This window comes from Sus scrofa, chromosome 3 (genome assembly GCF_054392235.1).
Source record: "Sus scrofa isolate SSC_HxYL_T2T_F1_AM1 chromosome 3, Sscrofa_HxYL_maternal_Yorkshire_Landrace_v2.0, whole genome shotgun sequence".
Classification (NCBI taxonomy): Eukaryota; Metazoa; Chordata; class Mammalia; order Artiodactyla; family Suidae; genus Sus; species Sus scrofa.
The window spans coordinates 80,861,481-81,080,912 of record NC_139385.1 but is presented as its reverse complement, the minus strand read 5'-3'; the positions used below and the strand labels follow the sequence as shown (position 1 = coordinate 81,080,912).

Here is a 219,432-nt window from a genome sequence, read left to right as displayed (position 1 = left end):
GAGACCATTTTCTTCCCCATTCCTGAGTAGACGTCAAACTCCCATCATCGGATCCTGCTCCGTGTCAGGCAGGGGAGTTTTCTTGGTCACACGGGGACCATCGTGGCACAACGGAAATGAGCAAAAAGGCACTAACATAGATTAAATATGGTAAATCATCTCAAGTTTCAGTAGGATGTTACCATTCCCTTTATTTTTGTTCTTAGCGTGTGCAAAGAAGCATGTCCTAGGGACTCATTAACTGACTAACCTCACTGGGCAGGAGGTGGGTCTCATTCCACCATTGTTTGACTGTGGGGGGCATGGCTCTTGCTTCCCTTGCATGGTTTGGTTGCTAAGCAAGCCTGTTTGGTTTTGCCGTTAAACAAGCCTGCTTTCTCGAGAGATCATTAACTTACAGGGGTCTCTCATACTTTTTTTTCTACTTAAAATTCTCTAGTGGGACTATTTAATCACCTACTTTGTCCCATTACTCTGTCCCTCTGGGGACCTCCCTCCCTGGCCCTCCATCCTTCTGGGCCAGGGCCAGAGTCAAGAGCTTTCCCAGGGGGGCAGGCATATCCCTTAATCCTTCCCCTTCGAGCCTGTGAGCTCTTCACCTGGACAAAGTGTGATCATGTGCTTCTGGACTCCAGTGAACCTCGGGGTCATTTATAAACTAGGGCACGCAGGGCAGTGGGTTCGTCCTCTAAGGAGGGCGCCAGGGAGGGAACCATGGCGGGGAGACCCAGCAGCACGTGGGTGGCGAGGGGCGGCTGGCCGGGGACCCCTAGGAGCACGCCCCGCCCCGCCCCTTCCCGCCTGCCTCCTGCGCCAGGACCGGGGCACTGAGCTAGGCGATCCGCTTGACAGAAAAACGCAAACAGCGAGGGATTGGTATTCTTGAGAAACACATCACGTTTGTCAGGGAGAACGACAGAGATTGAACTCAGCCCTACAAAGCAACTCAGGAACTTTCTGAAGAGATACCCGACCTAAAAAGTGGCAGGAGGAAGTACACAAGTTTACTTGTCACGCAACGTGCTTGTTCCCATCCTGTGACATGAGCCATCAGTTACCCAGGGCGGTATGACCTCACAAGTCATCGTGGAGTTAACAGGCTGGGTTCGAGGCCTGAGCCTGGGTGGACCTGGCACGTTCAGGACCCCCAGAAGACACAGCCACCACCCTTGCCCAAAGCAATGTCAGTCAAGTAAAAGAAATTTGTGTGGGATTCCAAAGAACATACAGAGGACAAGCGGTATTTTGAGCAAACAGTACCAATGTAAATGTTTTAAAAGGTAAGTGTTAGAGGTCCCTTCATGGCTCAGTGGTTAACAAAGCTGACTAGGATCCATGAGGACGCAGGTTCGATCCTGGCCTTGCTCAGTGGGTTAAGGATCTGGTGTTGCCGTGAGCTCTGGTGTGGGTTGCAGACGTGGCTCGGATCCCATGTTGCTGTGACTGTGGTGTAGACAGGCATCTGTAGCTCTGATTTGACCCCCAGCTTGGGAACCTCCATATGCCACAGGTGTGCCCTAAAAAGCGCACACACACACACACACACACAAAAGGTGAGTGTTGAAAAGGCACATGCGTAAGCTCAAAAGCATCACCAATAGCAGAGGACAGCAAAGCAGATTGTTCATCAATTCAGGAAATTCGACCATGACCCGCATGACAATTACCATCTGCATATGTCCAACATCTTTCAGAAAAAAAAAAAAGAGATGAAAGAAGGAAGGATTGTGGGAATTGGAGAATCAGTGAAGACATGTAGAGGTTGATCGGCAGGCAACAGGGATCAGGGGGAGTGCTGGGATACCTCAGTAAAGGCAGCTGATGATCAGGAAAATGTCACAGCTGGTAATAGAAAATTTCAAGTCAGAGTTTGAGCCTCCTAGAGACATCTGGGGAGTTACCCAATGAAGTGTATTGTGTCTGATAATAGGCTCTCAAATTCCAGAGCAGGCAAACCAGAGATCAAATCCGATAGCAAATCCAAAGGCAAGTCATGGCTGTTCATAAAAATAAATAAGGCTCCCAGGAAGTAAAGGGAACTCATTGCTTCAATGAGTTCATGACCTTCAAACCCCAAATTCACTGTTTTAAAAACCTAAAGCCGGAGGTCCCTTCGTGGCTCAGTGGTTAATGAACCCAACTAGAATCCATGAGGATGCCAGTTCGATCCCTGGCCTTGCTCAGTGGGTTGGGGATCCGGTGTTGTGGTGGGTGTGGTGTAGGTTGTAGAAGTGGCTTGGATCCCATGGTGCTGTGGCTGTGGTGTAGGCCAGCAGCTGTAGTTCCGATTTGACCCCTAGCCTGGACACTTTCATATGCCGAAGGTGTGGCCCTAAAAAGCAAAAACAAACAAACAACCTAAGCATGGTGGAGTGGGGGTGGGGCAACACCAGAAGATTTCAGCAATCTTCCAACTCAATGAAGAAGGAAAAAGCTATATAAAGAAATTAATTAAGGAGTTCCTGGGAGTTCCCTTCGTGGTGCAGTGGTTAATGAATCCAGACTAGGAACCACGAGGTTGCGGGTTCCATCCCTGGCCTTGCTCAGTGGGTTAAGGATCCGGCATTGCCATGAGTTGTGGTGTAGGTCACAGACATGGCTCGGATCTGGCATTGCTGTGGCTCTGGTGTAGGCCAGCAGCAAAAGCTCCGATTGGACCCCTAGCCTGAGAACCTCCAAACTCGGCGGGAGCAGCCCTAGAAAAGGCAAAGACAAAGAAAAAAAAAAAGGGAGTTCCTACTGTGGTGCAATGGGGTTGTAGGCATCTTGGGAGCCCTGGGATGCAGGATCCATCTCTGGCCTGTCACGGTGGGTTAAGGAGCCAGCACTGCCAAAGCTGCAGCTTAGGTCAAAATGGGGCCTTGGGAGTTCCTGTCGTGGCACGGCAGAAGCAAATCCATGAGGTTGTGGTTTTGATCCCTGGCCTTGCTCAGTGGGTTAAGGATCCAGCGTTGTCATGAGCTGTAGCATAGGTTGCAGACATGGCTCAGATCTGGCGTTGCTGTGGCTGTGGCAAAGGCCAGTAGCTACAGCTCTGATTCAACCCCTGGCCTGGGAATCTCCATATGCTGCAGGTGTGGCTCTAAAAAGACGAAAGGCAAAAAATGAAAACAAAAAACGAAAACAAACAAACAAAAAACCTGCCCTTGGATCTGATCCCTGGTCTGGGAACGCCATATACAACAAGGCAGTCAGAAAAGAGAGAAAGAAAGAAAGTCAATTAAGTAAAGAAATCCGAATGGAGATGGATGTTATGTGGCATAACAAAGATGAAGAGTGACTGTCTAAAGAAGCCTCAAATGGGAGACCCAGCCTGTTTGGGTCACAAATTAACAACAGTAACAACAACAAAATATATATGAAAGCTTCGACTAGAGGCCCAGAAATCTGAAGTCTGTCTGGCTGAGGTTGAAGGCAGGCTCCTCAAACCACGTGAACAGGCCTGACAACAGAGTGGAATGCGCAAAAGCCTCAGTCCCAAATAACTGTGCTGAAGACCGGGAGAACACAGGAGTTCCCTTGTGGCCTAGCTGTTAAGGATCCAGCATTGTCACTGCTATGGCTCAGGTCACTGCTGTGGCTCGGTTTCCATCATTGGCCTCAGGACTTCTGCCTGCCACAAGCATGGCAAGAAGGAGAAGAAGAAGGAGAAGGAGAGGAAGAAGAAGGATCATCTTGGTGTAAAGATGATACTGCAGGATGCGTCATGCACCTGTGGTACATCCCTCAGAGTTGGACCATCGTGTTCCCAGGATACTCAAACCCTGGGGAGGGGGCAACCCAGCCTAGCAGCATGCTGTTATCACAAAGTTTAGGGTTGTGAGGATAAATGAGATTAAGTGAAGATGTGGCTTGAATCCTGCTGTTGCTGTGTTGCTGTGGTATAGGTGGGCAGCTGCAGCTCTGATTCGATCCCTAGCCTGGGAACTTCCATATGCCATGGATGTGGCCTTAACAAAGGCAAAAAAAAGAAAAAAAAAAGAAAGAAAAAAAAGAAAAATCAACCATGCTTAACAAAATCCAAAATGCATTTCTTAAATACTAAGACTTGAAAGTCAAAACCACTCCTTGATCCACGGTGACTATGGAATGGATGTTATGTTAGCAGACATGAAAACGACATTCACCTCATTGTCCGTCTTCATCAGAGCGCTTGGGTGGGTGACCAGGTGCACTGTCAATGAACAGTAATGTTTTGAAAAGGAATCTTTCTTTCTTTCTTTCTTTCCTTCCTTCCTTCCTTCCCTCCCTCCCTTTCTTTCTTTCTCTTCTTTCTATTTCTTCTTTCTTTCCTTCTTTCTTTCTTTTCGTTCTTTTTCTTCTTTCTTTTCTTTCTTTTTCTTCTTTCTTTCTTTCTTTCTTTCTTTCTCTCTAGCAGTAGGTCTCAACAGCAGGCCTAAAATATTGAGTAAATCATGTAGTAAACCACGTGATGCCATCCAGATTTCATTGTTGCATTTACAGAGCACAGGCAGAGTAGATCCAGCATAATTCTTAAGGGCCCTAGAATTTTTGGAATGGCAAATGAGCAGTGGCTTCAACTTAAAGCCTCCAGCTGCCTTAGGCCCTAACAAGAGGTTTTGAAGTGCCCAAACTAAATGCTGACTTTTCCTCTCTAGCTATGAAAGTCCTATTTGGCTTTCTTCTTCCAATTTAAGGCTGTTTAATTTATATTGAAAATCTGTTATTTACTGTAGCACCTTCATTATAACTTGCTGGAGCCTCTGCATCAGTACTTGCTGCTTCCCTTTGTGCTTTTATATTTCAGAGTGGGTTTCTTATCTCAAGAAGCAACCTCTGCTAGCTTCAAACTTCTCTTTTCTTTTTTTGCTTTTTAGGGCCACACCTGTGGCTTATGGAGGTTCCCAAGCTAGGGGTCAAATAGAAGCTACGGCTGCCAGGCTACACCACAGCCACAGCAATGCAGGATCCGAGCCCCATATGTGACCTATAGCACAGATCACAGCAATGCCAGATACTTAACCTGCTGAGAGAAGCCAGGGATCGAACCTGAAACCTCATGGTTCCTAGTCAGAATCCTTTCCACTGCGCCACAACTGAAACTCCCAAACTTTTCTTCTGTAGCTTCCTTGTTTCTCTCAGCCTACACAGAATTGAAGAGAGTAAGGGCCTTGCTAGGGGTTAGGCTTTGGCTTAAGGGAATGTTGTGGCTAGTTTGGCCTTTTATCCAGATTGTTACAACTTTCTCCATATTGGCAATGTCTCCTTTCGCTTTTTTATGGTTTGTGTGTTCTACTGGAGAGCGCTTTCAATTCCTTTCAAAACCTTTTCCTTTGCATCAACAATTGAGCTAACTGGTACAAGAGCCCTGGCTTTTTTGTTTGTCTTTTTTGTCTTTTTAGGCCCGCACCTGTGGCATATGGAGGTTCCCAGGCTAGGGGTCGAATCGGAGGTGTAGCTGCTGGCGTACACCACAGCCACAGCCACAGCAACACAGGATCCGAGCCGTGTCTGCAACCTACACCACAGCTCACGGCAACGCTGGATCCTTAACCCACTGAGCGAGGCCAGGGATCAAACCTGTGTCCTCATGGATGCTAGTCAGATTCATTTCTGCTGAGCCACAACGGGAACTCCAACAAGAGGCCTAGCTTTTGACATGTCTTTTTCACTAAATTTGATTTCTAGCCTTTTTTTTTTTTTTTTTTTTTTTTTTGCCATTCCCGCTGCATGCAGAAGTTCCCAGGCCAGGGATCGAATCTGCACCACAGCAGTGACAACACCAGATCCTTAACTTGCTGAGCCACCAGGAAACTCCTATTTCAAGCTTTTGGTTTCTTTTATTTACTTTTTTTTTTTTTTCCCCAGGGCTGCACCCAGGGAATATGGAGGTTCCCAGGCTGGGGTCGAATCTGAGCTGTAGATACCAGCCTACGCCAGAGCTACAACAATGCCAGATCCTAGCCGCTCCTGAGACCTACACCACAGCTCACGGCAATGCTGGATCCTTAACCCACTGAGCGAGGCCAGGGACTGAACCTACAACCTCATGGTTCCTAGTCGGATTCATTTCCACTGCGCCACAACAAGAACTCCTCTAGCTTTTGATTTAAAGTGAGAGACATGTGACCATTCCTTTCGTTTGAACATTTAGAGGCCATCGTAGGGTTATTATCAATATGGTGTCGAGGGGAGCAGGGAGGTCCCAGGAGAGAGAGAGATGGGGGAATAGCTGGTCAGTGGAGCAGTCGGACACACACGGCATTTAGTTTGTTTCGTTTATTGTCTTAAATGGGTATGGTTTATGGCTCCCCAAACCAATAGCAATAGTAACATGAGGATCACTGATCGCAGGTCAGCATAACAAATATAATAATAAAGAATTTCAATGGAGTTCCCGTCGTGGCTCAGCGCAAACCAATCCGACTAGGAACCGTGAGGTTGCGGGTTCGATCCCTGACCTTGCTCAGTGGGTTAAGGATCTGGCGCTGCCTTGAGCTGTGGTGTAGGTCTCAGAGGCAGCACAGATCTTGCATTGCCATGGCTGTGGTATAGGCTGGCAGTTGTATTTTTCCTTATATTTTTTAAGATCATGGTTAGTTCATCATGATTATCTCATGTCTATTTGATGCCAACAACTAATTGAAATCTGAGAATATTTGGTCAATTAACCTGTTGACTTTACATATGGCACCAGTTGAGCTCTCTACCAAACTGGAGGTCATATATTCTAGTGCTGTACAGACGCACATTCCTGAAAACAGTGCATGTCCACTTCTCATTCACCTGGGTTCTGTTTCACCTGGAGGTCTGGCAGCAAGAGCAGCTGTATTCAGCTCACTCTTCCCCAGGCCCGGCTATACCTCAAATGCAGTCATCCACAGACTAAGAGCTCAGTGCACCATTTTCGAATGGTAGATTTTTAAATCAGTGGCATCTTTGAGACTTAACTTTTTTCCCTTTTTCTTGTGGCCACACCTGCACCACGTGGAAGTTCCTGGGGCAGCAGTTGAATCTGTGCCACAGCCGCACAATGCTGGATTTTCAACCCGCTGCATTGCAAGGCGACTTCCAAGACCTACATTATTAGCTTGCTGAAATTTTTAAAAAGCAGTAAATGTAAGGGCTCACTTCAGAAAATAATATGATTAACTTCAGCCAGAATAAAATAAAAATTTCTATCATTAAAGAAATCTGGCCACAGAGGATTTGCACTCTTAAATTGGCACTGAGGCGGGGGGCTGGATAGTCACAGGTGTAGTCAGCTACCAAACCCAGTGTTTAATTATGCTCAATAATGAGATTTACCCAGAGATCACAGAGAATCAGCTGTAAGTGGGTCAGAAGGAAGGTATCAGGTTAAGATACACTTTTTTGGGGGGGAGGCTTTGAAAAATAGCTATTTATGTCTTTCCTACTTTTCAATAGGAAAATTAGCTTCTTGCCTATACTTCGTGGGCTCATTTCATAAGTTCATCTCAGAGGATCAGAAAATGGCAGAAGGCCTCATACTTGTTCTGGGTGGCCCATGTTTCAAGGTTGCTGCAGTTAAGTAGCTTACATTCTACAAAGGCGACCAAAGTGAGATGTCATGGACTTTACTTAATGACACACGGACTTACAACTATGTATACAACTTAAAAAATTTTGTAATTAAAATTTATTTTAAATTATTATGTCTTTACTGACATAATATTGATAAAGCCACTTATCTTGATCCAGACCTCTTCAGGGAATTGTTTCAGTTCTTGATTTTTTTTTTTTTTTTCTTTTTAGGGCTGCATCTGTGGCATATGGAAGTTTCCAGCCTAGGGGTCAAATCAGAGCTGGAGCTGCCAGCCTATGCCACAGCCACAACAACGCCAGATCGGAGCCTCATCTGCAATCTACACCACAGCTCACGGCAACACCAGATCCTTAACCCACTGAGCGAGGCCAGGGATCGAACTTGCGTCCTCATGGATCCCAGTTGGGTTTGTTACCATTGAGCCACAATGGGAACTCCAGTTCTCCTTTTTCAGTATTGTAGCAAGAAAATCAGTTGACCCTTAAACGACAGAGGTTTGTTTTAATGAGCCACAGTGCTCGTTAGAGTAGTAGATTAACTGCTTCTGGCATTTAACCAAGTGAATGGGAAACCAAAGACATTAAAATCTGACCTTCTTATATCCATTTCCAAACTGTTAACTCTCAGAAAAAGCAAACTAAACACTGAAAAAGCCTAGGACAGGGCAAGTCAACATTAGCTTTTGAAAAGCCTGCCTTGGAAAACAGCCTGTTCTTTCAAGTTTTATTTTTTTCTTTAGGATTGTGCAAATTTGTTTCAGAAAATAGCTCAATGGGTTTGTATAGACCACAGGTTATGTATATAAACTTAATGATCATTAAGTCGTAGCCTCAGTAGTGAAAACAGATGAAGATATGGGACATCGACTAAACAGTTCAAAATATTTAGTAGCTTCAGTTCCTTTAGTCAATGCCTGAAGTATTAGAGGAAGTATTGAACAATTTCCAAAAGCATCAGAAATTTCCATTTCCATCCAAAGTATTGTTTTTTTCCATCAGTTTTCTGTTAAATAATAAAAGGAAAATCTCAGCTTGTTTATAAAGTTTTATTCCTTTATTTTATAGGTTAAGAATAACACACCTACTGGTTAATCATGCACGTGTTGAAGCCTTTCCTCCATAACCTTGTTTACAAATCTACCAAACCTCACTCCAGGCAATACCTTCCTTTAAATTTATCCTGTTTGGGAGAAGCTGCTACGTCCTGAGCTCCAAAACTCAGGGCAGTTGTTTCCTTTTCAATATGCCAGTGCATTATTTTGGTGTGCTAAGATGCGATTAGTTAATGTTTTCCAAAATGTTTAGAATAACCTTCAATTGGCCAACTGGATCGTGACTCCTTTTGTGGTTTTGTTTTTAAAATTACTTTCAGTCAAACACATCTATAATTTGCCCCAGGAAACATATTTGTATGTACTGCTATTTAAAAACTAAATCTTTTTTTTTTTGTCTTTTTGCCTCTTTTAGGGCCGCTCCCGTGTCATATGGAAGTTCCCAGGCTAGGGGTCTATTCAGAGCTGTAGTCAACGGCCTATGCCAGAGCCACAGCAACTCGGGATCCAAGCCGCGTCTGCGACCTACACCACAGCTCGCGGCAACGCTGGATCCTCAACCCACTGAGCAAGGCCAGGGATCGAACTTGCAACCTCATGGTTCCTAGTTGGATTCATTAACCACCGAGCCACGACGGGAACTCCTAAAAACTAAATCTTCAAAAAAGAAAAAAAATGAAATTCTGAGTAACTGTTGTGGCAGAGAAGATCCTAAGGAGACAGGACAACTAAAAGCAATGTGGTGTTGTAGAACAGATACCTGGGAGAAGACATTATGGAAAAATGAGGGAAATCAGAATACATTTTGGGCTTTAACTTGTGATACTATATCAATGTTGCTTCACTAACTGTAACAGATTCACAATGCTAATGTAAGCTGTTAATAAGAGGGGTAACTGGGTTTAGAAAAACTGGACTCTTGCCTCAATTTTTCTGTAAATCTAAAACTCTTCTAAAAATAGTTCTGTTAAACTGTTCTATAAACTGTTTATATATATTTTTAAAAAGGGAGTTCCCCTAGTGGCTCAGCGGTTAAGAACCCAACTAGTATCCATGAGGATGTGGATTTGATCCCAGGCCTTGCCCAGCGGATTAAGGATCCAGCATTGCTGCAAGCTCTGGGGTAGGTTGCAGATGCAGCTCCCATTTGGCACGGCTGTGGCATAGGCTGGGAGCTGCAGCGCCAATTCAACCCCCAGCCTGGGAACTTCCATATGCTGCCCCGAAAAGAAAAAAAATCTATAAAACCCCTAAAGCGATTACTTGACTTAAGTCGTTTTAACTTTTTACCTTTTATCCATTTGTTTAGTTGGTTATTCTGCTCCCTAACGTCCTTTCGTTTTTATAACTTTCTTTCTTGCCATGCCTGCAGCATGCAGAAATTTCTAGGCCAGGGATAGAACCCTAGCTGCAGCAGTGACCCAAGCTGCTGTAGTGACAAGGCCACCAGGAAACTCCAACATGATTCTTTTTACTTTTATTCTAAAAAGAAAAGAAACTGGCACCTTTTACTTGTATCCTCTTACTTGCCTCTCTAATAAACCTTATATTTTTCTCTAAAAAAGATTAAAGTGCATAAATGTTCCCTTACATTCATAGTGTCAGGGCATTTTACCATAGCCTGAGATCAGTTCCCTGAAAGGAGGTACCTAACCGACACACTAGATCCCACCAGCGGTACTAGAGCAAATGCAAATCCAAAAGGCGTCCAAAGCTGGTCTCTGGCGGCGAGGGGCGGAGACTCTGCGCGGCCGGGGGAGGGGCGCCGGCAGCTGCGCCTGGGGGTAGGGGGCAGGCACTCAGGGCGGGGAGGTTGGGGTGAGTGGAGGGCTAGTGGGGGGCTTGGGGGGGTTCTCTGGCGGCTGGGAAGCCGAGGCCGCGGACCCCACGCCGGGGTCTCCGCCGCGCGCCAGCAGAGTCGTGGCGAGGAAGGGCAGGACAGGAACGCGGGTCCGCTCTGCTCCCAGCGGCTCCACCGCGAGGGTCGAGGCTCCTGGGCCCGAAATCCCGCGGGCGGGTCACCACCCGGGGCAGGCGGGCCCTCCGCCCAGGTCAGAGAGGGGCTGCGCCCAGCTCGGGGATGGGGCACAGCCGCGTTTTACTTTGTGCACTAGGGGCTTGGGAGGCCGCTCCTCCCCAGAACGTGAGGAAGGGGTGGGGGGGAGCCGTCCAAATGACGCACGTGCAGCAGCTCCCCAGAGGGCAAAGGGGGTGGGCTGCGCAGGCCTCACCCAGGTAGGGGCGGAGGTGAGGGTCTGGGGGGTGGGGCCGACCCCTGGGGCTCTAAGGAGTCCCGGCGGTTCACTCTCCCCACCCCTCCCTCTAGCTGGCCTCTTGGACGCGGGAGGGACCAGGTGTGGGTATTTTTAAGCTAAAGGAGGTAGTTCTGAGTTGCCGGAAGATGGACAGTGACTCCATCTTCTTGTCTCTTGTCGGCTCCCTCCTAACTCAGACTTGCCATGCCCCTCATGACACGTCCCAGGTCGTTTTGGACTTTTTTTTTTTCCAACTTCAGCTTCTCCTTGACGGACTCTCTCCAGCTTCCCCGATTTGAACCAGATTTGTTTGCCCAGAGCTTTCCACCAGCCATTAGCTGTCCTTGGGTCATTTACTCACCCTTTCCAGTTTGCATTCCCAAGAAAGGAAATTGAATCTATTGACTCCTGGTCACTGGCAGTGTCTTGGATGGAGCTTTGTGGTCCCAGTCGCCTCAGGTTGGAGGCCAGCCTGTCCCCCTGACTGCTAGTTGGGTGCTCTAATCAGGGGTGAGAGGGGCAACCACAGGAACCCGAGGAAAAAACAGGCCTAGGGAGGGCTGTGGACCAGGCAGTGTCCCTTAGATTGACTTGCTTAGTCAGCAAGCACCTACCCTAGGAAGCTTTGGATTTTCCACTGGAAAACTGTACAGTTTTTAAAAGGGCACTTGACTCAAAAAATGCATCATCTTGATTCAGCAGTTCTCACGAGCAGCACTTAATCTGAAAGCTGAGTTGGCTGTATCAGATGCAATGTATATACTGTGGCCATTAACATTCAACAATTTATTCTTTTTATTTTTTTATTTTTTGTCTTTTTCTCTTTTGTTGTTGTTGTTGTTGTTGCTATTTCTTGGGCCGCTCCCGCGGCATATGGAGGTTCCCAGGCTAGGGGTTGAATCGGAGCTGTAGCCACCAGCCTACGCCAGAGCCACAGCAACGCGGGATCCGAGCCGCGTCTGCAACCTGCACCACAGCTCACGGCAACGCCGGATCGTTAACCCACTGAGCAAGGGCAGGGACCGAACCCGCAACCTCATGGTTCCTAGTCGGATTCATTAACCACTGCGCCACGACGGGAACTCCTAAACAATTTATTCTTAATCAATTAGAAACTGATTCCTCTTCCAACCTGACTTTTTTTTTCTTGGCCACATCCACGGCAGGCAGAAGTTCCTGGACCAGCAGTATCAATACTGGATCCTTAACCTACTAGGCCACCAGGGAACTCTTCCCAGCTTTCCTTTTAATTTGGGGGTAAGGACAACTGTGGCGGGGGTGGGGTGGGGGAGGCAAGGATGGCTGCTTTAAAAAGTTCCTGCCAGATTTAGGAGCAGACATGTGGAAGTGGTAGGACTGACCCATTTCACCAGGTCTAAAGCTTCCCCTGGGGTGGAGGAGAGGTGAAACAGAGGGAAGAGTCCCAGTCTCTCCAATGTCCCCACACTCCTAGGAGGCCTCCTAGATCCACTGACCCTTTCTTCCAGCTGAGAATACCTGTTATTTTTGTCGCCAGTCTCTGCTTTGGAGAATAGAACCCCTCCTCCTTGTGGCAAATGCTCCTCCCTCCACTCCAAACCAGAGTCCAGGGAAGCTGCAGTGATCTGATTCCTGGACTCCAGCTGATTAGTCCAGGGTGGCTCTTGATTCCTACCAGGCTGAGCAGAGGCCTTCCCTGGCATCCTTTGATGTGGAAGTTGGAAGGAAAGTCTGTGTCTTCGTGGCCATCACACTAAGATGTAAAAATTAAGAGCTACTGGCAGTCTAGTCAGTCGTATACTGGTAGCATATGGTGATCGCCCGTTTGCAGTGAGACACTAAAGCTGATCGCAGAGAAGCAGACGAGACCAGGTGGCACTGGTGTTCCTGATGTTTAGTCGTGCCCCTGTCCTTCCTGCAGTTTGGCTTTTTAACCCTTTGGTTTGTGTAATCCCCAGTGTTCCCCTAGTGATGCCCAAGCGTGTGAGTTCTCTAGAGCTGCGTAAAAATGTAGCCCAGAATTTCATGATTTGAAACAACACTTATTATCTGCCAGTTTCTATGGGTCAGGAATTGAGAAATAGCTTAGCTGAGTGGCCCTGGCTGTTTGCAGTCAAGGTGTCAGCTAGGGCTACGGTTGACTGTTGACAGACTGGGAAGGATCCACGTCCAAGATGAATTGCTTTTGTCTTGGCGTAAGGTTTGGTCCTGCTGCCGGCAGGCCGACTTCATCAGCTATTGGTAGATCTTAGTTCCTCAACACGCGGACCTCTCCACAGGCTGCTTGAGTGTGAAGCTACCTTCCCCCAGAGCAAGCGATCCAAGAGGGCAAGGAGGAAGCCACAGGGCCTTTTATGGCCTAGCCTCTGAAGCTGCAGTCACTCGCACTTTATTCTGTTCTTTAGGAGGGGATCGCTATGTCCAGCCCGCCCTCAGGAGGACAGTCAAGCTCTACACAGATAGTCAACAGGTATCGAATTTTGAAGTCTCTGTCCTCACGGGCCACTGCCGCCTTCTTGCCTCTGGGACTTGTCTTAGGCATCTCCTCAATATACCACCTATAAGCTGTCCTCTGGGGTGAATGGCTTTCAGAGGTGCCCTGGCCCTTAGGAGTTCTGTTTTATCTTGTCTTCTCAGCTGATACAACTGAGTGAACTGGGGTTCCCACTGTGGCACAACAGGATTGGCAATGTCTGTGGAGTGTGAAGACGTAGGTTCAATTGCAGCCGGGCACAGTGGGTTAAAGGATTTGGCACTACTGCAGATGCTGCATAGGTTGCAGCTGTGGCTCAGATCTGATCCCTAGCCTGGGAACTCCCTGTGCTGTGGGGCAGCTAAAAAGGAGAAGAAAAAAACCCCCAACTGAGTGAATCAATTTCATGTAAAAGGCAGTTCTGCCTTGATAGGACAGCAACCCCTCCCCCACACTGTGGGGTTAGAGAATCATCTTAAACCAAAAGAGGGCCATAGTATATGCAAAGAATATTTAAATTTGTGCTGCTTCAAAACTCTGGGGCCCAAGGTTGTTTTACCTATATACTGTTATTTCTTAGGGAGGTAAGAGGGGTTTTAAGAACTGATAGTGACCACTGATTTCTCTAGTGGTCAGTGTGAAAGACAGAGGAGGAGGTGAGGATGGAGTTCCCTTCATGGCTCAGTGGTTAACAAACCCAACTAGGATCCATGAAGATGCAGGTTCGATCCCTGGCCTTGCTCAGTGGGTTAAGGATCTGGTGTTGCCATGAGCTGTGGTGTACGTCACAGATGTGGATGGGATCCCGCATTGCTGTGGTGTAGGCTGGCACCTGTAGCTCTGATTTGACCCCTAGCCTGGGAACCTCCATATGTCTCAGGTGTGGCTCTAAAAAGAAAAAAAAAAAATTGTCCAGGAAAGAGATGGGAGCAGGAGGGCAGGAGCCACACTGTGAGAGGTGAGTGAACCCATCAGGGCTCTTGGTTGTAAGCAGCAGACACTGACCAGGCCTATGTGAGCAGAAAAGAATTTAGTGACAGGATATGAGGACAATCAGAATTTCTGGGAATACCAACGAAGCAGCTTCTGAAAAGGGGCTGGAACAGGAAGACTGTGGCCAGAGTCCACTTTATGCTGCAGACGCTGTGACTATCACTTTGGACTCCAGAGACCTGGACACTGCTGCCTCAGCTGCCAAAATGGACACGCCACTGCCCCTGCTTCTCAGCGTCCCTTGCTCCCAAGGCAGAGCCACCTGAGTCTAGGTCATTGGCCTGCACCCTGTTTGCCAAGGAGCAGGAAAGCAGGCCTTTTTAGCTTCTGTCATGGGAGGTAGGCTTGACCTCCCAAGGTCAAAGAAGACCCTGATCCAGGCAGCCCAGTCTCCTCAGAATCCGCTCAGGAAGGGAGAAACTGAGGGTCCGAGATCACTGTTGCAGAGAAGTTTCAAGGGGGAGAATTGTAACTAAGGCAAGAGCAAAGTCAAAGGATCTTTTCTTTTCTTTTTGGCAAGATTAAGGGGCTGGGAGTTCCCGTTGTGGCTCAGCAGGTTAAGAACCTGACTAGTATTTGTGAAGATGTGGGTTCAATCTCTGATCTCGCTGGTGGGCTAAAGATCCAGTGATGCCACAAGCTTTGGTGTGGTCACAGGTGCCGCTTGGATGTGGCATTGCTGTGGTTGTCATGTAGGCTAGCAGCTATGGCTCCTATGGGAGCCCCTAGCCTGGGAACTTACATAAGCCATGGGTATGGCCCTAAAGATTAAGGGGCCTGAGCAGTTTCATAGTGGAGAAGAAATAAGAAAGTTTCTTTTTTTAGGGCTGCACCCGTGGCACACGGAGGTTTCCAGGCTAGGGGTTGAATTGGAACTGCAGCCGCCAACCCACCCCACGGCCACAGCAATGCCAGATCCTAGCCTTGTCTGTGACCTACACCACAGTTCACGGCAACTTGGGATCCCCAACCAACTGAGCAAGGCCAAAGATTGAAACCGCGTCCTAATGGATACCAGTCAAGTTCCTTACTGCTGAGCCACAATGGGAACTCGTAAGAAAGTTTCGTGATAAGACAGAGGCTGGCACTGTATTCTGCCTCTAGAGAAGGACAGACCTGTTCAAAGACGAGACCACTCTGAACAAAAGAACACACTCCTGAAATAAAGGAACTAGAAGCATTACTAATGACTCTTCGGAAATTTCGCATAGTTCTTTCTTGGTCTGCTCCTGTTAATTACATTATCCCCATACTGAGAATGTCGCCTCGCACAGAGCAGGATTCAATAAATATTTTTGCAATGAAAAAAAAATTTAGTTATCTGTTGCCTTCAACATCTAAATAGATAACATAGTCTTCTATAATTATAATATGGAAATGTCTATGAACAAAATAGATAACATCCTGGTCTGATGCCTTAGGAAAGAATGGTGTCCGTCAAATTCATCCGAGGTGCAAAAGCAGCAGCTACAGCGCCGGGCGTAGTCAGTGTTTGGGGACAGAGGTAAATATCCGCAATCCGTGCATGCCTTTGATTTCTTCTTTTAATGCCTAAGGAAGCAGAGAAGAATCGCCATGTTTTGTACTTGGCATTGATTACAAGAAGCCTCCATGGGAGTATTTTTATATAGCTCTATCTCTGTAGGAGACTTTGCACACACTTTTCTTTAAACAATTTTTCCTTTTTTTGTGTGTGGGGGGGACTTTTTTTTTTGGAATCAGTATTTACTCTGGCTCAAAAATCAAAAGGCATAAAAAGGTACACAGTAATGTTCCACCCCCGACAGGAGTTCCCTTCGTGGCGCATGGAAACGGAATCCAATTAGTAACCATGAGGTTGGCCTCGCTCAGTGGGTTAAGGATCCGGCGTTGCTGTGAGCTGTGGTGTAGGTCTCGGACACAGCTTGGGTCCTGCATGGCTGTCGCTGTGGTGTAGGCTGGCAGCTGTAGCTCCCATTCGACTCCCTGGCCTGGGAACTTCCATATGCTTCGAGTGCGGCCCTAAAATACAAAAAAAAAAAAAAAAAAGAAAGCTCCCCTCCATACCTGTCCCCCAATTTCCACCTCCATCCAAATAGAGAACTGTTGTTACTTTCTTGTGTTAATATGAATATATTGTCCACCCCCACTACCTTTTTAAAACACAAATGACAGTATTTCAAACACTTGTGCTACACTCTGTTTTCTTCTAACACTGGGGATTTTTCCATGTCAGGCATAAAACACACCCTCATTCTTTTCTGTATCAGCATAGTGTTCCATTATATGGCTCTATCATAACATTTTTGTCTATCCTCTAATGACAGACTTTTAGGCTGTTTCTTGTATTTTGCTATTTCCTACAAAAAAGACTTATTATTACTATTACTTTTTAATTTTATGGCCGTATCCAGGCCAGGGACTGAATCCAAGCTGCAGCTGTGGCAATGCTGGATCCTTTAACCCACTGTGTTCGGCCAGGGATTGAACCCGAAACCTCCACAGCAACCCAAGCTGCTGCAGTCGAATTCTTAACCTACTGCGCCTGCGCCAAGGTGGGACCTCCTAGAATAGTTATTCTTCAAAACCATACTATTTCCTCAGTTTTACTCTGGATCAGAAAATAAAGTTATAAATTAGGAGGATTGTTTAAGGCTACAAACAATGCCAGGACCCAAGTGTAAATAAACTGCAATCAAATAAGTATTTAGCCCCTGCAGTACCAGGAGACAAGCTATAGTACCTGATGAGGCATGGGAGTTTATGCTCAGTGCAGGCACAGTAATCAAAGTCTTTTATTTTTTTTTTTTTTCTGTCTTTTTGCCATTTCTTGGGCCACTCCCACGGCATATGGAGGTTCCCAGGCTAGGGGTCGAATCGGAGCTACAGCCACCGGCCTACACCAGAGCCACAGCAACTTGGGATCCAAGCCACGTCTGCAACCCACACCACAGCTCATGGCAACGCCGGATCCTTAACCCACTGAGCAAGGCCAGGGATCAAACCCACAACCTCATGGTTCCTAGTCAGATTTGTTAACCACTGAGCCACGGCAGGATCTCCAATCAAAGTCTTTTAATACTAGGCCCAAGACATCACAGTGGGGTAGGCATTTTTCTTCAGCCTGTCCAGCAACCTCCCTTCTCCTGGGAAAAGTCCTTTTCCACTGTGTACTGCTGGTGGGACCACAAACTGACCTGGTATTGAGGTAGCTGTGTGCCCCTGACCCAGCCCAAATGGTCCAGGGGTGGCACATGACCCAAACTGGGCCAATCAGCATCTCTCCCTGGGCTTTTCCGTATAGAACTCTCTCTATATTGTGCTTACCTCCTTTTATTGTGCTTTGGTTTATGGTGTTTTGCAGATACTGTGTTTTCTACGAATTGAAGGTTTGTGACATCCCTGTGTTACCAGATGATGGTTAGCATTTTTTAGCAAAGTATTCCTATTTTTTTTGGCCACACCTGTGGCATGTGGATGTTCCCAGGCCAGGGATAGAACCCAAGACATGGCAGTCACAACACTGGATCCTTAACCCACTGCATCACAGGAGAACTCCTAAAAAAGTATTTTTTTTTTTTTTTTTTTTTTGTCTTTTTGCTTTTTCTAGGGCTGCTCCAACGGCATGTGGAGATTCCCAGGCTAGGGGTCGAATCGGAGCTGCAGCCACCAGCCTACACCACAGCCACAGCAACTTGGGATCTGAGCCGAATCTTCGATCTACACCACAGCTCACGGCAACGCCGGATCTTTAACCCACTAAGCAATGCCAGGGATCAAACCCGCAACCTCATGGTTCCTAGTCAGATTCGTTAACCACTGCGTCATGATGGGAAATCCCTAAAAAAGTATTTTTTTAATTAAGATACATAGATTGCTTTTTTAGTAATGCTAGTGACCACTTGACAGGTAAGAGTATAATGTAAGCATAGCTTTTATATGTACTGGGAAACTGAGAAAACTGATATGACTTGATCTATTGCAGTGGTCTGGAACCAAACCCACAATATCTCTGAGGAATGTTTTATACTGAAATACTGTTGCTTGGAGGCAGCCTGGGGCCATGTTCCCCACCAAGAAGAGAAAGCCGGAGTTCCTATCATGGCTGAGCAAAAACAAATCTGACTAGCATCCATGAGGACGCAGGTTTAATCCCTGGCCTCGCTCAGTGGGTTAAGGATCCGGCGTTACCATGAGCTGCGGTGTAGGTCACAGTCACAGCTAGATGCGGCGTTGCTGTGGCTCTGGTGTCAGCCGGCGGCTACAGCTCCAATTCTACCCCTAGTCTGGGAACATTTACATGCCGTGGGGGCAGCCGTAGAAAAAGATAAAAAAAAGAGAGAGAGAGAGTGAGTCAGCCAGTGAATCACAGACAGAACCTGAACCAGGATATCCTGATGTCCTGGCCACCCCTGGTTTCCCTTGGGTTCATGTCCAGCCCTGATGCCAGGAGCTGTGGCTGTGTGGGGGAACAATGAGCTGCCCCATCATCTCCATATTCACAAAGAAGCCCTCTCAGCTCTGCTGAGAAGCAGACATACCCCTATAAAAAGCCTCGTGTCACTGCTGGGGTCTGGGAACACAGACCCCTGGGCCATATGCTCTCTCTACTCTTGTTCCCTAGAGGCTCTCCTGTGTCTGAGCCAATCCTTAAAGCCAGTGACAACTTCACGTGAAGATCTTGGACAGCAAAGCCATCCAGGCCTTGACCCCTAAGCCCTGCACACTCCCCCTCCCACAGCCTTCCCCCAGCAGAGGGCTCCCAACACAGGCCACATACCTTACAGCTACAGAGGGCCTTAGATCACTTGGGTCACTTTAAATAGGGGAGGAAACTGAGGCCCTGGTATGCAAGTGACCTGGCCGTCCCACCATTTTTTTTTTTTTTTTTTTTTATGTCTTTTTAGGGCTGCACCCAAGGCATATGGAGGTTCCCAGGCTAGGGGTCAAATCGGAGCCACAGCCACAGCAATGCAGGATCTGAGCCGAATCTGCAACCTACACCACAGCTCAGGGCAGCGCCAGATCCTTAACCCACTGAGTGAGGTCAGGGATTGAACCCACATTCTCACGGATGCTAGTTGGGTTTGTTCACTGCTGAGCCACAATGGGAACTCCCCTACCATTTCTAAGATGTGAGTAAACATTTTTCAGCAGCAACCATGCCTGCAGCATTAGCTGGGTGCTGGTGGCACAGATGCAGAAGGCCCAGGACAATGAAAAAGGGAAGGTAAGTACCTCAGGCCCACAAGAAATGGACTCAGCACAACAGTGAGGGATGCCGCCAACCAGAGCCAGCTCGGCACTGCCGTGGGGATTGGTAGGAAGGAGCATTTGCTCCTGCACTGGCCATTTGTGGAGGAGGCAGCCCAGGAGCTGGGCAGCTGGGAGTGGAACAGGCAGGGGATAGGGCACTTGCCCAGGTGGGCAAGGTGAGGAAGGGCTGGGAACCTACCTCAGTTCACTGGAAAGGGTCAGGGATGGGCAGAGGAGATGGACCGAGGATCAGAAACCCCAGGCGGGGAGGGTGGGCCTGGGCTCTGCGGGCACCCAGGGTGCCCCCTGAAGGGCTCTGAGGAGGGCAGAGGCACCCTTAGGGGAGGGTGATGGGTAACAGGCAGGAAAGAGGCCAAAGAAAGGGAGAGAGGGCCACTGCTATTTACCAGACGCCTTCCCTATGCCACCTTCCCTGTGCCAGCACGAGGCCAGCTCAAGGCCAGCACGAGGCGGGCACGTGGCGTCAGTACCTCCTGCGATCTTCACCAGTGAGGAAGCTGAGGCTCCCGTCTCACTGTGACGTGGACGGAACAGCTCCGCCCAACACACAAGGGAGCTGGGTGCCCACTCTCCTCCCTGTGGCTGCTCCCCGGAGTAGGGTCAGGATGGATAGGGAAGGAACACTTGTTAGCTTGCTGTCCCGGGGACCGGCCCAAGGCAAATGCCAGTGACAATTTCAGAAGAGAAGGCTGATGAACCATGCGAGCTGGAAGAGTTGGAAGCCACGAGTTGGCAGGTTTGGTGAGTTCACTTGCCAGGGTGCCGCAGGTGATCACAGGGGTGCCCTGTCCTCAGGGAACCAGGCAGGGCTGTCTGATGAGAAGCTGGGGGGCAGGAGGGCAGATTCTAGCACCAGATACACCAAGTGACCTTTCTAGGATCCCTTGGGCCTGAGACCCTTCATTTGCCCAGGCAAGATCAACAAGGAGAGCTTCGCTCCAGCCCACCAAGCCCCCCTACCTGAGCCTGGGCACCCCCACCCCCCAGCTGTCACCCACCCCCAAAGAAACTACTTGCTCGGCAACCAGGAGCTGGGGAGTGGAACCTCAGGAGCAGAGTCTGGTCGCCTCTCTGCTTTCGACACTCCACCCCCAGATGGGCATCCTCCTACGTGAGAGCCTGTCTGAGGGCTGGTTCCTACCACCTCTAAAAGGCGGGCGGCTAACTCCCGGTCTAGCTTGGACCCCTGCAGGCCAATAGGCTTCCTCTTTTGGACGTTTCATTTTGCTCCTCCCCCCATGGAGGAGGGGTTCTCCAAAGCCAACATCCTCAAACGTAATCGCTGGAAAATGTCCGCAACCCCATCAGTAGGTTGAGGCACATGCCCGAGAGCCCTTCCAGTTGCTGTGGCCGACAAGGGCTTCTGCAAGGTCCGATCTGGGCAGAGGTCCAGATTCACAGAGAGATCAATGGGCAGGGGCCAGAGGGACGGTCCAGAGAGAGAGGGGCGGGGCAGAGTGGTCTGGGACACCTGAACTTGACCCTCGTGACCAGAGCTGAGCTTTACAAAAGCTCAATTAGTTCGCAAAGTCCAAGACTTTCCACAATGATGTCAAACACACACCGGCTGAAGCGGGGAGTTTACAGACACAGGCCAAGGGGTCAAGGCTGGAGCAATTTCGCTAGAGTAAGCACAGATCATGAGTACCTTGGGCCTTAGTCTGGTAAAATCTGATGTCACAGACCCCTGCTGTCACAGCTCAATCATGCTGTGACTCCGCTTCCCCACCAGATAGTCCCTAAAGAGGATAAAAAAAAAATCTTCAGGAGTTCCCATTGTGGCTCAGCCGTTTAAGAACAGAACTAGTTTCCATGAGGATGTGGGTTCAATCCCTGGCCTTGCACAGTGGGTTAAGGATCTGGCATTGCTGTGAACTGTGGTATAAGTCATAGACGCGGCTTGGATCCCATGTTGCTGTGGCTGTGGTGTAGGCTGGCAGGTACAGCTCTGATTCGACCCCCTAGCCTGGGAACCTCCATAGGCTGCAGGTGCAGCCCTAAGAAGAAAAAAAAAAAACACTTCCAATCTACAAAAACATATATCTTTTTAGTACTCCGGTGTTTACAAATATTACCTACTATTTGATATGCAACAATAATAGTAAAACATTGGTAGCTTTACACAGGGGAATGCAAAATACCTACTGGATGGCTTGTTATTAATTTTGAATACAATTAATATTCCCCAGAATCCAATCCCTGGAACTATTCCAGATTATAGCTTTCCTGCTCACATGACTGTGGTATTGCATTACCCTTCCCTAGGACTGACAATACAAGGCCATCCCTCCTCGCAGGCCCTTTCACACACGGAGACCAGTGGTCCAAAAGCACTGCTGCTTATGTAGTTCCCGTCGTGGCGCAGTGGTTAACGAATCCGACTAGGAACCATGAGGTTGCGGGTTCGGTCCCTGCCCTTGCTCAGTGGGTTAACGATCCGGCGTTGCCGTGAGCTGTGGTGTAGGTTGCAGACGCGGCTCGGATCCCGCGTTGCTGTGCCTCTGGCGTAGGCCGGTGGCTACAGCTCCGATTCAACCCCTAGCCTGGGAACCTCCATATGCCGTGGGAGCAGCCCAAGAAATAGCAACAACAACAACAACAACAAAAGACAAAAAAAAGACAAAAAACAAACAAACAAAAAAAAAAACAAATCCAACTAGGGACCATGAGGTTTCAGGTTTGATCCCTGACCTTGCTCAGTGGGTTAAGGATCCGGCATTGCCGTGAGCTGTGGTGTAGGTCGCAGACTCGGCTCAGATCCCGCAGCTACAGCTCCGATTAGACCTCTAGCCTGGGAACCTCCATATGCCACGGGAGCGGCCCCAAATAAGGTAAAAAAAAAAAAAAAAAGAAAAAAGACAAAAGCACTGCTGCTTCTACTGACCTGATTTACCATCTGGTGCTGCTGGACAGTTCTCTTCTCCTTAAATTCTTCTGATTCGATTTGAATTTCATACATTGCCCCACAGCCTCCTGAAATAAACGTGATGTGAAAGTGTCTCCATTATTAAGTTCCAGCAGCCACAGTTCCTTATGTCCTTGAAATAAGTGCCACACAATCCAAAGAAGGTCTGAATGTTGTTAAGAAACATCAGAAAGTTGCTAAGACTGTTAGGAAAAGATCCTGGCTTATAACCCGACCACGTCCTCCTCCTGGCAGGTTGTCTCGATCCAAAGTGTGCTCTTCCTTTTGCAAAGCACCTGCACTACACCGGATTATTTCTTCTGGGATAGGAAAGATAAGGCACAAAGCATGCAAAGCCTAGGGAATGGAGGCTTTCCTAGTATTTCCACCTATTAAGCCAGCAAATGACATGGAAGAGGGCGGGAGGGATTGAATTTCAGTGTTCCACCTTCCAAAGGACCAGAGATTGGTATTTTTTTTTTTTTTTTTTTTTTTTTTGGTCTTTTTAGGACCGCACTCTCGGCATATAGAAGTTCCCAGGCCAGATGTCAAATCGGAGCTGTAGCTGCTGCCCTACACCATAGCCACAGCAACACCAGATCCTTAATCCACTGAGTGAGGCCAGGGATCGAACCCGCAACCTTATGGATACTAGTCAGGTGCATTAACCGTTGAGCCACGATGGGAACTCCCAGAGATCGGTATTTTTAAAAATGCAAAAATATACTAAAATTTGGTTTGAAAACTGTGTGCGATATTATCCAAAAGAAAAGGAACAGGGAAGTGTGAGACAGGGACACAGCATTACATGCTGAGGACATGCTAGTCACAAAGCTGGGCTCTATAGCACCACCCACCCTACAAGCAGCAGAGGGTCTCCCCCAGGCTGTGGCAGGAAGGGGGTGGCTTTCTAGGGATGCTCTCGAGGTGGGGTTTGTATGAACCCAGCCACCTGAAGTCCCAGCTTTGTTTTCAGAAGGTTGGAGAGTTATTGCTGATGACTGATGATAAAATGTCCGCTCTCGCATGGACAACACGAGCAAGAAAGAAAGCCTCCCTGAGCTCTTAGCTCCGGGCCACGTGCCATTTATTCCACAGGCTTGGTTAAGCCTCTCTCCTGTCTTCTAGGAGTCCAAGCTTCGGTTAAACCAAGGTCCCCAACCTTGGTGCCCTTTCTGCACTCCACACAGGGCTGAGCAGAGCCAGAATGGGGGTGAAGTTCCAGCTCTGTCTTAACTGGGCCTGAGGCAGGTCCAGAACTGGTGCCATCAAGACTTTTTTGCCTTGGGACCCCTGCAGAGGGGCTCACCCAACCTCCTAGTCCAGCAGCTCTTTAGACTGCTTAACTTCTTAGAGCTTCCGGAATAAAAACTACTTTCGAAACTTTCTCCCAACCAATGTTCTGTTCTCAGAGAAGCCTGGGAGCGCTCACAGCAATGCAGAGTGACAAATGCTGTGTCTGGCTGTGGGAGATGCCGCTCCAGACCACTGTTCCACATGCATGTCTAGATAAAGGCCTTATCTTCCCTGTTCTGTCGGGGCAGAAGCCGATTTCCCAGCCTGCTGCTAACACAGTCAGCCTGAACTTCTTCGGGGCCAGCGGCCACCTGAGAAAGGCAGGGCCTGGCTGAGGCTGGTAACCAGGCTCACTACAGTCTTCCCGGGGTCCTGGGTCCACCGCCTCCTTCCTGTGAGGGGCTGGGCAGGTTCTTTGGCCTCTCTGGGCTCGTCTCCTCATGGGAAAAATGAAGCAGTTAATATACTCAAAAAGACAAAAATCTGCCTGGGGTCTGTTCTAGTTCTGGTATTCTAGGGTGTCAGATGAATGTGGGGAAATTAAAGTAAGGCTCATCTTGAAGTCAAATTAAGATTGTGGACCTGAGCCCCAGGGAGACTGAGGGACCTCACCTGAGCTGGCAACCATGAGCCCTTGCAGCCGGGCCTCGTCCCCACAGTTTCCCTCTGATGCTCCTGGCAGCCTCACCTCCACCCCATCAGTGGGGGCGAGACCGAGTCCTATCTGTCCAAAACCCACACATACCAAGGGAGTTCCCATTGTGGCTCAGCAGTAATGAACCCAACTAGTCGCCCATGAGGATGAGGGTTTTCCATCCCTGGCCTCGCTAGTGGGTTAAGGATGGATCCAGCGTTGCTGTGAGTTGTGCTATAGGTTGCAGACACGGCTTGGATCTGGCGTTGCTGTAGCTGGTGTAGGCTGGCAGCCATAGCTCTGATTCAGTCCCTAGACTGGGAACTTCCATATGCTGCAGGTGTGGGCACCCCCCCCCAAAAAAAAACAAAAGCCTTATGTGTGGAAAAGCCAGAGATGATGAGTTCCCACCAAGCCTCCTGCTCTCTGCCCCTTCAGCAGGTAAAAATCCTACCAAACTGTGGGAGAGATGAGGGAGAAATCTTACCTGAAATGTCAGTGACTTTGATAGCTGTAGCTCGAGGAAATTTTTCTTTGAGAATTTGGGTCACTTTGCGCTCCCCCTCAGTCTGCGAGGCAAACATCCGCTGGGCAGAGTGGAGAAGAGGGAGCTGCCACAGAACAGAGGAGAGTCACTGTGGTGGTGGTGGGGGGGCTGCCCTCCCCCCACAAGGCAGGGCCCCAGGCTAAGGCAGGGCAACTGCACTGTGTTCCGTTATGCTCCCCAGGAGGCAGAACAAACTTTATTTTGAGGAGGGAATGGAATTGTAAATAACTCACTTTGACGGTAGAGACAAGGCCCCAAACTTCATTCCATAGGTGTTTAACTAGTGATAATGTTATGAGAGAGACACTATCATGATGACTTTTTTTTTTTTTTTTTTTTTTGCTTTTGAGAGTTGTACCCAGAACATGTGGAAGTTCCCAGGCTAGGGGTTGAATCAGAGCTCTAGCTGCCGTCCTATACCACAGCCACAGCAATGCCAGATCTAAGCCGAGTCTGCAACCTACACCACAGCTCACCACAATGCTGGCTCCTTAACCCGAGGAGCGAGACCAGGGATCGAACCCACATCCTCATAGCTCCTAGTCAGATTCGTTTCCGCTGAGCCACAAGAGGAACTTGTGAGGACAGTTTTATGAGTGAGGAGCCTGATGCACTAGGTAATGTCTAAGGCTGGATCCATCAGTAGATGCAGAACCAGGAAAGGCCAGGCCACCCGGCTCAGTCATTACCACGTACTGATGAGGCCAAATGCCACCCACCCTTAGGCCTGATTAACATTCCACATTCTCTCCAGTGGGATGTACCCCTTTACCTATTGCTTGATAAGCCAGCTACCCTTTGCAATTCTTTTTGTTTGTTTGTTTGCTTTTTAGGGCTGCACCGGAGGTATATGGAAGTTCCCAGACTAGGGGTCCCATCGGAGCTACAACTGCCGGCCTACACCACAGCCACAGCAACGCCGGATCCTTAACCCGCTGAGCAAGGCTAGGGATCAAGCCCAAGTCCTCATCCTCATGGGTCCTAGTCGGATTCGTTTCTGCTGCGCCACAATGGGAATGACCCTCTTTGCAATTCTCACTGGAGAGAAGAAACAGAATTCTGTTAAAGGACCTGAAGGAGGAACCTTATTAGATTTACCATGGGCAGCAGCACTCCCCCTCCCCCTATGGCTACCCCAAGGAGCCAGGGCTCCTGATGGGAATGTGTCTCAACCCTTAGCAGACGACCAGGTCAGCAGCCCCTTGACTGGGTTGAGCACATGCTGAAAAGGGAGAATGAAAACAGAGCATGGCAGGCCTTGAATGTCAAGCTAAAGACTTTGGGTTCTGTTAGACAGATTCTTGGTGTCAAAGTAACAGTGCATTTGAAGATAAGTCAGGAAAGATGCCCATACGAGAGTATCACTACAAAGGAGTAATATCAGGCAGCCCCACTGGAGAAGGATGGTCCTTAGAGCGCTGTTCATCAAGGGCTGGTGCTGAAGGTACCATCCCTTTATCCCCTTAGTCCTGCTCATCCTTAGGCCTTTCCTGATGGCCCAGAGCAGGGTCCTATGTTAGTTAAAGAATCTCAGATCACCTCCTTTAAATGCCCTGTGCACTAACTCTTTCACCAACTGGTCTCAGAGGCCAAGACTGAGTCTGTCCTGTTCTGCAGTCTTCCAGAACTGCCCAGGGCAGGCCCTCCGGAAGATGTGGGTGATGGATGAATGAATGAATCAATGAACAGGGGAAGAACCACGTGATTCAGGGCATACCTATGGATCACCAGCAAAGAAATCTCGATTCTAACACTTAGCAGAAATGCAGGTCAGGAGAAAGATCTGACTTGGGAGGGAGACTGAGTGCTGTATGTGACAGACACTTGATGTTGTGGGCCTGGGTAAGATGGGGTGGGGGGGTTAGGACCTCTCCTGAAGCCAGTGCCCTGGGGGACAAAGGCAGAGGGTAACCAGGTGGCTCGGAAGAAGCAATCACTAAGGGGTCAGGGTGGTTGGCACTGCTGACTCCTTGGGAGAAACCTTCCCTCATCTCAGCTATCTGCAGGCAGTGGCTTTTAAAAACCTAGCAATCTACTGACAAAAATCTCCGGAATGCGGACTGTCCAGGCTGGAAGTCACCAGGAGAATTGCTCGTCATGCCTGGGGGAGGCAGGTTCAAAAGAAGAAAGAATGTGAGAAGAAAGCCAAAGAAGTGGATGAATCAGAAAGGGGGAGAGAAAATTCGGAGAGCGCGTGGGGAGTGCCCTCTGCGGGCTTGCTACTAGGGGAGTGTGGGATTTGGGGAGGGTCAAGGTCACAGAAGCCGGGCGGACGTTCTGGAGCCCAGACCCAGCCACAGTCCCTGGCATGCACGCCGCGACTCCCGGCTATGCCTCCCACGTCTCTGGTAAATCAACACTGCTTGGTCCGTGGCCGCCGTATTCAGAATGTTTGCGCATCCGTTCCCCTCGCCCTCCACCCCCGCCCTGTTCGCGGGAGCTCCCCCAGCCCGCGCCGGGCCTGACACTTCGACTACGCGTAGCCGGGCCCGCTGGATGAACGAACCAACGGATGAGAGAAAGAACGCGGAGGCCCCCGGCTCGGCGCGCCGCCCTCCGCGAGCGGGTGCTCCAGCTCTGGCCGCAGCCCGCCCCGCGGTCTCCCGCCCCGGCGAGAGCAGCCCGGCCCCCGCCCGCGCTCACCCCGCGGCTCCCGCGGAGCAGAGGCGCTGCCGCGGCCGGGCTCCAAGCAGCCATGCCCGGCCGACGCGGCCCGCCGCCCGAGGTCGCCGAGTCTCCCAAAAGGCGCGGAACCCGGAACCCGAGCCACCTCCGCCGTGGGCGAGGCCGCCCCCTGCCGTCTGGAGGCCGGGAGCCGCCCCGCACGCCCGGGGCCCCGCCCTCCGCCTTCTCTCGCGAGCAGCCTCCGCTGCCCAGGCTGGGGACAGAGCCAGTACCCGGGGCTCCATGCAGCCTTCGGACTTCCCCTCGTCCCAAGGACCCTGGTGCCCTAAGTGGACCGCCGCTGTGCCCACTCACCACCCCACACCCTGCTGTTAAACGGAGGGTCTTGGGGGTTCCCGTCGTGGCTCAGCGGTTAACGAATCCAACTAGGAACCATGAGGTTGCGGGTTTGATCCCTGGCCTTGCTCAGTGGGTTAAGGATCCGGCGTTGCCGTGAGCTGTGGTGTAGGTCGCAGATGCGGCTGGGATCCCGCATTGCTGTGGCTCAGGTGTAGGCTGGCAGATTAGACCCCTAGCCTGGGAACCTCCATATTCCACAGGAGCGACCCTAGAAAAGACAGAAAGACAAACAAAAACACAAAACAAAACAGAGGGTCTTGGGTTTCTCCCTCCAGGAAGGAACCAGGGAAGGATTCTAAAGAGGGGAGTCATTGTCAGATTTGTGCTTTAGAAAGATCACTGAGGAGCGGAGACAGTAGGGGGCTGAAATTGGAGAGGAGGACAGAAGTCCCAGCTTCTGTTCCGAAGGAGAGGGGAGACCCAAGGGGAGACCTGGTAGCAGGGATGGGAGGAGTAGATTGAGACACCTGGGAGGAATGGACTGGAGTGACCGGCTGAAAGTAGCAGGGCTGAAGGTGGCAGGGATGAGGCTCAGGTTTCTGACTTGGATAGATGGAGGAGGGCTAGGCGTGGGATGATGGGGATTGACTAACTTGGTTTTGAATTTGCCTCAGTTTAAGGTGCCTGCAGGACACGGCTCAGCAGAGGTGGAGGCTTGGAGTCACAGACCTTGGCATTTTGAGAATGCAGGGGAAGCTGACACTATCAGGGACGGATTGTCAGCAAATCTGCCCCATGTCTGGAATACTTCAGACAGTTCGAAGCAGAAATTCAACCAAGCCCTTTCTCTCTCTAGCAGTATGTGCATATAGCATGTGGTCTGGTATACCGTGAAGGATGAACCAGCTCTTTTTACTCTTGCATTTTGCCTATGCAATCAGTATGTTCACTGCTGCACTTGGATGGGTTGTGTAAGCAGATAGGTAGAAGGTCCCGGAAACAGAGAACCAGGCATGGATTTTTGACATAAGCCATTTTCAGCCTGTCATTTGTGATCTAAGCCTGGCCACAAGGGTTAGATCTTGGGTCTCAGTAATTAATGATCTTAGGGAAACAGAAGTATGTGGGAACAGACGGACTCTTACCAGACAAGAGAAGTAACAACAGCAAAGATAGTAAATCAGTTGTAAAGACTCCCAGTTCTGCTTCAACAGTAGATTAGCCTGTCACACACTCTTGAGCAGTTTTGCAGAATTCAAATACCACTCCCACCCACCTCAAGCTCTCAGCCTCCAGATCAACTGAAAGCTAATGAATGATGTTGACATTTTCTGACCCTTGTGACTTCAGCTAAAACTTAGACTCTGTCAACCTCTGCCCAAATTCTAAACCAAATTCTCCTCTGCTCAAGCCCCTTCATGAATATGCATGTACGCTTAGCTTAAAACTTCCCCAGTTTTGCTGTTGGGAAGGTCCCTGATGTTCTCCCTACTTGCTGCAAGTAATAAATCCTTCTCCCCGTCTTTGACATGGTTGAGTCATTTGGCTTGACACTCACCAAGAGGCAAACCCAGTTTTGGGATAAAAGTTGGAGGAACCTACAGTTGTTTAAAGTGGTCAGCTAAAAATGTGCTCATTCAGGAGTTCCCATTGTGGCTCAGCAGATTAAGAATCCGACTAGTATCCATGAGGATGCGTGTTCGATCCCTGGCCTTGCTCAGTGGGTTAAAGGATCTGGAGTTACTGCAACCTGCAGCATAGGTTGCAGATGAGGCTTGGATCTGGTGTTGCTGTGGCTGTGGTGTAGGGCAGCAGCTGCAGCTCCAGTTCGACAGCTAGACTGGGAACTTCCATATGCTGTGGGTGTGTCCCTAAAGTGACCAAAAAAAAAAAAAAGAAAAAAGAAAATGGAGTCACTTATGTATGCTAGGCCACACTACCAAACTGGGGTTTTATATCTAACCTACCTAATTAAAGCTTCAACGTCCCCCAGAAATGTAGTCTTAACTGATCAGTCAGGCATTTTCTGGTCAGCACCAATAAGGTAATCTGTTGCATGGGCCCCTTCTGTCCCCCATATGTAGGTTAACTTTATCTGGCCTTTAAAAACATTTCTGGGAGTTCCCGTCCTGGTGCAGTGGAAACGAATCTGACTAGGAACCATGAGGTTGTGGGTTTGATCCCTGGTCTCGCTCAGTGGGTTAAGGATCTGGTGTTGCTGTGAGCTGTGGTGTAGGTCGCAGACAAGGCTCGGATCCAGTGTTGCTGTGGCTGTGGTGTAGGCTGGCAGCAACAGCCGCAATTGGACCCCTAGCCTAGGAACCTCCATATGCTTTGGGTGCAGCCCAATAAAGACACACACACACACACACACACACACACACAAAGACAAAATAAATAAATAAAAATAAAAACATTTCCCTTTCAGGAGTTCTCATTGTGGCTTAGTGGAAATGAATCTGACTAGTATCCGTGAGGATGCAGGTTTGATCCCTTCCTGGCCTTGCTCAGTGGGTTAAGCTGTGAGCTGTGGTGTAGGATGCAGATGCAGCTCAGATCTGGCCTTGCGGTGGCTGTGGCATAGGCTGGCAGCTGTAGCTCCGATTAGACCCCTAACCTGGGAACCTCCGTATGCCATAGGCACAGCCCTAAAAAGCAAAAAAAATAATAATAATAAAATAATACATTTCCCTTTCTGTAGCCCTTTGCAGCTCCCCTTTCCTGGCTAGATGGGATGCTGCCAGTAATTTGTCATTCAATAAAGCCTATTAGATCTTTAAAATTTACTCAAGTAAATTGTTTTACTCTTTTGGCCTTTGAAATTTCTCCTTTGGGTTACAATAGCCTCTTCTCACATTTTTTTGCTTGATTCCTTAAAAATAATGGTTGATGGGATTAGGGATAATTTGCTAACTTTTCATTTTTCTTCACAGATGTAACTAAAACTGCCAAAAATATTCTTTCCAAAGTAGTGGTGAACCACCGCTATGCTACTCTGACCACAGAATGAGGCAGACCCACCCCCAGCTCTAGGAGTGGCACATGACCCAGGCATGGCCAATCAGACTGAGGGATTGATTTCCTGTTGGTCCCATGATCTGGGCCAGACCAATTAGAGTTGGTCTAGGGACTTTGCTGGAACTAAGTAAAATAAATGATCATTTGCAACTGGATTGCTAAATTAGTGGAAATCTACTCCAGGGAACCATCTTTGCAATCACGTGGGCAGTGCCACTTTGCAAATGAAGCAGACACAGGAGAGCTGAGGAGACATGTTTGACATCATTTGTACAACTGGAAAGAGCGCCAGAAATGAGCACCAAAGTCATTTTAGTTGGTTTTGTTATTTGCAAGTAAGAGACCATTGTTAAACTCACTAATTTGTATTTGCAAAATTCCTCCTTTCCTTTACTGAGAATCAGTACTTTTTTTTAAGATTTTTTGTTATTTGAGGTCCACACCTGCGGCATATGGAGTTTCCCAGGCTAGGGGTTGAATCAGAGCTGTAGCCGCCGGCCTACAACACAGCCACAGCAATGTGGGATTCCATCCACATCTGTGACCCACACCACAGCTCATGGATCCTTTAACCCACTGAGCAAGGCCAGGGATCGAACCTGCATCCTCATTGATACTAATCAGATTTGTTTCCCCTGAGCCACAATGGGAGCTCTGAAAATCAGTACTTTTGCTCAAACCTTCTTCACCCCCATAGTTTTGACAGCGGCTCACGTTGTTATTTTGGACTATCACTCTGCTTTAGTATCCTCCTCTTAACCTCAGCTTACCACACTGCTGTCAGGGCCACTGGAAATGAAAACGTGTCCATTATTTGCTTACTTAAAATCCTTGACGCATCACCTGTGGGTAAAAAAACCCAAGTTCTTTTATGTGATTTAACCCCTACCTACCTGTCCAGCTGAAACACACCCTTCAACAATACAGGACTGCTTTTACCTCCCTTTACAAACAGCATAATTTTGGTTATGCAGTAACTACCCATCTTTTAGGGCAGTTCAAGCTTTATCTTCTCCAGGTAGCCACCTCTGATTGCCCCACACTAAACTAGGAGCTCACAACTTGTGCGTAACTTTTTTACACAAACAGCCCTTTGAAACTATCAATGTCTGTGTCTCTTTTCCCCACTGGTTCACAAATTCCACAACAGGATCTTGCTTTAGTAACTGCTAGCAAAGGCCTGGCCCAGCACTGGACAAAAAGGGAGAGCGCTGTGATGACTCAACAGAACTGACAATGGTTTAGCAATTCTAGTGCCACCATTGAACATGAATGCTTTTAGAAAAGATTTTAGAACCATCTCACCCAAGATCTTGGGCTTCCAAATTAGTTCCAACTTCACAGTTCTCATACAATTTTTTTTATGACAGCAGCAAATAAAAGGCCAGTTTTACTTTATGATTAGAAGTGCAATGCCCTTCATCTCAAGAAATGGGTCTATCCCTTCTGCATTTACTTTTTTTTTTTTTTTTTTTTTTGTCTTTTTGCTATTTCTTGGGCCACTCCCGAGGCTTATGGAGGTTCCCAGGCTAGGGGTCGAATCGGAGCTGTAGCCATCGGCCTACACCATAGCCACAGCAATGCCAGATCCCTAACCCAATGAGGGAGGCCAGGGATAGAACCCTGGTTCCTAGTCAGATTTGTGTGCCCTGCGCCATGACAGGAACTCCTGGAATGATTTTTTTTTTTTGTCTTTGTCTTTTTGCCCTTTCTAGGGCCGCTTCCACAGCATATGGAGATTCCCAGGCTAGGGGTCTAATGGGAGCCGTAGCCACCAGCCTATGCCAGAGCCACAGCAACGCAGGATCCGAGCCGCATTTGCAAACTACACCACAGCTCACGGCAACGCAACGCCGGATCCTTAACCCACTGAGCAAGGCCAGGGATTGAACCTGTAACCTCATGGTTCCTAGTCGGATTAATTAACCACTGCGCCACGACGGAACTCCCTTGGAATGATTTTTAATTGCAGTCATTTTATAGAGCCTCCTAGCACCCTTGAGCCCATAGAATTTTTACAAATGCAACTCAGAGAAAGAGACTTGCCTCACTGTGTATTCAAAGTCTGAACTGTTGTGATGTTGTTTAAAAAATAGTGAAAAACTCCTAACGTACTTCTCCACTGCCATCCCCTCCCCAGTTTGCTCTAAGGATTAAGTAAGATAAAGTTGCTAAAAGACCCCTAAAACAGGCAGGTTCCTCTAAGGAAATGATATTCAAAATGCTGGTCAGCCATAAAATGCTGGTCAGCTTGGCCAGAGTCTGAAATCAATAATCTACTTCCTTCAGTTAGCAAATCTACCAAAAAGTGTCAGCTGAGCTAAACAGTGCACTCAGATACTTACATTCTAGTGGAAATTCATCTTTTCACAGAACAGGAACAAAAAGCTCACAGATCAGCAGCCTGTCCAAAGTTCAAGCTTTTGGACTCTAAAGGATTTTTCAGCCAATTTGTGAGCTCTGAACCCCAAGTAAATATGAGAAACTTCTTCTCAGCCCTCTTGCAGCCAGGACAGAGGTATGTGACCTAAGATCTGCCAATCAGAGGCGCAAATTTACGTTTTTGATTAGGAAGAGACACCAAAGGAATGAGGTGTTAGGTAAAATCCTTTATTCTGGTCAAGGCAGATGCAGCTGGCTTTTGGGAGGAGTTAAGGCTGACTGATATCTAGTGGCCAGCAATAACAAACCTACCCCAAAAGCATAGGTGCATTTACTAGGGACGGCCCAAAGCATGGTTTGCACAGTTTCTGGCTGTGCAGCTTCAAAGCCAGACTCCTGCCCTCCCAGTATTATTTGAGTGATTCTTCTACTCATATAAAGTTTGAAATAGCTTTTATACTTACCCATTAGACACTCTTAGAAATTTAACTAGGCATTTGTAATTTGGTTCTCTCAAAATAACCCTATTTTAATTTCTTCTACAGTAATGAAAAACGGCTGTTTGGGGGGTGAGAGGGGGGTGTCTTATGGATACACTGAATACTCAATTTCAAGGTCAGAAAATTATGGAGTATAGTTCCTCCTTTTCCCTTTTTTCAACCTCACAGCCATGAATGTGCAAAAGAGGTCAAGAACACGGTAAGAAGGAAACGACTTTTTTGTTTGGGATAGGGTTTTATTTTTTTGTCTTTTTAGGGACACACCTGCGGCATACATATAGGGGTTCCGAGGCTAGGGGTCGAATTGGAGCTGTAGCTGCTGGTCTACACCACAGCCACAGCAACACAGGACCCAAGCCTTGTCTTTGACCTACACCAGAGCTCATGGCAACACCAGATCCTTAACCCACTGAGTGAAGCCAGGGATCGAACCTGTGTCCTCATGGATGCTAGTCAGATTCATTTCCGCTGAGCCACAGGAACTCCTGTTTGGGATAGGTTTAAGCCACTGCAGTCAGAGGCAGCATTTGTTTCTTGGGGGTGAGGCCCTGGTATTACGTTGGGTTCATCTAGAAACTTCCCTTTCCTCTAACAGTTAAGGAGGCATTTTAGCTGCTAAATGATGAACAAAGGTAACCTTCCACAGAACCTGAAAATCTCAGGTTTCCCATTTAAATAGAAACAAGTGTGTTGAGACATACTTTCATCAGTCCTTTCTTTCAATATACTTTATTCTGATGAAGTTACAAAAGTAGATACAAAATACTTTTTAAAAAAAGTACAGTTAACTGACTTAGAAAAATAGATAAAGCCCCTAAAGTTTTAAAAATACAAAATAAATTTTTATGTAAAGAACATTTAAAAATATTTTAGATGAGACCCAAGACTAACTTAAGCAAACCATTTTTGATGTAGACCAAACACGGAATGTTGTTCTGTAGTAAATCGCTAGCACACTGATAATCCATTTGGATTTACAGAATACTTGTTTGCAATAGAATCTGACAATGAGAAAAAACCCAAGTGAATTTCAATTCAGTTGCTTCAATAAAATTACTGCTATCACAGGTAATATCATTCCCCCAAAGCCCTTTACAATCTGAAATACCAAAATCTAATGCAAAAAACACAGGAAGACTGAAGGACTACTATTTTGCCTCTTTGTAAAACCCCACATCCAGTTACTGAACTGATCTTAGGAGGAAATAATGTCCCTGTTGAAGCTTAGTTTGGTATATGAGCCGGTATTTTCAGGCCAGAATTTCACGGACAGAGAGACGGCCTCCAATAACCAGGACTGAAGTTGCTTAGAAGCAAATTTCTAGGACTTATATTCTCTGGGCCTGATTTGTTCCCTGCTCAGAGAGAAGGCAAACCTCAAAAATATTTGCGAAAGTTAAAATCACCACTGGGACTGCTCCTCTTGCCTCTTTTTGGAGGCAAGAAAACTACTAGAAGAAACTTTCCTTTTGTTGTTTTAAATGTCATGAATACAGATGTGCATTTCTCAAGGCAGCTATATGAGCTACGGCTCTACAAGTTTAAGATGAAAGGAAATACTTTGTTAGCTGGCAGCCCGCTAAAATCACTTTATTCACAGTCTGGAGAAGAATAAAGGATACATTTGGCTGTCAACACAAAAACTATAGTACAAAGAAGTTTTCATATTTAAACAAAAATCTGCACATCATTGTCCAAAAGCTTTTTTAAGACCCGGAAATTTAAGCACCATAGGATTAACTGCAGACTCTAGAAAGCACTGGCCAACCTGTGATTGTAATCAAGGGTGAGGAACAGCCATCAGACACTGAGGAGATGACTTCTGGTTAGGAGGGGCCTGGGGAGTGAGTGTTGGGGGACAGGTAGACCCTGGGCACAGGTAAATAGATCAAGGTTGAGAAGAGTCAAAGACAGATTGATTTCTTCCAACTTTAATCAAAAGCTGGCCCTCCAGCCAAGACAGGAAGGTGTCATCCTTTCCCCATTCTCTTCCCTCCCTTCAACTCTTCTGTCCTCAACTCCCTGGCCTTGGATGTAAACAAATGTTAACACTAATCTTTAGATGCATCGTTAGTTAAACCAGATTAGTCTAGGAATCTGGTGATGCTTTTATTTTTTAAAAGGACATTCTGAATTACCTGAATTCTCAAATGACCAACACATTTAAAAATCTGCATCCCATTATTAAGCTGCCCCTACTACTGAGCTAATACGTGATGGAATTTGGTTCATTTCAGGGCTGAGTCATGAAGAGAAGAGAGGATATCTATCACTGAAAAATGGAGAAAAGGTGAGAATGCTTTTGTTTGATGATATCTGAAGTAGCAGAAGTGATGATGAAAGTACAACCCTAGTTGAGACATATTCCTTGCAGGTTTAATTAAAACCAACAACAAGGTTTAAAGTCAAGAGGCAGTAACATTCCAGGTGGTATCTAAAAAACCTTTCTCATCTGGAAATGATCACCATAAACACACAAATGCCTGACAGGGACTTCTGCATAATCTGAAAATGTGGATTGTTGAATGTTTCACAGAGGGCTTTTCTCTTTCTTCCATAAGGGATTATCCCACTCTTTTATTTCCTGAAACCATCAGATAAAATACTGTTTCCTTTAAAATTCTACATTTGTAACAAGTTATGGAAATTGAGTTATTATAAAAAAGGAATTTCTAAGCAATTCCTTCCTTACATTCTAGTGGAGTAATAAACAAAACCCTATCAAATTTAACCTTTCCCTTTATCAAGGAAGTTGGTGAGTACTTTGCAAAAACCACAGCTCTGAAACAAAGAATGTCCATGAACTTAAAGTGTTGCCAATCTAACAAGTCTTTAGTAATATGTGCCTCTCAAGACCGTTTAAACAGTCTAAATCTTGGAAACCTAATGAAAATTAGATCTTTTCTTCACTAAAGGGGAAGATTCTTTTTATTCCAATAGAAACAGAATAATTTCAAGTTTTGATACAAAAACGATTACAACAGGATAACATTCTAATCCATCCTTTGACTATTAACAGAATGAAGAATTTTTTTAAACTTATTCCTCCCATTTTGTATCCTTTAAACATATACCACACACACTCTCTCTCTCTTGCTCTCTCTAAAGAACAGGTAGCACACCAAACTTTTAGTAGGGTTATAAAATGTGCACATACCCTCAAGGATTTTTTTAATTGTGGTTTTTCTTAGGGTTTATCCTTACTGGGATAAAGTTCGTGCATTTCTACACCACTCTTCATAAAGTCGTTAAGTCACTATAAAAACATGTAGAAGTAGTTCTTTTTAAAGGAAAATTCAAAACAAAATAATCAAGTACTATGAGTACTTTCATTCTCCTATCCAAAGTTCAAGGCTTCTGAAACAAAAACATAAATGAAAATGTGGTTTTTGAGACCCAAGTTTGTCATCATTTTTGGGAAGTCTCCTTTTCCCAGCCAAAACCTACATATTAAAATTAATCTGAATGAAGCATTTCAAGGTAAAGATCTGCAGGATAGTCCTTAGATGCCTTAAAAAAAGTTATCTGATACACACGCCTAAAAATTTAGATAGGCTCATGTGAATAAAATCCCAAATAAAGATTAAAAAAGAGTCATTTTAGAAATAACTTTGGTTACTCCCATACCACGTCATATGATGATGTAAACTGTAACTATGAATTTTGAAAAAATATACATATATATTTTTATCTATAAAAACACTAGCATACAAACTTCAAACTAAAGGGGTATCCAAAGTGACACAAATGTTCTAAATCTTAAGGAAATTTCCAAACATCTCTTCTGTTTGTAAAATAAAAGCAGAATAAAACTGATCTGATTGTATTATCAGGAAATCTGTTCTGGACATTTGTTAATAAATTATTGGTGGAAATTCTTAATATCCATCATGCTGTCACCTGAAACAGAACCATTTTCTTCAGCAAAAGAATAAGTAAACTAATAAACCGCAGGTTAGCCATCATATATTACGACCAAGTACAATTCTGTGGCAATAATAGCAGTGGTCACATAGTGCCTCAGAGAGTCAGCTGTGTCCTGAGTTTCTCACTCTGAAGGTGTTAGGTCAACCTACCTTTGGGACAATTTTATCAGCAGACACAGATAATACGTGTCTTTTTATCCTTTTTCTTAAAGTTTGTGTATTACTAGTCTATAACAGATAGCAACGAGATAGCTCTAGCAGTAGATGAAGCAAAGAGGGTAACTATGTTGTAGAAGAAAAATTTATCTGTCTTTCGATCCAAGCTTCTCAATTAATTCCTGAAGAGGTGCCAACTCACGCCTATCGATCAGATTAAATTCCTAAAAAAAGAAGAAAAATAAAATTTAAAAATTTATCTAACATGAAAACTTTGGAGTTCCTGTTGTGGCTCAGTGGTAACAAATCTGACTAGGATTCATGTGGACTTGGGTTCGATCCCTGGCCTCAGTTGCTGTGAGCTGTGGCATAGGTTGCAGACATGTGTGGTTGTGGCTGTGGCGCAGACCAGCAGCTACAGCTCTGATTTGACTCCTAACCTGGGAACCTTCATATGCCTCGGGTGAGGCCCTAAAAAGATAAAATAAATATATAAAAAGTTCTAATTCCGGGAGTTCCCGTCGTGGCTCAGCGGTAATGAACCCAACTAGTTAGTATCTATGAGGATGTGGGTTCAACTCCTGGCCTCGGTCAGTGGGTTAATATCTGGCATTGCCGTGAGCTGTGGTGTAAGAAACAGACGTGGCTTGGATCCTGAGTTGCCGTGGCTGTGGCTGGCAGCTACAACTCCGATTCAAGCCCTAGCCTGGGAACTTACATGTGCCATGGGGGTGGCCCTAAAAAAACAAACAAACAAAACCCCCGCCAAAATATGTCCAAGTCAAAGGACACAAAAGTCAACATGGTTCAACTCACCTGAACAAAGAAAATAAAGTGCTTAAAGGAGGTATTGAGGTGGGCCTCTTCCTGCAGCTGCATCACAGAATCAAAGTGCTGGTGGTAAATATGGGCATAAACCCTGAAGAGACGCTTTAGAATGGTCTTTGCCACAGACATAAAGTTTTTGGGAAATGGGACACCTGTAATGTATCATTAGATAAAAATAAATAGCAGAAAATGTAGGCACCGTCATGAGCAACTCTCATATACACATTCACAAATACAAGCCCACATCTATCCAGACAAAGCTCTACTTAAAAGAGACACATGCACCCGGCATGTTCATTGCAGCACTATTCACAATAGCCAGGACATGGAAACAATCCAAATGTCCATCAGCAGATGATTGGATTCGGAAGATGTGGTATATATACACAATGGAATACTACTCAGCCATAAAAAAGGATGACATCATGCCATTTGCAGCAACATGGATGGAACTAGAGAATCTCATACTGAGTGAAATGAGCCAGAAAGACAAAGACAAATACCATATGATATCACTTATAACTGGAATCTAATATCCAGCACAAATGAACATCTCCTCAGAAAAGAAAATCATGGACTTGGAGAAGAGACTTGTGGTTGCCTGATGGGAGTGGGAGGGATCGGGAGCTTGGGCTTATCAGACACAACCTAGAATAGATTTACAAGGAGATCCTGCTGAATAGCATTGAGAACTATGTCTAGATACTCATGTTGCAACAGAAGAAAGGGTGGGGGAAAAACTGTAATTGCAATGTATACATGTAAGGATAACCTGACCCCCTTGCTGTACAGTGGGAAAAACAAACAAACAAACAAAAAACAAATACAAGTCTATTTCCATAAAATTCTTTAAAAGGCAAGGGAAAAAACCTCACCTAAACCTAAGTATAAGAGGTATCCTCACATACCACACTCTTCCTGACTGCCACAAATGCAGGGCACAGGTATTATGTAAGATGATATTCAAAGTTACAACAATTTTAGTTTTTTAATACTGGAGAGTTTTTCCCTAAGATTAAATGCAATGAGGGTAAGTATTTTGACTATAAATAAGAACATTTTTCTTTTTTGCAATTTATAGCTCTAAAAAAAAATGTTTATGGACACACACACACACACTCAACCAGGACTGGAAACTCTCTCAAGTAAAGGAAAACGAAAGGCACTCTTTGAGTCATTATTGTCTACTACCCACAAATAAAAAATATTTTTTTTCTGAATTATTCTGAAAAGTCAGTTTTCTCTCTTAAACTAAAAGTCCCTAAGTTTTTATTTAATGTTTAAAAAGTAGCATTTTCCTATAGCCTAAGAAGGGTCATAATAATACTTCCTGTAACGGGGAAGAAGGACACCTCCCTGTTTTTCAAAGAAAATAAACACCTTCTTAGAAAAGAGCTGGGAGAGGGTTTGGTCACCTCTCTCCGAGCAGTGCAGGTGGGGATGTGACTGGCTGCATTTCTGAGAATTTTGGTCAACAAGATCAATGTTTCTTAGAAAAGAGAAACCAGAGAAAGACAATCTGACCAGCACTTAGTAAAATACATGAGACAGCATCTGCTTCCAAAAGATCCTAGATAGTTGACCTTAAAGGTCTGTTCCACTCCACTACTCTTGAACTTCATGTTCTTTTCTCCAATCTTTCAGAAAACAAAGGCTAAAAGACTTTCTCCTTCCCTGCATTTTGTATTCTTTATTTTGCAACCTATCCTTAACAGCTTGAAATTGAGATATTTTGCTCTTGCAAGCTGATTTCTGCGTGCCTCCCCACCCCACCCAACCCCCTAGTCTTGGTAACAACGCGCCTTTTCAAACATTATTCTGGAAGCGCGTAGGCAGGTTTTTCTGGACGGGGTCTTGTATACATGTACAAAAAAGATGAATTTTTAAGTCAAATGCCTTCTCTCTCAGAATTTGCAAATGAGCACCACGCTATAAAAAGGAATTATTAGTGACTTGGAATATATTAGTTTGAAATGAATAAGAAACAGTTTTGTCTAATAAGAATAAATAATTGGCATAAGTTAATGTGGACAACAGCCTAATGAAGGGGGAAAGAATTCTAGAACATTAGGATGAAATATTGAAGAACTGGGAAGCTGAGAAAAGAGAATAATGATGAAAGTATTCTTTACTTCCAAATAAGAAGGAGACTTTAATAAAGAACTAAAAGCAATTTGTTTTAATCTAAGCACTTTCCAAGGTGAAGCTGACATTCAAACATAGCCAATACACAATAAAGGACCTATGAGTCAGGGAACAAAAGGTTAACAGAATGGAAAAGGTGACCAACAGCAAACAGACTAAACATAAGTTTTTCTCCTGAAAGAGCTTCTGATTAGACTGCAAAAAGGAATCTGCTATGTTCTGAATCTGTCCCTGCAAAATTCATGTTGAAATAAATTCTAATCCCCTAGGATGATGGTATTAAGAGGTGGGGACTTTGGGAGGTGATTAGGTCATAAGGCCTCTGCCCTCATGAATGGGATTAGTGCCCTTATAAGAATATTTGCCTCTATTCCACGTGAGGATATAACCAAAAGACTGCTTTTGGGGAGGTCCCTTCATGGCGCAGCAGAAATGAATCTGACTAGAATCCATGAGGATACGGGTTCAATCCCTGGCCTCGCTCAGTGGGTCGGAGATCTGGAGTTGCCATGAGCTGTGGTGTAGGTCACAAACGCGGTTCGAATCCCACAGTTGCTGTAGCTGTGGTGTATGTAATTTGATCCCTAGCCTGGGAACCTCCATATGCCATGGGTGTGGCCCTAAAAAGCAACAGACTGCTTTTTGCTGCTATAAACCAGGAAGAGGGCCTATGACAGAATCTGACCATATTGGCCCCTCTCTTGGACTTCCAGAACTGTGAGAAACACATTTCTGTTGCTTACAAGCCATCTAGTGTCCAGTATTTTTTGTCACAGCAGTCCAAACAGACAAAACAGAATCCAACAGTAAGACACCCCTTAAACTGAAAATGACAAGAACCGATCATATCCATGAACACTAATGCCAAAACCTTAACATATCAGGAAATAAAAAAAAATATACTTCCAGCCGAACATCAAAAAAATACTAATGGAGAAAACCTTATGATCATCAACTACAGATACTGGAAGGTATTTGATAATACTCTACAACCAACCTGATTTTTAAAAATTCACATACTTCTAACTGAAAGCAAGATTCCTGCTTAATGCTGAAATACTAGAAGCACTGACATAAAAGTAAACAAGAAAAGGATGTTTGCCATCATCACCATTACTCAGCTCTGCTCTGGAAATACTAGTTAGTGCAATTAGATACGAGTCACCCAAGTAGTACATTTAGCAGAAGAGGCCCAATTAATATTATCTTAGTACAATGTGACTGTATACTTTAAAAACTCAAGATAACCTATTCAAAACAAAAGAAACAATCAGAACCTGATGTCAATTACAAAATTCATAGACATCAACAGCTTCCCCATATACTAAACAAGGAGTTCCCGCAGTGGTGCAGAGGAAACGAATACGACTAGGACCCATGAGGTTTTGGATTCAATCCCTGGCCTCGCTCAGTGGGTTAAGGATCCGGCGCTGCCATAAGCTGTGGTGTAGCTCGCAGACTCGGCTGGGATCCTGCATTGCTGAGGCTGCAGTGTAGGCCGGCAGCTATAGCTCCAATTGGACCCCTAGCCTGGGAACCTCCATATGCCTCAGGTGTGCCCCCCCTCCAAAAACCCGAACAAACAAACCATATACTAAACAATAACCAGTCGGAAGCCATATTATCAATGAAAATATTAAATGCTAGGAATAAACTTAAGAAACCTAAAGGATTAGCATAAAGTAAAATACATAAGTTTACAAGAGTAAGAAAGAAATAAATAAAAGACATGAATAAATGAATATAATTTATTCTTGGACAGGAAGACAGTATTGTCAAAAGAACAAGAATCCCTATATTAATCTACAAACTGAATGAAATCATAGTAAAAGTCTCACGAAGACTTTTTTAAACCTTGACAAAATGATTTTAAATTCTTTGGAAGAACAAATTTTCCAGTATAGCCACGAATATTAAAGAAGAGCAAAGAAGAAAGACTAGACCTAAAAGGTGTTCAAGATACATGGCCATGGTAATTAAAACAGCATGGAATTTCTATAAAAATAAAGAAATTAAAAGATTGCAAAATATATGTCAGCTTGGTGTACATATACGATAATCAGGGAAAAGACATATGTATTTGATAAACGGTATTGAACTAGCCAGCATTTATAATTGGAAAAAAAGTGAAGGGAGCATTGAGAAAAAATATGACAAAGATTTACATGTAAAAACAAAAGCACTAAATAAAAGCATGATATTTTTATAATCTTTAAGTAGGAAAACTCTTTCTAATCATTACATTAAAATCCAAACATCCAAACATCAAAAAGGGAAACATTAATAGGACAAAATAAAAATGTCGTATGTTCCAAAAACACCTCATAAACAAAATAAGAAAATGGCAACCTGAGGAAAAATACACACACCATGACAAGGACATAACATAAAGAAAGAGACAAAGAAACAGAAAACACACAATGATCAATAAACCAAAAAATGCTCTATCTCATTGATATTTTTTTAAATGTACATTATAACCTATATTTATTTATACATAATATTTACCCATATTAGAAAAAAATGAAAAACTGCATAACAATTTTCATCAACAAGTACTGATGAAGAAACACAGGCAAATGCAAACAGGGTTGGAGGGAGTATACTTTCACCAATATCTTTGGAGAGGAATTTGGCAGTATTTGTTACATTTCTTAAAAGTAATAGAGCATTAAAAAGAACATAACAGGAGTTCCTGTCGAGGCTCAGCAGGTTATGAGCTCAACTGATATCCATGAGGATGCAGGTTTGATCCCTGGCCTTGTTCAGTGGGTTAAGGATCCAGTGTTGCTGTGAGATGTGGTGTCGGTTGCAGGCATGGCTCGAATCCTGCATTGCTGTGGCTGTGGCACAGGCTGGCAGCTGCAGCTCCGATTTGACCCCTAGCCTGGAAATTTCCATATGCGGAGGGTGCGGACCTAAAAAGAAAGGAAAAAAAAAATTCTGCTATACAGAACTGGGAACTATGTCTAGTCACTTGTGATGGAGCATGACAATGTGAGAAAAAAGAATGTATACATGTATATGTAAGGTCACCTTGCTGTATAGCAGAAGATTGACAGAACAGTGTAAACCAGCTATAATGGAAAAAATAAAAATTGTTATGAATGAAAAAAAAAGAAAGAAAAATAAATAAAACAACATAACACATTTATCATTTTAAAAGAAAATTAGGAAGTTCCCGTGTGGTACAGTGGGTTAGGGATCCGGTGTTGCCAGAGGTGGTAAGAGGTTCGATCCCTGGCCCAGGAACTTCCACATGCCATGGGTGCAGCCAAAATAAATTTTTTTCCAATGGGACGTAATCAAACTTACAAGCTTTTGCATAGCAAAAGAAACCATTAAAAAAAAAAAAAAAAAACAAACAACTCAAAGAGAGGGGAATAGTTGCAAATGATGCAATCTACAAGGGCTTAATCTCCAAAATATATAAACAACTCATACAACTCAACAAAAAAGCAAACACCCCAACTGAAAAACAGGCAGAAGCTCAGTGGTTAATGAACCCGACAAGCAACTATGAGGATGCGGGTTCGATCCCTGGCCTCACTCAAGGGGTTAAGGATCCAGCATTGCCGTGAGCTGTGGTGTATGGTATAGGCTGAAGACATGGCTCGGATCCCATGTTGCTGTGGCATAGGCTGGTGGCTACAGCTCTGATTCCCAATTTGACCCCTAGTCTGGGAACCTCCATATGCTGCACGTACGGCCCTAAAAAGACAAAAGACAAAAAAAAAAAGAAAAATGGGCAGAAGAAGTACATAGACATTTCACCAAAGAAGACATACAGATGGCCAACGGGCCATACAGATGGCCAACGGGCACATAAAAAAATGTTCCCATCACGGCGCAGTGGTTAATGAATCCGACTAGGAACCATGAGGTTGTGGGTTCCATCCCTGGCCTCACTCAGTGGGTTAAGGATCCGGCGTTGCCGTGAGCTGTGGTGTAGGTCACAGACATGGCTCGGATCCCACGTTGCTGTGGCTTTGGCGTAGGCTGGCAGCTACAGCTCCGATTTGACCCCTAGCCTGGGAACCTCCACATGCTGCAGACGCGGCCCTAGAAAAGGCAAAAAGACAAAAAAAAAAAAAAAAAAAAAAAAAAAAAAAAATGCTCAACATCATTAATTACTAGAGAAATGCAAATCAAAACTACAGGTGTAGAATGGCCATCATTACTTAGTCAACAATAACAAATGCTGGAGAGGGTGTGGAGAAAAGGGAACCCTCCTACACTGTGAGTGGGAATGTAAATTGATACAACCACTATGGAAAACAGTATGCAGGTATCTCAGAAAACTAAATACAGAACTACCATATGATCCAGCAATCCCACTCCTGGGCATATATCCAGACAAAACTTTCATTCAAAAAGATACATGAACCCCGTGTTTATTGTAGCACTATTTACGGTAGCCAAGACATGGAAACAACCTAAATGTCCATTGACAGATGAATAGATTAAGAAGATGTGGTATATACACATAATGCAATACTACTCAGCCATAAAAGAACAAAATAATGCCATTTGTAGCAACATGGATGGAACTAGAAATTCGCATACTAAATGAAGTGTGTCAGAAAGAGAAAGACAAATACCATATGATACCACTTATATCTGGAATCTGATATATGGCACAACTGAACCCATCTACAGAAAAGAAACAAACTCATGGACATGGAGAACAGACTTGTGGTGGCCAAGGAGGAGGGAGTGGACTGGGAGTTTGGGATCAGTAGATACAAACTACCGCATTTGGAGTGGATAAGCAAGAGATCCTGCTCCCTAGCACAGGGAACAATAACCAATCACTTGTGATGGAACATGATGGAGGATAAACTGAGAAAAAGAATGTATTTTTAACTGGGTCACTTTGCTGTGTAGCAGAAACTGACAGAACACTGTAAGTCAACAATAATTAAATTTTTAAAAATAAAACAAAAGTAAAAAGAAAATTAGTTCTATAACATTAACTCACCAATCTTAGAAGGAAAAAGAGTTTCATCATCAAGTTGATCCTGAACCCAAGTCATCAAATAGTCAATGTATTTTGGTGCAGAACATTTGATTGGTTTTTTAATATTAGTACCATCTGCCCAATGGTATTCATATCTGGAGAGAAAAAGTTTTAGTGACAAAATTTTCAAAAACATGTTGTAATCAAGGTAGGTTCACAGTCTGTCAACAGAAGTTCCTTTAGTAAATTACCTAAAGTTCTCCTAAAGATGACTTGAAACTTCCCTAGAGAATTACAGTTGAGCCTTGAACAACACAGGTTTGAACTGTGCAGGTCCACTTGCAAAGGATAGTTTTCAATGGTAAATACTACACTACATGATGCACAGTTGGCTGAACCCGTGGATGCAGTGGAATCATGGATATGAAGGGCTAACTATAAGTTATACCCATACTCTGAAATGTGATAGTTACAAATGGAAGAGAAAATGAAGATAGTGTGGTAGCTGGCTGTGCCAGAATATGTTTTATAGCACATCCCTGAGAAAGACAAAAGAACTGCATTCCTGTCCGTTAGGTAAAGGTGCTGAGAATGGGCAAGGGGCTGATGGATCCACCACATTCTGAGTTTGTTGGCCGTTCAGTAATCATCAAAAGAGCCAAAATTGGAGTTCCCGTCGTGGCGCAGTGGTTAACGAATCCGACTAGGAACCATGAGGTTGCGGGTTTGATCCCTGGCCTTGCTCAGTGGGTTAAGGATCTGGCATTGCCCTGAGCTGTGGTGTAGGTCGCAGACTTGGCTTGGATCCAGCATTGCTGTGGCTGTGGTGTAGGCTGGTGGCTACAGCTCTGACTTGGGAACCTCCATATGCCGAAGGAAGCGGCCCTAAAAAAGGCAAAAAGACAAAAAAAAAAAAAAAAAAAAAAAGCCAAAATTATAAACTCTTGTTTCTTGGAGGGAATTTTAAAGAAACGATCGTTAAAAAGATCTTTAAAAAGGCATGAATCTTTCTCTACCTCCCCTTTGATGAGCTAGAATGATTAATAAGATAATCACAACTTCACTGTATGAAGCACTTAAGCCAAAGATAGTGTTTTCTATTTGTTTTATTTAAATTTCTTTTAAGGAAGTTTGAGAAATAAAACTGTAACACCGCACAAAATAAAAAAACATTCCTCCTGGAGTTCCTGTTGTGGCTCAGAAGTAAGAATCTGAGGATGTGGGTTCCATCACTGGCCTCACTCAGTGGGTTAAGGATCTGGCATTGCTGTCAGCTATGGTATAGGCTGCAGACACAGCTCGGCTCTGGCATCACTATGGCTGTGGTGTAGGCCGATGGCTATGGCTCTGATTCAACCCCAAGCCCAGGAACTTCTGTATGTCATGGGTGCGGCCCTAAAAAGCAAAAAAAAAAAAAAAAAAAAAAAAAAATCAAAATCCTCCTAAAATAATGTAATAAAAATGGACTCATTGAGTTCCCTTGTATGCAGTGGATTAAGGATCTGGTATTGTCATTGCTGTAGCTCACGTCTCTGTTATAGCACGGGTTTGATCTCTGGCCCGGGAATTTTCATATGCTGCAGGTGCAGCCAAAAGAAAAAATAGGATTCAAACTCACTTTTCTTTTCCTTTACAACTGTAGCAGATTCAGAAAGGACAATTTTTTGCCAAGAGGTAAACATCTTGATTACCATCTATCATCACATAAAATCATTTATTAGAGGAAAAGAGACTGGAAGGAAACACTAAATTATTAATTTCATCACCTCCTGACTTAACTTTGAATGATAGTTTCAACTCTCAATATTTCTTGGAATTTATTAGTCAAAAAAAAAATTGTCTTTTTTTTTGAGGGGGGCACACCCATGGCATATGGAAGTTTCCAGGCCAGGGGCTGAATCAGAGCTACAGCTGCCAGCCTACACCACAGCCACAGCAACACAGGATCCAAGCCGCGTCTGCGACCTACACCACAGCTCACAGCAATGCCGGATTGTTAACTCACTGAGTAAGGCCAGAGATTGAACCAGCATCCTTGTGAATGCTAGTTGGATTGGTTAACCTCTGGGCCATGATGGGAACTCCCCCAAAATTTTAAACTTAGTGTCTTTAGGGGTCAAGTAAAGACTCTTCCAAGAAATTAATTTAAAAACCAGAAACAGAACCATAACTGTCAATAAAATTGAAAAAATAACTTTTCCAAAGCAAGATAAACCTAACTCGAATTACCTTCGCTCCTACACCTGAACATTAATACTTACTATAATGGAATTATTAAAAAAAAAAAATCAACATACCAGGTAGCATATACCAAAGTATTTAATAACTAAAAGCTTACAGGTAAGCCTTTTGTTTTCACAAGTAAATAGGTGAGAAAAACAAGTCTTTATTATTTAATTTATATCAATTGGTGATTAGCTTTATTTAGTAATTCAAACGCAAATATAATAGCCAATATATGTACCTTGGACCTGCAGACATGACTGGACAACTTGCTTCAGTGCAGAATTCTGTGATAGTTCCATATAACATGTTGATCTGGTTGAAGAAATCCACAGCTGGAAAGATAACAGCAGAATTCTGTTTTGTTTTGGTTTTTTCCTTTTTCTGGGGGGGGGTATTTCATTTTTTCCTTTGCTTTCTAGGGCCGCACCAGCAGCATACAGAAGTTTCCATGCTAGGGGTCAAATTGGAGCTGCAGCTAACTACCAGCCTAGGCCACAGCCACAGCAATGCCAGATCCGAGCTGCATTTGCAACCTACACCACAACTCATAGCTACATCAGATCCTTAACCATAGGGTGGTGCCAGAGATAGAACCCACATCCTCATGGATACTAGTTGGGTTCATTACTGCTGAGCCACAAAGGGAACTCCCAGAATTGTGTTAAAATGTTTGTGTAGGAGTTCCCACTGTGGCACAATGAGATCAGCAGTGTCTCTGCAGTGCTTGGCTGCAGGTCTGATCCCTAGCCCAGCAGAGTGGGTTAAAGGATCCGGTGTTTCTGCAGCTGTGGCATAAGTCACAACTGCGACTTGGATCTGATCTCCCGCCTGGGAACTCCATACGCTGCAGGGCAGCCAAATAAGAGAAGAGAAAGAAAGTCTGTGTAGGAGTTCCCTTCATGGTTCGATGGTTAACGAGCTTGATTAGGATCCATGAGGATGTGAGTTCTATCCCTGTCCTCACTCAGTGGGTTAAGGATCCAGCATTGCCATGAGCTGTGGTGTAGGTCACAGATGTGGTTCAGATCCTGTGTTGCTGTGGCTGTGGCATAGGCCAGCAGCTGTAGCTCTGATTGGACCCCTAGTCTGAGAACCTCCATATGCTGCAGGAGTGGCCCTAAAAAGAAAAAAAAAAAAGCCTGTATAAACACAACAAAACCAGACCTCTCAGTTGGAGGATTTAGCCAAAAATCCTCAGGAGATTCAACAGTCCAGGGGTACTATAAATTCTCTCTCTCTTTTTTTTTGTCTTTTGTCTTTTTTTGTCTTTTGTTGTTGTTGTTGTTGTTGCTATTTCTTGGGCCACTCCCGCGGCATATGGAGGTTCCCAGGCTAGGGGTTGAATTGGAGCTGTAGCCACCGGCCTACGCCAGAGGCACAGCAACGCAGGATCCGAGCCGCGTCTGCAACCTACACCACAGCTCACGGCAACGCCAGATCGTTAACCCACTGAGCAAGGGCAGGGATCAAACCCGCAACCTCATGGTTCCTAGTCGGATTCGTTAACCACTGCGCCACGACCGGAACTCCAAATTCTCTTTTTAAGTTGTTACTTCTAACTAAACTTTCAGTATATATTCCCTTTTAATACACTAAGCTTTTAAACGGCTTCTAAGCAGGAAAATAAAATATTAGAGAAAATTCTAACAATGTAATTATTATGTAAAAATACATATTTTGATTATATCCAAGCAAATGAAAAAAAAAAAATCCATAGCTTATGAATCTGGACCAGATAATATCATTTGCGTTAAAAAAGAAGAAAAGCATTGTGCATTAAAGTATGAAGGAGAAGATGTATCAGCTGTATCAGGCATTTAAAAAATCTAATTCGCCATATGAAGTTCCTGCTATGGAGCAATGGGATTGGCAGCATCTTGGGAGCACTGGGATGCAGGTTCAATTCCCAGCCTGGCACAGTGGGTTAAGGATGCGTGTTGCTGCAGCTATGGCTTAGGTCGTGACTGTGACTCGGATCTGATGCCTGGCCCAGGAACTCCATATGCCTGAGGTGCCCAAAAATTTAAAAAAAAAAAAAAAAGCAAAAACTAATTCATCATAAAAAATTGAGATCTGGTGCATATTGAGGACATAAAAAAGACACAGGATAATGTCCCTTGCCCTAGCTAGAGTCTCTAGCTAACGAAAGGAACAAAATTAAAAGAGACAAATAATATAACATAAGAAGATAGCATCCAAAGGCCAATAATAAGTGCTAGAGAGTTTAGAGAAAAGGCAATACCTCGAGGGGCTGAGGTAGTCAAGGAGTACTTCCTAAAGGAGCTTCAGCTAGATCCAGAAGAAAACACAAGAGGAAGGGGGTAAGAAATGAACTTAACTGAGTGAAACATATTACTCTGTGTAAAGAGAACCACATAAGCCTTGGAAAGTTTTTTAAAAATGTTTTAGTTCTTTGTGTACAAGGCTACCTAAAAATCAACTAGGGCTTTTCCAAGTTTCTTAGAAAAACAAATCAATAAAAAGTTACATCTTGTCAAAGGAATTTTATACAAAATTCCCTCATTTACAGACTTTCCTCTTAAATTAGTCATGATTCTAAGAAAGTAGTATGTAGGCAGGCAATATTCACACAAAACAAAGTGTGCTGGTTTATTGGTGTGTTCTCAAAATGTGGTCCACCTGTTTCAGGGGGGACTCTGTGAGGTCAGAACTATTTGAATTGTTCTTTTCGCTCTCTCAGGAGGCACAATGGAGTTGTTCAGGGGCTCCACGATGTGTGACATCACAACAGACTGGATGCAGAAGCAGGTATGAGAATCCAGCTGTCCTCCTATTAAGTCAGATGTTAAATAGGATTTGCAAACATATAAAACAATGCCACACTTCCCACTAAAATTTATTCTGGGAAATAGTCATTTTTTATAAAAATATATTTATGTTAATATGCAAGGGGGTTATCATTTAGATGAATTATACAGTAATTATTTAAAATTTGTTTTAATTTCTAACCTGGTATTACCAGATATAACCCATGTAATTAAATGTTCTTTGGGGTTCTCAATAATTTTTAAAAGAAAAAAGGGATCCTGAAACCAAAGGTTTCAGAATAGCTGATTAGAACATTAAATCTCAAAGACAAATTTAAGGGTGAAGAGGGCCAACAGATGCCTTCAGATAAAATATGGTAATCCGAGTAAGGTTACAAAAAGAGGGTCTTTCCTATATATGCAATGCTTCACATGCCAAAAGATAGATAAAAATATCTAAATTCCAGAGTTCCGGCTGTGGTGCAACAGGATCAGTGGCGTCTTGGGAGTGAGTGCTGGGATGCAGGTTTGATGCCTGGCCAGGCACAGTGGGTTAAGGATCCAGCATTGCCACAGTTGTGGCTTGGGTCAAAACTGTGGCTCAGATCTGATCCTTGGCACAGGAGCGGCATATGCCACAGGGTAGCAAACAAAACAAAACAAAACAAAAACAATGCTCTAAATTCCAACCACTCCAACTCTCCCCATACACAGAGGCAATACTACTTACTATACTAATTTTTTCTATCTCTTGCCCCCAGGCTTCTTTAGCCCATCTTACACAAAAGATAACATATTACATAGATCTGTACCTTGTTTTTTTTCCTCTTAGTAATATGAATAATGGCTTTTTAATGAGTTGAGAAAAATAAATTTTCTTTTTGTCTTTTTAGGGCTACACTTGCAGCATATGGAGGTTCCCAGGCTGGGGTCTAATCGGAGCAACAGCTGCCTGCCTACACCACAGCTACAGCAACGCCAGATCCGAGCCGCATCTGCCAGCCTACACCACAGCCACGGCAACGCCGGATCCTTGACCTGCTGAGTGAGGCCAGGGATCGAACCTGCAACCTCATGGTTCTCAGTCAGATTCGTTTCCACTGCACCACTATGAGAACTCCCAAGAAAAATAATTTTTTAAAATGTGGCTACTAGAAATTTAATTTACATTTGTAGCTCACAATATGTTTCTATTGGACCACATTGACGAAGGCAATGATTATCACCAGTTGAATACCATAGTGTCTATGGAAGTATTCACACTGTTGGAAGTATATATTGCCACCTAAGATGTATGCAGTCTTACAAACAAAATCAAACCTGCATTTGATCAAAGCTCTAAATCTGTGCTAACATGGTAGCCACAGATACATAGCTATTTATGATAAAATGAAGTTTAAAATTCAGTTCCAGGAGTTCCCACTGTGGTGCAAGAGGATCAGCAGCATCTCTGCAGCACCAGGATGTGGGTTCGATTCCTGGCCTGGCACAGTGGGTTAAAGGATCCAGCATTCACAACTGCAGCTCAGATCTGATCCCTGGCCTGGGAATGCCATATGTGGCAACGGTCAAAACAAAACAAAGCAAAACAAAAACAGGAGTTACCAAAGTCATAGCTCGGTGGTTAACGAACATGACTAGTATCCATGAGGACACAGGTTCAATCCCTGGCCTTGCTCAGTGGGTTAAGGATCTGGCATTGCTGTGAGCTGTGGTGTAGGTTGAAGACTGTGGCTGTGGCATAGGTTGGCAGCTACAGTTCGGATTCAACCCCTAGCCTGGGAACCTCCATATGCAAAGACTGTGGCCCTAAAAAGACAAAAAACCAAAACAAAAAACAAATAAACAAAAACAAACAAAAAATTCACTTCCAGTCACAGAAGCCACATTTTAAGTGCTAAATGGCCACAGTGAAGATGTACAACATTTGCAGTACCACAGAAAGTTCTGTCAGACAGTGCTGCTCTAGATCTAACATTTACAGGAAATAAAAGGAGGAACAGAATGAAATAATGGATGCCCTGGGAATGTTATCAGTAAAACTTATCCTGTGGAAAATGAATTGGTTTCTTCAACAAAAATAACAAGGGAAAAAAGACTGCAATGAGACAAAACCTGTGAATTAAAGAGATAAATGTACAGGTCTTGCTGGATCCTGATTTAAACCAACCATATATATATACATATTTTTTTTTTTTTTTTTAATCGTTTGTCTTTTTTTTTTTTTTTTTTTGGTCTTTTCTAGAGCCGCACCTGCGGCATATGGAGGTTCCTGGGCTAGGGGTTGAATCGGAGCTGTAGCTGCTGGCCTACACCCACAGCCACACAACAAGGGATCCAAGCTGCGCCTGTGACCTACACCACAGCTCATGGCAACGCTGGAACGTTAACCCACTGAGCGAGGCCAGGGATAGAACCCACAACCTCATGGTTCCTAGTTGGATTCATTAACCACTGAGCCACAATGGGAACTCCAATATATATATATTTTAAATAAACACTCAGGAGTTCCTGTCGTGGCTCATCGGGTTACAAACCTGACTAGTATCCATGAGGATGTGAGTTTGATTGTTGGCCTTGCTCACTGGGTTAAGGATCCAGCATTGCTGTGAGCTGTGGTGTAGTCACAGACACAGCTTGGATCTGGTGTTGCTGTGGCTGTGGTATAGGCCAGCAGCAGCAGCTCCCATTCGACCCCTTGCCTGGGAACTTCCATGTGCAGCAGGTGCAGTCCTAAAAAAACAAAGAAAAAAAGGCGGGGGGGAGAGAAACATTTATAGGACAATCACAGGAAATATAAACATTAACTGAATATTTGATAACATAAAGGAATGATGGTATTGTCATTATCCTTAAAAGGGGAAGTTCTTATCTTTTAGATACTGAAATATTTATAGATGAAATAATATGTATGGGATTTGCTTCAAAATAATCAGGGTAGTATACAGATGCAGCACAACTGGCCATGAATTGATAATTTTGGAGCTGGGTAATGGTTACCTGGGAATTCACTCTTCTTGTTTCTTTACTTCTGCATTTATGAAAATTTCCATTAAAAAGTCTTAAAGATTCCTGGAACACCTAAAATTATTAGAAACTGATCCCAGAACTGATCTCATCTCAGAAATGAGAGGCTCTAATATTCAAATCTCTAGCCTCAGCATATCCTGCCTTACTTTCTTCTTCTTTTTTTTTTTTCTTTTGTCTTTTTGAGGGCCTTACCCGTGGCATATGGAGGTTCCCAGGCTAGGGGTCTAATAGGAGCTGTTGCTACTGGCCTATGCCAGAGCCACAGCAACGCCAGATCCAAGCTGCGTCTGCGACCTACACCACAGCTCATGGCAACGCCAGATCCTTAACCTACTGAGCGAGGCCAGGGATCGAACCTGCAACCTCATGGTTCCTAGTCGGATTCGTTTCCGCTGTGCCACCATGGGAACTCCCTACCTTACTTTCTTGAATTCAGAGTGACTTGCAGCTCTTGGGTCCCTCCATTGTCTCCCAATCGCTCAATTTCCTTCTAACTACTACTAAGTCACAGCAGTCAAGTGACTGACCATAGCAACTAAAACTCACATTTCCGTACACACAGACAGATGAAAGCTGCTAGGAATGGGGGCACAAGAGTGAGGATGGATTCCTTACAAAGTCATGCCCGCCACAGGTAGAATCTTTTTATTTACCAATCTTTCATTTGACCTTACTCAGCAATTCAGACAAGTCTCCTCAGAAACTCCCCCAAAGCACTCTTCCTTTCTCTTCAGGTCTCTCTACTCAACCACACAAGGTACAATCAGGTACTCTCAGAAGAGAACAACACATTTTGGATGTATTTGTACCTATGCGTTTCTTTACAGACAAATCCGTTATATTACAACAGTTACACCCATGAAAGGAAATGCATTAACAAAAAGATTTTAGCAAAATCTTCCTATAAACCAGTAAAGTTGAAAGTTGTTAAAAACTTACTGTTAACAGCAATCCATTCATTCAGGTCCTCTCCTTCTGGCAACATAACAGCTTGTCTCAGATTCCCACTGCCTAGAGTTGCTTCTGCATGTTTTAAGAGTTCATACTGATGAGACCCTTCAGGGATATTCTTCTTTGGTTTGAATGTTTTAGAAGAACGGCTACTACTGTTAGGTTAAAAGTAAAAGTGTATCACTTTTTAGGTTCGGAAGCAGAATGACATTATTTTTAGGCATATAAATTATTTTCAAAATAATACTCCCTGAAAAGTGCCAAGATTGGTAGGGAACAGGGGGATAAGCATAAGAAAAGAACTTTTGTCTCGCATACAAACACGACTAGCAGCACAATTTCATATAGAAAGAAATTTTACTATGCCTAATGAAGCAGTCTGGTGTTAACAAAAAGGGCACCTTAACCAAAAAGAGAAAAAAGCTAGATTCTAGTTTTTAATCTGCCACTCTGTGACTGCCTAACAAACCTAACTTCCTTCTGGCCTCACAGAAAAGCGCTGTGAGGATGGTAGCTCTAAGGTTCTTATAGCTCAAATATCCAAACCAACATGTATGGACATCAAATATTAAAGTATTTTTGAAGGAGTTCCCGTCGTGGCGCAGTGGTTAACGAATCCGACTAGGAACCATGAGGTTGCGGGTTCGGTCCCTGCCCTTGCTCAGTGGGTTAACGATCCGGCGTTGCTATGAACTGTGGTGTAGGTCACAGACGCGGCTCGGATCCCGTGTTGCTGTGGCTCTGGTGTAGGCCGGTGGCTACAGCTCCGATTCAACCCCTAGCCTGGGAACCTCCATATGCCGCGGGAGCGGCACAAGAAATAGCAACAACAACAACAAAGACAAAAGACAAAAAAAAAAAAAAAAAAAAAAAGTATTTTTGAAATAAAAAATGTTTGTAATATTTTTTATCAAAATATTTGTAATCCCATCAAAGCAAACTACAGAAGCAGAGTTAGAGTTTTTAGCAGGGAAAATGAGAGACAACGGGTTTAGGGGGGAAAATAAGTTTTTATTTCTATCTCACACTATTCAGGAGGAAGGTCCTAATACAACACAAAGCCCAGAAAAAAACGAACAGATTTCTAACCGCAACAATTAACATAACTCAGAACAAGGAGATAAGCAGAAAAAAATAAAAATAAAAAGTACTTGGAACATATATTACAAAGTATTAACAATAAAGGGCTTTTATAATCTGTTAAGAAAAAGGCAAGGAATTCTTTAGAAAAATGGGCTAAGGCAATGAATACGCAATTCAAAGAAAAACATAAGGACCAGCTTTTCTGAAAAGCTGTTCAATCAAAATAAAATTTATTTTTTCCTTAGCTTGAGTGTCAGAAGTCATAACAATTACATTAAGTGTGGGCTAGTGTATAGAGAAATTAGTACTTTAATACACTATTCGTCAAAGTGTGTAATACTTTAGGAGACCAATATGGCATATTAACACGGAAGTGCACTTCACTCCATCCCTTCCACTTCTAGGTATCTCTCCTTAATATGGGTAAGGATATATTTTCCAAAATTGTTTTTAATTATGAAAAACTAAAGTTTACTAGTAAAGGAATAAATAATTATGACATATTTACATCCTGGAAAACCATACAGTATTATGTTTAATATGGTTAAACATATTATAGAATGAAATACACAGCACAGAAAAAAATTCATTAATTAAAAAAAAAAAAGAAATGTACAGCAGAAGCCCATTTTGTAAACGTGGAGAAAATATCATCCACCAAACTGATACTGGTACTTCTAGAAAAGGGAAAGGAATAGAACTGAGGACTTTCCCTTTACTAGAGTAATGTGAATTTTAAATAAGACTGATTATGGAGTAAAAAGGAGTTATGAAAACAATAAAAATCAAATATGGAAAGTTTGTATTTAACATGATAATGAGTGAAATTTAACAGGGAGATGGAATGGCGCTTTACATATAGAAAGAGAAGTTGTGAATGACCAGAAGCTAAATATGGAAACTAGTATGAAATGATGACTTCCGTGCTTCAAATGGCACCACCAAGACAGTGATAAGAATCCACAAAACAGGAAAGAATGCTGCAAATTATAGATGTGCTAAGGGACCTGTATATTCAGGATAAAGAATTTTTACAATTCAAAACCTAAAAAGACAACCTGATTAAAAAAATCGTCAAAGGATTTGAATAGACATTCCTCCAAAGGAGATACACAAATGGCCAATAAGCACATGAAAAGATGCTCAACATCATTAGTTATTATGAATCACAATGAGATGTCACTTTACATCCACTTAGGAAGGCTATAACCAAAAGTGTAATTAACAAGTGCTAGGGAAGGTGTGGGAAAATTGAAACTCATACAGTGCTAATGGGAAAGCAAAATGGTGCAGTGCTTGGAAAAAGTGTCACCCTTCCTCAAAGGGTTAAAAATAGTTAACTATACAACCAGGCAATTCCATTCCTAGGTATATATCTGAGAGAAAGAAGCACATACATCCAGTACAAAAATCTGTACGCAGTTCACAGCAGCGTACAGAATATCCAAAAAGTGGAAATTCAAATGTCCATCAACAAAACAAAGTTTAAAAGAAATAAACAGCCTCACATTTAGGTCCAAAAAGCAAATAAGAATTGTGCATCCACAAACAATTAACTAAACATTAAAAGAAGAAAAAGACCGGAAGGAGGGGGTAGATAACGGTCTAGTAATAAGGAAACTTTAAAATATAAATCGGATTTTTTGATATGGTGATCATACTTTAAAAAAAATCCAAAGAGGGAAAAAGCGATTTAGACAAAGATACTCTTAGTAGTGCTATTTTATAACTGCAAAGTATTAGAAAGAATCCAAATTTCTCACAATAAATGGGGTAAACTGTAGTTATGAAACACTATGTAATTTAATAAAACTTGGAAAAAATGCCAAGTACGTGGGTAATGCCCATAACTAAAAATGGATATGTATTTGCTCATACAAGACATGTTAAAGCAAAATAATAAGAGCCCCCTGAGAATAACACGTAAGGTGCTAGAGCAATGCTTCTCAAAGCTAAATGTGCTTAAGAATCATCAGAGTTACACTTTCCCATTTAAGCCGCACTTGCGCCCAGACGTTATCTCTAAAATAAGAGTCTACCGAGTTAAAACGCAGTTAGCTAATTATACAAATTCACAAAGTGGGCTGGATCAGAATTTGGACACAAGGCCGCCAGCTTAACTTTCAGCTTCTCAAACTGCGGCACTCCACATTTTCCGCGGGGGTAACCGAATACTGATGACAATAAAGGGGGACGTATAGTAGAGTAAAAAGCCAAATCTGTATGGATCGTTACCAAAAGGCTGGAGACCGGAGAAAAATTGGAAGCCCCAAGCGGGGCCCATGGCTCCGCCCCTAGATCATCCCTCTGCCCTCAGGCGCACTCGGGCGGAAAAGTTTCGGCGGCGCCGCCGGCCTCGGGGCCTTCCTACTCCCCAACTTTCTCGCTCCGCTTCCTCTGCCTCGACCTTCACCTCCGTCTGCCTCTGACCACAACCAGGCTTCCCTGCGACCCCGAGCGGTGGCAAAGCAAGAGCCGGGTACGCCAGCCCCGACCCCGGGACCCGCCCTCTCCTCAGGCTCCCACTGGCCCCCTCCACGACCTCGGCCCTCAGCCCCCTCAACCCTGAAGCCCTGGGCCGGGCCACACTCACAAGAGGAAGCTCATCTTCTATCCTCAGAGCGGAGGGGAGGGGCCGCTCGCCCCCGCCGAGGTCAGGATTCGGAGTCCGCGCGGGACTGAGGGGGATCCGAAGGTCCTCAGCCGGCGGACAGCGGATGCCCGCGACGCTGCAGCTCGCAGCCGGGGTCAAGCCGCTGCAAGCAGGTGCGAACTACTGCACCCGCCTCGCCTTCCTCCCCGACTTTACGGACCCGAAATGCGGAACCAGCAAAATCTCGCGAGCGAAAGCTTCGTTCAGCCCCGCCCCACCGAGAGGGACTCGGCACGCCCCTTTTCCTTGGGCCGGCTCCTCCACCTGAGCCAATCAGGGACCTTTACGCCGGGACTTCCGCTGAACAAGTTGCCCTGGACTTGGAATCCTCTGCCTGCGATGCTGATGTGCGTGGTCCAGGTTGAAGCAGCTCTATTTTGTCCCAGTTATCTAGATGTCAGATGGCTATGTGTGCGAAATTTTTTACTTAACGTTAATTTGATTTTTTAAGTTGAGATGTAATTTACACAGCATAAAATTCGCCGTTTTTAAAAATATGCTTCAGTGGTTTTCCCACATATTCGGACTTGTAGAGCGGTAACAATTACCTATTTCTAGAACATTTTCCCATCACTTCCAAAGGAAACGGGTACCCATTAGCAGTCGCTCACCATTCCTCCCTACTCCCATCCCTTGGCGACATCTAGTCTACCTTTTTATATGAGTTTGCCTAATCTGGATATTTCAAATAAGTGGAATTGTACAATATGTGCACAATCTTCGTGATTAGTTTCTTTTACCTGATCATGTTATCAAGATTCATCCATGTTGGAGATCCTGTGTTAGCTCCGCAGGTCAGAACCCAGCATGGTGTGCATGAGGATGAGAGTTCCATCCCTGGACTCGCTTGGTGGGTTAAAGATGTGGGGTTGCCACAAGCTGCGGTGTAGGTTGCAGATACCGGTTGGATCCTGCATTGCTGTGGCTGTGGCCTAGTCCGGTGGGCAGCTGCAGCTCTGATTCAACCCTAGCCTGGGAACTTCCATGTGTCGCAGGTATGGCCCTAAAAAGAAAAAATAGAAAGATTCATCCTTGTTGTAGCAGGTATCTGTTCTTCATTCATTTTTTATTATGAGCACTATTCCATTGTATAAATATACCACATTTTGTTTATCCATTCATCTGTTGATGGACTTTGTGGTTGTTTCCAGCTTGGGGCTATTAGGAATAAGGCCATTAGGAACATTCCTCTGTGGGATTTTGTGTGGATGAATGTGTTCTTTTCTCTTGGGTATGTGCCTGGGAATGACTGGGTCATATACTAACTATGTATTTATCTTTGGGGGGAACTGCCAGATTGTTTTCTAAATTGGATGCACTATTTTACCTTCCACTGGCGAATAACTGAGGGTTTTGCTATTTCCACATCCTTGATAACATTTGTTACTGTGTATCTTTTTTATTATAGCCGTTCTCGTGGGTGCGAAGTGGTAGCTCCAGATTTTGATTTGCATTTCCCTGTTGGCTGATGTTAAGAATCTTTTCAAGTGCTTATTGGCTATTTGAAACAAATTTATCTCTCTCTTCCTTTAAGTTGCCTCAGGCCCCCAAAGGATCATCCAAAAAGGGGTCCTGGTCCAGTATCAGTCTTCATCCACCGTCTCCACAGCATCAGCATTCCTCCATTCCTTTTGTTCCTCAACACCAGTCAGTCCAGATTCTGCACCATCCTTTTCTGGCCCTTCCACAGAACCTTTTCTCACCAAGCTCTCAAGTGTCAGTTTCTAAATTGTGAGCATTTGTCAGTGCCATTTAGTTTTATCTGGTCCATTCTGCTAGACTCTTGATTTGATCAGTGATTTTATTTTTTATTTTTTTATTTTTATTTTTTGTCTTTTTTTGCCTTTTCTAGGGCCGCTTCCTGTGGCACATGGAGGCTCCCAGGCCAGGGGTCCAATCAGAGCTGCAGCCGCCGGCCCACGCCACAGCCACAGCAATGCGGGATCCCCAACCCACCAAGCAAGGCCAGGGATCGAACCTGCAACCCCATGGCTCCCAGTCGGATCCGTAAACCTCTGCGCCACGACAGGAACTCCGATCAGTGATTTTATTTTACAAGAACCTCTTTGTGACTCCCTGTGATCTGGGTCCTATAAGATATGAGTAGGGCACAGAGAAAGGGAAACCATGGCCTGACATGTCAGTAATAACCAACTTTAGCCAGGCTTGTTTGGTAGCAAGTGGCAGAAACCCACACTGTTCATATATCCATCCGAACTGTCTTAAGTTTTCTTTCCCACTAAATTGTGAATTCCTTTGGGGGCAGAGACATAGCTTGTTTATTTGTCATCCCCATGCTCGGCACAGTACCTGACACACAGAAACTGCTCAATAAGTGCTCAATGAATGAATGGGTATATAGATTAGAATTCCCAGATGAATAGAGATTGGCACAGGAACAAACACTAATCAGTATTACCAGTACTGATGAGATGAAAGGTATAGGAATTACAGGATTTTTAGGACTTAGCTTTTAGTTTTCTAGTTTTTGAGCTTCATTGCTCAAGGTAGTTCTCTACCCAAACAACTTCTTGCTGTTTCCCCAGTAAACACTATTTTGAAATGAGAAACACGACAGAATAGTGGCTAAAAAGCTCATATTCTGAAGGTAAATCTGTGTTTGGACCCTGTCAGTGCTACTTAATAACCATATAACCTTAATATTTTCATAACATTTTTGCCTCCATTTTCTCATTTGTAAAATGGGAGCAATCTCATAGAGTTGTGAGGATTAAATGAGTTAAGGTATAGAACTCCCTCAGTTCCTAGAACATAGGTTTACTCAAGCAATATTTGCCATTTTATTTTACTTTTTTAATTTTTTTGTCTTTTTGCCATTTCTTGGGTTACTCCCTTGGCATGTGGAGGGTCCCAGGCTAGGGGTCGAATCAGAGCTGTAGCCACCGGCCTATACCAGAGCCACAGCGTCGCGGGATCCGAACCCTGTCTGCAACCTACAGCACAGCTCACGGCAATGCCGGATCCTTAACCTACTGAGCAAGGCCAGGGATCAAACTCGCCAACCTCATGGTTCCTAGTCGGATTCTTTAACCACTGAGCCGCAATGGGAACTCCAATATTTGCCATTTTAAAAGGAAGAGGAGTTCCCATCATGGCGCAGTCTTTTTTAACTGTGCCTGTTGTGGAGCTCTGTATCAGATATTTAGCAAATATTTACTAGATAAATGCAATTAAATATTTGGCTAAGTATTATTTTAGACCAGTTTTTTATTTTATTTATTTATTTATATGTCTTTTTGCCTTTTCTAGGGCTGCTCCCCAGGCATGTGAAGGTTCGCAGGCTAGGGGGCTAATTGGAGCTATAGCCACTGGCCTACATCACAGCGATAGCAACTCGGGATCCGAGCTGCATCTGCGACCTACACCACAGCTCACAGCAATGCCAGATCGTTAACCCACTGAGCAAGGCCAGGGATCGAACCCACAACCTCATGTTTCTACTTGGATTCGTTAACCACTGCGCCACGACGGGAACTCCTAGACCAGTTTTTTAAACTGATGTGTCCCTGAATTTCAGCAGTTCTTGTGTAGCCGGGAAGTAATTTCATCTGCTTTCCCAGAGAGCATGGTCTTAGTTTTTGTTATTTTTGTCCTTTACCTACCTCAGGTTTCCCAAATTGGGAACAATCTTTGGTCAAAGGGCAGTGAAATGACCAGATAAGGCAGTACATATATTGTGGAAGGGATGGAAGTGCTTGGAGCCTTTCCCAAAATATTTTTTTATAAGGAAGCCATGTGGGAAAGCCACAGAAATATTATATCACCAGGATACTAGAGTAAGAGCCACAAGGAAAGCCCTTTGCTGGTTCTATAACCTTGGCTTCTGAGAAAGAATGCAGACTTTAAATGCTAGAGTGGTACTTTAAACTGGAAACTGTCTTCATTACCCTTTTTTTTTTTGTCTTTTTCAGGGCCTCACCCTACGCCACTACCTTACCAGCCAACGCCACAGCCACAGCCACTCGGGACCCGCACCCCATCTTCCACCTACACCGTAGCTCACAACAACACTGGATCCTTAATCCACTGAGCGAGGCCTGGGATCGAACCTGTGTCCTCATGGATACTAGTCAGCTTCGTTTCTGCTGAGCCATAACGGGAACGCCTTCTATGAGAATTTTTGATTCAGGTTCGATGCCTGGCCTCGCTCAGTAGGTTAAGGATCTGGTGTTGCCACAAACTGTGGCGTAGGTCATAGATGAGGCTCGAATGTTGTGTTGCCATGGCTGTGGCATAGGCTGGCAGCTGTAGCTCCAACTCCACTTTGACCCCCAGCCTGGGAACTTCTATATGCTGCAGGTGGGGCTGTAAAAAGGCAAAAATAAAAAAAAAAAAAAAAGGAAAGAAGCAGCATTTGAGCCACTTATGTATTTTGAAATGTTCTAGTATGTGTATATATTTTTAAAGTAAAAATAAAAACAAAAACCCAAGTGGAATTAATCTTGATAATATATTTTATTTAACCTAACATATCCAAAATAATGTGATTTTTAACATGGAATCAAGTTTTAAATTTTTAGTAAGATTTTTTTCCCCGCAAAATATGCTATGAGCATGGAGTTCCTGTCGTGGCTCAGCAGAAACAAATCTGACCAGCATCCAGGAGGACGCAGGTTCAATCCCTGGCCTTGCTCGGTGGGTTGAGGACTGGTGTTGCCGTGAGCTGTGGTGTAGGTCACAAACGGGGCTCAGATCTGGCATTGCTGTGGCTGTGACATAGGCCAGCAGCTGCAGCTCCAATTTGATCCCTGGCCTGGGAACCTCCATACTGCTATGAGTGCAGCCCTAAAAAGACCAAAAAAAAAAAAAAAAATGCTGTGATTGTATTTACATCTACACACAGATCAGTTTGGATGAGCCACATGCCAAGTATTTAGTAGCCACATAAGGCACAGCTCCAGATCATCTGTATGATCCATTCATTGCACACTTTCATTTGTGCTTGTTCTTGTTGGTACCAAAGTGCCAAGTGGTTATGATCGAATGAAACATTAGCAGAAGCAAACAATGTGAAAACAAGGCCTTAGTACCACCTGACAGCCACATGACACCATGGTGGAATGAAAAAACCAAAAAAAGGGGAAACTGTGGCAGAACTGAGGACAGCTCAGCAAATGGTGGTGCAGGAAGCCCAGTAGGAAAAAACCTTGCTCTGTTCCTGTCGCTACCACATTCGTGTTGCAGGTGATTGTATCTCATCCAAATATTACCTGTCACATTAATTATGTTATCTCAATTTTTATTAACTTTACTAGATTAGTTGGTGTTTAATTTATGACTGTGTGCTTTAATAGCTGTTTAAAAGCTATAACCATAAGGACATTTAGAAATCTATTATTGTATGATAACTCATATTATTTAAATAATGCCTAGAAGTTCCCGTCGTGGCTCAGTGGTTAATGAATCCAACTAGGAACCATGAGGTTGTGGGTTCGATCCCTGGCCTTGCTCAGTGGGTTAAGGATCCGGCGTTGCCGTGAGCTGTGGTATAGGTTGCAGCTCTGATCCCGCATGGCTGTGGCATAGGATGGAGGCTATAGCTCCGATTCGACCCCTAGCCTGGGAACCTCCATATGCCGCAGGAGGGGCCCTAGAAATGGCAATAAATAAATAAATAAAGCTTAAATAATTAAAAATATTTCCAGGAGTTCCCTGGTGGCCTAATTGTTCAGTATTTGGCATTGCTGCTACTGTGGCTCAGATTTGATCCCAGGCAGGGGAACTTCTACCTGCCGAGGGCATAGCCAAAAAATTTTTTTTTCCAGACAACATGAGGAGAAAGGAAAGAATTCATGAAAGTTTTTCTCCCTTTTAATGAGCCTATTCTAATAAATAGCTGGCCTTTCTTATCCTCTCTTTTCATATCACTGAGGAAAGGCCAGCTATTTATTAGAAAACCTTTTCAGAGAGCTAGATTTGAGGGTGGAGGAGAATGTGGGAAGCCTTAGGAATTTGGAAAATATCCCAAGTCAATATTTGACCAGGATATCCATATAGACCACTTAGGGATCAAAGATAAGATTTCCAAATATACAAACAAAACAGAAACAGTCTCATAGATACAGAGAACAAACCAGTGGTTGCCAGAAGGGTGGGAAGGGAGATGAATGAGATCGATGAGGAGGATTAAAAGGTAGCAACTTCCAGTTGAAATGACTTATTTAGTCAGGGAGATGTAAGGTACAGCCTAGGAAATATAGTCAATAATATTGTAATAACTTTGTAAGGTGACCAGACTTATCATTGTGATCATTTTGTAATGTGTAAAAATACTGACCTCAAACTAATATTGCAAGGCAATAACACTTCAGTTTGAAAAATAATAAAATGTAGGTGTTCCTGTTGTGGCTCAGTGGAAGCGAATCTGACTAGCATCCACGGGGATGCAGGTTCAATCGCTGGCCTCGCTCAGTGGGAGTGGGTTAAAGATCCAGCATTGCTGTGAGCTGTGTGGTGTAGGTCACAGACAAAGCTTGGGTCCCATGTTGCTGTGGCTGTGGTGTAGACCAGCAGCTACAGCTCTGATTCGACCCCTAGCCTGGGAACCTCCATATGCAATAGGTTTGACCCTAAAAAAAAAAAAAAAAAGAAAAAAGAAAAATAAAACAAATAAATAAATGAAAAATAATAAAATGTAAAATTTACAGAGTTCCTGCTGTGCAATGGGATTGGCAGCATCTCTGTAGTGCCAGGATGCAGGTTCCATTCCCAGTGGACTAAAGGATCTAGTGTTGTGGGAGGCAGTTGCAGTGTAGGTCCCAGCCGTGACTCAGATCTGATCCCTGGCGTGGGGACTGCATATGTCATGGGGCAGCAAAGAAAGAAAAAAAGATAAGATTTCTGTGGCGGTGTGGTGCGGAGCGGGGGGCGGGGGGGAGCGGACTTCCTAATGGGTGCAGGGCAATTTGTTCCCCTCAGATATAGCCTATAGTTTACAAAACCTGGGGAGGTTTTACTCCTTCCTTGACTCAGCTGGCCAGAGATCACTGCACACCATCTGGTCCCAGCAGATGCTGAAAGCAGAATCTGAGCAGCAAATTATACCACAGCCAACGCTGCTTTTTCTGAACCTCTCCAACCCCTGCCCCACCCCCATTCATCACCCAGTTCCCCTTTCCAGCTCCCTTGGGCAGAATCTGCAACCTTGCATTTTCATTCTGCATAAGTGCCCGGTCTTATCTTTCTGTAAGCTTTACCCAAACAACCTCACCCAAGCCCATGCCTCTTCCCACTCTGGTCACAGCAAAATTTCTGCCCCTCCCAGCTAGTGGGCGTTTTGGCAGCCTGTGTTTTAGCCCTGTCAGAAGTGGACGAAAAAAGACAGACTGTAAAGTTGCCAAGCTGTCCCTGCCCGTTATCTAGGACTCAGGTCACAGGTCATGAAAGTGAAGTCCCAATTGATTAGACATGGAAAACTCACTCAGCAAAGAAGACACATAAAAGTTTCCACTCTGAAAATGTCTCAAGTCTAAGATCAGACTGCCGTCAGTCATACACATTGGTAAATACATCTCGTGGCCCTTGCCCTCCTGGAGCTCACCTTCAGTTGGAGAAGACAGATATTAATCAAACAATTACGTAATTATTACTAGGAGGAAAAGCAGAGAATTCATTAAGAGCATTAAGAAAGTGTAACAGGGAGTTCCCGTCGTGGCCCAGTGGTTAACAAATCTGACTAGGAACAGTGAAGTTGCGGGTTTGATCCCTGGCCTTGCTCAGTGGGTTAACGTTCCGGCGTTGCCATGAGCTGTGGTGTGGGTCACAGATGTGGCTCGGATCTGGCGTTGCTGTGGCTATGGTGTAGGCTGGCAGCTACAGCTCTGATTAGACCCCTAGACTGGGAACCTCCATATGCCGCAGGCGCAGCCCTAGAAAAGACAAAAAGACGAAAAAAAGGAAAGTAACGAGATAGACCTAAGAGAAACTGGGGTATCTCAGGAGACATTTAAGATGAGACCCCAGAAGGTGACTTAGCTGAAGGAAGAGAGAGGAAAGAATGTTTGCTCAGAGTCAGCAGCACGTGCAGAGGCTTTGAAGCAGGTAAGAGTTTTCTATGATCCAGGCATCGAAAGAAGCCAGTGTGGCAAGAATGTGGTAGGCAGGGGGAAAGTGAGGGGAGCTAAAACCAGCCACCAAAAACTTTGATCTTATAGTTTTAAAAATTTTATTGAAGTATTGTTGATTTACAATATTGTGTTAATTTCTGCTGTACAGCAGAGTGATTCAGCCGTACACTGACACATATCCGTTCTCATATAGGTTATCACAGAACATTGGGTAGATTTCTCTGTGCTGTACAGCAGGTCTCCATTGATCATCCATTCCATATACAAAAAAACTGTGCCTTTGCCAGCCCCAAACCCCCAATCCATCCCTCCCTGCTCCACTCTTCCTCTATGGTAGCCATAAGTTTGTTTTCAAAGTTTGTGAGTCTGTTGCTGTTTTGTAAATAAGGTCACTTGTATCATTTTTTAAAATTCCACATATAAGTGATATCTTACATAAGTGATACAAGTGTTTGTCTTTCTCTGTCTGACTTTATTTAGTATGATAATCTCTAGGTCCATCCATGTTGCTGCAAATGGCGTTATTTCATTTTTTATGGCTGAGCAATATTTCATTGTATATACACACCACATCTTCTTTACCCATTTATCTGTCAGTGCATATTTAGTTTGTTTCCATGTCTTGGCTGTTGTAAATAGTGATGCAATGAACATTGGGGTGCATGTATCTTTTTGAATTATGTTTTTATTTTTTTCTGGATATATACCCAGAAGCAGGATCGCTGGATCATAGGATAGCTCTCTTTTTATTTTTTCAGTATTGAAACCAGGTGGCCAACCACTGAAAAGTTTTCAGGAGAGGGGTGATGCTTAAAAACATGGAAGCCGTTAAGAATCTATTTTTGTTGTCCTGGCAGAAGATGAAGTTGACCTAGACCAGATCAATGGAGAGAAGAAGAGAGAACTGAGGTCTATTCTGGAGAAATAATTCAGTGATGAGCTGAATGTGAGTCAAGGCTGAGTCCTGTGTTTCCAGCACAGGCAACTAACTGGTAGCCGGTTGTTCCCAATTACTAAGACAGAAAAGATGGGAGGAAAAGCAGCTTTGATGGGTAGATCAGGAGTTCTGTTTTCAATGTGTTACCTCTGACATGTCTACCATGCAGATATATACAGGTCTAGAGCTGAGAGAAGAGACCAGGATGAAGGTGAACATGGGAGTTATCAGCATATAGATATTTATTGATACTTATTGCCACAGCAGTAGATACAATAGCCAAGGGGAGCCCAGAGTGTAAGAGGGGTCAGCATAGAACCGTGAGGAGCCCTGATATCTAAAGACCACATAGGAGACAGAAAATGGCAAAGAAGGTTGAGAAGGAGAAACCAGAGAAGTAGGAGGGAAATTAGGAGTGGGGGTGTTGAAGAAAAGAGAGGCGGTCAGTTCTATGGAATGATCTTGAAAGTTCCAGGGAGAAGCCTGAAGGGCAAGTCAAGTGTATAAAGGTGGTGGCTGTGGGGAAGTCTTCTCACAGTGTTCTCATCTTCACGTTCCGCCCTGGTGATTCAGGAGAGAAGCTTTGTAGGCGCCATCAGTGTGGGGGCAGAGAGTCAGGCAGGAACCAGATGTACTGATGAGAACGTTTGTCACCCAGGCATGTCCTGTGGTCCTCACTGGAGAGCAGCCTTCTCTGAAAGTGCACTCTTTTCGTTTTCAATTTTTTTTTTTTTTTTTTTTTGTCTTTTTGCTATTTCTTGGGCCGCTTCCGCAGCATATGGAGGTTCCCAGGCTAGGGGTCAAATCGGAGCTGTAGCCACCGGCTACGCCAGAGCCACAGCAACGTGGGATCCGAGCCGCATCTGCAACCTACACCACAGCTCACGGCAACGCCGGATCCTCAACCCACTGAGCAAGGGCAGGGACCGAACCCGCAACCTCATGGTTCCTAGTCGGATTTGTTAACCACTGCGCCACGACGGGAACTCCTCGTTTTCAATTTTTTAAAGTTGAATGAAAGGTTCTTTTCTATAGTGCTTTACAATTTTCAAAAGTTTCACATACGTGATTTCATATAATCCCATTGAAAGTTGTACTTTTGAGTGAGAAGTGGTGACAAGAATTTGGGTCATATTGCCTTCAGTCATAAAGAGACCCCATGACCCTAAAGTTTGTAGTGCCTTTTCTTATATTTTTTTTTACCATTTTCCTTTGCAATCTTAACTCTGCCACTTACCAGCTGTACACAAAGGGCACATTATTTAACCTCTTTGTGCCCAGTTTTCTCATCTGTAAAATAGGGACAATAAAGGGAATGATAAGAAGGTTGGCTAAGGAGTTCCCGTCATGGCTCAGCGGTTAACGAATTCGACTAGGAACCATGAGGTTTTGGGTTCGATCCCTGGCCTTGCTCCGTGGGTTGAGGATCCAGCATTGCTGTGAGCTGTGGTGTAGGTTCAGACACAGCTTGGATCCCGCTTTGCTGTGGCTCTGGAGTAGGCTGGTGGCTGCAGCTCCGATTGGACCCCTAGTCTGGGAACCTCCATATGCTGTGGGAGCAGCCTTAGAAAAGGCAAAAAGACAAAAAAAAAAAAAAAAAGATTGGCTAATACTCAGAAGTATTGTACATGTATTAGCAGTGCTAGTAAATGTTGACTATTATTATTAGTCTCAGACACTAATGTTTGTGTTGTTAACTTTTTTCCTTTTCTTCTAAAGTTCAAAAATTATTTTTCCTGTGTCTTAAAAAAAGAAAACAAATGGGTTTGAAAATTATATTTGTCATTTATTTGTGACGTGATCTTGGCGAAGTTACTAACCTCTCTGTGCCTCAGTTTCCTCATCTGCAAAATGGAGATAATAGCAGTATACTACTTTATAGGGTTATGGCGAGGACTAAATGAGTTATTAAGCATAAAGCCTTTACAACAGTGCCTGGCACATAGTAAGTGCTACCTGTTATGTTGTTCTCTGCAGACAATCATTTCCCTCAAAATTGCTATCACCTTTAATCTTTTTTTTTTTTTTTTTTTTTTTTGTCTTTTTGGGACTGCACCCACGGCATATGGAGGTTACCAGGCTGGGGGTCGAATCAGAGCTGCAACCTCTGGCCTATGCCACAGCCACAGCAATGTCAGATCTGAGCCACGTCTGTGATCTACACCACAGCTCACAGCAATGCCGGATCCTTAACCCACTGAGCGAGGCCAGGGATTGAACCTGTGTCCTCATGGATATTAGTTTCATTTCTGTTGAGCCACGACAGGAACTCCTCACCTTTAATCTTGAATATAAAATTGAGGATACATAGAAAGTATGTGGAATTATTTTCATGATAAAATGCAACTTTTGACTTATTTGAAATTAATTATAAGGGGATAATAAGCAAGAAGATGATGGATAGGCATCTAAGTACCAAAGTTGGGAAAACAGACAATACTTTCCGTAATGATTTTTGGTGCTGCTGTCAGAATCATGTATTTTTAACCATTTTGGTAAAATATAATCTCTGTTTTTAAGAAGGCATACAAAATTTTTGTACAGGGTAAAAATTTAGTAAGAGTTCTTTCTGGTAGGCCAAAAGAAGAAAAAGGAGGAAAAAAGAGGAGAAGAAAAGGCAAGTAGGCAGGCAGGCTTATAAAGGACATCCTTGGGGGAATTTTGTGTACGTAAATGTTCTGTAACTTTCTCAGCGTTTCTTGTTCCACTTGCTGCATTCTGGCCCCTGTATCCTGCCAGATGCCTTCTCTTCAATCTGACCCCACACGGCTGTGAGAGGCATATTTTGTGAAAGAACATCGGTTTTGGACGGAGACAGACCTACGTTTAATTCTGGCACTGCCATTACTAGCTGGTGATCATAGGCAAATTACTAACTTTGTGAATTTGTTGTTATCTTCTGTAATCGACATAGTAATATATTGACCTCTCAGGAACTGTTAGTTAGTTTTTTTGTTTGTTTGTTTGTTTGTCTTGTTTGCCATTTTCTTGGACCGCTCCCACAGCATATGGAGGTTCCCAGGCTAAGGGTCTGATTGGAGCTGTAGCCACCGGCCTACACCAGAGCCACAGCAACGTGGGATCTGAGCCATGTCTGTGACCTATACCATAGCTCACGGCAGTGCCAGATCCTTAACCCACTGAGCGAGGCCAGGGATCGAACCCACAACCTCATAGTTCCTAGTCGGATTTGTTAACCACTGAGCCATGACGGGAACTGCAGGAACTGTAAGTTTCATATGTGTAAATGGAGGGGAGGGAAATAGCATAGTTCCTGGCACGTGGTTAATGGTCTACAAATTTAGTTCCCTTTTCCCTACACTTGGACTCCCTGCCCCTTTCCTATCCTGTCAAATAAGTAAGGTCCTCTTACTTTTCCTTGAAATGAGAAGAAAACTGAGTTTCATCTCCTCAGGATGTCACAGGACTCCCCCAGGATCCAGAGCTCTTTAAACAGAAGGCACCCCCAGTTCAAAGAAACAGAAGAATTGAAGAAAAAACCTAGGGAGTTCCCGTCATCAGAGCTCAGCCGAAACGAATCTGACTAGCATCCATGAGGACACAGGTTCCATCCCTGGCCTCGCTCAGTGGGTTAGGGATCTGGCATTGCCCTGAGCTATGGTGTAGGTCACAGATGCGGCTCTGATCTGTCATAGCTGTGGCTGTGGTGCAGGCAGGTGGCTATAGCTCTGATTTGACCCCAACCTGGGAACCTCCATGTGCCACAGGTGCGGCCCTAAAAAGAAAAAAGAAAAAGAAAAGAAAAAAAAAAAGAAAAGAAAAGAAAGAAAAGAACTTAAATCCTAGAAAAATTCCGAGGTTGGCATTTTGTAACCACAGGATCCTTAACCAATTGCCTTTCACCTCAGAGTGGTTTATGAAGGAGCTATGCCAAATGTCCCTCTAAATCAATGGAGGTTTTTGTGGATTTTTTTTTTTTTTTTTTTTTTTTCCCTTCTGCTTTTTAGGGCCACACCTGCGGCGGCATTTGGAAGTTCCCAGACTAGGGATCGAATCAGAGATCTAGCTGTCGGCCTATGCCACAGACACAGCAACTTGGGATCCGAGCCTCATGAGCGACCTACACCACAGCTCACAGCAACACCAGATCCTTAACCCACTGAGCGAGGCCAGGGATCAAACCTGTGTTCTCAAGGATATCTGCCAGGTTCATTTCCACTGAGCCACAACAAGAACTCCTTGTGCAGTCTTCTGTATGAAGTTCCCAGCTTTTTATGAGCTGGGATGGACTGGCTGTGAGCTCTCCTTTCCCCCGTCTGCCTGATAATCCTGTCAGATATGCCAAATATACTCCTTGGCCTTCTTTCCCCTGCCTACATTTTCATTAACGCTGTAAAGGTGATTCCAGTCTAAAAGGGAGGATAGGACTTTGCCAAGAGTCAGGGGTCCCTCCGCTAAGCTCCCAGAAACCTCTGGATGCGTGTCTGTCACTTACCTACTCAGTGTAAGTTGTCTTCCACCCTACCAGGCTAGACACCTAGTTGGGACCGGTTTGCATCATATTTAACTTTTTGAAAAACTATCCTTACATTCCCCATTTATCTAATTCTGAGTGTTTCTGATTGGTGATGCAGTGGGTGTCATTTTGTCTCTGCTTCTTTGTTTTTTTGTAGTTTCCAATGTGGGTATCTGCGTGTTTTAAACAAAGAACACACATTGCTTTTTTTTTTTTTTTTTAGGGCTGTACCCACAGCATATGGAGGTTCCCAGGCTAGGGGTCCAATTGGAGCTGCAGCCAAAGGCCTACACCACTGCCACAGCAATGTGGAATCCGGGCTGCATCTACGACCTACACCACAGCTCAGGGCAACGCTGGATTCTTAATCCACTGAGCAAGGCAAGGGATTGAACCCACAACTTCATGGTTCCTGGTCAGATTTGTTTCTGCTGTGCCATGACAGGAACTCCAATATTTCTTTTATGGTAAGAAAAAAGACACAATTCTCTCTGGCTGGGTATTTCAGAGACTGGGTTGTCCCATCTTAGTGCTTTGCCTACTTCAGTGGTATTGAAATTGAAGGCATGTTGACCAAAAAATAGTATGTACTATGATATGAGAGAAATCCAGGGGGTGTCAAATGGATGGGCATGGCCCAACCTGGCCTAGTGTGAAAGCAGGGCCATGGTAGGTGTGGATATTAATTTCCCTAGTGAGGGCTGCTAGGGCAATCAGAGAACTTGGAAGAATGGTTTTCACCAGTTGGTACAGAAATATTTCAGTATTTTCACAACTGCAATGTATATCCTGGTGCCAATATGAGTTCCAGGCTACAAGAAGTGCCTGGTGTAATCCTTACTTAAAATTGCTCTGAGGTGATAGAGCCTTCTTGATTTCTTCAGGTAAATTAATTACAGGGGAAGCTTGACTGGAGGGGAATGGGTGGGAGTTCATAAGCTCTGTGGTTCAGGCATGAACACTGTTAGAGTTTAGCTGCCAGCCCTGTGGGTTCCACCCCCATGGCCTTCCCTGCGCAACTGTTATATCTCATCCATTTGCAGTTTTAAGTGATTTTGCCTGTGTGTCATCTGGGTTCCTCCTTATCTAAAATATTCGGGCCCATACGAAGTGGAGGGCTAGAGGCAAGGCTTCCATGCCAGACCCCTCTGCCTCATCTTGCGGGTAAGTGACTTCAGACAAGTCATCAAATCTCTCTGAGTCTTGGTTCTTTCATCGGAAAAGGGGAATGTAACTTGTACCTCATAGGGTTTTTGGGATAAAGAAGATGGTGCTGAATCCAGTACCTGGCACAGAATATGTGCTCAATAAAAGGTAGCTAATAGCAGAGCATGGACTCTGGAGCCAGCCTGTCTGGCTTCAATCTCTGCGCTCCCCTTCCTAGCTCTGTGACCTTGGACATGTCCCTTAAACCTTCTGTGCCTCATTTCCCCCATCTGTAAGATGGAGATAATAATAGCACCTACTTCATGGGGTTACTGTGAATATGAAATAGGATAATATGTGCAAAGTGCATAAAACTGTCTGAAACATTGTAAGTGTACAATAAAACCTATTATTAGAATGATTATTCATAGGTGTTTGGTTATGAATGTGCATTGTGCTTGCACAAATGAAATGAGTTGTGAGAAATGACTTGTCTTGGTTTGATAAGCCCACATCATATTAGAAGAGGTAGAGAGCTACACAAAGATCAAGATGCCACTCTATGGAGTTCCCTTCGTGGCTCAGCGGTTGATGAATCTGACTAGGATCCATGAGGATGTGGGTTCGAACCCTGGCTCAGTGGGTTAAGGATCCTGCGTTACTGTGGCTTTGGCATAGTCTGGCAGGTATAGCTCCGATTCAACTCCTAGCCTGGGAACTTCCATATGCCATGGGTACGGCCCTAAAAAGGAAAAAAAAAAAAAAGATGTCACTCTGGGGACCATTTTTTTTTTCTTTTCTTTTTATGGGTACACCTGTGGCATATATTAGTTCCTGGTCTAGGGGTCAGATTAGAGCTGTAGCTGAGTCTGGGGCTACAGGCACAGCAACGCTGGATCCAAGCTGCATCTTCAACCTGTGCTGCAGGCAACGCCTTAACCTACTGAGCAAGGCCAGAGATTGAACCCGCATCCTCATGGACACTATGGCAGGTTCTTAACCCACTGAGCCATGACGGGAACTGCATGAGGACTATTCTTATGTGCTCTCATAGCCCAGAAGAGAGATTAATTCATTCTGTCTGTTGGTGTTGCATTGGAGCAAAAATGCGATTTTGATTGTATGTGGTCCTAATTCTTCCTTAAATGTCGAGGAACCATTTGAGGCCACTTACCATGGAGGCCCACAGGCAAGTTTGTTAAGTCAGGCCTTCTGGGGTGCAGCCTTGGGGGATAAGTGCCAGTGGTTCTGGGGAGTAGGGAGAGGAGGGCAAGCAAACAGCAGGCAGAAGTACAGGAAGTGCTCAGCAGAGGGCAGAGTGAGGAAAGAGTAGGCAGAAAGACTAGTTGGGGCACAAAATGTAGAAGGGCCTGAGCGCCTTCACCTCACAGATTTTGGGCTAAAAATTGGAGCATAAAGTATTTTTGTTAAACAAAGGGTATTTCAACACAATACTGTAGGGGCATGTGGAGTGCCCATTGTGGCTCAGTGGTAGCAAACCTGACTAGTATCCATGAGGAATCTGGTTTGATCCCCGGCCTCACTCAGTGGGTTAAGGATCCAGTGTTGCCATGAGCTGTGGTGTAGGTTGCAGATGCAGCTTGGATCTGGTGTTGCTGTGGCTGTGGCATAAGCTGGCAGCCACAGCTCTGATTCGACCCCTAGCCTGGGAACCTCCATACGCTGCGGGTGTGGCCCTAAAAAGCAAGAAAAAAAAAAAAAAAAAAAAAAGAATCACTCACCTGGTATCTGGACTTATAGAGGCTCAGTTTCTTTGTTTCAGCCCAGAAGGAATTCAGCATTCAGCGAGAAACAAAGTGATAGGCAAGACATAAATTTATTAAGATAGGATGCTTGTGAGGGACACAAGCGGGCAGCTGAAGAGGCTCTGCCCTGAGGATTAGGTGGGCTACATTTTTGTAATCCAAGGGGAGTGGGGAGTGGGGAAAAACCACTTTCTTCATTCTTCAAGTAGACAGCAGGCTTAATTAGTTCCTCCTTCACATCGGTAAGAGAGTATTTGGCCCTTTTAGGTCAGACTAGGACGGATGGGTGCTTATTCAAATCAGCAGAAGGGTGGTGACATATGCTAAAATATGTTGAATCATCTCAGGTTTCCATATACCTCCTACTTCGGAATGTCACCTTTCCCTTAAATTCCTGTCCTTGGTCCTAAGGACCATTATCTTCATTTTATCTTTCACTTAATGACTTGAGCCATATCTCATGCTTTTATTTATAGTTTTATAGTTAAGCAAAGCTGCTTCTTTCCACAAAGTTCTGATGGCTTTCTTAAGCAATTATTAACTTACAGAGGTCTCCCAAATTTCCCTAGGTTTGCCTCTCTATCTGTGGTCCCCTACTGGGACTTCTACAGCTACCTGTGTAACTATCCTACTCTATCCCTATCATGTGCAAACGTACATATGGTAAATATATTTTTCCTGAACCATTTGAAAGTTGTAGACATAATGTCCTTTTATGTCTAAAAGCAAGTACATTCTCTTACATAACCACAATATGATTAGCTATAGGAAATTAAATATTGATAAAATGCTCTTAGCTGATTTACAGACTTTATTATTATCTTGTCAGTTGTCCTAGAATGTCAGAGAGAGAGAGAGAGAGAGAGAAAGATAGAGAGGAAAGAAGAATGAGGGAAAAATAAAGAAAATAATTTTGGGGATTCTGAAAATACACATTACATTGAATTGTTATGTCCAGGCTCCTTTGAGCTAGAACAGTTCCTTATTCTTTGTCTTTCATGACTTTGACATTTTTGAAGAGCATTTTCCTGTAGAACATCTCTCAGTTTGGGCTTATCTTATATTTCTTTGTGATTAGATCTACTAGTACATCCCAACACTTCAGGAATGTGGCTTTTTCCTGGATTATTTCAACATTCCAGGTCAGCGATCTGCCCTCTCAATGTGTAAATTAGAAATCTGTAACAATTTTAGGGAATTCAGTGGTTTAGGAAACTCATGCCATTCAATATTCAGACTTGCTGTTCAATAACAAGAGAAAAATCACTTCATGTGTCAGTATTCAGACACATGAAGTGATGTGTCCTCTTCAATGTGACATTTCTGAGGGCCCATAATGTGTGTATGTCCTATTACTGGTGGTGTTAATTTTGGTCACTTGTTAAGGTGATGACTGCTGGGTTTCTCCAGTGCAAATACGCCATATTCTTTCTTTGCTATTAATAAAAATACTTTGTGGGACAGATACTTTGAGGCTATGCAAATTAGACAACCAGCCAGATAAAAATGCAGGAAGCCCAGTTTAATTTTAATTTCAGATAACTGAAGAATACTTCTTTTTAGGGCCACACCTGCTTGAATAGATGTTCCCAGGCTAGGGGTCAAATCAGAATTGCAGTTGCGCAAGATCAGAGCCGCATCTGTGACCTATGTTGAAGCTTGCAGCAACACCAGATTTTTTAACCCACCGAGCGAGGCCAGGGATTTAATCTGCATCCTCATGGATACTAGTTGGGTTCTTAACCTGCTGATCCACAACAGGAACTCTGATAAATACTTTTTAAGTGAAGTATGACCCCCTCCTCCCAAATAATTTACCCCGAACTCAAATTTAATTGGGCATCTTGTATTTTTATTTGCACGATCTGGCAAGACTATATGTAAATAACTTGTTCCTCATCCAATTTCAGTGAGTTGTTTTGACATCCATGATGATTCTCAATCAATTTTATTGTGATTTCACCAAATAGGGTACTTTTTAAAAATCGAAGTATAGTTGACTTACAATATTGTGTTAATTTCTGCTGTACACCAAAGTGATTCAGTTATACATATATGTACGTTCTTTTTAAGAAATATTCTTTTCCATTATGTTTTATTACAGGACACTGACTATAGTTCTCTGTGCTATACAGTAAAAAATATGGGCCGCTTCAGGAATTTGCGTGTCATCCTTAACCTGGGGACATACTAAACTTCTCTATTCGTTCCAATTTTAGTATATGTGCTGTGAAGTTAGCTCGGCCAAATAGTAACTTTCTAAATGTTTCTTTCCTTCTTCTACATTTATTAGTTGCTATTCCATCTGCCTATCTTTTTATCCACTCTTTACAGCGCCTGGCACATAGTAGGCGCTCAAATATTTGAACAATGAATGAACTAGTTGGTCAGACTTCGGTGACAACAGCTGCCTTTGGCAGGGTCTTGCTTTCCTCAGCCAGTCTGGGCAAGCTATCCATCCAGCCTTCGAGCCTTCCAGTGCTAGCTCCTGGCTTTTTGCTCCAATCACAAGCATGGCTTTACAGGGCTTCAATGTGTTTAAGGAAGACGGCCATTGGCTCCTTCAGCTCCAGAGGCCCAACAGATTGCCAGTGGAGGGCGGCAGGGGACCAATGGGTGCCGGCGGGAGGTGGGGTCTGTCACGCGGGTCGGGTATAACCAAGCGGCTTGCGCGCGCTTTGCTTCTAGCGCTGGCCATGGCTGCAGCGTCTACGCTGGTTGTTTTGGCCACCCGGCTGCTCCGGCCCGCGCAGAGCTGCAGTTTCCGCCATCGCCCCTTCCACCTCTCGGCAGTTCGGTAAGAGGGTCGGGGAGCTGGGTCTGCGCGCTGAGAAGGGAACCGAGCACGGGGCCCACCCAGGGATGTCCTTCCCGAGCATCTCCGTCCCGGGCGCTGGTAGCCACCGGGAGGGCTGTGGCGGGGCGACGTGGCAGCCGAACGTGGTCGCAGCCCATCACCCGGGCGCTCGCTCTGCGGGGCGGGCTGGAACCTGGAGGCCGCCTTTGGGAGGGCGGCTCAGTCTCAAAGCCGGCTGGACGGGGCCCACCGTGCGGAGCAAAGCGCCGGTGGGCTCTGGGGCGCCGCGCTTTACTTTGGAGCATACAAAGGTCACTGACGAGAACTTGCCGGCTGCCCTTGGCCGGGATGTCAGGAGCTGTCTTGGGGAAAGTCAAGGAGACGCTTTGGTGAGCGCCGAGTAGAGTTGTGAGTGAGCAGCCTTCAGCGAGCCGTCCCTTCCCGGGACCCTAGCGGCGGAGGGGGTTAGAGCAGTCTGATGAAATTCCTGAGTTTTCCACTACCAGCACTTCCCCCCCTCTTCCCTAACGTAGGTGTGGTTCGCGCTGTGCTTCCAGCTGCCCCTAAACCTCTCAAGAGAATAAATGTGCTGTGGTCACCAGGGCTTTGACTGCAGCCCACCCCGAGTTGGTCAGTGCCAGGCCGAGTAAACTGAAGTGATTAACACCCGGAAGGAGAAGAGGGAAAGCCCTATTTGCGCTTTCTTTTTCTTCTTCTTCTTCTTCTTTTTTTTTTTTTTTTTCCTATTTGCGTTTTCTTAGGGAGGTAATAAATGTTTCCTGATCTTTCTGGACTTGAAAGTCCCACTCTAAACCTAGATTAGGGGTTTTTTTTTGGGGGGGGAGGGGGCTCCGTGGTGGTGGAGAGGGAGCTCTGGTTTCTTTCCCTAAATCTGCGCACCCTCTTTCTGAGCCTTCGCACTGCAGAGACCTAAGCCTTTAACAGCAGCCCCCTTTATCCAGGCACTGTGCTAGGCTGTGAGCATTTAGCGATGGTAGAAACAGTTCTTTCCCTAGTAGAACTTCGTACCTGTCAAGGGGTGCAACACGTGTGTAATTTCCAGCCAGTGTAAAAATGCTGTTAGAGACATTTCCAGGGTACTGTTGGAGCCCAAAATGGGGCGTTCTTGAGAGAAGACTTCAGACTGGCCCCTTCAGAGGGGACAAAGATTTCCTTAGTCTGACCCTGACCTGCCTTTCCAGCTCTGCCTTTCCAGCTCTGCCTTTTTTGTTGCTGTCTTTTATTACCAGCTGTTCTCCTCCCTTCCTGAGTTCTGGCCACGTGTGCTTGTGGCTTCCATGATTGTGAAGAGATCCTCAACCTCATGGTTCCTAGTCAGATTCGTTTCTGCTGCACGACAGCGGGAACTCCTGAACTGGAGGATTTTTTTATAAATCTCTTCACAATCACGGATGAAAAAAATCCTCCAGTTCAGGAGTTCCCACTGTGGCACAGCAGAAACGAATCCGACTAGGAACCATGAGGTTGAGGGTTTGATCCCTGGCCTCGCTTGGTGGGTTAAGGGTCTGGTGTGTAGGTCTTAGACGTGGCTGGGATCCTGTGTGGCTGTGGCTATTGTGTATGCCGGCAGCTGTAGCTCCCATTTGACCCCTAGCCTGGGAACCTCCATATGCCTCGGGTGGGGCCCTAAAAAGAAAAAGAAAAAAATCCTCCAGTTTATTACTTAGAGAACTGGACCAGTTTGCTCACACTCTCCAGCAACAAATGATGTTGTTTCACTTCCTTTTCAGAATAAACAGGTAGGCTTCCTCAGCTTTGAAGGCAATAAGTACATTTGGATTCAGGGTGCCAATGTATTGCTTTGATTACTGCTGCCTGGTAAATTTAAAACAGCATCTTTTACAAAATATGGGCCTGCATGTTTTCCCTTTTTAGGGACCTTAGTGTGAGAGTTTTTATGGTTAGAGAGATAGTACTGCAGTCTAGGAGACAGTGGGGTATAGGAAAAAAATGGATTTTGGAGGCAGAAATTCATGTTTGAATTTTGTTTTTATTGTCCTCAGGTTCTCCTTTCTGTATAACAGGCTTATTGTAATAGCTCTGAGGTAACCAAGAGTAATGTATGTAAAACTCTTAGCAAAATACCTAGTGTTTAATGGATGTTCGTTCCATCCCTCTTTGTGCCTTTGTTCACTCATTACTGGTTCCATTAATTAGTAACAGAACTATTTCCAAAATAACTTGATCGTGAATTGTAAAATGTACCTGATATTAATTTTTCATGGAAAATTATAGTACTGTAAACTTTTGAATTAGGAAGAAAGTGTGGATATTACTGACGTGGGTTTTCCAGTTTTGACTTTTATTTGGACAGTCCTCTTCTTTCTAGTTGATTGATTCATAATTTTAACAGAAAAATTTCTAAGCACGTCTGTGAGGGAGTTCCCCTTGTGGCTCAGCAGAAATGAACCCGGCTAGTATCCATGGGATGCACGAGTACGCAGGTTTGATCCCTGGCCTCACTCACTGTGTTAAAGGATCAGAGTTGCCTACAGCTGCTGTGTAGGTCACAGATGCGGCTCAGATCCAGCATGGCTGCAGCTGTGATATAGGCCGTTAACTGTAGCTCTGGTTCGACCCCTAGCCTGGGAACTTCCGTACGCCTGCTGAAAGTATGGCCCTAAAAAGCAAACAAAAAACAAATCCCAAAAAACCCACATCTGTGAAAGCACTCCTAAATAAGTGTTAGCTAATATGATTAATAAATTTCGGATTCCTTGTAGGACTGATCTCAGTCTCCATTTCCATTTATTTTGGGGTAGCAGTAACTTTATCTGCTCTTTGGCAAAAAAAAGAAAAAGAAAAAGAATAAAAAGAATGTTGGGAAATTTACTGATGAGTCCCTCCTCCCTCCTCCCTCAGGACTGTGTTTTGCATTATGCAGAGTTGTAGTTTGGAGAGGATGGCTGAAACAGTTACACTATGAAAGATACTCATTGCATTGTGGCTTTGTTTTGGTTCTTGTTATTCTTTGACTTTTTTCTTTTTAAGCAAATTGGCATAACATCCAGAACTTGCCTTTAGAACTTGGAACACTGGATTCACCCAGCGTTCTTAACTTTTATATCATGCTTAGTCCAAATGTACTGTTGCCATTTTCTCTAAGTTTACTGCTTTCAGAAGGAACTTTTTAAGGAAGTGCAGTCTCAGTTCTTCTCACCGAGTGTTTTTATATAGATATCCTTATGAGTGTGTAAATAAATGTCTCTTGTATAGTAAGTGTGTGTGTGTTTGTAAATGTAACCAAAGAAGCAAGCCAGAAGTTAATTTTTAGTGAATATATGTGTGCCTGGCACTTTATGTTATTTCATTCAATATAAATGACTGCCCAAAATCCTTTTATTCTTTCACTCTATTCTGTTCCAATGTTGGGACTCTATTTCTGGCCCGAGACAGGTACTCCTGGTATCACTATAGATCAAGAACACACCAGGAGAGTTCCTGTTGTGACTCGGCAGGTTAAAGAATCCAGCTAATATCCATGAAGATGTGGGTTTAATCCCTGGCCTCACTCCATGGGTTAAGGATCTGGCATTGCCGCAAGCTGCAGCGTAGGTCACAGATGCAGCTCGGGTCCCCGAGTTGTCGGGGTTGTGACGTAGGCTGGCAGCTGCAGCTCCAATTCGACTCCCAGCCCAGGAACTTCCATATGTCTCAGATTGGGCCCTAAAAAGAAAAACAAACAAACAAAAAACAAACCCAAAATAATATTGTGTCAACCATACATCTGAAATGGATTTGTAAATATTAACATGTTTTCAATTCCTTAATATTCCACGAATATGTATGAAATGCTCTTAGATATTTTGTGCTGTGCTAGTATTATCACAGAGAATCTGGAGAAAAGCATTTGGTTTGGTATAAAACTGCAGTATCTTCTTAATATGTCAAAAGATGCAAATGCAAATTAATATAAATTTGCTGCATTATGTCTAAAACATTGAGATTTGGTTTAAAGTAGATTTTTAATCACAATGCAAATGAAAAGCAGTCTTTGAAGGCTTAATGACAATTAAAGCTTTAAAATTCCATTTTAATTAACAGTGGCCTTAAGAATTAATTATATCTGATCATGTAAGATATCCTTGATATTATCCCTGAGGATTAAATATGTGCTCTAAGGGGAAATATATTGTTTCTACGTTTGAAACAGCTGTATTCATCATTGGTCTTGGAGTTGGAACATTCCTTATGAATGTTGTTTTCAGTGGGGCCTTTTTAGGGCCAAACCTGAGGCATGTGGAAGTTCCCAGGCTAGGGGTCCAATCAGAGCTGCGGCTTCCAGCCTACGTCACAGCCATAGCAACTGTGGATACTTAACCCACTGAGCAAGCCCAGGGATTGAACCTGCATCCTCATGGATGCTAGTCAGATTCATTTCAGTTGAGCTACAACTGGAACTGTGTTGGAAATGTGTTTAATAACACATTTTTGGGGGGTTCCTGTCGTGGCTCAGTAGTTAACGAATCCGACCAGGAACCATGAAATGGTGGGTTCAATCCCTGGCCTTGCTCAGTGGGTTAAGGATCCGGCATTGCTGTGAGCTGTGGTGTAGGTTGCAGACATGGCTTGGATTTGCCTTACTGTGGCTGTGACGTTGGCCAATGGATATAGCTCCAATTCGACCCCTAGTCTGGGAACCTCCATATGCTGTGGGTGTGGTCCTAGAAAAGACAAAACAAAAACAAAAAAACAAACAAAAAACAAACAAAAAAACCAGCAACAACATTTTTGTAGTCTGATCTTTCCCAAAATTCTTGTGTCTCTGTTGCATTCTGCAGAAGTGAAGCTGTTGTCATTTCTGGAAAGAAGCTTGCTGAGCAGATCAAGCAGGAAGTGCGGCAGGAGGTGGAGGAGTGGGTGGCATCAGGCAACAAGCGACCACACCTGAGTGTGGTCCTGGTTGGTGAGAACCCTGCAAGTCACTCTTATGTCCTCAACAAAACCAGAACAGCTGCCGATGTGGGTATGTGTCACTCTCAGACCCCGCCAGCTTTTAAATCGAGATTTATCCAAGGCAAACCCTATTGTAGTTCATTATTCCTTTTTCTATTTTTTTATTATTTAAATTTAAAAAAAATTTTATTGGCATATACTTGCTTTACAATGTGTTAGTTTCAGGTACACAGCAAAGTGAAAAATGTCTCTCTATTCTTTTTCAGGTTATTTTCCCATACAGATTATTACAGAATTTTTATTTTAAAAATTTTTGTATTTTTCATTTTTTTTAGGGCCACACTTGCAGCATATGGAGGTTCCCAGGCTAGGGGTCAAATTGGAGCCACAGCTGCTGGCCTATGCCAGAGCCATAGCACCACAGGATCCAAGTTGCATATGTAATCTATGCCACAGCTTGTGGCAACACTGGATCCTTAACTCACTGAGCAAGGCCAGGGATTGAACCTGCATCCTCATGGATACCGTCTCAGGTTCTTACCCACTGAGCCGCAATGGGAACTCCCAGAATATTGAGTAGAGTTCCCTGTGCAATACAGTAGGTCCTTGTTAGTTATCTATTTTATATTATTCTTTTTCTGATTTGAAAACCCAAGCAGAAGAAGTTAATGTGATTGAGCTGTGTCTAATATTTGTCATAAAGATTCAGGCTGTATTTGGGGGAGGCTTAGAGACTAGGACAGAAGGAATATGGTTGGTATTTTTGGTGTCTTCTGGGATGTAAGCTAAATTCTGCCCTAGTCTTAACCTTCGATAGGTGATCTTGAATACAAGTGTACATCTGCTTTCCTTGAGCAGTAATGAATCCCTGAAAGAGGTGTTTGAGCACTTGGTGGAGGAGACCTTGGTGATGTGGCCTAGAACACAGTCATGGATTTGAAGGAAATGACTCTGACTTCTTTGAAATAGCCTTCAATTTCCCCACCAGTTCATTCCAAAGCAATTCAGTCATGCATTTCGAAGTAGTTGGAGGTTTGGATGCAGAGGGTGCAGGTCTGAGTGACAGGAGGTCTGTGTTCTTGGCTTTACTATATTGCAGACTGGATGACCGTAGACCAGAGGAGGGTAGGCTCAACTGATGCCTGCCACTTATATGTGAGTCACTGGTCTTAGCACTGTGCCCTGCTCTTCTAAGGGGTGTGAAACCACTGGCATATCTGGGTAGTATTAGTGGACTGTGAGCCCTTGGTGTATTCTGTTCTTTATCATTGAGGGTTGAGGCCTCCTGCCCTTTTCACTGAAAAACCTTTAGAACCTCTAGAAAATAGTAAACCATTAAGACACTGGGATGGGAGGTAGCATGGCACAGTGGGAACAACATGGATTTTGGAACTGGAAAGATTGGCTTTGTCACTAGCCAGCTTGTGGTTCAGTTTTGCTGAGCCTTGTCTAGAAAAGGAGGTTGATGAGGATCATCTAGAATAATGTATAAAAAGTATCAAACTAGGATTCTTTAATGTCTGTATTAGAGAAGTTAGTTAAGATTCTTTGTGAGCCTGCTCAAGCTTTTTAGCTACCAGGGTGGGTATGATGACAAAAAAAAACCTAGCCGGTAGTGTGGCAGGCAGCATAGCATTGCCTCAATAAATGTCTCTTTTTTTTTTTTTTTTTTTTCCTTTTTTTCTTTTTAGGGCTGCACCTGGGGCATATGGAAGTTTCCATACTAGGGGTCAAATTGGAGCTGCAGCTGCTGGCCTACACCATAGCTATAGCAACTCAGGATCCAGGCTGTATCTGTGACCTACACCACAGCTTGTAGCAATGCTGGATACTTAACCCACTGAGCAAGGCCAGTGATAGAACCTGTATCCTAGTTGGGTTCTTAACCCACTGAGCCACAATGGGAATTCCTGCCTCTGGGCTTTTTTTTTTTTTTTAATTTTTTAAATGATTTTTATTTTTTCTATCAAAGCTGGTTTACATGGCTTTCTTTTTTTTTTGTCTTTTTGGCTTTTCTAGGGCCACTTCTGCAGCATATGGAGGTTCCCAGGCTAGGCGTCTGTCTCATCAGAGCTGTAGCCGCCGGCCTACACCATAGCCACAGCAACGCAGGATCCAAGCTTCATCTGCAACCTACACCACAGCTCGCGGCAACGCCGGATCCTTAACCCACTGAGCAAGGCCAGGGATCAAACCCGCAACCTCATGGTTCCTAGTCGGATTCGTTAACCATTGAGCCACAATGGGAACTCCTACATGGGTTTCTTTTTTAAACTTTGAAATTTTCTTGTAGGAATCAGCAGTGAGACAATTATGAAACCAGCTTCAATTTCAGAGGAAGAACTGTTGAGTTTAATCAGTAAACTAAACAATGATGATAATGTAGACGGCCTCCTTGTTCAGCTGCCTCTTCCAGGTGAGTTTTGGACACCACCATTTAAAATGATCTCTGAGGAGTGCAGAGGCCTGTTTCCTTTATACAACTGGCCCCTCGGGTGGATTTGACTCAAAGGGGAGTTAAACTCAAGAGTAGATATGTCATCAGATATGGGGCAGATTTTTTTTTTTAATTTTTAATTCATTAATTTATTGTTTTGGCTGCACCCACAGTATGTGGAAGTTCCTGGACCAGGGATCAAACTTGTGCCACGGCATCGACCCAAGCTGCTACAGGGACAACGCCAGATGCTTAACCCGCTGCACCGCAAGGGAACTCTGGTATTGAGATCTTGATGCAAAGGACAGGGAAGGGAAGCTGTGGTACAAGAGGACCCTGGCTTTGATCTCAGCATTTGACTTTGCTAGGTGTGTGTTCCTTGTGCACAGATGAAGAGAGACGTCACGGGGGCACGTTGGAGAAGGAGAATGGGTTTTTGCAGCAAACCAGATAAGCCGGAGTCAAGCAGTGCTAACTGTGTGGCAGTGACTTAAAACCACCACTTGGATTTCTTTTTCAGAGCACATTGATGAGAGAAGGATCTGCAATGCTGTTTCTCCAGACAAGGATGTCGATGGCTTTCATGTAATTAACGTCGGGCGAATGTGCTTGGACCAGAATTCCATGTTACCGGCTACTCCATGGGGTGTGTGGGAAATAATTAAGCGAACTGGTAGGTATATCCCATAACTGGATGTCTGTCTCAGTACCACAAAAGCACTACTTACAAATGGTAAAAACCCACAGAGTAGCAAAGAGTGGAAACTCCCACCCTATGTCTTCTCATCCTTCTCCCTAGAGCCTAGCTCTCTCTTAGCAATGCCTACAACTGTTTCTCCTGTTTAATCCAGAAACCTCTGAGGGAACCTTAAGCTTAATAGCACATTCATGTAGCATTTTCTAGCTTGACAGAACATGTCCTTTGAGCCTCCATCATGTGTAGCAAGTGATAGTCCGGGTGACTGCTAAGGCAATAAGCGTAGTGACTTCCTTCATTATCACAATTAGAGTCACATCCTAGGCCATCAGCCTTCCTTTTCCTCAGGTGCTCTTTCTAAGATAATCTGGCACAATCCTAAATGCAAATTGTATATTTTTTGCAGGCATTCCAACCCTAGGGAAGAATGTGGTTGTGGCTGGAAGATCAAAAAACGTTGGCATGCCCATTGCAATGTTATTGCACACAGATGGGGCGCATGAGCGACCCGGAGGTAAGGAAATTGCTGTCACATGAGTGTCCCCTTCTCTCTTATGGGAGAACCTCCAGAGGCTGCCCTGTGGCTATTTGGAAGTGTTAACTTCGTTAAGCTTCATGTTTGTTGTAATTTTGTTAACAGATAATTGGGGAGTAATCTTTGTAGGAGAAGCTGGGCTCGGTATCACCTGGAGTTTATTTATATTCATTTAGGATGGACTAGTTCAGAAATAGATCTGCCTGAGAAATAAATTTGTGTTTTGAAGTATCAGCATGGTTGTAGGCAATTAGAAAGTTCAGTTACGGCTTTGAGAGTTGGAGCTAAGAACAAGTTCTTATTCCAAGTTTGTATCCTGGTCTGTGCCATTTGGTAGAAAAAAATCTTAGACCATTTTAAAGCATTTTTAAAATTTTTATTTTATTTTATTTTTTGGCTTTTTTTTTTTTTTTTTTTTTGTCTTTTCAGGGCTGCACCCATGGTATATGGAGGTTCCCAGGCTAGGGGTCGAATCGGAGCTGTAGCTGCCAGCCTGCGCCACAGCCACAGCAACTTGGGATCCAGCCGTGTCTGCAACCTACACCACAGTTTCCAGCAATGCTGGATCCTTAACCCACTGAGCGAGGCTAGGGATTGAACCTGCCACCTTGTGGTTCCTAGTTGGATTCGTTTCCACTGCTCCACGATGGGAACTCTGATTTTAAAGAATTGAATTGATATGGCTTATGTGTCATTATGTCAGGTTCCATTAATTTAAGAAAAAGCCTCAAAATAGAGTTGTCATGTGTGGTTATGATATGACCATAATGATTATATCAGAAATAATGGTGAAACTAAATATTTCCAGCTATCTTTCAGCATGCTTTTAAGAGAAGTCCTTGGTTCTCTTCAGGGCTCAGTGGTAGTGGACCTGACTAGTGTCCATGAGGATGTGGGTTCAGTCCCTCACCCCACTCAGCAGGTTAAGGATCCATTGTTGCTGTGAGCTGTGATGTAGACCTCAGACCAGCTTGGATCTGGCGTCACTATGGCTGTGATGTAGGCCAGCAGCTGCAGCTCTGATTCCACCCTTGGCCTAGGAACTTCCATATGTCACGGGTGTGGCCCTAAAAAAGCCAAAAAAATAAAAAAAGAGATGTCCTTGAGTAATTCTAGTGACATTTTGTTTAGAAAGACTATCAAAGGATAAGGAATATATCTAATGATATATCTATGGCTCCTAAGGGTAGAGCTTGGTAAAGTTACAAGAAATTGAGGTGGGTTTTTTGGTTTGTTTTTTGTTTTTGTAAATATCATGTGGCAGCCTAGAAAACATGGCCCAGGAATTAAGTCAATTATTTTTTCAGAGATGTTGAATTTCTACCATGCTTTGCCTCGTTGAGATCTAATCTGATCCCAGCTTTGATTCAGAAACCAAGACATCTATCTCTTAACTCATAGGTGATGCCACTGTCACAATATCTCACCGATACACTCCCAGGGAGCAGCTGAAGAAACACACCGCTCTTGCAGATATTGTGATCTCTGCTGCAGGTAAGCGCCTCAGGGAGGGGGTGGAGGCACCACCTCAGAGGATGGAGATGGACCCTTCACTTTCAAATTCACTTGCTGCACTGCTGGTCTATTCATTATTCCCCTAGGATTGATAATGTGAACTGCTTACAAAGATGAGGAGAGAATTACAGTTGGAATACTGGTTTCTGGCATTCCATTATGGACTTGAGGGATCAATGCTACTTCCACAGCCTCAAAATATTTCTGTTTACTATATGAAGTTTAAATGTTTTTTTGTTTTGTTTTGTTTTTCTTTTTATGGCCACACCCATGGCATATGGAAGTTCCCTGGCTAGGGGTCGAATCAGAGCTGTAGCCACCGGCCTACACCACAGCCACAGCAACGCAGGATCCGAGCTGAGTCTGTGACCTATAATACAGCTCACGGCAATGCTGGATCCTTAACCCACTGAGTGAGGTCAGGGATGAAACCTGTGTCTCATGGATACTAGTTGGGTTCTTAACCCACTGAGCCAAATGAGCTTGTAAAACATTTCTTCAAATTGGAATTAGATAAGAATCTGATAGGTGGAAACTTCTTTTCAGTGCTAAATTGGTCATTCTACCTTTGTTTCTAGGCATTCCAAATCTGATTACAGAAGATATGATCAAGGAAGGAGCAGCTGTCATTGATGTAGGAATAAATAGAATTCAAGATCCCATAACTGCTAAACCCAAGTTGGTTGGAGATGTGGATTTTGAAGGTAAACATTTTTTTCTGTTTGTTTTTTGCTTTTTAAGGCCGAACCTGTGGCATATGAAAATTCCCAGGCTAAGGGTTGAATCAAAGATGCAGCTGCCAGCCTATGCCACAGCTACATGGGATCTGAGTCGTGTCTGCGACCTACACCACAGCTCACGGCAATGCCAGATCCCCGACCCATGAGTGAGGCCAGGGATTGAACCCACATCCTCATAGATACTGGTCAGATTCATTTCCACTGCTCCAAAACAAGGACTCTCCAAATTATAGATTATTTAGATATATAAGTATTTATTGAACAACTCTGCTTATTATATGTATGTTTTTGTTTTGATTTTTTTTTTTTTTAATTTTATTTTCCCACTGTACAGCAAGGGGGTCAGGTTATCCTTACATGTATACATTACAATTACAGTTTTTCCCCCACCATTTCTTCTGTTGCAACATGAGTATCTAGACATAGTTCTCTGTTTTTTTTTTTTTTGCATTTTAGGGCCACACCCATGGCATATGGAAGTTCCCAGGCTATGGGTTGAATCGGAGCTACAGCTGCTGGCCTATGCCACAGCCCCAGCAATGCCAGATCCGAGCCTGTGACCTACACCACAGCTCATGGCAACGCTGGATCCCCAGCCAACTGATCAAACCCACATCCTCATGGATACTAGTCTGGTTCCTTTCTCCTGAGCCATCACAGGAATGCCTATGCGTGTTATTTTGTTAGTAGGTTCAAAAGCCTTTACCACTGAGTAATGCAGATGTGATTTTTTAATGAGTTTGAGGCTTAGGAAGGGGCTTATGTGTATGTATTATTGCTTTTTCTTTGTGTGTTTCTTCCATGGTATGTTAAAATACATACAGTTCCTTTGCCAGAATGAAAGCCGTCTGCCTGTCTTGTTTCTATGTAGGCGTCAAGAAGAAAGCCAGTTACATTACTCCAGTCCCTGGGGGTGTTGGTCCCATGACAGTGGCAATGCTAATGAAGAACACCATTATTGCTGCCAAAAAAGTGCTGAAGCTTCACGAGCGGGAAGCACTGAAGTCTAAGGAGCTTGGGGTAGCAAGTAATTAACTCTGATGTCGTCTGTGTCAGGAACAGCACACCAAGCCAGTTCAAGAGGAAAACCAGGCCAATAGCAATGCGATAGATTTTATTTATTCTATTTAAGTGGCTGAAAACAATGCTTTGTTATTTCTTGAAAGCTTCAATGGGTGAGTGTTTGCACACATCGCTCTGCAGTAACCCACCAGGGAGCCCGCCACTGTGGTGCTAGGTCATGTGCTCTAGCTGAGAAGCCAGTAGCCTTGTGATTAACAGTGGCCACCTGGTCACTTTGAGAATGGCTGCTTAACTTTGTTAAGCCACTTCAGTTAAAAGTTGTCTTTTCTGGGAAGGCAGCTGTGCTCACCACTCTGCCGCCAATGCTGCACGACTTTGTCTTTTTCTAGGATTGCATTTCCCAAGTGCTATTCCAACAATCAGTTGATACTCACTTTAGGTTCCAAACCTTTTGAGTTCAACTGGTCAAACCAAAGGAAAAATGTTGCTAGAAAAAAATTAGGGGAAAGGTAAAAAGAAAGAAAGTGTGGTAATTGAATAGAAAGTAATTTAATTTATATACATATTGATAACCAGAAGAATAGCTATATATTAATGCCTCCTAAGTTGTCATTTTGTGGCTTAGTCATTGGGGAAATGTTTGGGGTTTGTTCCATTTGTGATTAGCTCTTTTATGTACGTTACAATTCCTGAGGTCTCCCCATTTTAGTTTTCTAGAATTGAAAGGCTTATTTTATAAATTACTCATATGTATTGTCATATTTGGCTTTTCATATGTCCTTAAACTTCATTGTGAAATTTTTGTACTGTTGGAGGTGTCTGTATGGTTTCTTTGGTATGTCTGGAAACCTATTTTTGGAAAACAAAACTTGGTCTTGATAATCATTAGGGCAGCTATGTATAAGTATGCAACTTACTTTTCCACCAAAGAACTGTCAACAGCTGCCTGCTTTTCTCTGATTTCCCCAGTTGGTTTTTGAGAGCTTGAGTTGATACTGAATTTAATCAGACTTGATTAAAGGGCTTTTTTGTTTCATTAAAAAACAACAACACTTCTGATTGGCATGGAATGAGTTTCTGAAATACTGTATCTTCCTGTTGCTATCTTTTTGTGACCTAATTTTTCTCATTGGATGTAATCTAAATATTCCTATAGTTGATAGCACCCAATGCTATGCTGTAAACAAATTGGTTTAAACAGGTATGGATAACCAACCTAGTCCTTTTTTGGGGGGGGGCGGGCACACTTGGGGCATTTGGAAGTTGCCATACTAGGGGATGAATCGGAGCTGCAGCTGCTGGCCTCTGCAACAACCACACAGCCACAGCAATGTGGGATCCAAGCCGTGAAGCCATGTCTTCGACCTACACCACAGCTCATGGCAGTGTGGGATCCTTAACCCACTGAGTGAGTCTGGGGATTGAACCTGCATCCTTATGGATACTAGTTGGGTTTTCAACCCTTTGAAGCCACAACAGGAACTCCCCAGCCTAGTCCTTTTAACCTTACATTCCAACAGCTTGTGCCAAGCTGGGAGCTTAATCTGTAAGATTCATTTAAGTGGTTAGTCTTTTTTTCTTTTTTGACCATGGCTCTGGTGCATGGAAGTTCCCAGGCTAGGAATCGAACCTGTACCACAGTAGTGACCTGAGCTGCTGCAGTGACAATGCTGGATTCTTAACCTGCTTCAACTCCTTAGGTGGTTAGTCTTTTTCTGAATATTTTCTTTTTTTTGTTTGAATATTTTCTAAACTATGTGTTCAATTTTTTTTTTTTTTCATTTTTTTCAGGGCCTCACCTGCAGCATATGGAGGTTCCCAGGCTAGGGGTTGAATCAGAGCTGTAACTGCTGGCCTACGCCAGAGCCTCAGCAATGCCAGATCTGAGCCTCGTCTGTGACCTACACCACAGCTCACGGCAATGCTGGATCCTTAACCCACTGAGCGAGGCCAGGGATCAAACCTGTATCCTCATGGATGCTCGTCGTTTCTGCTGAGCCTCAATGAGAACTCCACCATGTGTTCAATTTTCATGGTTCAAGTTATACAGAACTTCTTGATGTGCTTTGCCAAGTCTCCCCCACCCCCATTTATTTATATATATATATATATAATTTTTTTCTGTGTGTGTGTGTTTAAAGCATTAGCTTGATGGCACAGATTGGAAGGTATTTGCCATGACACATTTGAGGTTAGGATAGGTCCCGTGTATTCTGCTTGTAGGCTGACTATTTGGCTTTCACCCAGGCAGCTTGAGGCAGAGAAAGGCAGGAACACAGGGGAGAGCTGACCTCCCTCCTCCCCCCTTGTTCCTCTGCCATCAGCTGCCTTTATCCTTTTGATAGTTTTCTGGAGATGAAGGAAGATGATAGCTTGCTAGAGATGTTTTTGTGAGGTATAGCTCCTGTTCTTAAGCCATGGGTGCTGACTCACCTAAATCATTCAACGTGGAGCAAGATGAGCAGACAGGACTAAGTTTTATTGAATTGTAGTTACAAGTGGGAAAAAAGTACCGACCTGCATGGAGAAGTAATGTCAACCTGTTAAAAGCCATCGAAATTAAAATGTTTGCGTGTGTGTATATGTGTGTGTGTGTGTATTATATACAAAATACAAATAACATATAAGGTGAAAATTACAGTGATCAATTTACAACAAAAAATCTAACATTTTAGTTTTCCAGCTTGTTTGATAAATCAAGCACATGTACTCCTGAATCCATAACATTTCTACAGTTTGGACAAAGTGCGATTGGAAATCAGCCAGGTTTTAACACTGAAATGTTAAGGGTAGATTGCCAGCTCTCCCAGGATTGGTGCAGATGAAGATAAAGAACTTAAGCTCAGGCAATGGTTCCAGGTTCGTGAGCAGCTAGGTACCTCTGCTGCTCGCAGGAGAAGTGGTAGAGGTTTAGAGCTTTACCTCATGGCAGTATCCTTAGAAGGGAGTTGTGAGATTTAATTTAATAAGCACTGAGAGCTTTCTACGCACCAGGCATTGTCCAGGCTCTGGGGATTGTGGAGGCAATTAACTGTCCTCGGACTCAAGGTGTTTAATGGTCTAGTGTCCTTTGTCTTTACAAAATAGAAAGGAATAAAGAAAAAGCACCTGCATTTGTCATCGTGAGTTAAATGGGTACCTGTCACCAAAGTGATTCACTCAAGATTCACATCCATAGTTGTCTTGGAGAAGGTGAACGTCAGATGCATTGTGACCATCAGGCACACAGGAGGAGGTAAAGAAACATGGTTATCAGAGTTTGTTAAATACGGATTGAAGATAAAAAGACTGATCTTAAATTTCACAAGGAGAAGAATTTGCTTCGTTATTACCGGATTTTAAATCTACCCACTTGGTTTCCATTTATTCCTCAAAAGTACTAGGCTGAGTAGTATTACAGTTATAATCTTCCAGAGTTTTACGTGAGTCCCGTGTTACAGGCAATGTTCATGTGGATACATGTTTGACTTTGGGAATCAGGCCTTTGAAAACGTGTAGGAAGGACCTACCCAAATGCATAAAGAAATGTGATTTCAATATAAAGAATAGAAACCAGTGTTTTCAGTATAAAGAATCATTTTGTTGATTTACCGTGTGATGTGAGATTTCACGTTAGCAAGAACTATTTCGTTTTACACACATCCACCTAAACGTGTTGGTTCTTTCATTACCAGACTTTTGGAACTGGCTTTTGTGCTGGAGCAAGGCCCATAATGCACATGGTTCAAACTTTTCATACAACCCTTAGAAAACTGCATGGGATAGAGATGAGAGGATCGTTTTAACACTTCTTCATATATAAAATTGCAAAACAGATTTTCCAACCTTGGTCTATTGAAGTATGAGTATTTTAACAGGTCTTCGAAGACCATCTAGATACTTTAAACTCTAAGCTTTAAAAAAATCTTAACTGATGTTTGTTTTAAATGAAAATTGACTATCGCCTCTTTATCTTAGCTACAGTTTTAAGAGGCAAGCATTTTTTTCATTTCAAAAGAAATGTTATCATTCCTATGCTGGACTGCATTTTAAAATCAGGTGTAGCCTTTAGCTTTAGTCATTTTCATAACTCTAAAGGGAAGAGGAGGGCTTTGCAGTTAAGTAGTACTTTTCCTCGACAGAGCTCCAGTTTTCTAGCAAACAGAATGACTCCCTCTGTTGGGCAACCAAGGAAGCAGGCTCAGAAGAGAGAAGGGTTTGGGCCCAGACCCTCGCAGTAAGAACCAAAGCAGGCTGTCGCTCTGTACCCCATCTTGGGGGAGTCCGTCCTCCTAGAGGGTGGTCTCGCCGTCGGCTTCTCTTCCATATCTGTCCACACCTGTGAAGTCATAGTCCGGCTCCATCTCTATCTTCACCTGTGGCACCATGAAGCCTGGGCTCTGTGAGTAGTTGAAGGCAGGTGACGCTGGACAGGAGATTTTGAAGTGCAGGGTGATACTGACGAGAAAAAGGAGGGAAGAATGATTTATCTAGTATTTGCTGTTTTTAATGCTGTCCCCCAGAACAGGACTCTAGTGCAAATAGTTTTTTTTTTTTTTTTTTTGGCTGCACCCAAGGTATACGAAAATTCTCAGGCCAGGGTAATTTCTGGGCCAGGGATTGAACCTGGGCCACATCAGTAACCCGAGACACAGCAGTGACGGTGATGGATCCTTAACCCGCTGAGCCACCGGGGAACTCCTGTCTTTGCTTTTGAATGCTTTTTTTTTTTTTTTTAAGGCTTCACATGCAGCATTTGGAAGTTCCTGGGCTCGGGGTTGAATTGGAGGTGTAGCTGCCAACCTACACCACAGCTTGAGGCAATGCCAAATCCTAAACCCACTGAGCAAGGCCAGGGATCGAACCCATGTCCTCGTGGATACTAGTCAGTTTCATTACCACTGAGCCACAATGGGAACTCCTGCTTTTGAACTCTTAATACATCACAGGAACTAGCAGTATCTTATCTTCTTGGTCTTCAGCTGTAGCCATTACTGGTCTTTCTCTGTTTCAGCCTATTTTTCACATTGCTGCCAAAGGGAACTTTCTGGGTCACAAAGCTGACTGTAGTGCTCACTGTTCAAAGGAGAGAATCCAGCCTCCTTAGCCTGGCGAGACCAGAACCTGCCATGCCAACGCTCCTGCCGGCTTGCAGTTTGCCCGCCCCATCCTGGGTTCTCTGCCTTGTGTCTGTGTGGTATTTCAGGCCTCTTCTCAATACCGATAGTGCCCCCTTCTTGTCTCTCTTTTTTGCCTTAACATCTGGCAGACTCCCATCTGCTGTTGCTAGGCTCTCTGGGTAAGGCAGATCCCTCTTAGAGCCTGTCCTTTCTCTTCTCTGTGCTCCGTGGTCCATGCCTGTGGTGCTCTACGTCTTTGTTCACACGTCTGTCAATATATTCTTAGGGATCAACCATGCCTGGCAGATCATGGAGCTTAAACTTTGTCAAATTAGGAGTTCCTCTCGTGGCACAGTGGTTAATGAATCCGACTAGGAACCATGAGGTTGCAGGTTCGATCCCTGGCCTTGCTCAGTGGGTTAAGGTTCCGGCGTTGCCATGGGCTGTGGTGTAGGTTGCAGACGCAGCTCAGATCCCACGTTGCTGTGGCTCTGGCGTAGGCCAGTGACTACAGCTCCGATTGAACTCCCAGCCTGGAAACCTCCATATACTGCAGGAGAGGCCCTAGAGAAGGCAAAAAGACAAAACAAACAAACAAACAAAACTGTCAAATTAGATTATGGTGCTGAGTTTTTTCTTCCCGGAAATGGAATCCTGCCATCTAGTGGTCATTGCTTCCATCTGCTTCCACAGATTTGGTCAAAGTGTAGCTGGGCAGTGTCATTGCCAGGGACCAAATTGTCTGCAGTTCTGACCTGGTCCCATACTTTGTGCACTTTAACAGGTTTTTGGAAATGACCTATCCTGGTCCAGTATTTGTTCCAAATTCTCTCTCCACTAACTGAAAGGGAGCAATTAGAGATTTACTTTTGTGTGGGCTACTTTAGAATGAAAATAAATCAAGATAGAGTACTTTTCTCCTAACACATTTATACATAAAGAATAGTGTTGGAATTCCCAGTGTGTCTAAGCAGAAATGAATCTGACTAGCATCCATGAGGACGCAGGTTCGATCCCTGGCTTCGCTCAGTGAGTTAAGGATCTGGTGTTGCCATGAGCTGTGGTGTAGGTCACAGACGAGGCTTGGATCTGGCGTTGCTGTGGCTGTGGTGTAGGTAGGCAGCTGTAGCTCCATTTCAGCCCCTAGCCTGGGAACCTCCATATGCTACGGGTGTGGCCCTAAAAAGACAAAAAAAAAAAAAAAAAAAAAAAAGGAATAATGGCATTCAGGGTTTAGGAATAGCCCTGACTGGGGAGCTGGGAAAGCAGGCAGGGACATGGGACACTCTTGGCCTGTTGCTTAGGGAGTCTTATACTGGTGATAAATCTCTTATCCTGGCAAAAAAGGTTTTGAGTGATAACTCAAAAGATCCCGAACATGCTTCCTAAAATCTCTTGGGTGAGTGCCACCTACATCTGGAGGCAGCTGCTCTAGGCCTGGGCTAGCCTGTGCTCTTACTCTTGGATCTGGCACAGAGTGCCTGCTGTCCAGTTTTGGGGCCTACTGGAACTGTCCTTACTATCTTACCGAGGAATGATTGAGGCAGACTTTCTGGCCTCTGAATTCCTCTTTTCCATTTTTGAGCCCCTGCTTATTTTCAGCTGTCAGGTAGCCCCACCTCTTTTGAGGGTGGCTTCTCATTAGGAACAGCAAGGAATCACATTGGTAGCATGGGAGTTCCTGGAAACTGACCCTTGAAACCTTTCTTGACTTTTTTTTTTGGTCTCCCCTGGATCATTGTTATTTAGTTAGCTGGGCTTGATACACTTTCTGACCTTTGCTAATTAACCATGTTATTTTTTTTTTTGGTGGGGGAGGCCATGCCCTTGACAGCATGTGGAAGGTTCTGGGCCAGGGATTGAACCTGGGCCACAGCAGCCACGCAAGCCACTGCAGTGACAGTGTTGGATCCTTAACCTGATGCATCACAAGGGAACTCCAACCATGCTGTTATTTTATTCCACAGGGTATTAGAGTACCTGGTGGTTTAATCCTTAAAGTTCATTTATCCTGGCTTTCAATGATATATACTTAAATCATGTCTAGTTTCTTTCTTTTTCTTTCTTTCTTTCATGGCGGCACTTGTGGCATATGGAAGTTCCTGGGTTAGGGGTCGAATTGGACCCCAGATCCAAGCCACATCTGCAACCTACACTATGGCTTATGGCAACGCTGGATCCATCCACCACTGAGACCAGGGATCAAACCACATCCTTATGGACATTATGTCGGGTTCTTAACCCACTGAGCCAGAATGGGAACTCCCATGTCTAGTTTTTTTCTATTGTTTTCTTTTTTCAATATTGAGAGTTTTCATGCTACTTAATATTTTGTAACCATTTCCTTTTCTAAAGTTGAATAGCTTTGTGTGTTATAGTCATGCCATGTTGGTAAAAAGACCAATTTATTAGGACACTCATTGGTCTCCTGTGGTGGACCAGCAAAGGCCCAGACACTGGTGAGCCTGGGCCATCCTAAGCCTCTCGCCTCCTCAGCCATTGCCTGGTTTCCTATTTTAACACCCAAGGAATCTATCTCATGACTCTTACCTTCGGTCGAGTTCCGAATCACTGAAGGAAGAATCAGAGTGAGTAACTCCAACTGGAAGATCTTTTTCCTAACAGGAAAGTTAAAACATCAGATAAGGCGCAGGTCAGAGGGTACCCTCTTCCTCCAGTGCTTCCTCACTCACTCCTTCTCCTTTCTCTTCTTAAGCCCATGGCCAGGACTACACCAGGGGGATGCAGGGGCCACACAGAGATGGGTGGCTTCTGGGTTACTTATTCTGTCACCCAGAGGTGGGTGGGAGCCTGGGGAGGGCCAGGAAAGACTGAGGAAAGGAGCCGGGAGTACACACATGGGCAGGCGGAAGGAAGAAACTGGAGAAACTCGGAAAAAGGGGAGGTACTTCTGATGGGGAATGTGATGGGAAGCCCTTCCCTGGAGGGCCCTTGAGAGCTAGCAGGGCCCCTGCCCTGGGTCTTCGAGGAACGTGGCAGCCCTGTGTTAGCACCAGGGCCAAGACTCAGGTTGGTATCTCTCAGACCCCGCCCAGGACAGGCTGTGCTCTCCTGATGGTGAGACTGCCCACCAATAGCTGAGGCTGGGAGGGGGCAAAGGCGGCCGTAAAATCCCCCAGGATCTTCATGAGCCACATCTGATCCTTCCCAGGCAGCCTCCCTTTCACCATGGGGAGAATCTCCTGATTCATACGGAATCCACAGTCCAACCACGAGGACCTCGACTGATTGCTAATCCCAGGGTGATGCCACTTGTTTTCCTAAAGGGGACGACTCAGCCTAGATTTGAGCTCGCCATCATTTCAGCCACCACTGGCAAACAAGAGAGGCTCAGCCTTGTGTTGTGTTTGAATCCCTGCGGTCTGAAACAATGCAGGAGAGGGCCAGGCAGCCAGGCGGTGCCTCAGGCATCTAGGGACACCAGGGGGAAGGAAGGGAAGAGGGGTTCGCCTTAACGAAAGTGAAGATTGATCACTGAGGTCTATGGGGTTTAACTTGGGGCTTCCATCTGGTTGGAGTTCCAGTCCCTGTGGCCCAGTTCTCTTTGAACTCTGCCCAGCACCGGCGTCCTTTCAGATCTAAGACCATTAGCTCTAAGTGAAAGATGAAAGTTCCTTGAGGAAAAAGTGGAGGAAGAAGTAGAGAGGAAGAGACACCGTGTGTTTTACTTACTGGTGATGCAGTGGATACCGTTTTGGGGGTCTGATTGGACACTTTCCATGGGAATCGTTATAACTGAGGGAGGAGGGAACTGGGGCTGGAGAGAAACAGTGGGAAAAACTGATAAACACCACCAATGAAACAGTGTTGGCTTTTCTTGCCATGATGGAAAATACATGCATTTACAGTGGGCAAACTACAGCCTCTTCACATCCGGACTAAACAGCGGGCGCTGCAAATACCCGGGGGCCCACTGGGGACACTAGAAAGGACACAGCTCTTCCAGGAATGTTACTCATCAGTACAGTTTCAGCTGTCGTGGTAACCAGTCCCTAGGAAGTGCACCTCGCACATTAGCTGTGTGAAGACAGCTAAAATGAATTTATGGAAATCAAATACCATTTTTTCATTGAACATATTACATAATCCAGAGACGCTTTTCCCCACCCTTGAATATAGTTCTTGGCACATGGTAGTCACTCAAATATCTATTGAATGAATCAATGAAAGAATAAGTATTTGACTTTTATTTTTTTTTAATTTTTATTTCTATATATTTTTTGCTTTTTTAGGGCCACACTCACGGCACATGGAGGCTCCCAGGCTAGGAGTCCAATCCAAGCTATAGCTGCTGGTCTACACCACAGCCGCAGCAATGCAGGATCCAACCCGCCTCTGTGACCTACACCATAGCTCATGGCAACGGGGGGCCTTAACCCACTCAGCGAGGCCAGGGATCGAACCCGAAACCTCATGGTTCCTAGTCGGATTCGTTTCCACTGCACCACAACGGAAACTCTGTATTTGACTTTAAAAGACACTTCCCTCTCAGGTTCTTTTTTTCTCAGAACCTGCCTTTGCAAATCATCTAAATTATCAACGAAAAAAAATGTGAAGGAGGATGATGGGCCTCTGACCTTCGTGGAAGACGACACCAATTAAGGACCAAGGGATTATAACTCATCTATACTTTGATTTTTTTTAAAGGAAAAAAGTTAAAACCAGACAACCCCAGGCGAGTTTGGGTCTGTCACTGTCATCAGAAAATGGTTTTAATCGTCACCAATGAATCAGCAAGGGTTTACCTATGAGCAGCTTTGATCTCAACAGGCAAGATTGCTAGGAAAACAGGTCAGGGTGAAGGCAGGGATGCGGGTTGGGGTCAAATGGGGAGAATGGGAGCCAGGCGTGGTGTGAGGGGTGGCATGGGCCGTATATGGGAAATGATCAGCTTCAAAGTCAGGCAGGGTTGTCTGAATTCCCTCCTAGACGTTTCGCTATATATCTGTCTTGACAGAGTCATTTCCCTTTTGGGGGACGGTTTCCTCGTCTGTAATGAGCACTTGAACTAGACAAGCTTTCTGCCTAATGTTTTGTGAGTTACTCGAAGCTCTGGACTGGTTTCTTGTCTGTTGACTCCCTGAATGTTTGGGGGGTGAGATGGGAGGAAGCGTGGGAGAAGAGGGGGGCAGGCGCGACAGCTGTGTGGTCCTGGGCACCCGGGGAATGTGGTCACTCTCCTCTCAGCGAGCACCTGCCCCTCCCCTCACCCCTCCAGTACCCTAGGGGCAGGCGCAAGCAAACCCCGTCCCCCAGTTCTCCCGCTTGTCCAGGAGTCCAGTCTACTAGGGAGTCCCCGTTGGACCCTTCCCCCGAGGCCTGCTCCATTCTTGGGGTCCGTCCTCCTCACTCCTCTGGGATAGGGCCAAGCTTTCTGTCCTGTTTCCCCAGGGACCTGCACTGCTGGGTTTTTTTTTTTTTTTTTTCATTTTTGTTGTTATTGTTTTGCTTTTTAGGGCCACACCCGCAACACCTGGAAGTTCCCAGGCTTGGGGTGGATTCAGAGCTACAGCTGCCAGCCTACAGCACAGCCACAGCAACACGGGATCTGAGCCACATCTGTGACCTACACCACAGCTCATGGCAACGTCGGATCCCCGACCCACTGAGCAGAGCCAGGGATTGAACCCTCATCCTCATGGATACTGCACCACAATGGGAACTCCTGCACTGCTGTTGGTAAAGCCCGAGGATCCACAGGAATGGGGGGAGTGGGCGTGGCCAGCCAGCTTGCCCCTGGGGAGGGGGGCCCATTCCCTCTGGGTCTTCCCCCTCCCCCGCCCCCCCCCCCCCGAGAGTAGTCACAGAAACAGACAGGACCTTGGCACACAGACCAAGCCTGGCCGGGCAGTGGCTCTGGCTACCTGAGAAGCCACCCCTCCCTGCCAGGGCGGCGGAGGGAGGGTCTCCGGATCCCCTCCCCCCACATCCTTCCCACCTCCTCGTCACTGTCCTCCTGGGCCCCTTTCCTTCTCTTCTTTTTCTTATCCACCTCCTTCTTCTCCTTCTCTGGGAGGATGTTGTCAATCCAGGCCAGGTCATGCTGGGAGAAGATGAGGTCCAGAAGCCTTCGCACGATGATGAGGCCCAAGATCTGCAATGAGAGGTCAGAGAACACCCCGGGCTCAAGACCTTGAACCTGGGCAGTTTTTTTCTCCTTCAGTCAGCTGTGTTCAGGGACTTTTCCTGGTGTCTTTGGAACCATCCCAAGTCTCCCCCCAAATCATTGTTCAAATCCCACCCACCTTGGACCCCCTCATTTGGCCTTTCTTCAGTTTAGTGGCAGTGCCTCCCAGGGATATGGAGGAACAGAGCCTGTGACAGCCGAGGTGGGGACCGTGGGCTGGAGAACTACGGTTATTCTTTTTTTTTTTTTTAAGCTGTGACCGAGGCATGCAGAAGTTCCTAGGTGAGGGATCAACCCTCTGCCACAGCAGCGATCCAAGCCACAGCAGTGACAACCCACTGCTGGATCCTTAACCCACAGCGCCACCAGGGACTTCCAACAGTTATTCTTTAAATTAGGGGTTCTCAGACTTGAGCTGGCATCGAATGACCTGGAGGGCTGTGGGTGCCCACACACTGCTAGGTGCTGGGTGACTTTCCAACCCAGCAGGTCTGGCCTGGGGCCTGAGACTTCGCATCTCTAATGAGATTCCCCAGAGATGCTGATGCTGCTGATTTGGGGATCACACTTCGAGAGCGGCTGTCCCTCTGCCCCTATTTCTGAGAGAAGCTGGATAAAATATACTGACAAAGCTGCAATATTTTGTTGTTGTTGTTGTCTTTTTAGGGCAGCACCCACAGCATATGTAAATTCCCAGGCTAGGAGTTGAATCGGAGCTGGAGCTGCCAGCCTACCCCACAGTTCACAGCAATGCCGGATCCTTGACCCACTGAGTGAGGCCAGGGATCGAACGCACATTCTCATTGTTACTAGCTGGGATGGTTACTGCTGAGCCACGATGGGAACTCCATATCTGCAATTTTTAAAGGAAAGCCTGGAAAGTTTTGTTCTAGTCAGGATAAACAAAGGAAAAACATTTGCTCTTTGGGGAAGATTAAATAGCTTTTAATAAACACAATGGGTCCAGGTAGCTAGTTATGAATACTGTTCTTTTTACCACTGAGAACTGGTCATTAAATGAAGTCAGGGAGAAAATCATCCTGCTGGATTTAATCCTACTTCGTCACTGACCCTGAATCTTGGGAACAAGTAGAGCTTGAGAGTTGGACAGACCTGGATTTTCAAATGCCTGGCTCTGGAAATGGATGGTGGTTGCTAGGGGCAAGGGTGGGAAGAGGGGCTGTCTACACAGGGACAACAGAATTTTAGAGGTAATAGAACTGTTTCTGTATCATGACTATGGTGGTAGAATCACTGCTCTGTGATGTGTCAAACTCTTAGGACCCACAGAGTGAACTTGACTGCATGTAAATTTGAAAATATCAGTGTGGGGGAAGGTATGAATCTTGGCTCTCTGAGCCTCAGTCTTACAGTCTATAAAATGGGGTTACCAGCAGTACTTTAGGGTCGGGGTGAACTAAATAAAACAGCACTCAGTACATGCCCATCATGTCCTTTCTCCTCATCCCCTCTGAACCCCCACGAGGGCGCTGCTGGGGAGGATCCATTTCATTTTCCCTAGAGGGGTGGTTTTCCACCTTGGCTGCATGTTTGTGCTTACCTGTAGCACTTATTACAAATACCAGTGCCTAGGTTTTTTTCCAAGAGATTCTGATTTAATTTATCTGGGTTGTGACCTGGGCAGATGTAGTTTTAAAAAGTTCCCACTTGGGGAGTTCCCATCATGGCGCAGTGGTTAATGAATCCGACTAGGAACCATGAGGTTGCGGGTTCCATCCCTGGCCTTGCTCAATGGGTTAAGGATCCGAGCTGTGGTGTAGGTTGTAGACACGGCTCGGATCCCGAGTTGATGTGGCTCTGGCACAGGCCGGCGGCTACAACTCCAATTCGACCCCTAGCCTGGGAACCTCCATATGCCACAGGAGTGGCCCAAGAAATGGCAAAAAGACAAAAAAATAAAAAAATAAAAATAAAGAAAAAAAATAAAAGTTCCCACTTAGGAGCAGCCAGGGTCAAGAATCACTGACTACTGGGAAGGTATATTTCACATCCTGCTTCTGTGTCCTCACTTTGGTCCCTAATCCAGCTCTGCACCTAGAGGTTCCCCCAAGCCTTTGCCCACAGTGCCCTCACTCCCCCATTCTCCACTCCCCAGCAGGGGCAGAGGCCACAGTCATCCCCCGTTCCCTCAATCTAGAGGCCAGATGTAGTATGTTGTGTCTTTTCTTCTTTCCACTTTTTATTTTGGAGTAATTTCAAACTTATGCACAATTTCAAAGAACTCCCACGTGCTCCCCCTGGCTTCTCCAAACCACGTCATGTTCATAACATTAGACTCAAGTTCTAAATCTCTGTTTCTACTGCCTCCCACCCTATCCCCCCATTTATCGTCCCAAATTCTGTTATTTTGAAGGGTGAAGAGATTTATGTTTAGTGCAGATTTCATTCTGCCCTTGCTTTGAATTTTAGCAATGGGGTACACGGTCTTATTCGATTTGTCCAGTATCGCCTTGTGCCCCAGAATTGAGGAGGCTGGGCAGCTTTTGCGTTCTCACTGGGCCACCCTCTCCTGAGCCGTGTGGCAACGGGCGTGTCGGCTGTCACTGCAACGTCCACCCAGTGCACAGACCTTCCCGCACCCCCCACCCATATCCCCCCTCCCCCGCCTCATCTTGCCTGGAGTCACAACCCAAAACTCCATCTGTGCCTGCCTTGTGACCCCGAGCGAGTGGGGCTGTTGCAGAGGAGAAGGCTAGGGTGGATCTCCCCGTGGACACCTTCCCAGGCTGAACCTGCCGAGAAGGAGGGGGAAGCCCACATGTCTTACCATGACTGGGAAGATGATGGCGGCCACTGTGGACTTGAGGATCCAGAGCACAGCCAAGCAGAGTATCTGCACCAGGGTGAAGAGGTGGATCCGGCGCAGGGGCACGTGCCGCAGGAAGGCATAGTCCGGTTGGTGCTTGGCCGGCATCAGAAAGAGTTTGCAGCGATCCCAGAACTGGCGAGGACAGTGCAAGACTCAGTCAGGCCAAGGGGACCCTGGCGGCCCTGCTGGGGCCTTGGGATGGGTGGAGTGGGTGCTGCAGTAGGGTCTCATAGAGGGGAACCCCTGGCTAGGCCTTAAGGATGCAAAGGAGGGGGACTGGAGGTCTAGGAGGACATATAGCGAGATGTTATGGGGGCTGGGACTGAGCCCTGGGTGAGGGGTACAGCCCTGGAGCTGGCCCATTGAGCTCTGTACACATTCAAGGAAAATGCAACTCAACAGCAGCACAAGCTATATCCAAGACATCTGTTGATCCTGGTACACACAGACCAAAACAAAACAATGTTTTCTTCTGTGCAAATTGCCTTAGAGAAGAGGGAGGTGTGGTACAATGCTCACAGGAGTCAGCCCCATCTGTTTTGTTGTTGTTGTTGTTTTTCGACTTTTTGCCTTTCCTGGGGCTGCTCTTGTGGCATATGGAGATTCCCAGGCTAGGGGTCCAATCGGAGCTGCAGCCACTGGCCTATGCCACAGCCACAGCCACCTCAGATCCAAGCCATGTCTGCAACCTACATCACAGCTCATGGCAATGCTGGATCCTCAACCCAGTGAGCAAGGCCAGGGATCGAACCTGAAACCCCATGGTTCTCAGTCGGATTCGTTAACCACTGTGCCATGACGGGAACTCCCCTGTTTGTTTGCTTGTTTATTTGTTTTGTCTTTTTAGGGCTGCACCCGCAGCATATGGAAGTTCCCAGGCTAGGGGTGGAAATGGAGCTACAGCCGATGGCCTATGCCATAGCCACAGCAATACGGCATCTGAGCAATGTCTGTGACTACACCACAGCTCACGGTAACGCCAGATCCTAAACTGAGCAAGGCCAGGGATCGAACCCATGATGAGCCACAATGGGAATTCCCTCCCATCTGGGTTTTGAATGCCGAGCCTGTTTCCTCATCTGTAAAATGAGGATCAGAGGACCCAAGGGGAGAGCCTTACCTGGATGCCATTCAGGGAGGCCACACCCATGTAGAGGAAGACCCCATACAGCACTGGCAGCGGGATGTACTGAAATGAGAGAGGGAAGCAGAGCTGTGGCTTGGGCCTCTGCCCAAGCAGGCGGTCGGCCACCCTGTTCTGGACAACAGTGCCTGCCAAGCTCCAGAGGCAGCCCGGCCAGCTTCGGCTTTCTCCAAGTGGAGAAAAGAGCAGGATGTTTGGAGGAATGAAGCGTCTGTGAACAGATCTAGAGCCAGAGTGTCCGTGGGGAAGGTGATGCTCGCTGGGTCCCTCCTTCCCTTTCTCTCGCTGGAGTAGCTAGCCCAGGGGACAGCTGAGCTCCCAGCCTGGTCCCCCGCTTTAGCGCCTGCAGAAACCATGTGGTCCGGCTGAAGTCATCCCTTCTGGAACACACACTGCTCATTCCTGCCAGTCCCTGCCCACCTCCAGCCCTAGCTGGGGCCACCTACACCGCACTGCTCAGCGGGCACCGGGCTGGGGAGCTTTGATGAGCTGATGTGCTCATGAGCTGGGAGGGAGGTACCTGCTGAGGAACAAAACACATGCATCATATACAATCTGGTAAAGAAGCAACACAGAAGTGTATTGGAATTCCTGTTGTGGCTCAGCGGAAACGAATCTGACTAGTATCCATGAGGATGTGGATTTGATCCCTGGCCTCGCTCAGTGGGTTAATGATCCGGCGTTGCTGTGAGCCATGGTGTATGTCAAAGATGCAGCTCATGGTGTATGTCATTGCTGTGGCTGTGGCGAGGGCCAGCAGCTATAGCTCTGATTCGACCCCTGGCCTAGGAACCTCCGTATGCTGCGATTGCGGCCCTAAAAAGACAAAAAAGAAAAAAAAAAGAACAACAACAAAAGAACAGAAGTGTATGAAGTAACCATAACCTGTGACAGCTAAGTACTGATTGCTTAGTGGGAATCTCATCTAACTTTTTCTCTTTTCCTTTTTTTCTTTTTACGGCTGCACCTGCGGCATATGGAAATTCCTGGGCCAGGGGTCAAATCAGAGCTGCAGCTGCTGGCCTTCAACACAGCCACAGCAATGCCAGATCTGAGCCACATACGCAGTCTACACTGCAGCTTGCAGCAACACTGGATCCTAAACCCACTGATCAAGGCCAGGGATCGAACCTGCATCTTCCTGGACATTATGTCGGGTTCTTAACCCACTGAATCACAATGGGAACTCCAAGAGAAATAAAATCTTAAAAGACTAAGCTATAGTCAGTAATAACACACATATAAGATGGCTTAAAACTTCCCTTTTGCCCTAATGAGTATGAAAACCACATCAAACAGGAGAACTAGCCTATCTTAGATAATTTGTAGTTATCAGTGACTGACTATAAGTCACCTCACTATCAAGCCCAGGGAATTGTCTGAAGTCCTGTCAAGTGCAAGCTGAAGAAGTTTTCTTAGAAAATTCCAAAGGCCCATGATATCACATTCTGACCAGTTGTGGGCTGTGATCTACAATTCTAGATTAATCAGTGCAAATCTTTCTTGGTTGTCTGGGAAAGACCCTTTTCAAATATTATTGACACAGTAAAGCGGCAAAAAGGGGCCTCTAGTGTCAGCTTTCTACCACCTGTTAAATCAGTCACAGTCCTAGGAACATAAGGATGTCAGAGTCTTCCGGAGTTCCTGTTGTGGCACTGTGGTTAATAAATCCTACTAGGAACCATGAGGTTGCAGGTTCGATCCCCGGCCTCGCTCAGTGGGTTAAGGATCCGGCATTGCCGTGAGCTGTGGTGTAGGTTGCAGATGCGGCTCGGAGGCTCGGATCCCGCATTGCTGTGGCTCTGGTGTAGGCCGGTGGCTACAACTACGATTAGACCCCTAGCCTGGGAACCTCCATGTGCCGTGGGAGCGGCCCTAGAAAAGGCAAAAAGACACACACACACACACACACACACACACACACACACACACACAAGGGACTTCAGAGTCTTCCTATATAATTTGAGGCTGAGACCATGAGAACAACATGGGGATCAGAAGGGGTGCTTCTGACATGGTAAGGAGTTCTTCTGAGAGAGAATGCAGAAGTCCACAGTCCTGAAGAACTGTGGCGTGGTGCCAGCAAAAAAGGAAACAGAACGAAAAACATTTGGGGCTTGGGAATTTAGAATCCACAGAGCTCAGTGTGTAAGACATTTCTGCTGCCCATCAGGTAGATGGTCACTTCATTCCCCAGTGCCCTCACTGGGCAAGATAAACAAATGTTTGCAAATTGGTGATGGAAGGACTAAAGATTATCACGGATCCTCTATTAAACATCACGGGGTCTAAAATCAGTCCAGGAGTTCCCGTCATGGCTCAGCAGGTTAAGAGTCCAATTAGTATCCACAAGGATGCAGGTTTGATCCCTGGCCTCACTCAGTGTGTTGAGGATCTGGCATTGTCATGAGCTGTGATGTAGGTCGCAGATGTGGCTCAGATGCCCTATTGGTGTGACTGTGGTGTAGGCTGGCAGCTGTAGCTCCTATTCGACCCCTAGCCTGGGAACTTCCATATGCCGCAGTTGCGGCCCTAAAAATAAAAATAAAAATGAAAATAAATAAATAAATAAATAAAATCAGTCCAATCATCTATTGATTCAGAGAGAGGGGTGGTGGGTGAATTTCTTCCTTGCTGCTCTATGTGTGATATTTGGACTAGCATCATTGGCACCACTGGTGATTTTGTTAAAAATGCAGAATTTGTGGGCCCTACACAGACCTACTGAGTCAATATCTTCATTTAACAAGATTCCCAGGTGATTTTTTTGGGGGGTGGGTGGCTTTTTTCTTTTAAAGGGCCACACCTACGGCATATGGAAGTTCTCATGCTAAGGGTTGAATTGGAGCTGCAGCTGCCAACCTACACCAAAGCTCAGGGCAACATCAGATCCTTAACCACTGAGTGAGGCCAGGGATCAAATCCACGTCCTCATGGATACTAGCTGAATTTGTTAGTGCTGAGCCATAACAGGAACTCCATCCAAGGTGATTTTTTAATACATATTAAAATTTTTAAATTAAAGTGTAATTGATTTACAACGCCATGTTAGTGTCAGGTTATAGCACAGTGATTCAGAAATATATATATTCTTTTATATATATATAATATATATTCTTTTTTTAGATTCTTTTCCTTATAGGTTATTACGAAAAATTGAGTATAGTTCCCTGGGCTATACAGTAGGTCCTTGTTGGTCATCTATTTTGTATATAGTGGTAAGTATACATTAAAATTTAAGAAGCCCTGGAATAGAATTCTGTTGGAAGAAATAGTACAAAAATGTGGGCTCAGCTAGTTGTGGCTCCCGTTGTGGCTCAGCTAGTTAAGAACGCAACTAGTATCCATGAGGATCCCTGGCCTCGATCAGTGGGTTAAGGATCTGGCGTTGTCGCAAGCAGTGGCGTAGGTTGCAGATGCAGCTCCAATCTGGCATTGCTGTGACTGTGGCACAGGCTGGCAGCCGCAGTTCTGAATCGATCCCTAGACTGGGAACCTCCATATGCCATAGATGCAGGCCTAAAAAGGCCCCCCACCTCCAAAAAAATCATGATCTCAGGCTCTCTAGTGTAAGTTCTCTGTAAGTCTAGTCCTTGGCTATGCCTAATTTGACAGAACTGGACAAATTTACAGTTGCAAAATGTTAAATAATTTTTATGGAAAATTTTTTCTTTTCTTTTCTTTTTTTTTTTGGCTTTTTGGCTTTTTAGGGCTGCACCCACGGCATATGGAAGTTCCCAGGCTAGGAGTAGAATTGGACCTGCAGCTGCCGGCCTATACCACAGCCATAGCAATGCCAGATCCAAGCCCGCTGATTCTTAACCCACTGAGCGGGGCCAGGGATCGAATCCACGTCCTCATGGATACTAGTCAGGTTCCTTACTACTGAGCCACAAGGGGAACTCTCTACACATCATTTAAAAGTTGACCATCACGACTTCCCTGATGGCTCATCTGGTTAAGGATCCGGCTATGGTGCAGGTTCAATCTCTGGCCTGGGAACTTCTGCATGCCACGGGGTGGAGGCCAAAAAAAAAAAAAAAAAAGAATTTAAAGGATGACCATCAAAGGCTTTGGCAGTGCCAACTCTTCTGGGCAGAAATACTTTCATTTTAATTACTTTAAGGATATTCTGTAGACATACAATCTATATGAAGAAGATAGACAATATTGGTACAAAAACAAAAATTTACTAAAATCAGGTATGTCAAACATGAGTGCAAAACACTTGAAAATTTATACTCCTAATGTAATAAATGTGCCCATAAGATAACTGATTAAAATGCAAACGGAACAAGAGGAGGTAAAGGAGTGGAATTTTCTAACTGCTCTGTTTTCTATTCAAATACAAACAAGAGCTTGTGTGAAAGGACTAAATTGCTGAACACGCAGCGGCTGGGCAGCACTGCATCTTCACGCTGCATCTGTGAAGGGTTTGTAGGAACTTTTTGCCCCTAATGCGTGTGTTCTGAGATTGGAGTTTTTTATGTACAGACTCCTTTGTTAAACAGTATCAGGATTAACAGGCACAGTAGTTCTTAGGAGCACTCTCCGCAGAAGTAAATATTCCCTGGCCACTTAAAATACCCTTTAAAATAAATAAAATAAAATAAAATAAAATGCCCTTTTAAAGAAACAAAATGCCTACCCATCTGCTTCCTGCAAAATGGGAACATCCCTTAAAAAAAAAAAAATAACCGGAGTTCCCATTGAGGCTCAGTGGTTAACAAACCTGACTAGTATCCATGAGGATGTGGGTTCGATCCCTGGCCTTGCTCAGTGGGTTAAGGATCTGGCGTGGCCGTGAGCTGTGGTGTAGGTTGCAGACACGGCTCGGATCCTGCATTGCTGTGGCTCTGGTGCTGGCCGGCAGCTACAGCTCCAATTAGACCCCTAGCCTGGGAACCTCCACATGCCACGGAGCAGCCCTAGAAATGGCAAAAAAGACAAAAAGAAAAAAGAAAGAAAAAGGGCCACTGATAGGTCTTAGGTACTGAATCATAACTCCCACCCCCAATCCATATGTTCAAAGTCCTATCCTCTAGTTAGGTTCGAATTTGGAGATAGCTCCTTTACAAAGGTAATGAAAGTAAAATAGTCACATGGGTGAAGCCTAATTCAATATGAACAGTGTTCTTTTTTTTTTTTTTTTTTGTCTTTTTTGTCTTTTTTTGCCATGTCTTGGGCCGCTCCCATGGCATATGGAGGTTCCCAGGCTAGGGGTCTAAGCAGAGCTGTAGCCACCTGCCGACACCAGAGCCACAGCAACTCGGGATCCGAGCCACGTCTGCGACCTACACCACAGCTCACGGCAACGCCGGATCCTTAACCCACTGAGCGAGGTCAGGGATTACACCCACAACTTCATGGTTCCTAATCAGATTCGTAACCACTGAGCCACGACGGGAACTCCCTGAACAGTGTTCTTATGAGAAGGGACATAGGACATGGACCTGTGCGCACACAGAGGAAAGCCCATGTGAGGAGAAAGCGATCATCCACAAGCCAAGGAGGGAGGCCTCAGAAGAAGCCAGACTTGGGAGGGAGTGGGATGGACTGGGGATTTGGGGTTAACAGATGCAAACTATTGTGCGGATAAGCAATGAGATCCTGCTGTATACGCGGGGAATTACATCCAATCACTTGTGATGGAACATGATGGAGGATAATGTGAGAAAAAGAATGTATATATGTGTATAACTGGGTCACCTTGCTATACAGCAGAAATTGACAGAACATTGTACATCAACTATAATTAATTTTTTTTTAAGAAAAAAAGAAACCAAACTTGCCAACACCATGATCTGCTTCTAGACCTTCGAGAAAATAAACGTCTATTGTTTAAAGCCACCCGGCTTATGGCCTTTTGTTAGGGCACCCAGAGCAGAAGAATACAACAGGTGAGTGGCTGGAATGGAGAGACATTCTGGGGGACACAGGCTCCAAAGGTACTCCCGCTTCACGTCATCTTCCAGCTGATCTGGACGGACATGAGCAAGAGGAGCTTCACACAGTGGGGGCAAAAGACCACTTGCGTGCCCACGACATGCAAGACGGAAGAGCAGAAGAGAGCCCCCAAGAACAGCGACAGAAGCCACATCCCTGCGACTTTTCAATTTCAGAAGATGGGTGAGCGTGGAGGCTTCCAACGAGCCATACACCACAACGTGGAAACACAACCGGCCTGGGAAGCTCCCGATTAAAGCAAGGCTGGGACTTGGCAGAACTTTCTGTAGGAAAGAGTGTTCTTTGGTGAGGTAAGGGCGGCCCCTGGGAGGGGTGGGCAAAAGCAGGGAGGGTGGCCTGGTGCCAATGGCAAAGGACGCAGTGTTACAGGAAACAGCAATGATGGGGAAACATCTCTTTGGCCTAAGAGGGTCCTGCCTTTTTAGGGGCCACACGAAGAGCCCCTTCCCACCTCTGCATGCATCAGGCCAGTGCTTCCTCAGGAGGACGGGGCCCTGGTGGGGGTGGGGGGCAGGGCCTCACCTGCAAGACGGGGGCCAGGAAGACGGAGATCCCAGTCAGGACGAAGACAATGGTGCCGGTCACTCTCTGTTCCCTGGCAGGGAAGAGCACGCGTCAGGTGGACGGGAGACGCTCCATGACCATTCCAGCCCCCTGTGGGCACCTGAAGGTGCGTCCAAGGCCCTGGCCCTCTGCCTTGTAGCGCCATTCCAGAGGGTAAACCAGCGACCTGAGGACCAGCTGCCCAGTCCAGGGGAAGAGAGGGAACTCTGACTGAGGTGACGGCGTTTTGTAGGGACGTTTGGAGGTGGTCCAGTGCCGTGGCTAACGGAGGGGGGTGCGTGACTCAGACCAATTTAGGTTGAGCTGTGTGGCATCTGGCAAGGGGCTAAGTGCCTTCCGTATCCAGATGAGGATGAAGTGGGATATGAAGTGCTTATTACCCCTGCCTTTGACTATTTATTTTTATCTTTTTATGACCACCCCTGCCACATATGGATGTTCCTGGGCTAGGGGGGAAATCAGAGTGGCAGCTGCTGGCCTGCACCACAGCCACAGCAACGCCAGATCGTTAACCCACCAAGCGAGGCCAGGGATCGAACCTGCGTCCTCATGGATACTATGTCGTGTTCTTAACCCCACTGAGCTACAACGGGAATGCCCCCTGCCCTTCGATTATATAAAGCCCCACGTTTGTGGGGCATGGCTGATGGGGATTTAGGGGCAGGGGGCTTGGCTCCTGGTAGACCAGGTGTCAGGGGCTGGAGAGCAGATGTGTTTTCTGGAATGCTCAAACCCAGGCACAAGCCTGGCGGGAGCTTGGGGCTCTGAGGCAGGTTGCTCAGGTCCAGCCATCTGGGGCTCAGGGTCGGGGGAGGAGCGAGACCCACCCATAGGTACCTTGCTCCGGGTGGGCTGGGCAGCCAGCTATCCTGAGACGGTGGGGACAAATTCTTAGGACAGCCATGTGTGGAAATGCCCGCGTCCCATGTGGGCTCACCACAGAGGTCCTAAGAGGTGGAAGGTGTGCTTCTCTGCCTGGAACAGGTCAGGAGCCTGACATGGGCCCTAGAGGAGGGGCGAGGGAAGGAAGGGAAGTGACAAGCCACGGGCCACAGCCCAGAGGGTGGGAGTGGTCCTGGAAAGGGCTTTCTGGAAGAATGGAGATGGGGCATGACCTGAACCATGAACCTCGAACCTCGGGGGATTTGGGAGGGGCGGCATGGCTAGGGTGTCTTGAAGAGGAGCAGAGGGTCATGTCCGAAGGGGCTGTGGGGGGGAGTTCGCGTTGTGGCTCAGTGGAAATGAACTCGACTAGTATCCACGAGGGTGCAGGTTCCATCCCTGGCCTCACTCAGCGGGTTAAGGATCTGACGTTGCTGAGAGCTGTGGTATAGGTCGCGGACGCAGCTTGGATCTGGCGTGGCTGTGGCTGTGGCTGTGGCTGGCAGCTGCAGCTCTGATTAGACCCCTAGCCTGGGAATCTCCATATACTGCAGGTGCAACCCTAAAAACCAAAAAAGAGGGGGAGGCTGTGGGAACCCTTGAGTGGCCTTTATAGGTAGAGGTGTGTGTGTGTGTGTGTGTGTAGGAGGAAGGTGTCCTGCTTGGAATCTATTAAGAAAATAGCACCACTTCAAACTGACCTTTCATCTCTCTCGTCCCTCCTGCCCCTGTAGTTCCCAGGCAGTCAGAGAAAGAGCCCCATTTGCCCAAACACCTTGATGGTAAGAAAAACCTGCTTCCCTCTGCCCCCAACTTGACCACTGCTGCTCAGGGGGTCCCCAGACCCTGACCTCCACCTACCTGACCCCTAGGAACTGGGGCTGCTCCCCAGGAGCGCTGGTCTCTGTCTCCATCTTGAGGCTGTCGATGTGGGCAATGGAGATGACCGTGGCAGCCACGTACCAGGGGAGCCCCATGAAGGAGCAGAGGGCCATGAGGATGCCCACCCAGAACAGGTCCAGATGGTAGCCAGCAGCCTTCTGCAGGGGGCAGCGGAGGGAGGGAGCTGTCCAGGGAGCATGCTCCCAACCACCTGTTGGGGTGGGGTGGGGGGGAGACAGAGCTCTCCCCAAAGCAGCCCTTTGGTGGAACAAGGCTTGAGGGTTCCCCGAGGCCTTCTAGACAGGACGCTGAGGGGGCTGCCACCCTGAGGTGGTCAGGCCTCAGCCACTCAAGGGTCTGCTGATCCGGGAAACCAATGCAGGTAAGGGAGGAGAGGGGGGTTCAGGCTCGGCGAGGCCCTGGGTGTGGGTCCTTGGGAAGATGCTCTCCTGCCCAGGGGCCGCAATAGCTCTGTGACTCCTGAGCAAGAGGCCCCAGGGAAGGCAAGCCCAGGCAAAGCCTAGCGTGGTCCAGATGGGGATTGGGGAGAGGTAGCCGGAGTCTCCTCAGACCCAGCGGCAGGGAAGTGAGCTGTAGGGACCAGAAAGACTAAGGTTGAGCCTCTGCCTTATGGCTCTGGGTCAAAATTCCTTTATCAGGGTCCACTCAGACGCCCAAGGTCACTGTTAGGAGACACAGAGCTGGAGGGTCTCTTTGGGAGATGTGAGCAGCCCGGACTCAGGGGCCCACCCTGGTCCCCGTCCTTGGAGCCTCCCCCTGGCCCTGCTGGCCTTACCCACCTCTGGAGGTCACATCCCCCCGTCCCCTTCCCCCCAGAACTCCAGTCTCCTGCCCTCCTCTTTTGGTTTACAAATGGCCCAGCATTTTGAGAGAAGTGCCACCTCCCTCCTTCATTCCTCTGACTTGGTGGAAGGAAAGAGGTCGTGCCCCTGCGCTTAGCACCAGCCTTACCCTCAGCTTGTTCTCCTTCCGGTTGACTATGACGGCCGTGATCTGCTGGTCCATGAAGATCAGGATGGTCACCAGCAGGGCGGGCAGGATGCTCGCCAGGTACACCCACCACGGGTTCTTCCCAAAGGGGGCCACGAACCAGCCTCGGTCAGGCCGTGTGGGCTGAGCAGAGCAAAGGAGAGGGCCCTTTCCTCTCTCCCCATCCCAGTGCCCTTGCTGTCCGGTGGCCCCCTCTCCCAGCCTTCCCGCCATTCCCACACCTGGGGTACTTTTCAAGGACAATTTATTCCCTTAAAGACATCAGGCACCTGCAACTTTAGAGTAAAGAGACCCCAGAGACACAGACTTGGGAAGGGTGTGGTGGCTGCCGAACAGCTTGTTTGGGAAACAAGGACGGGCAGGGTCAGAGGGAATTGAGAGAGAGCTTGTGGTCATCATGTGCAAAATCTGTTAACAGGAAATGGAAATGACGCTCAACAGGCGAGAATAAAGAAATTGATGGGCCCAGTGTCTAGCGCTTTCTGCCTCTCCTCCGAGTCATCTATCTGGGGCACATTATAGAATTATCTGTAAAACACTGAACATTAATTCAGACTTGCATGTCAAGAATAAGGGATTATCTGTGCAAGAGTTGGGCTCGAGTTTAACTCTTGTTTTAAGAGAAAGCACTTTAAATTTCAAGGCCAACCTTTTATGAGATGTTGAAGCTGAAATAACATTGCCAAAGTCAAGCCCTCGAAGGGAGGGAGGGTCAGTTCTCGAACCTGCATCTCTCCCAGTCCAGTTTACATGGGTGGTGTTCCTTATGGGGGGAGCAGGGCTCAAGCGCAACTTCATGCAAATGGCACCAATTTGGGACTAATGAGAAATTTCTGAAGGAAGCAGTGGTTCTCAAACTTGAGCAGACCCTGGAATTTTCTGAAGGGCTTGTTACAGTGCAGAGCCCTGAGCTCCGCCCCTAGACTTTCTGATTCCCTTGGTCTGGGATGAGGCTAAGAATTTGCATTTCAAACATTTTCCCATATGATGGGGTGATGCTAGTCAGGGGACGACACTTTGAGGATCACTGTTCTAAAGAATCATTTTCAACAGATGCCAGGTGGCCCAACTTGTCAACTGCCATGAGTGAGGCAGCAGTTCACTGTGACTATATCCCCAAACCACCATCTCAAAGGACCGCCCCCAAGAGGCTGTATAGAGGAAGGATGGAGCATTCACAGAGAACCCACGGGGGTGGACTGGCTGCGTGCATAAAATTTGATCAGCAGAGAGGGGAAAAGGATCTATAGCTAGAGGGCAGGCAGAGAGAAGGCCCAGTGCAGGGGCCAGGGGCAAACCTTGATGACGCTGGGCACGAGCAGCTTGGGGGTTGCCAGGCCGAAACAGGCATCAATTCCACAGAACATCAGGATGGAGAAGATGATGGAAAAGTCAGCTACCAGGGCCCGAACCTGCGAAAAAGAGATGAGCAAGTTAGAGATGCTCCTGCCCACTCCAGGCAGACCCTGTTCTCCGGCAGTGAGGAGGAGAGCTGCCAAGAGTTGGAGTCAGAAGGTCCAACTTCAGCAGTACCAGACAGTGCCAGCTGCTCTCTAAGTTGGATGAACCTGGTGACACTCCTGCCCAACACTTTTCATCTCAAACACTTGGTTTTCCAAGACCTTTCTGTTTTTACCAACCTGTTGCCTCTGAAATGGTATGATCTCATTCTTCCCTGCGACGCTAAATTCCAGGAGGCAACAGGGAAGTTTGTAAGTAATTTGAGGGGGAGAAAGGTGGTGATTAAAAAATTAGACACTGCATGAATTATATTTCATCCTTCAGGCAATAGATATTGTCAGATGCCATCACTGCTCTAGAATTTTTATATAAAAGGCAACTTAGGTTTATGATCTGGTTGGAAGCTGTTTGGAAGGGAAGGAATTTGTCTGGAAGATGTATTTGTCTTGCAAGTACACTATTTTTGAGCCAGTTTGTATATTTTAATGCTTCCTAAAGACCTTTTATTTAATCTTAACATAATATTGGAAAAAATTCAATGATTCATATAAAAAATATTTTCATCGTCATCATAATGGCATAGTAGTGGTAATGTTTAAGACGGCTTTAGGAGAACACTCATGGGATTTATGGTAGACGAGAGTCTTCTGAGTGCCCTTCCCCATTTCATAGTTGTTGCTCACCTATGCATGTGCTTTATTTATTTATTTTTTTGCTTTTTTAGGGCCGCACTTGCAGCATATGGACGCTCCCAGGCTGGGGGTCGAATTGGAGCTACAACTGCCAGCTTACACCACAGTCGCAGCAATTTGGGATCAGAGCCGTGTCTGCAACCTACACCACAGTTCACTGCAACACTGGATCCTTAACCCACTGAGCAAGGTCAGGGATCAAACCTGCATCCTCATGGATCCTAGTCAGGTTCGTTAACCACTGACCCATGAAGGGAACTCCTACATGTGCTGTTTTGATTAATAGATGTTTTATTCTAGCCACAAAACAGAAAATGAAATTAAAATAGCAGTTAGCATTCACAATGGTAAAACAAATCAAGTTCTAGGAATAAATCTAATAAAAGTATGCAAGACCTCAAGATCAAAACCTATAAGACATTATGGAGAGAAAAAACGACCTAAATAAATGGCAAGGTATACCACATTCATGGATCAGAAGACTCAGAATTGGGAAGTTGTAAATTCTCCCCAGATTGACATTTAGAGTCAATATAATTCTTTCAAAATTCCAACAAATTTTTATTTTGGTGAAATTTAAGAAAATTCTAAAATATATGTGGAAATGCAAAGGGCCAAGGCATTATTGAAAAAGACATAGAGGAAAGGATTGGCCTGTAGGTACACAGATTTATTATCAGTTTAGAAACAAAGACTGTGATGTTGGCATACAAATAAATCAGTGAAACAAAATAAAGAATTAAGAGGCAGATGCCATCACATGTGATCATTTGATATATGACACGGAAAGCACTGCTGAAAAGTGGGGGAAGAATAGTCTTTTAAAAATAAAGTGCTGGAGTTCCCACTGTGGATCAGTGGGTTAAGAACCAATATAGTGTCTGTGAGGATGCAGGTTTGATCCCTGGCCTCAGTGGGTTAAGGATCCAGCATTGCTGCAAGCTGTGGTGTAGGTCAAAGATGCAGCTTGGATCTGGTGTTGCTGTGGCTGTGGTGTAGGCTGGCAGCTGCAGCTCTTATTCAACCTTAGCCTGGGAACTTCCATATGCTGCAGGGGCGACCATAAGAAGGAAAAAATAAATAAATAGGTAAAGTGCTAGGACAACTGGCTATCAAAATAAAAAACAAAGAAACCCTCTCTCACGCTATATGTCAAAAGCAATTCTGGAAGATTATAGGTCTAACACAAAAAGAAAAACAATGAAGCTTTTAGAAGATACAAAGGAGAATATCTTCTACCTAATATTTTCCTTGAGGGAAAATTTGATATGTTTTGCTGCAGTAAAACTAAGAATTTCTATTAATCAAAAGATACTATCAAGAAAGTAAAAAGCCCAGTCCTAAAGCAGGAGATACTTGCAACACATACAAGTCACCAAAAAATTTCTACCCAGAATATATAAAGAATTGCAAATTAGAAACAAAAAGACAGACAACCCAAATGAAAATGTGCAAGAGATTCAAACAGGGACTGACAAAAAAGAAAGTCAGATGGCCTTAGGGCCAATAAACACATGGTAAGATTTTCAACTTCATTAGTCATTGGGGAAATACAATGAAAAACAAAAAAACAAAAACAAAAACAAACCCACAATCTACAATCTACTACACAGAAAGGCTAAAGATAAAAGTCAGACAATACCAAGTGTTGTTGTGGGGACTTGACAACAAGAGAACCCAATTCTCTCTGGCACCAAACCTGTGCTCTTACCTTGAAAAAAACCTCTGTGAACCAGTGCTGATGTGGTGTCCATCCCATCAGACCCCTCTCAGGCACTCAGTGAGAGCTTCCTTGTGAACTAATTGTAGCCCCCTTCCTAACTGCAGGGTGAACTTACCTTGGTAGGGAAATAGCGGCTGAATTTGAACTTCTTCAGGGTCAGGGTCATGGAGTATGTCCCGAAGAAAAGGATGAAGGACATGAGTGCCAGGTCTGGGATGAACTGGCAGGAATTCCCGAGTAGGCGCCCACCATAATTCAAACACTCCTTTTTGCTCAGCAGGGACCAGTCCAGCGCTGTGAGGTTAAGGGGGTTGTACTTGGAGGTCAAGACAGGAGAGAAACGGTCAGGGTCTTCCTGGCAGGTCAGCCGTGTCCTCGCCTAGCAGTCCCCAGGCTGCCCTCACACCCCTTCCACCCTCAGAAGGACCCCAGACCTCCTGCCCCATGATGGTACCCAGCAACAGAGTGACAGGCTGCTTCAAGGAATGACAAGCAGGAGGCTCCCTGGGCAGGTTAGGCACTGACATGAGTTTCCTCATTGTGTTCTAGGAGGTACTGCTTTGTTAGTGAAGAGGAAAAGTGTAGGCCTGGCTCCCATCAAGGTCAATCAGCCCTGGGTCCTGTCCTGTCCTTCCTGGAGGGCCTTACATTTATCCTCCCCCTTTCCTCCCCGTTCACATATCGAGGCCCACGCTCCCCCTCTTGTCAGACCTTTCTTGGGTCAGTTACTTTAGTCCCTTGCCCTTTGGTGTCACAGATGTCTAAAATCTGGGGCGCACAGGAGTTCCCATCATGGCTCAGCGGTTAACGAATCCGACTAGGAACCATGAGGTGGCGGGTTCGATCCCTGGCCTTGCTCAGTGGGTTAAGGATACGGCATTGCCATGAGCCGTGATGTGGGTCGCAGATGCGGTTCGGATCCCGCGTTCTGTGGCTCTGACGTAGGCTGGCAGCTACAGCTCTGATTGGACCCCTGGCCTGGAAACCTCCATATGCCACGGGGGCGGCCCTAGAAATGGCAAAAAGACTGATTCTAATTCTCCTCCCTCAAAGTCAGATATATGAAAAACTGCAGGTTAAGTTGCCACTGAGAGCAGTCAGCTGCCTTTGCAGGTGTAACTTAAGGAGCAACCTTAGGGACATTAGAAGTCCCAAAGTCTCCCCTGGGCTGACCAGGTTTTGGATTTCCCACCAACAGTACCACTTAGGCTAGGTGCTGTCCTCGAGGGCCACTGCTCATCATTGGGAAAGGCAGGCCAGACCTGTGGCACTCGGGGTTGCAGGAGTGCAAAGGACAGATCAGATTCAGAGAGGGGGGAGCATTAATAAGTGTTCTAGGGATGGGGGGTAACATGGTTGGGTAGGAACAGGGACTCCTAGGAAGAAAGGTGAGTGGGGGCAAAAAAGGCAAAGAAGGTAGAAAGATGGGCGGGAAACTGTTTACCGCTTTGTTCAGCCCCGTCCACCATTCCTCACCTTGGTGTATGTGTGTGCATGCGTGTGTGTGCATGCATGTGTGCGTGAGCGCGTGCATGCGTGCGTGCATGCGTGCGTGCGTGCGTGTGTGAAAAAGAGAGAGTAGGGAGGGAGGGAGGAGAACATTTATAGATTTAATAGAATGAGATAAAATGCGATTTTGGCAGTATACACTGAAAATCAAAATGCGCATTTACACAGCTCTGCAAGTGGCCCTGGTGTGCAGCGGGGTTGATGTCTGCAAGTCTGGGTCACAGTTAGATGGTCACAGTTTCCCAACTCTTCTCCTCTCAAACAAAAGCCCCAGAAGAACGTCTGACCTAAGAGGAAAGCACTTACCAGAGAAGTGTTGGTGTTTGGTGGCAGCGTGGCTGAAGCATTGAACGCGGTTGTATTCGCTGTGGATGAGCACAGGGCGTGGGGCTGGGTCAGCAGCTGCTGGCTGGGAAGCCTGCGACCCCACCCAGGGCCCCCACCCCTTCCCGTCTCCCTCCAGGTCCTTAGAGCCAAGGACTGGGGTTCATTGTCAGCTGCCCCTCTCTCCTCTCCTTACTTAGCCCAGGGTGGGCGTGGGTGGCGGGGCCACAGCTCTGACAGACTGGCTGAGCCAGGTCAGGACAGCTCCCAACTCCCAACTGACGCTGAAGGGCTGGCTTTACGAACTGAACTAAAGAACCTTCTGCGGAGACAAAATGCTAATACGAGCTGGGGAATAATGTGCCCTGTGAATCGCTGATACCCACTTGAGCAAAGTCTGTGCTCTTAGACTTAAAAAAACAGTTTCCAAGAACGTACTCTTTGCCATGCCCTAGGCCAAACCCTTACACACATCATCTTGCTAAGTTCCTAAATCCCCAAGAAGCACCCCCATTTTCAAGATGAGGTAACTGAGGCCCAGAGAGGCTATGCAACCTGCCCACTGCCCAAGGTCACACACTTGGTACTTGGAAGAGCCATTATCCAGTCCAGGATCCCAGCTCCACACAGCCAGCCTCCTGCCCTGCCCTGCTCCCCTCACACACACACTTCCTTTCTCTCCTGCTCTGTCCATATGTGATTTTTTTTTTTTTTTTGGTCTTTTGTCTTTTTATGGCTGCACCCGCGGCATATGGAGGTTCCCAGGCTAGTGGTTGAATTGGAGCTACAGCTGCTGGCCTACACCACAGCCACAGCAACGCCGGATCCGAGCCGCATCTGTGACCTACACCACAGTTCACAGCAACGCCGGATCCTTAACCCACTGAGCGAGGCCAGGGATCGAACCCACAACCTCATGGTTCCTAGTTGGATTCGTTTCTGCTGCGCCACGAAGGGAACTCCCATATGCGTTGTGTTTTTTTTTTTTTTTTTTTTTTTTGGTCACGTGAGCCTGTAAAAACTTGATTATCTGGTCTAATCTGCCCCTTAAATGCAAGGTGAGGAAAATTAAACCTGGGTCCAGGACCTGAAGAGAATTAGGAACCCAAAGGTGCGGCTCTCAGCTGTTCCTGCCACAGGTCTTGTCTGCGTTCCCTGCCCCTCGGCCTTGGTGGCCCAAAGTAAGTGGGCAGAGGAGGATCCCCTTCCGGGACCTGAGACGAGTTGAGAGGAACTGGGAGATGCGGCCATTTATTAAAAAGGCAGCTTTGCAGGGCTGCTGGTTGCCCTCTTTCTTGCTCCTGCGCTGCATGGGTGGAGGAGAAGGGCCAGGTCCTCTCGCCTTCATCCTCCAGGTGAAGGCCCGGCCAGTTGGCCGGCAATAACCTGAAATGCATCACGAGCCCCATTTGGCTCCTGCTGGCTGTGCTTGGGAACCCAGAGGGAATAAGAGGCTATGCTAGAAGCTTCCTTCAACCTCCACCAAACAGGGGAAGGGGATGCGATCACAGAGCCTTCTATGTTGACCACTTTTTTTTTTTCTTTTTATGGGATGAACCCATATGGAGGTTCTCAGGCTATGGGTTGAATCGGAGCTGCAGCTGCCAGCCTACACCACAGCCGCAGCAACACGGGATCCGAGCCACATCTGAGACCTACACCACAGCTTATGGCAACGCCGGATCCTTAACCCACTGAGCAAGGCCAGGGATCGAACCCACATCCTCATGCATACTAGTCAGGTTCCTTACTGCTGAGCCACAACAGGAACGCCTATGGTGCCCACTTCTAAGGCAATTAGGGCTAGGAATGGCTAGGGAATTCAGTCTTGACCCAGGGCAGAATATTCCGGGAAGTTACAATTATTGTGAAGCACACGTCACTTAAGAGAAATGGGGGACATCTGCTGCCTTTCCTCACACCTCCGACCGAAAGAACACCAGGCACAGGTAACAGAGGAGCAGAGAAGGTGGGCAGGAAGGCTGCCTCGGGGCTGCCCACGCAGAGGCCAGAGGACTCCCAGCCAGCGCCGGAGCCTGGCATGTGCAGACACATGCCCTTCCATGGCCCTGGGTTGTCAGACCAGACATTCCTTTGGTGTCCCCTGCTTAGGCTAAGCCATTCTTTTATATCGAAGGAACTTTGTAAGGTTTATCAGAAAGCCACTTTGAGATGAAGAAGGAAGAACTATAACATGGAAAATCCCAGAAAGAGTTCGAGAATCAATTATTTTAAAATGCTAGTGTTTACAAAGTGGTACTCACTTGGGATTGAAAGCAGCCAAGTCAGTGTGTGCAGCATCCATGAATAGAATACAAATAGTTACAATGGAAACAAGATTCGATTAAAAAGAGTGCCCCCAAACAAGCTCTGATGACAAAGAGTGACAAAGAGTGATAGTGTGTCACAGTTGAACTGGGTTTTTCAGTAACACTTGGAATGGGAAACAATTAGTCAACAAGTAGCCCGTGGCCTGGAAAAGAAACGGTCCTCAGTCGGCTCCCCCTTCCCCAGTGTCCTAAACATCTAGCATTTTCCTTTTCACATCCTCCTAATCAAAACTAACTTTCCTGTTTCCAATTCCTTTTTCTCTCTGTAAAGAAACTGAAAAGCTAACCTCACAACAGTTAGTTGCTAACAGTGACTCAGTTCAGCAGAGCGGTCGTTCTCAGACTTAAGCAGGCAGGACAATCACCCAGACGGCTTGTTAATAAGGCTGCCTTTCCCCTAAAGTTTTTGATTCGGCAGGTTTGGGGTGGGGCCTGAGAATCTGCATTTCCAACAAGTTCCCAGATATTTTTTCTACTGTTCCAAGGACCACACTCTGAGAACCATGGTAATAGCGTGATCCAAAAGAAACAGGTGACATCAGGGCAAGGCCAGAAGGGACGCTATTTAGAGGCAGGTGGATTCTCTTACGGTCCTCAAATCCTGCTTGATATGCTCTTCTATGCCTACATCCCCTGTTCCCAGGGTGCCCCTATGTTTGGTTTCTCCTGTGGACAGATAATTCTCAGAATGGTCAAAGCTCCACAAATGATCCCAGAATTTGGACCATTTCTGTAAGAGATCAAGAATGAGTACTTCTAGGAGTTCCCGTGTGGCTCAGTGGTTAACAAATCCGACTAGGAACCATGAGGTTTCGGGTTCGATCCCTGGCCTTGCTCAGTGGGTTAAGGATCTGGGGTTGCTGTGAGCTGTGGTATAGGTCACAGACGCGGCTCAGATCCTGGGTTGCTGTAGCGTAGGCTGGCGGCGACAGCTCCGATTAGACCTGTAGCCTTGGAACCTCCATATGCTGCGGGTGTGGCCCTAAAAAGACCAAAAAAAAAAAAAAGAAGAATGAGTACTTCTAAAAGCTCATTTGTGGGAACATTTGTCTTCAGTGCAATGGATCCACAGTCCAGAGGGCATGAACAGAAAATGAGAGTGCCCTGATGGGGCTTAGCCCACAGAGGTGGGGTTTGCTCTAGAGCCTATGACAAGAGCTTGCAGGCTGGATGGCCACAGTCCCCTGGGTGAGCATCCCATCCTAGCTCAGGACAAAGGACAGCCTCACCTAGTGCTGGATTTCTGTGGAATAACTCAAAATTAATCATAGAAAAGAAGAAAGAAAAAAATTAAGTCTAGACATCTTTACAAATTCAGTGCAGGACAGAGAGTGAAACGGTACAACTAAAACTGTATTTCCTGAGGTCAGAACAATTTTATCTTTTTTTGTATTTTTATTTTTTAATTAATTAATTTTGGCTTTTTTTTTTTTTGGCTGCACCTATGGCATATGGAAGTTCCTGGGCTAGGGGTCGAATCAGACCTGTAGCTGCTGGGCTACACCACAGCCACAGCAATGAGGGATCTGAGCTGTGTCTATGACCACAGCTCACAGTAATGTCGATCCTTAACCCACTGAGCAAGGCCAGGGATCAAACCCGAGTCTTCATGGATACTAGTCGGGTTCATTACCACTGGGCCATGATGGGAACTCCAGAACAATTTTATCTTTACAGACCTAAAGTATAGCACACAATAATTGTGCAATGAATGTTTTTGGCTCACTTATGATCATTTTTTTTTTTTTATCAATTGTATGTATTTAGGTCCTGAACCACACAGTATCTACTTATGTCAAACTCTAGCCCAATCTGAGTATAGATAAGAAAATCTCATAAGCATTCCATGAGTCCAGCAGGGCCAGCATTGCTATCCCTCTGTTACAGCTAGGAAACCTGACGTTTGGTGTGACCTTGGGTGTCTCTGGGCCTCAGTTTGCTCTGTGAGTCCAGCTTGGTGGTGCTAGGAGGTGTGTGGATGGCTTTCCAGGCCTTGCTCCATAGCATCCTGGGCACTCTGGCCACATCTCACTGAAAGCACCTACAGGCATGATTAGGTCTGTGAAGGAGGCCAGTGGTTCAATTACGGAAAACCCTAACTTTTTATTTTTATTTTGTGCTTTTTAGGGCTGCACCCGAGGCATATGGAGGTTCCCAGGCTATGGGTCCAATGGGAGCTACAGCTGACAGCCTACACCACAGCCATAGCAACATCAGATCCGAGCCACGTCTGTGACGTAACCCACAGTTCATGGCAATGCCGGATCCTTAACCTACTGAGTGAGGCCAGGGATTGAACCCACAACCTCATGGTTCCTAGTCGGATTCATTTCTGCTGTGCCATGGCAGGAACTCCAGGAAAACCCTAACTTTTGGTGAAATATTTTTGGTTGGAAAAGAACTCTGCAGGAATGTCACTGGGTGTTACTGGGGTTGACCAGTTGGTTGATGCGGCTCCCACCCAATACAAGGATCTTTTTTATAATACTTTTAGTGGATGGACATCCAGGTAGTGTCCAGCTAGCTTGCTACCACCTGACAGGGTCAATACCCCACAGGAGGGTGCTCTCACCACCATAAGTTTTACCTTGAATTCTGCCAACGTATGACTCACCAAAGCTTTTGCTCCTCAGCCCACGTTCTGCATCTTATAGCTACATGGGGTGAACCTGGCCTCTCTGTGACATGACAGTCCTTCTCTCCTACCTCTTTAAGAAGCCAAATCACCCCAGTTTCTCCAATCGTTCTTTTTTTTATGCTTCTTTTTGTTAAATGCTTTTTATGGAGGTTCCCAGGCTAGGGGTCTAATTGGAGCTACAGCAATGCAGGATCCAAGCTGTATCTGGGAACTACACCACAACTCGTGGCAATGCCGGATCTTTAACCCACTAAGTGAAGCCAGGGATCGAACTCGCAACCTCATGGCTCCTAGTCAGATTTGTTTCCAATGCGTCACAATGGGAACTCCTCCAATCATTCTTTAATGACATGGTTGCCAGGCTCTCCTCTCCCCTGACTGGCCCTCTTCTTGGATGCGTCCCTATCTGTAGGGGTGTGCATCCTTCTGGTGTGGACACATCAGCAGTGATGTGTCAGGGAGAGCTCAGGGTGTCATGTACTCACGGAGCTAGGAGGGACTATAGGCACCATCGGGTCTACCTCTGGCTGGAGCAGGAACCTCTGAGCCACATTCCTGACAGGTGTGGCCTCCACATCCCCCCAGACGGAGGTGAAGCCTGCCTCCTTCCTTTCCTGGGGCATCGCTATCACTGACCTCTCCTGATTATAACCCTGGGCTCTCATATTGTTTTGTTGTTGTTGTTGTTTGTTTTTGCCTTTTCTAGGGCCACTCCTATGGCATGTGGAGGTTCCCAGGCTAGGGGTCGAATCAGAGCTGTAGCCGCCAGCCTACGCCAGAGCCACAGCAACGTGGGATCTGAGCCGTGTCTGCGACCTAGACCACAGCTCATGGCAATGCCGGATCCTTAACCCACTGAGCGAGGGCAGGGATCGAACCTGCAACCTCATGGTTCCTAGTCGGATTCATTAACCACTGCACCACGACAGGAACTCCTGGGCTCTCATAGTGCGACCCTCTTTAGAGCTCCTGTCTTCTTGGTTTCCTTCCCCAAACTGGTTTAAGAAACTAACTGTGCTCCTTTAGGATAGAAAGCCCTTGGCTGAACAGCTCCTCCCGAGCAGTCTCACTCTCCCACCTTTACGTAGAGAACCGGGGGTGGGGTGGGGTGGGGAGAGTGGATGGAAGAGGGGGAGTGGGTGGTGGGTGGGGGCCCAGGGCACCTCTGGGGTTACCGGTCACCTGTGTCGGGGGCCACGCACTCGCATTTGTAGGTAGTGATGGAGTCGGGCTTAAAGTTCATGTTGATGGGGTAGTACTTGAAGGCACCAATCATCTTCTTGATGGCATCATAGATGAAGATGAAGCTGATGAGGGTGGAGAAGCCCTCCTCAGTGAAGCGGGTGATATACTTGATGATGAAGCTGGCATCCGTGGCCACCAGGATAAGGCACTGGACAGCTGAGTGTAGGCCGATCCAGAGGCGGAACTCCATGTAGTCCAGGCCGTTGCCTCTGGAAGGCAGAGGGAAGTCACGGGCCTCCAGCCCAGGGCTCTTGGTGGTGCTTGGCTCCCCACACCCACCCTCCTGTGGCACAGATGCCCTTCTAGAAGCTGCAAGAGGACTGGGGACAGGGACACTTCCTGGGTGGGGTTGCTGGTCTTTGAGAATTCTGGGAAAGGATCTCGGGGGGCGGAGTGTGTGCAGACAGGGGCTCACACACTTCGGTTCTTACACATTTGGTGACAGATGCCCAGAGTGAATTAAAATGGAATTTCAGAATGACAGAGCTGGAGCAGGGCTTAGGAATGGGCTCATGTGAGGCACCTGAGCCCAGAGCTGCCTGAGTCAGGGGGCAGCCTTCTAACTTCCTGCTTGAAATTTTTTATATGCTGCATCGACTTTCAAGTCATCATTGCTCACGAGCAGAGAGGTGCGCATTCTCTCCTCTCGTCTGGCCCGGACTTCTCCCTGGGGGCTGTGCTAATACGCACTAAGATGGCTTAAAGGCAGGGAGTAGAGGGAGTCAGGAGGGCTCCCCCGGCAGCTCCTCCTATAGATAAAGACGGCTTTGCTACCTCCTCGCCCTTCTTCCCTTTCGGGCTTTCCCCCACCCCAGCCTCAGTGTACCACCCCAATTGTGAGAGCAGGCACTGAGGGCCCCCCAGGGGCACCTACTTGCTGAAGTCAAAGAGGAGCTTCTCGAAGATGAGGATGGGCCCCGTGCTGCTGAGGATGATGAGAGGCTGTCCCGAGAAGAGGCAGAACAAGGAGCCAGCCATGGCAGTGCCCAGGAAACTCTCCATCACTCCCTGGCGGCATGAGGAGGGTGAGGCTCAGGAGAGGCGTGGGAAAGGGCCCCTTGACAGGCTAGATCCCAGTTTTCTCAGCAAGGGCCCAGACCACAGTTCATCCTCTCCTCCCCCCAGTTCTGCCCCCCATTTCTGACTCCACAACCCCCCAGGACTGCCAGCATCACTCTCTCTACTTCCGGGTCCCCCTTGACTTCCTTTTGGCCCCCTAGGGCTTACAAAACAGGGCTGCCTACAGTTGGTGCTTGTTCCCATGCTTGTTCTCCTCCCAGAGGACCGCCCATTCATCCACCCAATCATTTATTCATTCAAACACCTGTTAGGTGCTTTTAGCGGTTGGAACATTCATTCATTCAAAGTACTTCAAGGACCTGCTATCATCGGGCCTCGTGCTGGATACTGAGGGCCCATGAGCAAACAAGGTAACACGTCTTCCTTCTAGTGGGAGATGCAGAGAAGTACCCAGGCAACTTCCATTCATTTCTCAACCTCAGCACTACTGATGTTTAGGCTGGATAACTCTTTGCCGGGGCGGGGGGGGGGGCGGTGCTGTCCTGCACATTGCACAGCGTTTAACAGCATCCCTGGCCTCCACACACCAGATGCCAGAAACACCTCGCTTCCCAGTTATAATAACTCAAACTGTCTCAAGACGTTACCCAATGTCTCCTAGGGGTCAAATCATCTCTCTCTCTTTTTTTGTCTTTCAGTCTTTTGAGGGCCGCACAGCACTCTCGGCATATGGAGGTTCCCAGGCTAGGGGTCTCATCGGAGCTGTAGCTGCCGGCCTACGGCACAGCCACAGCCACAGCAACGCCAGATCCGAGCCTCGTCTGTGAACTACACCACAGCTCATGGAAACGCCGGATCCTTAACCCCCTGAGCAAGGCCAGGGATCAAACCCACATCCTCATGGATGCTAGTCGGATTCATTTCCACTGCACAGGATGGGAACTCCCAAAATCATCTCTTGTTAAGAACTTCTGGCACAGGGAACTCTGTCCAATCTCTTGGGTTAGAACATGATGGAAGAAAAGAATGAAAAAAAGAATATATGTGTGTATGTATGTATATATATATATATATATATATATATATACATGACTGAGTCACTTTGCTCTACAGCAGGCATTGAAGGAACATTGTAAATCAACTCTACTTTAATAAAATTAATTAATTAATTAATTATTTTAAAAAAGATCCCCTGCTAAGGAGTGTGAGAAGCTGGGATGAGATGTGGGTGTTGTAGGAATGCACAGGAAGCATGAAGAAGGGGCCAGGAAAGGCTCCCAACAGTTAGATTCATGGAGGGAGTTCCCGTCTTGGCACAGCAGAAACGAATCCAACTAGGATCCATGAGGATGCAGGTTCGATCCCTGGCCTCGATCAGTGGGTTAAGGATCCGGTGTTGCCATGAGTTGTGGTGTAGTTCAAAGACATGGCTCGGATCCTGCATTGCTGTGACTGTGGTGTAGGCTGGCAGCTGTAGCTCCAATTTGACCCCTAGCCTGGAAGCTTCCCTATGCCTTGGGTGCGGCCCTAAAAAGCAAACAAAACAAAACAAAACCAGTTAGATACATGGAAACTGAGACCCCCATATTGAGCAGAGAATTGGCCAGGAGGCTAGGGTAAGGGGAGTGATGAGAAAGTGTGGGCCAGGAAGAGGGAACAGTGTTTTCAAAGGCTGGGGCTGAAAGGGAGCAGACTTTTGGAGGACTAAAAGATGAGGAGGACTGATGGAGAACAGTATGCAGATGGGTGAGGAGGACAGGTGTCTGAGAAAGAGAATACTGGGAAAAAGAAAAAGATAGAAAAAAAAAAGAAAAAAAAAGGAAAAAGAAGAAAATTAAAAAAAAAAGAAGAAGAAGAAGAAAAAAAAAAGAGAATACTGGGAGACGAGGCTTGAGAGGCCAGTAGGACCATGGCATGAGGGCTATTTGGGGGAGCTGAGATTCATGAGTCGGTGATGCTGTGTGAATAGCTGGGTCAACTTATGGTGGCGCTCTTTGGCTGGGGAAGCAGCGGGTCTGGAGGGAAGATGATGGCCTTGCTGTTTGTGAGCTGGGAGATCCCAAGGGGCAGTTCTATGGACACACCCAGGAGGCAGCTGGATATTGAACCGGCTGCTCAGGAGGGGGATGTGGGCTGGAGGTAGGCACTCATCTCACTTTATCTGGGAAAATGGTGCTCTGAAGTCTACAGTAGTCCTATCCTGAAGACCCTCACTGGAGAAGACTCTTGTCTGGGTCTCAGGCCAGCATCTGTGCTGAACTGTTTTCCCCAGAGAGACCTGTACTGCTGTTCTGGTAGCAGTTTATGATCCTACTAAAAATGTCATAACTTCAAGCTAAGAATTTAGGGTTCGTTTTTTTTTTTTTTTTTTTTTTAAAGCGTGGGAAGAAGGCCATTATTAGCAATTCAATTAATTGTGCTAATCAAATTCATGGACGCATCAGTGGGGAAAGTCACAAATAACAAGGCAGCTGCTTCCCCTTTCACATTCTACCTATTTATCTTTTTTTTTTTTTTTTTTTTTTTTTTGCTTCTTAGGGCATATGGAGGTTCCCAGGCTAGGGGTCTTATCGGAGCTACAACTGCCAGCCTATGCCACAGCCACAGCAACCTCAGATCTGAGCCGCCTCTGCGACCTACACCGCAGCTCACAGCAGTGCTGGATCTTTAACCCACTGAGCAAGGCCAGGGATCGAACCTGCAACCTCATGGTTCCTAGTCAGATTCATTTCCACTGCGCCATAATGGGAACTCCTGATCTATTATCTTAAATTTGGTCTTTAGTAATATGATTTCACTTTAGATTTTTTCATAATGTTGGCTTGTTATTATTTTTTTGAAGGGTAAAGGATTACCAAACAGGATGGTCTGACCCTGGAAGGTAGATGACACGCAAACCTTGGTTTGGGGATTGCGGGGTGAGGCGCCTTACCACCCCCTGATGGCAGCAGATTTTTCTGAGGTTTGCGCTCGTGGCCCTGGCTCACACACACCTGATAATTATCAGTGGCATCCCCCAGAAGCCCACCAAAGGTGATTGCGTTGGTGATGCAGCCGAGGTAGATGAACAGGATGGCGGAGATGGACTGAATGTGGAAGCCATCATAAAAGTCGCTTGGGAACCAGGGCAGCTTCCTCTTGACATCCAGACACAGGCCACCGAAGAACCTGCTCAAGACAGACCCAGACACTTTCTCATCACAAACACCAGGGCAGGGGCAGAGCTAGTCACAGGAGCCTGCAGAGTCTGGGGTGAGGAAGGGAACTGGACTAAAGAAGGATGGGACAAGGGATCATTCCACCAGAACATGGAAGACCAGGGAAGAAATTTCCCTCTGTGGTGCAACACGATTGGCCTCATCTCTGCAGTGTCAGGTTGCAGGTTCGATCCCCAGCCCGGCACAGTGGGTTAAAGGATCCAGTGTGGCCACAGCTGCTGGTAGGTCATAGCTGTGGCTTGGATCTGATACCTGGCTTGGGAACTCCTTAGACCTCAGGGTGGCCAACCACAACAACAGCAACAACAACAACAAAACCCAGTGCAGCCCAGGGAAGAATTCTCTTGTTAGACTGGAAGTTTGTGGTTGGCACCACTTCCATGGAGAAGGGTGGCCGTACACAGCCTGGGTGGGAGAGGGAAGGCCTCATGGGAACATGTCTTGGGTTTGACCTGACATTCCACATGGAATGGAAATCCTGGGGTCCCTGATCACCCCCAGGGGGCCTGTGCTTAGTAAACATAGGTGTGCCCAGCTTTAGGAGATGGAGAGATCCTGGCTTATAAGGGATTCATCAAGGGCAGATTCTGAACCGTATAACAGGTTTCTTTGCCTTGTGGAACAAATGAGTGGAGAATTTTAGGTTTAGGGAGAGTGTTTATTGGGGATGCTATTCTCCCCGATAGCTGCTAATGCAGTGCTTAGCATAGAGCTGGGCTTCTCAACTTTGGCACAACTGATGTTTGGACTGGATAATCCTTTGCTGGGGGAAGGGCAGCCCTGTGCATTGGAGGGTATTGAGCAGCATCCTTGGGCTCCATCCACTAGATACCAATAGCATCTTCCTTCCAGTTGTGACAAAGCAAGTATGTCTCTGGACATTGTCCAATGTCCCCTGGCTGATGATGGAGGTGGGGGTGGGTGGGTAAAGTTGCCTTCAGTTGGGGACCATTGGCTGGCAGAGAGTCAAGGGCATGTAAAACATGACTCCCTTCTTGAAGTCATGATTTAGGAGTTCCCGTCGTGGCTCAGTGGTTAACGAATACGACTAGGAACCATGAGGTTGCAGGTTCGATCCCTGACCTCGCTCAGTGGGTTAAGGATCCTGCGTTGCCGTGAGCTGTGGTGTAGGTTGTAGATACAGCTCAGATCCCGCATTGCTGTGGCTCTGGCATAGGCCGGTGGATATAGCTTTGATTAGACCCCTAGCCTGGGAACCTCTATATGCCACGGGTGCGGCCCTAGAAAAGGCAAAAAGACAAACAAAAAAAACAAAAAAACCTCGATTTACACATAGTTTTGCAGGGCCATGTCCCTTCCTAAATTGAGACCAACTCAAGTTATTCTAAGCTGGCAAAGAAACCCAAGCCAGGGGAGTTCCTGTTGTGGCACAGCAGAAAGGAATCTGACTAGTTTCCATGAGGACGTGGGTTCGATCCCTGGCCTCGCTCAGTGGGTCAGGCCTGGAGTAGGCACCTTCCTGTCCAGATAAGCTCCTCCCCAACTTCATGCACGGTTGGCATCTCGCCGTCATCCCCGCTGCTCCCTCCGCCGGCCCCGCTGCCACCGCTGCCGCTGCCAGCACCACCGCCACCGCCTCCTGCAGGCCCTCCAAGGCCTCCAGCCACAGAGCCATTCATCTGGCCTGGCTCAGTCAAGGAGAACACAGATTTCCTGGAAGAAGAAGGGGGACAGGAGACAGTGGGCTCTCAGTCCTGGAAAGAGCTCAGCACAGCCAGGACTTTCCAGCTAAAATGATCAAATATCTTCAAATATAGAGAAAAATGCAGAAAATGATCGAGCAATACCCACAGGCAGCTCAGATTTTACAAATATTTGCATTCAGCACCTTTGCTTCTGATTTTTTTTAGATACAAAATGAAGCTGGATTCAATCACTTGTGATAGAACATGACGGAAGGTAATATGAGAAAAAGAATGTATATATATATATATATATGCATGACTGGGTCACTTTGCTGTAAAGCAGAAATTGACAGAACATTGTAAATCAACTCTCCCTTGATAAACAAATTTTTTAAAAATGAAACTGAGGGAAAAAAATGTATAAACCCACGTATGCTGACATTCTTCTTTCAAATCCCAAAACAGGAACGGATAGATGGAAAGCTCCCTCTGCATGGCTTCCCAACTTGCCACTGTCACTCACACACCTCTTGTCAGCAGAAGGCACCTTCTTGGGTGGCTCGATTCGGATATTTGGATCCCACTCTCCAGGGGGAAGCACGATGACCTCATCCAGGAACTCATCAATCCCCGCAATCAGATCCTCCCGATTGCGGGCTTTGTATGCCACATCGCTGAAGAGCTGCAGGGAGAGAGGCAGAGGCAGAGGAAGGGCTGCTCCCTCACTGCTGGTGGGGGCACACCCCTTGTGTGTTCATAGAAAGGCCCTTGGAACCTTGGCTCCTGCTGCCAATTGTCCTCAGGTTTTTGGTTTTTTGGTTTTTTTTTTGGTCTTTTTGGGGCCACACCTGAAGCATATGGACGTTCCCAGGCTAGGGGTCAAATTAGAGCTGCAGCTGCCAGCCTACACCACAGCCACAATAACACCAGATCTGAGCCATATCTGCAACCTACAGATGGCAACCCTTAATCCTTAACCTTCTGAGAGAGGCCAGGGATCAAACCTGCATCCTCGTGGATACTAGTTGAGATCTTAACCAATGGAACGCTTGCCCTCAGTTTTTGAGATGAGAGCACAGCATGGCAGTGGAATGTGGCGCAGTGGGAACACAGGCCATGGGGCAAGGTGGCCCCTCCTGGACCTGAGGCCAGGTGTTGGTATTCCAGTGGTCAGACCAGGTTGAGTTACTTAACTTTTCCGCTCTCAAAGTCACAATAACGAGCTCATCAGAAAGCCTGTGCTGAGCCCAGTCTGAGAAGCTCGCATATCTCCGATCTGTTGGGAATGTCCCAGTGCTTCATCTTTGGAGGGTCAGGCTGCAGCCCCCCCACACTGTCTCCAGAGTGTTTCCGACTTAACAGGTCTGACTGGGTCATGCTTGTGTTTAAAGTCCTCCGGGGTCCCTGTCACAGGGTGTGAGCCCTCAGCTCTGCAAGAGGTTCTGCATAGTCTCTGCTCCCCTTTCCAATGTCACCTCCTGCTCTCGAAGCTCTTACGCTGAGCAAGGAACCACTTCCATCCAGCCCCCTTGTCTTGGAGCGCTGGCCCTTGTTCACTTTGCCTGGAACACCTGCCTCCTAGGCTCGTGCTGGGCCCACCTAACTCCGGCTCGTCTTTCGCTTTAAAGCCCACACCTGTGTGAAGGGCCCCTGACTACCTGGGCAGGTAGCACGAGGTTCATTCTAGGATCACAGGTCTGTCTCTCCCACTTGATCAGTGCTCCTAAAGGGCAGTGACTATTCTCTCATTCTCATAATCCTCCCACCCTGCACAGGGCCTGGCACACAGCAGGTGCTCCAATGTGCCTGTTGGATAAGTGAATGAATGAAGGCATGACATTTGATGCAGCGGCCATGACATTCAGGAGTACATGCATCTTGTGGCACTTACATCGTCTACCATGAGGGTTGCAATGGCACGGCCAATTTCATTGTAGGATTTTGCTCTCCCAGATGGTCCCAGCAGTATGAACAGAAATCTGCAACGAAGATGGAAGAGGAAAATGACAAGGAAAAATGGAAGCAGGTGGAGAGAAGGATTTTCTGGCATTAAATGGTATCATTTTTTTTCTTTTTCCTGGCTATACTCTCAGCATGCAGAAGTTCCTGGGCCAGGGATTGAACCTGTGCCAGAGCAGCGACCTGAGCCACAGCAGTGACAATACTGGATCCTTAACCTGCTGAGCCACTGGGGAACTCCCAATTCTTAACTTTCTAACTGGCCATGAACATGTCCCTTCCCACCTCTGGAGCCCTCATTTGCTTTGCAGAAACATTCTTCTTCACTCAGGCCTGAGCATCCTTGCCGTACTCTGGTCCCAGAGCCCACCCAACAGTATCTCTCCTAGCTATTGGCTATGTCTTTTTGCTTTTTTTAAAGGGCCACACTCTTGGCATATGGAAGTTCCCAGGCTAGGGCTTGAATTGGAGCTACAGCTGCTGGCCTATACCACAGCCACAGCAACTCCAGAATCTGAGCCGTGTCTGCGACCTACACCACAGTTCATGGCAACACCGGATCCTTAGCCCACTAAGCGAGGCCAGGGATCGAACCTGCATCTTCATGGATACTAGTCGGGCTCGTTTCCATGGTGCCACAATGGGAACTCCCTAGTACTTCTTGTTTACGGTTATTTTAAATAAACTCTCTGAAATGCTTCCTGAGTCAGATGGCCCTCCCCAGCCAATTCCCTAATTTCCCTCTTGGTTTTTGGGGTGTCTCCAACAGCCCTGCTGGCTGACTGCATGGATTGCAGCTGGCTGCCCGAGGGATCATCTGGTGGGTGGATTTCAACGGCTCTACCTGGTGGGAACAGGCACCTCAGTCACTCCTCCCAGCATAGCCGACTGGATGAGACGCACGAAGGCGATGAACGGCTGGTCCAGGAAGTCCACCTCGCCCACAAGCACATTGGAGGCTTCTGAGTCTTTAGGGATCTTCTTCATGAATTTGTTTTTCCGCTGGGCAGGGAGGGGGACACGAGAGACCCATGGATACTCACGTGCAGTGGGTTCCGTGCTCATTCCGCCCATGCTGACTGCAGGGGAGGCCTAACCTTACAAGAGTCTCCCAATGTTGCTCAAGAGACTGAAGGAAATCACCCAACACTCTCTCCCAGTCTGCAGATGAGGAGACTCAAAGGTGGTTCACCCCAGGGACCAACTAAGCCTTTTTATTTATTTTATTTTTTTATTTTTTTGTCTTTTTGCCATTTTTTGGGCCACCTGTGGCATATGGAGGTTCCCAGGCTAGGGGTTGAATCGGAGCTGTAGCCACAGGCCTATGCCAGAGCCACAGCTACACGGGATCCGAGCCATATCTGTGACCTACACCACAGCTCATGGCAACGCCAGATCCTTAACCCACTGAGTGAGGCCAGGGATTGAACCCTCAACCTCATGGTTCCTAGTCGGATTCGTTAACCACTGAGCCACAACGGGAACTCCCAACTAAGCCTTTTCAGATGGGAAGGAACAGGCCAGGACTTGACCCCTGAGACCTTCCTTAATGGGTGAAAACTTTGTTTCACTGAAGTGTGAGTTGAGGGATCAGAGAAGAGCATGTGGACATCGGGCCCCATCCCGAAGCCTCCTGTGGCCCAAGCAGAGGGGCATCTTGGCTCTTATGCTCCAGCTGGTCCGGGGCCTCCCTCTTTGCCTTCACCCCAGGGTGGCTGTGGGAGGAACAAGGCCATCCCGATGGCCAGAGTGGACACACTGAGTTTTCTTTTGGTGACCAGCTTCCTGGTGGACAGGAAGCCCCAGAGCCTGCCTGCCAGTCAGTGGGAGACTTCATGCCCTAGTCACCGCTAGGGGACCTCCTGGAAACTCAGAGGGTCTGAGGCTTTCCAGCTGAGACCATGGAAGTGCCCTCCCTCAGGCCCTCTGGCTGGTGTCTGTTCAGGGCAGGAGGGTCACAGAGGCAGAGTGAGTGGGGTCTTATTTGAGAGGTGCTGGAGATAAGCCCTCCACCCCAAATCGGTCCCACTCCCTGCAGTTATGACTTATCCTACGGTTAAGTCACAGAAGACTCTGAGTCCTCACTTAGGAGGAAGATGCCCAGGGACGGTCACAAACATGTCCCCCCGCCTTTATTTTTGCTTTTTAGGGCCACACCTGTGGAGGTTCCCAGGCTAGAGGTCCAATTGGAGTTGTAGCCGTTGGCCTATACCACAGCCACAGGTATGCGGGATCCAAGCCACATCTGTGACCTACACCACAGTTCACAGCAATGCCGGATCCTTAACCCACTGAGTGAGGCCAGGGATCAAACCCGCAACCTCATGGTTCCTAGTCAGATTCGTTTCCGCTGCGCCACGACGGGAACTCCACAAACATGCCCTACTTAGTCTTTAACATCTTAGAGTACATGAGTTTTTCCCTCTGGGCATCAAGGGGATGGGTCAGAAACAGAGACGGTTTCATAGAGAGAGGAGGAGGGGGCCGTTTGGGGAGGACAGGGCTGGTGGGAGTCCACAGTAGCCAACAAAGGAAGAAAGGGCCCAGAAGGCTGAGGCAAGAGCTACAGACGGAAAGAGCCCGTGGAAGCCAGAATTTGCCACCTGTTCCCCTTTGGTAGGAGTCCCTCCTTTGGGCATAGAAATGTTTGTTTCTCTAGACTCACAGACATAGAGAACAGACTTGTGGTTGCCAAGTGAGGTTGGGCAGGGGAGAGACTGGGAGTCTGGGGTTAGTAGATGCAAACTATTGCATTTAAAATGGATAAGCAATGAGGTCCTGCTGTACAGCACAGGGAACTCTATCCAATCTCTGGGGATAGACCATCATGGAAAGTAGTATAAGAAAGGGAATGTGTGGAGTTCTCGTCGTGGCTCAGTGGGTAACGACCCCGACTCATATCCATGAGGACACAGGTTTGATCTCTGACCCCACTCAGTTAAGGATCTGCTGTTGCCGTGAGCTCTGGTGTAGGTCTCAGACATGGCTTGGATCCGGCGTTGCTGTGGCTGTGGTGAAGGCCGGCAGCTGTAGCTCTGATTAGACCCCTAGCCTGGGAACTTCCATATGCCTCGGGTGTGGCCCTAAAAAATAATAAAAAAGAAAGAGAATGTATATATAGGTATGACTGGGTCACTTTGCTGTATAGCAGAAATTGGCATAACATTGTAAATCAACTATATTTTAATAAAAAAATTTTTTTTAAAGAGAAATGTTTCTTTCTCATAATCTCAGTGAAGATAGGGTCCTTCTGTCCCTGGAGAGGGGTCAGCTGTGGGCATGGCCATGGCCAAGAGGTCTCATCCCTTTGGGCCCAGAGCCATTTCCTGATTTGATTCATGGGAGCAGGATACATACTGGGCTGGGGGCCTTACAGCACTAGAAACAGATCGTGAGCAAGGACCACACACTTTGAATCTTCTAAATCCATTCAAAAGCACAAAACATCACAACCACTAGGACAACAGTCCCAAGGACCCTAACACAGTGAGAAGAAGCAAAGGCAGGAGTTAACAGGAAGGCCCGAATCCCCTCGACGCAGAAAGGCCCTTTGTCCTGGGCACAGTTCGCTGACTCCTAAGCAGGTTCTTCAGGATGGAGGGCTGGGTGTGCCAGGGCAGCCCCTGTCCCCCTGCCAGCTCCATGTCCCCGGGCCTCAGGCAGGAAGAGGTCAGAGGACAGGAAGAGCAGTGGGTGGCAGGAGAGGCTTGGAGGACAAGACTTTGAAAACTCTGGGGTGGCCCATGCAGCCCCCTGGAGAGAGAAGCTGAATTGGGACCTTGGTCGTCCCTTGCAGGTTGTGACCCTTGCAGGGTGGTGGCATCCTTGAAAAAGGCCATACTGGTGTTCTGGCCACCCTGGCTTGCTGAAGGTCTGGACATGGGCTTGTCCAACCAGGGCTCTGCTGGCCCCACTGCCTGAACCCTGGACTCGGGTCCAGGTCTGCCTGAATCCACACTCTGCTCTATGGGAACCACTGGCCTGCCCAGGGCCGAGGCAGAGTGATGAAGAAAGATGCACTTACAGAGCACCCCCTGTTGCACAAACTGTTGTCCCTACAATGAGCCATTGCTGCTGCAAATATTGAGAAGTAGCATCACCCAACCAGTTAGGAAGAGCTGGGTGCAGGTGCCTGGTGTTGGGCTCCAATCCCTAAATCCAAGGCAGCATTGCCTCAGGGGAAACAGTGGATAGTAATTTTTTTTTTTTTTTTTTTTTTTTTTTTTTTTTTTTTTTTAGTGCCACACTCACAGTGTGGAAAAGCCCAGGCTAGGGGTTGAATCGGAGCTGTAGCCACCAGCCTACACCACAGCCACAGCAACGCCAGATCTGAGCCACGTCTGTGACCTACACCACAGCTCATGGCAATGCCAGATACTTAGACCACTAAGAGAGGCCAGGGATCGAACCCACATCCTCATGGATACTAGTCGGGCTCGTTAACGCTGAACCACAGTGGGAACTTCTAGAGGATAGTATTCTTGTAACCACTTAGACATTTATTAAAATAGGTTGTGAAAAGCTATTACTAGGCAATGCTTTCTTATCACGGCTCCTCTCTCCGTGCACGTGACTACAGTCAAGTTGGGCTCTTTTCTAGATAATATTCCAGAATATTTGTTCCTAAGTCACTCCCAAATTAAGGGTGCTAGAATCGGACTGCCTGGATCAAATCATGATTCTGTCACTTTTCAGCTGCATGAACTTGGGCTTATTTAACTTCTTTAAGCCTTTATGTTCTCAGCTGCAGAGTGAAGATGACACAGTACCTTCATGATGCCCAGAAAATGTTCCCCACGTGGCGTCGTGCCTGCACCATGCGGACCTCAAATGTTGGTTGATGCTGTTATTATTGTTATTTTGTTATTTTGGCCATCAAAGGACCCTCGAGATGCTGACATGAGGGAATGCTCTTGTTTCGCCTTCCACCAAACTTGGGGGTGCCTTCAAGCCCTGGAGTTCACCCAAGCTCTTGAGGAATCTGTGCCAAATTTCAGGTTTCCTTCATGGCCTCCCTTCCCCCCACCTTCCATCCCTGGGGGCACAGGAAAGGAAGCCATAGGACTTTCTGCCCCGAGATGTGCAGTGTTTGGAATTGAGGGCAGCTTCCTGCGGGCTTCCCTCAGGGCCATAGTCATGGGCTTCCCAGTCTGTGGGCCTTAGAACTGGGACTCAGCTGATCTCATCGAGGAGGTTTCAGCCAAGCTGGCGGGAGACAAGAACTTGACTTTATCTTGCACTAGCCAAGGAGAAGAGGTCCTATGAGAACTAGCCAAGTTCTCATAGGTCCTTTTTTCTTGGGACAGTCTAGTTGATTCACTAGACTGAATTTTTTTTAGAGCCACACTCACAGTGTGGAAGAGCCCAGGCTAGGAGTTGAATCAGAGCTGTAGCCACCAGCCTACACCACAGGGAGGCCCCAGTGCTTTTCTTTACCAGCCCAAGTCCCCACTTCATCACTGAAAGTGCCTGTGGGTCATGGAGGAGCTGGAACTCCATGTGGCAGTCTTTCTCCAATAAACCCCAAGGACAGGGATAGCTGGCATCTCATCTGACCACTCTCCTCTCTCCCCTACTCCTCCCAGGGCCTGGCACAGAACCAGCCCTTCAGTGACCACTGGGCAGAGGCACCAAGGAGCCCAGAGCCCCACCTGGGTCCTTCCTGGGGATTCCCACTTTTTCATGGGGGTGCAGTTTCACCTGTTGGGGCTCCCTACCCCTAAAACCTAAGGTGGCTTCCTGCCCTGGCCTGTATTGCAGCCAAGTGCAGGGGCTTTACTACCTGATCTGTATTTGGAGTGAGAGAAATATCATTCATGCTTCTGCTCTGGGCATGACCTAGGAGAGAAGGAAAAAAAGGTCCATCAGGGGAAGCCAGGTTCTCATAGGTCCTTTTTTCTTGGTCTCTACACAAGCTTTTCCCATCATCACAAACAAAGCAATCCCCCTCCCCTAATCCTGCAGTTCCTTTCAGCAAGCATCCTCTCTTTTCCCATCTTTTCAATGGCAGCTTTTTAATTTAATTTGGTTTTTTTGTTTTGTTTTGTTTTTTGTTTTTTAGGGCCGCACCCATGGCACGTGGAAGTTCTCAGACTAGGGGTCAAATCAGAGCTACAGCTGCTGGCCTATGCCACAGCCACAGCAACATGGGATCTGAGCTGTGTCTGTGACCTACACCACAGCTCATGGCAACGCTGAATCCTTAACCCACTGAGCAAAGCCAGGAATCGAACCCACCTTCTCATGGTTCCTACTCAGATTCGTTTCTGCTGCGCTGCAACAGGAACTCCAGCAGCAGCTTTTTTAAGAGTTGCTGAACCCCAGGTCCCACTGCTTCCTTCTCACTCTTCAGTCTGCTGTGCTCTGGTCCCAGCCCTGCATGCCACCTTCTGGGGCAAAGACTAAGCTGTCTGCTCAGTGTCAGCCCGGGAGGTGGGGAGGGACACAGACACGCTGTCGGCTGAGAAGCCAGGTGTCCCAAAGCTTGGGCTTCATTGGAGAAAGAGCCTCTGTGGCCCATGTGAGGTTTTAAAGAGGGCTGGGGATTGGGGCTGGCAGAGGGAAGGGGCTGCCTTGGGAGAACAGTGGTGGTCAACCACTCAAGCTTCCCCGTAGCTCCCCCCTGCCCTCCGGACCCACCACTAAGGCAGGAGAAGGTCAGCGCCCATGTCACCCTTCAGTGTCTTCCCTTCACCAGCTGTTTGTGTCCTTTGTTCTAAAGAACACCCTCTTCCAGAGTTCCCGTTGTGGCTCTGCAGAAACAAACCCGACTAGGATCCATGAGGACACAGGTTCGATCCCTGGCCCTGCTCAGTGGGTTAAAGGATCTGGTGTTGCTGTGAGTTGTGGTGTAGGTCACAGTTGCAGTTTGGATCTGGTGTGGCTGTGGCTATGGTGTAGGCTGGTAGCTGCAATTTGCATTTGACCTCTAGCCTGGGAACTTCCATATGCCATGGGTGTGGCACTAAAAAGAAAAAAAATCCAAACAAACAAAAAAAAAAACCACCCACAAAAAAACAAAAAAATAAACACCCTCTTTCTCCCCCTGGCTACTGGAAAGCTCCTATTTATTCTCCAAGACTCAGGCAAGTGTCTTCTCCTCTCTTGAGTCTTCCCAAGTGCCACCTTGAGGTGGGAAGGGGTGTGCACTGAAAGCTGTAATCTCTTATTCATGCCTTTTATCCGGGTCCCCACCACAGCAGTGTGGGCACGGAGCGAATAACTGAGCAGACAGCTCATCCCAAAGCCACTCACTGCCTACTGAGTGCCAGCATCCCACAGAGGAATAACCCAAGCCAGGGGAGACTGACAGCATCCTGGGGTAATAGAGAGAAAAGACCACTGCAAACCCCTGCTGAGGCCAAGGTCAGGTTGCCCCTCACCAAGGTGTCCCTCCAGCCTGATCAGGGGCACAGCCCTGGGCTGTGCATGTTCCTAGCCGGTCATTTTAGTAAAAGCATTTAAAGGAAAGTACTCCTTGGAGTTCCCGCTGTGGCGCAGCAGGATTGGTGGCCTCTTGGGAGTGCTGGGACCCAGGTTCCAGCCCTACCAGCACAGTTGGTTAAGGACCTGGCGTTGCTGCAATTGCAGTTTAGGTCACAACTGTGGCTTGGATTTAATCCCTGGCTCAGAAACTCCATGTGCTTCGGGGCACCCAAAAAAGAAAAAAACAAATAAACAAAATAAAGGAAGGTACTCCTTCACACTGTTTTTTCTTTTCTTTTCACAAATTCCCTCTTTTCTTGGCCTCCCTGCTCACTTGTCTGTTCATCCCTGATGAATTACCTAAAAAAACCCCATGCAGCTCGCCAGCCCCTTCTCACACTTTCCCATTCCTCAGGGGGCTGCAGCTCTGCCAGTGTTTCACTGTCGTGGTGGCCCAGGAATGTTCCAGGGAGGGGAACATTCTCTGACTGTCCTGGGGGGAAGGACTTACCCTGTTTTTAATTCTGTTTCTGGGAAGACTTCTCACCCCAAACAAGGCCAATGACCAGCGTAGTGAGAAAAAAGGCATAGACTAAGTGAAAAAATGCCTAAGACACAGAATTGGGGTTTTGATTTTTTTTTTTTAATGAGACTTGCAATGTTTATTTCAGGTTCTCTCTTGTTTTTTTTGTTTGTTTTTTTGTTTGTTTGTTTGTTTTTGTCTTTTGAGGGCCGTACCCATGGCATATGGAAGTTCCCAGGCTAGGGGTCAGTCGGAGCTACAGCTGCTGGCCTATGCCAGAGCCACAACAAGGCATGATCCTAGCTGCGTCTGTGACCTACACCACAGCTCCTGGCAACGCCAGATCCTCAACCCACTGAGTGAGGCCAGGGATTGCCCCCGAAACCTCATGGTTCCTAGTTGGATTCGTTTCCCCTGCTCCACGACAGGAACTCCAGATTTTTTTCTTTTTTGCCACACAGGCAGTATGTGGGAATTCCTGGGCCAGGAATTGAACCTGCGCTGCACAGCAGCAACCAGAGCCACAGCGGCAAGAACGCAGGAGCCTCAACCCGCTAGGCCATCAGAGCACTCCCAGAATTTCAAGCTACCTTTTTTTCTTTTCTTTTTTGACCACCCCGAGGCATATGGAGTTCCTGGGGTAGGGATCAAATCCAAGAAGTAGCTGCAGCCTAAGCTGTAGCTGTGGCAATGCCCCATCCTTAACCCTCTGTGGGGGGCCGGGGATCAAACCTGCATCCCAGTGCTCCCAAGGTGCACCGATCCCGTTGAGCCACAATGGGAACTCCAGAATTGGGCATTGATTATGACGGGAATTTGACTTAGAGCTGCATTTTTTGGAGTGATTATTTAGAAAATGATGGTAATAAGTTAGTCTCTGCGGGCAGCCCAGGTTTATTTCTCCTGACGCCTGAGAATTCCAGCCACAGCCTGGGCTTTACCTCCTCCACTGGGAAAGTCGGGGAAAACTGACTTTCCAGAGTGGCTGAAGCCAGGACAAAGCAGTCACACAGTGGCAGGGGAAGGGGACACTCACACAGCCGGCCATAATTGGCGCTTTGCCGAATCCTCAGGTCCTCGGTGGAGTGGTGCAGGCTGGGGCCGGCGGCGGGGCTCCGGGCTGGGCCACGATCTGGGAGGAGGGACAGAGGGCATGTGGCTGCAGGGGACTGCAGAGAGGACACCTTTACAATCATTTCAGCCAAATAAAGCTGCGCTGCAAGACAGGTCTCTTCCCCCTCGGGGAAGAAAGGCTGTTTGGGTTGTTGGGCTTAGGTGCCTGTTTTTCAGGATTTGGGGGAAGCCAGTGAATAGTCCGAACATGATTAGCGAAAATATCTGTACTATTGAAAGTGAGATAGACACACAACTGATTAGACAAGCCCCAGGTGTGGGAGACTCCCAGGTCCATCCTGGATTCCACAACCTACTGACCACATGGCCTTGGGCAAGGGACTTAACCTCTCTGTGCCTCAGCCTCCTCATCTGTAAAATGGGGTGATGAGAACAGTACCTTGTCATGGCGTTACAGTGGGGATGAAGTGAGTTAACACTTGGGGAGCACTCAGTGCCTGAAGCATGGTGAGCGCGGCATAGGTGCTCCCTCTACACTAGGCACTTGCCCATTTTAAAACAATCCATCTAAAGAGATTCCTCGAGTGTCTTTAGTTAGCAACTTTATCAACTCTGTACTGATGTCTGCATTTATCTGACAAGTCCAGCAAGGCCAGCGTCCGTGCATCTCAACCCTGAAACTTCAAGAGCGGAGGATTGCAGATGTGAGATGCGTGCATAAAACAAGCGTATGGCCCGACTCACTGGTGGTGGAGGAGACCGACTTGCCAATGTCAACCAACGAGCGGTGGATGGGCTTTTTGGTTTGGTGGCGGTGTTTCCTCAGGAGGACGTAGCTGACCCTCTCACGGAGCTCCGGCCGAAGGAGGCCGTCCTCGATCTGCTTCTCGATGACATCATCTAAGTGGGAAATAAACATGCAGCGTCCATGTGGGACAGAGGGACCAGGGGTGTGTGGGGTCTTCGGTTTCACCTGGTTTTTATGGGATTAAAAGGGAGCTAAACTGAAAATTTGGACCAGTCATTAACCCTCAGTCTCCTCATACATAAAAGAGTATGTTCACATCTGTGGGTGTTTGTGCATGTGTGTGCTTGTGTGGGTGCATGTGAATATGCCTGTGTGTGCCTGTGTGTGCAAGTGAGTATGCATGTGTGTGCATGTGTGAGTGCATTGCGGATACATGCATGGGGATAGGATTCTCTGCTTTTTTTTATCAATAATACTGTGGAAAGTAAATGAAATTGTACATATGAAAGTCCCCTAAAAAGCACAAGAGTACTATATTAAGTGGTTTTTGTCCTAATATGAATTCTTTTTAGAAAGCATTTTGGGCAAAATAGCTCTGGCAAAATTGAAGGTTCTGAATCAAAATTCATAAGAAGTTTTAGGGATGATAAGCCAAGCTACTCCCTCCCTTTGCCACTCCATCAAACAAGAGCTAATTTCCTAAAGATGAATGATGACCTGTTTACCCTGACAAAAAACAGGTTGCCATGGCAACAGGTAACCTCAACCATGCTAAGAAGCCCCTCTCCCTTTTGCTACATTGCTGGGTGGCATTTCAGAGGCTGTTCTTTCCCTCTACATGGTACTGAAACGGGGAGCAACTGTGACACTGCCTTGAGAGCACTGAACCCAAAGCCTAGCCTCCGCAGAATGAGGCGGGTGTCAGAAGTGGGCATGTCACACAGACCAAAGGTGGGCACGAAATGGGGGCAGGGAGGGGGAATGCTGCCCCAGTTTGGGGGTCCCACAGCGGTCCCTGCCTCACCGATGATCTGTGGTAAGGAGCCGCTGTCCAAATCCAGCAGCACTGTCCCCGTCTGCAGGCAGGTCCGGAGCTCAAAGAGGCTGTGCAGGGACAGTGTGGACACGTGGGGCTTGCTCCAGCGCTCACCGCCTTCCTCTACCTTTTCTTCAAACTTTATCCACCTGGAAAGGTAAGGATGGGGCTTAGGATGGCCAGAGCCCCCAGCTAGGTCTCTTCCAGGGAGGGGCTTGGCCTGCAAGTCATGCTCTGCACAGTGTGAGGGTTTTGGTCCTAGACTCACAGGCAGGGGATCTAAAGGGGACTCCCTCACTCTGTCCCCCACTCCTCCTGACTCTGTCATGCTCAGGACAAAGTTGCGTCAGAGAATGACCATAAATGGGCACGAAGGATACTTTTGGGGGTGGTAGAAGTGTTTGAGAATTGGATTTGGTGATGGTTGTACAACTCTGCACATTTACTAAAAAAAATTTTTTTTTGTGCAAATTCCTGGGTCTTACTCCAGGCCTTATTTATTTATTCACTTATTTTGCTTTTTAGGGGCTGCATCCAAGGCATATGGAGGTTCCCAGGCTAGGGGTCAAATCGGAGCTACAGCTGCTGGTCTATGCCACAGCCACAGCAACACGGGATCTGAGCCACATCTGATCGGGAACTCCCCTAAAAATCATTTAATGATACACTCAAAACAAGGGAACTCTATGGCATCCTACAATAATAGAGCTCTTTAAAAAATTCTCAATGGGAGTTCCTGTCGTAGCACAGCGGAAACGAATCTGACTAGGAACCATGAGGTTGTGGGTTCAGTCCCTGGCTTTGCTCAGTGGGTCGAGGATCTGGTGTTGTCGTGAGCTGTGGTGTAGGTCGCAGACCTGACTCAGATCTGCGTTGCTGTGGCTCTGGTGTAGGCCAGTGGCTACAGCTCTGATCGGACCCCTAGCCTGGGAACCTCCATATGCTGCGGGTGCGGCCCTAAAAATAAAAGGAAAAAAATCCTCAATGGACCCTAGTTACCTGTCAACGGGTCACATGAGTGTTCAGTGTCTGCCTATGGGGTGTGGTTTGCTGGGATCAAGGGAGTATCTCCCCATGGTTCTACTGCAGGGCCTGAGGTTTCCACGATCCCCGCTCTGGATTTTAGCTCTGATAGTTCAAGTTAAAACTCCAAATATCATTTGGGAAAGGAAAGAGATTTAACCAAGGATGTATAGGAATTTGCCCTTTCTAGAAGCCTTAGAATCATAGGCTGAGGAGGAGAGGGCTGCCTGGGAAGGCTGTGGGCAGCCAGGCAGTGGCAGTGCTGGTCTGGAGCTCCCTGGCAGGGGGCAGCACCGGACAGCCTGGGAGGCCAACAAGAAGCAAAGTCTCCTGGTTGGAGACCTGCTGGCTCAGCTTCATCGGATGTCCACCTCAATTAGTGAGTAGCTTCAAGCTATTCCAATTAAAATCCAAAGAGAGCATTCCGGGGCTGTGATTTTCAAGTCCCTTTGGAAAAGTAAATGTCTGAGAATAGTTGGGGAAAATCTAAAAAAGAAGAATGGGGATGGTATTGCTTTTAGCAGATATAAGAACTTACTGAAAAACTTGAGTAATGAAAGCAATGTAAATCCGTTCCAGTTATAGACAAAGGGATGGATAAGACAAGAGTCCAGTAACAGACCTGAGCCCCCATGGGAGTTTAGGTTTTGCTGGAGGAGTTTTTTAAAATATGACCAACCTAACAAATGAACCTATCTACAAAAGAGAAACAAACTCACAGACATAGGAACAGACTTGCGGTTCCCAAGGAGGGGGAGGGAGGGAGGGGGTGGACTGGGAGTTTAGGGTTCGTAGATGCAAACTATTACATTTAGAATGGATAAGCAATGAGATCCTACTGTACAGCACAGGGAACTCTATCCAATCTCTGGGGATAGACCACGATGGAAGGTAATATAAGAAGGGGAATGTATGTATATATGTCTGTATGACTGGGTCACTTTGCTGTACAGCAGAAATTGGCACAACATTGTAAATCAACTATACTTCAATAAAATAATAAAAGATGACCAACCTAAATATAAAAAGTTAAGTCCCTACTTCTCGCCAAATACTAAATACTAAATTCTGAATTCTATATGAATTCAAGGCTAAACATAAAAATAAATCTATAATGGAATACTGTTGAGCTTTAAAAAAAGGAAAATTTGACATGTGGCTACAACACAGATGAAACTTGAAGACATTATGCTAAGCAAAATTAGCCAGTCACAAAAGGACAAACACTGTAAGATTCCACTTATCTGAGGGGCCTACAAGTTCATAGAGACAGAAGGTAGAATGGTCGGAAAAAAATAAAAATCATTAAAAGAAAAAAAAAAAAGTAGGATGGTGCTTGCCAGGGCTGAGGGGAGAAAGAAGAAGGGAGTTATTGTTTCAAGGGTATGGAATTTCAGTTTTGCACTTTTTTGTTTGTTTGTTTTTTAGGACCGCATACACAGCATATGGAGGTTCCCAGGCTAGGGGTCTAATCGGAGCTGTAGCTGCCAGCCTACACCATAGCCACAGCAATGCAGGATCCGAGCCACATCTGCAACCTACACCACAGCTCACGGGCAATCCCAGATCCTTAACCCCCCGCTGAATGAGGCCAGGGATTGAACCTGCAACCTCATCGTTCCTAGTTGGATTTGTTTCCAATTGCGCCACGAAGGGAACCTCGAATTTCATTTTTGCAAACTTTCACGCAACTATGAATGTACTTAATGCTAATGAACTGTACACTTAAATATAGATGGTTAAAATGGTAAACTTTATGTTATATATATTTTACAACAATGAAAATAAATAATGTTAAAAACTATAAAGAAAAATATAAATATACTAGAGAAAATCGGGGAGTACTCTTTCTTATATTCTTGGTTATGGAGAAAGACCTCCTGAACAAGATATAAACATATAAAGGAAAAAAATGGACACATTTTGTTACATAAAAATACGCTAAACTGGAATTCTCCTGTAGCTCAGCAGGTTAAGGATCTGGCATTGTTACTGCTGTGGCTGGGGTCACTGTTGTGAGTGGGTTTGATCCCTGGGCCCAGGAAATTACACATGTCATGGGAGTGGCCAAAAAAAAAAATTAAAGAAAATAAAAGAAAAATAACCTAAACTAAGACAGGAGTTCTTTGTGGCACAGTGGGTTAAGGATCTGGCAGTGTCACTGCAGTGGCTTGGGTTGCTCCTGTGCCATGGGTTTGATCCCTGTCCCAGGAACTTTCACGTGCCTCGGACATACCCAAACAATAAAAAAAACTTTTAAGAATAAACTAATTTCGGACACAAATGGAGTTCAAAGAAATGCAACATACTCAGAAAATATTTGCAATAAACAGAACATTAAGGGATTGATACTTAAAATAAAACAAAACTGGGAATTCCCTAGTGGCCTAGCAGTTAAGGATCTGGCATTGTCACTGCTGCTGCTTGGGTTCAATCCCTGACTCAGGAACTTCCTCATGCCATGGGTGCCGCCAAAAATTTAAAAAGTAAAAAATTAAATATAACAAAACTCATCAACAAGAAAAACTCCAGGAGTTCCCGTCATGGCACAGTGGTTAACAAATCCAACTAGGAACCACGAGGTTGCGGGTTCGGTCCCTGCCCTTGCTCAGTGGGTTAAGGATCCGGCATTGCCATGAGCTGTAGTGTAGGTCGCAGACTCAGCTTGGATCCTGCATTGCTGTGGCTGTGGTGTAGGCCAGCGGCTATAGCTCTGATTAGACCCCTAGTCTGGGAACCTCCATATGCCGAGGGAATGGCCCTAGAAAAGGCAAAAAGACAAAAAGAAAAAAAAAAAACCCAAAACAAAAAAACAAAACAGAAAAACTCCAATTAGCCAACTGAAAAGCGAACAATTCTGAAAAGAAACTAAGACGACCAATAAACGTGAAAAGATGTTCCAGTTTACTAGTAGTCAAGGACATTTAAATTGTTGCAAATGAAACAGTCTTCACTTCTCATATCGGCAAAAATTTAAAAGACTGGCAAATTCCTGTATTGGTGGAAACACGGGAAGACAGGTGGGCACTTATATACTGTGTTATGTATATAGCATATACATATATAGTATAGCCACATACTGTATACATATATACACATATATATTGTACAGCCACACGGCCTTCTTGGCGTGGGGAACTGGGGAGTCTCTTTCAAATTTGGTGTGCATGTCTTTTTTTTGTTGTTGTTGTTGCTGCTATTTCTTGGGCCGCTCCCACGGCATATGGAGGTTCCCAGGCTAGGGGTCGAATCGGAGCTGTAGCCACCAGCCTACGCCAAGAGCCACAGCAACGCGGGATCCGAGCTGCCTCTGCGACCTACACCACAGCTCACGGCAATGCCGGATCGTCAACCCACTGAGCAAGGGCAGGGACCGAACCCGCAACCTCATGGTTCCTAGTCGGATTCGTTAACCACTGCGCCATGATGGGAACTCCTGGTGTGCATGTCTTTTGATGCAGCAGTTCCATTGCTAGGAAATTGTCATAGGAATATCATTACACATCTGCACACAGTAATACAAATACCAGGAGATGCTCACCGCGGCTTTGCCCACCAAGGTGAAGAACTGGAAACCACCAGTTTTCGTTAGGAGCGTGGTCACACCAGAGCCATACATCCATGCTGCAGAGTTCCCCTCAGAGGTAAAAAGCCCAAGGCTGAGCTATGTGTACTGACAGGATAGACAACACCATCCCAGTTTATAAAAAAGGAAAAATGCAGCGAGTTAAGGATCTGGCATTTGCACACATGTTTGAAAATGCCCAGCAGCAGTTTTGGAAGGACGTCTGTCACGTGGTTCAATGGTTTCTTCTGAGGGGAGGTGTGAAATTTTTGGTTGGGGGAGGATTCAGGAGACTTTCATTCTATCGGGGTTAATTAGCGAGGGGAGAGCACAGCCTGTGGAGCAAGCCAACCAGGTCTGGAATCCCAGCTCCGCACTTAACTAGCTAAGGACTTCGGGTAAGTCACGCAATCTCTCACCATCTTTGTTTTCGTCAGGACCACGAATAGTTTATAGTAATTAAAGAAGTGCCTGGCCCATAACACACACTCAGTGTTAGCTGTGAATGTAAAGGTAAAGAATTTTGCTTTTACAATTTTAGAAACACTAAGGAAATAAGAAAATGAAGGCATTCTAAGCTCTCCTGACCAGAAGACATCATGGTTGATATTCCGATAACCTTCACTGTAGATCTGTGATGAGCACACACGTACACACGCGTGCACACAATTTTACATTAATGACAGCAGGATGGTGTGATATCTAATGGATATTCTTTCATGTCTATAAATGTCTATAAATACTGATATCATTTTAGAAGCTCTTTAGTATTCCACCGTATGAATAAATGCTAATTAATATGAATAATCCCCACTTGGTGGACATTTACATTATCTCTAATTGTTTTTTTCTGAAAAACAAGGCTGGTTTGAATATCCTTGGCCCCTGCTCAACATTTTCCTTGCAATAAACTCTCAGAAGTGGAATTGTCATGTCTGCACATTTTTAAGTGTATGACATACATCGTCAAACTGTTCTCCAGAAAGCTGTGCCAATTCGAACTTCCACCAACGTACAGAAGACCTCACATTTCTCTGAAGTCTCTCAAACTCTAGGATTGTCATTCCCTTTCACCTTTGTTCATTTGGGAGTTGCAAAGTTGTATCATATTTGCATTCTTTTGACTACAAGTGAGGTTGAACATCTTTTGTCAGATTTCCTCTTTACACAATTGTGCCAGTACTTTGCATTATCAATGTTTAACATCCTGACTCAATACATTTATTTGAGATCGGTTAACAAGGAGCCTGGTGGGGCCTTGGGGGCTTGGATGGACACAGGATGGGGAGGTTTGATTAGAGGAGGCCTGGGTAGTGAAGACCTAAAACCCGGGGTTAGAGCAGAAATCAATCAGACACTTGCTGCTGAGACTCGCCAAGGTGTAGCTGACATTTTTAATGGGGAAATGTGTTTGAGAGAACATTATTTAAATTATGGTAGATCCAAGTCTGTACGCCATCAATACGAAGTTTTTCTAAAAGTTGTATTAACATAAGGGTTTGCAAGGGAGAGATCAAAGGACAATGTTTTGGTCAGGAGAAGCTCACTCTTCTCCCTGAGGGTCTTTCTCCTATTCACACACTCAAATTGTCTCCCATTTCCTCAAAAATACACAAGGTAAGTTATGCTGTCTCCTTGTCACTGAGGACCCTTTTGTTGCTCCACAGCCTTAACGCATCCACTCAAAGCCATGTGTCCCAGTGCATGGGGCCACTTGGGTTGATTGCTTTCTAACCTTTTTTTTTTTTTTTTTTGGATTTTTAGGGCCGAACGTATGGCATATGGAAGTTCCCAGGCTAGGGGTCAAATCAGAGCTGTAGCTGCCAGCCTACACCACAGAGACTGCAACGTGGGATTCAAGCTGGATCTGAGACCTACACCTCAGCTCACGGCAACGCTAGATCCTTAACCCACTGAGCAAGGCCAGGGATCAAACCTGCAAGCTCGTGGATAATAGTTGGATTCATTATCGCTGAGCCACGATGGGAACTCCCTTGATTGCTTTCTAAACTGTCTCATAAACAGCCCGGGTGGACATTTGGGCAGTTTCCTCCCAGGCATCCACCCTTCAGCTTTTTGCCTATACAAATACAACTCCACCTGGAAGGATGAGAGCAGAGCTCCTTTTTGAAACATCCTTCTAGTAACACCAGATAGCAAGGACAATCAGTCCTCTTCACCTCCCAGTACTTCGACTATTTGTCCTATGCGATAGGCATCCACAAACATTAGCTCTATATACAGACGAGGGCATCAACTCACCTGAGCACATTCTGCAGAAAAACAAAGTTACCTGTTTCCAGGTTCAGGGCAATGCCAAAACTAGACTCCTGCTACCAGCATTCTTCGAGAACTTTATTTTTAAAAATTCCAGGATACTCAACAACCTCACTAGGGACACCTCTTCAGGTGTCCTTGCAACAATTTGGGGACTCCGGATATTGAAAGAGTAAGCCCAAGACCTGAACTTCGTTTGGGGTTTTTAATGGCTACAGCTGGAAATGAAGCTCACTTTCATCTTGAGTAGAACATGGAAACGTGGAGGACCCAGGATAAGCAGCTGTGGTTTTCAGCCTTGGCTATCTATTAGAATTGCCTGAGGAGATTATAAAAATACTGATGCCTGGATTGTCACGCCACCCAGAGGGTGGCCTGGTCGTGGAAGTGCCTCGGTTATTTGTGACCTGAGGGTTGATGAGCCTCTACTTTACAGTCACATAGGACCATACATAGTTGGACTTGTCTGGTGTCTCAGTGCAGGCAAATGGCTCTGTGCCCATGTGTCCCATTCTTTTTATATAAGAAGGGACATAGCCTCTTTCCCTTACAATGGCTCTGAGAACACCAAATGAAAAGGTAGGGTAGATCTCAGAAGCTTCCTTCCCAGCATGGCCATTCTATGCTTTTATAGAAAGCTGCTCCTGCAGCATGTGGACATTCCCAAGCTAGGGGTCGAATCAGAGCTGCAACTGCCAGCCTATGGCACAGCCATGCCACACTAGATCCGAGCCACATCTGGAATCTACACTGCAGTTTGCAGCAGTGCCAGATCCTAACCTGCTGAGTGAGGCCAGGGATTGAACCCACATCCTCATGGATGCTAGTCGGATTCTTAATCTGCTGAACCACAATGGAAACTTCCAACAAGGTCCCAGCCATGATGTTATTGCTGGTCTGAAGATCACAAGAATTGTGGTTCTATACAGCAGAATGTCATCTCTCTGCTTTGTGTTTCGAGATCTGACCCCTTCTTTCTCTATTGCCCAGCGAGTTCCCAGGTGATGCTGCTGCTGATGATCTAGGGATGATGCTTTAAGAACTACTATCCTAGAACGATGATTCTTGAACTTTGCTACACATAAAAATACCCAGGATACTTTTAAAATCTCAACGTCTAGGTCATATGCTAGACCAATTTACATCAGAATATCTGGGTGGGATCCAGGTAGCTCTGCTACAGATTTTCTAGGTAACATTCATGACTTTTGGGGCTCAGAGACTAAAATAATAATTAATTGCAGTCAATCACGTTTCTTAATTGTTTTGGTATATTCCTACCTCCCCAAATAGACCCCAAGCTTCATGAGGACAGAGGGCACTGTTTTCTCTCTGGGGTCTTCTTCTGGTCCCCAGCCCAGAATAGCCCTCATTAAATGATTGCTCCTTCCTGCTGAAGGGTAGTGAGGCCTCAGTGATTACTTGGGGTGAAGTCTGGCTATGAGGAAATCACTGGGAAACAGAGAGTTCAACAGTTGGGGCTTCTTTATTTATTTATTTTTGTCTTTTTAGGGCCCCACTCACGGCACATGGAGGTTCCCAGCCTAGGGGTCAAATTGAAGCTGCAGCTGCCGGCCTACACCACAGCCAGAGCAATGCAGGATCTGAGTAGCATCTGTGACCTACACCATAGCTCAGAACAATGCTGGATCCTTAACCCACTGAACGGGGCCAGGGATTGGATCTGTTTCCTCATGGATACTAGTTGGGTTTGTTACCACTAAGCCACAATGGGAACTCCAATCGTGGAATTTAAGTGTGTTTTAAAATACTCGAATGACCTAAGCAACGACCATCAGAGTCTAGTAACATCACAAACATACACACAAAGACCAGCTGGGCAGGAGCTGCCTTCTAATGGAAGCAGACACCACCACCTATGAAATAGTCTTGTGAGAAAGTCAGACAGGAATCAAATAAGTCTGGACCCAACAATCACTTTACAGGAAAGACAGAGCAGAGGAACATGTTAAACACCACCACGGGGGAGTTCCCATTGTGGTGCAGTGGTTAACGAATCCAACTAGGAACCACGAGGTTGCAGGTTCGATCCCTGGCCTCGCTCAGTGGGTTAAGGATCCGGCATTGCCGTGAGCTGTGGTGTAGGTCACAGACGAGGCTTGGATCCCACATTGCTGTGGCTCTGGCGTAGGCGAGTGGCTACAGTTCCAATTCGACCCCTAGCCTGGGAACCTCCATATGTCGCAGGAGCGGCCCTAGAAAAGGCAAAAAGACAAAAAACAAAAACACACCACAGGGATGCAATGAACGAAATCCAGTATGTAGAAAACCATAAAAGCCAAACAATGCAATTTTTTTTTTTTAGTAGTCATGGCAACTGCAAAGGAAAAAATAAAGGAAGAGGAACCTGTAGATTAGAAACAATGTCAGAGACATATCTCCCAGGTGCAATGTGTGGACCAATGACACTAAAAAATATTTGAGATCATCTAGGAAATAAATATGAATACTGGCTGGATAATTCAGTGAAAATAAAGAATTGCTATCATGTTTTTTCAGATGTGATAGCAATATTGTGGTTGTGTTAAAAAGAAAGAGGCTGTTACCCAAAAGAATTGCAAACAGTGTCTTGAAGATATATTTGTTCACAGCAGTATTATTTACAGTAACTAAAATGTGGAAGCAAGCCAGCTGTTTGTCAACGGATGAATGCATAAGCAAAATGTGTTACATACATACAGAAGAATTCTACTGAGCCTTAAAAAAAGGAAATTCTGATATATTTTACAATATGAATGAACCTTGAGGACATTACGTAAAATGAAATGTCAGTCACGAAAACACAAATACTCTATGATTCCACTTATATGAGATATTTAGAGTAGCTAAAATCATAGAGATGCATGGGCAGATGATCTAAACAGACATTTCCCAAAGGAAGACACACAGCTGGCCAAAAAAACACATGAAAGGATGTTCAACATCACTAATTATTAGCAAAATACAAGTCAAAGCTAAAATGAGGTATCAGCTCACAATAGTCAGAATGGTCATCATCAAAAGTCTACATACAGGGAATTCCCATTGTGGCGCAAGGGAAAAAAATCCGACTAGGAACCATGAGGCTGCAGGTTCGATCCCTGGCCTTGCTCAGTGGGTTAAGGATCTGGCATTGCTGTGAGCTATGGTATAGGTCTCTGATGCAGCTCGGATCCAGCATTGCTGTAGCTGTAGTGTAGGCCGGCAGCTGTTGTTCCAATTGAACCTGTAGCCTGGGAACTTCCATATGCTGTGGGTGTGGCCCTAAAGAGAAAAAAAAAATTTTTTTTTTTACAACAATAAATGTTGGAGAGGGTGTGGAGAAAAGGGAACACTTCTACACTGTTGGTGAGAATGTAAATTGGTGCAACCACTATGGAAACAGTATGGAGGTTCCTTAAAAAATTAAATATAGAACTACTGTATGATCCCGCACTCTCACTCCTCGCCATATATCCAGACAAAACTCTCATTCAGAAAGATACATATACTCTAATGTTCATTGCAGCGTTATTTACAAAAGCCAAGACATGGAAGCAACCTAAATGTCCATCAACAGAGGAATGGCTAAAAAAGCTGTGGTACATACATGTTAGTAATAACGGCAAATTCTCAGCCTAAAAAGCATGAAATAATGCCATTTACAGCAATTTAGATGGACCTAGAGACTATCATACTGAGTGAAGTAAGTCAAAGACAAATATCATATGATTTCATTTATATGTGGAACCTAATAAAAATGACACAAAAGAACTTATTTGAAAAACAAAAACAAACCCACAGATTTCAAAACCAATCTTAAGGTTACCATAGGTGAAACCCTTGAGGGGAGGGAAGAAATGGGAGGGAGGGAATAACACAGACACACTATGTAAAAGCGATGATTAATGGGAACCCAGTGTAGAGCACAGGAAAATCTATTTAATAACTTGTAATAACCTACATGGGAAAAAAGAATGTATATATTTATATGCATGATGGGTGCACTTTGCTGTACACCTGAAACTAATACAACGTTGTAAATCAGCTATACTCCAATAAAATTAAATTAAAAAAAAATCTTAGAGGAGTTTCCATCGTGGCGCATCGAAATGAATCTGACTAGGAACCATGAGGCTGGGGGTTTGATCCCTGGCCTCACTCATGGGTTAAGGATCTGGCGTTGCCATAAGTTGTGGTATAGGTCACAGATGTGGCTCGGATCCCGTGTTGCTGTGGCTCTGGCATAGGCTGGCAGCTATAGCTCCCATTTGACCTCTAGCCTGGGAACCTCCATATGCCTCAAGTGCGGCCCTAAAAAGACAAAAAAAAAAAAAAAAAAAAAAAAGAAATCATAGAGACAGACAGTAGAATGGCTGTTTCCAGGGGCTGGGGGGAAGGGAACAGGGAGTTAGTGTTTAATGGGTACTGAGTTTCAATTTTATAAGATGAAAAGAGCTATGGAGCTGGATGATGGTCATGGTTGCACCATTTTGAAAATCTTTAAAACCGCTGAACTGATACTTAAAAATAAAGATGGTAAATTTTATATTAAGTGTATTTTATATTTAACCACAAAAAAAAAAAAAACTGGAGAAGAAAGAAAGAGGCCTTACCTTTCAGAGTGTATCTGCTAAAATATTTATAGATGGATAGATATAGTGTGTGGGATTTGTGTCAGCATAATCCAGGGTGTGTGTCTGGGGTAGTGGGTGGAACTAGAGACCCAAGACTGGCTAGGAGTAGGTTGGTGACTGTTTTTTGTTTTTGTTTTTGTTTTTAATTTGAGTACAGTTGATTTACAATGTTGTGCCTTTTTCTGCTGTATAGCAAAGTGACCTAGTCATACACACACACAAACATATATACATATATACATATTATTTTTCTCATACTATCTTCCATCATCTTCTATCACAAGAGATTGGATATAGTTCCCTGTGCTATACAGCAGGACTTCATTGCTTATCCATTCTTTTTTTTCTTTTCCCCCCTTTTTAAAAGGCTGCACCCACATCACATGGAGGTTCCCAGGCTAGGGATCCAGTTGGAGCTGTAGCTGCTGGTGCACTCGAGAGCCACAGCAATGAGGGATCTGAGCCGCATCTGCGACCTACACCACAGCTCACAGCAACGCCAGATCCTTAACCCACTGAGCAAGGCCAGGGATCGAACATGCAACCTCATGGTTCCTAGTGGGATTCGTTTCCACTGTGCCACAACGGGAACTCCTTGCTTATCCATTCTAAATGTAATAGTTTCCATCTTTGCTGGTGACCACGGAAGCTGGGTGGGCACGTTGCAAGGAGGCCATTCTACCACATGCCACTTTTGTATAAATTTGAATTTTCCGTAATAAAACATTTAGCCACTTTTCAGAATGGAGAAAGGAATGGGCTCTTTAAAAAGCTTCTGACCAAAGCCAGGCTTAACAACCCTTGGAAGGCTGATAAAAGTTAATGTGTAATCCCAAGCAACTCGTTGCAAAGTGAACTTTATACCACAGTTGGCTTCAAAAGGGGGGAATTAGAGTTGGAGAAGCAGGTCAAATGGAAAGAAACTCTCCGGGCTGGAAAAGAACTCCTAGGGATTTTGTCCAGGCCAGGGGCAGGTGCCAGGGGCCCCTCCCGACTGGGATGGAGCTGAATGGAGCCTCCAAGAGTCACATGTCAGAGAAAGCAGCTCTCAGTCACGCAAAGGGGGTCCGGAACTGAGGCCTTTTCTGTGACTAGTAACTCGGTCACTACATGATTAGAGGAAGTTGCTTTTCAGTTAACACCGAGAATGGTAGATCGCATCCTGGAGCAAGCTACTAGGCACCACCAAACCACCAGAGGTGAGGGCAGGGAGCAACTCCTTTTTGGATCCAGAGAGGGCTGAAAACTAAGAGTCCTGACCACCTCCCTGCCCCCAGCCCTGCCCTGGCCAGCATGTGTATCAGTGTCTTTCAGCCTTAGCTGCCATAGGACCATCTGGGAACTTTTCACAAATTCCAGCATCCAAACTGACTCCAGACTGATGACAGCTGAATCTCAGAGGCCTAAGAATCTGAGATCACTACTTTTTAAAAAAAAGACCCAGGTCTTTGAGAAGACAGAGCAATGCGTGGGTCATTATGTGTGATTAGATAAGAGTAAAATCTGTGGAGTTCCCCTTGCGGTTCAGTGGTCACAAACCCACCTAGTATCCTTGGGGATGCAGGTTCGATCCCTGGCCCTACTCAGTGGGTTAAGGAACTGGCATTGCTGTGATGGTGGTGTAGGTTGCAGAGGCAGCTCAGATCTGGTGCTGCTGTGGCTGTGACATAGGCCAGAAGCTGCAGCTCTGATTCGACCCCTAGCCTGGGAATTTCCATATGCTACATGTGTGCTCCCCTCCCAAAAAAGAGTAAAATCTGCTCTCTCTCTTTCTCTCTCTCTCTCTCTCTCTATAGCGAGAGAGAGCAATTAGAGTGAAAAGCCTTTTCTTCTGCACTTAATTTACATATCACTATCATTAAATTATGTCCAGGCTAACTTGTTTGTAAAAACAATCCCCTTAGGATGCCCTGATTTAAAGATTTTTTTTTTTAATGCAAACTTTTTTGTTTTTTGCTTTTTGGGGTTTCATGTGCGGCATATGGAAGTTCCCAGGTTAGGGGTCAAATTGGGAACTACAGCTGCCAGCTTACACTAGACACAGCAACGTGGGATCTGAGCCACATCTACGACCTATATCACAGCTCATGGCAAAGCTGGATCCCCAACCCACTGAGCAAGACCAGGGATTGAACCCGCATATTCATGGATACTAGTCAGATTTGTTTCTGCTCTGCCACCATAGGAAGTAACTTAATGCAAACTTTAATGTTAAAGATATGTTGCCTCTAAACATTTGTATCAAGACTTATACTTGTATGAATTTATCTCTTAGATGAAGTTAAGGTTATTCACCTGAAAGTTGTAAAGTCCATATCCTCACTGTGATAACTGTGCAACTACGTGGCCTCATTGACTTCTATTCTGTAAGTCTCCCATCCCTGCTCCATCATCCTAAGACTGGACTTCCATGGATTAGTTACAAAGCATTAAGACAGTGTTTTTGCTTTTTGCCTGAGGCCTGTTTGTAATAAATTTTGTGATTCTAACAGATTCATTTCTTTTTTCTTTTTCCTTCTTTTTTTTTTTTGCTTTTTAGGGCCTCACGCTTGACATATGGAGGTTCCCAAGCTAGGGGTCAACTCGGAGCTACAGCTGCCGGCTTACACCACAGCCACAGCAGTGCAGGATCCAGGCCACGTCTGTGACCTACACCACAGCTCACACCAACACCGGATCCTTAACCCACTGGGTGAGGCCAGGGATTGAACCCAAAACCTCATGGTTCCTAGTCGGATTCGTTTCTGCTGCGCCAGGATGGGAACTCCAGATTCATTTCTTAAAATAATGTGAATGTCAGTTCACATTACTCAGCAAAGCTGTAAGGTTACACTGAGTCTTATCAGCAGAATTTTCCAGCAGAAACCAAAAGCTAGTGTTAATTCTCTTATGGGCCAATGAAGAAATTTCCTAGAGGTATCTGAGGAACTATTAGTTTGGTCTTTGACAGAGGCACCAAGAGATGATTTACAGGAGTTAACTTTTTCAAAAGATGAAATCCTAAGTAAAATTTTGCCCATTCCAACAATTTACCTGGCAAATCCATACTATACGATGACAAGCACATGCATTAAAACATGTATGTGAAATAACAGCTCATTTATAAAACTGATTAAGACTACATATATGGTGTGTATGTTCACAAACCAAACCTGACAGTGAATTTGAAAGATTATAAAGTATGTAAGACTGAGTTGGCAGGCATGGGTCAAGAGTTGACATACATATGCAGGAGTTTAGAAGGTACTAAGCGGGGCTAATGACACCAGAAAGGCCTCAGAGACCTCTTAGGGAGTGCACCCCAGACTAAACTCAGACATGTGTTGTTTTATTGTCCCCGAGATGATTAGGTCCAGGGATATTGATTAATGCTAACCAAGTTCACAAGGATTGATGTATAAAACCAAAGGCCAGAGTTCCCGCTGTGGTGCAATGAGATTGGCAGTGTCTCTGCTATGCCAGGACACAGGTTCTATCCCTGGCCCAGCACAGTGGGTTTAAGGATCTTGTGTTGCCGCACCTGTGGCTCGGATCTGATCCTTGGCCCAAGAACTTCATATCCCACCAGGATGCCAAAAAAGAAAAAAGAAAAAAAAAAAAAAGGCCAAGTTTATTTAGTTTACAATAAGATTTACAACAGTCACAGGGGTTATTCTCATCTTCTAGCCCTTGCATTCGCTCCCTATAGGCAGCCAGATAAGGAAAATCAAATTATCATCAGAAAGTGACAGAATGAGAATGAGGCACACTAGCTAAGTGATTCAAGTGTTAATAGACTCAGGAAAAGAAGTTTGGAATCCTCCATCTCTGCAAAAGAGATCTGCCTGGGACCAGGACCAGATGGGTGGGGACCTCTGACTTAGACTGTTTTGGAAGGAACCCTATGCCCTCCCATGTCAGAGTGATTACCTATGATTTTTTTTTTTTTTTTGGATCTTTTTGCCATTTCTTGGGCCGCTCCCGAGACATATGGAGGTTCCCAGGCTAGGGGTCAAATCAGAGCTGCAGCCGCCGGCCTACGCCAGAGCCACAGCAATGCAGGATCCGAGCCGAGTCTGCAACCTACATCACAGCTCACGGCAACGCCAGATCCTTAACCCACTGAGCAAGGCCAGGGATCGAATCCGCAACCTCATGGTTCTTAGTTGGATTTGTTAACCACTGAGCCACGACGGGAACTCCCTGATTCCCTATGATTGAAAGCCTTTCCTCTTGCTAACCTAGGAGTGTCCTCTCAGAGCCTTCAGTTATGCAATGCAATTTGGGCCTTACTGGAGAACCAGTTCTTCCTTAAAAGTGTACCCAGCAGTGCAGGTGGCAGGGGGGTGCCAAAGGTGTGGCATTCCAGGAGCAATGATGAACTGAATGGGGAATGGTGAGCTTTGCTCCCAACCTCGTGCATTTGGTGAAGGGCCTGTCCTGCTGCACATCGTGTCTTCATTCAGGGGTAAGGAGGTGCCCGCGGCTGAGTGCATGCCATCAGACAAAGCTACTGGCAAATTCTGATCTGAATGACTTCTGGAGCCAAACTTCTCTGAGGACTACTTGTCTGTGTGTCCAGGAGGGATGTGTAATTACTGCATGGGTCTATCATTTATAAATGTGTCTGTTCCCTTCCGAGCCTGCCAGCACCTTCTCCTCTCTGCCCCTCAGGAGAGCAGCCTCCACTCGGCCCCCATGCCCTCTCTTCCACTTTGGCTATTCAGGGCCTAATTCAAAGGTCGCCTCCCCCGGCCCACAGCCTCCCCAGGGACCCAGAGGCGGCCCCTTCCTCTGACTCCATCGCACTTTGTCACATAGCTCAGTAATACTGACCGTGCCTAAAGCTTGCTGAGTGCTTTCTGAGTGCCAGGGACTATGCTAAGCCATTTGCACATATTATTTCATTTAATCTGTAAATGGATCCAGGAGCCAGGTCTGTTCCTCCTCTCATTGTATAGATACGGAGACTCTTTGAGCACCAGGCACCTCCCCAGGTCAAGAGCTGATGAGAGACAGGATTCAAGGGCGAGTCTTTTGACATGAGAGCCGTGTTCTTCTCACCACTTCATACGTACAGCCCTGGATTTTTATTTATTTATTTATTTTGTATTTTGTATTTTTATGGCTGCATCTGTGGCACACGGAAGTTCCCAGGCTAGGGGTTGAATGGGAGCTACAGCTGCTGGCCTACCCCACAGCCACACTAACATGGGAGCCGAGCTGGGTCTGCGACCTACACCACAGCTCAGAGCAACGCCAAATCCTTAACCCACTGAGCAAAGCCAAGGATGGAATCCGCATCCTCACAGACATTATGTTGAGTTCCTAACCCACTGAGCCACAACGGGAACTCCCAGCCCTGTTTTTTGGTTATCACTGTGTATGAGCACATGCCTGCCTTTTACACTAGAACAGAAGCTGAAAAACCATGTGCTGGGTTAAAAGTGCACCAGAGCCTGTAGTTTTTGTTCGGCCTGCTGGCTAATGATTTTTTAAAGGATTGTGGAAAAGAGAAGGAGAAGAAAGAAGAGGAAGAAGAGATCTCATATGAGCAAAAAGCCTCAAATATTGGCTCTCTGGCCTTCATGGAAAAGCCTATCGACACCTGCACTGGATGATAAGCATTTCGAGAACAGATTCGTGCTTTGCTCCTTTTAATTCTTTCACGGGCCCTAACTCAGCAGCCTCTTAAAATGTTTTTAGAATGAAAGAAGGAAGGTGTGGTGGATAAGACAAACTTTACAAAGTTCTCCGAGAATCACAGATTAGAGCGGCCACTTTTCCACTGCCTTAGCAATCGGTATAGAGTTGCAGTGACATCAACCATTGTCCATGACGAAGACAGGGCATGATCTATGAGGTGCTTGTCCAAGAGGGGGAGGGGTCTGCAAAACTCTACCACCCATGCTCTTATGGGCAAGTTGAAGAATTCTGGAAGTTCTGGTTGGCACGAGAAGCAGAACTGTGGTCAGTGAATAGATAACATAAAGGACATAGATTTACTATTACATACGTGTTGTAAAAGACATATTGGGGGTGTCTGCTCGGCTGCCATCCATGTGGATGTAGTTCCCAGGCCCTGGCCTGCCCTCCCATACCTCCACCTACCTCTGATCTGGGGCACAGTGATGGGCACTAGAGGGGCAAAATGGAGTCTCTCTGAAGAATCAGGAACTGGCGGATTGAGGAACACATTCTGGGATGGTCCTTTGAGTAGAGTAGATGTTACATGGAGGCTGAGGAATGGCATGGGTTAGGACAAGTGGAGGAAGCGGGCTTGAGGAGAGTAAAGAAGATACCTAGAGAGAGGAGAGACCAGACGCAGAGAAAGAAGACAACCTGGCCTCCCAGATCCAGCCCTTGAGAGATCTGACTGTCCCTGGATACTGAGGTCATCTCCTAGTCTGCTGATGCTCCCCCCTTTTACGTAAATTAGTTTAAATGGGCTTCGGTTAACTGCAGCCTAAGATATCCTGACAACAGAAGAGGCATTTCTCTTCCCTAGTGCATGATACACAGGCCCTGACAGCTCACTTGAACTTGGGCTGTGGTTGTAGAGCTGGATATATCAGATGGGGGTGCTCTTGACTTGAGCAAAAAAGTTCCTGGCCAAAGGATTTTCAGGGAGGACCATTCCTTCAGCATCTCTTGAGCCTGAGGGTTCTAATCCTAGCAAGATGGGAGATAAAACCACCACATTCAGTTTCTATACCTTGTTTTGATTCAAAGTTGTACAAACCAACATTGAAAAGATGTTTTTTTGTTTTTGCTTTTTTTGGGTTTTTTTTTTTTTTTTGTCTTTTCTTTTCTTTTCAGAGCCACACCCACAGCATACGGAGGTTCCCAGGCTAGGGGTCGAATCAGAGCTACAGCTACTGTCCTACACCACAGCCATAGCAATGACAGATCTGAGCCACGTCTGCAACCTACACTACAGCTCACAGCAATGCTGGATCCTTAACCCACTGAGCAAGGCCAGGGATCAAACCCGCAACCTCATGGTTCCTAGTCAGATTCATTTCTGCCACTATGGGAACTCCAAAAAGATGTTTTTGAGGCAAGTAGGGACATTTGACTCTACACTGGATTTCCCATCATCTTCAGGAATCGTTCTCAATTTTGCAAGGAGATAATGTCATTGTGGTTGCATTTACAAAAGAAGTCTAATTTCATAAAGATATGTACTAAAATGTTTACAACATCTAGGATTTTTCTTAAAACATTCCAGCAGTAATAAACAACAAAACCAAATTCCAAAAGCAAGCAAAATATTTTGCTTTTGGAGATAGTTAAATATTAATCATTGATGAAAGTGGGAGTTCCCATCGTGGTGCAGTGGTTAATGAATCCGACTAGGAACCATGAGGTTGCGGGTTCGGTCCCTGCCCTTGCTCAGTGGGTTAACGATCCGGCGTTGCCCTGAGCTGTGGTGTAGGTTGCAGACGCGGCTCGGATCCCGCATTGCTGTGGCTCTGGCGTAGGCTGGTGGCTACAGCTCCGATTTAACCCCTAGCATGGGAACCTCCATATGCTGCGGGAGCAGCCCAAGAAATAGCAAAAAGACAAAAAAAAAAAAAAAAAAAAAAGAAAGAAAAAGAAAGTGAATGATGGATCTATGAGGACTCAATGTACAATTCTATTTTTTGTGTCTGAAATTTTCTTTTCTTTCTTTTTTTTTTTTGTCTTTTTGTCTTTTTGCCATTTCTTGGACCACTCCCTCGGCATATGGAGGTTCCCAGGCTAGGGGTCGAACTAGAGCTATAGCTGCCAGACTACACCAGAGCCACAGCAACTTGGGATCCAAGCCGCCTCTGTAACTTACACCACAGCTCACGGCAACACCAGATCCTTAACCCACTGAGCAAGGGCAGGGATTGAACGCGCAACCTCATGGTTCCTAGTTGGATTCGTTAACCACTGTGCCATGACGGGAACTCCCTGAAATTTTCCATAACAAAATGTTTAGAGAGATGTATAAATTATACATATATAATTTGTATATATAATGCATATAGGTCAATCAACTGGGGTTTTGGCATGCAAAGTGGTCTAATGATAGGGTCTCTCCGCTCCTGACAACAGTGAGAGCTGTCTAAGGGTGTCTGAAGATGTGGGAATTGTTCTTGTTGGATGGAAGTAGTCCCTCCTGCTGCCCAGCCTCCAGGGGCTCTGGCAGCTGCCAACCTGTCATGCCCCATCCGAGAAGAGCCCTTGCCCTCTCTCCTCATTTAACTAGCCTTCCTGTCACACTCACTGGCCAGCTAATCCCATTTTGCCACCACTGGTCCACCACGTAAGGCCTTTTGCATCACCGCCTGGCTGATCCCATGGATGTGGACTGGTGCTTGCAACTTGATGGCAGGTCCTTTGAAGATGGCTCCTTCTTCTGCTGGGCTTCATGCAGACCCACCTCAGCTGTGCTGCCTGTAGGTGGTCACTAAGTCCCTGGGGAATGAATGCCTCGAGCACAGGCCCCATTCTGTGTTCACCCAGCTCCAAGGTGAGAGTGAAGGCTGGAATCTGAGCCTTTGAGGCCTGGTGGGAACTTTGCCCACTTCTACCTGGGACTTGGTCCAGGTTCTAAGTGATATAAAATCACTTTGTCCCTTACGGCATTTATCCAAAGAAAATAAGAGACATGAATTAGAAAAGATATATGCACCCCAATAGCCAAGCTATGGAAGCAACTTAGGTGTCCATCAACAGATGAATGGATAAAGAAATGTTACACACAGACACAGACACAGACACACACACACACACACACACACACACACACACACAATGGAGTGTTACTTAACCATAAAAAAAATGAAGTCTTGTCATATCTGACAATATGGATGGAGCTAGAGGTTTTTAGGCTAAGCGAAATAAGCCAGAGAAAGCCAAATACAGTATGATTTCACTTATAAATGAAATCTAAAAAAATAAAGCAAATGAACAGATATAATAAAATAGAGTCATACAGACAGAGAACAAACAGAGGTTGCTGGAGGACAGGGGAGAAGGTGGAGGAGAGAAATAGGTGAGGGAGATTAAGAGGTACGAACTTCCATTCATAAAACAAGTGAGTCGCAGATACGAAATGTACAGGGTGGGGAATACAGTCAAAAACTATATAATAACTTTGTATGGTGACAGATGGTAATTAGATTCATCACGGTCATCATTTTGAAATGTATAGAAATACTGAATCACTACATTGTGGAACAGGAACTAACAGCATTGTAGGCCAATTATACTTCAAAAACAAACAAACTTATGTAAAAGAGATCAGATCTCGGGGTGGGGGTGGGGTGAGGTGGGGGGGGTTGGGGCAGGGGGAATTAGATGAAAGTAGCCCCAAGTACAAACTTCCAGTTACAGATAATTAAACATGAGGGACGTAATGTAAACACGATAAATATAGTCAACACTGTGTATGTTAGAAATGATGAGAGCAAATCCTAAGAGTTCTCATCACAAGAAAACTTTTTCTTCTTCTTTCTTTTTTTTTTTTTTTTTGCTTTTTAGGGCCACACTCATGGCATATGGAGGTTCCCAGGCTAGGGGTCCAATCGGAGCAACAGCTTCCAGCCACAGCCACAGCCACAGCCACAGCCAGATCCTTGACCCCACTGAGCAAGGACAGGGATTGAACCCGCATCTTCAGGGATGTTAGGTTCATTAACCACCAAGCCACATCAGGAACTCCTTTTTTTTCTTCTATTTCTTTCATCTTGTATGAGACAGGAGATGATGGCTGTTCACTACACTTATTGTGATAATCATTTCATGACACACCTAAGTCAAACCATTATGCTGTACACCTTAAACTCATACAGTGCTATATATCAATTATATCTCAATAAAAAATCTCTTTATCCAGTTTGCTCAATCTAAGTATCTGGTATCAGTGTTTGACTAGCAGAGAGAGAAGGAAAGACCATATTGGATATTGGATGTTAAAGTAGCTTGATAATGATGGACAGTAAGATTATTCAGACAAGAGTAGATAAACATCAAGTTATCTACGGCCATTCTACCCTCAACGTGCCCGATCTCGTCTGATCTCGGAAGCTGAGCAGGGCTGGCCTGCTTGGTACTTGGATGGGAGACAAGCATCGAGCCAAAGTCAAACAACCTTGAGATCTTTCCTCTGATCATACATTTCCATGCGTGGCTCCACTACAGCGAAACAAGACTGCAGGGCCTGGAGCTGCTTACCTGTCTCAGGACCACTAGTTTTCTCGGTCAACGCTTCCACCCCGCGCTCTCTTCAAATGAGAGAGTTTGGGAATCATCAGCCCGCAGTTCTCTGCTCCTGCGAGGGGCCCCCAAACCTTGCTGCGACTGCCCTGCCCTCTGCTCCTTCGGGCCTGTCATAGGGGAGGGGTGTCAGCCTTCCTGGCCATGGGAGCCCCCAAATGTGCCCAGGGCCCCGCACCCTCCATCCAGCAGGGCTTTTTTGCTTCTTGTATCTTGAAACCCCGCTCTTTCATCTTGCCCTTTTTATCAGCATTCAATATGCTCAGATCTCTCCATTCCTCAAAGACAAAACCCCAAAGCCTCCCTTGACCCCAGGTACATCTTGAGAGCCTCTCACACTTTCACAGACAAGCACCTTAGAAGAACTGTCTGAAAGAACCCACCTTCGACCTCCTGCCTCACTTCTCCACACTCGGTCCCCTCCTCCCCGGACACTGCTGTATCCCTCCGTTCTGTCCCATGGATACTCTTCAGTTCTTCCCCACGAGTTGGCCACGCCACCACCTTGAATGTCTTCTGCCCCTGGTTCCCTGGACACAGCGCTCTTCTCATCCCCCTCCTGCCTCTTGGATGCCCCTCGCCTCAGTCTCCATTCTGGGTTCTGCTTCCTCTGCCCGTCCTTCAAATGTCAGTCTCCTGGGTGCTCTGTCCTGGGCAGGCACTCGCCTTACTTCACAGATCTCAGCGGTAACCTTGTCCTTTTCTATGGGTTTGCTCTCCATCTAGATGCTGAGGGCTCGCAAACCTACGCTTCTCTCCTGAACTCGACCTCTGTGTCTACATAGTGATCTGCTCAACATCTCCTCTTGGAATTTCCTCACACATAACACTCAAAACGGAGCTCATCATCGGTCTCCCCCAAAACAAAGCAAAATACCCAACACAACGGAATCTTAGTACTCCTCTTGTGTTTCGGAAATTGATACGGTGAGTTCCCTGCTTGCTCAAGCTGGAAACTGGGCATCTGCCTAACTATATTTCTCTCCCACTTGCCATCGCTTATTAAGTTCTGTCACTTCTACTCGTTAAAATATGCCTCAAGTGCATTAAAAAGATTGGGGGTTTCCAGGAATTATGGAGAAAAGAGGGGTGAATTAGGCAGAGCACAGACAAGTTTAGGGAAGTGAAACTACTCTGTGTGATACTATAACGGTGGGTACATGTCATTACATTCGTCCAAACCCATAGAAAGCACAACACCAAATGTGAACCCTAATGTAAACTATGGATCTTTTTTTTTTTTTTTTGAATTTTTTTTTTTTTTAGGGCTGCATCTGAGGCATATGGAAGTTCCCAGGCTAGGGGTCGAATTGGCACTATAGCTGCCAGCCTATGCCATGGCCACAGCAACGTGGGATCTGAATCACATCTGCAAATTACACCACAGCTCACAGCAACGCCAGATCCTTAACCCACTGAGTAAGGCCAGGGATCGAACCTGTAACCTCATGGATACTAATCAGGTTCATTACCGCTGAGCCACAACAGGAAATCCCTAAACTATGGACTTTGAGTGATAATGATGTCAGTGCATGGTCATCAGTGGTGACAAATGTACCACTCGGGTGAAGGATGCTGATAGTGGGGGAGGCTGTGCATGTGTAGGAGCAGGGGGCACACCATGGGGACTCTGTACCTTCTGCTCAGTTCTGCTGTGCATCAAAAACTGCTCTAAATAATAAAGTATAATTATTTAAAAGTATATATAGAGAGAGATATATAGATATCTCCCAAGGAACTCTACCCAATATCCTATGATTACATGAGAAAAGACCCTGAAAAAGAATGGACATGTGTATATGTATAACTGAGTCACTGTTTTACAGCAGAAATTATCACAACATTGTAAATCAACTATATTTCAATAAAACTTTTTTTTTCTTTGTCTTTTTTTTTCCCTTTTCTAGGGCTGCTCCTGTGGCACATGGAGGTTCTCAGGCTGGGGGTTGAATCGGAGCTGCCGGCCTATACCAGAGCCACAGCAACGCAGGATCCTAGCCGCCTCTGTGACCTCTACCACAGCTCACGGCAACGCCGGATCCCCAACCCACTGTGAAAGGCCAAGGATCAAACCTGCAACCTCATGGTTCCTAGTCTGATTCATTAACCACTGAGCCACGATGGGAACTCCCAATAAAACTTTTAAAAATGAAAAAAGGAAATATATATTATACATATAATTATTTGCTCAAATCTACCCTTTTCTCTGTTCCCACTGTCAATGTCTTGGTTCTGAATGTCATCAGGTCCCCCACCCTCCCCCCACCCCCGGGGGCCAGGCTCTGACTGGCACCATCTTGCCTCCTTTCATACATTCTTCACAGTGGAGCCTGAGTGATCTCTTTCAAACAGACCATCCTGTCCCTCTCCCACCCCAAAGCCCTGAGTGGTCCTTCAGAGCTCTCAGCATCAAGTTCAAACTCCATGACATGGTCTGCATAGGACCTGCATGATCAGCCACTCACTCTTTCTGCTACAGAGAACTTTTGTCCCTTCGTCTATGTCTCTGTTTTTCCTGTTTTGGGGCCCCTTCCCCTTCCATCCCTCCTTTGGCTAACTCTGGCCCATCCCTGGAGTGTCTATGTGAACACCTCTTCTCCCTGCACAGCCTCCTTGGCCCCTCCTGTCTGGGCTAGGTGCCCCTACACTGTGCTTTCTTGGCACCCCATCACCAAATAGCTAGTTATTTACTTCTGAGCCCCATAGACGAGAGCCCTGGTGAGCAGGGATGGCATCGGCCATGTTTTTTACATCTCTAAGCACCCGGCTCAGGGCTTATTCACAATAAACACTTAGTAAATAGTAGTTGGAGGAATAAAGTCTGTTGACCTTTGTGCCAAGAACTCTCAGCTCCCCACTGTGCTTTCTGCAGAGAGAGGGCAGCTCTGGCCCCATAAGGTGAGAGCAGAGGGCAGGGGTGCATTCTACCCCAGAGTAAGAGGGGCAACGATGGTAGGAGGGCCCTTCTGCAGGACGGTGAGTGGGAGCAGTTTCAGGGTTGAGACAAAGTTGGGTTTCCACCTCCATCATGGACAGAGTGAGAAAGCGTTCCTGCCTATGCGCAGGGAGCCATTCGGGGCCTTGGGGAATGTACAGATCCGGTCTGACCCAACAAAGCTGGCCTACTTCTCCTGCCCTTTTGCTCATTCCTGGTCATGACAGGATAGTTTCGGAGCACAGGTGTTTTAGAAGTTCTTCTGGCAACGTCATGCTTTTGGTCTGCTCTGAGCTGCGCTCAGAGGCAGCTTGGATTTGCAGCTTGCTTTCCCATCGCATGGAAGGCTCTAAGCTCTGTTTTTGAGTCACCCCAAAGGCCCCTCCACGCTTGGCCGGCTTCCAGCCCAGATCATTCTCCTGCCCTTCCTCCCCTGCAGCCATGCAGACTGGAGCTTGAGGGACCACGGAATTCTGGGTAAGTTGTTTGCTCACAGGAAGGGGGTTTCCCCACCCCCACCCCCACCAGACCCAGCCTTCCCTTCTGGCAAGGTCAGGATCAGCAAATAGGCAGCTGCAGTCCCCTCCCGGGAATGCTAAAGAGACAGACTTAATAAAAATCTATCTTATTAACAGCCTGACCTACCAGCATTGATTACATTAGAAATGATGCCTGCACTCAGTCTCCATCAGGCACAAGGGGACAAGGCTCAGTGGAGCTCAAAACGCCATTGAAATCCATCTGGGGGTGATTCCCTCTTCAAGGGCCTGAAACATCCCCCAAACTAATAACCCCCAGAAAAGCACCGCCGGGAAAAATTCCTTGCGGATTTGAGATTTTCACTCCGTTAATCTCCTAAGGCAATAAAGCAAACACTCCTGTAACAAATTAAATACTTTTATTAAAGGGTCCCCTCCCGCTTTCTGTTTGATGTGGGTACAGACCTGCAACCTTCTCAGGGCCTTTGTGTCTATGTGAGGAGTGGTTCCGACCTCCCATCATTTTCTCCTTTTGTTCTAAAAAGGCCCAGGACCCACTAGGGTTTGCTGGTTCTTGGATTCTAGAAACTTCTGAGATCTGTGGCTTCCCTAGTAGATCACATAGCCTGTCAGCTGAGGGAAATTCTTCCCATTCTTTTTGGGGGCGACAGGCCCCAAGCACCTCTGCTATTGCAGTTTGCTGGGAGGAGCCCCCAGCACAGCCGTCCAGGCCAAAGTGGACTTGCTGGCAATTACCAAACCCTCTCTCTGACCTCTGCAGGGGCCTCATGACCCTCGTGGGCCGGTGAGCTGGAGAGAAGGTTAAAGGAGGCTGAGGTGGAGAAAGGAGCTCGAGATGAGGAGGTCTGAGAGGCTCTCCTCTCGCTGCTTCCTGCCCCAAAGCTGGCCTTCAAACTGCTCCTCTCTGCATCTGCCTGGAGTTGCATTCAGCCATTTAACTTCTGCCCGCCCCCACTTTCCTCTCACTGTTGGTTAGAGGTCCATTCGGGTTACACGGGGGCTTTTCTGGGGTCTCCTCAAATGCTGTCCTCAGAAAGCCTGCCTTGGAGGGACACAGCCGGATGTGCAGACAGTAACCCCAGGCGTCTTTATACCTTATGAGGAACCTTTTCCAGAAACATCCTCATCTATGGTTTACCACTAGAGCCCTAGAGGGCGCAGGGCTCTATGGAGAGATTGGAAGCTGGGTGTTTCTTCCATGGGCCCTGAGGCCTTCTCAGGAAGGGCTTTGTGGTGCATGTGACTGGACCTCATGGATGTCCTGGCAATTATTTCCAGGGGTTCTGAATGTGGACTTTGCCCAAGGTAGGGGGCAGGCACCCTCTCCGTACGGGGCTTTCGAGAAGGACCTTCTCAATTTTCCTTCTCCTCTATATGCCCACCTTGGACAAGAAAGGCACCTGCCCGGGGAGGCCCAAGCCCTCAGAGGCATTAAGCTACAGTGGCCCAGACGGGGCTCTGCTCACGTCAAATGTCCTCCTTCGTCCTATCAGCCCTGGATGGATGTCCTGGGCTCTGTGCTTGTCCCCATTTCTCTCTCTCTCCAGACGTATGTCCCCCCGCTAGAAATCACAACAGAGTCCCTGGAAGTTGGAGGAAGGGGAGAGAGGTGGCTGAGAAAGTGGGGCACACAGGACAAAGTGCATAAGCAAGATGAGAGTCAGCCAGGCCTGGCCAGCATCCAGATGTGGCCAGCGGCATGCACTGATGCTTGCGAGCTATTTGCCCCTCTAAACCACACTGTTCTCATCTCTAAAATGAGATCATAGTTCCTGCCTCCTCATGTTGCTATGCAACTTGAGCAAGATGAGCCTGTGATTTGTTTAGCACGAGGTAAGGGCTCATTGAATGGGCGGATATGGAGAGACCCTACTGCTTTCAGACAGGGATTGGGATCAGCCTTGAGGCTAGGAATTCACTCCTTCTCTGAGGCCTGCTAGTCACACACAATGGCCTTTTTTCTCCAGGAGAGATGGGGTTGGGAAGGAGCTTGGGAAAGTTGAAACCTGCTCTTCCTCATTCTATACAATGACTTCCAAGGTGAGAGAGGCTGGCTGGTGAAGAAGAGCCCAGGCTGTGACTGGGGTGGCTGCCAGGTTCTGGGTGTCATGGTGGCCCCAGGCGGAGCCATCTTGGGCACAGCTGGCAGTTCATCCAGGCATTCTCAACTGGGGCAATATCACCCAAAGGGGCAAACACTGATTCTTAGGGGAGTGAAAAAGTTTCAGGTATTACCATGGTTTGGGGCACTCCAAAGCTCAGCCCTATCTGACAAAAATCTGATTCCTTCATATGTCATTTCTCTCATTAGAAATAAATTGAATTCTGGAAGTTCCCATTGTGGCTCAATGATATAGCGCCCAGCTGGAATCCATAAGGATGTGGGTTCGATCCCTGGCCTCGCTCAGTGGGTTAACGATCCAGCGTGGCCATGAGCTGCGGTGTAGGTCGCAGACACAGCTCAGATCTGGCATTGCTGTGGCAGTGGCGTAGGCCAGTGGCTACAGCTCCAATTTGACCCCTCGCCTGGAAACCTCCACATGCCCAGGGTGCGGCCCTAAAAAGACAAAAAAAGAAAGAAAGAAAGAAATTGAATTCTATTTTAACAAAGATCATTTAAATATTTTATGGTGTGGGGGGCTAATACAAAAAAAGATTGAAAAATGTTGGTATGCTCTGTCATCCAGAGTCTTTCAACTTCCTTCCAGCGCCCCTCCTCCTCTCTCCAGCCCTCCTGCTGCTTCCTTCTATATTCTGCCTTCTCCTTGGGCTCTTGGCAGCATGTGGTGCTGCCGTTCAGTTTAGAGGCTGCTCTGTCCCTGCCATGGGCATGGCCAGCATGGCTCCTTACCCTGATTCTCCCTTGGCTCCCATGACTTCACTGCGTGGTGCCTGTCCAGCTTCCTGGCTCTCCTTCTCCCTCCACTGCACCTATTTACCCAGCTCTCTGCCTCCTACGTGTGCCTCCTCTGTCCTGCCCCAGACTTTGCCAAGTCCCTTTTCTTTAGTGGCCCCCTGGACCACCCCAACTTGATTTTTCCTGGCATGCATTCCCCTTCCTCCAGGAAGCCCTCCTTGCCTCCTCCGACCCCCCTGGGGCTCTCCCTTCTACAACATATAGTTTGAACCCCTCGACATGGAAGGATTTGTGCCCTTGCTTCATTCTCTCATGGTTTCAAGCATGTCTGTTCTACCTTCCCACCTCGACTTTCATGTCTCTGAGGATAAGACAAAGTCATAAGTTTTTGTTTACTCCTTCGGGTCCAAACCAGTTCTGGACACTAAGAAAAGCAGGTAGGTGGGTCTTCGGGGGCCAGGAAGCGCCCTGGCAGAACTCAAGGTAGGAGGTCGCCAGTGGGCAGCTCAGTCTCGGCCCCGGGCAGCCGCCGTGGGGACCTCCCTCTCCCTCCCTCCTGGGCCTCTGCCTCACCTGGCTGACTCCTTCCACTCCATCTGGTCTCCGTCGTGCTGCAGAGTGTCCATCTCTGTGAAGAGGGTGGGGTTGGGAGCCTCATCTTCCTCCCCCAGGATGTCCTGGAGCTGCTCAGCAGCTGGAGACCCTGCAAAAGGAGGGCAGCAGGCTCTGCCGAGTGCCCCACGGGACGCGGGGGCTCCGAGGCTGATGGAAATGGAGCAGCAGCCAAGTGCAAGGGAAAAGTATCTCCTAACTCAGTGACACTAAGCCCAGGGACTGGGCCAAGCTGGACTCCAGCCTCTGCGGGTTGGATGTGGGTGGGATGAGTGGGATATTCTTTGGTATGAAAGTGATGAAAGGATTTAGTCTCCATTCATTCTCCAGGGTCTAGCAGCTGACGGGGAAGAAGGGATGGAAAATGACCAGAGCCAGGGCAGCAGCAAGGACAGGGAACAGAATAGAAAAGGCAAGTGAGGAAAACTCTGCCCCACCCTCAGCATAACAAACCCAGAGGGATCCCTTTTTCCACTGGACCCCAAAGAGTCAACTCCCAGCATCAGCCTTGAAGGGGCAATCAGTCACGTGAGAGGGTGTGCCTGCACCAGCGTGCCACATGGCCCATCTTCTTCGTGGGCAAGGTGACAGCCTGTTTCTGAACTCCTGGTCTGCTCACCTCCTTCCTTCCTCCTTCCCTCTGCTTGCTTGCTTGCTTGCTTGTTTTCTCTCTTTCTTTCTTTCTTTCTTCCTTCCTCCCTCCCTCTGCTTGCTTGCTTGCTTGCTTTCTTTCTTGTCTTTTTAGGGCCGTACCTGCGGCCTATGGAAGTGCCCAGGCTAGGGGTGGAATCAGAGCTACAGCCACCCATTTACCCCACAGCCACAGCAACACCAGATCCGAGCTGTGTCTGTGACCTACACCACAGCTCACGGCAATGCTGGATCCTTCACCCGCTGAGGGAGGCCAAGGACCGAACCTGCAATGTCGTGGTTCCTAGTTGGGTTTGTTAGCGCTGAGCCACAATGGGAACTCCCCCAGTTTTTGCTTTCCAACTGCCCAGGGAATGTTGCCTCCTGGGTGTCTCTCAGATACCTCGAGTCAGCATTCCGACACAGAGCAAGGACCCTCCCCAATGTGCTTCCCCCTCCATTCTTCTCTCCTTTTCCCTTCCTTCTTCCTTTCCTCCTTCCTTCCCCCCTCTCTTCCTCCGTTCCTTCTCTCATTCAGTATTTAATGAGTGGCTACTATGTGCCAGTCATTGTTCTAGGTGTTGGGAAATAAAGCTGTGAAGAAGGCCCATAAAGCCTTGATTTCTTGAGCCTCTCTAGCGACAGAGACAGACAAAAAAGCCAGTAACACATCCACAATAAACAATCATTTCAGGAGTTTCCGTCGTGGCTCAGTGGAAACGAATCCGACTAGCATCCATGAAGACATAGGTTGGATCCCTGGCCTCGCTCAGTGGGTTAAGGATCTGGCATTGCCATGAGCTGTGGTGTAGGTCGCAGATGATGCTCAGATCTGGTGTTGCTGTGGCTTGGCAAAGGCCGGTGGCTACAGCTCCGATTGGACCCCTAGCCTGGGAACCTCCATATGCTGCAGATGCAGCCCTAAAGAGACACACACACAAAAAATCATTTCAATTAGTGATAAGAGTTCTGAAAGAAAGAAAATAAAATGACCACAGAACTACATTAGAAAGCACAGTCAAGGAAGACCTCTCTGAGGAGGGCGTGTTTGAATTGCCACATGAAAAATGGGAATGAGCCACTTGTACATCTGGAAGAAGAGTGCTGCCAGCGTTCCAAAGACCTGAGGCGGGATGTGCTGGTTAGTGCGTCTACAGCGCAGTGAGCCTGAGCGAGGTGCACGTGACGTTGAATATTTGGTTAAAGGCCTAACTGTCACCCAACTGCACAAGCCAGACACCCTGACGTCATTCTCTCCTCACCTCCTTCTCTCCCCTCCACCCTCATGGTAAAAGTTTTTGAGGGAGTTCCCTCTGTGGCTCAGCTGTAACAATCCCAGCTAGTATCCATGAGGTTTCGGGATTGATCCCCGGTCTCGCTCAGCAGGTGAAGGATCCGGCATGGCCATGAGTTGTGGTGTAGGTCACAGACACAGCTTGGATCTGGCATTGTTGTGGCCATGGTGTAGTCTGGAGGCTACAGCTCCAATTCAACCCCTAGCGTGGGAACCTCCATATGCCGCAGGTGAGGCCCTTAAAAAAAAAATTTTTTTTTTTAAAGTTTCCAAGAATACTTTCCTTTCTCTCAATCCCATAGCCCCTGCCTGGTTCAATCTCTCAGTGACTGTCTTCAGACTTCACCAAGTCTTTCACTTCCTCCAAGCCTCTCTAGCCCCTCAGTTTAGCATCCCCTTTGGCCCTCACTTACTTCTCCAAGGACTCCCAGTGGTCAATCATTTCAACTACTTTCATCACACTCGCCACAGTCTTACTCCATGACTTCCCTATAAAACCAGACAGCCAATGCCCAAAGAAGAATTTATCAGCCCTGTCCCTACCTCCGCAGGTGTGTCCTGGGGCACAGAGAGAGGGCCGTGGCTCTGTGGTATGGTGGATGCAAGGTGCATAGTGGGCTTTCAGTCCAGCCAGACACAGGTGTGAAGCTCAGAGCCGCTACTTACACACGAGTGAATTCCTTCTGAGTGAACAGGGTTGTTTTCCCAATAAAGCAGATAAGGAGAGTAACACACATGACACAGGGCCTGGAATGTTAACAGGCGTTAATCCTCCGGCCACCATCCCAGCACCTGAGTTCATGAGCCCATCTGGAGAAAACCGCTCAGCCGTGCAAATGAGGGTTCCCATTGTCGCCAGGTCTCAGAGGTGCTGGCGCCTCCACTCTTTCTTTTCAGCTCCCTTGCCCATGTCCCTCGATGCCATCCCTAACCTTTGCTCCTCTCTGCAAGCCTCTGGATCCATCTCCTACCCCACGTGACCAAGAAAACCATGAAATCCATCAACTTCCTCCCTTCTGGTCCCTCTGTGTCCTTATCATTGCTACATCCATTTCTGAACAAAAGAATCCTTCCTCTAGCCTATTTCTGCCCCCATCTATTCGCTTGTACTGGATCCTTATTTCATCAACCAGCCTTTCCTTAACCTGGGTCTTCAACTTCTCTCTCTCCATCCTCTTTCAGCCTACAAAGAGCTCTTCTTACCGTAAAATACCTTTCCCGATCCTGCCTTCCCTCCAAGCTCTCCTGCTCTCCTTTTCCCTTCTCTCCACTCAATTCCTTGAAAGGGTGGTCTACACTCGCTGTCTCTGCTTCCTCCTTACCCAATCACACCCCAAACTGCTGCAACTGGATCATCCCCACCACACTAAGTACATTGCCTAGGGCAGAGATCTTAAACTGGCAACTCAAAGACATTCTTAATTCGGCCCTTGAAGAGAATAAAATTCCTTGAAATTGTTGCTAACACATAGAATTATGAGATTTCATCTAAAAATCTAGATTTTTGACTTTTCCTGAAAATTCAAATGGCTCTGATGACAAGGCCCATGTTCTTTACCCGGCAACAATCATTTAGAATCAAGTGATGTGTGAGCATAGGTGTTTTAATTTGCCACAAGCCCCACTACTCCCCACTACCTAATAGCCTGCTAATCTCATTTATGCTAAGTACCTGAGTTTACAACCCTACTCTCAGATCTCTCTTGCTGCCTGCCTTATTCTCAAACAAATAAGTCAATAAAATCAATCAGACCAACAGCCCTGTGAAGCTATAGTCTGGGTTATCTTTCTGAGATATCAGTGGTGCTGGTGGCTGCCTCTGAACTGGAATGTTCTTGGCTCTTGTAAGACAGTACTTTCTTGAGATTTTTTTCCTCTATCCCTTTGAAGTCTCCTTCTCAATATCCTTCCCTGGCCCCTCTTGCATGTCTCACTTAAATCTTGATCTTCCCCAGGATTCCTCCTTAGTCCACTTCTTTCCTCACTATCTACACCACTTCATATTTTTGGGGGGTCACCTTACAGCCAAGGTCACTCATGTCTAGGTCCTGCCTATACTGAACATTTCCAACTGCCAACTGGGCTGCTCCACCTGGGAGTTCTGCAGCCTTCTTGGGTCAACCTCAACATATTCTAAACAGCTCTGCCTCTCTTACTCCAACACCCTAACCCTGCCCTCCTGGTTTGATGACTAGCACTCCTAGCGACTCAGCCATCTAGATGAGAAACGTTAGTCTCTGTCCTGAAGCCTCTTTTCTCAGCATCCATGTCCAATCAGACAGTCAGTTTCTTCATTTTTAGCTCTTTCCCTTTTCCCCCTCCATTGCCATCATCTTTATTCAGGGTCTCATTATCTCCTGATCCTATCATCACAAAAGCCACCTGCTGCTCCCAGTGCCTCTGGTTGCTCCACCCATTCCATTCCCTGAGTAGCAGCTGAATTTGCCTTACAAAGGTATCAAACAGGTCCACATGGCAAACTCCTGGGAGTCACGGTGGTCTTTGGGTAGCAGCATAAAATATTGTGCATACGAGTGAAAAATAATTTTACTAGCAGAAAACACTATTGATTTATCCATGTACTGTTCAACGGACTGCATGTACTTAAATGGATCTTATTTCTGAAATTTTCTCCTACTTTAAACGTGGATCCTTTTTATTGCCCTATTGATTGCTGACATTTGCTAGCAGACATCAAAGATTGAAGGAAGTTTTGTAGAAGATAATTTAACAATTGAACATATAACCTTACATTTTCTTCAAATTGGGAGAAGCCTGGGACAGCCTGATTCTGAGAGTTCACGTCAATTCACATTCCTCTCCAGGAGAAAAACATTCAATAGCTCCCTACTTCCTCAGACCTAGGGTCTATGACACGGCTCAAAACACTCCTTGTGATCTGGCCCTACTCTGCTTTTGTAAGTTCTGTCATGTCCCTCGCACAGACACATCAGACCCCAGCCACCCTGGACCCTGGCTGGTCCCATTGGACTACACGCCATTCTCAGAAGAGGGGCCATACCACTCTTTGGACTTTTGTGCCCCCCATTCCCTGAATGCGGAATCCCTTTCCCCCTTTAAGACCAAATACGAAGGGAAAGAAACAGCCCTGAAACGCTGAGACAGGGCAAAGGGTAGGATGCCTGGACCAGCCCTGCCGGGGCGTTACCTGCTCCCTGGAATAGCTGAGCGCTGGGGTCTCCGGCTGTGGACACGGCCTCTGGCCCCAGCCTGTTTCTGCTGCTGCCACCCTGGCTGCTGGCTCCACGCGTCCTCTTCCCCACCAGCAGGGCACAACAAACTCACTTTTGTTTCTGGTTAAGCACCAGGGGAGGTGTGGGGAGAGGAGAAGACGGAGGGGGAGTGGGAGGGAGAGAGAGAAAGAGAGAGAGAAGGAAAGTGTGAAAGGCTGGGGAGATGGAGAGAGAGGTTGTGTGTGAGAGAACAGAGTTGCCGTGAGCGTGAGGAGAAAAACTATATTGAGAGTAAATTAAAGATACAGTGAGTATAAAAGAATTGTGTGTGTGAGAGAGAGAGAGAGAGAGAGTGAGGTCTCAGGTCTCGGGTGCCCTGGAGAGAGAAGGTCTCTGGGGCAGGCAAGGGGGTGGCGGCTGCAACTCTGAGAAGAGGACTGGCAGGACTGCCCCCTTCCCCCCCAACCAGCCCTTCCCGGCCGTGCCCGTGCCCAGGGGCTCAAGGAGAGCCCAGGCACCTCTCCTCAGGTCCCTTTATAAAGGCAGAGGCAGGATTTGCCCAGAGACTCCCTGGGGCCTCCTTAAGGGCCTTGGCTGCTGGTGAGTCAGATGGAGATCAGCCTGGAGGCCTGGCTGGGTGGGTTCCCTCAGCCACACAGCCCAGGGTGCAGGTGCTGTGGGAGGACAGGTGCTGGCGGTGGGGGGGCGGGGGGAAGGTCCTCACTGTTCACAGCAACCACCGTTGGTCAATCGTGTTCCACGTTGCTGCTTTCTCTCCTCCCCCAACTTTAAACCCAAACTCCTGCTCCTTTCCCTCTTAGTCTGCTTCTAAGACAAATTGTCACATATCATCCCTCAGTGGGTGTTTTCTGAGAGCCCACGGCCAGTGGGAACTGGGCACTTTAGGGTGTGCGGTGAACGCCCCCTGGGGAATTATTTCGCTCTGCTGAGAAACTCCTAATCTCCTGGGTTCGGTTCAACAAGTGCTTACTGGGGACTTAGAATGTGCCAAGGTTGATTAGAGGTCATGGGTGGCTGTTGTTCCAAGGAGCTCTGAACCCTGAATTCGCTAAATCTTAGAGCTGGGAGGGAGCTTAGCAATGGTTGAGTCCAAACCCTTTACTTTATGGATGAGAACACCAAGACCCAGTTTGTAGCCCTGAAGGCCCCACCAGGGCCCAGGATAGGGGGCCCTAGGGAGTTGACACCTCAGCCCTCACTGCCCCAGCAGCTCCCTTACCACGGCTTCATACCTGAGGCTTGAGGATCAAGTGTGCCTGCTTGACAGCTGAGAACACAGAGGGTCAGGGGGTGTGTTTCGGTGCTGGGTGCCAAGCAAACACCATCACCAGGGAGTTCCTGCCTTGGTGCGCTCCCCAGAGGTCCCAGGCTCTACAGTTTGCACCGCACTATGGCTGAAGTTGGCCAATTTTCTCCCAAGTCCCACTGGGAACAGCCTTCATGCCACACAGGGTCAGGGCTGTGGGTGACCTCGAAACCCCAGAGGACACCCAGGATGCCAGAGGATTCTCTTTATTCGTGTGGGGCTTTAAGAGCCCAGACCTGGGTTCAACTCCTGACTCTGGTCATTATTAGCAGTGGGATCTTGGCAAGGCATTTAAGCAATCCGAGCCTTAGTTTCTCCATCTATAAAGTGGGCATAATCACACCTGCCTTACTGGATAGTGGTGGCCATGAAGCGAGATAATACAGCGATGTGACTGGCACCGGGCTTGTCATATGCCAGTCACCCAGTAAATATCGCTGTGATGGTTATTGCCAAAGGTTGGTTATTGCTTCCTGCCTAATAATGGCCCCTTAAAACATTCCCAGGGCTCACTCCTTTGCAGCATCTAAATACCCAGGTGACTCCCACACTACACCCCTTCCCCCTGGAAGCTCCCTCCCTGCTCCGTTCTGGGTTTCTGCATCAGGGTCTCAGTGCGTTTCTAATGCACTGTGGGCGCCCCACCCAGGCAGCATGTCAGAAGGCAATCCAAAAATGAGAAAAGCCACAGATAAGAGGCCCTCTGGTTGATAGCTCACAGTGAGGATCACACAGCGATAGCCCGGCTGCAGGGATGGACTCAACCAGCAGTTGCTGAGAGAAATCCAACCTCAGCAGGAGCAAGCTTCTGGAAGCACACAAAAAGAGTGTGCTCTTGCTAGGGCTCAGAGGGAAGGGGTGGGCACCTGTCTAGCCATTAGCCGAGCAAAGCACAACATCACCTGGATGGACTGGGAACCCGAAAGGCTTCAACCCCTAGGAAAGGAGGTATTTAGGACCAGCAGAAAGTTAGCATCGGGACTTGGGCCTGGGGTCCTCAGCTCTGAGTCCTTTCAGAGGCTCTTCTCTCTTAGGCCCCGTGTGAGTTACTAGACAGCTGTAGCTTGATGAGGGTGGGGTTTGTCTTGCTTACATCATGCTGCTGGCCCCAGCCCAGGGGCCAATATTGGCTGAGTAAATGAGTCTTACTACTTCACGCTCCTGAGTGTATCAGCTGGGATTAGCCTCGGCAAGAACAGAGCCTCGAACAAGGAGACAGAGGGGACCAAGGAAGCTCAAGGTCCCCGAGTCCTGGGGAGTGGGAGAGGCAGAAACTCAGGGCCCCAAGGTGACGCTGGCAGTCATGTGAGAGGTGGTCTTCAAGAGGGGACTTGGAAAGGAAAGTTTTGTTTTGTTTTGTTTTTCCTGGAAAGTTGTCCATTGACCCCAAAGGTGCTCTCTGGGAAGGAAGAGGAGAGAACCTGCAGGCTGGTAGTGTTTATGGAGATCTCTCCTATTGTGGTAGCTTTGGGGTGGTCTGCCTGGCCCACGTAGCAACCCCCACCCCCCCACAAAGATGACCCTCTGGCAGCCAGGAGAATGCTTGACCTGTGCCTTTGGCCATGGTTCATTGGACCAGGTATAGTTAAATAGACACCTAACTCAAGCCTGGACATTTTGTGTGTGTGTGTGTGTGTGTGTGTGTGTGTGTGTGTGTGTGTGTGTGTGTCTTTTTAGGGCTGTACCCATGGCATATGGACGTTCCCAGGCTAGGGGTCTAATTGGAGTTGTAGCTGCCAGCCTGCGCCACAGCCACAGCAACACCAGATCCAAGCCGCATCTGCAACTCACACCACAGCTCATGGCAACACCGTGATCCTAAACCCACTGAGCAAGGCCAGGGATCGAACCTGTAACCTCATGGTCCCTAGTCAGATTTGTTTCTGCTGCGCCACGATGGGAACTCCAAGCCTGGACATTTGAACTGGGTTTCTGAGATAGCTGGGCCTTTCCTAATGGCTTCTAGAGGAAAAAAGCCTGAAATCTGGAAGCCAAGAGCACAGAGAGACAGAAAAATCTACAGAGTGAGGAATAAAGCAGACCTACAGGAGAAGGGGGAAGGGGCCATGCGTCCCAGAGGGGACTGAGAAAGAGATGCGGCCTCCTGCTGAGCCTGGTTGGCTGTTCTTTCTGGGACTGTGAGAAACTCCTTTGCTGTTGTAGTTTTCATACTCTTTCTCTCTCCCTCCCTTCTTGCCCAAGACAGCTCAAGTAGGTTTCAGATGCTTGTGATCAAATTACCTTCTTAACGTGAGTCTCTCTTATATAAACTTCTAGAGTATGGAGATTTTCTTAGGTATACCTTCTTGAAAACTGCAAGTGTAAGAGTTATAAAAGAATGTTCAGGGAGCTCGCGTCGTGGATCGGCAGTAGTGATCCCGCCTAGTATCCATGAGGAAGTCGGTTTGATCCCTGGCCTTGCTCAGTGGGTTAAGGATCTGGCATTGCCGTGAGCTGTAGTGCAGGTCACAGATGCAGCTCAGATCCTGCGTTGCTATGCCTGAGGCGTAGGCCAGCAGCTGTAGCTCCAATTTGACCCCTAGCCTGGGAACTTTCACATGCTGCAGGTGTGGCTCTAAAAAGATTAAAAAAAAAAAAAAAAGTATGGAAGTACCTCAGGAAACTAAATATAGAAATACCATATGATCCAGCAATCCCACTCCTGGGCATATATCTGGACCAAACTTTCACTGAAAAAGATACATGCACCCCCTATGTTCATAGCAGCACTAGTCACCATAGCCAAGACATGGAAACAACCTAAGTGTCCACTGACAGATGAATGGATGAAGAAGATGTGGTACATATATACTATGGAATATTACTCAGCCATAAAAAAGACCAAGTAATGCCATTTGCAGCAACATGGATGGATCTAGAGACTCTCATACTGAGTGAAGAAAGCCAGAAAGAAAAGACAAATACCATATGATATCACTTATTTGTGGAATCTGAAATATGGAACAGATGATCCTATCTAAAAATAACAAACAAACAAACAAACAAAAAACAGATCATGGCCAAGAAGAGCAGACTCGAGGTTCCCAAGGGGGAAAGGGGAGGGAGTGGGATGGATGGGCATTTGGGGGGTTTTGAATGAACACTGTTATATTTGGAATGGATGGGCAATGGGATGCCTGTACACCATGGGGAAATGTGTGTGACTGGGCCACATTGTTGTACCACAGAACTTGATGAAACATTGTAAATCAACTGTATTTTAATTAAAAAAAAAAAAGAATATTCAGTCCAGCTAAAGCACTAGACTTGGAGGAAACGGTCTTTGTGTTTAGTTCAACACATTGTGTGTCTTTAGCTGTGCAGTGAGCCAAGGTGGAGGCAGAGGGAAAAGGATGTGCCTGGAAAGTGAGGCGAGTGAGTGTACAAGCTGGGAGGGAGGGGGGAAGTTGGTGGGGGGAGGCTGAAAACTGAGACGCAAGAGCCCAGAGGGGAGTGGGGAGGGGGCATAGGGGTGAGGTGGGAATCGCAAAAAATACGGTAGGAGGCTGCAAGTGCGGAGAAAAGCGGCCAACGGGAAATTTCCAGTGGCCAGGGGATTTTTTTTTTTTTTCTTCTAGCTGCACCCACCCACATGGCACATGCAAGTTACCAGGCCAGGGACTGAATCAGAGACGGAGCTGCGACCTATGCCACAGCTGCAGCACTGGGCCGGGGATCCAACTGGTGCCTCCAAAGAGACAAGTTGGGTCATAAACCGACTGCACCACAGCGGGACCTCCTGGCCAGGAGATTTTTAAGAAAGGGGCTATATGGTATCTCCCATTGAAGGTGTGTGTGCCTGCAAGGGGAAGCTGCTCCAGGCATCTGAATGAGGGCTGCTGCTCACATGTGCGTGGTATGTGACCAATTTAGGGGAGACCAGAGAACCCCTCTGCCTATGCTGGAGCTGGCCTGGAGGTGAGGGCAGAGGATGGGTGCAGGAGGTGAGACTGAGCCCAGGACTGTGAGTCCAGCAGGTAGGATTTGGGGGTAGAATGACACTGAGACTGGAGCCTCTGGAAATTTGCAGAAATGTAGGCCCAGGTGAAAACACTAACTCTCAAGGAATAAGGTAAATCCAATTAACATATGGGTTATAGTGATTTTATATTTTTCAGAATTTGCATTGGTTCGCTTGTGAGCTTGAGCTTTCAATCCTAATTTCTCCTTAAATTCTTTTTTTTTTCTTTTTAGGGCCGCACCTGTGGCAAATGGATGTTCCCAGGTTAGGGGTCAAGTCGGAGCTACGGCTACTGGGCTACTGGCCTACACCACAGCCACAGCAACGTGAGATCTGAGCCACATCTGCAATCTACACCACAGCTCACAGCAACACCAGATCTTTAACCCACTGAGCGAGACCAGGGATCGAAACTGCATCCTCCTGGATACTAGTCTGGTTTGTTATCCCTGAGCCACAACAGGAACTCCTCCCCTTAAATTCTTAAGGTCACTAACTCAGAATTCTCTTCTAATAGGGTTTTTTGGTTTGTTTGAATGCTGTAGATATTAATAATTCCAGGAAATCTAGGTTTTAAGATGTCAAGGAGAAGAAGAGAGAGAAGAGTAAATACAGAGAAAAATAAATAAATCCAATTATCTTTACTCCTGTGTTGGAAACACAGCCTGTCTCGGGAGCTACTTAGCGGAGGAGATGCTTTAGAGATAAATTTGTCTTCTATCCCAAACCTTGCTCCTACCTCAACAGAAATGGGGAAAGAAAGACCCCCATGAAATCTATCTTTGGCCCAAAAGCCTTGGAACCATATGAGGCTTGAATGTCTAGCTAGAAGACAGTCTTTCTCTCCCTTACTGCTTATCTTGGGGTATTTTGATCTTTTAGTGACCTCAGAGTTGTTCAACACTTGGCAAGTAGAAGATCTTAGCAATTTTTTGTTTGTTTGTTTGTCGTTTCTAGGGCCGCACTCATGGCATATGGAGGTTCCCAGGCTAGGGGTCTAATCAGAGCTGTAGCCGCTGGCTTACGCCACAGCCACAGCAATGCCAGATCCGAGCCATGTCTGCGACCTACACCACAGCTCACGGCAACGCTGGATCCTTAACCCACTGAGCAAGGCCAGGGATCGAACCCACAACCTTATGGTTCCTAGTCAGATTTGTTAACCACTGAGCCACGACGGGAACTCCCAAAGATCTTAGTAATTTTTCACATCCCTCCACCAGAAGGATCTTGTAAGCTTCTTGGTACTAATGAGCACAGCCAAATCAGATGACCACTTGTAAAGGAAAAGGATTTGGGCTCCTTGCTTTTAAACTGGGTTAACATAGATCAATTGAACTAAAATATGTTGGAGTTCCATTTGTGGCTAGCAGGTTACAAACATAACCAGCATCCATGAGGATGCAGGTTTGATCCCTGGCCTCACTCAGTGGCTCAGTGGGTTAAGGATCTGGCGTTGCTGTGGCTGTGGCGTAGGCTGGCAGCTGCAGCTCCAATTTGACCCCTAGCCTGGGAACCTCCAGATGCACAGGGTGTGGCCCTAAAAAGACAAAAAAACCAAAAAAATAGAGCTAACATTATGTTAAATATCTGTTGTGTATCGTGCCCCATGTGAACTACTTTGTACCCGTTTATATCTTGTTTAGGAGCTCAGAACTTTGACCAACAATCCTGGTTTGCTTTGGACTAACCTGGTTTTTAGCAGGGACAGTCCCACGTCCCTCATCCTGGGAAAACCCTCCTTCTCAGGCAAACTGAAACAGGTGGTCACCCTACTGTAGCCTTTCCCTCTGCAGACGAAGGCACTGAGATTCCAGCGCTGCAAGGCAGGTTGTACATCTCATGCTCTTAGATCTTGGCTCCCATTCTTAGCAGCAGCCAAGAAAAGCCAGAGAGCAGCTATATTTCTACAGCTGCCCTTCTTCCCCTTGCTCCTAATGAGGAGCCTCACAAGAGGTTCTCAGAGGCAGAGTGCAGTAAGGAAGCATGGCTCTCACTGATTCTCACCACAGCTTGATGGTTCTATTCCCCCTACATGTTCTGCCAGTGTCAAAATTGACGGGCAGCTAAGGATTAACTTCCTAAATTTACAAAAGAGGAAGGGGTGGTGAGAAAAGAAGAGGAGAGAGAAAAGGAACAAACCAACTGCCATGGCATATTATTCTCTACCTACCTGTCCCCTTTCATCATGAGACGATATGGCAGCTTGAAAGGAGTCATTCTCAGCCTTGTGCAATATAGTGACTGACCAGTGACGTCGTACAAAGGACAGCAGCCTAGTGGAAGGGGCTCACACAGACTCTGAAGTCTACAGACCTGTGTTCAAGCTCCAGCTTCACTGATTACCTCTGTGTCACATCACATCTCTTTGGCCTTGATTCCCTAATCTGATCAGGAGGATAATCAGATCTCCTTTTTATTATTACTATATGTACACTTCACAAAGTTACCATGAAATACCACTTCATGGTACAACTCTCCTTCGCATTTGTGGTCTTGCTGGATTCTTGTCATTGTTCCGTGAGGCAGGAACTGAAGGGCCCTCCTGTTGGTCCTTCATCTGCACAGGCTGCCTTACTCTCAGGCCACCCTGCCTGGCCCAGCCCCCCGCCCCGTCCCGTTCTGCGTGAGCCCCCTCTTCTGTAGAGGGAGCTCCCACTGGGACTTTGTGCCCAGACCAGCTGGATCACCCGCCTGGGCTGTCTGGATGGATTCACAGAATGGACAGGACCCTCAGAGAGGAAAAACACATGTGGTCAGTTGCCCTCCAGCAGAGAAATGGCAGATTCAGGCAATTATTTCAATGACGCCATCAAATGATTTGGGCACTGTTTTGTTTTCCCCTCTGTGGGTTGTTGTCACCGGCCCAGTGATGCAGTGGGGCAGGGTCTATTTTTGCATCACACATACACAAAATGCCCTGTTCGGCATGGAAGAAGTGAACTTCTATTACCTCAAGGAGACCAGCCAGAACAAGCTCAATCCCCATGGGCTTCAGAAAATTCGCTGTGGCTGTGGACCTTGCTAGTAGGTTTTGTGGCTCCCTTAAATCCACATGTTGGGAGTAAGTGGGTTTTATTTGATTTTTTTTTGTTTTTCGTTTGTTTGTTTTTATTTTTAGGGCTGCGCTGTGGCATATGGAAGTTCCTGGGCTAGGGGACGAATCAGAGCTACAGCTGCAGCCTCCACCACAGCCACAGCAATGGCAGATCCTAGCCGCATCTATGACCTACACTGCAGCTTGCAACCATGCCTAATCCTTAACCCACTGAATGAAGCCAGGGATTGAACCTACAGCCTCACTGACACTATGTTGGGTTCTTAACCCCCTGAGCCACAATGGGAACTCCTCTATTTGAATTTTTTAATTTCATGTTTCTGTTTTGATGATAATCTTTAAAATATTTCATTCATTAGCTATAAGGGTAAAACTTTTGTTGTTATGATTCAAAATTCACAGATGTTTTTATGGAATAAAACCTTAATGAAGATATTTCTCAAACTGGGATTTTATGGTCCTCTGGGGCTCTACAAAGGTACAAATGCATCTTCATGGGTCCACAATAATTTATTTTCCCTTTTATAGTGGTTCTTACTTGGAGTTTCCAGCATGGCTCAGTGGTTAACGAACCTGACTAGTATCCAGGAGGCCTCGGGTTTGATCCCTGGCCTTACTCAGTGGGTTAAGGATCTAGTGTTGCCATGAGCTGTGTGGTGTAGGTTAAAGATGGGCCTCTGATCCTGCATTGCTGTGGCTGTGGTGTAGGCCGGCAGCTACAGCTCAGATTGGACCACTAGCCTGGGAACCTCCATATGCCGAAAGTGCAGCCCTAAAAAGACCAAAAAAAAAAAAAAAGTTCTTACTCTACACTATGTTGAAAGACACGGCCAGAAATTTCCCATCTCCTAGGCTCTCCCATCCTCTTTCCCCTGTTCCACAGCCAGGCCTTGTGATGTACCGGGGAACCAGGTTGTGAAGGGAGCGAGCTGAATGTAGAAATGTGCCAAGAATTCTACATTCCCTCCCCTTTAGCTTCTAGTTAAAACTACTGTCCCGGGAGTTCCCATCGTGGCTCAGGGGTTAACGAATCCGAGTAGGAACCATTAAGTTGCGGGTTCCATCCCGGGCATCACTCAGTGGGTTAAGGACCCAGCGTTGCCGTGAGCTGTGGTGTGGGTCGCAGACGTGGCTTGGATCCTGCGTTGCCGTGGCTGCAGCGTAGGCCGGTGGCTACAGCTCCGACTCGACCCCTAGCCTGGGAACCTCCATGTGCCTCGGGAGCAGCCCCAGAAAAGGCAAAAAGACAAAAACAAACAAACAAACAAACAAAACCCACCACCGTCCCCCTCATTGAACCAGAAACCACCAAAACAATGTAAAATCCGCCATACATGACCACTTGTGTGCTGCACCATGCTGCATCAATAAATATCACTTATTATTAGACCTCCTCGAAACCCTTTGAGCAGAAAGCACTAGCTCTAACTGCCTGTCCTCTCCTGGCTCAGGAGGGACCCAACAGACTCAGCATTCAAAGAGTGACTTCATCCCTGAATGCAGGGGAGGTGGGGGATGCCCCAGAGAGTGTGTAGGAGGCATGCCGCTCCAGCATGAGGAGCAGGCCTTCCTACCAGACCTGCTCTCCTTGGGTCTCTGACCTGCCTACCCTTGAACCTGTCTGTGCACACATGTGCATGCATGTTTGTATGTATGTGTGCACATGCGTATTTTATTTTATTTTATTTGTTTTTTAGGGCCGCACTCGCGGCATATGGAGGTTCCCAGGCTAGGGGTCAAATCAGAGCTACAGCTGCCGGCCTACGCCACAGCCACAGCAACGCAGGATCTGAGCAGCACCTTCAACCTATACCACAGCTCATGGCAGCACCTTCAACCTATACCACAGCTCATGGCAACGCCAGATCCTTAACCCACTGAGCAAGGCCAGGGATCGAACCTGCAACCTCATGGTTCCTACTCAGATTCGTTTCCACTGCACCATGATGGGAACTCCAACACATATGTATTTTAAATCAGAGCTCATCTCTTACAGTGGACACCTCCAAAGGACTCCCCATTAACCAGACCCCACATGGGCACCTTCACTGTGGAAAAGCCACAGGCTTTGGTAGATGCCTGTGGCAATGACAGCACTTGTTGCCAATGACAGCAGGTGTTGAGAGCAGTGCAGGGTTGAGGGTGACTCAGGTGGCCTTTGGGAACATGTGTGTCTAGTCTCCTAGAGGGGTATTAAGAAACTGTTACTGCCTCTGACATTTCTTGGAAGGTTTAGATGGTAAAAATAACTTATTTTGCCTTGCTCAAGACAGTGGAAATATATAACAGAAACCAATTAGATACATTTATCACTCAGCTTTGGCATATGCTGTGGGTGAAATCACATCCCTAGAAACAGTGAAGGCTCAAAAGAGTAAAATGTCTCAATCCCTGGTCTAGGGAATTTTCATATGCGGCAGGCATGGCCAAAAAAAATTTAAAAATTAAAAAATAAAATGTCACAGTTGTGTTCTAAGGATTTCAGTCTTTTAATTCCTCTTAAGATGGATACTTTTCTTTCCACAGGAAGGAACAAAAGACCAATTTATTTATTTATTTATTTATTTAGGCTTTTTAGGGCTGCACTCACGGCATATGGAGGTTCCCAGGCTAGGGGTCCAATCAGAGCTTCAGCTGCTGACCTACAGTACAGCCACAGTAACTCGGAATTCAAGCCTCGTCTGCAACCTACCCCACAGCTCATGGCCACACTGGATCCTTAACCCACTGAGCGAGGCCAGGGATCAAACACGCATCCTCATCGATACTGGTCAGATTCATTTCCCTTGAGCCATGACGGGAACTCCCAAAAGACTGATTTCAACCAGCCCAGAACTGATCTCCACAGCAGCAGAGGAAGGCCTCAGGGGTCCCACTGACCTAGGACAAAGCCTCTCTGGCCCCTGCAAGCTGCAGTGTTGGATAGCCAGACAATTCCAGACCCTTCCTTCAAGTTCAGATGGAGAGAGGGGGCGGAGGAAATTCAATACGGAAATCAGTTTACTGAGCATAGCAGCTCCTGCCAAACAGTCAGGTTTGTTATTGGCTCTTGGGGCAAGGGCGGTGTGGCCCCTAGGCATTTGAAAATGAGAAAATAATTCTGAGAATGAAACCATGAAATCAACGCAGAATAGATCAGAGGGGAGGTCTCAGAGTCACCACAGAGGGACAGCGGCACAGCCGGACTGAAGGCGTCCCTGAACGGGGAGAGCCACCTGCACCCCATGGGGCAGCCCTCACCTTCTCCAGAGGATACCCCCCAACCTGCCCTGTCCGGACCCTCCCAGCGATTGGCTCCCCAGAAGGCTCCCCTCAAGAACTCACGTGTCCTGCTGACATGATCCACACTGCTGCCGGCACCGGTCTGTCCCTGCTGAGGCATGTCTGGCCGCAGGCCCCAGCGGACCTTTTGCAGGCCTGAAAGATGTCCCTTCTGGTCTCTATTCCTATGAGGGTGACTGGGGACGGAAAGCCCAATGTGGATGGAACGACAGTCTGCGGGCGGGCACAGAGAGGGTAGGCAGAGTTACTGAAAACTGGCACTTCTCCTTAACACCCGCTGTTCCAGAGAGCTGAGGCCACCGAAGCAGATCAGAGGACATGGGAGTCCTGGACAGGGCCATTGCCCCGAGGCTTGGGTTTGACAGAATTCCAATTCTGAACCAGCTGAGCTGTTGGTGGAAGGGAGATCCTTGGTGCTATATTTAGAATTCTGCAGCAATGAGCAGAACACCCGCCTCCCGGTTCTTGCTCATCTAGAGCAGCAATAACCACATATGGTTTGTGACACATGGTCCAGGAGAAATGGCCCTCGTGGGTCACAGCTTTGGTCCAAAATGCCAAGCCCCCTCTCTGATCGTTATCGGAAAGTCACACGGCCATCCAGGACCATTTTTACTAACAACCAAAGTCTATGGGAAGTCCTACCTACTACAAAAACAAGATATTAAGGGTTTCTCAAAGCTGGTTTTGTAAACTAGAATTTTCAAGAACTAGAGCTACCAAGAATCCAACTTCAGAACTCTGCTAAGAAGCCTGACTGCCGTGTAAGGCCTCCACTGAATCTGCACACAGAGAGGCAGCTAGAATCCCCTCAGCTCCCAGGAAAAACATTCTCCTACCAGTTTCTCATCAGTATTGTCTTGAGTTGGTCAACAATTTTAAAAATAATAGATGTTTTAGTGCAGTTTTATTTTATTTTGTCTTTTTAAGGCCACACCTGCAGCATATGGAAGTTCCCAGGCTAGGGGTCCAATCAGAGTGGCAGCTGCAGGCCTATGCCACAGCCACAGCAACACCAGATCCTTAACCCACTGAGAGAAACCAGGGATTGAACCCAGGTCCTCATGGATATTAGTTGGGTTCATTACCACTGAGCCACCACGGGAACTCCTTTTTAGTGCCATTTTAGATTTGCAGAATAATTGAGCATCAAGTTCCACGTAGCTACCCCACCATACCCCCACCTCCGCAGGTTCCCTTATTATTTTTAAAACTCAGATGTGATTGACGTACAATGTTGTATTCATTTAAAGTGTACAGCATAATAATTTGATAGATGTATGTACTGCAAAATGGTTACCACAATAAGTTCAGTTAACTTCCATCACCACACAGAGTTACATTTTTTTCTTGTAAGATGAGAACTTTCAAGATTTAGTCCCTCAGCAAGTTTCAAGTATACAATATTGTTAGCTCTAGTCACCATGCTGTATATCACATCCCTGTGATGTATTTATCTTATGACCAGAAGTTTGTGCCTTTTGACCGCTTCCACTCAATTCCCCACCTTCACCACCCCCTGCTTCTGGTAACCACCAATAATCTGGTCTCTGTTTCTGAGTTTGGATTTTTAGATTCCACATGTAAGTGAGATCCTTCAGAGTTTGTCTTTCTCTGTCTGACATTTCCTTTAGTGTAACATCCTCAAGGTCCATTTATGTTGCAAATGGCAAGATTTCCTCCTTTTTTATGGCTGAGTAATATTCACAAGTATATCACATTTTTTTAACCTATTTAACTGCTGATGAATACTTAAGTTGTTTCTCTGTCTTGGCTATTATAAATAATACTTTAACGAGCATAAAAGCACGAACATCTTTTCCAGATAGTGATTTCAGGAGTTCCCATCATGGCTCAGTGGTAACGAACCTGATAAGTATCCATGAGGATGTGGGTTCAATCCCTGCCCTCACTCAGTGGGTTAAGGGTCCGATGTTGCAGTGAGCTGTGGTGGAGGGCACAGACAAGGCTCAGATCTAGAGTTGCTATGGCTGTGGCGTAGGGTGGCAGCTGTAGCTCTGATTCGACCCCTAGCCTGGGAACTTCCTTATGCTGTGGGTGCAGCCCTAAAAAGACCAAAAAAAGATAGTAATTTCATTTCCTTTGACATATACCCAGGGAGGGGAATTGCTGGATCATGTGGTAGTCCAGTTTTAATTTTTTTGAGGACTCTCCATGCCATTTTCCAGTGTCTGCACCAATTTGCATTCCCACCAACAGTGCACAATAGTTTCCTTTTCCCCACACCCTGGCCAATATTTTCTATCCCATATCTTTTAGGTGACAGCCATTCTAACAATTGTGAAGTGCTGTCTAATTGTGGTTTTAATTTGCATTTCCCCGATGCTTAGTGATGTTGAGTACAATTTCATGTTGCTGTTGCCCATTTGCATGTTTTCTTTGGAAAATTTTCTATTCAGTTCCTCTTCCCATTTTTAAATTCTATTGTCCGGGTTTTTTGCTGTTGAGTTGTATGAGTTCTTCATATATTTTGGATATTAACCCCTTATCAGATATGTGATTTGCAAATATTTTCTCCCATTCTGTAGGCTGCCTTTTCATCTTGTGGACATTTTTCTTTGCTGTTCAGAAGATTTTTAGCTTGATATAGTTTAAATTGCTTTTTGTTTGTTCATTCGTTTTTATCTTTCCATGTATTTGTATTGTCTTTGATTTCTTCCATCAATGTCCTACAGTTTTCAGTAAATAGTTCTTTTATCTCCTTGATTAAATTTATTCCTGAGTATTGTAAATAAAATTGTTTTCTTAATTTCTCTTTCTGATAGTTCATTGTTAGTATATAGAAGTGAAACTGATTTTTGTACATTGATTTTGTATCCTGCGATTTTAATGAATTTGTTTTTTAGTTCTAAGAGGTTTTTGGTGGAGTTTTTAGGGTTTTCTATGTATGATATCATGTCATCTGCAAATGGCGATAGTTTTACTCTTTTCCGATTTTTCTTCTTGCCTTTTATTTCATTTATCTTGCCTAATAGCTCTGGCTAGGACTTTCAGTACTATTTTTTTGTTGTTGTTCTTTTTTTTTTTTTAATTTTTAGGGCTGCACCCTCAGCATATGGAGGTTCCCAGGCGAGGGGTCTAACTGGAGATGTAACCACCAACCTCCACCACAGCTCATGGCAGTGCCGGATCCTTAACCCACTGAGCAAGGCCAGGGATCAAACCCACATCCTCATGGATGCTAGTCGGGTTAGTTAACTGCTGAGCCACGACAGGAACTCCTTCCAGTACTCTTTTGAATAAAAGTGGCAAGAGTGGGCATCTTTGTCTTGTTCCTGATCTTAGAGGAAAAACTTTCAGTATGAGTATGATGTCATATCTGGCCTTTATTATATTGAGGTACATTCTCTCTATACCCAGTTTGTTGAATGTTTTTCTTTTTATCACGAATGGATGTTGAATTTTGTCAAATGCTTTTCCTGCATCTATTGAAATGATCATATAATTTTTATTCTTCATTTCATTAATGTGGTGCATCACATTGATAGATCTGTGGTGACAATATTTTCCCTAGGGCTGGTCAACAACTATTGATCATTATGACTATTTTTGAAGCCCAAGAACAGCAACTAAAATTTGAAAGGCTGCGGCAGACTGGGAAATTAGACTTTATGTTCTAATATAGATCTTGATAGAACTACATGAACTTTTTTTTTCCTCCTGGAGGAGAGAGCTGCCTCTTTGCTCTAACCCCTGAAATTCAGGTGCTAGATTCCTGGGCATCGTTGATTACATATGTCACACTGAAACTACATGAAGCTGAACCTAGAAGAAGCATAGAGACATGTTGAGTCTGCCTGGTGAGTTGATTCTGTGTGAGTCTACTCTGACTAGTGCATTCCTAGATGCTGGAGGGTCAGGTTACCTGGATGTCAGTGTCCCAATCTCTTTAGAACCCCAGCTCATCCCACCTCATCCCACTGCTTGCTCTTTTGGACTCTCAGTCTCTCTTGAGTATAAGGAGCAATGTGAGGTAGAGATTTTTATGACGTGCAGGACTCAGAATGACTGCTGCTTCTCTTTCCTTCGCCCCCCCTGCCCACCCCCCAGCATGGTGTGACTTCCCTTGTTCTACATGGTGTCTCTTAAGCAAACTGTAATTGGAGGTAAGCCATGGACACCAATACTTAGAGGGAAGTAGTTCTAGTCTATGGGTTTAGTATGCTTAGTTCTTCCAATGATGAGTTCCTATGCTCCACCCTAGAGGCCAGGATGGAAGAGAGAAGCAGCAGATACATCAGAAAGGCCTCTAACCAAGAGTTAGCTGCCCTGGGCACTCCCTTCAAAACTCTATGGCTGCTTTTCTGTAGACTCTATGATACTTCAGATCTCTGAGTAAGCCATTCTTGAGCAACAAAAATAACCCCTCTCAATATCCTCTTTCACTGGTTTTAATTGAGCCATTTTTAGACTCTATAAAATGTTCATATTTAGCATTTAGTATGATTCATATGTCTTATAAAATCAAGGGAGTTTAAATTTGTGTTGGGGAAGCTATGCCATAATCTTAGCAAAGTACTGGTTACCTCTCTCCAACCTGACCATGTGGTCCCTTTAAGACATGGTGAAGGCTGGTCTCACCATATCTAGAGGAGACACTGTGAGTAGGTCAGCGAAAGGGACCAACTCTCTAGATTCCCAAGCTGGATGGGCTGTTATAAGGATACCTAAGGAATTCCCAGACCCTCTCAGAATTTGCATCAAGTTCTCAAGGTGACCTTACCTTCCTGATCTTGACATCGCCTCCTGTAGTTATCGGGGTCCAGCTTCCCTACCCCAGCCTTTTCCTCCTCCACCTTCATAACTATAAAGTAAAAGATGAACACAACCTCAAAATGTATACAATACAACAAGGTAGCATTTCCAGGAGTAATGGTCAAATCCACTCTCGTAGTGGAAGACCTTAATGCAAATTAAGGCAAAAGAACATATAAACAAGTTGAAGAACCTCAAATATTTACATAGTATTACATTGTATGTACAACTTTTTACATCATACTTATATTATTAGATATTATAAGTAATCTGGAGATGATTTAAAGCATAAGGAAGATGTGCAGTGGGTTATATGCAAAGACAAGGCCATTTTATATAAAGGACTTAAGCATCAAAGACTTTGGTATGGAAGGAGTGGTCCTGGAACAAATCCCCCACAGATACACCAAGGAAAACCTGTATGTATAAATATGTATTTATACATACATTTAAATAAAATAAATACATATAAATATATAATACCTACTTGGAAACTGAAAATAATTTCTAATTATGGGTTTAACAGGAAACCACAATGGAAATTATTACATAATTAGAAGTCAATGATTACAGCTTGAAATTTGTGGGATGCAACATACTTAGAGGAAGGAAGAAGGAAAAAAGAAGGAAAGAAGGAAAAAGGAAGGAAAGAGGGAAGAGAGAAAAGAAGGAAAATAAATGTGATAAGCATTCAACTAAAGAACCTCGTTAGAGGACAAGAGAGAAAAGAAAGTAGAAAAATGAAAATACAAAAAATGAAAGCAAAAAGTAATAAAATAGAAAACAATCAAGCATAGAGATAAATGCAAAGGCAATTCTTTGGCAAGATTATTAAAATAGGCAAACCATGCAAGACTAATCACAAAGAAAAGTGAATATTCATAAGTAAACAGCGTTTGGAATATAACTTAAACTATGGTAGAGAATTTAAAAATTATAAGTGAATGCCATGAAAAAATTCATGTCAATACATTTTAACTGAGGAGTTCCTATTTCGGAAACGAATCTGACTAGGAACCATGAGGTTTCAGGTTCGATCCCTGGCCTCACTCAGTGGGTTAAGGATCTGGCATTGCCATAAGCTGTGGTGTAGGTTGCAGATGTGGCTCGGACCTGGTGTTGCTGTGGCTGTGTTGTAGGCCGGCAGCTGCAGCTCCAATTCGACCCCTAGCGTGGGAACCTCCATATGCCACCCATGTGGCCCTGAAAAGAGAAGTTCCTGTCGTGGCTCAGTGGTTAATGAACTCAACTAGTAACCATTAGATTTTGGGTTTGATTCCTGCCTTGCTCAGTGGGTTAAGGATCCGGCATTGCCGTGAGCTGTGGTGTAGGTTGCAGACACGGCTCAGATCCCTCATGGCTGTGACTGTGGTAGCTGCAGCCCTGATTTGACCCCTAGCCTGGGAACCTCCATATGCTGCAGGTGCATCCCTAAAAAGACAAAAGACAAAAAAAATTTTTTTTAACTTAGATAACAGCTACTGTTGCAATGTGCTAAGCACTATTTTATTTTTTTTTAATTTTATTATAGTTGATTTATAGTGTTCTATCAATTTCTGCTATACAGCAAAGTGACCCAGTTATACATATATACACACTCTTTTTCTCTCATTATCCTCCATTATGTTCCATCACAGAGATTACATATGGTTCCCTGTGCTATACAGTAGGATCTCATTGTTTACCTTCTCCAAACACAATAATTTGCATCTACTAATCCCAAACTCCTAGTCCATCCCACTCCCTCCCCCTCCCCCTTGGCAACTACAGGTCCATTCTCCTGTTTGTGTCTTTTCTGTAGATAGGTTCATTTGTGCCACATATTAGATTCCAGATATGTGATATCATATGGTATTTGTCTTTATCTTTCTAACTTACTTCACTTAGAATGAGAATATCTAGTTCCATCCATGTTGCTGCAAATGGCATTATTTTGTACTTTTTTATGGCTGAGTAGTATTCCATTCTGAGTATGTACCACATCTTTAATTTAAATGCTCTGATCATATGACTTAATTGAATTTTCTTGACAATGTGATAAATAACAGAGTTATTCCCATTTTACAGATGAGGAAACTGAGGCACAGAGCCTTAACCCACTGAGCAAGGCCAGGGATCCAACCTGCATCCTCATGGATCCTAGTCAGATTCGTTTCCACTGAGCCACGACGGAACCTTACTGACTGTCCAAATGGGGGCAAAAGAGATTCAAACCCAGACTGTTCTGTTTCTGGAACTATAACTCTTAAACACAAGGCTAATTAATAAACAGATACTTAATTATAAAGATAATAGAAATGACCAAATAACTTTAAAGAGTTGGAAAACCAAATTAACCAATAGACTTTAATTGAAATCGTTATGGGAAAACGCATTATGTGTAACAGCTAATAAAGCTTCGTTTGGGATAAATAAATTTTTTAAATATAGTAGATTAAGAAAGCGGCTGCAAATTTACTAATTGAATTTGCTATTCGATGTTTCTAATTTTTTTTTTTTTTGGTCTTTTTGCCTTTTCTTGGGCCACTCCCGCGGCATATGGATTTTCCCAGGCTAGAGGTCTAATCGGAGCTGTAGCCACCAGCCTACACCAGAGCCACAGCAACTTGGGATCCAAGCCACATCTGCAACCTACACCACAGCTCACGGCAATGCCGGATTCTTCACCCACTGAGCAAGGCCAGGGATTGAACCCGCAACCTCAGGGTTCCTGGTCGGATTCGTTAACCACTGTGCCACGACGGGAACTCCTCTAATTTTTTTAAATCACAAATAGGGTTCTAAAGTTGCTAAGGTGAAAAGAATTTAACTTTTCTTACATGTTACAGTAATTGAAAAGCAGAGGAACCCTGGACAACCATCTACACCAGTATTACAAATAAATGTGCTGTTTAAACTTAAAAAAAAAAAAAGAAATCATTATGGGAAAGGCATCACAACCAGCTATATATTGATCATTATTGAAGCTGCTTCATAGGTACAAAAGATTCATCACATTATTTTTTCTATTTTTATTGTGTTTGAAAATTTTCCACAATGAAAAGAAAAATAAACACCAGAAGCAGATAGCTATTTTTTTTTTAATGTTTTGTCTGAACTTTCAAGGATTACATAGTGGTTCTCAAAAGCAGAGAAAGGGGAATTGGAGGCAGTCAATACACTGAAGACCAGGACAGAGGGTGGGACTAAAAACAAGAGGGTTGGTTGAAAAGCTTCATAAGGAGTAAGTTAAACCCTCAAATCTCCCCACTAGGCTCAGCCTCCTAGCATGCTCCCCCTACCCTAGAAGATGGAAGAGTTAAATAAGGATGCCCCTGGAGAGCTGCGAGCAAGAAGGAATCGTATCACTGATGGGAAGGGATTAAGTAAAGGCAGCCCCTCAACCCTCTGCCTACGTGATTCCTAGAACACTAATGAAGCTTACACGCTCCAGATAGGAGATTGGAGGACTTACAGATTCTGACATTTTGAATATCTCCAACAAAATGATGAAGGCTCCACCCTTACTGGACTACTCAGTAAGTCCAGTCTGTCAAACACCTGTTTAGCTGCCCCATCCCAAATCATGATGGCCAGCCAAGAATTGCCAGAATGATAAAGACCAAAACAAACAGGAAAATAAAAAGTCCAAGAAAATAGCAATATTGCAGGAAGCCAAAGAACTACTTTTTTTTATTTTCTATTTTTTGTCTTTTTAGGGCCACACCTGTGGCATATGGAGGTTCCCAGGCTAGGGGTCTCATTGGAGCTGTAGCCACTGGCCTACGCCACAGCCACAGCAACACAGGATCTGAGCCATATCTGCGACCTACGCCACAGCTCACGGCAACGCTGCCGGATCCTTAACCCACTGAGCAAGGCCAGGGATCCAACCTGCGTCCTCATGGATGCTAGTCAGATTTGTTTCCACTGAGCCAGCACGGGAACTCCCAAAGAACAATTTTTTTTTTTTTCCCACTGTACAGCAAGGGGGTCAGGTTATCTTTACATGTATACATTGCACCAAAGAACAATTTTAAAAGCATATAATTAACATCTTCAAGTGAACTAGAAAAAAACCACTGTATCCATGACAAAAAGAAAAGCAGAATGCTATAAACCTGGATGTTGCAAAGAATAAGAAAGTACTATTAGAAATGAAAGATGTGGAGTTCCCGTCGTGGCGCAGTGGTTAACGAATCCGACTAGGAACCATGAGGTTGCGGGTTCGGTCCCTGCCCTTGCTCAGTGGGTTAACGATCCGGCGTTGCCGTGAGCTGTGGTGTAAGTTGCAGACGCAGCTCGGATCCCGCGTTGCTGTGGCTCTGGTGTAGGCCAGTGGCTACAGCTCCGATTCAACCCCTAGCCTGGGAATCTCCATATGCCGCGGGAGCGGCCCAAGAAATAGCAACAACAACAACAAAAGACAAAAGATTAAAAAAAAAAAAAAAAAAAGAAATGAAAGATGTGTTAGATGAAAATTTTCAATAAAAGGGTTGGAACACAAAATTGAAAAAATGTGTCAGACAATAAAGCACAAATACAAAGAAAAAATTTAACTCATAGGAAAAAGTCAAGGAAATCAGAGGATTAATCCAGGAGTTCCAATATCTAAGTAATAGGAGTTCCTAAAAGAGAAATCAGGGAAAATGGTAGAGAGGAAATTATTACTCTTGAGGGGGGGTAACAAGATATATTTATTTGATCAAAGAATGTCACACACAACGGATGAGCAATCGTGGATGTGCCTTTCCATCATGCAGAGGGAAAAGGAGTTGGGTCACTCTCTATTTGCAAGGTGTAGAAGCCCTTAAGACTTCATGGAGGATTGGAGTTCCCACTGTGGTGCAGTGGTTAATGAATCCGACTAGGAACCATGAGGTTGCAGGTTCGATCCCTGGCCTTGCTCAGTGGGTTAAGAATCGTCGTTGCCATGAGCTGTGGTGCAGGTTACAGACGCAGCTCTGATCCCGAGTTGCTGTGGGCTGTGGTGTAGGCTGGCAGCTGTAGCTCTGATTAGACCCCTAGCCTGGGAACCTCCATGTGCCGCAGGAGCTGCTCAAGAAATGGCAAAAGGACAAAAAAAAAAAAAAAAAAAAAAAAAAAAAGGCTTCATGGAGGATGGCCCTTCTGGTGCCCACGCTTCCTGCGTGTCTGCGTGGAACTTGAGGACACTCCCAGAGGAGGCCTGAAAGAAGCTCAAGCCTCGAGGGAGAAAGGTTCTCCTTCATCCTCCTAAGCACGAGGACCTGGGGAGCTCGGCAGCATGTCGAGGAGAACCTAGAATTCTTCCTCGCTGAGGGGTGTTTCCAGGTCTCCCAGGGGAAGTTCTTCCTCTACATCTTTATCTGGAAGAGGCCCTGCCTCTGGGAGAATGCCTGCAGCTGCCATAATTTGAGAGGAAATTATTGAGAAAATGACATGAGAACTTTTCCCAGAACGGAAGGATTTGAATTTCCTCATTGAAAAGGCCTGCTGATAATTGAAAAAATAGTTAAAAAAAATCCACTCTAAGTCACAACATCATGAAGTTTTAGAATAATACATATAAAGAGATGACCCTAAAAGCTTCCAGAAGAAGACGGGAGTTACTGCTGTGGCTCAACAAGTTAAGAAGCCAACTAGTATCCATGAGGATGTGGGTTTGATCCCTGGCCTCCCTCACTGGGTTATGGATCCAGCATTGCTGAAAACTGTGGTGTAGGGTGCAGATGAGGTTCAGATCTGGCATTGCTGTGGCTGTGGCATAGGTTGCAGATGAAGATCCAATTTGACCTCTAGCCTGGAAAATTCCATATGCCACAGGTGCGGCCATAAAAAAGAGAGGGAGAGAGAAGCTTCCAGAAGAAGGGAAAAAAAATTCACCTACAAAGAATCCGCCATGAAAACTGGCATTGATTTATTTTTTCTATTTTCTTTTCTTTTCTTTTTTTTTTTTTTTTTTTTTTTCTCTTTTTAAGGTCACACTCATGGCATATGGAGGTTCCCAGGCTAGGGGTCCAATCAGAGTTGTAGCCACCAGCCTACACCAGAGCCACAGCAACACGGGATCCAAGCCACATCTGCAACCTACACCACAGCTCACGGCAATGCCAGATCCTTTACCCACTGAGCAAGACCAGGGATCGAACCTGCGTCCTCATGGATGCTAATCAGGTTTGCTAACTGCTGAGCTATGATAGGAACTCCTGGCATTGATTTTGAATAGCCACAGCGGAAGCTATAAGATAAGGGAGCCATGCTTTTAAGTGAGAAAAAATTATTTCCAACCTAGAATTCCAGTCCTAACCAAGCTATCAATCAAATGTGAGGGAAGAACAAGGGCATTTTCAGAATTGAAATATCTCAAAAATTTATTTCCTATGCGCCTTTTCTGGGGAAGTAATTGAGGCAAGATGAAGGAGTATCTAGGAAAGGAATGTGGCATCTGCAAAAAGGGATTCATCACAAAAGACTGGCACAGAAAAGTCCTAGGAGGGGAGCTGCACAGCAAGCCAAGGAGCTACAGGTGCATCTTCGGTCAGACTCTGGACAAGATGTCTCCAAGGAAAATACAGAACTGTTCAATTACCTGGATGTCCTGTTTCAAGAGGACACCAAGATTCTATCAAGAATAAAGAGTTGTAGAAAGCAATTATGGTACACTGGGTAACTCAACTGTGAGCAATATCTATACAGTCATAATAAAGAAAAATAAATGTTAACTTTACTAAAAATTTTGATATAAGCAGAATTTGTATTCCACCTGTGTGCACTGGTATGGCTTCAATTTGTGGTTGGAAACTCTATTATATCTGGCAAATTATGTTTTGGCCTTATATCTGGAGCCTGGAACATGATGCCTAAAGTGCAGCAGCCCTTTGTCAGGCTAACTATGACAAGGCCCCATGCTAACCATGGATACCAGGGGAAGAAGGAGCCTGTGTCCTTAACATTTTCACAGAACTACCCTACCAGCACTGGTGGCCCACACCTGGGCTTCTGGGTATGGAGCACAAATAAGCCACTTATTTGTTTAAATACTGGAGTTAACGTTTCTAGTACTCGAAACCACACCTGAATCATATGACAAAAGACTCTAGGACAATAAATATTTATTGGGCAAATAGGATTGGGTTCTGTTAGTAAGGAAACAGGGAGAATGGACCCTGAGTCCTCCTCTAGCAATGTCTGCTACATGTCAACATCCACTCCCTCCTCTTCTTGCCTGTTTACAGAACCCCATTTTGTTCAGGTAGAGACACGGGGCCCTTGACAGCCATATATACCTTCCCCAACCCCAGGCATGAATTGTGATCTAAATCTTTCATTGTACTCTTATGGACCTTGGCTGGTAACTGAGCTTAGGAGTAGTGATGTGACTCTACTAAGCCCAATGAGATTTAAATGGATGGCTAATGGATAGGGTTTCCAGGAAATTTTTTTTTAAGGACTGCACCCATGGCATATAGAAGTTGCTAGGTTAGGGGTCAAATCAGAGCTACAGCTGCTGGCCTATGCCACAGCCACAGCAACTCTGGATCCAAGCCATGGCTTCGACCTATGCCACAGCTCAAGGCAATGCCAGATCCCCAACCCATTGATCGAGGCCAGGGATCGAACCCGTATCCTCAAGGATACTAGTCAGATTCATTTCTGCTGCACGACAACGGGTCTCCCTCCAGGAAAAGTTATTTTCCTAATAAAAAGTGACAGACACCATTGGAAAGCCGTTTTGCCCTTTACCCTCTCCCCTTTCCTGCATATTGGACAGGAGACATTCCAGTTCATCTTGCAACAATGATCTGATAGGAGTTCCCGATGTGGCGCAGTGGTTAACGAATCTGACGAGGAACCATGAAGTTGTAGGTTCGATCCCCGGCCTTGCTCAGTGGGTTAAAGATCCAGCATTGCAGTGAGCCGTGGTGTAGGTCACAGATGCGGCTCGGATCCCGCGTTGCTGTGGCTGTGGTGTAGGCCAGCAGCTACAGCTCTGATTCAACCCCTAGCCTGGGAACCTCCATATGCTGTGGGAGCAGCCCTAGAAAAGGCAAAAAGACAAAAAACAACAACAAAAAAACAATGCTCTGATACAGCTGAAGACCAAAGGCACAAACTAAGGACAAAGCAGAAGGCGAGGATAAACCTGTGCTCCTGATAAAATCACTGAGCTCCAGACGCCTTATCTCTGGGCTTCCAGCTATGTGAAAAGAAAAAAAAGTCTGCCTAGAGTATTTAAACCTCTAGCCAAGTTTTGTGTTACTTTTAGCTGAAGGCCTTCCTAATTGATACATAATGGAATGCAACAGGGAGTTTAAATGAATGAACTGGATCTCTATGTATCAACATGCATAAATCTCAGTAACATAATGAATAAAAAAAGCAAAGTGTAAAAAGCTACAAACACAATGACATTATTGATGTAAAATTTTAAAACATACAAAATACTACCAATATTATTTATTGCTACATTTATAAGTAATAGAAGCATAAAATCATGCAGGGGAATGAGACACACTAAGTTCAAGTTACTTCTGTGGAGAGGTAAGGTTATATGGTGATGATTCAGCTGTATCTTTGATATTTTGGATGGATACATGTAGATATGAAGCAAATATGAGAAAATATTAACAGATGCTAATTCTGGACAATGACATATGAATATTGTCATTCTACAGGTTTGATATATTTTATTATTAAATTTTTAATTTTTTAAAGAAATAAAAGGATTCTCCAACACTAAGACCCAGTATTCTCAAACAAAATGAACCAGCTGAGTACTCTGCACAAAGGATGAAAATATCCTCACATTTGATATGTCATTATGAAATTTTAGAATATTAAGTGTAAAGAAAATAAGAATCCTAAAAACATTTTTCTTTTTTCAGCTACTCCTGCAGCATATGGAAGCGCCTGGACTAGGGGTTAAATTTGCAGGCCTATGCCACAGCCATGGCAACACTGGATCCAAGCTGCATCTGCAAACTACACCATAGTTTATAGCAACACCCAGATGCTAATCCTCTGAGTGAGGCCAGAGATTGAACCTGCATCCTCACAGACACTATCTTGGGTTCTTAACCCTCTGAGCCACAACAGGAACTCCCTAAAAACTTTTAAAGAAACCGGAACAGGTCACCTATAAATGAATAAAAATAAGACTACTGAGAGACTTCTCATCAGCAGTTTTTTTGTTTTGTTTTGTTTTGTTTTTTTCCTTGCTTTTTATGGCTGCACCCGCAGCATATGGAAGTTCCTAGGCTAGGGGTCCAATCAGAGCTGTAGCTGCCAGCCTACACCATAGCAATGCAGGATCCAAGGCATGTCCTCAACCTACACCATAGCTCACAAAAACACTGGATCTTTAACACACTGAGTGAGGACAGGGATTGAACCCACAGCCTCAGGGATCCTAGTCGGGTTCATTAACTGTGAGCCACGAAGGGAACTCCTCTCATCAGCAGCTTAGATGAGAGAAGATGATGCACCAATGCCTTAAGGATTCTGTGGGAGAACGTTTTCCAACCTAGCATTCTCTACTCAGCCAAACTACCAGTCAAGAGTGAGGGTGGAAGACATTTTCAGACACATAAAAAAAATTCATTTCTCTCTCATAACTTCCTATGAAGTTATTTAAGTGTGTTATACCTACATGAACCAAGAATGGGAAGGCAATGGGATCTGAGAGAGAGGGGTCCAACTAGAAGAATAAAGAAGGAAGACCCCTGGATGACAGCTGTGCCATAACCCTAGAGAGCAGTCAGTCCTCAAAAGAGCTTAGCATGAAGTTTCAGAAGGAATTACCAAGGAAAACATGAAATTTAAGATTTGATATACTCCTTGAGAATTTGGTACAACTTAAGGAAGTGACAAAGACAGAAAGTGCAAAGAAAAAGGAAAGCAGTTAGAAACACCAGAGAAAATTAAAACTGTAGTAAGTAAAATGTGACTATGGTACATAATCATAAGAGTATAAAATGATATTTGAAAATATCCCCTGAAAACCTATGGTTAAATCTGTTTGTTCAAAAACTGAATCATGTTTAAAATAGTCAGGAGAAACACACAGAAAAGAATCATCAAGACAGTGGTTCTCAAACTTAAGTGGGCATCAGAGTCATCTCGGGAGCTGATGAAAACCTAGATTGCTCAACCCCAGTCCTGAGTTTCTAAATCAGCAGATTTGGGATGGAGCCTGAGAGTCTGCATTTCCAGGTGATGCTGTTGCTACCGATCCAGACACCACACTTTAAAAACCACAGTTCTAAGGAAATAGCTTTCAATTTATATTTCCTATTAAACTGAATCACCATATACGGAGTTTGTGTCACATGAGCTTCACATCTTTGCATTCAAAGTGGTCACTGTAAACTGGTAAGCTTAATGAGAATACACTGGTAGTTCCAATAGGTTGGTGATTTTTTGAAAGTTGATATTCCTCCTCAGGCAGGGCATGAGGAGTGAAGAGAAGCTGAGTAACAAATCCTCTTTCCCACAGAAAACACCTGCAACCACAGAAGGGGAAGGGCATGTGACCTAGGCTGGCCAATCAAACACTCCCTGGTCCCCAGTCACAGTGATTGGTTCAGGGATGACCCCATGCCTAAAGCTGGGCCAATCAGAATTCTTCCCAGGACTTTTCCACAGGAGCTATCCAAAAACACTGCCTGGCTCTGGCATTGCAAAGCCTGGGGGCTACTATCTCATCTGCCCTGTGGACAGATGCATCCAAAGTTAATAGAAAAAGAGTACTGATAATGCTGTAACTCCCTGAGTCAGTTAATTCTGAACTGGCCTTCTTAGTTGTGTTGAGCTGATAAATTCACTTTATTTTTTTCTCATGTTTGTGTTGGGTTTTTGACACCTTCCAGCAGCAGTTCCTGAATAATTAAAATGAAGTCGAGTTTTCCAGAATGATTTAAAAATCATTGCATTTTTTTCATACTTGAAGTTCAATGGATGTTCAGATTGGAAACCAAGCAAATGAATACAAAGTGACAATACAGATGCAATTAGAGATGAAAATGCTACAGAATTACGGAAGTGTGGAGCTATAATGTAGTTCATAATAGGTAGATGCATGCTTCCTAGTTCTGCATCAGTTGAAACCATTCCCTCCTCACCTCCTCTGTGCTGGGTCCCCCTCTTCACAATTTGAGAGAAGCTCCCTTCCAGGAGTACAGAAGTAGAAGAACCCAGCCTGCCCCAGATCATCTCAAAGGAAGCCATCCATTTAAAACCACTCAAGCAGAATGTTAACCATATGTACTGCCCTGATTCCCATCTGCATGGCCCATCAGAAAAATTCCCAGTCATGACCGAAATTTTGCAACAGAAATTCTATCTCCACCATTTTAAATAATACATATTAATTGAATATCATATAGTTTTACTTTCATAATCTTATTGGATTCATATTGGATTCTCTGACTCTGGGACCCAAGGAAGGAAGGAAGACAGGAAGGGAGAGAAGGGAAAGAGGAGGAAGAGGAAAGAAACAAGAGACAGAGGGGGTCTGGAAGAAGCCTTCCACTTCTGGGTTCCAAACCCTTCCTTAGGTCTGGCTGGATTCCATTCGCAAGCCCTCCCAACGGCCTTACACGAAATCCCCTTTTCTCTTCAGCTAACTTCAGCTGATTTGGGCTACTTGCATCCAAACAGTATTAGCCAGTACAACCATCCACCTCAGTATGTTGCCAAAGTGATTGTGTTAGAACACAGAAGCCATGACATGTGGCAAATGAAAGACCTCATAACAGCAGTCTTTCCTATACCAGCCCTTCCCTCCAAAAAACTGCCCAACTAGCCCACCTTTATCCTCCCATCCATCTTTTTTTTTTTTTTTTTGGTCTTTTTAGGGCCACACATGCAGCATTTGGAAGTTCCTGGGCTAGGGATCAAATCAGAGCTACAGGCCCCGGCCTACGCCACAGCCACAGCAACATGGGATCCAAGCTGCATCTCCAACCTACACCACAGCTCAGGGAAAATGCTGGGTCCCCAATCCACTGAGCAAGGCCAGGGATTGAACCCACATCCTCACAGATACTAGTCGATTTGTTTCCCCTCCACCACAGCAGGAATTCCGTCCCACCCCATCTTTTAAGCCATTTGACCTTATAATACCTAAGAACACGGGACCAGCCCATCATGGTACCCAGTGTGTCCCTCTGCTGCCCAAAGTATTTCAGAAAAAGACCACCCTGAGGGCCAGTCTAGGATTATTTTGTGAACTGAATTGACAAGAATGACATGGAGTCATGCTGGTCTCAAAAAAGAAGCTAAAAGCCAAGATTGGCCATCCTCACAACACAACCAATGGTTTATCTGTCGCCTCTGGACACAGCAAACCCCAACTGTGCATGCCCCATGAGAGAGAAGACAAAACAAGCAGACAAAATATCCCCCAGCAAACTTCCAGTAACAAAACCAGGTCATACCCAAAACCTAACAGAAATGGGTAATGAAAGAAGCCTAGCCATTATTCACTCTCTATCCCAAGATGTTACATGAACAGACATAATCTGTTTTCCCATAGTTTTCTGGGAAAGAGGCAAAGTCTCAGGGTTTTTGCTTACTTCATAAATATTTCAGCCAGTCTCATAACTTTGGCAAAGACAATAAACTTATGTGCCTGGAAGAAAAGGGGGTTAGTTCCATTCAGATCAGAACAAAAAAGAACTAACTCACCAGGGCGTCAGACAGCATAAGTTTCCCGTCATTTCTGTTAATTTGCCATGAAGTTTCATGCCCCCAACCAACAAAGACGAGGGGCCAGGATGACAAGCACTATAATTCTTTTAAGAAAGGGGCAAGTATTCAGTGCTCGTTTGGAGGATTCATTCAGCTTTCATGCTGATCTTCTCAGTGTGGGTGAAGCTCCCTCTTACATACGCTATGTCCACGCTGTAAAGCACTTGTGCCCTTATCTGCAAAGCTTTGTCTACTCTCTCTGAAGCTCCAAGCTGCAAACTTACCTTCACGCTCTTGGCCCTGGAAACCACGATCCAAATCTCAGGAGGCCAGAGTCACTTGCTCTGTTGCTGTTGGGTGGCAAGAAGGTCGCTCTGTGATTTCCAGGCGGAACAGTATTTGGGGCATTGGAGATTGACTGGTGGGGCTCAGTGGCGGCCAGCCATGTGACCAGGGTGGGGGAAGGGACACTCCTGCAGAGTGAGGGATTGACGCCTGGTTGGCTGACAGGGGTAGTGCAGGGTCTGAACAGCGCTGCCTAGGATCATAGGCAGACATCTTTAGTTAAGTTTCTTGTGATTTTTCCACGGCAGTGTTGTTTCAACCTGGATTTTGAAATGCTGGTTTAGGAGTTCCCATCGTGGCTCAGCGGTTAATGACTCTGACTAGCATCCATGAGGACGCAGGTTCCATCCCTGGCCTTGCTCAGTGGGTTAAGGATCTGGTGTTGCCGAGAGCTGTAAGCTGTGGTGTAGGTCGAAGACACAGCTTGGATCCTGCATTGCTGTGGCTGTGGTGTAGGCCAGCAGCTATAGCTCTGATTGGGCCCCTAGCCTGGGAACCTCCATATGCCTCAGGTGAGACCCTAAAAAGGAAAAAAAATAAAAGAAAAAAAGAGAAATGCTGGTTTACCCTCCTGCACGGTTTCTACCCCAGATCTTTTTGGATTCTGTTTTAGAGGACTCTTAGAGGTAGGGGTATAAGGGACTTTAAAAATGATCCAGTCCTACCCCAGGGCCACCCATGTTATAGACAGGTGGGTGGCAGCATAGCACTTCCAGGAGTCTGCAGAGGCCTGAGTCTGCTCTGCATACTGGAGTGATCCAGGCTGGCTGGCCCCCAGAATGACAGCTCTCTTGCCTGTCTTCAACCTTTAAGTCACTAGAACTCTGAGGACTGCTGAGATGCCAATAAAATGGATCTTATAACATTGCAAGTATCTAAATTTGCAGCTATCAGGTTAGGGCATGGCTTCGCAATCATAGACACTTGCACTTGTAGTCAATGAGTTTTTGTCTAAACATGTGTACTTATGTTTATGTATCTCTATCACAAGCTTCATAAAATACTCCAAGATGATCTTTTTGGAGGGATCAGGGTACATCATGAGCTGGGGAGATCTTTGATCTCAAAGATTTCAAAGACTTCTAGAGACCAGAGCTATGTGGGTAACCCTCTAGTTCACATCTGCCTCTCTACCCAAATAGTCTGTGCTGGCCATTTGCTAATGAAAAGAGAGGTGGCAGTGAGAATGGAGGAAACGGTAGAGGTGGAAGTGGTAGGTAGAATGGTAGAAGTGTCAGTATAGTGGTTGGGCATAAATGGAGGCAGTGTAGGTATAGATGAATGTGGTGGAGGTGATGGAGGTGTAGTTGGAGGTGATGAAGGTGTAGATGGAGATGGTGGAGGTGTAGATGGATGTGGTGGAGATGTAGATGGAGGTGATGAGGTATAGACAGGGGTGATTAAGATATAGACGGAGGTGATGAGGTATAGATGGAGGTGATGGAGGTTGTGGAGGTATAGATGGAGGTAATGAGAAGTAGATTAAGGTGGCAGAGGTAGTGGTGGTGATGGAGGAAGAGGCGAGAAGATCTCCTAAAAGATGGAGCAGGAGGTTCTCCTTACCATTATACTGATGACCCTGAATGAACCTGACTTTCTGTGATTACAAGTGTGAAATGGTAACACCTTGGGCTTAGGAATCGGGAGAACCTTATCCTGTCCTCAGAGCTGCGTGACCTTTAGATAATACTTCACCTCTCTGAGTCTTCTTAGAGCATAACTGGCACTTAATAAATGGTGGCTTGTCAAAGGGAACTCATCTTTCTCCCTCCAAGCACTTTACTCTTCCCTACAAAGTAGGAACTTCTGTCTGTTCTGAAGTTTTGAGAAAAGCACTCTCCTCTCTACCTCCTTACTCACTCCTACTTAGTGGATGAGGAGTGGCTCATGTGCTTGATGAATCTGGAGAATAAAATAGGCAGGTGCTATGACTCAGATCATTCTGAGAACTGCCTGCCCCAGAGAAGGGCCCAGCTGCCCTCCTCACTCCCCTCTCTCGCAGGAAACTTCCCAGGACAGGTTCCTGTACTGCAGGTAGGGAGTCTTTCAGTGCTGGGAAGATAAGTTTGATTCTGGGGCAAAGAGTTAAAAAGCCTGATTGTGGTTGTACCTTCTAAACCAAATTCTCCAATCCGCCTTAACCATGATGAGGTTATTTTAATCTCCAGCGGTTTGCCTCCTGTGTCTTATCTCTCATTGGATTCCAGACACAGAGGAAAAGACTGGGAACAAGCGTCGCCCTCAAGTTCCAATGCTGGTGAATTAATGAGAGCACCTACATGCAGCTGATTGGACTAAATGGTTCCTAAGTTTCCTTCGATCTCTAACATCCTGTGATTCTATGAGCCTGCATCTTTGGAAAAGAACAAACTCTTAGCAGACAAATTCCTATCTCTGACTTTCCTGCTTCTTAACATGATGAAGACCTCAAGTCTTCAAACATCTTCCTCTTCTCCTTCTTTGCCGGCCTCTCATGGCTTCATTAACTCCCTGTTCTGATCTGGACCCCATAATAAACCCCTTCACTCCTGCCTCACTGACAGCCGTAACCTCTGGCTCCTGCCCTGTCAATCTCTTGTTCTAGATCAGCTCACTCATGAACCTTCTCCTCCAGCACGAAGCTCCCTTTCATCTCTGGATAAAGCCTGTCTTCAGGGGGAGAGAACAAAGCCAATACACAGAGTGGCAGTGTGTGTTCGTGTGCGTGTGCGTGCGCGCAAGCACGTGCATGCGTCAGACTGAGAAACAGAATGGGGAGAGAGAAGGAGGCCCAGCCCCATGATGCCTATGACCAGATCCATCCCTACCCTTCCCCGTGACCTAGTTTTTTGATTGAAAAACTGTTGGGAGAAGACCTGGCCATGCCTTTTCTCTTCTCTCTCTTCCCTGTGGCCTCTTTCCATGGTACTGCCAAGGAGATGGGTTCACCCGGCTGGATTTCAGCTCTGGGATAAATGCTTGGGGGCTTTCGGTCCTTCCTTACCCCCAGAGTGGTAACAGCAGTGAGCCATGCATTGACTTAGGGGAAGGGAAAACTTGGACCCGGTGGTTCTCAATCCGAGGTACTTCCTCCCCCAGGGAATGTTTGGCGATGCCTTGAGACATCCTGGGTCGTCACACTGGGAGGAGAGCACTTCTGGCCTCTAGAGGGTAGAAGCCAGGGATGCTGCTAAACATCCTATGCAAGACACCCCCCAAACAAAAATGAACTGACCCCAACTGGCAATAGTGCTAAGGCCAAGAGATCCTGGATTAGACTGCCCAGCCCCCTTTGGTTCTGGGCTCTTGGTCAGGCCAAAAGAGCATTCTACACGGGCCCATTCTAGTCTGGGCTCCACAAGGAGGAAGAGGGGGCAAATGTACTTGGTCATTTGCAGCTTTTGGCCTCTGTGCCTCCATTTGCTTTAGAGACCCAGCTGAGAGGGATGGCAACTCCCAGGAACAGATCCCCTTCCACCTCCTGGCCAGATGCTGCCTGAAGCCCAGGTGGGTTTAACACATGGCAGGGGTCAAGCAGGTTTGACACAGGGTCCTGCCATGGGGGCAAAGTGGGAAGAGACAACAAGCTTCCTACCCCGGAGAGGGCGGCAAGGTTCAGGTCCTTGTGTTGGTGGGAATAAGGACATGTTTCAGGTCCCAGCAGGCTTATCTAGAACTTTGATCCACAAGAAATTCTCCATGATCTGGGCAAGACGCCCTCCAGTATGTACAATATTTGGCTCTCAGATTGTTTGTGCCAAGCTTTGGCAGGTGGTACAAGACTGGCTGCCCCAGATTCTTGTCAACTTGAGCTGATTTTGAACTATATCCAGGGTTCAGGAGGGAACATACTGTGACGGTGTCAAGACTGTACAGAAGAGCAAAAAAAAAAAAAGATGGTCGATATCTTAAAGGGAGGCTGAGCTGCCCAAAGGGGCCAGGCTCAGGTTAGGCAGTGGCTGGGTCCCCGCCTGGCCCATCTCAAACTGCCCCCATCATTGCTCAACAGCAGAGACCTTAGCTCACCCTGTATTGGCCACACCACACACCCTACTGTTCCTTTAACACCCCCAGCCTCATTCCTGCTCAGGACCTTTGCACTCACTGTTTCCTTAACTTGGCAGCATGTCCTGCTCCCTCATTCAGCTCTCTGACCTACTGCCATCCTCCAAGAAGGGCTTCCCTGATCAGCACATCTCAAATGTCCCCCTCTAGTCCTTAACTCTGCCTTCCTTGTCTGTGTGACCTTTCTATTCAAAACCAAATTTGGTATTTGTTTTTTGTTTTTGCTTTTTGCCTTTTTTTTAGGGCTACATCAGTAGCACATGGAGGTGCCCAGGCTAGGAGTCAAGTTGGAGCTGAAGCTGCCAGCCTACACCACAGCCACAGCAATGTCAGATCCCCAACCCACTAAGCGAGGCCAGGGATTGAACCCAAGTCCTCATGGATTCATTTCCACTGTGCCACAATGGGAACTCCAAATTTGGCATTTATTTATTCTTTTATTTATCCTCTAATACAGTAGGGATTTTGTCTTATGCACTGATTTATCCCTGATACCCAGAATAGAGGCTCATAAATAGTTGGGTCCAAATCCTGGCTCCATGAACTGTGGGATCTTGGAAACATTACCTATATAATTTTCTTTCCTTCAATTTCTTCAGCTGCAAAGTGAAAATAACAATTATATCTACCTCAAGGTTTGTAATGAAAACTGATTGAATATCAATGTTATAAAATCTTAACTCAATGTCTGGCCCACAGGAAATACTTCATATTAACCAGTAATATTGTAATTATTATATTCCCAGGATGCTCGGGACACGTGTATTCTGAGGAGGTGGGGGGTGGCATTCCTGGCAGCTTGCAGGATTGGAGTCTTCATTGCTGCTTCTCCAGGACCCAAGATCACCCCTACAAGGTCTCAACTAGTCCTTTTCTTTCCTCTGTGCCTGCTCTCTGCTGCCCTCTGGAGGCCCTGGTGGGAGGCTGGCGAACACTAACCTGGTTGGGCAGATGATGTCTTTCCCAGCTCTTGACAGATGATGCACTTCCCAAGAAAGAATGAGGCTTTACTGGGTTGCAATTCCTTTGCTTAATCTTGGCCCTTGACAAAACTGTAACTGGAGCTATCATTTGGCAAACATGATTGGGAATCATTGAAACCACAGAGGAACGGTGGGTACCTAGGGATTCATCCCTCGGACCCAGAAAAAGGCCACCCCACCCTCCCCCAGGCTGTACTTCCTGGGCCAGGAGACAGCACTCTGGCCACCTGGGCCAACCTGAAACACCCTTTAAAGCCACTCCTCAGATCGGCCAGTGCCTCCTCCAGCCTGATATTTTCTTTACCGCCTTTCCTCCATTCAATAGCCAGACTAGCCCATGCTTTGCCTCAAGGGTGGTGTGTGAAAGCAGAAAGAAGAGACAAAAGGAGGAACAGAGGAATAGAAACTCCTGGCTTGGAGTTCCCGTCGTGGCGCAGCAGAAACAAATCCAACTAGGAAACATGAGGTTGCAGGTTCGAGCCCTGGCCTCACTCAGTGGGTTAAGGATCCAGCATTGCTGTGAGCTGTGGTGGGTGGAGATTTGACTCGGATCCTGTGTTGCTGTGGCTGTGGTGTAGGCTGCAGCTGTAGCTCTGATTCAACCCCTAACCTGGGGACCTCTGTATGCCTCAGGTGAGGCTGCAAAAAGAAAAAAAAAAAAAAAGAAGAAGACGAAAGAAAAGAAAAAAAAGAAAACTCTTGGCTAGACCTAAACTGAAGTGTAGGAGAGGATGTTCATGAGAAAGGCCAAGGCTGTCCCCTACCCTCATTCAAGGCCATGTCGAATCACAGAGGGGACTCTGAGCTCCATGGTGACCCAGAGGCACCAACAAACAAGGACTCTATAGAACAAGGACGGATGACGTCAAGTGTAAGGACCTTTTAGGTCCTGAAGAGTTTAGAACCCTGCAATGCACCCAGTTCCAACCCCAACATGGAAACCATGAGGGAAACTCAGAACTGGCAAGAATGAAGTATCAGCCCTTTCTTTAAATGGCGGCTCAAAATATAGATAGAGAGTTTTAAAAATGAAATAATATTTCTCACACCCTTGAGTTTAGGGGCTGAAACTGATATTCCAAAGGATAGATTTTTTTTTTTAAAATAATGATGGGGTAATTTCTGTTATGGCTCAGCAAAAATGAATCCAACTAGTATCCATGAGATGTGGGTTCTATCCCTGGCCTCATTCAGTGGATTAAGGATCCGGTGTTGCCATGAGCTGTAGTGTAGGTCTCAGATGTGGCTCAGATCCCACATCACTGTGGCTGTGGCTGTGTCTGTGGCATAGGCCAGCAGCTGCAGCTCTGATTTGATCCCTAGCCTGGGAACTTCCATAGGCCACTGGTGCTGCCCTAAAAAGAAAGAAAGAAAGAAAGAAAGAAAGAAAGAAAGAAAGAAAGAAAGAAAGGAAGAAAGAAAGAAAGAAAGAAAGAAAGAAAGAAAGAAAGAAAGAAAGAAAGAAAGTGTTGAGGAAATGTACTACTTTAAAAATTTCATTTAGGGAGTTCCCTGGTGGCCTGACAGTTATGGCTGTGGAGTTGTCACTGCTGTGGCCCAGGTTCAATCCCTGGCCTGGGAACTTCCGCATGCCACAGGTGTGGTAAAAAAAATAAATAAATAATAATAATAATAAAATAAATGTATTTTTAAACTTTTTATTTAGAGGAGAAGTTTGAGAGGTGAAGACAGAAATTTAATCATTTGTTAGACTCAGCAGATTTATCTCTTCTCTGAAATTAAATGTGATTGTTCCTTAAGATTGGGGTTGAACTTGCATCCCAATTTGCCTTGGACCATCACCATCTGCCCTGTTGTCTTGGCTTCATTATTAGAAGTGCCCTCTTTTATTCTCAAAAGGGATACAGTTTGGGCAATAAGGTATATGGTTACTCTAAGATTTTTAAATGGGGGAGTTCCCGTTGTGGCTCAGCGGGTTACGAACCTGACTAGTATCCATGAGGATGCGGGCTTGATCCCTGGCCTCGCTCAGTGGGCTAAGGATCTTGTGTTGCCATAAGCTGTGTTGTCGGTTGCAGACACGGCTCAAATCTGGCATTGCTGTGGCTGTAGTGTAGGCCAGCGGCTGCAGCTCCAATTAGACCCCTAGCCTGGGAACTTCCATATGCTACAAGTACGGCCCTAAAAAGAAAAAAAATTTTAAAATAGAGGATGTTTAAATGGAATGATCCCGTGGACTGATCAACCCTGAGCAAGATGCTATGAAACAGAAAGTAAGGATTTCCAGGCAGGGGTGCCTGGAGGCTGTGGGACAATGAAGCTAAGCCTCTGGAGGGGTGAGAATCTCACCTGATGGGAAAGGATGGGGCAGGTGTTGCATGATGAGAGGAGCTGTGGTGAGGTTGAAGGTCAAGTGCTGTGTGGAGTTGGGCTCAGAGTGGGATGCTTGAACGTACTATTTCAGACATGGAGCAGTGCAGGGTAACAGCGTGGCTCAAGTTATGACCATGGGAGCAGGTGGGAGAAGTGGAACCCTAATTACATTCTGGGACAGGAACTGGACAGCTTGCAAGGGACTTGGAAGGGGGGCTGGATGCTCTGTAATTTTTTAATCCTCTTGAATTTTGACTCTTGCTACTGTGTTAGCTTTTCAAATATATATAGATAAAATTAGTGGGCACAAAAGAATCCAGCTACCTTGACCATAGAGACAATCAATAGTAGAGTGATGAAATAAGTTTTGTCTTACACTGGAAAATCATTAAGTTTTTATGGGTTTTTTTTTGTTGTTGTTGTTGTTTTGTTTTTTGATTTTTAGGACCGAACCCGCAGCATATGGAAGTTCCTGGGCTAGGGGTCAGGTCGGAGCTGCAGCTGCCAGCCTACACCACAGCTACAGCAACAGGATCCGAGCCATGTCTGCGACCTACACCACAGCTCACAGCAATGCCAGATCCCAAGCCACTGATCAAGGCCAGGGATCGAACTCACATCCTCATGGATACTAGTCGGATTTGTTTCCACTGCGCCACAAAGGGAACTCTGGAAAACCATGACGGTTTTAATTACAAGGTTGATATTCTTTAAACAGGGCTATGGAGTGATCTTTTAGAAATATTGTTAAATGAGAAAAAAACAAAGTGTAGAAGAGCGCTTGTGGTTTGCCACTATTTGTGTGTAGGGTGAGCCTATAGGTACACAGACTCTCTAGGGATGAAACCGGTAACAGTGATGATTCCTGGGAGGGGAACCGAAGAGGCAAGAAATCAAGGGCTGCTATATAACCTCTTGTCCCTTTTATAGTATCCACCATAGGAATGCATTCTCTAGTCAAAACCAATTCAGTGCGTTGGAGTACATTAGCCAAAACACCGAAAGCAGGGACTCAAACAGATACTTGTATGCCATTGTTTGTAACAGCATTCCTCACAATAGCCAAAAGGTGGAGATGACCCAAATGTTTATTGACTGATGAATGCATGAACAAAGCATGGCTTAACCACACAATGGAATGTTATTCAGCCTTAAAAAGGAAGGAGATTCTGACGGGTGCTAAAACATGGGGGAAACTTGAGGACATTATGCTCAGTGAAATAAGCCAGTCACAAAAGAACAAATACTTTTGATTCCACTTATATGAAATACCTAGAATAGCCAAATACATAGATACAGAAGGTAGAATCATGATTATCTGGGGCCAGAGGGAAAGAGGAATGGGGAGTGAGTGTTTAATGGGTACAGAGTTTCAGCTGGAGATGAGGAAAAACCTGCAGAGATGGGAAGTGGTGGTGACTGAACAACAAAGTGAATTTACTTAATGCCATTGAATTGTGCCCTGAAAAAAGGTAAATTTATATTATGCGCATTTTATAAAAATTGTCATTTTTGGAGTTCCCGTTGTAGCTCTGTGGGTGAAGAACTTGACACTGCCTCTGTGAGGATGCGGGTTCTATCCCTGACCTCGCTCAGTGAGTTAAGGATCCGGCGTTGCTGCAAGCTGCAGTGTAGGTCCCAAATGCGGCTGAGATCTGTCATCGCCATGGCTGTGGTATAGGCTGGCAGCTACAGCTCCCATTCGACCCCTCGCCCAGGAACTTCTCTATGACTCAGGTGCCGGCAAAAAAAAAAAAGGAAGGAAGGGGGGGGAGTCATTTTTAACTTTGATCAGAATTATGTTGAAATCAGAGATTAATTATGAGGTCCTGTATCAGACAAGCCACAACAAAGAATAGCCCTATCCAAAAAAAAAAAAAAAAAAAAAAAGAGTCTCCAAATCCTGGCATTTTCCATGCCAGGTTATCCCATCCTGCTGACCGGCTTCGGGGGATTTGTGGTACAGAGCAGAGGGGACAGGCTGAGCCAGGACCAGGGGAGGAGGGCAGCCTCATCCAAGACAGGGAAGAAAAGGGAAAGGAAGCGGGGACACATGGGGGCAGAAGCAGAGGAAATTCGCACCTGATCGCACTGACTTTCTGCCTGAGGGAGATAAGAGGTGGGAATGTTGGGGGTGGATTTTGAGAGGCCTGGGAAAGACTGGGGAGTAACAGAGGGGTCCAGCCAGGGATGTGTTAAAGAATCACCAAGTTCCACCAAGAGGCCTGGTGAGGCCAGAGGTCACACATGCGTAGAGAGGATTTTCCCTCTCCTCTCACCTCTTCTCCTTGCCCAGGCAACAACCCTGATGGGGCTGCAGGCCCTGGGAGCTAAATAAGTGAGAAAGTAAAAACCAGGACGCCCCATCCAGACCACCAACTACCATAAGTTTTTCTTCCTCAGCAACACCACGCTGGGATGGGAAGAGGCCTCTTTGTTTGTTTGTTTGTTTTTGCTTTTTAGGGCTGCACCTGCAGCATATGGAAGTTCCCAGGCTAGGGGTCCAATCGGAGCTGTAGCCGCCGGCCTACACCAGAGCCACAGCAACTTGGGATCCGAGCTGCGTCTGCGACCTACACCACGGCTCACGGCAATGCTGGATCCTTAACCCACTGAGCGAGGGTTCAAACCCACATCCTCATGGATCCTAGTCGGATTCGTTTCCACTGAGCCACAACAGACACTCCGAGCTTAATTCATTTTTTATTAAAAGACTCTTAAAGACTTCCTGTCCTCAAGATTATATAAAATCATGCTAATCATGTACTTTGAGATAATACATCAATAGAAACAGAGAACCCAACACTTTGGATAGGGAAGTAGACCTCAGGTAGCTCAAGAAGCAATTTTGGCTACAATTGCTCGGTTGAGCAAAGAAAACGCAGGACAGTTGGTTCTGGTTTGGGGAATGGTAACATCAGAGAGCACAGTCTACTGACTGCTTCTTGTGACGACATCACTCGTGTCGCAATGATCTCCTTGGCTGGCAAGGCCACCATCCCTGTTCACAGAGCAGGGAGGTACGGAAGAGGTTTGGGTGTCTTGATTATGAAGTCTAAGTACTTGATTCCTGCCTCTCTGGGAAAATGACCTTGACTGAAGGGAGAGAGAGTAAAACACCCCTCCTCAGGGACAGAAGCCCACAGAGCTAAGGGCTCTGGGTCTCTAAGTCAGAATTTCATCAAGGGCTGAGTGACACGTTCTTTGGAAAGCCAACTGATCTCCAGGGGTCCTGACACACAAGGATCACGCAGCCCGTTGCATCTAGAGAGAGAAACGTGAACTTGCCGCCTGGCTTCTGGTGTATCCCCTCCCTCCCATTCCCTCAAAAGCTCAAGAGGCGGAACTGTGGTTAAAGGGATGCCTCCCTCAGGCTGAAAGCTGGGTGGAAGTGGGGGTTTTATACAAGTGCCATGTTTCCTGGACTCTGAGGACCCTCCAAGAAAACACTGTGACTAATCCTTACTGAACTGGAAGAAGCGTGAAGTGGGCACGGGACCCACCGCTGTGACTCCCAGGGCTAAAGAGCGTGGATTCAAGAGGGGTAGTCAGACCTCCCTGCAGAGACTCTAACCAGATACAGATCTCAGCCCCTCACCGTAGGAGTCTGACACTGCATAGACGTGCCCACGCGTCCATGATCCTGTCTGAAGGTGGGGACAGCAGAGCGCAGAAAAGCAGCACTGATACAGGACAAACTGGTTATCCTCTTATGTGTCCTTTTCTATGTTGGAATAGTTATAGATTAATGGAAACGATTAGATTGTCCCGTAGTTTTGTTCTCTAAATCTCGCACGGATCTTTAGCAAAAAAACAGTAAAATTCGAAGTGGGCTGGGGCTTCCTGCCGATACTACTCAGTTCATTCGATCACATCCCCAAACCAGAACCTACAACCAAGCTGTAACTCCATATATTTAAAATCCACTCTACTCACCCCCGATGTGGTGGCCCCGTTGTTCCTGGGCCCTTGAATCCAATCCCTTTAGGATGGGCCTTGCAGGTGGAAGCCACCCATCACTGCTGTTTTTCTACTTCTTTTAACCTAGCCCCTCCTCTATTGCCTCACCAAGCAACTATTTTAGAACCAAAAAGTCTTTGTCTATTCATAGACATTGCAAAAGTAACATTCATTTTATGTTTTTTAATCTACTGTCAGTGTCTTCCTTGATTCTCATTGGCTTATCTAATCGGCACGTCCTAGGGAGGTTTATTACTTGAGGTCTAGCTTGTCCAAGCACCACGGGGCCAGCCGAGGTA

The 219,432-nt window shown here is 46.0% G+C and overlaps 4 protein-coding genes and 1 non-coding gene across 11 annotated transcripts; 1 reads left to right on the top strand and 4 right to left on the bottom strand.

Moving 5' to 3' along the window:
* Positions 1-15,569: 15,569 nt before the first annotated feature.
* BOLA3 (bolA family member 3) lies at positions 15,570-27,656 on the bottom strand. 2 transcript variants are annotated; one of them, XM_085018892.1, is made up of 5 exons: positions 27,561-27,656; positions 25,690-25,955; positions 24,858-24,981; positions 22,420-22,508; positions 15,570-15,830 (listed from the first exon to the last, which is right to left on the bottom strand). In XM_085018892.1, exons 3-5 carry the CDS (start codon positions 24,952-24,954, stop codon positions 15,765-15,767), a joined length of 252 nt encoding a protein of 83 aa, XP_084875018.1. In that variant the 5' UTR covers positions 24,955-24,981; positions 25,690-25,955; positions 27,561-27,656; the 3' UTR covers positions 15,570-15,764. The 2 variants fall into 2 exon arrangements, with proteins under 2 accessions (XP_084875018.1, XP_003481228.1); XM_003481180.5 differs by lacking the exon at positions 25,690-25,955.
* Positions 27,657-34,494: 6,838 nt separating this feature from the next.
* On the bottom strand, positions 34,495-58,674 carry MOB1A (MOB kinase activator 1A). Its single transcript, XM_021087363.2, has 6 exons — positions 58,448-58,674; positions 54,760-54,926; positions 48,261-48,354; positions 45,818-45,951; positions 38,680-38,843; positions 34,495-38,087 (listed from the first exon to the last, which is right to left on the bottom strand). The coding sequence occupies exons 1-6, from the start codon at positions 58,459-58,461 to the stop codon at positions 38,010-38,012; spliced, it is 651 nt and encodes a 216-aa protein (XP_020943022.1). The 5' UTR covers positions 58,462-58,674; the 3' UTR covers positions 34,495-38,009.
* An 18,383-nt stretch (positions 58,675-77,057) lies between these two features.
* Positions 77,058-77,162, bottom strand: LOC146404724 (U6 spliceosomal RNA). Its single transcript, XR_014842693.1, has one exon. It is a non-coding gene; the product is annotated as a U6 spliceosomal RNA (small nuclear RNA).
* Positions 77,163-77,532: 370 nt separating this feature from the next.
* On the top strand, positions 77,533-90,640 carry MTHFD2 (methylenetetrahydrofolate dehydrogenase (NADP+ dependent) 2, methenyltetrahydrofolate cyclohydrolase). 2 transcript variants are annotated; one of them, XM_021087362.2, is made up of 8 exons: positions 77,533-77,717; positions 82,520-82,704; positions 84,928-85,050; positions 85,592-85,744; positions 86,175-86,282; positions 87,705-87,797; positions 88,397-88,522; positions 89,430-90,640. In XM_021087362.2, the coding sequence occupies exons 1-8, from the start codon at positions 77,533-77,535 to the stop codon at positions 89,591-89,593; spliced, it is 1,137 nt and encodes a 378-aa protein (XP_020943021.2). In that variant the 3' UTR covers positions 89,594-90,640. The 2 variants fall into 2 exon arrangements, with proteins under 2 accessions (XP_020943021.2, XP_084875016.1); XM_085018890.1 differs by having other exon boundaries at positions 77,601-77,717; positions 82,520-83,000; positions 84,685-85,050.
* Positions 90,641-92,039: 1,399 nt separating this feature from the next.
* SLC4A5 (solute carrier family 4 member 5) lies at positions 92,040-219,228 on the bottom strand. 5 transcript variants are annotated; one of them, XM_085015706.1, is made up of 27 exons: positions 219,110-219,228; positions 194,785-194,865; positions 190,083-190,253; positions 173,256-173,385; positions 144,668-144,828; positions 143,640-143,795; positions 142,858-142,953; positions 139,656-139,711; positions 134,718-134,875; positions 133,806-133,893; positions 132,442-132,596; positions 131,745-131,942; positions 130,044-130,218; positions 126,905-127,038; positions 125,968-126,239; positions 119,800-119,858; positions 118,100-118,300; positions 115,407-115,520; positions 114,070-114,231; positions 113,077-113,255; positions 111,292-111,364; positions 104,779-104,847; positions 103,617-103,790; positions 100,640-100,795; positions 98,374-98,458; positions 97,231-97,298; positions 92,040-94,018 (listed from the first exon to the last, which is right to left on the bottom strand). In XM_085015706.1, the coding sequence occupies exons 2-26, from the start codon at positions 194,861-194,863 to the stop codon at positions 97,264-97,266; spliced, it is 3,336 nt and encodes a 1,111-aa protein (XP_084871832.1). In that variant the 5' UTR covers positions 194,864-194,865; positions 219,110-219,228; the 3' UTR covers positions 92,040-94,018; positions 97,231-97,263.
* Positions 219,229-219,432: the final 204 nt, after the last annotated feature.

Coding starts and splice junctions, on each gene's coding strand:
- MTHFD2 (XM_021087362.2), top strand. CDS start 77,533: ATGGGTGCCGGCGGGAGGTGGGGTCTGTCACGCGGGTCGGGTATAACC. Junction 82,705..84,927: donor CAGAACAGCTGCCGATGTGG/GTATGTGTCACT, acceptor ATTTTCTTGTAG/GAATCAGCAGTGAGACAATT. Junction 85,051..85,591: donor TGTTCAGCTGCCTCTTCCAG/GTGAGTTTTGGA, acceptor TTTCTTTTTCAG/AGCACATTGATGAGAGAAGG.
- BOLA3 (XM_003481180.5), bottom strand. CDS start 27,614: ATGGCTGCTTGGAGCCCGGCCGCGGCAGCGCCTCTGCTCCGCGGGAGC. Junction 24,982..27,560: donor TGCTCCGCGGGAGCCGCGGG/GTGAGCGCGGGC, acceptor GTTCTGTGGCAG/CTCCCTCTTCTCCACTCTGC. Junction 22,509..24,857: donor CAAAGTCACTGACATTTCAG/GTAAGATTTCTC, acceptor CGTTTATTTCAG/GAGGCTGTGGGGCAATGTAT.
- MOB1A (XM_021087363.2), bottom strand. Junction 45,952..48,260: donor GTCATGTCTGCAGGTCCAAG/GTACATATATTG, acceptor TTTTCTCTCCAG/ATATGAATACCATTGGGCAG. Junction 38,844..45,817: donor TCTTTTTCCTTCTAAGATTG/GTGAGTTAATGT, acceptor GATACATTACAG/GTGTCCCATTTCCCAAAAAC.
- SLC4A5 (XM_085015708.1), bottom strand. CDS start 194,863: ATGAAGGTGGAGGAGGAAAAGGCTGGGGTAGGGAAGCTGGACCCCGAT. Junction 139,712..142,857: donor CGCCAATTATGGCCGGCTGT/GTGAGTGTCCCC, acceptor CTTCTCTCCTAG/GTCATGCCCAGAGCAGAAGC. Junction 119,859..125,967: donor GTGCGTGGCCCCCGACACAG/GTGACCGGTAAC, acceptor GCTCATCCACAG/CGAATACAACCGCGTTCAAT.